General features: G+C 39.3%; 1 protein-coding gene across 2 annotated transcripts; it reads left to right on the top strand.

Annotated features, from left to right (window-relative positions):
- The first annotated feature begins 150712 nt into the window (after positions 1 to 150712).
- On the top strand, positions 150713 to 283490 carry ADCY8 (adenylate cyclase 8). 2 transcript variants are annotated; one of them, XM_027720805.2, is made up of 18 exons: positions 150715 to 151938; positions 184405 to 184554; positions 202420 to 202550; positions 205262 to 205373; positions 216249 to 216376; positions 227097 to 227255; positions 231233 to 231503; positions 237521 to 237718; positions 244174 to 244274; positions 251648 to 251849; positions 254673 to 254762; positions 256210 to 256382; positions 259235 to 259316; positions 269569 to 269727; positions 273578 to 273724; positions 279030 to 279122; positions 281323 to 281437; positions 282916 to 283490. In XM_027720805.2, exons 1-18 carry the CDS (start codon positions 151009 to 151011, stop codon positions 283401 to 283403), a joined length of 3729 nt encoding a protein of 1242 aa, XP_027576606.1. In that variant the 5' UTR covers positions 150715 to 151008; the 3' UTR covers positions 283404 to 283490. The 2 variants fall into 2 exon arrangements, with proteins under 2 accessions (XP_027576607.1, XP_027576606.1); XM_027720806.2 differs by lacking the exon at positions 237521 to 237718 and having other exon boundaries at positions 150713 to 151938.
- Positions 283491 to 288358: the final 4868 nt, after the last annotated feature.

The raw sequence follows: 288358 nt of genomic DNA, 5'->3' as shown, positions 1-288358 counted from the left end.
GGTTGCTTGCTTTTACCATATAATAAACTCTTACTCAAAAACTTACAGAAACTCAAGACTTTGTTCATCACAGTATCCATATTCTTGATCATATCCTGATATTCTTGATATTTTGATATTCTTGATCATATCCTGATTCCCAAGGTCCAGTTAAAGTTTTCAAAAGAGCTGGTTTTAATTTCACTCCTGTCTTCTGAAACTGGGAAACCTAAACCCTTATCAGGCTTGCTGTAAGTGTTCTGTAATGCTGGAGGACTTCACATCACCTGTTATTTTGCTGAAGGGTCACCACTGCTCCGTGAATGACACTCTGTTAATCCATTTCCCCATTGATTCTCCCATGGATATTTTGAAAGGAAGTAGTACATAGTCACAGATGCAAGGCAGTCCCATCGAAATTATCATTTTGCATGTGTTCACCCTCTAACAGCAGTGTTCAGGATGTTTCCTACTGTTATTGCAGTATTGAAAATACACACCTGGCTTCTGAGAGTCCTTTTGAAGCCATTCATCAATGTAACAGATCCCCATGGCCACAAAATAAACTTGACAAAAAACGAAAATAAAAAGCAAGAAATCCCTGTTCAGTTTTATACTTGTTGCAGGTAAAATGACAAGACTTTGAACCCTGGTCAATCTTAAGCTGTTTTTTTCATATGGGATCTGACTGCAGAGTCCTTGAGAAGAGCCACGACACAGCTCTGGAGCACTCTGGATCCACCTTGCAATTCCTGCTTTCATCATGACCTTTTTGAGCAATTGAAATATCTCATTTTTCAGGTCTCCCTGTCTGTTACTGGGGAGAACGTTTTCTCCCTAAGAGAGGCATTATGAAATCAAATTAATTGAGGTATGTGGAGTATGAGTATATCAATATATGCTAAATAGGCATTGTGTAGAAACTCGTAATACAAGCGGGTCTGAGAGTAAGCTCCCTAAGTTCCTTAAAATAAATAGTAGATTCTCTTGCTTTCTGCTGTGATGCCACCACAGTAACCTCTGCTTTGTGACTGTCAAGATTAAGATCAATTATACGAAACACTGAAGAAGTTTTGTTTGGTAGCTCAAATGGGTTCCATCCAGCTGGACTAGTATTAGCCAAAATTATCCAGGCGGGCAGACTACACCAGTCTTAAGAAACTGCTTCTCTAGACAAACTGAAGATTCAAGAACATTCAGTTCTACCATTCTATTTGCTCTGATACTCATTTTTATTTGACTCTGACAATTATCATCACCCTGTAATATTTTGTGAAGCTTTTCTTAATTTGAGTACTGAAGGTTAAACTGGACAGGATGGATATCATTGTGTCACAGACCAGGCTGAGTCAAATATGTATTTTACACTGACATGTTCATGGGGTTTGAAGCTGACAGCAGGAAAAAGAACTCTAGAGGAAAGTCAGAAATGAAGCAATTGAGAGGGGATCATCCACTTTCTGAAGTAGAATTGACATTAAACTCACGTTGGTTTGAATTTATTGAACTGTCTCTGGGACAGTTTGCTGAGCCTTGATCAGCAAATCATTTTTTAAAAATTAGGAAAAGAAGTTAAGCACTGGAAAATTCTTCTTTGAAATAGAAGGATTTTTCCAGTGTTTTCCAGTTTCAAACCTGGTTTAAAAATTACTCCCTTAAAAATACCTGAAGACCTTGTCCTCTACAAGCCTCCTCTCCTCAGTGTTTCCTCTGATCTGAGCCCCTGACTGTACCTGACATTTAAGTGAGATGCATGCCCACATCTGAAGGCAGGCTTTGGCTCTTTGAATCCAGATCTGTCTTTGTTTTATTTACAGAGAACAGAGAGCAAGGAAAACAAAACAATTCAAAGGAATGATTTATGGACTACTGTCATCTATTTTCTGCTAACAAAACTATCAAGTTTTTGTTTGACACAGGTAAAACTTACATAAAATGAAATTTAGTTATATGAAATAGTCCACACATACCTGCTTTCCTGGGGAAAAGTTTTATTTTTATTATTTGGAAACCATCTTAATTTTTTTCTTTTAAGGGGTTAAGAATGTTCGGTGTTCAGTGTGTTATGCAAAATTTCTTTATATAAAATTAGCTATTAATTTAAATTAAGATATTATCATGGGTTTTATAGAAATTATATTTTATCAAATGTAAAACTAGTCTATTAAATGAATCAGGTTATTTATAAGGTGCCCTACTGATGAATTCACAAATAGACCTGGGAGGCTATCTTAGTATTGCTTTTTCACTTAAAATTCCTGTTTTGTTGTTGCAATCTAATTTTTGGACTCACATCCAGGTAACAGTATAATAATCCATTCTACCTGCAATGATCTCCCACTAAGCTCACTGGATATAGTGATTTAATTATAGCATAGTTTGAACACTTACTTTCTGCATTTATTTTTGAAATATGTGGACCCACTCTCATCTAATTTACTTGAAGGAGTTTCAACATTTTTTCTTATCACATAAATATTTATAATAGGTGCACTGAAATAGTCTCCAGAAAATACAAAGCCAGACGCTAATAGAAAAATTTTACACAGATAACAGAAAAGTTTGCTGTTTTATTTTAAGTGCACGAGAATAAATTCTAATGTTTTATTCATAAATGGAACTTCTGAGAACTTCTTGTTTAACCCTCCTTCTGTCCCAGATAAAGGCAAACTGTAGAATTGGGGGCCAATACTGCAAACTGCTAAGCACAACCTGCAGGAAGTTGAGACCTCTGAACTCTGGTTGACTTGGTGGAAATAAGTGTTTAAAGTGGAAGGAATTAATTTCTGCCCTCAGACGGATTCTCTGAGAGCCCTTTGAAATCACTGCAGTCAGAGTCCAGTCATTAACACTGCATGAACTCCCTTCCTTCAAAAGATGTTTTACATGACATGAAATGAATCAAGACACCAAAGACTGATGTCTAAGCAAAATGTGGGAAAGCAGCTCTTGAGGAAGACAGTCATGACCTGCTAATTACATAATGTCCTTAATATTTGTGAACCTCTGTGCCATGAAAGGGGAGGATAGAAAGATGTACAGCCAGGTTAGGGGATCAGCCAGTGTTTTGAAAGGTTGTAATTCCTTGTTTCCACAAAGAAAAAGCTACACGAAATCACATCACCCAGATTCTCTCAGCTCAGCCCATGCCTCAAAGGCAGAGGAGACAGTGCCTGTTTGCTAGCACAGAAATATACACTGTGCCTTGTTGCTAAGCTATAGAAAAGCAGGGAAAGTCCAACTTCTTCCCTTACCTGCTGTCTGGGAGTAACCAACTTCCCACATCTACTTCCTCATTATAATCAAGAACAGTGGTCCAGAGGCCATTTCCTTCAGTCTGACATTGAACAAAGTTATTACCAGGAGAAAAAGCATGGTGCAAGTTGCAGGGAAGTCACATTACTTTCTGGTAAATGTGAAGGCAGCTGTGGGCATCCCTGTCAGAACCTATTACTTTCTACTTGGCTTGTCCACTAGTCACCTGTGTTTCCCTGGATTCATTTTTAGCTGTTCTACTCTCTCTCCTGTGATTGACAGTCAAATGCTCTTGAGAGCAGCCATAGCTGAGTGCCTTTGTTTCTGAAAGGTACAACCAGAAAAATTACATGAATTAATATATGTATTTTTATAGCTATCAGTTTTTTTCCTCTCTCCAACTCTGCAAGACCTAAACTACTTGATCATCCACAAAATATCCACTGCCTTGCTGCTGGTTTGCTCACTTGTAAATGTTGCTGACACAGTGATCCAGCCTGTCTTGTTGCTGGTAATGTTGTATTTGTACATTTTTAAAGTGTGCTGTTTGTTATGTTCATTTCAAGCTCTGCCGGTAAAGGGATCAGACAAACACACTGCTGCCACACAAGAACTTATTCTTGTTATGTTCTAGGTATATAAAATACTTTTACATCTGACATATCTAGTTATGATCTTTTATATGTAGTCTTAGCCATATTCATATAAAATATAAAAAAAATATTTATACATAAAATATGATTAAAAATTACATACAAATTATATGTAAGTGTATATAAAGTATATGTATGTATATTTGTAGATATACACACACGTCTGTCTGTACAGTTATACCTAGAGCATTTGCTTCTCATGGTCTCAGTAGGTTTCCCATTTGCTATAACAGTGCTGAATCCACAAAGCCAGAACTTTTCCCTCTGAGAGGCACAACAGCCAACGCAACAAACCGGGGGAAATTTTGTATAAGGTCAAGAAAGCCACTGAACAATGCACTGTTATTTCTGAGAAGGCCATTTCTACTAAGGAAATTTTATCCTAAAGTAGAAATGTCAACTAAGGAGCCTGTAGAGAACAAAAGGCAGCAAATTATAGAGCTATAGAGCTCCAGGCCCTATCTAAATTCTGTGTCTCTTCCTGGGTAACCTGGCCCAATCTCAGGATTCAAACCACCAAAACCAGAGGATTTAATTTTAGCTTAGGATCTAAATATCAAGGCAGAAGCTCAGTTAATAACATATCAGAGGTCTATAATCAAAGTCATCTTTGCAAATCTTTATAGCAGCCCATCCACGTTGGCTTCAAAACATCCCTTCCCCATGGTGCCTTTCTGTATACTGGGGGAAAAAATGACAGCAAAATAAAAACAGACAATTAACCTCTGCCCTAGGTTTGACTGTCTCTATGGCTTCCTCCTGGACTTCTAACATCCTCCTCACCCATCCTATTGAATCAGTAGAATTCCTTAAGGAGGATGACAGTCTTGCCTCTGCTGATACAGCGATTCAATAGAATGAGTCGAACTCTTGTGTAGTGAAAATTAGGAAAAAGAAAAGAACACCAAACTTCAGTAGAAGGAGCAACATTTAAAAATAGATGTTTTATCCTCAGCAACTCAGTTATCTGCAGCGCTGGCACTCTGCATTGTCGCCAGTTAACAAACATGAATCCTCATATTTATAAATCTTTCTACATACAAAATCCCTTTTCCAAAATCCTTTTTCCAGATCAGATCCATCCCTAGTGCATATTACTGGGGAAAGAAGGTATTGTCACATTGCCTTGTAGGTTCTAAAGGTCAGTTGGCTTGCAGATCCTTTTGAGTCTCAGTGAACAAATGATTTTTTTGGGAAGTTGCGAACTGAATCACTGCCCTCATTTCAGTAGAGACGAGAGCTAAATGGAGGGAATCCAAATTGCATGGAGAGCACTACATGGGAAAACAGCTGAACACAGAGTGGTCATTGCTCCTGATGTTCAGTACAATTTGACAAGAAAATGATGTTACTGAAAAGGAAAGCACTTGTACATGGACCACAGCTTTAGTGCTTTAAAGGAGCACAAAAAGTCTCTCATTAAACCATGGATAAAACTTACATTTAAAGATGATTTTGATATATAGGGCTGAATCAAATCAGCCTCTTCCGTATGGTAAGGACAGTGACATGTCTTGGCTTCTTTAGCTTCTAATACTTCAGGTTTCAGTTATCATTTGTGGTTTTAGAGGTATTTAAAGTATCACACTTTATACAAGTCTTTCATGTAGTCTATGTAGAAAGGGAGGAATGCTAGACTTTACCATGAGTTTGGGGTTTGACTATTAAAAAACTAATGTGGGGATTTGGGATGATTTTGACATATGGAAGACAGATCCCTGCACTAAGGAGCTCATAGTGTAGGGCCAGCACAGAATTATTTTGGTGCAATTCTGAGAAGGAGATGGAGCAGTCCTTTCCTTTGAGGAGAAAAACTAGGAGCCTCCAAATCTACTGGGAAAAAGTACCAGGTTGGTATGGGTGTGCAGCTCAACAACAGATGGTGGTGAAGTGGGCTGGTCTCAGCCTGTTGATTGCTGTGGTCAGCTGCCAGAGAGTTCCTGATATTCAGTTAAAATTGTCCTCCATAAAAAAAAGATAAAAAGGTTATAATCCCTTTACATCACTCCTGGTTTTCTCTGTATACACGAAAGAAACTTTTAAGATGTAGTCCTGAGACTATAAACTAAACTTAAATTTCAGCTTTCCCAACGGAGCTTCCACAGTTTATTTCCACTGGACATGTGCCCATGCTATCCAAGCACAGCAACTCAGGTGCTAAATCACTGACAGCTCAGCTTTCACTGCAGCTCCTGAAGATGTCTTTTCATTTGTTAGCTCTTGGCTTTCAATACTGCTGCATTCAACTTGTTTTTTGTGCAAGCATCACTTATCCCCATCTGTTACCTACCTCCCCTCTCTTCACAGTACGCTTAATATGATAGACATTGTCCAAACACGTATGAATACCTCGATTCTGTCCTTTAGAGATTCATCAAGCAAAATGCCAAACAGTAATACAGTCAGATTTTGGAGAATAAGCAGTCTTTTCACCCATTTTAAGATTGCTGCCTCCCACGCTTAGAGATACAGAGCTCTTCAGCAGTGGGAAGAGATGAATAGCCTGACAAACATATTCTTTTGTATGGAAACATCATTTGTATGGAGGTCACTTTCCTGAAGGACCCCAAAATCCCAAAGGAATACCAAAGGCAGAGTTTTGCTAATGCTGCAGTGTTGCCACCTTCGAAGTTGACATCAGCAGCCACATCTTGTGGGTATACGAAGGAAAACTTTCTGTTCAAATGCCAAGCTCAGTAAGGGCTGGGAGACACAGCCTGTAATTTCCAAGGTGGCTCTGAGTCAGTATAGTAAGGTTTAAGCTCACATTTTAAGAAAAGTTATGTTCAGAGCTGACATACAGAGAAGCAGAGTATCTAATCCCTTACCCCAAGGCACAAGTCACACTCTGGAGATGTACATTTACCTTCACTCCTGTTGGGCAGGGGACTCTACATCTGTGTACTTCTGCCAATGAGATTCGAGTAGGAGTATGACAGTTAGTTGATGGTGGAATGATGCATGTATGTTTAACCCTCTTATTACCCCAGTCTCCTTATCTCCCTCTTGGGCAGGGACTTCACTCAGGTCTCTGCGCTCCCAGTGAATCGACAGCATGTCCACGCCCTGCCTTGTGCCTTTGCAAGTCTCATTACCCTTCTAAAACAGCTTGCTCTCAACTTGCTTTTCTTCAGTGCAATCAGTGCAGCCAGATGGTAACGGCTTTGAAATTTACCTTTTCAAATCTCAGCTTCATATTTCTCCCTTGATGTTTCTTGTCAGATTTTCCAGTTGTCCTTGCCTCTCTCAGCTCACCACAGTTCCCTCTCTCCAGGCTGTGCTTTCCCTGGGCTTATGACTCCCTGAGCATCCCAACTTGCAAAGGCATTTCAGTCACAGGTGGCTGTCACTGGAGCTCTAATTCACACTGCTGCCAAAAACTGCATGTCATGCTCGGCGTCTGTGTCAGAGCTGGACAGCCACTGGAAAAAAACCACAGAACTGTTCTGACAAAAAAGTTTTGAAGGCTGTAGGAAGTTATAGTTGCTTTAATACTCAAACAAGACTGCGAAACAGGTGATGGACAGTGTCCACAGAGAAAGAGCTGGGAGAGCCTGGATTTAAGATCTGCAAACTCCTGCATGGTTCAAGTGGATATGAAAGTTGCATTGGGCCTTCATGTGTGGCCAAATCTGAAAAGTGATCCTAATTCAGGCTTTTTGCTTTCTTACTCTGTTTGGAACACATTGGTTAGAGGAACAGTCCTCAAAGGAGAAGTTCTTTCCGTTACTTCTTTAATAAACTGGATCCACGCTCAGCAGATTTGACAACACTTGAAGGAAATTACTACTGCAACGTTTGCATCACTACTGCAATATTTGTAGCACATCACTGCAAGAAGAAAATGGATGATACTCCAAAGTGTTTATAAGACATCAGGCAAGGGACTCTGGCACCCTCTCACTTATTCGCAGTTGCTGAATATGGAGTGTGGCATAAAGTATCTATAAGACTGTTTCCCAAATATGTATATATACATAAAATTATATTATGTACTTATATAATGTACTTGTTAAGGAGAGTGCTTCCACAGTGTGGCATGTGTTTCTTGCTTTATCCCATTTTCTTCTGCACAGTTAGCTACCACAGTTCATGTTTAAAAGGAAGTTCTCCAAGATTTGGAAAAGCAAACAAAATGTCTCCAGAATATTACCTTAATCAAGCTCACTAAGTCTTCTGGACAACTAAATAAATTATTAACCTTGCTGTTACAAATCAGTACTAGATATATTGAAAGCTGCTTCAGAACTGGTTGCATAGTCTAACAAATATGTTAATGCAAAAGCAAATCCTTCTTAAAAAAAAGAACCTGAATTATAATCTACAGAAGTGGCTTAACTGGATTCCACAACAGCTCAAAATTAAAAGCTTCCAAAATTTTCTGATCCTCCACCTACACACACCTAATATCACCAAGCAGAATGTGAGAACTTGCTAAAGCAGGCTCTTGTGATGCTGAACTCACCATAGTAAAATGCTGAAAGCACAAACATGAGCAAATTCTTATTTATCAAAGTCTAGCTTTCCTCTCTTACATGCTCTTGGTGGTAGATTTTTTCCCCTCTCTTAGATATGGCATTCTGTGCTACAACCTCCACAGCAAAGAGTACATTTGGAACACAAATCTGGAATGTCAAACTGAAGGTATGACGAAGGAAAAGTTATTTTATTCTTGCCTCCCTCCTCAGACTCTCCTCTCTGTATTGAATACAATCTCTGGAATTTGAAACTGGGACTGAACATGTGGGCTGGGAATGGGAATATCCTGAATTGATTTATATATTTCCAGTTCTTTATTACTGCTTAGATCCAGCTGGATTTCCGCTGAGGCTTTAGCAGCAGTGCCAGCAGAGCTGTCAAATCCTTCCAACCTCTTTTGTTTGTTTCTGTACCTCCCAGTAAAGGCCCTGGTGATAAAAGAACTTTGGAAAAACATAAAGCTCTCCAGCATCTTCACCAGGGTGGGGGTATGAATGGGATCATCATACCTGGCATATATTAAATAGACTCAGCTGAAGTCCATGAAACTTGATGACATGAAGTTGTAATTGATCTGTCTGCAAAGTAGAATGGAATTGGCTTCTAATATTTCTTGACTCCCTTCACTGCCAAGTGTTCCTTGAGTGAAATCTTATGGTTGCTAAATATAACCTTCTTCTGGTGAAAATGATGGGAAGCTTTATGTTCTCCAGGGATTATTTTCCATCAAAGAAATTTTTTGGGTTTCAAGTTTTTGCCTTTGTAGCTTAAAAAAAGGTAAAAGTTTTATTTTTTCTTCCACCTTTTGGAAGGTTTCATTCATCTCCTACTAATCTTGGTAGAAATCACACAAAACCACAAAAAATCGCAAACAAACAAAAACCCAAACCAATTTAAAAAGTTGATGTGGGAGAGGAATTGGTTCCAAAACTTTAAATATAAGGGAATAGAAAGAACAAGAAGGAAAAACTATGACCTTTTCTAGTTTTTATTTCTGTTACATATGTTACATGTACTGAAAATTTAATGTGAAACCCAGGGGTCTGAAATAAACCGTAGCCCAAAGCCCTACGGTGCCTACAGAAAGAAATCTTCACTCTATATAATCCAGTATCAGGTAACCAGTATGGGAATATTTCATACTGCCACTTAGGGGATAGAAATGATTCACTGTGCTAAAATAATTGCTGAGTTTGTTCCTGCTGCCTCTTTTCAGGTCCCCTAAAATAATCTCTGCTCAAACACACTTGAAGCAAAGAGATTATACAGTAAGCTTTTTCCTTTTAAAGTCTAACACTGTAAATAACATAGTCCACTCTAATTAGCTTTTGTAAACATGCATCCAGCAGGCAAGGAAGCAAGAGAAATAACCAGTGAGCGATGTAGCAATCCACTGCTTCAGGCAAAACATTTGGAAGTATTTGCCTGAATGATGGCATTACAGTAATCCTGCACAGTATAGACTGCAATTGCCCCTTTCCCGAGTGCTGTAACCAAATGACAAATCCTCCAGGTGACTCACTGGCAGCAGGATGCATACTCATGCACCAAGCATGCTTTTGGATAGAGAGACTCAGTGTGGACTTTCCAGCATGACATTATCAAGCTGTGAAAATATTTCTAAGCAAATATTTGGACTTCTTGGTTGATGATCAGCCCGATGTCTCTCAGGAAGAAACATACGTCCTCTGTCCTTTTTTTCCCCCCTTGGAATCTCAGTCCTACACATCTGGCCCAAAAGTACTTTTATATCAATTCTTTTAGTTTTAACTTTGCCAAGTGAGGTAGCCAGTCATCAAACTGAGGCTTCCAGCAGAAACAATTCTCTTGCCCAAGTTTTTGACTATTTGGTCTTGAGAATAAAAGCTGCAGATAACTCATCCTTTATGAGCTCATAAACTCATTCCTACAATGCAAAATCTTCTAGGATTATTTTAGACCTAGTGAGAAATGACAAATCAAGTTTCAGTATCAAACTTCCTCCAGTAATACCCTCCTGTCTGGAAAGATACCTGAGGTTCTGATGTAACATTTCTTCCCTTCTAAAGCTAACTTCATTTTCATGAACAAATTTAACAAAATTCTTCTAAAACTTCAAAGGTTTTAATGGTCTCCTTATTTCACAGCATTTAGTATTCTCCAACTCAGAACTGCTGCCCAAAGCACCCTGTTGGAGGAAAAAATCCTCCTGGCCAAAGGCCAAAAAGGACTGCAGTTTGTCCCTTGTTTGGTGACACTGGACATTCCTCCTGTAGCCAAGGTTGTAAGAGCCCATCCCAAACAAATTGAACTGATGGAAGAGGGGTAGGGAGACAAAAGTCCAGATGGTCATTAAAAAAGTAAATATGTGTAGGAAGAAAACACATTTATTTTGTGTCAGTTTAAAGAAAAATTATAATATTCTAACTGCTGTTTGGGTCTTTCTTGGAGACCTTCCCTTTTTATGGCAAAGAAAAAGGAAAAATTCTCAGCTTGCTCATTTCTAAAACTGCTTCTAAAAGGAGATTCTTGAGCCTAGTTTCCTAACAACTGGAAATATTTTCTTTTCTTAATTTTCAGACATGTTAGTATTTTAATAAAGTTCTTATTTCAATTCCTAAGGTGATTGCATTTCCAGTTCCCTTATGATGTCGCAGCTTGTCAGCTCTCTTGAGGCAGGATCCCATAGTGCAGCCTCTCTTAATTGGTCCTTAATTAAACCCCCCTACAACTCTTTGCAAGTCTGACTCTGAGTAGCTGCTCTGCCTCTTTCCTCCAATCTCTTCAGCTCTCCCAAGGTTACAAACTATTCATCCAGAACAAAATAATTTCATAGGAAATGTGTCTCAAAATAACAGCCACCCAATGCACCTATCTGGCGGTCATCTGTCTTCCGACACTTTTAGGGCTCTGAAGCCTTTGTCCTTATTAGTCACAGTGAATTTTTAGAAGACTTCTGTCCCCAGTCAGGCTGTTATTTTTGAAAATGGTTGAAGCTTCCTTTAGTTTGCCTTTGGGTCTTAACAGTCTGTGTGGTAGTTCTGTTGGAAAATGAGCTTCAAATATCTTTCACTTGAGGTTGTTTTGAAGTTGAAAACAATATTAATTACCTCTCTACATCTTTTTCATCTTAAGACATCCCATGTCTTATTTATCTGGGAACATAGCTACCGATAAAAACTTGAATTTCATTAGGAAACATTTCTAACATTTATAAAGTTAATGCAATCTTCTTTAAATAATCCATAGCTTGAAAGCATCTGTCACAAGTCTTTTTTGGCTTCCTTCATCTTTTTAGCATAAACAGAGTCTGCCACACCCCCAAAGCCATCTGTGTATCCTCATGTAAAACTCCTATAAGGACTTTTGTTTCTCTTGACCACCTACATGCCACAAATGGAAAGCATCAGTTTTATTTTTCTCTCTTAAAACCCCTGATTATCACCCCCACCGCGGGGGAAGAAAGTCAACAAGCCCATTTGGTCACAGCCTAAAGAGCAGAGGTGCCTTCCCAGCATCCACATGCAGTGGAAATGGTGGAGGGTGGGGAGCTCAAGGGCATCAGTGCCCTTGCATTAAAAGAAGTGTACGAATACATTGTGACAGCAGGTAGGAGAATTGGGCTCATGCCACTGTCCAGAACCAGACCTGCAACCTAATCACTCTATCAGGATGCCATTCCATGTTGCTTGCTTGGTATTTTAGCATTAAACTGAAGTAACTCTGAGAAGTAAAGCTATTATCTCCTTCAGAGGGTAGTTTGCTTTCTCTCTGCTAGAGGTATGATCAAGAGTGATTCATTTGTTTTTGCTGAATCTCAGTTTTATTCTACTGCAATTTTTTTTTTATTCAGAAAATAATTCTGATCTATCACTCAGAACTTGAACCAAAACTTTCCCTGAGATTTTTAAATGTTGCAGATACAATTTCATTATACACTTCTGTGGTTTACTTCTGTACTTCAAGGATACACTCAGCAGCAAATCTATAATTCTAAAATGCACAAAAAACTCTGTCCCTGGGAAGACTCCATACAAATTTACAAACTCATGAAATTTAGTGAGAACCAGAAGTATGTTTGGCCCCTGGGTTCAAACCATACTGAAGTTAGCCAGGCCTTTCCCATTAACCTCAATAGCTCTTTTTGCTGCATTTTTTAGATAAGGTTGAGGTAAATAACTAAAAAAATGGATTTGCTAGCCAGGTTTTTGTCAGTTTCACCATTATTGACTCTGGATTTTAAATGGAGGGATTATAGCCAGGAAGAGAAGAGGAGAGCGGAAATTATTTCCAAATTTAAATATGACTGTCATCGAGATATTTATTCTCCAGTTCTTTGGGGTGAGAGATTAAGACATCGATTAGGAGCGACTAGAACCAAGCAAAATAACCCTCCTTTTGAGCTCAGTCTGTGAAGTCTTGTGGTATCAGTTCTGCTCCAGAGCTGGTCCTCCCTGGAGCATGGCAGCTGCTCAGCAGAGAAGCAGCCACTAGAGAGCATGACGAGACCACTAACCTCCCTGTGCTTGCTCTAGAGCAAGAATGGAACCTCTCCTGAGGTAGAAAGCTGGTACTCTAAGGCATCTTCATGACTGAGCCCTGTAAGCAAAGACAAAAAGCCAATACAACTGTAAATCTTCAAAGGAAAAATGAAAGAGCATTGACCTTCAAGCTCAGTGTATTAAATGAAAGCCAGCATGAAACTCTCTCATCTCTATTGGGCCTTTCATATGAAAATTATATATAACTGTCTGCATAATACATGTATTTTGACTCAATGGAAAGTCTTCAGTATGGAGTAGATATAAATATTTATATGTTACTGGTAAAGCTCTGAACATCATTGCTTTATGGTTATCTCTTCAGTGTAAAACAGACAAAGGCTACAGATAAAGGGACGTAAATGGAAGAAGTAAGACTAGTATATCTGGAGAACAAAATCAAAGCTAAATAATGAGTAAACTATACAAAGGAATTATTTAAATCATTCTATAAATGTTTACAATGGTAAAAGGAGAAAAGGGAGATCTTTGGAGTGACATAAAGAGCTCTAGAATTTTTAGCTCTGAGATCATCTATAAATCAATATTGGGAAACTATCTGAAATGAGTTGGGATTTGCAATTTACTTCCTACTGTGGCAGTGATTCCTACTATGAAACAGGAGAAATTGTGAATGTGGTGCATTTTTCAAGGATGGAGCAGAGGAGGAAGAAAAGAAAGAAATTTCCTTCACGCTGTGAGAAGAGCTGTCTTTTCCAGCAGTGAGGATACAGCCTGCATGATGCTGATACGCTGAGGTTTTCTATGGGCTAGAAACTCGTCTGTTTTTATTTAGGGGAAAAATAGCTTCAAGGATGGCTCAGTTCTGAGTTTTCCACCAGGGAACACCCACCAGTGGGCACCAGAATGGCCCTAAGTCTGTCTCTGATCAGAGCTGGTGTCTCCACAGTGTGTCAGTATTTCATGGCTCTCTTCCAACAAAGAGCTTCAAGTGGAAAATGAAGTATAAAAATGTAGAAATAAACAAAACCCCACAAACTTAATGCCCAAACCCCTGCCCTAGCCTCCCCCCCCTCCTCCTGCCCCACTTAGAAATCGGTAAAATTGAATCCAAGTTAGAATCCATAGTTCACAGTAGGAAAAGGTGCATTTCCAAAAAGCAGGAGGCTATTGCTGCGTTCAATCTGGGTAGTAGACACCTCTTACCCTTTTCTAAAAAAAACCCAGCAGGGGATATTTTGATAATCTTGCCTAGCAACTAGTTTTCCCTTTGAGCTCTCGCCTATTGCAAATAACCATGTACTTTTTCTGTACAGTATTAAGACCTTTTGTCTCTCTATTATAGAACAAGCTTCCTACTTCATTCCAGAAGTTGGGGACCAGGGCAAAACAGTATGCTTTGTCAACTTTCTCTGTTAATTCCTTGACATGGCCCATCTTCTCTGCTGAAGGAAATTTTCAGGCTATTCCTCAGATCACCAAAGCTCTCTGGCATCCAGGCAACGAGAGAACAATCTCTTGGTTTATGTGTATTTGTATTGAATGAAAAAAGTTAGAATTTGATCAAAGTAAAGGATATCGAGTCAGGAGACAAGATTCTTATTGACAGGTACAATGAACTTTACTTCTGTTGAGCACAATAAATTATAATCCAGTATGAAAGAGTTTTAACCATTAACCACAATTCCAAGGGCAGGACCTTCATGGCCAATTAAACAAAAGATAAAACCAAAGTGTTCCCATGGCCTCATGCCACATGATGTTCTAGAAATCCCTTGTAGAATTTTCACAAGGGATTAAATTTACAGAGTGATTTTTTTTTTTTTAATATATTCTGTGTTAGCTGTTGAGTCAGACAAATGCTGTCTGCCAGGAAAAAGAAGGGAGAGAACACTCTCTGAAGCAAGGGAAGGGCAGACTGGTGGTTATCAAAAGTAAACGTGCACCTCTGGGTAGAAACAACGTACTGAATGGTTGGTGCCATCCCACTTGCACATGGAATCATAGAATGGTTTGGGTTGTAAGGAACCTTCAAAGATCATCTACTTCCAACCCCCCCTCAATGACCAGAGGCATCTTCAACTAGATCAGGTTACTCAGAGCCCTGTCCAACCAGACCATGAACACTTCCAGGGATGGGACATCCTCCACCTCTCTGGGTAACCTGTACCAATGTTTCTTCACCCTCATCATAAAAAAATTACTTCCTTATATCTAGTCTATATCTACTCACTTTTAATTTAAAACCATTACCCCTTGACCTCTCACTACAGGCCCTGCTAAGAACTTTAACCCCATCTTTATATTGGGACCTCTTCAGATACTGAAAGGATGCAATAAAGTCTTCATAGGAGAGGTGATCCAGCCCTTTGACCATCTTTGGGGCCCTCCTCTGAACATAGTCCATGTCTTTGCTGAGCTGGGCTGAGCTGGATGAAGTAGTACAGGTGAGGTCTCATAAGAGCAGAGTAGGGGGGGAGAATCTCCTCCCTTGACCTGCTGCCCATGCTGCTTTTGATGCAGCCCAGGATATGTTTGGATTTCTGGGCTGGAAGTGCACGTTGCCAAGTCATATCCAGCATTTCATCTACCAGTCCTTTTCCTCAGGGCTCTCTCAATCCCTTCATCCCCTTCCTTTTCTGTCTGGAAATGTTTATTCTTGTCCTTTGCATCCCTTGCCAAGTTTGGCTGCAGCTGCACCTTGGCCTTCCTAGCCCAACCCTACACAACCAAACAAGATCCCTCTGTTCTTCCTGGGATACATGTCCCTTCTTCCACTGCCTGTGTATTTCCTTCTTGCTCTTGAGTTTGTCTAGCAGGTCTCGACTCAGCCATGATCTCTTGTCTTTCCTATTTCTTACAGTTGGGAATCAAGAGTTCTTATGCTTTAAGGAAATTGTCCTTAAAGACCTGTCAACTCTGTTCTGCTCCCTGTCTTCAAGGGGAATTTTCCAGGAGACCTTATTAACTAACTCCTCGAACAGCTGAAAGTTTGTTTTCCTGAAATTCAGGGTCCTGACTTTGCACTTCACCTCACCCGTATCTCTGAGGACTGTGAACTCGAATGCATGATCACTGCAGCCCAGGCTACCTCCAATTTTAACATCACTGATTATCTCACCTGTGTTTGTGACCAACAGGTCCATTCTCTCTGGTAGGGAGGGAATTTATCCTCACTGCACTCTAGGAGCCTCTGGATTGCCTACAGCTCGCTGTGCTGCTTTCCCAGCAGATGTTGGGGTGATTGAATTCCCCCAGCAGGACAAGAGCCTGCAAGGGTGATGCCTCCTGCAACTGGGGCAATAAGAGTTCTTCAACAGGCTCCCTGTAGCGGTCACCACCCACTAGATTCCCTTTGTTAATTCTTACCCATAACCTGTGTGTGGCTATTTAGAACTTATTCACACACAGATGGTTTGTGGAAAGACTGTGACTCTCTGCCAACATGTGCTTTTCTAACCAGCTTGCAGTTCTGGGGCTGGAGCCCACAACAAGAGATGGCACTGTCCTGCAGAGTTGGATGCTGCAGCAGTGTTAGTAGATGTGGATGACACAGGCTGTAGGTGCCGTAGACTTGCTCATGACATCAGCCAGCATCTGCTATAAATCCCACGAACAGTGTTGCCATAGTGAGAATGCAGTGTGAGGCCTTGGGTGGCAGAGATGACAGTCATCTTGAGTAACAGGCTGGTACTGCCATACGGGGAGACAATGGATTAGAACTTCACTGTCAAGAAAATATAGGAGAGCCCAGGCATGTCATATGAATACAGCAATTTGAGCTTTGCTAGCTGAAGTAAGATCTGTAAGACTGGAAGGGTGTGTCATTTGCTGCCACCTCATCAGTGAGAGCCTTGGAGGGTACATTTTGAGCCAGGTATATCTGAGACAACAACCAGGATGTTTGCAAGCGCATCCCTAGGACCAGACAGGGAGGATATTGACCTGGAGTTTGCTTTCTTGGAAGTGTAGATACAACAGAATCTGTTTAACCCTGAATTGGGTGTACTTTATATTCACTTGACACTGAGAGATATTAAGCAAAACAGGGGAGGTAGAACTAAAAAAAAATAAAAAAAAAATAAAAGGAAATCCTGACTTCCAAGAAGTCTGCATTGGAGGCATGAAGAGGTGCAAAATAACGACAAGAACGTTTTATAAATCATCCCATTAGAACTGGGTTCAACCTTGTGAAACCAAGTTTGATGAAAAAGAGCAAGCACTTATGGCTTTGTAACTCCTTTATGTTTCCAGTGGGAACAACATAATTGCCACAGTACTAATCTTTTCCAGTAAAGAATGACGGAGAAATGTGAGCTGCAAACATGTTGTTCCCCATTTCAGTTGTTCCCAAAGAGATCATCTTTTACCTTATAGGATTTAGCTGTCATTAAAAGAAAGAGGGATTAACAAAAAGTAAAGAAAGTAAAGAAGTTTTACTCTATGTTGTAGAGGATTATGTGTGTGAACCGGTGCTGGAAAGAGAGGGGCAGATTGGAGAGCGCACAAGTAGTTCTTCAGCATTCAAAGGTGAGATTGTAAGTGTGTGTGAAAGTGTCTTTGAGAGAGAGAGAGGAAGCTAGGAAAGGAGGAAAAGATCAGGAAAATATACAAACTTTCACAGCTACAAATTTTAATGCTGCCCCCTTGCAAGATTGGTTCAAGGTCTGAAAGACTCACTGAGTCTGTTTGGTTCCTTTTTCCGCCAACTGTCCAGATATCATGAAACATAAAATTTTAAAAAAACAACGTCTGAGAAACCAGTGGATTTGTAAAAAGTGATACTGGGGAATTTTGTGGAGAATATTTGATCATTTTTTGATAGGAAACATTGTATACTCCACTATAAAAGTGATTTTTTGGTGTATGTTTTTTGCCAGTTTACACTTTGGGTGGTGTCAGCTTGAATTGACACATATGGTTTGTCACACTGAGCTGAAATATTCTGTGTCAACTTGGTATTAATCTGCAGTCCTCAGGACGTCCATCTTCATACAAGTTGGAGGTCACTGCCTTTCATCCTGGATTTCTATTGTAGGTCAGAATCTTGGCCTGAATGAAATTCAGAATATACTGAAGTACACTGACCTGTTTTGTTTGAACCCTGAGGCGGTAAGACTATAGTATATCCTGGAACTGTTGTCCATCTGGAGAATCAAATACACAGGAGAGATTAGAAGCCTGAAGCATTCAAAATAAAATTCTCGTGAGGCTCTCCAGCTGTCAAGGAAGCTGATCAATGTTGGACCATGCAGGAACAACATGTTTTGACATTTCCAAAGCATATTTTAATGGCACGTTCTTTAATATGCACACACACAAGTATCTATTAATTACTTCTGGCTCAATTAAGGCTGAAAACAAATGTGTAATAATTTAAATGCATCTTCTAACCAGTTCTAGTTGGGTCGGATGACATGAAGTATGCTGTAATCGTATTGTTCACTCTGCTTTTGTACAGTTTTTGATAATTTCCAGAAAGACCTGAATTGGCTGCAAGAGTGGGCTAACAGGAACCTTATGAAGTTCAACGAGGGCAAGTGTAAGGCCTTGCATCTGGGAAAATAAAATTCAGGATTGCAGCACAGGTTGGGATCTGCCTGGCTGGGAAGCAGCTCTGTGGAAAGGGACCTGGGGGTCCTGGAGGACAACAAGCTCCGTATGAGTGAGCAGTGTGCAGCTGGGGCAGAGAAAGCCAACAGGTGCTGGGCTGCACTGACCAGGACATTCCCAGTAGAGACCAAGAAGTCATTATCCCAATCTACTCAGTGCTTGCCAGGCCACGTCTGGAATACTTTGTTCAATTTTGGTCCCCACTATACAAAAGAGATGTGGACTGGCTGGAGAGAGTCTGAAGAGGGGCCACAAAGATGACCAAAGGAGAGAGAAGCCTGACATATGGGGAAAGGCTGAGAGAACTGGGCTTGTTCAGCCGTGAGAAAGGAAGATGCAGGGGAGACATTCTCAGTATGCTCCAATATTTAAAGTATGGCAACAGAGAAGATCAGAATCCCTTTTTAAAAGGAACGACATGATAAAAGGTGAGGCGTAATGGGTATAAATAACTCCTAGGGGCATTCTGATTGGACAGAAGATGAAAAACTTTTGCAATGAGAATAATCTCCCCAGGGAAGTGCTGGATTCACCAACATTGGACACTTTTAAGATTCGTCTGGGCAGGGTGGTAGGCCATCTTGTTTAGACTGTGCTTTTTCCAAGAAAGGTTGGACAAGATGATCCTTGATGACCCTTCCAACCTAGTATTCTATGAGTCTGTGATTATCTGAACTGGAGTTATCAAAAATATCAAATGAGTGCAGTTCTGATGTCACTCATGAGCATTATTTGCTGAACAATGTAATTCATACAGAAAACCTCTGCCTTCTGCTCACATTTTGGGAAGAACTGTGCAAAAAAGTTGTACTTACAAAGAAGATGGAGAAGAAAATGGCAATAACTAGAAATTCAATATAGCTTTGAAGCACTTGATATTTAAATGTTTTGTTTCACTACTAGTTTTTCATTGCTATGAAGCTTTACTACCAGGCAAAATCACAAGAGAAGTCTATAATCATCCATAAATCTTTAATTAATCTTTAATTAATGCTGAGTAGGTACGCTCAGATGCTTCTGAGTAGTTTCTAAGCAAGCTGGAATATTATAGTCTATTTTTTCTATGTCTCATGAAGACATACCATTGATCTGTCTAGATATTCATTAATTCAGCATGGAATAAGGTCTTCCTCCATCTTCCATCATTATCATTGTTTCCCTTCTTAACTCCATCGCATTGTGGTGTTTCAGATCTGTCAGTGTGATTAAGAAGGAGCATACAGCCTGTAGCTAATATTTTCTTATACTTCTCCTTTCATTTAGTCTCTGCCTTAATTAAATTGTAAGCCTGATTCAAAAGCTTTCCAAATACATCTTCTATAAAGGAGTGTGGGCTGCTTCTGTGTGACAGTTTTACTCCTCCTTTTATTTCAATTGTCTAAGCAGAGATATCACCTTTGCGGATATTTTATCTTTTATATGGGGCATTGGCCCTGATTGTTCAATCAGTGAAAGTTCACGTGCAATGAAAGCCAAGGTCAAATGAAAAGGTGATTGTTGGCTAGGTTCCATCACCCTTCTGCCTTGCTAAGAAATAAATTTCATGGCAGCTGATTTTAGCTTGTGACACATGCTTGCTGCTGAGGACAAACAAGATAATGGAGGGAAATTAAGCTATACCTTTGCCTGTCCTCACCTCCATACACTTGCCACATCCCTTGGCTTCTCCTGGCAAACCTGAGGCATCAGACTCCCCTTAGCTGACTATGCAGACCTGCATATATCAGAGCCAAGCACTGGGGCTTCCACTGCAGATGATGCAGATTTACTCAACATTGCCAATAAAATTAAGGAAACAATTGTTCTTGCCCCATGTTAACATCTACTTTAAAAGTAGATGAATGCATTTTTTTAGACATGCTTTTTCTTTTTTTTTTTTTTACTGAAAACATGTTGCCCATTGATTGTAAAGGGTGATTAGAGTGAGGACCTGCTCAGAGGCCCATGTTGATATTTTTTGACAGATTTTACAAGATAAATCTTGCCCCAATTATAGGAGGATTCAAGCTATGTGGCATAGGTAGCAATGGAAACCATTAAATAACAGTCATTGCCCCCTCACTCACCTTCACATGTCCTGTTTTATTAACCCACCACCAAAACACAATATTTCCTAATTGGCCAATTACTCAAACTTCAAGAATCACTTGGAATGGTCCACTATTGGCCAATTTAACTCTTGCCTCAGGGATTTCCTTCTGGAAACAAAAATGAACTATCAAAGATGTAACAGGAATCAATAGCAAACAGCATGGTTGCACTTAACCTCCTCTCTCAGCAACACACACCGACATTCACAAATAAATATTCCCTCACTAATTCTCTTTGTAATGACAACAACAACAAAAAGATCTAACACAAAGGATACCTCCTGCCTTTTTCAGTAACACATCAAATCATCTGGATTTACTGATTTACTGACTAGATAAAGTATAATGCTTGTTTGAGAAAAAAAATTGAACAGCACATCAAACAGAATTATAATGCTCCAATCCACACACCTTCTCTCATCGCAGTCAATACAGCACACAGTGTGGATGTATTCAGAAAGCCAGATGCATTGATCATTGTCAGCCTGACAAAGAAACCTCATACTGTTGACATTAAAGTAAATTACAGATACTGTAAGATAGATTGTAATTATTAGGAAATTAATTTTGGACTTTCTGTTCCAAAATATTGCTAACTATATCTTTTTACATGCTGCCTTGCTTTATTATTTAAACAGTAATCAGAGGTGAAATATCAAGCCAAAGGATTTGATGCAATGCACACATTTTGTTTCCAAACTTAAAAAACCAAACCTTCCACTTTGGTAAACAACAAGTGATGAACAACCAATATTCATTTGAATTTTGAAATCAATTTATAATGATGACCAAATGCAATAGCACCTGGTAGAAGGACATAGACATTATGATTAGTCACTGATGGAGATCAAGATTTGTGTATCTTTTTAAAACTTCGTACATCCTCGTGGTGTTTTGATCAAACCATTTTCTGGAATTCTCTGAATGCCTGTTCAGTAAATATACTGCCCAGGTTGACACAGGACAAAACAGAGTTAATCCTTGTTTGTTGAGATACACAAAAGTCTGTTAAATAGATATTTCTTTGTAAGCGTTAAGTGATCAACTTATATGTGGCTGATTGGGGCAGGGAGGGAGGAAAGGGAACAGTGCTGATCTGTCATGATTTTCTCTCATTGCTGTCAGCCCAAGAGAAATTATGGTAGAATAACCATGAACTCATGGAATACCAGGTTGGAAGAGAACCTCAGCAAGTGACAGGACAAGAGGAAATGGCCTCAAGTTGTGCCAGAGAAGTTTATATTGGATATTAGGAACAATTTATTCATGGAAAGAGTTGTCAAGTATCAGAACAGCCTGCCCAGGGAAGTGGTTGGATTGTCATTCCTGGAGGAAAGAAAAAAAAAAATAGAAGGTTACAAAACGTCAATTTCTTATAGTTCTCTCCCAGAATTGTGGATCCCCCTCTGGTAAAAAATGTAGATGATTTTATTTCCCAAAAGTTGCACACACCATTTGCATCACCAGTTTTCAGGGAAAGAAAATCAGAAAGGAAAAATTAGCAGTGTCAACATATCTCAGAAACTGCTAGAAAGATGGAAAATAACACCACCTCTTTAAACAGATTTAGAGGATATGAGAATGGAGGATAGTATCTAGGAAAATTTTATTCCAATTTAACCTGAACTCCCTGTCCTCATCTCCCATTAGATGCATATCACTGCCTCCTGTGAAAAGTTCGGTTTCCTAAACTGTAGCCAAAGTACATGTTTTCTGCAGTGTACTGTGCCACCACTCTCATATCACAGAGTTACAGAATCACAGGATAGTTGAGGTTAAAAGGGACCTTCAGAGGTCATCTGGTCCAATCCTGCTGCTCAAGCAGAGGGGGTTGAGCTGGTTGCCCAGGACTGTGTCCAGATGGCTTTGGAATATCTCCAAGGATTGACAGTCCACAACATCTCTGGGCAATCTGTACCAGTGCTCAGTTAGCCTCACAGTAAAAAGGTGTGCTCAGAGGGAACCTCCTGTGTTTCACTTTGTACCTATTGCCTCTGGTTCTGTCACTGGGCACTGCTGAGAAGAGCCTGACTCTCTTTTCTTTACATCCTCCCTCCAGGTATTTATGTACTTGTCAGCCCAGAGCTTCACACAGTACTCCAGCTGTCCTCTCCCCAGTGCTCGGTAGAGGGGAAGGATCACTTCCCTTGACCTGCTGGCAATACTTTGCCTAAGGCAGCTGAGTATACTATTAATGCTGCAAGGACACTTTGCTGCCTGGCTCATCTTCACCTTGGTGTCCTGCAGGATCCCCAGGTCTTTTTCTGCAGTGCTGCTTTGTAGATGGACAATCCCCAGCACAGACTGGTGCATGGGGTTCCTCCCCAGACTTGTTTCCCTCCATTAAACTTCATGAGTCTTCTGTCCACCCACTTCCCCAGCTTGCATGTGTGTATATCCATATATATCCATACCTTTTCCAGACAATATCCTTAGGAGTATACTACAAGTTGCAAAGCATCTCTCTTTCGTATTTCACAAACTCAGTTCAGATGTTTGATAACATGGGAGTGACTGGTCATATTTATGGATGAACTCTACATGGCAGTAGGCAAATTATGAATGGGCAACATGGCCATTGTGATTGCTGTTATTATGGTGGTGTATGTTCACTTAATGAATTTCATGGAAGAACACAAACATATAGTGTTAAAATGAAAGCCTAAAAAGTTAAGGACTTTGCAAACTCACCAGGTTTTCTGGTAATTAGCTGTTGATTCCAAACTTGCTTCCTATGTGTATAGAGAGTGGAAAAAGGATTGTATTTGGGATATGACACTTTTCTGCCAATACAACATATGTTATTAATGGCAATTGCAAATCCATACTGAAAATGGTTAATATCTGCAAGGATAGCCCTGTTTACAGGAAAAACTTCTGTTAATTTGACTGAGACTGCAAATCATGAAATGATTTAGCTTGGAAGAGAACTCAGGAGGACATCTGGGTAAACCTCCTACTGAAAGCAGGGTCAGCCTCAAGGTTAGTTTAGGCTGCTGTTACATTAAACCTGAGAGCTTCAAAGGACAAGGCTCATGGCCTTGTTCAGCTGAAGTTTGAATATCTCCAAGGATGGAGGTCCTCAGCTTCTCTGGCTTGCTACCCCAGTGTTGAGCACCATCATTGTGGGGATTTTTTCCTTATTTTAAAGGAAATTTTCCCATACTGTACTTCATGTCCATTGCTTCCTTTTTTTTATAATCCACAGAAATTAAAGCAATGCCAGTTTATACACATAAGATAACCAGCAGCCAGCTTTGTTGGCTATTACCTACCCGAAGAAATCTAGTGAAAAATAATACTTCTTACTACTCAAATTATAATGTTACATAGAAGTGGGATATAAATATATATTCAGACATTTTGCATTTTTCTTTTCTATGTATATCCTAAATAGCCACTTTTTAGCTGAAGGTAAAGCAATTTCTGCCATGCAAGTCTATGATTTGCCTCCAAGAATTCAAGTTCCATAATTAAAAGCAATCATTAATCTTCGTGAAGGTATCCAACTTGTCAAAAAAAATAGCATCTAATTTAATTTCTTCATGGGCCTGACCGATCCCATGACTCTGCAGAGCAATTTCACTGAAACAAATTTAGGCAGAATGGTAGATTATAATTTATTGCTCTGTCATTCATTTAGGTATCTCAGTTTTGTAGATGTATTTTCTGGATCACAGAAACATAACTATTACAACTCTTAAAAAACTCACTTGGCCTTCAAGTTTTTTCTTTTGTTTACCCAATTTGATATACCACTTTTTTTTTCTGTTCTGGTGATGTTTTCTATTCAAATCTCTACTTGTTCAGCTACTGACATGGGGTTTAAATGAAGCAGGACCAATTACATTAGACAGATGGTCATTTAAGAAGCATTTTGAAAAGCTTCTTCTGAAAAATGTCCAGTGGCCAACATAAATCATTTTCCACTCTCAAACAAATTTAACATTAAAGAATAAATCTTGGCTGTATTGAAAATCTCATAAAAGGAGTGAAAGAAATAATAGAAGCTATGGAAGGACTTAAAACACGGGGCAACAGAAAATAAAGTTAACGAGACAAGAGAAAATTAACTAAAATTTCTGAAAAGGAAAAGAAGAGATTTGCTGTGGAGCAACACAGCAGTGGTCACTATGTAGCTGCTGGTAGCTGGAAGCACATTGGCAAATTATGTGACCTGTTTGTGTGTTGTTTTGCTTCATGTTTTCATCGTGCGTTTTCCATAAACTGGTCACATACTTTTGCTACTTTCAGCTGCTGTGTTTATCTTTCTTTCTTTGTTCATTTGAAGATGTAACAACAGATTCATAAGGAGATGTTGATTGAAGGTCTGTGACAGGAATGCTCATGTCTGTGAACTAGGGAACAATCAAGGAGCTAACCAAGAAAACAAGATCACCCACCAGAATTTCTGTGCATCTCAAGCCATTTGATGCATTTTTCTTACACAAACTTTTCTATTTGTCTGTGTATGCACACATCCCTATCCCACAGAACCCAGCCATATTTATACAATGACAGGAAAAAACAAAACATCAATGTAATATTTTTTTGTCATTTACAGTCTTATTTTCATTTTTAAAAGCTCTAAATTTCCACATGTACGGCAAGTTTCATAGTTCCATAATTCATCTGTAAACTTTATATAAGGTCCTCTTTTAGGATCTCTTTTGTCTAAGTCAGACTTATTTTAAAAGAGAAAAGGCGGGGGTGGGAGAACTAGGTCTCTGAAAACAGGCTTTTAATTGATCTTCTAGAAAAATCATGAGTAACGATTTTCATGAACTTGAGATTTTTCAGTGACACATTTTTGTAGGGTGCCATATTCCTTCTCATTGTTAATCACCATCTCAAATGGTTTCCTGATTTTTGTCATTAGGCATTCTTATTAGGCAAAAACTTCCTCAAAGAAAAACTGCTGTGTTCTAACCTCTTTTGTCACACTTATTTCCAAGGACAAATGGGCACTTAGCCATCCACTGGCTGTGAAAAACACTTAATGGAAAGACACCAAACTAATTTTCTTTCACAGAGAGCACTTCCTGCAGCCAATTTATTTTCTTTTGCTACCCATAATAATAATTAATAATTTCTTAAACAATCTCTTTTTTTATTAACAGGGCCATTTGAGTAAGAAATGTGACACTGAATTGTTACATCTCAGAAATAGATGGGATATCATGCCATAAAATAAAGATGCCAAACTACATCCAATGCCAAAATGCACACAAGCATAATAAGACTACACACAATACAGCTGAGAATAGGTAATTGAAATGTAATTTCCATGCCTAATATTAATTACCCAAAATATCTTGGAGTACTGACATTAGCAAGCGTACACAGGATCACATTAGCTATGGACATAACACCTGCCAGTTCAAGGCTTTACCAGATATTTTATTTTGACCACTACTTACAGAAAGCCAGCAGTGTAATATGATTGCCTGTTCTTTCAGATCAAATGTCTCTTCTTCTTACATGAAAAATCTTCCTCACAAAGACTGGAGTGTCAGGATCACCACATGGAGGGCCGGTGAAGCCAATGTGGTGTGGCAATGTCACCGAATATTCTAATGGACTGTTGTTTCACAGATATGTATCAATCCAGCTCATGACACTTCAACAAATGCAGGGCAGTCCCCTCTTCCATGAGCCTCAGTACAATGCAGACACCTTGTTGTCAAAGGAAAATTATCTTTTAGTACTTTGAACCTGAGTCCAAAAGAAAGGGAAATCTCTGATGCTGCTCCTACAACTTCTACACCAAGGGTGATTGCACTGAGACTCGGAGAACCACAGTTAATCATCTTAGTTCAACTGTGAAGAACTCCAGTGAGTGGGTTTTGGTCCACAGGCTAAGATAACAATTTGGAAACCGATTGCTGTAATGCTGTCTTCAATTCCCATTTAATATGCCATTTCATGATTTTTAGTATGCTTCTCTTCAGCACTTTGAATGCACACATTAGTTAATGAACTCAGCATTACCTACTGCAGTAGGTGTTATTTTGTACATTTTATAGAGGAGAATCAAAATTAAAATGTTGTGTCATGGTCTTAATCCTGAATTTTGTGTTGCTCTGGCAACACAATGGGACTCCATTCAATTTAACCACCTGACTCAGTTAGGCTTGTCCCTCGTGGGTAGAATACAAGACACCAGTGAAATTTGTTCACCAGAGTGCAAGGGATGAATCAGTCTCAAAACTAGAAATTTGACTGTGCTGTTTTGAGCTCAAGATTTCACGGTTAGGCCTCAAAACACACCCACTTTACTGTTTTTACATCTGGTTGATCTTAATCTAATAGGGCAGTGGTAAGCTTTTGTAAAGTAGCACTCAGCCCCATACAGGACTTAGGCATTTACAGTGTAGTTTTTCCTTCTACAAAGAGTGCATGAAATCCCAACATGAGTGTGTGATGCTGCAGCAGACCGCTGAGTAGTGCTCAGAGCAAGGAATGAACTGTCCATTCTGAAAGAGCAAGCTCTTGCAAAATAAACTCTCTGCTGTCTTCTTCCCATTAAAACAAAAACAAATTGCTGACATATTTCCCACTAAGAGGTCTGAGTTTGCTAGTGCCATCTTCCAAGAAACATCTGCATTAATGGATTTCTGTGAAATGTTAAAGCTTTGGTTCTACACCATATTATTGGCATATATTTTTAGCCCTAATAACACTGGGGCAATCTTTACTTTAAAGTCTGACAGTAGTGAACATTTCACAACACAAATCACTCAACTGGTTCAATTAATAAATGTTTTGTTGCTTACCATCTTTCTAGTGCCACCTATTTGAATTCTGAAAGGGTCGTCATATGACAGCAGTGCCTACAAAGTCCCATATGCTCAAATGCATGACAGAGCTGCTCCTCCACAGAGCCAAATGCCAGTGAAAACTTCTGTTCCAAGCCACTGACAAATGGTAAAATATGCCAACCAGAATTTGCTTGCTTATGCTCCCCATTGATCTAGGTCTACTCATCCACACTTCTACTTACATTATGAATTCTTAAAGAATGACATATTTGTGACTTGTGCCTAGGAAATATGTTGCCTAAAGGACTCCAGAGCAAAAAAACCCCAAAAAACCCCAACATTCTCCTAGGGTTTTGATAGTACAATTAGCAATTTTAGGGCAGAGCTAAAAACAGAAGTATACCTCCAGGCTCCTGCAAGATCCTATCAGGTGGACATTATGTGTTGGACTCTACTTGCCTACCAAGAAGCCCATTTGATGTGCAGTCAGAGTTAGAGAACAGCCACAGTTCAAGTCATATCTGGCACAATATATTTAAATGTTTTGGGAGCTTTTTTTGGCCTTCTTTGTGTGGTGTATGGACATTACCAAAGGAACAGGGCTTTGCAGTTACTCCCCTTCTGAAGTCACTGTAAGAACCTTTGCATGTGTCATGGTTTCATCCCAGTCAGCAACCAAGCCCCACACAGCCACTCACTCATTCTCCCACCAGTGGGATGAGGGAGAGAATAAGAAGGGTAAAAACTGGAAAACTAGTGCGTTGAGATAAAGATAGTTTAATAGGGAAAGCAAAAGCTGTGCACAGAGATCCCCCAAGGGATTAATTTGCTACTTCCCATGGGCATTCAGAGGTGTTCAGCCATCTCCAGGAGAGCAGGGCCCCATCACTTGTAACAGGAACTTGGGAAGACAAACATCATCACTCCAAATGTCCCCTCCTTCCTCCTCCTTCCCCCCACTTTATAAACTGAGCATGATGCCGTGTGGTTTGGAACATCCTTTGGTCAGTTTGGGTCACCAGTCTTGGCTGTGTCTCCTCCCAACCTCCCATACACCCCCAGTCTCCTTGCCACTCTGGCAGTACCAAAAGGAGAAAAGGCCTTGGCTCTGTGTAAGCCCTACTCAGCAATAACAAAAAACATCTCTATCACCATCACTGTGTTCAGCACAAATCCAAAACATAGTCCCATACTAGTCACTGTGAAGAAAATTAACTCTACGCCAGCCAAAACCAGCAAGCTCTCACTCCAGCTAGTTCTTACCATCTGAATGACTTGATTTCCCAAAATATCCATCCACCTTGTAATCTGAATGTAAAGCTTAACTTGTCACAAAAGCAGACTTTTAAGACAATATTTTTGGCTTTTGAACTGTTCCAAATAAGTTAACATAAATTTGGAGCAAACTGGAATAAGACACTGTTTCTATGTAGATTACGCAGGTTTGTCTTTCCTGCTATCGTTTCATGTTGAAAGGACCACAAAAGATGCAACTGACAGTCTCTTTCAGAAGGGCACTTTATTGTGAAAATGAAACAGTGAAATGATTGCAATTAGTATTTAAAATCAGCATGACAGAGTAGTCATATGAATGGACAGCAAGCCACTTACTCATGTACTCATATGTCAGTTTTACAAAAATTGTAGAGGAAATGGAGCTTCCTAATAAAATTGGTCTGGGTATTTATTGTTAAAAAAAAAAATCCTACTGAATGTGGAATCATTTGCTGTAAGTGCTATTACTGTTAATGAGAGAAAGAGGATAGTTAATTTCATGCATATTTTATTTCGAATTCACTCCATCCATGAAGTAATTTCACATAACAGTAGGTGGAATACAAACAGGCTAAACTGACAGTATGTGTGTGGTGAAGAAGACCAATTAAAATCAGAAGGGAATATTTTGTAAAAATAATACTTTGACAGCATAATAGAAGTCTTCCTGTTCCAATTCAAGTGGAAACACATGCAATCTAAACTGTTTTAGCTAATCGGAAAGACTAGTCCTCATGGTAAAAATACACATCAGGTTGGGCTCCACAGCCCTTTCTATTAATTTTGTAATGACATCGAAACCAAGGAAAAAGTTCTGCCCTCAGTGCTTGTGTGCAGAAAACCCTTCCTGCTGTTACCGTGGGTTCTTATGTACGTTGAGAAAGACTCAACTACGGCAGAACAACACTGGTGTGTTCACACCAGCCAGCTGTACTAATCCATCTCTCTGTTTAAGGAGTACCTGACTCTCTTCTTTGTAAAGCTAAAAGATACACTTATTATCTGTGCCAGAAAGACATTCTTGCAGATCCCATGTGGGCACAGTTATAGGTAATATCTGTGCAAAACCTGCAGCATGCAATGTTTTGGGCTCTCAGCCATGAAAGTCATATTCTGAATTGATTGTGGAGATCAAGTGTGGGAGAAAAGCTCAACCAACCTTGAGGCTTACAGTTTTAGAGAGGGCAGTGAATTGTAATTCTCAGTTCAGAAATCTTGAAGGCAGATGATAGTATTGTTTGTCACCTGGCCATTTATATGTTTCACCTTTTTCAACTTGCCTCTGCAGGGATGTGCATATAAAACATTTATAAATATTTTGAGATGCCTAATAACCCTGACACTATCCTATTTTTTAATATCAATTTCCTTGCCTCTAAAAATTATTGTCTGAAGCTACTAGACTCAAATGCTGTCCACCAGTTCAGATACTGCAAACAATAAGTATGTTCAGAGCTATCATCAAACAGAGGTTTAGTTTCTTAGGATTTATTTTTTGCTCTGAAAGGGAGATCAGACAGACATGACAGACATGTTCAAGGTGTTTTCAAGTCCTTGTGTCATTTCTCTGAACTCCCTATTCCATTAGAGTAATTTCTTCAGATGAGTAACGTTCCCTTCTTTCCATAAGGCCATGATGGATTGATTGCACTAAAGTTCATATAAACTGGAAATATGATCCAAATGCAGCACCTTGTATGTCTTATCCCCAGAAAGTGTTTGAGTACTTATTAATGAACCTTTCTGATGCAGCTATTTCTGTGTTCAGCTAAAACACATCAGCCTAATGAAAGAAGGGAGTTTAAAGGAAGACTTTGAAGAATAAGAGAAAACCAGTATGATGAGAAAAGTCTGACAGAGCAGCAGACATGCTACACAACCACAGACATTCAGTTTGTTCAGAAATTTTGCTAGAAGGATGCTAGGCTGCTCAAGGAAAGAGAACATGAACATTTGCTGATTTGTCTAAGAAACAGAGATGAAAGTGGTTGGCGGAAAAAAAAAAAGGGAAAGAAAAAATGAGCAATAACACCTGGTGACAAGGTAAAGGAAAAGAGATCTTGGAGTTGATGGTGCTTTCAAAGATGGCAAGCCTGAATGATGGTGGAGAATTTCAGAGAAGTTACAAAAGGAGGAGAATTAATACATACATGCTGATTCTTTTTTATTTGGCACATGACAGAGTTGTGCAGAGAGGTGAGTCAGGGAAGGGGCAGGCATGAGAACATGGGTGTTGGACGAGTGACAAAGGTGTAAACATTGTGAAAAAATCCAGACAACAGACTTGTTTTATGTCAGAGTATCCAATAATGTGAGTTTCAGAATAGAACAACTGTTTATCCTGTTGGGATCTTCACTAGTAATTTGGAAATGCCACCTGAGCACGTGAGTGAGTGAGTGAGTATACGTCTCTGCACATAAAAAAGGCCAAAGAACAAGTACTGGAGAAAAGAGAGGCTGAGGGCAGAAGTGATGATGTATCAGATACAGAACTGCTCTGAAGAACGTCAATGAATTCAAATAGGAAGATGAAAGTTAAAAATAAAATTGTATTCCTCATTAAATAACTATTTAAGAACTTTAGGAGTGAAAAGTGAGTTGTGCATCTTAATTCTGCTCTTCTCTTTACATAGTTGAGTGATCACACACTGCTGGTTCCAAACCAGGTGTCCTTCTCTCCATTCACAAAAAAAAAAAAAAAAAAAAAAAAAAAAAAAGACAGAACATATGGCAACCTGCTTCATTTAACTCTGCACAATTAAAATAAAGGCATCAAAGACACCCAGACTTGTACCATTTGACCAAATTAGCAGAGGAGTTTCAGATGCTTGGAAGTGTGAAAATTCTTTTTTGGTGTTTTTTGGTTTTGTTTTTTTAGTTTTTAACTACTACGCTCATACATCTGGGATTTTGTATTATGCTGGTTTCACAATGCTTGTCCTATAATAAATAATACAGGTTTCACAATTTCCACTAATGTTTAAAGCCCTTAAAATCAGATGTTGGCTGATAAAAAGTCTTTCATTTAATTCTGAGTTGTGAATGAGTGTGAATTTTAAAATGCCAGCTGGATTTATATCTGATCAAATTATTAATTCAACATGTAAATCTTACATGGGATGGAAATTTAAATTACTTTTTCCACAATTTCCCCAACCTTAATTATAATTATGTGATTAGTAGAAAGGATGGAAGGTAACAGTAAATGGTAACGTGGAGAGAAAAATAAAAATAAAATCACATCTACTTCATTGATGAGAAACTCTTCATTATAGTTGCTACATCTAAAAGAAGCTTAATTTGGAAAGCAACTAATTCAGAACAGTCTTCTCTGCACAGCAGATTATATTTTGTAGGACCTCGAAGGGATTATGGCATTTTCTTAGTATTCTGCTTACAAAAAGTCATTCAGCATAGAAATTATCAATGTCTTGAAAAGAACAACCAAAGAACCTGTGTCCGCTTTCCAATTAGTTACTGCAGAAGCTTATTAAGAAAGAAAACCCTCAGAGCATAAATAAGTTGCCCATGTCTTTACGAAACCTTGGTGCTGATGGTGAGGTGAAAAAACAAAACACAGTTGTAAAATTCCAGAATCAGTCTGTCTGACTTTCAGAAGAATAGTATAATGACAATTGAATTTGTGAGTAAAGTGAGATAATTTCATTATGAAATTGTTAAAGGCCATGGAACTTCATAGCATTTTTGTCAATTTATTTTTTTCAAAACAGGACTGTATTTTTCAAACAAATGTGTGTGTTTCTGTCCAGACAAGTACAGTTTAGAAGGGAGGATTTATCAATATTTACTTCAACTTTTCTTTTTCCAGCAGAGAGAAAGCACAAAGGAACAGAAAAGCCTGGTCCGTGTAGGGGTAAAGCTACGTCTAAGTTCTGACTCACCCTTCAGTTATGAGTGAGGCAGCCCTGGGCCTTCGCTCCTTCACAGTGTCTGGGTCACCAGGCTGGTTCCTTCTGGAAGCTTCCAGGAGTTAGGTTGGATTCCTAATGGAAGCTTCTGTCTTGCCAGACCTAGCTCTCCTTGGGCAGCTGTATTTCCCTACCCTCACTGGGAACAGCAAATCCCTTAGGGTCTGAGGCATCATTTCCTCACAGGGATGTTAAAACCCCTGTTCTTCTCTTTGCTGCTTCATCCTGACCTCTGCCTGTTCTCTTGCACACGCCTCAGGCTTTAGCTCAGACCACGTAGCTAGAGATGTGTGTGAAAAGTTCTGAACAGAACTTCTCATCAGACTAAAGCCAACTCACTGATGTAAATGCAACACACATGGCAGGGAAAGAAGAAAAAAGAGAAGTGAGTAACTCTAGTCAGAAAACCATACTTTAAGAGGGGAGAGAGCATGCCTTCCCTCTTTCACGTGCTTAGCACTGTTTTTGCATTATGTATTGCATTTTTCTACATCTGTGTAGAGCCTTAAAGATTTTCATAATTTTTTGCTGCCTTGTCCCTGGAATACCTGGATGTACCTTATGTTTTATTTATCATTAGATTACTTGATAGATACAGCTTGTCCTAGTTATATTTCTATATGACGAGAACAACCCAAAGACTTGAGACTTAAGTGCTCCTAAGTTTAGGGTATTTTAAGGATAATATTCACTTATGTTTTTCAAGTGATTTATTCATTCAAAATAGAAGTGAACAAGATCCTCCCAGGTAAACACACACTTGTTTTAAAAGCATTGTTTTAAAACAATCCCCAATAACAAAAGATATGCTTACCTGAGGTTATTTTATATTTCAATGAAAATTTTCTCTTTGGTCTGTTCAAGTCCATTCAATCACTTTGCCTTCAACAAAATTTTGGGGGGAAAAATGAAAGCATAATATGTCTCTGTAGTTCAAAATGGTAAAAAACTCAGCATGAGACTACAACTACGAAATGAAGAAACAGCATATGTGAATGGTCAATTAAGTGTCTGAGAGTCTATCTATTCATAAGCTTTGTTCTCCACCCAGTGAGTCTAAATGTATTAAGACCAAAATGCTTTAATGGATTCTCCTGACAGCTCTGGGTTTTAGTGCTGAAAAGCTCTAACACAACACAGCCCTATCCTGCTCTTACACTGGGGAGTCCTTTTCAGAGGATGTGAAGTGAAAAGTTTGTGTGCTCTCTTCCCATGTATCTTAAGTCATGCTTTTTTGTACTTGTGGGAGAAACGAAGGGCTGAATTCTGAGGTCTTTTTCTATGTCTTTCCCTGAGAAATGCAACATCAGATTGGAAAAAAAAAAAGATTTAAGATTGCACGTTTGGATACAGATCTATGTATTATACATCCTTAACTAGCAGATAGTGAAGGAAAAGAAAAGGAAAAGGAAATTATTTTCCCATCTCTTGATATTTTATTGCTATAGTTACAACATTTCGTGTGTTATTTTTTGCTAGCTTGATAGAAATATTAACTGTCATTAAAAAATAAACTCTACTCTTCCTGATGATGGGAAGAGCTGGAAAATATGATCCAAATAATTATCTCAAGACTTAATAGCTAGAAAACAAATGTAAAGAAATGAAGTTCTTTACATTACAATTCTTGTCCCTTTGAAAATTCTTTTGATCATGAGAGTCTCATTCAGGGTTAGGAAACGCTTGGACTGTCAGTGGCTCTGTTAATGGGATTCCTCAGCTACGAGTCGGAATCAGCTGAAAAAATCAAGTTTAAGGTGACTCATTACAGGTCACATAAGGCATAAATAGCAAATGTAATCAATCCCCTGTTCTTCCCCATTAATCAACAGTGGAAATAAACTGACTTTTCTACTTTCAAAGTAAAGTGTGTAACCACTAATTACATGTGGCAGACCAACTGCTAAACTGACATCATAGTAATTTTAAAAAATAAACTTATGACAAACTGAAGCATATCCTTCACTATTTCTATCCTGTGGTGCTAGTAGAAAACCTTTCTACATCACTTTTGTCAAGGAATATTCTAAAATCACCATCTCAGTCCAGAATCAGTCTACTGGGTGATTTATATCCTTTCCAATGAATATAGAAGGATGTCCACACTAAGGAACAAACCAATGTACTTCTCATGACAGAACTGTTTGAATGGTTTGTGTTTTCTGGAAGAGATTTTTTCTGGGGAAACCTATTTTGAAAGCTATATAAAGCAATTAAACCTAACTTTAGCGTTAATTTTAACCATGGAGCAGGTTCCTTGGAGCATTTTACTCCACTAAGCTACAGAATCTTCACAAAAATAGAAAGCAGTCACGGGTGCTATAGTGAGTGTTGCCCTGATGTAAGAAAATCTGCAGAGGGTGTATGATTACATATATAATACTACTGAAGGGTGTTGCCACATTTGGTTGTCAGCTCTATCTCCTTTTCCCCTCACCTGAATAGTACCATTTTAGAAAGGAACCTTCATTTCATAGGAGCTAGTCTAAGTTCAGGATCAGCCAGTCTTTTACGCTGCTATTTCAAGGAACTAAATGGCCTGGGAGAAACTGGCAAAGGGAGGACTCAGCAATTCTTTCCTCTTCCCTCCCAGTGATAACTAGACCGGCAGCAGAAGGAGGAATCAACTGAAATGATAGATATTTGTAGATACAGGGAATCGGAGGGATGAGGTTACAGACAGTGCTTCCCTGTAATGTTGTGGATGATTCAACTATTTCCTTTAAAAAAACCCACCTCTCTACCTCTCAGTAGTTCTGTTATCAGCCGCCTTTCATAGTTAGGTGGAAAAACAAAGTCAAGTGAAATCGACTGGAACTACTTTTCCACTGTTTACCCAGCCTCTCGATAGAGCCAACAGTCAGCTGCGTTCACCAACAGTTTGTGTGACTAGTGGATTAGTTGTTCTGGAAGAGTAGAGGCTTCAGAGGTGACCGTGCAAAGAGTTCTCTGCTCCCCACACTTACCTACCTGTCAGGGTACCCGAGTTGTCTGTTACCAAACATAATGGAGAGTTCATTTTCTTGTTTTCGTGACACTATTTTAATGATTCCTGAGCTGACCATTCCACATATCTTATCAGAAAAACTTTCTGTCTCTGAACTGAATTCATCAAAGAAATACTTATTTCAGCGACCAATCTTATTCTTCAAATAGATTGTGCCTGTCTCTTTCTCTGACTACTCGTATTGTTAGATATCTGAGTTCAAATTATAACCTATTCCTTCTTTTGTCTGCCTCCAAAATTAGACTTATCTAATAAACCCCCCAGAACTTACAGACGTGTGGCAGGTTAGCTGCAAAAACCTTGTGTTCTGGTTGTGCCAAGCTGCCTGCCAGGAACAGAAGATGTACACCAACCACACTGATTCTAGTTTGCTAAACATAGAGTTTACTTATTCTAGGCCTCACAGGCTGCAGTCACCTGTGTTGTAGTGGCACAGCTCCAGGATGTAAAAGTATTAACCATTTTCAAAGCTCAATTTACCAGACAGATGAAATTATTGGTGATAAAGTTTATTTTCATAACTTCTGGTTTTGATTAATTAGTATTAAGATGTATTTGCTTGGCAGTATTTATCAGACCATCTGTACTTTATTGAATATCTTTCACTGATTTAGTTGGAAGACTGATGTCTGCACTGCCAAATTCCTAGCTTGCCTTCAATGCCGTCTGAACTAATGGTATATTTAAAATAGGAATAATAATTATTCTAAACAAGATGGGGAATGAAGCTATGGCCAACACCTTTGGAAACCAACACTGTTAACTTTTACTTCCTGTACACTTGTGTGGATTCATTAATAGTCATCTGTGGACTTATGTGAAGGATGGAAGAGACTTGTAGAAGCTTCCTCTCACATCACAAATTTCCTTTTCATAATGTATGTGAAAGATGGGAGCATTGGTGATAGAAAATTTTACCTAAAAAAAAGTTGTACTTTCAAGAAAGGACTTATGATTTCAAGGATTTTTTTTCCCTTTAAGAGTCTATGCAAATTTGTATTGTGTCTTTATTTTGTTAAAAGAAAGGATATAAATATGTCTTTAAAAATAATTACTTTCACTGTTGAGGTCTGTGTTTCTGAAACTTACAATTCTTAGAGAGAAGACACATTTATCTCTGTGCGTTTTCAGCATCTACCTTTTAGTCATGATACCAAACCACCCCAGTCCTTGTGGTTTACATTTTTGACAAGTTTGACATTTAGTTCTTTAATGGCTGTTAGAGAGCAAAAGGCAAAGGAGTTTCCATCTTTACTGAGGCTACATGAGGTTGTCATTGTCTAAACCCAGATGGCAACTAAGGCCCACACAGCTGCTCGCTCAACCACCCCCATGAAGGGTGACGAGAATCAGAAAAGTGAGAAATCTCATGAGTTGGGATAAAGACACATTAACAGGGAAAGCAAAGGCTGCAAACACAAGCAAAGCAAACCAAGAGATTCATTCACCACTTCCTATGGGCAGACAGGTGTTCAGCCATTCCCAGGAAAGCACACATAACAGTGACTTGGGAAGATAAACACCGTCAGTCTGAACACCCACCCTTTCCTTCTTCTTCCCCAGATTTATGTGCTGAGGAGGATGCCATATGGTCTGGGATATCCCTTGGGTCAGTTGAGGTTCTGAGACCTTTCCCAACTCCTTGTGTACTCCCAGCCTCCTTGCTGGTGGTGTGGGGTGAGGAGCAGAACAGGCTCTGTGTAAGCACTGCTCAGCGGCAATGAAACATCCCTGTTTTATCAACACTGTTTCCAGCACAAATCCTAAGCACAGCCCCTTACCAGCTACTATGGAGAAAATTAAATCTACCTCAGCACAATGGTTTACTGATGTTTGCACTTCAGCTGTTATACTAGAAACGCTGTAACAGGAAAAAAAAGAAACATATCTTATATGCAAATCTGAGAATTCATTGTTTGCTTAATTAAAGTAAAAAAATCTAATAAAAATAGAGGAAACACTTGTTGTTGCAATGATGCAGACAGTCACAGATCACCTTATCTCTATAATCCAGGAATGTCTTAATATAATACCATTGAGATTATTACATACATTTTTCTAATACTTACTCCTTTTCTGTGAAGTTTTGCTCAACCTTTTTTGTTTTCCTGGGTCTTGAAGTCAATGGCAGTAGTTTTTCTTGAGAAAAAGGGAAGCAGGGTGAGTTACATCAAATCTCAACACCCAAAATTCAGAGGACTGCAATGCAGATGCTAGGACTTTATTTATTCTCATCCTTGGGTTGAGTTAAGAGAATTTTTAAACTTTGAATGTGCTCTGCATCCTGTTTTTCTTTTTTGGTCTACAGTTCTGCATTACATCTGACTTTAGTCTATATTGAATATTTTAAATTTATTGGATATTTGATTCTTATTAATTTTATTATCCCTAAAAGCTTTTCTTACCCAGCTCCTAAAGTTACATTCCTTTAACAGTCTGGAACCGAACACTGCTGAGCTTTTTATAACTGTAGATGCTCTGGTATAATCCATTCCTTATACTTTCAAAGCCTGTGCTATCTCTTCATACTTGGACTCTGCACCACATCATTATTCAGGAGTCATAGATCACTCATTCTAAAGAGATTAAGTATTTGTTAACACAGTCTGTCACAGATAATATATCCAAATTATTTCAGCAATGGGCTTTACACCACACAGTTGTACAAAGCAAATTAAGACAAGTTAGTTACCAGTTACCTGCTCCCCAGGCAACTCCTGTAATCTAAACCAAAACTCAAGGCACAGTCTAGACCTAACCAGACACAGCAAGCCTGACAAACCCCAGCAAAGAGGGTTTGCAGTGTTTGAAGCCTTTCATCTTTTTATCAGCAGTGGCAACACTAGAGGTACTGGGTTACAGAATATTATGAAGATTCCCCATAAATTACTGGGACTAGCAGCACCTTGGCAGAGCTCCGAGTGCTGTTCCAGCATGCAGGAGAGGAAACCTACAGTGCAGGTGGCTGCATCTCCAGCTGGCCAAAACCACCCTGCTACTTGATACAACTCACTGAACATGAATTGTCATGTGCAGGATGACAGTGACTCCAGTCATTCCTATCTGCACTGTGTAAGGTCTATTACTCCTCTTACCCTTTTAGGAGAGACCCTACTGCATTTTCAGGCCTACTGCAGGTTAATGGTTGTGCTCAATGATCTGGGATGTCCTTTCCAACCTTAATGATTCTATGATGAAATGGTTCTATGAGATATACAATGTATTGGAAAGAGAGGAGAGATATCTACATCTTCACACAGCTTATATTCAACATAGGTTGATCTCTGTGTTCAGGGTGTGTAAGGGCTATGCTTCAATGGGATCTCAGTTCCTAAATATGTGAATGTCTCTAGCTGAGTTTGCATATTTCACCTATATGCTATCTATACTTAGCAGCTGGGCATCCCCCAGGTAACCCTCTTGGGCATGTCCCCAGGGTATACCAGGTGGTATTTGAAGGTGGGTGGTATTTGAAGGAATATTCTCTCCCTGCATGTGTTTACAGGCTCATGGATTTACTCGTTGGGTGAACAGAGACAGCAGTTTAAAAACTGTCCCAAGCATGACCCTCAAGGTTAAGAAAGAAAACCTCTAGGCTGTGAAGTTCTGAGATCAAACAGGAATATAATATTTAGCAGCACTGTGATGGCAAACCAAAAAAGCAAGTAACAAAATGTTCTTTTTCCAGCAAGTACTGCTGCACATGGCCTGGATGGTTTATTGTATTAAAAAAAATGTGGCCCTGGAAAGGTTAGGGAGAACTTTACTGTCGACTAAATTCTTATCATGCTGCCCAATGACATATCTGGCTGAAAATTACTGTTTAATTTGAATCCAAGAGACGAATTTCTTCACTATTATAAAAAAAAAATGGAGAGTCATTCTTGATAAAAGAACAGAAAAGAGACTTTATGGTCTCTTTTGCCTACAGTTCCAGCTGGTTACTGTTGCGAGTTAAAATAATATATTTTTGAATATAACACCTTCTTTCCCCCCCCCCCCCAAATGACTACCCTTTTATTTATTATATATGTATATTATGCTGACTTTTTAAAACTGTTCAAAAATTTGCTACGAATGTGTAGGAGTTGAACTATATATTTTCTTGTTAAAAATTTCTTCTATATGATCTCCAGTGTTCTCTGTTTATCACTCAAGCTCCCGAGTTTCTGATTCTGAACATGAACGCCACAGTTCATGTCATTCATACTATAAAGGGGCAATTATGTTCATCATTATTACTTGGACAAAATATGTATCTGTACCTTGTAAATCTACTTTACATCTGAGGATTTTTCAATATACCATAATTGAATTTGCATTTTCTGGCATCTCTTAATAACCTTTCCTGTTCTTAGTATTACAATGAAGTAAAATGCTTGTAAGTGGATGCAGAATGCAGCAAAGTGAGAGTCTCCTCTTTCTCCTGTGATACAGATATTTCAGTCAGTCTACACTGTTCAGCAGACATTCAGGGCTCAGTAGCTATGGCTGCTGTAGCACAGTCCAAGCATATTTAGCTTTTCCAAGACTTCCACTGAGTTTCAGTCTCCTGGAGGTCACTGAATTTCGTTGAGATAATAGACCTGGTTGGTGGATTTCAGGGTTTCCGGAGGGAACAATTTTAATATGGAAGGTAAGACAAGTTCAGTGATAGGTTGATTGACAAGGGCTTCCAAGGTCAGCCTTGCCTGAGAGACACGGGTGGCTCCCTTGACCTAACACAGACATCCATTCAAGTGACCAGCGGTTCTGAGAGACGAGGGAAAAGACAGGTGATTCTCGTAGTTTTTATACCATCACTTTCATGTACAACATCTGAAGGACAAAAACTGGTGTGTTTGAATTTACATTTCCCCAGCTGGGGAATCTAAATCATTGTACCAGCTGGTGTAGTATCACAGTTCTTTTCAGAACAAGAAAAAAAGTAACTGGGGTGGATTTCAGTAATAACTAGAGGGGATTCATGAGCTGTAACACAGTTTATAGCAACTATAAACTCAGTTTTTACTGTTCCAATACAAGATCCGTGGTCAACTGAGTAAAAAATTCCAGAGTCTAATAAGTTTCACAGAAAAATTAAGAAGCGAAGAAGAAGGAAATGTGAAGAAAGTTGGCAGTTCTTAATACTGCATTACTACTAACCTCCTTTATTTATTGCCAGCTTCTTGGTTTATCTACCTGTCATCTCTAATTTTATTTAATTAAGTCCATTAAAAAAATTCCATATTTTTCTCTTTATGAAACCATCACCAATTCAGACTTGGAACCTATCCTTTTCTCAAAAGCTTTGTTCGTCATTTAGAAAGTTGAAATAGTAGCAGATGATGAATATTCATGTGCTATTTCCTGGTTTGTTTTTAGTTTTTCCATTGCACCCATTCAGAGTAATAGTAACAGTTAAAAATCCCTCCTCTTTACCACTCCTGCACATATTTCTCATATGAACTTCAAATTTCAATTCCTGTAAATAGCTCAGTGATCATATTTTCCTGTCAACTCATCCACCCCCCCTGCACTGGAGCCAATGCTGGATTTAATGACTTCATTTCCCAACATTTTCAATATCAAGATTTTATAGGCAAAAAAAAAATGATAAAAAAAATGTATGGAAGTCTATGGGGCTGTTTCTTGCTGAAGTGTGGCGCAGGAGAAGAAGGAATGCACCCAAAAAACCTGTTTCTGCCTTGTATGCTGCGCTAAAATATGTACGTTAGGTACACACCTATGCTACTTCATCTATATACTGATGTCTCTTACCTCTCTACCTTCTGTCAGGTATAAATGCAGGTGTGAAGGGAAGTTGTGTCTATTTCCTGTTTTCACCTGATTTGTTTGATAAGTAAGTCTCTGTGTCTGCATTTATCTTCATCTATATTAATGCATGCTATTAGATAATCCTCTTGGTCTCTCCATTTCTGCCTCTAAGTGACATGCATTCAGTAATGTTCTTGTACTTCTTTGATTTGAGCTGCTTATCTTAAAACAGCAAAATCAAGCAGTATTGTAGTGAAAGTCATGGTATTGCATGAATTTAGAAGTCATCTCCTGGGCAGGACCAAAGCCCCACAAGTCATCACCTTAACCAAGGAGTCAGATTGGAAGGAGCATTTGTTAGTAATGTCAATGTCTGTAAAATAAAGAGTTTAATCCCCTGCATTGAGTCCTGTTAAAATCATATTTATTATACCAATCTACAAAGGTTACGTGCATTCCATTGGGCATCAGGACAAAATTAGATATGATATTATGGCTAACAGTAACTCCCAGAAGGCAAATGTTGTGACAATGAACTGTGAAAGGGCAAACTAAATGCTGATAGAAAAGGTTAACAGCATGCTGGAGAATGTAATACAAAAGGAACACCCTACACTCTACAAATTTGACATAGAAAGTATGTAAGGAGCAATTCCAAAGACAGTGAATACCAAGAGAAAAAAGACAGCTGTTGGGGTTTAAGCAACTAAGTGACACATAGGAACTCATTCACTTCTCCATCACCCTCCATCATTTGTGGGATGGGGAGAAGAATCAGAAAAAAAATAAAACCACTGGGTTGGGAAAAGGCCAGTTTAATAACTGAAATAAAGTAAATAGTCTAGTTATCATACTGACTCTGAAATACAGCACTGCACCAGTTATTTGGAAGAAAATTAACTCAATCCCAGATGAAACCAGAACAGAAGACCACACCATTAGGCAGAAAAATGAGCACATTTTCTGAGGCTAAAGAAGCCTTCTTAAAAAACATATGGGAATCTTGTGTAAATAACACAATATAAGACAGATCTTGTCCAAATAAGACAGATGCCAGGTCTGGTGTAATTCAGAAATAAGGAAAGCCAAGGGAAGCTCAGAATAGTGGCGAAGTAAATGACAATAACAGCAATGAGACGTTATCCATAACAGAAAAAAAAATCAACAAAAAAACCCCCTAAAACCCAGACAAACCACCAAACCCAAACAAGGAAGAACGTACAGTAACACAGGATCCAAGAAACTAATGACCTGAGAAGGGCCATAGACGAAATTAAAGAAAAAGTAAAGGAAATTAGTGTTCTTTTCAAACAATCTTTACAATAGAAAAAAGATAGGGAAAGTTTTACACCAAAGTCCTTTTTTTATCCCTCTTCCATTACTTTAAAGTCTCTGGAGACTTAAAAAAAATTAAAAGAACTTACCAGGTCTCAAGTGCAGTAGTAAATAAGCTGTCATAGCTGCATTCCATCCAGAATCAGAATTAAATGAAGTGTGAAAAAGGTGACATACCTATGGGATCTGCTATTTTTGTCCTGAAAAAAAACCCTGCTTGTCAATGCAGAAGAAGCAGGATTTTATTCCCCCTGGTTCCCACCTTTCCCTGGAGTTTTTTCTTTTGTCTTGATGGCTTTTTACCACATCTTTCTGGGGCTTTAAACAATCCTTTCTGCTTCTACAAACCTACAGTGTAGTATATTTCCTCCTAATTAAAATAGTCATAATTGATTCCTCCTAATTAATTCTTCCTAATTTTCCACCTTTACTATTTATATCTTCCTTGTCCATCTTTTCTATCCAATGTTTTCTGCAGTCTTCAAGTCACTCCTTTCTAACAAGTTTCATTTGTAACGTCACAGCAAGAGAACTGTGATTTTGTTAGAAATCTGCATTAGATGTTTAAGCTCTCAATGATGACAACATCTCCTTTTAGGAATGCTGCCTGACAAAAGGAAGGAGGGTGATACCATAGGTGGGTAAGAAACACTATGAATATTAAAATAATTATAGGTGCTGAGAATTCAGTTACTATCACTTACAGTTTCACACTTTAGAGAATAATTTTCCAGCTTTAGTCATGCACATGTTGAGCATCCAACTTCATCTTCTTCACTAGTCATCCAAGAGAGACAGGGTGTTTCTGAAGACAGTTGACCACATACCAAGGGAGGGGGCTGGTAAAGGTGTTTTATTGAGCAAGGTTGATTCTGCTCATATTGGTGTGACAATGTCTAGTGCAGAGGTTCTTGGGATTAAAACCAATAGAGTTCTTTATGTTGATTTCTTATGAAGCTATTAAAAAGAAATTAGCATAATTGGCTTGAGGTTTCACTAAAATTAGAATTATTCCAAAGGGAAAGAAAGGCTGTTTGGGTTTGGGGAAGACTTATTTACTGAGTTTGAACCATTTACTTAACCCTAAATTAAAACAAACAGGAAAAAAGTGTATGATTTTTTCATAATTTGTCTTTATTTCTTAGATACCAGGGATCAAATTCGGGGTTGAGAAATACCCTTGCGGGAAACAAATGAAGTGACAGAAGAGTGGGAGGAATAAGCGTTGTTATCCAAAATGTTCCTGACACCATCACACCCCTTCAAGTGTTTGTTAAATAATATATTAATAGTACATGCAGCCTGGGAAAACGTCATTCTGAACAGCTGCTGTAGAGAAGGCAAATGTGATCACGGTGGTAAGGCAATAGACTGGGCTCTAACAAATGACCTGGTAGCAAAACCTGTTCAGTCTCAGTTGCTCTTAGAAATAATTCAGTACTACTTTCTGTGTGCAGCTTCGGTATATTTACAGTTCCAAGTGCAGCTTTATGAGGAGAACAAGTTCAGAGAGGACTGATGCTCTATGCAACAGTTGTTGGTGCCCTCTCTTGCCATCTTTCACTTGCTCTGGCAGGCTGTCATGTTATATTTCAAGATGGCCAAAAACTTAAACACCCATAGTCCTTGATGACCTTAATATCTGGTCTGAGGCAAATACCAGTAATGATCTGCATCTTGCTCATGTGTCTGTCTCCATAAAATCCATCAGTCTAGATGTTGTATGTGAAATACTAAAGCTGACTCTGAAAAGATATCAGTCTGAGGTGTGAAATTTGCCCACTCACTACAAAAGGGCACCATGCTTCTCTGCACGTTAAAGACATGTTAGACATTTAGACAAGAACAAAAGTTGCTGTTAACCCTCTATCAACACAGGTTTGTGCCAGACCCACAGACATCAGCATCCTTCAAGCAGGTGTGATGATAGGAAGTCCTCTTTCTGCTTGGATCAGAGACATGGGACATAGAAGTATGAGTGATCCCAACAGATGGATCACAATTATGAAACAGGTGTGCCCTAAATGTTTGGACTTTCCTTCAGAAAAACTTAGAGTTCAGTTGTCGGTGAGACCTGAAATTTTCAGCAGCAAAGAGGAAGACAGACTGTCAGTGTATCAGCCAAGGTATAAAGAGATTGTCTCTAGGCAAGTGGATGTATTTTTTCTTCTTTTCACTTCTATAAAGATTTGCAGATGTGTCTGGTTTAGGTTTAGTAAATATATCCTTTTCCATTTTCCTCTGGCTTGAATTAATTGTGAACTTTGGGATGATTTTAATTGGTTATAATAAGGTATTTCATACCTCCATGTGTGGTGCTTAGGGACTGGGAGTTATGCATTGAAACTGCACAAGCTATTTTGGGAAATGGAAATTCGGTGTCCTTGGGGATCTTCTTCCGGTAAACATTGTCAACCAGAAGATTATTCTGATGCTCAACAAGAAAATAGGAAGCACATCTCAACCAGTGCTTTCAAGGCAAGCTGTGATGTCAATTAATTTGTGGTTTTAGATTTCTGTGGTAAAGAGAGACCAGGAAAGCCTATGAAGCTAAATATGGACCCGTTATCTGGAAATGATGGAACCAATCTAAACCAGTTGCATGGATTTGAATGTAAGATCTCATGAATTGCTTCAGGAAATCTTCATTAGAATTTTTCAGTCTGACTGTGATGGGTCAGCCCACCATACATGTCTGTGTCAGCTAATGATGGGATTTTGTTATCAACACCAGAATATTAGTAAAAACTCTATCACAGACCTTAAAGAATTAGTGTTGTAGTATTTTTTGTCACTTGTACATATGGTTTATGGTTTGTGACAGCTACCAACCAGAACATAACTTCTTACTTGTGAAACATTTGCATCACTTCACAGCTGATCCCTCCCCATCTCAAATCTACTCCATCTTCCTGCCACCTTCCTGCCAGGCCTTCTCTGTCCAGGTAACTCCCAACATGGTACCTCCTTCTGAAGTAGTGTTTCTATAATATTATTGCAGATTTTCAACCTCATCTTGAAAACAGACCTTGAGCCAGATCTCTTTTCCCCTCAGGTATAAATAGTGAAGCCCTGTGGTGGTTAGAATTTTAAATAGTGCTTGGGATAATATACTAAAGAAAGCTCTTGGCACTTGCATTTAATTACATTTTTGTAACAGATCAAGTGCTTATGTCCATAAAAGCATCTTCATTTCTTCCCATTCTTTCTCTTGTGTAACAAACACCTTAAGGCAGAAAATGTTTTCAGATGCACTTAACGATAATAGGCGTTCTCTCTTCATAGAAAGAATAAAATTTCAGTAGATAGACTGGAGAGCAAAATACGATTTAATAGCCTAAATCAAAGCTTAGTGATGCCAGTGAAAACATCCCTGTGGAAAGACTGCAAGAGGAAAAGTAAGTCGATATGAAGGCCATCAGATCAAGGGTTCCAGATATCAAATTTAGGTGATTTCTTTGGAAACGGCTTAGCATGAAGTCAAATACACCTCCACACATAAACAAACACCCCCACATTTTTACATAAGCTTGATTTTGGTCTGAAAACAGAGAAAAAAGAGGAGAATCTCAAAATGGCTTTTTTTGGCTTTTGTTAGAATTTTTACTTATCTTTCTTTATATCTGTGTTCCTTTCTCATAAGTGAGGCTTTCCTTTTTATTGCTAGTTGATGTGCAATTTTTCTGTCTGAGATCATTCACAAAGAACAAAAAGACAGATTTTTTTGATCCTGACTTCAGAGAAAAAAGTCAGCAATGCACTGAGAAAGAGAGTTAAATCTTACATGAACAGAAGGGAGAAAGCTGGCTGGTGTTTGTGCTCTGCACAGTGACCATTGTCTCTCAACTTTATTCCTAGGACATGGAAGAAACATGGAGCAATTCAGTCATGTATTGGAAGTAACTGCACTTTCTGCTAACCTTTTTGACGATGTAATAATATTCTGTGCAGGAGCACATGCTACTAAGGGGTGTTTAGAATTAACACTAAAGTTTAGGTCATTTTCCCACATCCAACTACAATATAGTGTATTCTACAATCACTTGTCAGAGCTGTCAGTTACTTTGTCACTTTTGATTGCCTCTCTGTGAGTCTCAGAGTTGCTTGACATGGCTCCAGTCAAGGAAGTCTGGTGACAAATATGTCAATGGCCTCACTAGGAACCTGGCATGCCAACCACCATGTGATGCATATTCTTCATAATCTCAGATTAAAAGGCACAAATGTAAAAAGAGCCTATGTACCTCAAATAATGCAAGAATCCACCAACTTTTAAAGTACAGTCCTTGTAAAAACATTGGTGTTTTTTTTCCCCAAACATTTAATAACTTTACTGATAGCTGCCACTAATTAAAGTATTTTACATTCCATTTGCTTGGTATTCAACCTGAGAGAGAGGGGAAACGACTGCTAAGACAGTGCATCATTCAACCTTTGTTCTCAAAATAGTTGTAATACACTGAATATTTCTTTGCATCCTTCTCTGCCATCACAATTTGTCTTCCAGTTGTGGAAACTTTGTATTCCATTGCATTGTTTCTCATGTGCACTTCAGATGATAAAGTTTTTATAGTATGTGTACTTTACCAACCATTATCACCAACTCTCATTTTTAATATCTCACTTTCAGCTATCTTGGCAGCCAGGGATATTCCTGGAAAGGCTATTCTTTCACAGCTCAGCACTGCCCAAAAGCTCTCCTCTGTAGTGGAGGCAGTTTGATGTTGGTGTCAAGGAGAACCATTCTGATTCTGAGGAGACTTGCCTTTGTGTGACCGCAAATTTAATATTTTAAGTGCCTTCTCATATCTATCATCAGCTCTCATGGGCTTGCTCATGGCCTGTAACTGAAGTTTGTCGAGATGCACATTTTGCCACCTCCACATCTGTCTTCTAGCGTTATTTGCAATAGTAAGGATTCAAGTGAAATAAATGTCCATTCACAGCCTTGTTACAAAATTCTCCTTCATGCTGTATTTTCTTCTGAGACAATAGTCTGTTCTTCAGATCCTCCATAGTGCATAGTTGAAAGGTCTTCAGCTTTTCTCTGTGGATCATTCCTTTGTCCAGCACTTTTTCGATTGTCATTTCTGTCACTGATGGAATTCTGTGTAGCAAGATATGACAGCACCTTAACATCAGAAATTGCACAAAGTTGTTAATAATATCTTTTGTGACAATGTTTCTACATGCAAGTATAGCCTGCCATAGATTTTCTCTGATGCTTACAGTTCCCTTTAACAGAGTCTTAAATATTTCAACTGCTAATTTAGTGTTGATATTTGACTGGCTGTGGGGAGGTGATGATGTGCTGTGAGTGAATTCTCTTTGCTGAGTAAATTGTACAGACTACCTGCCAGTAAACTACAGTTTTCTGTCTGAAACAGAACAGGCTGGGATAGCAGGCCCAGTGGAAAAGCCCCACTGCTCTCTCTTGTTTCTTTACAGAAACAAGAGTTTGGAATACTGAAGCGGTGAAAGAAATAATTAATATTTGCTTCTGGTTTGTTCTGTGGTCTGTGAGGTACACAGTGCCCAGATATTATATCATCCTTCTGCTTTCCCTGCTTTTCATAGCTTTTATAAAACCTGGAGACAATCAGGAAAGTTACTGAAGGAGCTGGAGCTTGCACAGTGGTAAACTGTCTTTGTCCTCCTCATTGCTTTGAGGAGAACTTTTACATATCTCCAACCCTCTCTTATCACCCTATATCTTTTGCATTTCATCTGCATGAGCAGGTGATGGTGGGTAGTCAAAAATATGCGACTTCTTGGAAAATATTCCTATTTGGGTATAGTTAATTTACATGTGAGTGTTCTAGTTGAAATTATCCCTGACTGCCCACATCCCTTTTCACGTGGATGGTGTCTTTCTCCTGACAGTGAGAGTGGACCTGACAGAAAAGCCACTTTTCCCAACTCCATCACCATGCAGTGCCACTTGTCCATGTACACAGAGGCAGTTACAGTTGGCATTGTTGCTTTTCCAGTCCTTGCTGCACATGGATTGTGTGAAAGTAAAAATATCCACATTTACCCCTTGCTCAGGCATCACCCAAAACACTCAGACAGTGTAGACAGCTTAAAAGGAAGATGTTGGTAGAAAGGTTTGAATTCCTTTTATCCTTAGGTGTAACTCTCCTCTATTGCCCAGTCTATGTCCAGAGTCAGGATATAGCTCCTGGGAGGCAGTGAGGGTCCTGAATATCATTCTACAGTAACTGACATAGCAATCTGGATCTGATGGAATTTTTGCTTTGCTACCCTGCTATTTCTAGTAGAGGGACAAGGTAGTGATCTACCACATCTTGTCTCTACTGTTTTCAGTTCCAGACACCAGTGTTGGCATCTGCAACTCTGTGCAGGACTCACAGATGCTCTTTACCACAGGTCTGATTCCATATGACCTGCTCAGTTCTATGTATCAACCAGTGCTCTCCAAGGTGTTGCGGAGCAATTGCCCTCCTAATGAAACAGCTTCCAGTGACCAGCTCTTGCCAATGCCTGTCTCTGTGTCAAGCACCCCAGTTATGCCTTAAGTGAGTGACACTTCAATGTGAGACTTTGGCAGTGGTGTCATTTTAGTTCTCTCTAGGCAAATATAGCACTTCCTTACCCTTCAATAGATACACTTCTGTTTATGCAGCTTGTGAACCCATTAATGATGTTAAATGGACTTGTTTGCTTCCATAAATTTACTTTGGACCATTATTACAAGCAGATATTGTACTAAGTGAAGGGTAACAGAGTAACATACAGGACCCATGGAAGGCAGGTAAAACTTTCCTGGTAGCCAGCCAATAGCTCTGTTGAAAAATTTCATCATGCATTGTTTGAGCTCAGCATTTTTCCATTTTCTGTCTTTTTTACATTTCTTCCTGAATACCCTGTCTCAGATTTAGTGCTGGTAAGCTGATGCATCCACAAGTCTTAGTTGAAATTGGATGTATGTTAACAGAATCAGCAGAAATTTTAGCCTTCATCTTTTCTTTGGTACTCTACTTTGATTTTGCATTACCAAAGTAATTTTATGATTGGTCATACTTTAATATTATTGTAGCTTTTCTTGATTGCCATATCACTTTTTTCTCTGATACAGAGCTGAAGTACTCTTTGTGCTGGGCTCACAGCTGATGTCTCTTACACCGAGCTGTTTTTGATGCCTGGGTTTGCCCCTCTTCCTGGTTTCAAATGCACAAGGCAGGATGGCTGGGTTTGTTATTTTTGTATTCGTAAATATAATTCATATTCAAGTAAAATTATTTCCTTAAAATTACTAGTTATTTTCTTCATACAACATACCTTTTAGTTAGGCTTTAGTATTAAAAAATTGCAAACTAGTATTTATGACTGAAGTACGCAGGGCATTTCCTGTACTATCCCCCAAATCCTTTTTTACATTCTGGTGCTCCTATGGGTTTCTGCTGCTGCTTCGAATTAGCCTCATTTCAGGTTTTCACTCTTAGGCCAGGTAAATGCCTGCCCCATTTTCACAAGTCATTTGAAATATGAGCTCTGTTCCTGCTTTTGCTTGCACATACGGGTTTCAGAAAAGATAGTTTGGCTCCCTAAGCATTTGTACTAAAACCTTTTCTTTGTTCTACTAAACACTCTGAAATCTGGTAGTATATTGATATCTTCTTCCATTCTCATAGATTTAATATTTGACATTGATGTGGTGCCTTGTGGATTGGCAAATGCTTTTCGAAATTTTCTAAGAAGTTACCTGAATTTGAGCATACCCTAGACTTACTCTATTACAGTGTTTTTGGTCCTTGTTATTCCTCTATGTAGCTTGGGAGTAATCCTGTAATTTTACTGTTACAACCAAAAGAAGGTGTGACTTTTAAAGGATTGATTTCCATATTGTTAGAGACAAAAATTTTGTAGGCTGCCACGCTTAATATTTTCATTATGCTGATGGAAATTATTCACTTATTTATCCTCCTTTGAGTGAACTTTATAATTTGTTTTAACTCCTGGATTCTGGTTTTTTGTCATGCTAACACCATATTTAGGATTCAACAAGGGTGAAAAGAAATGAAAGACCTGACTTAATCTTTCCATTCCTCCTTCGTTACATGGCACTGTATCTCTCACATGGTGTTTTTTAAAGTATTGTTTCCTAAGGATATCATTGCAATGAATGTCCAGAAACATTGTGCTCGGTGTGCATTAACCCATGATTAAAACTACAGAAAGCACTGAGCAATAATCTTTGGAATTTGACTGGAGGCATTGCTTCTCACCTGTGTCAAGGAAGGCTATATTATAGACCTCAGTGACTTCTGAGGTCCTCATATGCACCCCAGAGACATCTCATCTACAACAAACTCTCCACAGAAGCCCCTTCTCAGAGAAAGGAGAAGCTGTCTCACATGCCAGGGGGAAGAATAGGCAGTATTTGAGCTGAGCAGTTTCCGCATCAGAATTCTGGTGAAACACAGCTAAAAACACCCCTAAATGAAGTTTGTTTATTCCCTTTTACTGCTGGAGAGGGACACAGTGCCTTTAAAGCAGGCACAGCTGCTCACAACAGCGATGATTGCTGGAGGTCTGACTGCTCCTTGGCTTCCCCAAGGTTTCTACTTCAGAGGAGTATGGTTTGTCCCATCCCAAACCACTGTTCTCCAAATGGTGATGATCTAATTTCTCATGTGCCACATGAAAAGGAAGAGATTTCTTCAAACCCTTAGTGTTTGATTAGTCTGTCCATCCCCCAGGAAAGCCAAGACCCTTGTGCCTGCCCAGTCTGTCAGGGGCCACTGAGTGGTTCACCAGATTGGAGGGCGGCTTGACTGACTTATTTGGAGTCATGAGTCAAACAGAGAGATCCCTCTTGGATCTCCACACCTTTATCCACTGCCAGCACTGCTGGCACCTTTGAAGGACTCTCATTAACAGTTTACAGAATAACAGTATCTCACTGCAGAAACATTTTAAAACAATATACTAATTCAAAGCAATATACTAACGAGCTCTAATCCCTACTAAAAGCCAGCTCAAGACAATCATTCAGCATGCACAGACTATGGTTCTTAGGCTTCTTCTATGGGTGAGAAGACAGGTTCAGCCTGCTGACTGATCCCAGAATTCTTCCAGCATACAATGGAGTCTTCCCCAACTTTTCCCCATTTTTATACTTTTATATTATTTCTTTATGTTCAGGTGGAACTTGACTGACTTTAGTCATACATGTTACTCATTGAGGGGCGGTCGTATCTTGGTGGTGGGTATCTCAGGATAGTACCTGAGATAACCTCGGGATGGGGACATGTGTCAGTCCAAGGAGAGTGATGTCCCCACAGTTGCTAATTCAACAGCAGGACAACTCCCTTGATTTTCAGCTGCTGTATGGTTTATTAGCTAGAAAGTACCACTGAGTTCCCTCCTTTGCAAGGGTTTACACAGAGCCTGGCCATGGTGTCTCCACTCTGCCCTGATAGGTTGCCCTTAGATTACATCGTATGTGGGAGATCAGGTTTGTTGACCCGGTTTGATTTCAGGGAGTAGCAACCTCATCTTCCCCTATAATTTCTGTACCATTATCTATTAACCTCCACTCATCTTCCCACACCATGGCAATGCCTCTGAGGCAAAGGCATTTCTCCTTTTATAGTTTTTTGTCTTCTCCTGGAGAAATGGACTCTCTGTAAAACTGTACAGACTTCATTGCATGGGACACAACCAGTCCCTGTTCTCAAGCTTTCCTCTAAAACAGAGAACATGAGAACTTTCCTTTTTCCTTAATGGGACTTGCAACTGAGATGCTGTCACAAGCCCAAGATATTTATATCTCAGATTTATAGTCCTGGGCCAAAGTCCATGCTTTAATCCAGCTCTGGCTCATGGAAGTGTTTCAGATAAGAATTAAATTCCTTTGCCAGTGAACACTTCAATTTTTTTTATTTATTCATTAATTCTTTTCGAAGAAAGATGATGAAACAGAACTAAAACGATAACATGATTCTTTCTGGTCAGAGAATTTGTATCACTATTTTTTTTATGAGTAGAAACACCCATGAGATATTTTTTCATATCCACCTGCCTTTCAGAGAGCTACTGGATAATGTAGTATCCCACCCAGTATCCTCCCAGGGTGGTTTTAAATACTGATGAGGCAGGGGAAATACATGCAACAGCTCGGCTATTTTCAGAAGCTCAACACTGAAAACCAAGACCTAGAAGCAAGAAGAATTTTGGTCTCAGAATTCAATGACAGAACATAATAGAGATTCCTGGATTCAAATTTAGCTGCAGTAAGAGCTTTATATTTAAAAAACCCTTTACAATTGTTGCCCTGACATTATCTGACTTGCTAAAATCCCTGTTCCAACTGACATGACTTCCATGGGAATGGAGAGTTTAGTTTTAACTGCTCAAACACTCAACTAGTTACCTGTTCAGTGAAGGAAAAATGAAAATGGTAAAGGGGTGGGGACGGATGATGGGGAAAATTTGAAAGCCTGTTATGCAGAGGGTTGAAATGGAAAAGCTTAAGTTTTATTCTGGTCAGATTTCGTGGTTTAACTTCAGCTGGCAACTAAGCACCACACAGCTACTTTGTCACTCCTGCCCTAAAGCAGGATTGGGAGAAGAGAAATGGAAGGGTAATGTAATAAATCTTGTGGACTGAGTTAAAAACTGTTTAATAATTGAAAGAAACTTATTATTACTACTAATAATAGAAAAATTGTAATAATTTTTTGTAATGAAAATAACAAAGAGAAAGAAATAAATCACGAGAAAGACACAGAATGCCAATAAAAAACTGGTCACAATCAACCTACCAATATCCAGGCAATGACTGAGCAGAGGCCTCCCCCTCAACCTTCTTCCACCTGTCATTGCTGAACATGACAGTATAAAATATGAAATACCCCTGGGGTCATTTGGGGTCAGCTGTCCCAGCCTCTTCACTGGTGGGGCAGGATGAGGAGCGAAAAAGATTTTGACTCTGTGTAAGCCCTGCTCAGCAATAACTAAAACTTTCCTGTTTTATTAACACTCTTTCCAGCACAAATCCAAAATACAGCCCCATGCTAGCTACTATAAAGAAAATTAACTTCACACTTCACACCAATCAAAACCAGCACATCAGAGACTCAAAGATATGTGATTCCAGAAATGTGCTTTTATTCTCAAATAATATAAAAGTTTTTCATTGCAGCTGCTTAAATATTTGAACTTCTTTGAAAGGTTTTGTGTGTATAATCCTATCCGTTATAATGAATAAAATGCCTTTCTCTCCTTCTTTTTTCTCATTTTTTTTTCCAAAGGGATTTAAGTTTAGCATTGAAAAGGTCTGCTTGAAGTTCCTTTCAACTGCAATTTATTATATAATATCTCATATATGGACCTACATTTATCTCAGGAACTTCTTTCCTCTTTTCATGAATTATGTCTGGAGTTCCAATCGTAAAGATCACACTTTCTTTCCTTCTTTCTCAATCTTGTGCACTCTGCATATCACAGTCTGTCTTTCTCATCTTTTGAAGGCTGATTGGTTTTCTTTTGAAGCTGGTTTTGTTCTTTGAACAATACAGGAATCCACTGCTTCCGGTACCTTTTCTTTTTGTAACTAGTCTGTAAATTAAATTACTTTCAGTAGATATTTTGTGTGAAATAATAGTACACAAATACACTAATACCAGATCAAGAAAACAGTTCATAAAATGTTGCTTATCTGTTTTTTCTTTTGTCTTCTTTACTCCTTCTTCCAATCATTTTTATAATCAAAGATCGGGAATTTTGATTTTTGCAAATCTCTCTCTCCTTTGGCCTGGTAAGTTCCTTCATCCATTTGTCATTTTAAAGCTATTGCGCTTTTGACTGTTGCATGTGAGTCATTAGTTATTCAATATCATCTTCTCTCTGCTTGGGTAGCTAAGTTAAATGAGAAGTTTACTTGTTGCGTGTGATAAAACTCTGATCTAGCTATCAAAGTATAACACTGACATCTCTCTGCCTGCCAGTTCTGATGAGGAAACTTCAGAGTGAAAAACATCCCTTCCAGCTCCTTCTTAACACCCTTTTTTGTCAAGTTGTCTTTTCTTCTTGGTTCTGGCTTTGTGCTCCCACTTCTGCTGCCACCACTCTTTCTGCTGCTCAGCTTCTCCATGTTTCACACAGGTCCCGTCGGCACCCGTGTCCTGTGTCCTCTTCCAGTGTTATGTGCACTTCAGCACTACACCCTTTTCATTTAGTGACTATGCATCATCATCTCTTTACCTGTGATTCCCCCTGCTCCCAGTGAAAGTCAGTGAACATTTTACAGACAATGCTTTCTACTGGTTTTCCAAAGGGTTCAGGTTGCAGTCAGGCTTCCATGTGGATTTCTTCAGGAAATTCTCTGAAGATTTGAAGGAAAAAATTCCAGTTCATTATCCAGCAGCTCTCTGAAAGGCAGACAAATGTGAATATGTCTCAAATCTGTTTGACAGCTGGAAACGGGGGTTGACACTGGATAAAGGTGCTAATGTGATTATCATCACTTTTATACTATTAAAAGTTGTTGGTAAACATAAGGAAGTTGACTCTGGGGGAATTGCTAGCAGAGTTCAATTATCCTATCACTCAGGGCTGCATATTCATGGCCATGGATATCCAAGACAAACACAATATCACTCCTTAACACCCACTGTTCACAACCATGGCTGTTACCCAACAATAAGTTCAGCTTTCATCTATATCTGTGCTGTGGCACACACCTGCATCATTCCTATAAAATTCCCTGCTATATGGACAATCATACTATATGCAAAAGTTTTATTTCACACTTAACTTTAGATCCCATATGTTGTCTGGCACTTTTGTGAAAAAATATTTGCTTACAGCAGGTAAGAGCAAACTGTATTGAGCAATTGAGAATCCCAGTATGATTCTCACTTTTAATATTGATTTTCTTTATTTTTCTCTATGGAAATCCCTTAGCTTTAATAAGAGGTTTTTTTCCTAGATCAGACCTCACCTTCACTGAATAATAGCCTTTTAAAAGAGGTAATTTTAAGACAGAGCTGTAAGTACTTTGCTTCCCCTTTTCCGCATGAGGAGTACAAGGCATAGGAACAAACAGGAATATAGACAGTTCACTGACATCAAATGGCAGTTCATAAGCTGTCTGCAAGCAGATGCCCCAAATCACAGCAGTGCCACTATGGGGACCTTGGCGCCTGTGCACTTTAGAGTCTCCAGAGCACCTGTCACCATCTGGGTAAGACAGATTCTCTTACCAACAGGTTCTTTCAGAAAAATGTGAATCTCATTCTGAGTGACACAGAGACCCGTTTACACACCGAAACTTGTTCTTTTTACTTTGAGTGAGAGTGCCAGGCTCAATCATGATGTCATGATTCCAGAGCTGGCAGTAGAAGCCAATCACTTTTGTGCAATTTGATGGCAAAGAAGAATACCCAGTCAGGAGAATTATTCCCCCCCCCCCCCCCCCAAAGAAACCACTCGGTTTATGTTATTAGGACCTGAGTTCTCTAAAGCTCTGCCTATATCAGTGTATTAAGGAGTGCCAGGGCAGTGCCAGGCAATCGTGTACACTGCTGAGGTACTGGAGGGGTCCCTGGCACCATTTTGACAGTCGCCAACTGAATTGCCTTTCAGTAATTCCCAGGCATGAAGGAGCTGTCACAGCTATCATCTTCTCCAACTGGCAGATTGCATGGAACCACTCATCTTGAAAGTTAACTACTCTGGAATTATGGACAAGACATGATCAAAGACACATCTTGCTGCTGTGGATATAGTCCTAACATTCACAGCGCCAGTGCTTAGGTATCCAAACAGAACTCTCTTGAGAAATTCACAGCTTGTTTACACAGAAAATTCAATTTTGTGTAGGACTAACATTCACTCATAATGTCACATTCTTCCTAGGTTTTGCCAATCTGTTCTTATTCTGACCTAGTATATGCCATTTTCAACATTTAGGTAAGGTCATACCAGAAAAAAAAAAATCAGTGTATTGAAATCAGAGCATACACATGTGTATGAATTTAGAAAAACTGATCTAGAATATTTTAGTAAAGAATGGACTCTCCCCGAGTTCTCCAAATAGACATAAGAATAGACAAACCCTGTATTCCTCATTTGTCACTAATTCTAAAGGCTCTCACCATGACACTTTTCCAATCTGAGAGTTTTTTCCAAGAAGCCTTGATATCACCTAGTAAAGTTAACAATTGCCTGTGCAACTGGCCTTATGTATTAAAAAAAAAAAAAGTTTAATTTAGTTCTCATTTTTGAAAGAATTTTTTGTACAGTTTTGTTTAACTAAAAGCAATTCCTTAAAGAACAAAATTATCTGGGACATTCTGTGGTAAGTAATCTTTGTCTTCAGATGAAGACTTTGCCATTTTTGCAAGATATGTTCCCTATTCTTAATCACATGGTTGCTTGAAGAATTGTGTTTAAAAAATTAAATTCCCTACAGAAACGTTCAGGGATCTCCCTGCTCAGTGAGCAACTGTCACTATCTGAAAACTGTGATATTAAGTACAATTTATGACATTAAAAAGGGTAAGCACTTCACCCTGATCAAATTGTGGTGACTTCCAAGAGTCAAAAACATCATTTCTTCCCACTACTCAAACCTGAAAATGTTCAATTGAAAAGCAGAAATGTCAACTGGAAAAAAATTCCTAAATTTGTAAGCAGTTTCTCTTTTTGCAGCAGCATTTTCAGGTAACTTAGTACTTCATATGTCCCTTCTCATCTTCACCCCATTCAACTACCAGCTGGATACCTCATGAAGCCCACAACAGCTGTCTCACAGCTCTGTGTGAGGTTAACCAGACTAATACACTGCCTTTCTTCTACTGTCTCTCTCTGGGATATATCTTAAAGATCTTTTTTTGTCCTGGACTCAGTTCTCAGTCATAGGATTGCAGCCCACAGGGGTTGATCCTTTCAGAGCCAAGCAGGTCAGTCTATTTCTACAGATTTCTTTAAAATCTTAAGTAAGTGAAGTCTTAGTATGGGAAAATTCCTTTTTTCCAGAGCAGAAAAATAAACCTGAGAAGCATGAGTAATGGGGAACAATTAATGATTTTAAGTGCCATTTTGAAGGAAAGGAGAGCAATAGATGAACTTAGTGGAAACAAATCAAATGAAAGGACAATTGCCTACTAATAAATGTAAGATAGAAATTAAGAGGAAAATGTTTATATTCTTCTTTTCTTTATCTTTTTTTCACCTAGATATTGAAGATACTAAGGCATCATTCTCAACTACTTAAGTTCTCTAATACCTCACTTCCAACTTTATATATTCTATTATTCATAGCATGTATTTAATACTTGGGAGATACTGATATCCCAGTATGATGTAGAAACAAGACCTTAGGTTTCCACAACAGAAACATTTACATTTACGTCTAACACGACATGAATCACTCCTACTTTAGATCTTCAGAAAGCATATACAATGTAGAAAGTTATTTGCCTGAACAAAGTTGGTAATCTGAAGGGTGGGATTTGCCTGATTATTTTTTCATTTTGTTGCTGAAAAAATTCAAACAAATCATAAATTAATCACTTAGGCTTCCTCTTTCCTCACTGAAGTGAGATTTTTTACATCTGAAGACTGAGTTATGGTTATGTTAGACACCCATTTTAGCACAGGATGACCCCTCTAAAATGCTGATTTTAGGTGAGCTGTATTCCAGTGCATGAGTGCTGTTTCTAGAATTCAGACCAAAACGAAATGATCAGTTTTGCTTGTTGAAGTATGTAGTGATGGAGTCAAGAAATATTTAACCAATAATTTTATGCCAAGGAAAAACATTGGCTTTATAAAAAGCTAATGGTAAAGAGTTTTAAATGTCTTATGTTAAAAGCTGGAGCATTTATTTAGGGGTTATTTTAATGCAGTTGTACTTAAAATATAGCCCACAGATGATGCATAGCCTTCAACTCTCCCTTTACATGTTCTATGTTGTGAAACACTTGTCAAATTAGTTTGTCTCCAGTTAATTAAAATGAAACATAAGCAGACCAAAACATTTTCTAATTTGCAGTTCTGGTCTTTAAATCAGTATTTTTGAACAATATGAACTGTGTGGTTTAATTAACAGGGAATAAGGCTCTTCAGTTTGGCCCTGTATCACATCTTGTATAAAATAGTGTTTCTAATCCTTCATTAATTTACTCCCCACCATGACTAGCACAGTTCAAAGACAAAAATTAATATTTCCAGGGCTTAGTTATGCACAGTTATCTAGGCTCCTATCTTTTAATCTTGATTTCCACCCACGCCTCAGCTCCACAAGCAAGAGGATTAAGAAAATAGGACAGTGAGTGTATTACTATCATTGTACTCTAATGCATAGGGAAGTTATTGGAGGATAATACAGTACTTTATCTAACCTCAGCCTACTCCAAAATGTGCTCTTCAAGTCACATTTAAGTGTCCCACCATGTATGCCATTATTTTGTCCTTGCACAGTCCTTGGCAGCAATGGGAAATGGCCTGTGAATTTTGATTCCAACTCTTACAGACGGAAGTGACTTAGGAAGTAAGAACCAAGAAGGATTTTTCCCATTCCTACCCACACAGCTCCTCTCAGATCAGTCCTTAGGTGAGATATCTCAGTGGGATGTGGTTTCCATATGGGGTTAGAAAAAGTCACTTTGCTTGCAGATGTCAGTGTAAACACTGGTTCTAATGTTCACATTACTTCTCATTGGGAAGATACTGATCCCCTGCACCTGAAGATGATGTGTTGGCAGCAAAACTGGTGTGCTTTCTGGAATGGCTAGCAGTCCTATTCAGTAGCCAATCACAATTTTTGGAAAAAGGAAGTGAAGTTCCCTTGGATTGGTAATGCAGTGATGATAGATTTCCATCCTATCATCACTGCACCAGTTAAAGGATATAGTACATGTGAGGTAGATTTTTCTCTCTGAGACACTTTTTTTCACAAGGTTCATCCTTGTCTGGGAAAACGTGTAGCCTCCATGACTGGGTCTGCAATAGTTGTATGTTGTTGTCATGTTGTCATGTAACCCAACAGTGCTTTATTGGTGTAAATAGACAGAAAAGATGGGAGAAGGGGGGTGAAGACCATAAAATTAAGTTCACTTCAGAACAGTAATGACTATGTCCTATTTTTACATGTTCATTGCTGTCAGTGACACAGTTGCATCTTGCTACTGCCACCTGTGTGGAGTAGAGTTCAGGCACTCAGTCTTATTAAATTTAACTATGGTTCCTTAAGATTCTTCTCCCTACTATTCCAGTCAGAGAAATGCTTAATTAAAAACAAGTTCTCATTATTGTTTGATTCTTTGAAGTTGTTATTCTACTGATATATATCTCTATTAGCAAATATAAAATTAACGTTCATACCTGTATGCTTCATTAAAGAACTGATGCAGAACTGTAAATGCTTCGCCTAACAAATGGAGTCTGCAATTTCTATCACATTACAGAAAGAGAATCAGATGGTATTTAGAAAAATAACAAAAAAAGACTAGTGACAAAGTTGGTTAGCAATGGACATTAAGCCTGAACTTTTAATTTTTTTTTTTATTTGGACATATGACTAATGTGGCATTCTAACAGAAATAGAGAAAACAGAACATAAGTGACTGTTCATTTGTATGTTCTTAATTCAAAAAGTAAAAAAGGAGATGTTGTTTCACTTATGTTTTGGGCTAAGTCACATCACCTCACAGGGGATGACTTAGGGGCAGACATCACAGAATCACAAAATATGCTGAATTAGAAGGGATCCACAAGGATCATCGAAGTCCAACTGCTGGCCCTGTGCAGGGCCATCCCCAAGAATCACACCATGTGCCTAATAGCATTGTCTAAATGCTTCTTGAATTCTGTCAGGCTTGGTGCTGTGACCACTTCCTTGGGGAGCCTGTTCCTTGCCCAACCACCCTGATATCCAGCTTAAACCTCCCCGACACAACTTCAGGCTCTCTTGTCCTGTCACTGCTCACCAGAGATAAAAGATCAGTGCCTACTCTTCCTCTTACCTTTACCAGGAAGCTGTAACTGTAGTGAGGTCTCCCCTCAGTCTCCTCTTCTCCAGCTGAACAGACCAAGTGCCCTCAGCCGCTCCTCATACAGCTTCCCCTCAAGGCCCTTTGCCATCTCTGTTGCCCTCCTTTGGACACTCTCTAATGGCTTAATATCTTTCTTACATTTTAATGACCAAAACTGCACAAAAGTTTCAAGATGAGGCCATATACACATACAGTTACTTTGCAGTTCATCACTGGCACCATTTGCTGTGCCACAGTGTTTCTCTTGTCTGATTTCAAGTACCTGCTCCAGAAATGTCTGTCTTAACATTTGTGTTGTATCTGCCAGATCTTTGAGGATGTCTCAGGTACCATGAGGCATTTGAGATAGTGCTAAGTAGTTACATGCAGTTGACTGAATCAAGTCCTTACGAGCAGCTGCAGAAGCACAACTGGCACGTAGTAACTTAGTGCACCACACCTTATTCATTTCACAGAGCATTGGAGAAACATCTTTAATCCATATGAAAGTCTCATTATTTTCAGTACTTTGCCTTTGTTAAGAAACAGAATATGTTTTTTCTCAATTAAAAGAAAATACTGCAAAGGAAGTTTAATGATTTATCACCCTCAAAAAGTACATACAGTTTAATATTTTTTGAAGCTTCTTCAAAAGACTTCAGTCTTTTCATGTGTGATCCTTGGATCCCTCATCTATTTTTAAATTACTCTAATGTATTGTCTCCAAAGAAAAAAATGACCTCTTTGTGATCTACACTTAACCACAGCATGCAAGATGTTGGATCTGATAATTACCATACAAAAATAGGCATATTGTGTCAGAACTGAGATACAGTTATTCCACTATTTTATCTCTGACAGTGACCAACAGTTATTATCTGGGAGATGACATTAGACAGCAAATACTCATACTTCCCAAAAATACTCTCCTTGACTCCAGCAGTTTATAGAAGCAGATCCATTTAGATGACTCAGTGACTTCCAGAAACAGAGAGCTGTCCTTGTAAACAGTAGTCTGGGCAAATTCTCCATCCTTCTCTCTTTAATTTCTTTTTTTTCAATCTGCTACTTGCTGGTTTCCTTAAGGTTCATTTCCATTAAGCAGTCTGGTTTTCTACTACAAAAGACAACAAACACTCTAATCCCCATCCATCTTCTTTAGGATACCTGTGGTTTATAGGTCTCACTAATATTGTCCCGAACTGTTTGCAGGTTAAAAAAGCCTGCCCTACATAGGATGCAGAGCCTCTTCCAGACCTGTTCCAGACCCTTCCTCACGTTTTTTTCTCTTCTGAAACTGTCTATTCACCCTTTTTTTTGAGATAAAGATGGGCAGGGGTGAGAATATCATACTCTACAGAAGATTGGGACACATTGCGGACCTTTACAGTGGCATAATTATGTTCTTTAATTTATTTTTTTCCCGTAATTCTGAATATTCCACTTGTTTTGTTGACACTGCTTATCATTAAGTTAATATTTTGATCCAATTATGTACTGTAACCACAGGTCTTCTTCCTGAGTGATAACAGTCCACTTGAAACCAATCATTTTCTATTAAGGTTTGGACTCTATTACTGCTTGAGCATCACTTAAAATTTATCTGCATTGAATGTCATCTGTCATTCTATTGCTTCATTATTCAGTGTTGTAATATCTTCCACAAGCCATCAGCTGCCCTTTCTTCCCTACCGTAACTTACTGAGTACCATCAGTGAATTTTATTGCCTCATTATTCACATCCCTTTCCCAGGACAGGCGCTGGGGAATTTCACCACTGACCTACCTGTACCATAAGTCTGGTTGCTCACTGTCGTCCCTCTTTTCCTAGCAATTAACAAATTATTCTGCCAGACAAGGGGCTCCTATTTTATATCACAGCAGCTTAATTTTGGTAAGAGCACTTAATAAGTTTCCTCGATGCCTTTCTTTGGCATTTTATTCCATATCTTTTGGACTCAAAATAAATGTATTAATAAGTCCACATATTTATTGATTCTTCAAAGTACCCCAATAGGCATGTAAGATACAAATTCTTTTCCAAAGGCTACCTTAGCACACACACAGTACTTATCCAGGTGGCCATCAATTCTACTCATCATTAAAGGATCTACTGGACATCACACTATTATTATATAGTTTCTGGAGTTTCCCTTGAATGATCTGTTGGCTTCACATTAATGAACTTCCAGTTCTCTGGAGCTTCTGCACTTCAAATATATTGATCATATCTAGCCTATTCAATTTGATTTATAATGGTCACATCAGATTCCTTATATATGAAAATTAATGTAATATTTTTGTTATGAAAAGACTGTTAAGTTATACAAGATAGGAACAGCCACTAGATTCTGTTTATTGCTTCACTTTTTCAGTAAACACAGTACTTCAGTGAGGAAAAAAAATCACAATCCATCCTTTTTTTAAGTGAAAATATCCATTAACATAATCTCTGTGAGACTTTATTTTCAGTAGTTCTGAATTCTCTGTAGCTTATGGGCTACATTAAATATCTATTATTATAAACCACTACTTTCTTCTGTCATTCACTGTTCAGTGTTTAGCATTTTCTCTTAATCTGAGAGAAAAAAATGACAAAGGATTCTTTGAATAGGGTTCACTACAGAAGCATACAGACGTGATATAAAAAAGACACTCAAATATATTTTAACTTCATCCAGTACAACAGCATATAGCCTACTTAACAAATAAATGATAATTTCAGAAACAGGTAAGACCTACTCTTTTTAAAGCTATGAAATCAGGCCTTAATTGAATCTCACTTAGCACTGTCCTTGTATTGGGAAACAGCATCAGAAAAAGTGAAAATAATAGCATTTTTCAAATTAAAGTAAATAACTTATTTTTTTCACAGTTGAAGTACATTATGCTTCTGAAGATTGGTATTTTCCCAATATAGCAGTTCTGCACTCCATTGACTTGATATTGACTTTTAATTCAATTTGGTGCTCTTGCAAATATGGAGTTAATATCAAAAACATGGTCCTTGATAACTGTGGAAATTTGAGAAAACTCTACCTCAAACACACTAAATATGATTTTAGAAATCAAGTCAGCTTCTGTCTTTGGCAACACTTGCTGAGGAGGCTGCGTTTTTTAGAAAGAAATGTAAAAATAAAGTGAAACATCCTGGAAGCCACCTAGAATCACAGGATACCTTTTTCAAGTAATCTACATTACATATTGTTTAGGTTGGATTTGGCCAATAGTCTGAATTTTGAGTCTGGCATTATGGTCTTTGCCTACAGAAGGAGCCATGCTCTGTTGTACAGATGCCACATTTCATGCCAAAACCAACTATTTCTTATTGACAAATTAGGTGTTTGTTTTGTACAGAATCTGTAAAATACACAGGGTAAAGTAAGCTGTTGGGTTATACGATGCAATGATCATCTTCACATACTCAGAGGAGCCCAGCGCACAGGATCCAGCAACCAGAATGGGACTATCACAAACCCATATTTCTGGACACCTGCAACTGGAGAAATGGGAGTGTGTGGGTATGTGTGTCACTGTGTGACTGACAGTACTAAGCAGGACTCAGTGGTGAGAAGGCAAGAAGTTTAAGAAGCAGATATTGAAGTGGCCGTAAGTTTGGGACAGACTGAGGTTCCATAAGGCCTGACAGTTGGCTACCAGAGGGACCAGGAGGTCCAAGCCAACTACTGCAGACACTGTAAGGTCTGGGGATCAACTGAGAGGCCCATTTGCATGTGTACATCTCTGCACATGAGGGAACTGGAGATGGAGGACTCAAGGGGCAGTTCCTAGGATGGCTGAGTGTTTAATGCCTGTTACTGGTGGGTTCCACAGTGTGTGATCTCACATGTATTTGCATTCACATGCACAAGCACCTGGAGTGGCGAAGCAGCACTGCAGGGTCCCATGTTCAGGGGTCAACAATTGGGCAAACTGGGGTGCAGGAACAACTGCTGGCTGGAGTGAGTGTCTGATCCCAGGTGTGGGAAGGATCCACATTGCACATAAGTGTAGGTTTCCCACTGACGGGCCTTCATACCGATCAACTGGAGAAGAGAACAGGATAAGGCCATTGGTGCTGTTTGTGTTTGAGTGCTGAGTTGACACATCTGTGCTGATCTATGTGTTCTGTCCTGTTTAGATGTGTTGTATATACATGCTCTGTGTATCTGTGCTTCCCGGGAACACGAGCTCAATCCTGCTCCTGAGCGGCCTGGGGCATGGAGCTACTGTAATCTCATAGCTATCAGACTATCAGATTTGGCACTCCTGATGTATCTTGCAGTTTTTTTGTTTAGATGCATAGTAAAAGAAAAAAAATTCTCTCCAAAATGCCCACTTGACTGGAAAAAAAGCTTTTATATTACATTATCTCTCATTAGATAAGTCAAAATTTATGTCCAAAAGGTAGATGAAAAGCACGGTATGGACTGGTTATTTTTTTAGCTATTTTTTTCTAGCTGAAAAAAAAAGCATCTAGTTTAAACTATTGCTTTTGGTGCTCCTATTACTTGTAGATCAACAGGCACATCCTGAAAAACTACTAATCCAACCCTAAAATGGGTTTCAGGCAGAAGAGGTGAATTGTTATCTAATGTTTCTCTTCTTCAGAGATACTATAAGCAGGCTGGACACTTAACTGTTTGATAATTAAATTCAAGTACAATGAGTACTACCCAGCAAAGCAGAAAAGATTCACAGTCTATAGGAACTTTTCCTTCACCCTCAAATTTCCCAAACCATTGTTTTTAATAATGTGTAAAATCAGATTGGTACCAAAAGGTATTTCTGTAGTGATACTGCTGTAAAAAGGATACCGTAACTGTTCTCTCTTCCAGATCAGTGAACTGTCATAATGGCCTAATGTCTATTCAAGATCCATATCAGGTAAGAAAGAATCCCATGGGCCTGAGCTGTCAGAGCAAATAATAGATAAAAAGCCATTTAATACTCACGGGAAGAGTGTTTGGATAACATTTTCCTTATATAAATGGTCATTTTGAAAATAAAAACCTCAATTTTACCTTATTCATAGCTAAGAAACTAAGTTTTCAGGGGCAGGGTTTTGTTTTGTTTTGGTTTTCTAAACCTAAACTACTTTTTTTTAAAAACGGTAACCAGTTTAATTTTAACACCGCAGAAATCCAAAGTCTTTAGATAACAGTTTAAATAAGCTTTCACAAAATACTTTGTGAATGTAATATGACCAAGAATTAATTCAGAAGAATACAGTTATTGCACTTTGATATTACAAAGATAGTTTTTTTCAGACTCCACTTGAGACAATAGACTCCTTGTGATGGACGAAGTACAGAAACATGATCTGTGTCAGATGGAGATCCACTGAAGTAGGAAGATTTTCTGTACTGTGGTCTCTTTTTCTCAAACTGTGTTAGGATGTTCATATTCCTGAATCCCATCAACTGAGCTCAGCCTCAGTGCTGTGATGATCTCTCATTTCCCATTTCAAACGTGGCTGTCTCTGTGCCAGCCCTTGACAACCTTACCCCCAAAATATACACATCAAAGTACCTGAGAGAGAAAAAACATGACAGAGGGGAAGCATCATAGAAATAACAAGGTGACCTAAGTGAATTTCACATAAAGTCTATTACTAATTGTAAATTTGGACCATGAAATCTGGACCATCAAATTTGCTGTCACAAAAGCAATTATTCTCTGAACAATTACTGGTTTCAGCCTCATTAGTCCTGCCTCCATTAATTTCCTCAATATCTACATCCACCACAGGAAGCTGCTGATGAATATACTATGGGAGAAAGGTGTTTGAGGACAGGGGGTATTTAAGAAGGAAAACAAAGACTAAACACATAGAACTAAGCTCATAAACCACCCAGGTAGCAAAAAAGATGTAAGGATCTAAAAGAAATTCTATCATTTCCATTGATGATTGCATTTTTCTGCGGTTTAGCATACTTTCTGTCTTGCCAGAAATGAAATGCCGGAGATACTGGATTAGAGTAAGAAGTAAAAAGGACTTTGTGTGAAATGGTGCCAGAATTTTATACTGTAACAGGACAAACCCCACATTATACTAAAATACCTTTTGCTAAAGAATGTCCCAAAGCACTCTGATGCTGGGTCCAAGTCTCAGGGCTGTCCCAGGTGAAAAAGTGAATGAATTCACAGCATCTGTACCCTGTAAGTGGAGCTGTTTGTCCAGAGCCTCGTGAAGCAGAAGGGTTGCCCCTTGGTGATTGGAGCATGTCCATAGAAGGGCAACAGAGCTGATGAAGGGTCTAGAGAGTGTCATATGAAGAGTGGCTGAGGGAGCTGAGGGCATTTATTCTGAAAAAAAAGGATGATCAGGAAGACCTTGTCACTCTCCACAACTACCTGAAAGGAGGTTATATCCAGCTGGGGGATCAGCCTCTTCTCCCATGCAACTAAGGACACAACTAGAAGAAATGAACTGAAGCTGAACCAGGGCGTGTTTGGGTTAGACATCAGGAAGAATTTCTTTACTGGAAGGATTGTCAAGCATTGGAAAGGGCTGCCCAGGGAAGTGGTGGAGTCACCATCCCTGGAGGTGTTCAAGAAAGGACTGGATGTGGCACTTGGAGCTATGGTTTAATTGATGTGATGGTGTTCAGTCAAAGGTTGGACTTGATGACCTTGGAAGTCTTTCCCAATCTTGATGATTCTATGATTCTATTAATTCCTATGGAGATTCAAGCCAGTTCTTAATGGTATATTGGTCCTATTTAATGCTGAATTCAATTGTTAAAATAAAATTGCAAAATCCCACCTGATCCTGTCCAGCAATATGTTGTCATGGAAACTTGAATCTATCTAGTCATTAATAACTTTCTTCACATGGGAACTTAAGTGCAATATTTTTCCAGGTTGAATCAAACTGCAAGTTTCCCAACTGACAATAACATCAACAGAATTTATGAATAACTGTTTCATTAATGGTCTGCTAATGTTTAATGTGAATAGAATTTAATAACCATAACATACGAAATTATTATGTAACTAATATCCAAATCATTATATGCGATAAGAATTATATATTACGTATCTTTAATAACATCTATAAATATATGATATATCTATATATATGTCCTAGTTAGGACAGTTGAGACCAGTTCATCACTGGATGGGTGTAACCCAAAACTGTGTATTCTATAGCCTTCCATGCCATTTCTCAGAAACTGTTATCAATGAACCACCTACACTATCTGCACATAGAGCCTGACTCCTCAGGCTATAAACTAGGTGCTAAGAGGCCTGTGAGATAGGAGTTGCTCTTGTCCTCACACCCATTAAGGAACCCCCCGCCCTGAGGGAGGTACTGAGCATTCCTGCCTGAACTGGAAGATATATAATCTTGGAGTCTTGGGACCTTTTTAACCACTCGTGGGATCCAGAGGAAGACTGCAGCTCACCGCTCTAAACCAGACTGCAGACCACCACTCTCGACTGGACTGTAACCACCACTTTTCAACCAGACTGCAATCACCACTCTTGACCAGACTGCAACAGCACTCTCACCAACAGGTTTTCCCCTCTCCTTTTCCTTTGGACTCAGGGGGCCCAAAGAACACCACTCTGTTCATGTCCCAGGGTACTGGGTTATATATTTGGGTTTTGTGGGTTAAAACCAATTGTTTGTCTGTATAATCGTACTTATTGTATTGTTTTATTAAATTGTTATTCTGACTTATAATCTCTCTTTTGAGTTGAGTTCATTTCCCCTGCTGGTTTACCTTTAAACCAGCACAATATAATATACAATTATATTTGTTTTTTACATTGAATAAAACCCATATGATTTTATATAATAATATAATGACTTGAAAATTGAAAATTTGCTCACAACAATATCTTTATTTGATATCTTTATCTCTTTATATATCTTAATTAATTTTCATAAAACAAGAGGTAACCTTTATTCTCAAGCTAAATTAGGTATAATAATATTAACAAAAGTTTATTTCCTTATTTCTCTACATCCTGATCTTGACTATATAGTGACTGGTATAAATGCTAGGAAAAGAAACAATTTTTTCAGAGCAAGTAGATTGCTAGTAATATCCAAAGATGAGAGTACGACTTTTATGAGACTTTGTGTAATAAAAATGTGCCCATCAAATACTCAGAGACATGTCAGATAAATATCTGGGCTTTTGGATGATAAAGCATGGAAATTTGTATTCTTTTTTACTACTCACAGTCATTAGAACAGCTGGTTCATTTTTTTCTGTTGAAATTGAAGAAAAGAATTTTTTGTCACTTTCATACATTTTTAAATATATATTCTGTGTGGAAAAAAAACACTTTTCTGTTTTTCTTTGTTTTAATTTGTTTTGGTTTTTAATGACAATTTAAAAATGAACTTATTGAGACGAAATCTGAATATTGATGGGCGGAAGACATCATTTTGATTAAAATCTTGCCAAGCTGCTTCCTGGTGTCATAGTTTATTTGTTTCTTTTCTGTTATTCTTCTTCTCTGTTCAGGCTCACTGACCCGTACACATCTTTCGTTTGGTACCTCCTGACATACTGCAGTAGCTCAATTAGAACAGGAGAAAAAAAGCACAGTGTGCAAAGTGGGCATTCTGATCAGGAAAAATATACATATATATTAAAAAAATTGCTGAGAGCACAGTGACTACAAACTGCAAATCCTATAATAAGAGAACTTTTGAGTTCCAGCCAGTGTTTTTGAAAAGTCTTCAGGTGTTTGCTTGCTATTTATAAAAAATCAATGGCTTTAAAAAAAGAAAAACACTTTTCTGATAAGTCCCAGTTGCTGTAATTGTAACTTCCATGGCCATACAAATATAAAAATAGACAGAGAGACAAGAAGCCTATCTTTATTTTTGGTTTTACCACCCACAGTTTGACATGGGGTACATCACATCACTCTGTTCTCCATTTCCAATTCCACATTTGTCCTATGTCTCCTAACTTGCCCTTCTCTTTTCCTCTGGGTCTATACAAATAAACTAAGCTTCACTTTAGAGAGCTGTGAATTTTAAGGACAGAACACTGATCTGAACTGAGCTCCTGGTCAACACAAGCACTAGCTTTTCACTGGACCATCATTTTTCAAACAAAGTATGAGTCTAGAGTCTCAACAAAATGGAAAGAGTCTTTTTTTTTTCATCATTCCCTGCTCAGTTAAGGCCTGTGTCCAAAATTATGTTGTCTGGCATCAGTTTCTAGCTTCTAACCATATTCTTATCAACTTTTCTTTCCTATATTAAGCTGGACTATGGCACCAGAAATATCCACTCCCACTGGTACTTCTCAGCTTTGATTAAATCTGGTACTTCTTTCCTTTAAACAAATTAAATGTATCTTTTTAAATCCTTCACTAAAAGAAAAAAGGAAAATTCAGAGACCTCTAATCATCCTCGTAAGCCTTTTTCTGAGTTTTTTAGTCTAGCATAATTTTCATTTCAGACTGGCAGTCACTGCCACACACTGTATCCAAAACCTCTTTCTCAGGTAACAGTTCCAGTCATGAGGAATGAAAAGAACTGGATGCCCCTTTGTAACAGGCAATTTACATTTAAACAAGTCCCAAGACACCTAAGTTAGTCAAATATAGATATAGTTCAACAAGTCGTATCACAATGATCTCAGGTGCACAGAATGGGAGGAATATGTATTATGGAAAGACATGATTGTTGCCAGAACTGGGTATACCTGGAACCTAGGTAGGGCATAGGAGAGGAAAATGAAGCTGCAGTATCAGTCCCTATCATTTTTCCACCTAAACCTTCCCTGCTAATAGGCAGGCTCATGGTGTAGTGGTAAGAGGAAGAAACAAAGAGTTAGAACCCATTTCTTGCTCTATTGCAGACAGATGCCTCACCTACCTTACCTGTAAGTTACATAGAGCCATTACAGGGTGGTCATGTTTAATTAACAGGAAAAATGTAGTTCTACCTCAGACAAAAAAGAATATGTATAAATGTATATAAAATGTGTGGACTTGACTTTTTACTGGGCTGACAGCACTTCTGTTAAATGCTGATATAAGAAATCGAAGACGCCTTGTCCAAAGGGATCCATGTCTCCAAAGCTAGAGTGTCTTACACCTGAGGCAGTTATTTCTATTATTCTTTAGGAAATAGGTTGCATGAGTCAGGGACACAACTCTGCATTCCTAGACCTCAGGAGAAATACTAGAATTCTAACGTGAGGAATATCCACTAGTAGCCAAACTATAACTGTAATCATGCCCCTTGACTACTGAAGTCTGCCTCTCTTTAATTCATAGAATCATAGAATCAGCTGGGTTGAAAAGGACCTCTGAGATCATCAAGTCCAACCCTTGGTCCACTACCACCATGGTTACGAGACCACGGCACTAAGTGCCACATCCAGTCTCATCTTAAAAACCTCCAGGGACGGAGAATCCACCACTTCCCTGGGCAGCCCATTCCAATGCCTGATTAACCTCTATGGAAAGAATTTATTCCTAATATCTAACTTAAACCTCCCCTGGCACAGTTTAAGACCATGCCCTCTTGTCCTACTGATAGTTGCCTGGGAGAAGAGACCAACCCCCACCTGGCTACAACCTCCTTTCAGGGAGTTGTAGAGAGTGAGGAGGTCTCCCCTGAGCCTCCTCTTCTCCAGGTTAGACAACCCCAGCTCCCTCAGCCTCTCCTCAGAGAACTTGTGCTCAGATCCCTTCACCAGCCTTGTTGCTCTTCTCTGGACCTGCTCCAGCACCTCAATATCCTTCCTGAACTGAGGGGCCCAGAACTGGACACAGGACTCCAGGTGTGGCCTCGCCAGTGCTGAGTACAAGGGAAGAATCACTTCCCTGGACCTGTTGGCCACACTGTTCCTGATCCAGGCCAGGATGCCATTGGCCTTCTTGGTCACCTGGGCACACTGCTGGCTCATGTTCATCTTCCTGTCAATCCAAACTCCCAGGTCCCTTTCTACCTGGCTGCTCTCCAACCACTCTGTCCTCAGCGTGTAGCTCTGCATGGGGTTGTTGTGGCCAAAGTGCAGGACACTTTGCCTTGCTATTCCTTTTTATCATGCTTGAGAATCTTTTAATTCATTAGGAAAATATTTGTACCATTTAATATTCTTCCAATTGTATTAAGATAATAACAGAGAGAGGTTTCATTTTTAAAAAATCTGTAAGCCATAGGCATGAAGCCTTCCTCATCCTGAGACATCCTTATGCCAAAGGCCTGCACAACAAAGAACTGTTTTTGTACAATCAGTGCACAGATTTACCTGGTATTTAGGGACTCCCTGGAAAAGTAGATTTTGTTCTCTTCAACATCTATCATTGCTGCATTTTATCTATCTACCTATCTGTCTGTCTATCTATCTATCTATCTATCTATCTATCTATCTATCTATCTATCTCTCTCTCTCTCTGTCTATCTATCTATCTGTCTATCTGTCTATCTATCTAGTGAGTGTGCTATACACACTAAGTGTATACTAAATATCTTGCCGTTTATACTATATTAATTTCAAAATTATTTTTTGTACAAATCAATATCTCAATATGCCAGTAAGAAGTTGTATTTGGTTCTCTTTTAAGCTTTTTCTCTTACCTAACTTTCTAGGTGAGATCTCTGGTCTCGATGATCTTCTTTGGGACTCACAGTGTACAAGTACAGCTCTGAGGAGCCTTGTATATGAGTTACAGTCCATTTACTGGCCAGAAAAAAATCTTTGTCCCAGAAATCAGATGCTATGGAGACTGCAAAGGAAGAGGAGTTGGTAGGGACAGATATTGCTGGTGAGTGTTTACCTGAGGGATTTTTGGACTCTAACTCCATGTCTTAGAGCAGCATCAACATTTGCCAAGGAACAGTGGTGGTTATTCTGAAAACAACAATGTTTTCCTCGACTTTAGTGGGGAAACGTAATTCTTTATCAACATTTCCTCTGTGCTATGTTGTAAAGGCATGTTCTGATTCTTCCCACTAAAGCAAATTTGAAATCAGTGAAAGATTTTTGGTAACTAATGCATTGTAAATGAATAACAACTAGACCTCTATGTAAGTAGCAGTGGTTTCCCCAGTCAAAGGCTCTGAGTCCCTGTAATTTTGCATCTTCAGTACTAAGAGTAGATCTCCTTCATGCTTGTCAAAGGGACTACCAACAGCTGTTGGAGAACTATGGAGTGACAGGAAATTATCAAATACTTTCACTGCAGCTAATGAAATAGCTTCTGAGGACTGTTAATACTCAGCTTTGCAGTAGCAAAGATCTTATCTCCTGTATGACCTACTTTCCTAAAAATGGAAAGGGCTTGAAATGATGTAACCAGAGGGAAGAAATACTTCTTCTTCAAGCCACACAACATTAATGGTTAGAATAATAATGAGTTTTGACCACACCACATTGTCTATCTCATAGAATAAAACAGATGAAATCTCTGGATTTTTTGAAGAGTGATAAAGATAAAAACAGATCTGCAAACAGCACGAAGGACCTAGTAATTTATCTAACTTCTGAGTGCTTCAGTGGACCAAGCAGAACTGTATATTAGAACAGCAAAGTTCTCCTGGTTTGTACATAGCTATGCTAACAATGCTGCACTTTGTTCCAATGACACAAAGCATCTCCAACAGCCAACCAAACGATCCCAGTAACTGCCCTTTTTAGTGCGGGAATGATACACCTTCATAACCCTGACTTTGACAGAACTCAACCGATGGACATTCCCAGGGTTGACTTAGACCGAGGTGAAAGAAACGTAGTATCAAAACCATAACCTGCTCCAGTATTTACTTAATTTAATTGTATAAATTAGAATTGTCTACTTTTTTTTTTTTTATCATTCTGTCTGTATCAACACTTTTCCATTCAATCAGCTCTAGTAAACCCAGCCTCTGATCAGCCATGCAGGCAAGGTAGGGTGGTCATGATACCACAACACCTGCTGTGTTGGAAGAATCTCTGTCACTTTGTCACTAATTTTTTGGTTCATTTCTGAAGCTCTGGTGATGTGTTAAATTTAACAAATTTATTAAGCTCTTGTAGCTTGTTAAATCCTGGCTAGGCTAAGTGGACTAAATCAGCCCCAAATAGGGTAAGTGTGCTGGTTTAAGAGTTAACCAGCAGGGGAAATGAACTCAACTCAAAGGAGAGATTATAAGTCAGAATAACAATTTACTAAAATAATACAGTAAGTACAATCATACAAACAAACAATTGGTCTTAACCCACAAAACCCAAATGTATAACCCAGTACCCTGGGGCATGAACAACGTGGTGTTCCTTGGGCCCCGCTTGAGTCCAAAGTAAAGGGAGAGGGGAAGAACCTGCTGGTGGGAGAGCTGTTGCAGTCTAGTCAAAAGTGGTGATTGCAGTGAGATGCTGGGGGGAGAGCTGTTGCAGTCTGGTCAAAGTGGTGATTGGAGTCCAGTATAGGGTGGTGATCCAAGTCTGTTTGAGAGCGATGAGCCGCAGTCCTTCTCTGGATCCCACAGAGTGGTTAAAAATGTTCCAAGACTCCAAGATTATATATCCTGCAGTTCAGGCAGGAATGCTCAGCACTTCCCTCAGGGCGGGGAGTTCCACAAAGGGTGTGAGGACAGGAGCATCCTCCTATCTCACAGGCCTCTTAACACCTAGTTTATAGCCTGAGGAGTCAGGCTCTATGGGCAGATGGTGTAAATGGTTCATTGATAACAGTTTCTGGGAAATGGCATGGAAGGCTATAGAATACACAGTTTTGGGTTACACCCATACCCTGATGAACTGGTCTCAGTTGTCCTAACTAGGACAGTAAGTCAGGAGACTTTTGAGACTTACATGACAAGTTTTGGTTGAAATAGGTATTCTGGTCTGGATCTGAGCATGGGATTACTCACTGAAACAGATGTACCAATGGAATGTCCTATGTGTATTCATAATTTAATCTTAATTCTTAGGTTAAAATAATAGTATGAAAAAGGGTATATCACAACCATTTCAGACAGAATGGGTAAGAGTATGAGATGAGCACACATGAGTAACACAAAAAGCAGTACAGGTCCGGTAGTTAGACTAAGAAATTTCTAGGATCAGACAATATTAAAAGCATGAGAAACAGCTGAGTCAAGGCTTCAGATGGACAAAAATTTAGAATAAGCCACTTAATTGCTAAGCAGACATAAACATATTCTTTGCCTTATATAGATTGCAAGGAAATAGTGTAATCATATCTAATTACATTTTTATAGATTAAAATGTTTCAGAATATTGATTGAAGTAAAAAAAGATGGTCTTGGCACCCCAAATACTTTCTTTTGTCCTTGAAGAATGGGACTGTAAACCTTCCTATCTGAGATATCAAAATATTCTTGAAATTCAGTTTCTTGAACTTAGACAAATTAGGTAAGATTTCTGCACTAAAATCAGTTATTTCTCAGGAATTTTTCTTTGCATTTTGTGTTCACATTTTTTTACACAGGTCTTGTGAACAACAGCAGCATGCATTTGCTATGCCATATCTACATAGTATGATTTATATTTACTTAAATTTTATTATTATTTTGTTAAGTAAAACTATTTTCAACTTGTTTTCACAGAAATCCAATCTCTATGTAAATTTTTTTCAACTTGTGGGTTACCCAAGTAATATCAGAAGGTCAACGAATCTAAATATTATTATACAGAAGAAAAAAAAAAAACACAACAGATTTGAGCCTTCTTGTGGATTAGTTTCCTTTACTGGTAACAAAAAAATATTTATAGTACAGTTGCATCCATACCATGGATGCTTTGCCAGTCTATTACCAGTTAAATTGCTTCTTCTGTCCATATATCTCTAGTGTCAGGAGTTTATGTTTTACTGCCCTGTTTTAATTCCTTATACATTCTGACTTTATTTAAGGAAAAAATACATAGAAAAATACAGAAGTCATTGTTTGCTTCTTGCTGAGCAAAATACAGCACAGTACATCCCCTGAGAAAAGAAAAAAATAGCTGAATAATCCATATTAAAGACAGAACAAGCAAGGGAACATTGCTGAGAAGGTATAAAGCACATTTTACAGTGTTTCAGAGGTTACTAAAATTCAGCATAAGAATGTGAAACAAAAAAAAAGAAACAAAAGCAAAAGAAGAAAACTGAAAGAAACAGCCTGGCTTATAAAAGTGCAGCACAAGAATAGCATAGTCTTGTGGTCTGAGAAACAGTAACAAGCAGGGAGCTCCTATGATCTCATACTGTCTCTAAGTGCAACATCCATCATTTCTCTGTTCCCCAAGTGGAGATGATAACCAGGTATCCAGATGACAAACTCAGCAAGGAACTAGTCACTCAGGAAGCACACCTACAGGTTGGATGCAAACAATTGCTTTGTAGGAATAGAGAAGTTCCTCAGCCAGGAGGTGCTTATGACAAAGTTCACAAATTCTGCTTCTCAAGTTCTTCTCTGGTCTGTCATGTGAGTAAAAGGTTTTTTTATGTTCCAAAGCTACAGAACACTGATCATACATTATCCCTTTCTAAATCATTGAAAGTCAAGTCATACAGTCTCACGTGCTCACATGTGGACTCTAAGTGATTCAGGAATGTGATCCCAACAGGACCACACTGCAATTAAGTAGATGTGAAAGTGCCTCAGCAACCTTCCCGACTGACAGATGGCTTCAGGTTGTCCTAGTAATTCAGAGCTCTTTCACTGAGGACACTACAACTATGCATGCTTTGGAGAACAGTAACACATCTGAACCAGATGCAGTGGATGGAGACAGATTTTCAGAGTCATTAAACTATTTTTTGCAATACTCTGGTAAGGCAGAATTCCTTAAAATCAATGCAAATATAAGTTCCCTTTATAAAACCAAGGAAATGCAAGGGGGTGTTATTGTAAAAAGAATCAAGATCAAGGACTATATGAAGGCAAGAAAATTAAATCAAGCAAATTAAATTATATAAAACCAAACTACATAAGCAATAGGGGGAAGAAGAATTTGAGTAGATGATGTATATCATCAGCAGAAAGGGACCTGTCAAATGTCTCCTGATGTCTTTGTTGTTCTGTTACAAACTAGAACAACTGAAAACCTACTCAGAAGAGCAGTTTTTCTGGTTCCTTGATTTTTTTTCGCGAAGTCCAATCTCCTCCTCTGGTTTGTATCTCCTATCTTCTACCACACTAAAATGTGCTACTATTCTGAAACAGTTGTGTTTCTGTTTGCTCTTCTTGAGCATGGGTGGATGAAACAGAAGTGAGGGCTGGGGTGAGAGCAGGAACTGGTGCCTATTTTGCAGGTTACATTTTTGGTGCAGGAAAGTATAAACACCCACAAAGTTCTGTTCTGCTGTACAGGCTGGCCAAGTCTGATTTCTATGGCTTCCTCCTCCTCATGTTTGCCTTTTTCAACGACTATTTTTTCTCTTTTATGTGTAAGACACCAAGTCCATATTGCAGAAGGTGGGAAAAGGCCTTCACCTCTCCAGATTTTGAGTTTTATTGTTGGATTTTGGTTTTCATTTCAATGGTGTTTAATGGTCTTTAGCTCTTCCAAAAAAATAAAAGGCTTCTGTCATTCTGAAACAGTAAAGGAGAAAAAAGCTTCTCATGATAATGGAAAAATATACCAAATCTTGCAAAGAATGGAGAGCAAGATTTCTTTGTGTCTACCTAACTGAAAAAAACTAAATTGAAGGCAGATTTATTTAGTCAGCAACAAGCCTGCTCTGAATCTAATCCTGTCTAGGGCAGAATTCTTGGATTTACCTCTGTAAATCTAACAAAACTCTTAAGAAGCAAATTGCATGTCTCCTGGGTTACATCAGCATCAATGAAACAGAATAATTGAACTAGGTGCAAAGGTGAACTAAAATGATTTTATTTCTACAACTAGAAGTACATTTGGAAGGGTGAATAGGGAAGAGATACCTTGCTAGGGGAAGTAAGAGGCAGATATATACATACAGCCAATAATTTACTACCATCTATAATGCTCTTTTTGGGTCATGTTCTAGTTACATTTACAACACATGAACTTCACACCCATCATCCACTAAACATTTATTCAGCCCTAGCAGATAGAACGACCCTATAACATCTGCTGATATCAATACAGAAATATGCACCAGTCATGCAACAGGTAAAAATAAAAGTTTCCATTTCTTCACATTAAAATCAAGCCCTGTTTCAATGAATGTTTCAGTACAGGAAAGGTTCTGAGATGGGCTTTTCATGGTTAAACAAGCTAAAAATTTTATTCCCTCTGAAGAGACATTCTTCAAGTATGTTTCACAGGAAACAAAAGAAATTCCAATTATATGACAATGATGAAAATTAGAAATTGAAAAGGTGCTATCCATGTTTATCTTATTTTAAAAATAATTAATTAAATCCTTCAAGTTAAAGGGAGCATTTACATTCATTTTATTGGGATTTATTTCACCAATATGGGTTCAGTGCCCGGCCCCGGAATGTATGCTTCGTGGCGGCGCGGGCCCAGCCTGGCCCCGGGCGCGTGCGCGGCGGCGTGGCCCGGCCCCGGGCGCTGGGGCCTGGCCCCGGGCGCGGAAAGGAGCGAGAAAATGGGAACTTTGCCTGTGCGGACAGTGCCATCGTGGGAGATGAGAGGGGAGCCCTGGAACACACAGAAGAGAAGGACAACTCTAAACCCGGGCAGATGGAGCTCGTCAGCCCTGTAAGGCCATCCATCTAAGAGAAGGTCACTCTAAACAAACCTACGTCCTGAGGACCTCGCTGCCACTGTCCGAGCTCGCTCGGCCCTGGCAGATGAACCTTAGGATTAAAGGGTGGCCTCAGTTCAGCGCACACTGTGTCTCACCTAAAAAATCCATTGTGCAGGCTCGAAGGCCTTACCCTCATTTGCAAAGCCCTGTATCACCAGCGCGCTTGTAACGAATGTGGGTGGAGACCTTTCCCGGATCTTCGTTCGCGAAGACTGGCCATGATGATGATGGGTTCAGTAGTTGTTATGCATCCCAACAGAATAGAAGCACCTCTGAACTCTGTTGCAGCATAAATGAAGATGTTAAAGCAAGGCATTAATGTAAAGATCCCATCTATAGGGAGACCTAAGAAATAGATTGATGGTATAAGCAGAGATGTGCTGTCTTCAGAGAGGAGCTCCAAATGAGATCTTGTCTGAGCTCATTTGAAATTTGAGAAACTGGGATAGGATCTCTGTGTTAAACAAAGGTTATAATTATTTGCATATGAAGGTTCCAGAAGTGATAATTCATGTGTTTTCTTCTCTTATTTCCATCATAAAAAATGACAGATTCAAATAAGATCAGAATGCAAATATTTGTTTATATCTTACACCCCTTCTCTCGCCTGAATGAGGTTCATTATATTATTGTTTTTACCTGTTAATTTTCTCAGTCATTTGTAAGGCTGAAAAAACAGCAATTTTGCCCAGAAGATGTCCCAATCAAATCAGTTCAGCCATGTCTGTATGCAGAGAAGAATATTGCAATGTGAAGCATAAACTGTGGTTAATTATTTAAGCTGTAAGTAACTTTTAAGAAACAAAAGAGTATATTAAGCACAGAGTAAATCTACTACAAGACACTTCCTACTAAAATGAATCTGTTTTATAGTAGATTAAACTATAGCCTCAAACTACTTAATAATTAGGCTTTAATGTTTCCAGTTTGTCAAATTTTAATATCAAATGACTGTGAAATTTCAGACAGAGTTTCAGGACAGGAAAGTTGCTGCTATCTAAGGAGGGAAAAAGAGATTAATGAGAACCAGAACAGGTTCTGATTTTATAGGGTTTTTGTATTTTGAACATGAGAAGAAAGAAAAAGAAGTAAAAAAACATGTGACTAGTGATAACTAAGGAATCAATACCTCATAATTAATAATTAATTCATAAAACAATAAGTCAATTATTTTGCCCTGTTTCAGGTTAGAAGCAGAGAAATGCACAATGGACAGTTGATTGTGTGCTATACGCAAGATATCTAACTTGAATTCCATGCTTTAGGATGACATTCCAGCTTCATTGAAGCCACAGTAAAACTCCCATCTACAGCTTTTATTATTACTGCAATAATATCTCTCCTCCTCAGAATACCTAATGAATTTGCCCTCCCACCAGTGTGTTTTACAATAGGAATTTAATATTTCTGGACAGATAACTCTACATGTTTTCTGATGAAGGTCTTCCAAGATATTTTTGTATGTCAGTGTGTCCTGACCTTGTTCTCTTGCTGACCTATGCAGACTGCACTCTGTGTCTTGGACCAGGTATTAGCATTAAATATTTTCCATTGTCTGCATCATGAAAAGTGTGGCCAGCAGGTCAAGGGGGTGATCCTCCCCCTCCACTTGGCCCTAGTGAAGCCACATGTGGAGTTCTGTGTCCAGTTCTGGGCTCCTCAGTACAAGAGAAACAGAGAACTACTGAAGAGGATCCAGTGGAGGCCACAAAGGTGATTTGGGGTCTGGAGTATCTCTTTTAAGACACTGTAGGAGCTGGGCCTGTTTGGTCTGGAGAAGAGAAGATTGAAAGGGGATGTCATTAATGCATATAAATATCTCAAAGATGGGTGCCAAGAGGATGGTGCCACTCTTTTCAGTGGTGCTCAGGGACAGGACAAGGAGTAATGGCCATGAACTAAAGCACAAGAAGTTTCACCTCAACATGAGGAAGAACTTCTTTACATTGAGGGTGGCAGAGCACTGGAACTGCCCAGGGAGGGTGTGGAGTCTTCCTCTCTGGAGGCATTCCAAACCCACTTGGATGTGTTCCTGTGTAACCTGTTCTAGGTGAACCTACCTTGGCAGGGGGGTTAGACTGGATGATATCCTGAGGACCCTTCCAACCCTAACAATTCTGTGATTCTGTGTCTCTGGGATTCTACATCACCAGCATGTTATGGTAGATGGGTATATATGGCATCTGGATATGGATGGGGCATTTAGAAATAGTGTAGAGTGAAAAATCTGAGATAACAAAGGAAATCTTTGACCACCAAAGTATTAAATTTGTGATTTGTGAGCCCAAGAGTTGAAACTTCTATGCTGTACAGTCCCTTCCTTCCTAATTGTGAGAAACATTAAAATCACTGAACAGAGCAATCTGCTTTATCGGTTTGTTATATCTCTTCTGGAGGTTTTAGTAGGCCAGCTCCTGATGTTTTTATATGGAAACAAAAATCAAACTCTCACTGTCTATTTAATACTCACTACTTATGGATGAGAACAAGACATTCATCCTTATTTGAATTTATTATTATTAACTTTTGAAACTACCATTCATATGTATATGCTGAGTGTCTTCAAAATCTTTTGGGATTGAAAACTTCAAAGTTTCCAGGTAGGGTATGACACCACACAGCTGAATATGAAGAAAACTCCTCTTGTTCATGAGTTTCCATCTTGCTGGGTACCCAAATGAAGTCAGGGAGAAGAGCAGATAACTGGGGCTTCATTTCCCTCTGTACCCTGTTGGTAGAACTCTCCAGGACACCCAAGGCTGCCTTTTGACTGTGTTTTAGTCCTAATGCCTGGCAGGCACTGGACTGTGGATGGAAGTGAACATAGCATGAGTCACCTTGGAGGAGAGGGAAGTACTGTGCTGTGAGTGGGAGGAAGCATTTGGATGAGCTGGCAGAAGCTGTGCCTGTCGCAGGACGCAAAGATCCATCATTACTCCTGAACTCAATCACACCAGTAGCTGGAAATAATTCTTGACTTCCCTTGCCTGGTGAGTGAACCACATCTCCCTGGTAAATCTTGATGGTATATCTTGATGGTCTTCTCTGAGTTAGTCAGCTCCTGACTGTGACTTTAGGTTGTGAATGGGTTAGGGCTGCATCTGATATACAAGGTGTTTGGGAATCCAACTAAGTCTTGTAACCAGGCAGGGACTCTTGGAATGCTGAAGTGGATGTTTGTTAAGATCCACTCTGTGGACTTCACAGAGGTAGCCAGGGTATTTATTGAATCATAGAATCATACAATGGTTTGGAACGAACCTTAAAGATCATCTAATCCAACCCCAGTGCTGTGGGCCAGGACACCTTTCACTAGAAGGTGGAGGACAGGGAAAGGACTGATAATATCTGAAAATGTCCATCAGAAATGTTTTCTTTGCTAGTGCACAAGTAGATCTGCATAGTGTGATAATAAAATTTCCTGATATATTAGATGAGCCTTTGCAACCCAACATGATGGGGACAAGAATCCCTTTAAATTATCCTAGTAGCAAGTCTTTCCCAGTAATGACATGCACATCACATGTATCTTATGATGAAGAGCATCTTCAACATTTACATGGCACTTCTGATAATGAAGAGAGGCAAGTGGAACTGCCATCTTGAGGCATCTTGGCTGGGGCATAAGCTGAGGGCTCAGGTCTGCACCTGATTTTCTGCTGTGTCATGTTTTCTTCCTTTGGCTGCACCTTCCCGTCACAAGGGTTCTGCAACTTCTCCCTCAGACGTGGTGAAAGCAGGAGCCAGAGAAGAATCAAAAATAAGCACTTCCTTCAGCTCCGGCTCTTTACTTTAGAAAAGCTGCTTTCATCCCTTGTGGCAGCTTGTCAGAATTAGAATCAGGCGATCTTAAATGTGTTTATCTTTTTATTAAGTAATTAGCCACATTGTAGAGTCCTGTGATTTCTTTTTGTGACTTAATCCTCGTAACTGAATTGCAGAGCTGTCCTAGAAATAGACTCAATAGGAACTTGGGAATAGCAATAATTACAAACCTCCTGAGCTTTCCAGTCTCCCAAGTTAATGTATGTTTTAATTAGCTATTGGTACTTAATTCACTCCAAAAGGCAGTTCATTTAAACCATTGCAAAATCATTTAAAAGTTATTTCAATTTTTGAATCAGAATATAAAATCAGTGCCTAAAATATCTAGAAAGATCATGATTTTCATTCACATTTACTCAATGAGTTTCAGAGGGAAAAGGAAGAGAAAGATGGTTTTCATTTTACCCACAGTTTTTTAGTGCGTTGCTGGATAAATCCGGTGCTTAACAGCCCCACCTCCTGGTAAAAAAGAAATGAGAAAACAAAAATTTGAGTTTTGCTGGCAATTTTTTCTAGCCCTAGCTTACATAATTTAAATGCTTTTGTTTTTTTATTTTTTTCATGACAGTTCTGGAGCATATTTAGAGCTTTTTTTTTTTCGCTTTTACCCTGTATTCCCTCTTTCTTTTTTCTCACTTCACAGGGGTAATATATTCTAATAATTGCTTTTCTCCCTAATGCCTCCTTTAAAATAGCTGAAAAATACACTCTGATTTTTATACCTCCTCATAGACAAATCCAAAGCTAGAAATTAGGAAAACCCATGAGGATCTGGGAACTTCTGAAGCTGTTCTTGGGTACAGTGTCTCCAGGAGATAAAGCATTAGACCATGAGGAGATCCAAGATGGTATAAATCTTGGAGAATAAATCATTATGTGTCAGGAAACCCCTATCTGGTAGCACGGATCAGCCTGCACCTGCCCTCAGGAAAGACATTTCCTGTGTGGTTTTTCCTATGCAGAAATCTAAGTTCCCAGTTCATTTTTTTTTTCACAGTAATCTCCTAATGGTAACTTCTGATACCTTTTATCCTCTTTCTGCTGATTCCTTGCCTCCAGAAGCAAATGTATAAAATTTCTATAAACCAAAAATGGTTAATAACAAGAAAAGGACTGTCAGCATTTGGGAGATGAAAACAGCCTGCATTCAATCCTTGGAAGCATCATGAGAACAATGAAAAGGTCAGTGACTTCATTGCTAAACAGAGCATGCGAGGAGGGAGCATGGCATGAGCGGGAAGAGGGGCTGGATGCTGCGTCATGAGAAAAACCTTCAGTATAAATCATGAGCAAGTTCTGTTAGGATCTGCCACTTTGACTTTTCTGATTCAGTCTCTGCTTCTACCTCTGTGCCATCTTTAGGCTTTCCAGCACCTCTCTCCTGTCAGCCCACATCTTCCATAACCTCAGGATTCTCAGCACTGTGTCTGGCCCTGCAGCATCATGCAGAGCGGAGACTGTGCTTTGACACGAGCTCCCTACTGAGGAGGGCTTCTGAAGAGCAAGAATCTTAGATTCATTGAATACCCTGAGTTGGAAGGGACCCATAAGGATCATTGAGTCCAACTCCTTGCCCTCCACAGGGCCATCCCCAAGAGTCACACCATGTGCCTAAAAGCATTGTCCAAATGCTTCTTGAGCTCTGTCAGGCTTGGTAATGTGACCACTACCCCGAGTAGCCTGTTCCAGTGACCAACCACTCTCTGGATGAAGAACCTTTTCCTAATATCCAACCTAAAACTCCCCTGACAGAGTTACCTGCCATTCCTCAGGTCCTGTCACTGCTCACCAGAGATAAGAGATCAGTGCCTGCCCTTCCTCTTCCCCTCATGAGGAATTTGCAACTGCAATGAGGTCTCCCCTCAGTCTCCTCTTCTCCAGGCTGCACAAACCAAGTGACCTCAGTCACTCCTCATATGGCTTTCCCTCAAGGCCCTTCACCATCTGCATAGCCCTCCTTTAGATGTTTTCTAATAACTTTATACTTTTCTTATATTGCAGTGCCTAAAACTGCCACAGTATCCAAGGTGAGGCTGCCCCAGTGAAGAGCAGAGCAGGACAATCCCCTCCTTGCTCAGGTGGTGATGCTTTGCCTGATGCCCTCCAGGACACAGCTGGCCCTCCTGGCTGCCAGGGCACTGCTGACTCATATTCAACTTGCCATCGACCAGGACCCCCGGGTCTCTTTCCCCACTGCTGCTTTTCATCATCTTGTTCCCCATTCTGTACATACATCTGGGGTTGTCCTGTCTCAGGTGCAGAATCCATTACTTGTCTTTGTTGAACTTTATATGGGCGGTGACTGCCCAGCCCTCTAATTAGTCCAGGTGTCTCTACAGGGCCTTCATCTGCTTCAGCCTCCTGAACAGCAGGGGTCTGGTTGGGGTGGGAAGTGGCAACAAGGTATTTCTTTTCTAGAATTAAATGCAAATGAGAATTATGAAGGAACGCATTTTAAAGCACCACAGAGACTAGGAATGTTGTGCTTTTCCAGGTATTAGCTAGTGTATTTCTAATGGAATTTGTCCAGCAATAATGTCTTTTAGTTTCCCCACTTGTCTGTAGGGTTAAAAGGCTTCTGCTAATACTTTCCAATAATATGCCTTTAAATACTAATCAAGATCAAGCCTAAAGTTGCAACACAGCACATTAGCACATGAGGGAAACCTTCTCCACTCATGTCTGAAAGGGGTAAACCAGCCCTGGCCCCAGAATTTGGCTCCACATAATTGCTATTCCACTTGAAAGCTTTACAAAATGCTGCATTACATTTCAGGCACTATTGATTGCTCTTGGGGTGGATATACAAAATCGGTTGTGGGGTTTTTGTTTTAGGGAAAAGTGTAAGAGAGCTAAAAGGAGTACATGACAGAATTTAAGAGGAATTGCAAGTGGTTGAGAGGCATTGGAATGTCGTTGAGTCACAGCTTCAAAGATCAAAGCCCCATCCAGCCAAGTCCTTTTTTTTGCTCACATCTCCCATCACAGGTTGCTTGAGGCTGCCTTGAAGAGTCTCCTGGCTTTGTTCACCGCCTTCTCAATATATAGACAGCTGTCTTTGGTTTGCTGTTTATTCTGGTTTAAAAACTAAATTAAGTCACTGGGGAGGAAGAAGGAAGGGGAGAGAGGATATCTGTGCACATGCCTTAAGGTTGAATTGAACCTTTTTTCTTGTTTAAAAGGTGGTTGCCTACAAAAGGGAATAAATAAGGAAGTTGCTCAGACGCAGACTTCAGTTCTGCCAGCTACTAAATACATAATCATACAAAACATTCGGTGCCTAAATAATTTGCCAAAATGGGCTAATTTGATTCACCACTTAGAGAAACAAACCCTGAGAGTATCCCACTTCATCTGCTTTACCTAAAACATTTACCTATGGTGCAAGAACCAGAATGAGGCCCATGGAACCAATTCAGTCATTACTGGTAGAGAATAAGGGCCATTTAGGACTGAAATAACCAATAAGTTGACTCACCTCTCTGTGTCCATAACACGAACTGCGCTCATAGCAAGTATTGGACTGTGGATGTGTCATCAAAGATATTTAGGAAAAGAAACTGAAAATTAGGGATGTATCCTGTCATCTCCTGTTGGACTGTTCAGGGAGCTTGTAGCATTTCTTCCATGCTGCACTTAGCCATATAAATAAAAGAGGAGTTTGTTTTTCCAGGCTGTCAGGGAAAAACCTCTCAGGGAGCACTAAATTCATATAAAATCACTCTGTCAGTGCCTGGGGCTGGTACAGGGGTAATAGTGGCAGGACTCAAGAATTTGAGGAATGAAGCTGAAAGTTGTATATAACTGAAGAAAAAGAAATATTGTGAAAAGAAAAATGTAATTACCAGTATGCCTTGCGATTCAGAGCATCTGGAACACAAGCAGAAGAAAAATTTATAACTAAGAAACTAAGAAACATATATATTTTTCTCAACAGTGTGTATAATCTTGCAAAGTAACCAATTAATAAATTGTTCATGAGCAGCTCACTGCAGTATTGGACCTTTGAGCTGTGTTAGATTACTACATGAAAAGCATTGGGATTGCTATGTGGAGCCAACCAAAGTAAAAGTTTAATCAAAAGAATCACTATGTGAATGAATTCTGTAGCAAATAAACAATTCATGTGGTTTATGATTACATTCTAAATACCTTTTTAATAGTTGCTTCCTGACATTCACTTCTTTGGGCTTACTATTGCATTCACAAATGTTTTGTGTCATATGTTTAAGTTGAATGTTAATCTACTGCAATTTTTCACTGAGAAAATACAATTAATAAATTAGATATTATCAATTATTAATATATATAAATAATAGATAAATGTTGATAAATTAATAATAAAGCCAATAGGCAAGAACTGAAAGCAAATACAAAGTCAATTCATTCAAAGTGGAGAAAGTATCAGGAAGGATTAGGAGACCAGTGCTGCCAGCTGTGGTTTCTATGACTGTGAGAAAGCCTTATGACTTCTGGGATGTCTTCATTTCCACTTTCAATCCTTCATTAATTTTGGCATGGAGCACAACACTGCCAGCAGAGTGCCTGGCATGATGGCAGTCTTATCCCTGCAATGTCCTCTGGTTGTGCCTGACATCTGAGTAGTCAGTTAAATAATTACAGTTTGTCATAGGTAAACGTTTCTCAGTGTGTGACTATTGTAATGACCAAGGTTTTCTAACAGTTGGTCACTTCTAACCTTGAAATGTTACAGGGCTTTTTAGAGGATTCCCAAAAATCAATCTTTCCCTGTAAATCTGATGAGAAAACACTGATGCTGGTAGAAAAACTATTCAGCTTTCATCATAGGAACAGATGAGTTTTGCTATGAAGCCCCACGGATGCATGATCAAGAGCTGTGTTCTGCTGAATTTTTAACATTTTTTCATTCTTGAGGTTCCATAACAATCCCTCTAGAGTTTCACGCTGTGAAAGATAGCACCAGGGTAAATTAAGCAATGCTTTGATGACTTAAAGGAATCTGGATATATTAGGCAAAAATTTCACTTTCCTTTCCAACTTGGACAGGTCTTTTTTCTTGGGTTTGAGGAGCAAATAATTTAGATAAAACAATCTTTCTTCAAACCACTGTGTATCTGATAAAATGATCTTTCTTCAAGTTGCTCTGTATCAGAACACGTAACTGAAGTCGCAAGAACTGACTGTCCCATTGCACTGCTACTTTGCTCACTGGCTGTGACAGAAACTTTTCATGTAGGATTGCCATAAGCATTTTTCCTTCATGTTACTTCACATTAATTCAGCCTATTAACTAAATATTTTGGCTGCTTGTCAGTAACAAAAAGAAGAATCTTTCTAAATGTGACCCTCTTCAAGAACAAAATATACACGGAGAGTCTGGCTTCAAACTAAGCAGACACACTGCAAGGGCAGCACAATGTAGAGAGAAAGTAGCCTTAGGAAAGGCTGTTTGCCTCACCACTTCCAGTACACGTGTAGGGAGCTGTGTTATTCAGCACCACATGTCTCCTGCTGCCACAGCCAGCCTGGAAGCTTCTGCTGTTGCCCTTGCACCCATGTCTCTGGTGGGTGAACTCAATGCTGCAGTTACCCCTTGCTTCTCATCCCAGCCCTGGCAGCATTAACTATGGCCAAGGCAGAGTTAGCAATCGCAGCTCCTTCAGGTCTCTCCCTCATCACAAATCATTGCCCAAGAGCTGTTTCAGTGTCACCTTCCTGTAAGGACTCAAAATGCAGTGGAATTCTAGGCTGAGAAGCGTGGATCTGTGCATCCTCTGGCATGCAGCCAGTGACTAAAACAAAAGAATTGCTGGCAATGAATACAAACTGGCATGCATGTGCCTTCAAGAGTGCTGCACTTCTGTGCTCTGTTGTGCATGTTGACGGAAAGAAAGTAGGAAAGTGTCCAATCAATGCTCTACTGCACTGCTTTTCCACAGCTAGCTACCTGGAGACTCATCTAACTTCCTAAACCAAACCATATTGGTCTAAAATTATATAGATACTAAATACCACTGCAAAATAAGCTGTTTCAGGTTCTGAAGTTGATCTCTGAAGTTTGCATTAAAAAATAAGAGTTGCAGAACTGAAGTGTATCTTTTGAATGGTTCAACAAAGAGGTAAAGTCTTTCAATCTTCTCTGATTTGATTTCAAATGAAATTAAAAGGATTCAGGTTGAAAATAAACAAAAAGAATTTTCCAAAGGCTGAATTGTCCCTTTTGTATTTCTAAATGGAAAACCACATCAGTCTTAGGAAGTTCCTTCAGATAAAAATATTTTCAGGCTGCAAGATTCTTAACTAGTACATCTGTTCCTATGTTTTTATGGTCTGAAGGAGGGATATAATGGTAGGAGGCAAAAGAAATTTAGTAGTGACACAGAAAGATGGGGAAGACTGTTTTCAGCAGAATCACACCTGTGTATGTGCAGTCATGACCTCTGGCAGCTCTCTTCTTCACCCTTTAACATTTTGAAGGCTTTTTTTCTTTTCTTTCAAGTCTTACATTTGCTTTAAAGGGATGGGTAGTGTTGTGTGGCTTGTAGACCGCTCTAGAGAACACATTAAATCATGTAGGCCGTCCTTTGCAAAGCATCTGTTACCTATTTGCCTGTGATTGCCCTGGATGAGACTCGCTGATGTGGGTGTCCAGGGCTCCTGCACCAGCTCAGGCTGTAAGCAGCAGTAAGGGTCAACTCGGTTACCAATGAAGGTCTGTGGGAGAGTATGAGGAAGATTTCTCAGAATTGACCTCAGATGAGAGGATTGCTCAGATTATTTTTCCCTTGATGTTGGTGTGTTTTAAAGCTTGGCTTATCCTCTGTTTTTACAACTTATTCCAGTTAATTTCAAACCTTTCTTCCTTTCTTGTTCAGCTCAGAAGAAACTTTCCTTTCACAAACATAGTCCATCAGAGAAAGTTGTGCTCCATGACTTGGCTTCAGTGTTGTGAGCCAGCTGCTGCTGTTATCACTAAAGGGACTTGCCAACTTTCTTACCTCTTGCTTCTGTTTTGATTCATTATTCATATAGAGAGAAAAGTATATAACCTAATCAAAATATTAAGACTCTGCCTCTGCTTTTAACTGCTTTCTTTGTCCTTTTCAACTCTGTAGAAAAGCTACTGCTGTTTCATAACAAATCTCTCACTATGACACTCAAAAATTAGAGAAGGCGAAGCGTGATCCTGCTCTGTTCTTGAGGGAATTATCTTCCATGCTTTTTCCTTTCTAAGAAAATTTTCTCCATTCTTTCCTAGAATGAGAAGAATAATCATGCAGGTAGGTGCTAGGCAAGAAATAGTCAGGCACACAAGCATTTCAGAAGAGATTGCTAGATGATTTTCACTGAGCTTTTTCTCACCTGACTGTTAGTCCTTCTTTCAGACTCCCTGATAAGCAGTGATTACTGCAGGCACTCTTTTATTTAGGACAAATTCCATAAACTTTATGAGGAAAAATGGACCATGTCAAAATGTCTGAAAATAATTCCCTTCAAAGTTTACTAGAGTTTTGAATGGGTGAATTAAACTTAAATAGACTTTCTGGATGACGAACAGGAGGGGAATGATATCCTCTTCTGTACTGTGGAACGTGTTCTCACAAACAGAAAACAACTGCTTTTTCAAATGTCAGAGTCTATCCACAAACTCTTACACACTTCTAGACACAAATACCTCTCTATAACAGGTATGATTATTTGTGTTTCATTTGTTGATATTGTCCAAAGGCGTAATACAAGGATAACTTGGCATCTTGAATTTGAAGGATACTTGTGTCGGTACGATCATTATGGCTCAAGCAAAAAATGGATTTTCTTGAATCAGCCCTCCAATCTTCTGCAGACATCACACTCAAACATTATGATACAGTGCTTAGAAAGGAAGCAGACAGATGAGCAAACTGGAATCAGCAAGAGATTTCTGATCTGCCACTAATGATACAAGCAGTGTGTAACATGGTGAGAACTCAATCTAGAAGTGGGAGTATTGGTATTATCACCACTAGTACTGAGGGAAGCGGTATGCATGGTACATCATCTGACTAGCCACTTTTGAGCGTTTCAGGGACCTTACAGCACCTGACAGCTGTAGGTATACAAGTTTATCTGTGGTATTTATTCTCCAGTGTTAGTTGCTACTTGCTGGAGGGTAACATTATTTCTGGATGGCTTGTGCCTTGAACATGGTCTGACTGATTTAGCACCAAAAAAGCATCCTGTGGTTTACTCACAGGGAAAGTGAGCAATGTTTCCTAATAGAACTAAGCAGATCTTCCTAATTTCATTGCCCTGATCTGGGGAATGAACACATCTCTTTAGGTACAGACTATTTTTCTTTATGGCTGCTTTACAAAACCATGGCCATTCACCCAATAAGTTCTGCAGAGATCAAGGACCCAGCTGAACTCCCCTGTGGCAGCTCTCCAGAAAGGTGGTCAGCCTCTGATATTGATACAAATCAAGTCTGTCATTACTCATTCACCTCCTGCTTCCTACAGCAGCTTTTCCACATTTCTCTTATTGACCTGCTTCAAAAGTGCAAGTCAATAGCTTGAGTTCTTTCACATATGTAAGAAATACAGTAGGAAATGGGAATTAGAAATGGAGATTAGCATTCCTTTTTCTTACTTTTATTTCCTTTATCTTCTGGATGCAAACAAAATCCAATTTTTGCTTTATAATAACAACAAAACATTCGGGAGAAATTAAAGAGAATCTTAGCAGAGACCATTAAACCTTACTTGATGTTCTTTCAAGGAGATTGTTAGCTGGATTATGAAATTCTGGACAAGTTCTCTCATCCGCACAAAACACGTCTTGTAAACAACTTTTGAACCCTTAATATATAACCTTCAGTCAGTAACACATTATAAAAGCATCCTATATCTTTTGTGGAATGAGTGTAACAAAGAGTAGTTCTCTCATATGAAACACAGACGAAAACCTGGCAGCAATAAGGAATGTTCAAATGATGGAACAAATTCACTAGAAAGTATTTATTGATTGTGCTGTTCTTTCATCTAAAGATCCATATAAGATAGACAAGGCTTGCAGAAAGACATTATATCTTTCATTATGCCAGCTAGTACAGGTGGAAAAAAAGCCCAAATTATTAAGCTCTTAGCCCTTTTTCATATTAGCTCCTAATGTTATATTTTTAACTTCCACATCATCGTGGCAGTCATTATAGCCCAGCTACCTATGGATATTACATAGTCAAGGTTAACTATTAGCATTGTACTGTCTGCTTCAATCTTGCGAGGTTAGGAGGTCTTACAGACAGAATTATTTGGCTCTTGGTGCTTTGTGTCCAGCTGGAGTTTACGTCAGTGACACAAGTTAACTACTGGCATAAAGCAAAGATTTGGAGGTGCATGCAGAGATGAAACAGGAGTGCTGAAGAGACTTTATTGCTTTATTTCTTCCCTCTCTCTTGAAATTAAAGAGCCTTAGAGAAACATTTAAGATCTACCATAAATCTATAGAAGCAAAGTTTTGTCTACATAGAAAATAATTTGTATTTGTGGATGCACTTGTGTGAGCCTACCCTCTGCAAAGCTTATTGCATACTTGTTTGCATCTGAAGCGGCTTAATTATTCCATTATTCAATTGTACCATTTAAATATGTGAGTTGATCTGGGCTAGAAAATCTTTGAAATTTGTTTTCCTCAAAATGTGAACACTGAAGCATTTTGCCTTCTGTGTGATATAAGAAAATTAGATTCAGTCTTGTGAGCTTGCTTGCCTTGAATGAAATTCTGCTGTAAATACAAGAGTCAAATGTGGTTGTGAGAGTGTTTTTACTGCAGGTCTGGCCTGTTTTGTATTTGTTGCTGAACAAACGTAGTCAGAAGAATTCATGCTGCACTGCAGTAAAACCTAAAATGGCATTAGAATATATTTGTGACAGCAGGAGAAGAAAGCATCAAACTCCAGGATTTTTCTGTGAAAAAATAAGGTCATGAAAATTAAATAAATGACCTTTGCATTTTACTTACTTATTTGGTTACATATTTTGCATAGAATCGAAGAAAGCCATTGTTTTAATACACTTTTTCTCATCCCAGTGATGTCTTATAACCTTTCTAATGAATATCTTCTTCTGTCACTACAAGACCTGAATCTGTCAAATACTTTTTCTTCCTATTCTATATTAAAAAATCCTGGTTTCGGGTACAGATTTTTTATTCTTTTTCCTGTGAAACACACTGATTTATTGCCTGTGACCAACACAGTGCCTTATTTCCTTGCTAATAATTGGATATTTGCAAGGCACGGTAAAATTCTGGAGAGGGGGAGAGAGGCAGAAGAATGCTCCTGCAGGGAGGTCGGTGTTAATATGAGGACAACTATGGTGAATCCTATGGTCATATCCTATGGAGATGACCACCATGCTTCAGTCCTTCACAGCTCTCAGTCATGCACAGACATACACACTCTGATGAAGCAGAAAGAGAGAAAGATATTTCCTTGCCCTTCCCACTCACTCCGGCATAATTCCTCTTGCAGTTGTTAACTGCCTCTTTAAAATGACAGTGTAGTTTGCAGGGGCCCTAAAGCTTGTTTGAATGATATATAATTGTGAGGCTGAAGCTGTCACATGGAACAATTTATATCTCTGCCTTACCTACACTCATCCAAGCAGACAAAAAGATATCTCACTGTATCCAAATGCCAACCTAGGAAGAGGAATTGAAGCCAGACTACAGGAAGGTAGAATTATATCCTGAAAAGTCGCTGATTCTGACAACCATTTAGACATTGTCATGCAGAAGTCAGCAAGTGGGAACTTCAAATTGGATTGCATAGATAATATGCATTAGTAGGAATTTGTACCAGCCAGTGATGGAAGAGGAACAGAAAGATCCTTTTTAATTTATTTTGTTATTTAATTTGTTTGTTACTTTTGTACACATCATAGGAGAAACCAAGAGAGGAGCACTGTATCCAGATGTGGTTGTTAGATTGGGAAAAACTGGAACAGATACAAAAAGTTGTTACAAAAATAATTAGAGGGCTGAAGTACATGCCTTCCTGTGGGAGACCTGAAGAACTGAATCTGCTCTGCTTTTCAAAAGATGACTGAGAGATTAATTGATTACAAAATGTTTGTGTTAATGAGGAGAAAATAGAGCTCTTTCATCTAGTGGAGAAAAGCATAACAAGAATTAACGACTACAAGCTTCAGCCCCATAAATTGAAATTGGAAATTTGGCACATATTTTAAAAAATTAGGTTGATTAGCCAATAGTTTAAAACTGCTAAAGGAGACACTGCACACTTTGGTTACTGTTGGATGATAAGTTAAAACTGTCTGTAGGACTACAACTTGCACATCATAGAATCATAAAATCATAACATCTGTGCAACGATGTGCGAGCTCTGAGCCACACCACCATTCTTCTGCTTGTTTCTGTCTACGCTAGTGTCCATCTGCACCACTGCTTTCTCAGTCTGATCATTTTCCCTAATAGTCTCTGTCCTCTGATGTCATTAAAACTAAAACACAGATCTGGAAGTCCATATTTGAGATTTCTCTTCAAAAAAAACAATTCACCAGTGAGTACCACAGTGACATGATTAGGATGGAAGATACCTGATTAGGATGATTTGGGATTTTTGTGCGGTTTTATTCAACCTTCTGTCATCGCTTACACATTTCTAGTCATTCAAAGTGATCTTATTGCTTCGTGATTCTTGATTGGTATGGTAGGGTTAATAAAACTAAATAAGTTATTTATGCTGATTCACCTTCAAATGCTTTCACATTCAAGAATTCAACATTGTTATGAACTCATTGATTTCCTGTAATTGTGACAGTACATATGTACTGAGTTTCTCTCGATATAACAAAATCCAGAGTGGAAAGTGGTTGACAGTGTTGTGAAGTCAGCAAGACGTAGACTTGCCTATGAAATGATAAAGGTGCCACTAGAAGTGTCATAATTTATGCACATGGAATTTCAAAGAGATGAGATGCCAGAACCTGCAGGTCCAGGCCAAAGGGCCTGCAGAGGAAAATGCTGAATTACATAAAATAAAAATAAGCTTTATTTCTTGAATCCTGCATATGTACAATTTCAAGTTACAGAGCACAGCTATGAAGATTTCCCAGAACAGAATAACAGCAAGGGATTCCTGCACTAGTATCCACACGGTTCCTGTGGGTGAGTAAATGAACTGCAGCTGGTGAGAAGGTGCAGGCATTTCCACTGACTTTTCCTGGAGCCATCTTGTTGCCATCTGCTCCCCTTTCATTTTGCAATTATTGTGCAGAAAGCAGCATGCAAATGTGAGCGCAATAAAGCTGGGGTCAGATTTGCCTCTGGCAGTAATGACTCTACACCTACCTCCAAGACACACCTGCTGAGGCAAAATCTTGAGAAGGTCTAACGAGATATGAAGTCTCTGAACAAGCCACAGCAGCATGAGCCAAGATAACAGGCTATGACAGGAAGAACTGCCAAGTATTCCCTTGCAACTCTACTGGTCTCAAAGCATCAGGCACATAAAGGCTCCTTGGCATGGCATGAGCTGAGAAGCAGCTGTGGAAGGCACTGCTACCATGAACTTGGCCAGACCAGCTGGTGTCAGTTGTGGCAGTCCACTCTCCAGTGCCCTGTGATCCTTGCAGTGCAATGAAGTGAAGCCTTCCGGTTGAGAAGGATCTCAGCTTGGAAGGATGGGCAGAGAATCCTGCCAACTGCGTGGTGGGGAACCACAGACAAAAAAGCCCATTTTGACCTCCTGTGTGCTCACCATCCAGAGAAAGTATAGGCTAAGACTAATGTCTGTGAAATTCTGCAGTGGGTTATCATCTCAAAGCCTATAAGTGGCACAAGGGAGGGAGTTCGAGGTTACCAAATAATAAAAGAAATCCTCTTTCTGTTCTCAGTTGTACTTTCACGCTGGTGTAGTGCGTTGACCCTGGCCAGAGCCCAGTTACCCACTAAAGCCACTCTCTCACACCCCTCTGCAGCCAGACAAAGGAGAGAAAAAAAAACAGCTAAGGATTCATGAGTGGTGACAAGAGCTGGGAGGTGTCACTTGCTGATTATCTTCACAGGTAAAACAGACTCAAAGTGGGAATATACTTAAATTTATTACTGGCAGGATCAGAGCAAAAGAGTGAGAAGTAAAATAATTCCCCCCCCCCTCCCCCCCCCTCCTTCCTTCCGTGTTCTCCCTCCTCCCCCCAGCAGTGCAGGGGGATGGGGAATGGGGGTTGTGGTCAGTTGTTGTTTCTGCTGCTGCTCAGAGAGAGGAATCCTTCACCTGCTCCCATGGAGTCCCTCCCACAGGTCCTTGATGGACCTCTCCAATGTGAGTCCATCCCTTGGTCAGCAGTTCTTCCCAAACTGCTGTCCCGTGGGTCACTCCTCCATGGGGTGCAGTCCTTAATGAATGAGATGTACCGACGTGGGTTCCCCACAGGGGCCACAAGTCCTATTCAGGAAAAATCTGCTCCAGTGTGGGCTTCCCTCTCCAGCAGGACCTGCTCCAACTTGGGCCTCCCACGGGATCACAGCCTCCTTCATGCATCTGCCTGCTCCAGCATGGGCTCCTCCATGGGCTGCAGGTGGGTCTCTGCACCCCGATGGTCCCCCATGGGCTGCAGAGGCACAGCTGCCCCACCATGGTCTGCACCACGGGCTGCAGGGCCACAGCTCCGGTGCCTGGAGCACCTCCTGCCCCTCCTTCTGCACTGACCTTGGTGTCTACATTGTTATTCCCATGTTCTCACTCTGCTCTTCCCTGGCTGGAATTCTTTCTGTGTAATACCTTTCTGTTGTTAAATATGTTATCACAGAGGTGTTACTATTGTTTCTAATTGGCTCAGCCTTGGCCAGTGGCAGGAAGTCCGTCCTGGAGCCAACTGGCATTGGCTCTACAGGACAGGGGAAGCTTCCAGCAGCTTCTAACAGAAGCCACCCCTGTAGCCCCCCTGCTACCAAAACCCAGCCACAGAAACCTACTACAGCTGGTCATCTAACACATGGCATAAAAGGTAGGCCAGAACAGATGTTTGGGAATGTTACTTTTATCTTTCTTCACCATCAGACCTTCTTCATTTGTAGTACATTTCCAGCCCTGATACCATGTTCTGATATCTTCAACTGAAGTTTGGATGCCTTTTTGAAAGAAACATTTTTTTCCTAGACACACCAGTTTTAGTGCAAAGATAGCTAAATGAAAATTATGACTGAAATAACAATGATTACTGTACTCATACTTTTTAGCCTTATACTAAGTGCATCTTTGATTTTTATTGTAAGCTATGTAGTATGCCTTTAAAATTGCAAAGAAAAAAACTAGAACCATGATTTGACTATGCACAATAACATCAGTGTTCTGGTGTATCCAGAACACTTTTAAGAAAAGCTCATACTTGGCTTGTGGTTTGAGTTGTTTGTTGTTTTTTATTTATTGCTTTTTAATGACTGGTCTGGCAAAACAGGTCTGCAGAGGAGTACACTCTGACAAAGCTGAGAAATGACAAGATAATGGTTCAGAGAAAATAGAAAGTGTAAAAAAAACCAAACCGGTGAGATCTTTTCAACCCACCTGATTACTTTTATCGAGTAGAAAGCTGAACAAAGGATGTGAACTAATGAGTAATAAGAAGTTTTTTTTGGAAATACAAAATTAAGGAGTAACATTGTATGTGCTTGAATTCCTCCTACTGGCACTTCGGCTTTTGACCAATACTGCCAAATAGATGCTTTCCTGGCAAAGATGTCTGTCCCATCATCCACACACTGAACCTCATCTCAGGGCAGAAAATGAGCACTGAAATTAGCTATAGCATTCATCCAACCAGATTACTCACTTGCTTCAATACATACACTGACTGCCCGTGGCTTCAGCCCTATACTTGTAATGTCCATCTTTGAAATCTTTCCATGGTTTCAGAGCCACAGGCATGACCTTGTAGAACTTGTACTATTATTGAAATCATTAGTCTTGTCATAGCAACTGATCCTTAACTTACAAATGTTTTGGTTTCCCAATTTCAGAGTCATTCATGCAAATGACAGCATGGCACAGAAATGCAGCAGCTGTTCATTCAAAAAATAATAAAAAAACCCACTTAATTTTAACAAGAGGAAGAAAGTTCTCATTTTGACACTGGTCCAAATATAAAGCCTTTTGGGTTCTTCTTTTCTTTATTAAATCAATAGATCATGACATTTAAATGACCGATGAAAGAATACATTTTATTTTTATATTTTATTATTGAGGATTAATAAAAGTGATGATCTTAGAGACACACGTACTAAACTCTCTTATTCCTGTGAATAGCACTGATGGTCTCTGTGGGAGCAGGAAAGGCTTCCTGCACATTGCCTGAAGTAGATTTCATTTTATTATTTTAGTAAATTAGAATGATTTGTAGAAAGGTCAAAAAATGCTGAGAAATGGGGATGAAACATGGACAAAATAGGGCAGTGTGAGGAAAATTGAACACATGATTTGTGCCTTTACCTGACTAACTCTGGGAGGCAAATGTTATCAGAGAAGCTCCTGATCAGATCTGAGTCTGTGATTTGCTCCCTGACTGTAGAAAATACGTTTCACCTGGATGGACAGGCTCTTTTGGTATCTAAAATAATTTGATAGGCCAAATAAGCATTCTGAAGGTTTTATATAAATACCTGGCTCCTCCTGAATTCTTAAAAAGTAGTCCACTAACCTGACTATAAGGAAATGAGCTTTAGAGTCTCAGTCTCTTCTGTAAAACATACACGTTTAGAGAGTTAAATACAACTGAATTTATTACTTCTCTGTCTCCTGATTAGGGCTTGCGTAGACAAGGCAGCTGGATCCCTCTATCCACAGAGAAACGGCGGGAAGCCTGGCTGCCTCCAGATTTTGCAGTGCAATTCTGTGGGCCTGTCTTTCTTATTAGGGCTGTTATTTATAGAGCAGTGGCTGAAATTGGTGATCCAGGCACTGTGAAAAGGCATAGCAAGGAGTGGCGGCCTAAAGTGTTGCATTTAAGCTGTTTTGTTGGAAGGGCTGATTGAAAATCAGATTTTCAACAAGCCTTTTCTAGGAGGGGAAAGTAATATCTATTTTCCAATGCAACTTTGACATTGAAGCACAAAAATTCCCCAAAGATGCAATAATTGAAAATTCTGTAATTCAGAATGTTGTCAGAGTACTTCATGGTAACTGTGATCCAGCTGCATCATCTACCTTTCTCTTACAAATTACATCTCCTGTGATTCACTGAAGCTGAGAACACCCACAATACACTGGTAAAGACCATATGACCCATCAGTCAAGACATAAAACAGCCTGTTAATGTACACCAAGGGGATACAAATATATCAGTGCTGTGAACTTCTACCTGTGAAATACCCTGGAAATATTTCCAAACTGAAATATTTATAATTTCTACATTTTTTTGTATTTTTATTTTTACAATAGAAAAAAGAAACAGCAAAAAAACCACAACCAACCAAGCAACCACCCCCCCGAAAAAACCCCAACTGCTGATGTTGTAGCAAGCAAAGGGACAGAAAGAAAACAGAGGTACAGAAAGGTGAAGGGATATTCCCCAGAGATTGAGTTTATTTTCAGGAACTCTTTATTGTTTAGAATACTTTGTGCTTCATGAGCTCTAAGACTGGAAGCGAAGTCGAGGGAGGCACCAGAGCAGGCTGTCAGGATGGAACATTAGTCATATCATCAGTCTTTGCTTAAATAATTCCCATGTGTGCTGTTACACCAAGGTAAAGATACTGGATCTTATTTTCAATGCTGTTGCACTTGCATGAAACCACTGAAATTAAGGAATTGCACTAATGTGCTATAGAAGAAAATTAAGCCTATTTTCTTTATTAAAAAAAAATTACTTGTAATTGGTAATTCTGTACATTTAAACACATGGATCAACCTTTGTGTTTTTCTTGGGGAAAATAAAAAACAGTGATTTCTTCTACAAGCCTGCAGTCATTTGGGAGAGAAAAGCAGAAATCAGCTGTCATTGCAGAGAACATCAGAGGAGTTTATGGCACCAAGCCATAGTTAGGAGGTTAAAAAAAACTCTCCATCATGCCACGTTTTGTTCACATCATTGGAGAGAGATTAATGTTAAAATTAGCGGGTCATTATGCTCCTTGGGGAAAAGGTGTAAAGTTTACACTAATAAAAGTACTTCTTGTAGCATCACATACACAGTAGAGACTACAGAAAAAAATCAGACTACAGAGGAGAAAAAGGAATCATGATCCAACCTGGTTATTCGCTCCTCTTTCTCTTTGTGTATACAGTCACCTGTTCCCAGAATGAGAAAAACAAGAATTTACGTGGAAGTATATGATCTCTTACTGTTCCAGTTGGGTAAGATGGGGAACGTAGAGGTCACTAGGATAAACCAGGGACAATAGGAGAGTGAAGGATGCAGTGGCTCAGCAATGGCTCAACTGTGGACACCACTTTCTGTCTGTTATCTGGTTTGCATCCCACTCAAGAGTCATGTTCAATTGCTTACCTCATACCTTTTCCCTTCATTCAACCTTTATACACATTCACATTTTTATGTTTTTGTCCACTTACTGCTGCTCCAGCAAAACTCTGCCGTAAAATGTTAAAAATGACAGTCAAATGATAAAATAAAAGGTCATCTGTGATGCAAACAAGGTGTTTTGCCAAGCTTCTCTCACATCATAATGTTTATCTGTTGCACTACCTGCTCTGCTTCTGTCTTGGCCATTCAGATGATGAGCCCCCTGTAAAACAGCCTCGAGCTTCTGTTTGTATAGAAAGATAGATTTGGCTTGGAGCTGCCGATGCAGGTCTTTGCATGAGTGGAGTTGCTAAGCTACAAAGTTTAGCTGCTACCTTAAATTTCAGTAGTCTTTATGAAAAATAGCTGCTTAGGATAGATACAACATGGAGTCATGCTCCCACTCACCTCTATAGAGGCCAGCCATGGGCACAGGACATTCCACAAAACAACAAACCACAGCATCATTTTTTAGACTCTGAGAAAAGGTGACATTTTGAACATCAACAGAAGATTCTCAAATGCCTCTCAAAACAATTATTTACCTTTATATTTCCCCCCCATAACACACCATTTCAACATGAACATGTTTCCACTGGAAGCGTTTGAGACCAAGAAGGTAGACAGAGGTAAAGAGGGAGCATATACACTTATAAATAATATGACACAGAAAGCTAAGGTAAAGAAAATTGGTAAGATGAGGAAAGACTGACGAATCCTCATGATACAAAGCCCAAGACAAACAGTAACTGTTAAGATTTAGGGTAAGAGCCTTACTCAGACAGATCATCATATAGCTGTCTCCTGTGAGAGCTATTTCGTCTTACTCTGAAGTATTTGACTCTGGCCCTAGTCCATGAGTGGATAAATGAGTTGACAAATGTTATTTCTGACATGGTGGCAAATCTTATGTTCCACAAGCAGGACAGCTGGCAGGTTTTTAGACAGTCTGCTGGATTAGACTTTATTCACGCAAATCACTGCAAGGAGGCTGCACTATAATGTATTGCTACATCACACCTCTACTGTTATGCCAAGCTTCTTGAACTGTTTTTTTTCCCTCAAAGGACAGAATCATGAATTCCAATGAATCCTGATTAAACTGAGTGTGGGTATGGTCTGGCCCACAAGACAGACTTCTTGACTGAAAACACTGTAGAATATTTCACTCAATGTTTAATCTCAGCATCCTGGTGTTGCTAGGACAGACTTTCAAAGACATGTGAGATGCATGATAAAGAATAGCACCTGCACTGAGTAACCTTGCAATAAATTGTAAGCAGTTTTCTGGCCAAGAAGAAAGTTTCTTTTATTGTAAAATCTTAATTTAATTCAGCTACCTTATCTACTTTATATATATGCCATTTTTCACAATTCGGGTTTTTTCTTCTCTTTATTTTGTTTTCCAAATATTTCATTTTTCTTGTTAAAACTTCTTTTTGTGTGCACGTCTCTTTATCATTTTTCCTACTCTTCCCACACTGTATTTTCTCCTGAAATATGCTTTATATTATACCAACTTTCTTTCCTGTTACACATTTTTAAATTTTTCCTCATCATCACAGAGTCCTCAGGAAGTTTTTGATTCTCTGCTAGAAAAGACATTTGAGGATTCTTCTTTTCATTTCAACATTTTGTATAAAAGCCAAAAAGCACAGGGACTGATAAGGAAGAAAGGTCAGTTGCTAATAGGAAAGGTTGCATCACAAATACACTTCTACACAGGGCCGCCGCACCAATCACGGCAAAGGACACGCCAGCGTGTCGAGCTCCGCTTTTGTTCTGAAGGAATGTTCCTCCTGCTGTCAGATCTCCCTATGCAAATAAGACTTCTTGGATGGTAAAAAAAAAATAAATAATTTCAAACAGACATAGAGGCTAATAAGCATTTAAAAAGATACAATAAAATAAAGTTCTGGAGAATAGCTGGAGGAGACCCCTTCAGGAGTACTGTGTCCAGCTCTGGGGTCCTCATCACAGGAAAGACATGGACCTGTTAGAGTAAGTCCAGAGGAAGCCCATAAAGATCATGATTAGAGGGCTGGAGTACCTCTCCTGTGAAGGCAGGCTGAGCAAATTGAGGCTGTTTAGCCTGAAGAAGAGAAGGCTCCGGAGAAGCCTTTTGACTTCAGCAAATGACTTCACAGCAACATTCCAGTACTTGAACAAGGCCTGTGAGAAAGGTGGGGACAAGCTGTTTTGCAGGACTTGTTGCAATAGCGTAAGGGACAAGGATTTTAAACTGAAGCAGGGTCAATTTAGATTACATATAAGGAAGAAATTTTTAGGATGAGGGTGGTGAAACATTGGCACAGGTTACCCAGGGAGGTGGTAAATGCCCCATCCCTGGAAACATTCAAGGTCAGGTTGGATGGGGCTCCTAGCAACCTGATCAAGTTGAAGATGCCCCTATTCATTGCAGGAGGGTTGGACCTGGTGAGCTCTTAAGTTTCCTTCCAACTCAAACTGTTCTATGATTCTATGATAACTAAAGTTTAAATGTGCTTTGCTGTAAAGTGCAGAGACACAAGAGAAAATTTAGAGTCCAGTGTCACTTTCTTATTGCTACAGCAGAGGATGAGGAGATAAGATCTGGACTGCTTTTTTTATTTGATTGTTTTGCTTAATTCTTTGACCAGTTTCATGTGACCTTGGGCTATTTGGGTAACTTGCTGTACCTTGGATTCCCCTTCCTAATTACTGTTTTCTAATAAATTACATAAAGCTGTGACATTTCCAAAGCAAAATGGACAGGAAACTGCACTTCAAATTCAGTATGTGTTTCTTAAAGTTCTTTTATTTCCTCTTAGCACCCATCTTCAGTTCAGGGTTGGAAGGGCTTTAGAACAATTAAACCAAAACTCAGTTGAATTTAAATATTTTTCTCCAGATTTCCAACCAAAACTAAACCCCTCTTTAATCCAAGTTCGGATCAGCTGAATTTTCATCACAGAACAACCTGGAAAAGAAATCTCTGAATTCAACATGAAAAGTTTTAGTGTTTACAATATTCCCAGGCTTGGGAATAGGAAAGGGTGAATTAGAGTGGTTGCAATCCTAGTTCACCTTCCATCACTATAGTGTAATGTGTTTGGAGACATGATTTATAAGCAGCCAATTTACTCTACCGCTCTGTTATAATTTCATCTTCAAAGTTATCTCTGTTTTCTTCTTAGATTACAAGATGTTCTCCTTATCATTATATCAGCAACCTCCTCATAAATATTGTGGTACTGGGTGTTTTTCAAGAATACACAGTGATGGATGGAAAGAAGGAAGGGAGGAAGGGAAGGAGGAAAGGAAGCAAAGGAAGGGAGGAAAGAAGAAAGAAGAAAGGAAGGTAGGGAGGTGAGAAGCTAGTTAACTAAAAAATACTGGCAGTCAGAAACAGCTTTCCATGCCCAGTTCCACAAAACACCTGAAGTTTATATGTAAATTTTCTTTCATTCCAGCAGCACTAGGTACAAGCTCAAGTCCCTTATGTGTGTGTCTCTTTGCAGGATGGCAGTGTAAGAGATATGCAGCAGTATGCTCCTGCAGTTATTTTCACTGTTTTGCAATCTTTCTGACACATTATATCAAAACACTGCTGTGAACTCCAGTGTCTGAAAGTACGTGACTGGAGTGATTGCTTCCACATCTGGAGCATTCTGGAGTTCCACAGATGCACGTGTTTAAATTTGAACACACATGGAATCAATCTGATGGTTGCAAGAGAGCATCAGTGAGAGCTGAGGGCCTGCATGAGTGACTGCTCATGTAGGGGGCACATGGAGAGCCCGTGCTGCTTTGACTGGGTGAACAATTGGCTGATGCATCTTCACCCCATTTGGATTTAGATGACTTCTCCATTTTTTTGTTCAAATGTTGAAAATTTACTATGGAAAAGGCATTGAGTGGAAGCATTTGCAGGTATAGGAAAACATTGGATAAAGTAAACATCTTTTATAGGGTCATAGAATTGTTTGTGTTGGAAATGTTCTTAAATATCATCTAACTCCAACCCCTCTACCATGGGCAGGGACAACATTCTGCTAGACCAGGTTGTTCAAAGTTCCATCCAACTTGGCCTGGAACACTTCCGGGGATAGAGCATCCACAACTTCTCTGGGCAAGTGTGCCTGTACCTCACCACTCTCACATTAAGAATTTCTTTCTAATGTCTAATCTAAACCTGTCCTCTTTCATTTTAAATCTATTCCCCCCTTTCCTATCATAGAATCATAGAATCATAGTATATCCAGAGCTGGAAGGGACCCACAAGGATGATTGAAATCAACTCCTCATCCTGCACAGGACCACCTCCAAGAGTCACACTGTGTGCCTGATAGAATTGTCCAAGTGCTTGTTGTACTCTGTCAGGCTTGTTGTTGTAACCACTTCTCTGAGGAGCCTGTTCCAGTGCCCAACCACCCTCTGGGGGAAGAACTTTTTCCTAATATCCCACCTAAACCTCCCCTGACACAACTTCAGGCCATTCCCTCAGGTCCTGTCACTGGTCATCAGAGAGAAGAGATCAGTGACTGCCCTTCCTCTTCCCCTCATGAGGAGTTTGTAACTGCAATGAGATCTCCCCTCAGCCTCCTCCAGGCTGCACAAACCAAGTGACCTCTGCCATTCCTCATGTGACTTCCCCTCTAGATTCTTCACCATCCTCGTAGCCCTCCTTTGGATATTCTCTAATAACTTTATATCTTTCTTGCACTGTGGCTCCCAAAACCACACACAGTACTTGAGGTGAAGTACCTTCAGGTGAGCATGTAGTGAGTACTCGTTACACATCCTTGTAAAAAGTCCCTCTCCATCTCTCTGGACAATGATGTTGTGTGGGATCAAGTTAAATGTGATGAGGGAAGAGCAAGTGATGTCATCAAGGTAGATGACATCACTTACTCTTCCCTCGTCCACCTGTGCTGTAACCTCACTGTAGAATGCCACCAAATCAGTCATGACTAGTGAAGTCTCCACTAATTTGTAGGTAATATTAAAACAGTCATGTTAAATAGTAATTGAAATATTAACCTGATGGAAATTAGACATTTTTATTGAGCTTGTTATTGAAGGGTTGGAAAGAAAAACTGAAATTGTCCTGGACTTCTTAGTTGTACAGAGATTTACTATTTTGTTATTTTCTTATTTTTATTTATGTTGAAATGATAGCTGCGCTATTTCTCTTACAAAATGCATTTTTGAAGGAGAAAAGGAATTTCTGAAAGGTTAAATAAATCATAGAGTCATAGAATCAGCTGGGTTGGAAGAGACCTCTGAGATCAAGTCCAACCCTTGATCCAACACTGCCATGGTTGGTAGATCATGGCACCGAGTGTCACATCCAACCTCATCTTAAAAACCTCCAGGGACGGAGAATCCACCACTTCCCTGGGCAGCCCATTCCAATGCCTGATTAACCTCTATGGAAAGAATTTATTCCTAATATCTAACCTAAACATCCCCTGGCACAGCTTAAGACCATGCCCTCTTGTCCTACTGATAGCTGCCTGGGAGAAGAGACCAACCCCCACCTGGCTACAACCTCCTTTCAGGGAGTTGTAGAGAGCGATGAGGTCTCCCCTGAGCCTCCCCTTCTCCAGGCTAAACAACCCCAGCTCCCTCAGCCTCTCCTCAGAGAACTTGTGCTCAGATCCCTTCACCAGCCTTGTTACTCTTCTCTGGACCTGCTCCAGCACCTCAATATCCTTCCTGAACTGAGGGGCCCAGAACTGGACACAGGACTCCAGGTGTGGCCTCACCAGTGCTGAGTACAGGGGAAGAATCACTTCCTTGGACCTGTTGGCCACACTGTTCCTGATCCAGGCCAGGATGCCATTGGCCTTCTTGGCCGCCTGGGCACACTGCTGGCTCCTGTTCATCTTCCTGTCAATCCAAACTCCCAGGTCCCTTTCTGCCTGGCTGCTCTCCAGCCACTCTGTGCCCAGCCTGTAGCTCTGCATGGGGTTGTTGTGGCCAAAGTGCAGGACCCGGCACAAATAGATCATGAATTGTGATTGCAAGGTTTGTTTTTTGTTTGTTTGGGTATTTTTTGACGTTTTGTTTTGGTTTAATTTTAAAATAAAAGTTAATTCTCTCTGCAATCTATGCATGACACTGGTTCCATCACTTATAAAAAATCTTGGCAAAAGTGAACTACCAGAAAAAGTGGAATACCTTTAAAAAAGCTCATTTTTTTCAATTCAGCTCAGAGTACAAAGACTTTCCTTATGTACTTTTTAAAATCACATGGAAATTAAGCTGAGTGAAAATAAAATGTGGCAAAGGCCAATATACACTTTCAAATTTTTTTTACTTTTTTTTATTGGTAGCATTAATATTAGTGTTTTCATAACACCAATACAAGGAAAAAAAAAAAAAAAGAAGTAAGGTCTTGAGCCACTCTAAAAGTATCCCTAGAAAAGATACTAGTTTCTTAATGACAGATCTTATTTTTGTTCCTTTTATGGACCTAAATAGGTGCCACAATTCCGAATTAAAGACACAACAAATTTTCCTGGCTGCAGACAGAGGTATGTGTAGAGACATATGTTCTTGATATTGTCTGTCCTCTTCCATGATCCTATTTAGAACACCATGGTGAACCTGCCCGTGGTGTTCTTTTTGCAATCTGTAATGATTTCTAAAGAGCAGGCTGAGAGTCCTTTTCTCATGAGTGTTAGTGATCAGGAAGGCAGAATCTGTACACTACAGCAGGAAAATAGGGTAATTTTTATTGGGTCAGACACATAGGATGGTCTCCCTCATTTCCGCTTCCTATCTGCTCCTCTATGTAAGAAAAGAATAAATATAATTTCTAATATAGCAAGCAGCAGTTCACAAGGTGTGAGAGCATAAATTCTTAGAGGGTGGATATATTTCTTACTCATACACACAAATGCCTTTTATCCGTCTATGTATCAAGGAATAGAAATGCTACCTGTCTCTCCTTTGCTCATTTAAAAGGTCATTCAATGAGCTACACTGAACATCAGCCTAGCACAGGCCATGGACTTTAACCCAGAGGCTCCTGTGTTGAGCCTTGTGCCTCTGCATGAGCAAAGCAGGGCTAATCAAACCTCTCCACCTCCCCCCATTGCTTCCAGCAAACTCACTGTTTTCTGTGGGCCCCAGGAGGAGCCGCACAAAGCACACTGTGGTGTGCTCGCACCTCCGTGGGTCGGAACTCTGTGCCCTTGTGGACTTGGAACCGCTGTTCAGAACCACTGAGCTATCATACACCTTTCAAAGCATGCTGTCTTTGCTACCTTATTTAAAAACACAAACCAGAGAAACAAGATATCCTCATTTTAGCTATCAATGCCAACATCATCTGTAGTACACAGTTAAGAGCCTTGAGAATGGAGGCAGTGCTGAATGGCTACTGAATTCCAAGCAAAGTGCAAGTATATCAATACCTTTGTTATGTGTGCAGATATGAAATTGTAAGGGAAGGGCAGGGACTGTGAGGAAAGAGATGAGTCTGAAAGTAACGATAAAAAGCTTTTGGGTAATGTTTTAATTATGTTTATAGTATGCATAATTTATAATAGCTTTTTTAATATACTGAAGATATTCAGTCAGAATTATTGTTGCTTCCTCAAAGAAAGTATAAAATTATAATCATGTTCATATGTCATTATTAGATAAAGCATGCAACAAAATTGTTTCTGGTTGGGGGTTTTTTGACATTCAGGAAGACTGTCATTCAGGATAAAAAAGCTAATGCTGTGCAATATAAAAATTATTACACAGATGTCACTGAAAATATATTGAATGCACACATTTCACAGCTCTTTCTTTTCATTATTCTTGTTCAGAAAAGAATTGGATTTTAAAGTATATTAAGAAGTTGCTTAATTCATGATACATTGGCTATGTGTAGATAAAACTGTATGAAATAGAACTAATGTTTTTCCAAAAAAAAACCCTCACTGTTTGCAGTATCTGGCAAATTACATTTACCACTGGCATTTGAAAATTCTCCACGTAGTCTCTGTAAAAATAATGAGAAACCAAGGGCTGAAAATGAACAATTTTCTAGACACATATTTGGTTTATAATAATAAAGTTCCATGCATGACTTACTTTTATCTTCTACATATGACATTATCAACGAAGAATATTTTTCACTTACAGTAATGAAACATACCTTTAGAGATAAATTATATGAGACTGAAAAATAAAATTAAAGGAAGGAATGGATGAATCAGAAAATTTCTAATAGTGATATGAACTAATGTTCTGCATACACCAGATAAAATTACCACACAGTGATGGAGGCAAGCCTGCATATGTGCTCCTTGTATACCTGAGTGGCAGGAGGTGGCTCCATTTCCTTACTGTTCACCTTCTCTGCAGTGATTCACATCAGCTGCCTAAGGGCACAGGCACATATGCAGCTACTACACTCCAAAGCCTTCACCTTGTGTGACACTGGTTCACAACTGACTGACTACCTGTAAGTAATAACAGTTAAGTTTGCAGGCAGCCTGCAGCATGGTTCCAAGAAACGGGAACTGTCCATTTATTTCAGCTGTCTGAGAACATGTGTCAACCCTGGGAATGGTTTCATTTCCTGGACAGAAAAGTGGATTTCCAATTTACACAAATTACTGTAAGCAAACATGTCATTTTGAATGACCATTAGGAGAATCTATTACCACATATTTTCCTATTTCAAAACAGAAAGGAAAAAGGCCATTAACTTTTTTCAAGCACAAGAAAGAAGCAGCATAGTTTTAAGAATTCAGTCGATGGAAGCAGCAATGTTGTCATACTGAAATTATCTATAAAGCCCTTAGTGAGCAGTTTTTTGCTCTAGTAACCCATAAGGTCAGAGCTTATTTTTTTAATTTATCATTGGAAATAGCACCTTTTAGTTTCCACCAAACCTAACTGTGGCTCAAAATGGAGAGACAGACTTGCTCAGTGAAATGCACAGACTGTGTCCAAACTATCTTAGTGTGTATGATGTCCACATTACAGTTATAAACTGTTTGGGCAGCAGGTAGATAGTCTATTTAAAATGTGGATGACAGAAGGGGATGTGGAATATGCAGATCTGCTTGTGTCATCCTCACTCTTCCAGGTTTTTGTCTTCATTTGAGGCAGCGTATGGAAAATAATTCAAGAAGTGACAGTATGAGAGGTCTCTGGGAGATGATCTCCAGTAATTTATTTAAGATGTTATCTCTTACCTTTCTGCCTTGTCTTTATATAAGAATAATGTTTACTAAATCATTCCAGTTCATAGTCCAGTAGTCAAAAGATGTGGCTTAAAACAGCAAAGTTAATTTTTTACTGAGAACTCAGAGAGTGAACTGCAGCAACTGTAACTTAGGCATTCTCTCAGCTCCTCCAAATTTGGGGTTGGATGGTTTCCTTCCTCAGAAAGGCAGGCTATGCAACTGAGAGGAACCTCTTACGGGGATCCCTTTCTTAGACACTGTGAGTCGGGAGCCCTGAGCCTCTAAACCAACTGCCAATGCAGCTTAGTTCCTTTCCACTCAAGGACATGGGAAGAGTCCTAAAAGGAGCAATATGGCACAAAACTTCAGAAGGAAGATGAAGAAAAATCTGGGAAATTAGTTTAATTATTCCACATTTAAAAATAAAGCAACTGGCAAAGTCAGTCATGATAAAAAACATTCTACAAATTGAGTCTGGAACTGAACTAGGAGGCACAAACAAAAGGGGAAAGAAGGAGCAGAAGGGAGGCCAGAAATTATCTGACATGATTAAATGGCAGCTTCCAAATAGCAAAATGAGTCAAACAAAAATCTTTTATTATCTGACCCTAATGAAGCCAATAAACAGGAAGATAAGTAAACAGCTGTTAAGTAAGAAGAAAATTAGGAAGGTCAAGATGGATTTCAAAGAATAAATAGCTAATGGTGTGAAAATGAAACAAATGAAACAAATGAAAATCAGGATCACTGAAAGAGATCAATATTTCCACTGAATCACCAGAGGCTAAGAAGGAATATAAACATATTGATGAGAGGCTTAGCAGATTTTTGTATAAGTTTCATGAAGGAGACTGTTGGGTGAATAATTACCGTGAACCCATTTTTTCCTGGCATGGAAAAGGAAATATTTTTGGATATTGAAATGTCAGGAAAAGAAACAATAACTTATAGAGTGATAAAATTCATCAGACTCAAATTAGACACACCTGGGAATTTCAAGGGAGCGTAAGTATGGAAAAATAATCTACAAAAATATGCAGTCTGTCTTCAAAATACCCATCCTTCCAAAACAGAAGAAGGTAGTAAATGTCACATGTAAACAACTGCAGCCAGAATAACAAATACCTGGAGGGTTTCTCAAGAGAGGAACCAGGCAGCCTGACCCTTGCAGAAGAAAGTTACATCACCCTAATCCCTTGGAGTTTTCTATATGTCATTAGTGTAGTTGGTAAAGAAAGTATCACTGGCAACATACATATCAAGACTTATCACTTAGCATTTTGAAAGGACTTTGATAAATATTTTGACAGCAGGAACAGTCTAAACACCAGGATCCATAGGGGAAGAATGGGGTAGGGTGCCATTCAGTGCCATGGCTTTGACTGACTAATGACAGGTTGTGCATTAGTGTTCCCTTCTTTCTTGTTGATGAAATTTGCTGTAGAGTTTGACTAGTGGGTCTGACATGCTGAGGACAGGTGAGACCCTACATGCTGTGAACATGTGAGTGTCACACCTGCACTAGGACTCCTGTAGGGACACTTAAGTGAACTGTATCCAGAACACTTTGCATTCTTTCTCCTTATTCGGCATTTTTTTCTAAGAATCTGGATATCCCTGGGAACTAGCAAAGTCACTGCTCTGACTGACAGATATTGGGACCTTTAGGGTCTAGGTACCCTGTGTGGTGAGAGAGAACACAGCTGAGTGAGTTATTCCTGGTAGCAAAGGCCAGTGCATTGCTGTACCTGCGGCCTTTTTTCCCATTACCTCTAACAAAATTGAGTTGATCTCTCTTGCCTTCAATGTGCTGTGTTTGTTCATTCTCTGGCCTCTTTATGCATAATTGCAATCCCACTGAGATTGGGTATTTTACTGAAGATGTTAAATGTTACCAGCAATCTCCATTAGTATAAGAGGCCACACAGAGCTCCAAAGTGCCTTACATTAAGGCATTACTCCATTAAGGGCATTATTCCAATAGCAGAGGTTAAACTTTTCTGATTTGGTTGCTGACAGAATGACATTACAGAGACGGACACGATTTCCAGGTCCTAGGAGAAAACTCTACAGTGTTCTCTGTTGCCTCCATAGACCAGGATCAGCTCCTCATCCCCGGACTGGGGTGATTGGTTTCCAGTGTCCAACTGGGACAGCAGGATTTCTTATAAACCTTGTGGCAAAGGAGCTGGGGTCACTCTGAGGTCCTTAGAGCATGTCTCAAATGGCACTATATCTGTGCTTAGGCAGCTGGATCATGTTTAAAAAGCCAAATTTGCTAAGCACTATAATAAATCATTTAGTTATCTGAACATGGATGTTATACCTCTGTTTAGGTATCCAAATTTGAAAATTTTACTTTAACAGGATCTGTGGATTATTTCAATCATTATTTAGTTTTTTGTTTGGGTGAGTCAATGAAGCTCTCAGTTATTTTAGAAATTAAACTCGAATATTTTCAGATCTTATATATAATTATCTAAAACAAGAGTAATATATATTGATCACTGAACTAACAGATTTGCAATTTCTAAGCCTTTTTCTCATAATAGAAGTAGAAAAGGTTAACCCATGCTGTTTAGCAAAGACTTTGCTCAACATTGAAAAGATCGAAGCTAATAAATAACTCTTTCGGGAATTATGTTTCTGATTACATTGTAACCTGCCTGAAAACCAACTAACAAAAGTTTGATAGGACTAGGTGGAGAGTTTAATTCTGGATATGTAGGATAGACTTCCATTTCATTTAACTTTAGCTGTGCACACCATAAAAAAAATATGTCTCTGATTTTAAATTAATTAAAATTCCTGGTTTAGACGGTGGAGAGAGAGTACTTTTGGAGCAAAATTTCTCTGTTCACATTCAGATTCCTCTTTTTTGGGTGAAGTGTGTGGTACCATGCCTCTCTCATTGCCTGTGGAAGCACTAGAGATGATCAGGTCATGTGTATAAGTTTGCAGTAGGTCAGCTGAGACCCATCCATACAAATAAGCGTATTCACACCACCTCACACTAGACATCAAACTCAGTGATCCACACTAGGAAGCAAATCCCCCTTCAGGCTCTATACACAAAGAGAGAAGAGCAATCTATTGCCACAGGCCATGCAGAGATAAAGTCCAAAGTGCATTGTCCAAAAGCACCAGAGTCTGTTCATCTTTATAGAACTTTTCACATCCAGGGAAAGAAGTTCTAACTTGGGCACTCAGGTACAGGTGCCTACAGTTAGATGGTGAGACTGTTTCCAGAGGTGGAAATTTAAAACCAAGGATCATGTCTTCCTCATTTTTACCTCTATAGATATTACCTATTTTTTTTTAATTACTAGTTGAAGTTTTTGTGGGATATTTGATCCAGATATTTAAAAAATATTTGAACCCATTTGGGTTTAGGTATTCTGAAATAGTAAAGTAGAACTTTAAATAATATATGAATGGAGGTTTATTTTAGTGGTGATATCTCTGTGTTTGCACCATTTTTTAAACACTTTTCCTTTTTCTTTCTTTCTTTCTCTCTTTTCTAATGTTTGACCTGAAGGAGCATGAAACTAACACTGGAAACAGAACAGGACTTTGGGAAAGAAATCTGCAGTACATGCACACTGCATTGATATTTTCTTGCCTGCAGCAGTAATTGTTTTTCAAAGTACATTTCCCGTCTTACAATTTTCTTACCTGCAGTAGCAAAATAAATAGTCATTTAGAAAAAACCCCAAACAAACCACTAAAAATCTCATTTATTTGGTTCTGACAATCTTGTCTGCTTAGGTCGCACACTGCCACTGGCCATTGTTCATGTCCTTGTTAAATCATTGGAACACAAATCCAAATGCTGTACAGTATTGCCTGTGATGGAAAAATTCATTTAAAACATAGAAGTGGAGAGTTCCTCTCTGCAGGAAAGGTGTAAGCAGCAGGTAGAGACGTGAGAAGGTTCAGGGAATGAATGTGCGTGACTTAAGTCCAAGATGTCACATGATATCAAATAACAGGTTTTGAATAAAGTAAAATAAACCATCTCTGGACAGTTTTATTTTCTAAGGGTTCTGACACAAGTCAATGATCTACTGAATTAATTTTATCTCTTCAAAGACAGAGTTTATGTCTGCAGTAAATCACTATAAACATTGATTTACAATTTTTTTACTTCTGTTTTTGTTATTGTTTAAATTCTTACTCTGCAAGTAGCATTTTGGTAGAAAAAATAACAGATGTGCTTTAGCCAAGTACTTTGCAAAGTATACTGCCAATTGCATGTGCCCTTCACTGAAGTATAGCAAAAAGTAGTTAGAAACATTATATGGATTCTAGTTCTGTTGAGTACACATATAATCACAGTTTCTTACCTTTTTCTTTTGTATCTCATTCTATTTTTAATATTTGCTGCCAGGATTAAAATGAGGCCGCTTTCTCTCAGATTGGAAATTTCATCCTTTTTGTACACAGCTATTAGATTTCACAGATTTCATTAGAGTTTTCATTAAAGAATATGCAATAATGACAATGTAAAGGATTCAGACAATCAGCTCACTGGAGTCTCTAGGGGGTGACTGTGACTTCACTTTGGAAAGTGTAAGTTGTACCCTTGAAAAGGGAACTTGGATTATCAGTGATGCCAGATAGAATGTCAACACTGGGGGATGACCACCTGAGTAAAACAAGTGAAGGTTATACAAACCTCTGGTCACAAGTAGTGTTTCCAGGGTACAATACTGGTTTCAATGTGGTTTTACATCCTCTAAAAGAACCAAGCTGGGGAGATGGAATGTGTTTCCTGCAAGCTGGTGTATGGCACTAAATGGAAGGAAGTCCAGTTTGGGCTCTCCAGATATTGACAAAGAGCACCAAGGTGAGCAGAAGGCCATCAAGATGGTCAGGATGCTAAAGCACCAGACATATGAGGATGGGATACAGTCCTCCCCAACCTAAATTATTCTATTACTCTACTGTTCTAAGTAACCTGCAAATGGCATTTCTCTGTCTGTTGCTATAAATAACTGCTTGAGAAAGCTTTGCTTTCGTCATTTCTCTTCCTCAAAAAAAAAAAGAAAACAAGTAGAAAAGAATCAAGACCATGTGAGAAGAAGAAACCTAAATCTCCCATAAGGAGATTGTTCTCACAAAGGAGGTATATGATTCAGCATGGTAAATATACCTGTCATGACCTGTAATTTCTCATTCATATTATTGGCCATGAGTGTAGCAGAGCTGTGAGTGTTCAAGCTCTCTCTCTTTCAGGATATTCAGGAACTTGGGCAGGGGCTTTCAGCTAATGCTGACCTGAGAATCTGCCCTGTGCACTGGCACTGAGAGGCTCTACTCGAGACAGCCTAAGCAAAACTACTGACATATGGCATGTTGCTGGCTCTAAAAGTTACTCAGTGTCTTCTTTTGCATCATGCCCCAGCGATCAAGAAAACATCGCTTAATTGTGTCTTTCTTCAAGTCAAGATGAAGAGTTGCTTTCACAGAGCTGTTGTAGTATTTATTGGCATTTTCTATAGAAAATACTGCAGTCAAATCATATATCTTAAACTTCCTGAAATTTAGCCTTGCAGAAAGGTGAAACTGTACTATTTTTACTCTTTCCTATATTGAGTTGCAACCCTATGTACATTTTTATAGATCCATTTTTATATAGTAACATCCTCTCAAAAGTACATAACATTGTGCATTAAAAGAAACTCATGATGATGGGACAAGCAGATAGAAAAAGTAAAACTGGAAACTAGACTCAAAAGCCTTTAACAATTCATGTTTCTAAATCAAGAATGAAAACATAATAATTTCTTATATCTGAATGCAACCTTCTGCACAGCTGATGTTCATTTTCTTTGGGCATTAATGTCTATATATGATGTGGAGCATTGGAGTCCTAAGCCCAAAAATCCTATGTCCTGAACTACCTATAGACTTCTGGCAGACATAAATTTGCCCTTGATATAGTTTATACTTATCAGTCTTTAAGGCAGAAGCAATTAAACTAGAATAACTTGCTTCCTTCCTTGCCTGTACAGAAATAACCCTAATGCAGACTGATGAACGCTTGAGGCTACAAAGTAAAGCACTTAGAAATAAGGAAACATCACAGTCAATATGGCCCTGGGAATGGTAATTTGTGTATAAGCATTACAATACTGCATTTAAATACCTGATCATGAATTATTTTCATTCCTTATCCTTGAATCAAGCCAAACTCATATGGGAGAGGAATTTATTGGGCAGTTTCAATAGTCTGACAGGTTGAACTGAAGAACTGGATCTTCCCTTTCCCTCTGCTATAAATTTCATGTGATGCTGGAAAGAAACACCTCAGAAGTCATTGTTCTCTGAGCTCCTCTTTTACTGGGAAGGTGCCAAACAGCAGATCCCAGGATCTAATTTACTCAAAAGCTGAGTGCTCACAGCTGCCACCAAAATTACTTTTAACAGAGAAACAAAGAAAATAATCTAAAAATCTCAGACAAGGGAGACATTGGACTGATAGTCAGAAGGCAGATGAGTCAAGACCATCTGCAACAACAACACTGGGGCTAAGTGCTTGCTATGCCAGTCCCCTTGAATTGTAAATACTTGCCCACAGCATAGCAGAGTGGTGTCTGAGATCTGGGCATCTGAGATGACCTGTGATCTGCAGAATATCTTCAACAGAGCCAGAAAGAAGTCTTTTGTGGGTCCCTCCTCTTTCCATAAAATCTTTCTTTCATATTGTAGTATTTGAGTTCTACCCTTTGCCTCTGCTCTTATGAATGACCACTTCATATCACACAGTGTCAAGCTGGCCTTCAGATGTGCAAGACTGAAACTCCTGCATCAGGATTAAGACATAAATCTTCATGAGGGCTCCTACGTTGCTCTGAGGTCACTGGGCTCCTCAGCACTGTGGTGTATCCTCCAGAAAGAGGAGTTTATGACTGCAGAGAGGCACTTGAACTCCAGAGCTGTGAACCACTCTACTGCACTGGAAGATAGATTTAAAACAGTGTGAGCAAGAGAGTACTCAGAGTTAGAATAAATGCCTGGAAGCAGTAAAATCTTATCTTTCTGCTGAAAAATTATCTCTCCAGTAGGATTCTGTTTAAAGCCTTGTTGGCATAAATATAAAGGACAATTGCTATATTTTATCTTTTTTCTTTTTTACCCATTTTCTGATTTTCTATCATAATAATGCATGTTCAGTTTGGAATTTAACAGTCTCATCTGAGTGGTTAATTATAAAATAACCATTAAAAGCTCAGTAAGCATTTATGAATTTTTGTCCTCTCTGACCTTACAGAGGCTGTCAGACAATAGACTTCTGGCGTTTTGATTTTTAGCTTTATCTTTGGTGTTTTATATTTGCTTCTTCATGAGTTTGCTTCACCTTTCTCTTTCAAATGTAAAAATCAAGTTGATCTCCCCAGAATTTAGTGAGGCAATGCTGCTTTTACCTTGTTAATAATGAAAGGAAAAGTATATCCTATCCAAAGAATTCTATGATATCCTGCCAACAGCTACCCTTAAAAAACTTTCATGGGAAAGTTTTGCAGGTTTTAATATTCCTTACTGCATCCCAGAATTGCTAATGTATCAAACAGTCGTTGCTGCATGGGGCATAGGAACTACAATTTAATTTCACTATCTTCTCCCCACAGAGTAGAGCTCAAGGGTGGTAATTCTTACATAATTGACAAAGGATTCAGTGGCTACGCCTCCTAGAAAAAGCATTCATATGTATAGATTAATATAATTAGTGGATTTTCTAAACTGTGAGCTACAAACGAAGGAAACTCCTAAATCTGTGAATAGAGGGAATCCTTTTAGGGCAAAACAGTTTTTAGTAATTAGGAAATGAAGCCGGAACCCCAATAGCAAGGATTAATAAAGAGCAGGCAAGGAATCTTAGCATACTGTCATGGGGAGATCTAAATCTGATGCCACATAAGGGATTAAAGAGTGTGTGTGTGAACCCATCTGTGCAGGCTTCTCCTGTGCTATGGCCAGGAGAGACCCTCTCTGGGTCATGGCCAGCTGAACACTCCCCAGCCTCATCAGCTGAGAAGAGCAGCTGATACCTCCCTGGCATTTAGCACATTGCTAAGCTCCAGCATGAGTAACCTGCCTTCCTTACAGCTGAGGATGATTTTGTTCACCTTTTTTTCATATTTATATTCCCAGGATCTTAAACACAATAGCACTTCCTTTGATTGCTCACAGCTGCCTAATCAGCCTTGACATTAGAAGTCCTACTTTCCATTTCTACCAAAAGAGAATGAACAACAGCCTCTCCCAGCAGAATAGGTCAAACTTCAGAGACTACAGCTTTACCTGATTTTCAGATAATGCTTCTCCCCTTACTTGGCTTCCCACATCTCCAGACAGCAGCAGAACTCTCTTGCCCTGAGGATACAAGTACTCACAACAAACCCAGTCATAGTATCTGTTGTTGACTAGTTCTCAATTAGTTCCAAATTCAGATCAGTGAAAAGCCCAAATGAAGTGCAGAAGTACAGTGATTCTGAAAAATGCTGTGATGGTTAATATCTTAACCTCCCGCTTAATCCTACTGCTCAAAAAAAGTTTGGCTGCTTTAATATAAAACCGAAAAAGAAATTTGGAAATGGGACAAAAGAACATTGTTCCAGTGAGCACTCACAGAGGTTCACCCTGCTTGGTCCTCAGCTGTTATTTTATCTATTAACTGAACTGATTTCAGCTGCACTCAACTGCCTTCTGCCAACTGGAGGCAGGACATAGGCCTCATCTGCTCTCCTTTTTGATTCATAAATAAGTGAATAACTGTATAAACAAATGAAACTCATGGCTGTGGATCTGAGTAAGTTCACCCAGGACCAATAACTCGATGCTAGGAAGGTACCACCTCAGGTTGAGAAGCGAGTCCAGAGGGCATCACTAAGATGATTAAAGGGATGGAGAAAGTCTTCCATGAAGAAAGATTAAGAGAATTCGGATTGTTCAGCTTAGAAAAGGGAAGGCTTCAGGGTGACGTAATCGGAGTCTTCTGGTATCTGTAGGGAACCTACAAGAAAGATGGAGATGGGACTCTTTACAAAAGCGTGTAGTGACAGGACAGGGGGAGTGGCTTCAAACTGAAAGAGACTGGCTTTAGATTAGATATAGGAAGAAATTCTTTTCTGTGAGGGTGATGAGGCACTGGAACAGGTTGCCTGGAGAAGTTGTAGATGCCTCATCCCTGAAAATGTTCAAGGCCATGCTGGATGGAGCTCTGAGAAAGAAAGTGTCCCTGCCCATAGCAGGGATGCCAGAACTAGATAATCTTTAATGTCCTTCCCAACCCAATCCATTCTATGATTTAAAAGTTAATTAGGTATTGATATTGATTGACATTTTTAAGAACAGGTGTGGGTGAATTTAATAAAAACTTGTCAGATACATTTATATTTAAACGTGAGCAAAGGCCAACCCGCAGGTCACACTTTCATAGAATAGAATCATAGAATCATAGAATCGATTGGGTTGGAAAAGACCTCCGAGATCATCGAGTCCAACCCTTGGTCCAAATCCAGTCCATTTACTAGATCATGGCACTCAGTGCCACGTCCAATCTGCGTTTAAAAATCTCCAGGGATGGTGAATCCACCACCTCTCTGGGCAGCCCATTCCAATGCCTGATTACTCTCTCTGTAAAGAATTTTTCTCCTGATATCCAACTTAAATTTCCCCTGGCGGAGCTTAAGCCCGTGCCCCCTTGTCCTATTGCTGAGTGCCTGAGAGAAGAGACCAACCCCCACCTGACTAGAACTTCCCTTCAGGTAGTTATAGACGGTGATGAGGTCACCTCTGAGCCTCCTCTTCTCCAGGCTAAACAACCCCAGCTCCCTCAGCCTCTCCCCATAGGACTTATGCTCCAGTCCCTTCACCAGCCTTTCCTACTGTGATGGACCATGGTGACACAAACAGAAGCTGTGAACTCAGTGCTGGTACACAGAAGAAAAAGACTGAAGGGAAAATATCAAATCCAAGTTATTCAAACTGAGGAGAAATAAGGACTAAGAAAATTGCTGTTACAAAGAAACATAGGCAATGTCACTGACCACTTACATATTCCTTTTGAAAATCAAGTGCAGGTATCAGAGTACAGCCCTCTTCACCAGCAAACCTTGCTAATCCTTTTTCATCCTTTAGCTCAGCACTGGGTTAAAGGTGCAATGGGGCTGGAAGGGAAACATCTGGAGCACAGGGCCAAAAATAGAAGGTGTCTAAAAGCTGTCCATGGTGAGGTGGCAGCACAAACAGCCACAGTCTTCAGCAGGGCAGCAGGGATGTGCTTTTTGCAGTGTGGGCATAGGACAGTCTCCTCCCAGTGCTTCCCTTACACTACACTGACCTGTAACACACAGTACAGCAGTTTCCTGGAGGAGGAACCTGGAGGTGGGAACCTGTGGGAAAGTACAAGTCTGTGTGGGTAAGGGAAGAAGTGCAGGTTTCTATTTCTCTCTGCCACAAAGAACCCGGAACAATCTTGCCCAGAAGAAAAGGTCATTCTTTCCACCCCTGAGATTCAGATACAGAGACCAAGTTAAACTGGTCACTGCTAGGACCGGTCTACCTCCTGTGTCTCCCATGGTGGCTGTATGGACCACCTGTGCTCATCCTGGAGGTGACCATGTCTTCCCTTGTGCTCCTACTCCAAACCTCTTCTTCTGCCTTTGAAAAATGACTTGCTACTTAGCCTAATGGATTGTCATGAACCTATATTCATTATTCTACCAAAATACCTTCTGATTCTGAGCAAGCAGGTGTGAAAATGATGCTCACAAAAAAAAAAAAAAAAAAAAAGAGAAACCTTCTGCATTCTCAGAAGCCAAGTGATCTCTGACGAGGAGCTTTTGCTTAAGTCATGTCTGCTGAGACCTTCTGTCTCAGGAGTCTCGCTTTTTGCACAGCACAGGCTCTACCTTTGGTGAGAAATAAGCAGGCTTCAGGGGCTGGAGGATACCTCAGCATCTGTTGTCTGTAGCCATGAATTAACTTCTCAATGGTGCTGTTGATAGGCTTGGCACATTCACAGTCTCGGAACAAGACAATGGCTATTGGCCACAGCATATGTGCTCATTTATCCTGGATTTTCTCATCTGTAAATGGGCATCAGCCCGGGAGACTGATATCACTGTTACTGCCCTACCTGCCCCTGGATGCAGAAAATGGATACATTTTTAGTCTGCTTGGACTGCCTGGCCACCAAGGCTCAGCTTGCCATTTGCTATGCAGGTATCAACTTTTAGCACTTCCTGTGCTAAAACCAGAATAAGGACAAAGCAAATGGCATATTTCTCTTCAAATTCAAATGGATTAGACAAACAGCAATTCAGAGAAGGCTGAGAAAATAAAGATAAACTCTAATTTTAGCTACTGGTGAAGCACTATGGCACATAACTCCCCGTATGGCTGTAAGCCTATCAGACAAGATTTACAGTGGTATCAAGACCTCTCAAGATAAAGATGTGTCAAGGGAGAGTTATTAAAGCATTCAAATGACTTTCCCCTTTACCTTCTGGGAGATTTAATGTCTTACCTGGATAGATAATTTTTTGCAAATCTTCCAAACATCTTTAAGGCACTTTAAGATTTCAGAGTCCTGCAGGAAGGTCCCATTTTAAAACCAGATACAGTGCCCAGACCCTGTGCACAGCAGAGGGACATTTTTTCCAGGAGTGCTGATCCCCATGGGGCATATTTCTGTGGATCCCTGTAGCTGACAGGTAACTCAGGGCTTTGAAAGTGCTCCTTGTAGGCAGCTGAGCTGTATGCACCATCTCATACTGGTCCCCTGCATTGTACCTAAAATAGCCAGATGGTGTGACTATTGCCCTCTATCCCAGCCAAAATATCTACCTTGTTATCCTTGTTGATTATGGCAGGAGCTAAGGGTAGGATACACCACACATAACTTCAGCCAACTCAAAGCTAAATAGAGTTTTTAAGTTTGTCTAACTTTTCCTCTGAAGTGATAGGAAAAAAAATAATTCAAAAGAGCAATTGATCCCTACAACAATACTTCACTCTTAAGATGGCCTGGGTCACCCACTAGAGATAGTTACCAGTCTCCAACAAGCAAGGAGGAGGCAAGATGATGATTTCAGACAGTGAGTCAGGCTTTTTAGAAGATCTTGATTTCCTTTTATTCAAGTATTAGGTTCTTTTACAAAAAGAGAACAAGCTTATAGGCACACAGACACTTGAGCTGAAGAAGGGCTGGTGTATCCACAAACTTGTCTAGGTTATTTTATTTTACTCCCCCCCCACCCCCCGTTTTACTAATTATTTTAATCAAATGGGGGAGTTTTCTCGTGGTTCTGTCTGTACAACATAATGTCTATATTATGAATTTAGAATAGATAACTGGCTAAGAGTTAGACAAGAGCTCATATAGAATGGGTCTCATGTCAAATCACAGTGAGCTTCAGGTTACAAGGCAGGGGCTGTGACTGTGATGGGTTGACCTTGACCAGCTGCCAAATACTGACCCAGCAGCTCCATCAGCCCCCTTCCTCAGCAGGTCATGGGACAAAACTAAATGGAAAGGCTCATGGTTTAAGATTTATACAGGGAAATTCACTTTCCACTTACTGTCATGAGCAACACAGATGATCTGGGGAAAAGTAATGTAGTTTATTGTCAACAAAATCAACAGATTCAGAAAGTGAGAAAAAAAGTAAAATTAAAACACTTTCCACCACCCCTTGTTCCCAGGCCCACCTTTCCCCTTTCACACCTGATTTTTCTCCCCTGAAGGGTATAGGTAATAGGGATGCTGACAGTTCTGTGGAGACAGGACCAGACTCACTCCTCAGGGCACCTGCCTACTGCCCCCAAGCCCAGCCATGGGGATGCAGTAGGAAAAGTGAACAACTCACCAGGGCAGAGCTCCCCATAAGCATCAATGCCATGTCCACATGGCCCTTCACTCCAGCCTGGAGCTCCTCTGTTTGCAGAGGACAAACAGTCTGAACTGTCTCTGGCTGAAAAGGCATCTCTCCCAGTACTGGTGTCAGCAGCAGTTTTCTTCCCCTCTTGGCTTGGTAACTCAACACAGAAATCCCATAAACTCCATGGGGAACAAGGGATATTTCTTTGTTTTTGTGCCTTGGACAAGGGCCACAGGCAAATGTAATCAGTGGTACAGGCAGCGTTTAAAAACATAGTTAGAAAGAGATGTTGAAGGCAGTTGTACACACAGACAGGCGTCACTGAAGGGTCTGTATTGTTCCTGGAGTTGTCATCCAGATCACACCATCAATAAAAAGTCCATCACCCCACCAAACTACACCTTACCCAGTCTGTCCTTAACCTGACTCCTGTTAATTAAGAGAGTAATTTACATGAATGGCTGATATTACTGAAGCTTTCCAGTGAACATCCCACCTGAAGTCATTATCCTCTGTCTGAACCTTCCTAATCACTATTCCACAGCAATCAATTAGGAGGTGACTAACGAGCAATTAGGTCTTCAGGAGAGTGGATAAACACTCCAGACACTAAGATCTGGCCTTGTGTAAGTATGCTTTGCAATCAAGAATGAAATCAAAGAACGACAAAATGTTCTGAAGCTGGAATTAGCCCTCGAATAGAACAGTGCAAGACAGATGAGTGTGGCCTTTTGCTGGCACACAGAAAGGTGTCGTCTCTGGCCAGAGTCTCTTTCCAGGGATGTCAGTAATGTACTGAAAGCGTAAAGTTGCTCATGGAGCACCCAAGGCGGTCTTAAAAACACAAGATTCTTACCCCCATAGCAACAGCAAGAGGGAAGCCAGCTGAACCTGGGACCAGCACAGCTGAGTTAAAACTCTAGTGGCTGTCCAGCCTCCACTGCTCTTTGAAAGGTGACCCAGGTGCCTCTATCTAAATAAACTTCATTTGATACACCCCTAAAGCAGTGAGTTTTCAGTTTTCCTGGTCTGTGGCAGGTCAACACATCCATCAGCACATTGGTTCTATGATGGAGGTGAAAATCATATTCCCTCTTCTCAGAGACAGTCAAAAGGGCATAGCTGGGAATCTTATTTCAGAAAAAAAACAAAACAAAAACCAAAACAAACAAACAAACAAAAAGCAAACCAACTAACCAACCAAAAACACAAACAAAACCACAAACAAACAAACAAACAACTAACAGCATGGCTGAGTGCAAATTATTTAATTATTTGAAAATTTAACCTAAATTCTGCCAATTAACTTTAACTGGGGAAATCAATGAAAAAATTAAACTGTTGTTCCTTCTGGGTCTCAGGACATTTCATAGCATTTAATATTTTTCATTTGACAGTGGCATTTCAAGACACAATAGACTTACCTTTATCTGGGGGGAAAAAATGTATCCAGGAAATCTTTTTAATGATTATTAATATGTTGACTTGATGAGCAAATCAAGGATAGAATCTCTTCCATGTTGTTGTAAATTTTATCCTTTCTCCTGCTTTTGTTTGTTTGTTTGTTTGTTTGTTTGTTGGTTTTGGTTTTGGTTTTATTTTTCATTTTGTTGTTGTTGTTGTTGGTTTTTTTTAATCAGAATGTGTACCCATCAGGAATACAGGGAATGAAGCATACTTGGGACAGAACTCCCAGCTGCCTCAGTCCTTTGTGTGGGGTGTGTTTAGAGTAAGCCAAGTGGTCATCTCAGTAAATGCCAAATAATCTGACACATATTTCACTGCAGTCAGCAGCAAAGAATCAGGCCCAGGAGGAGTGAGGACACTAGAAATGAAATGTTTCGTCAGCTCTTTTCAGTATATCGTTCATTTTTTGGGATGTGTCCTTTGGTGACCTCCTGAGGTTGTCAGGGCTGTGGAAACAGCTGTATCTACAGGGAAACTTGTTCTGTCAGAGGTCTCTCCTCTTAAGTTAGCAGATGGGGGGGGATACAGAATGAAACTGAAATAAAAGTTCAGCTATTTGTACATTGTAAGTTTGTTTTTGCAATGTTTTCTTCTGTATTGTTTTGTTATTTTAATGGATGGCCCAGAACCCAGGTCCTTCTAACAGCAAATCATCTACCAAAAGCAAATAGCATAAAAAAGCTAAACGCAGAGCAACTGTCAGGGAGCTTTAAGGCAACGTGTCAGCCAGAGCAATGGAGAGTATGTTTCAAACATGAGAAAAGTTCTGACACAAAGAAGGTCCCAGACGAAAGAGAGAGAAAGGAAGGCTTTGAGAATACGAAGTTGGGTTTTTTTCCGAACTCTCCAAAGAGATAAAACAAGGGCAATACTGGATTTGACACTGATATGAAATGGATGTGATCTCTACACACAATGTGTTTGGAAAGTACTGGTAGTGCTGGATTCCCTCTAGCAACAATTTCTCTTCTAGACAGTGGAAATAGTAATAGAATAAAACCTTGTCTTTGTACCAGTAATTTCACAGTAACCAGAGTTGTTGCTTGGAGTTTTCATCTTGTCTTAATATTAGAGGAAGAGATTTGCCAAAAACCCCACAAAAAATTGCAAAAGGATGCTGTGAGTGGAAAATCTCAGTCTGGAGGGTTCAGAAGACCCAGAGGCATGTCAGCAGGGCTTTGCAGGGGGATATGCTTTTTGATTGCTCACTGCAGAAAACTGAGGTCTGAAATCCAAGAAGACTTTAAATTCAATAGGAGGATTAATGAGTACCAGGGAACTCCATCCCCAGATTTCACTGCAGAAGAACAAGGGTCTTAGCCTCCACAAATCAGAGAGGTACAAGTTCATAGGCTTTGTATCTGCCTTAGCAGCTGTGGCTGAAATGCAGGTCTTTATCCTCATACAGGACAAATAACACACCTACAATGTGGGCATAACATTAACAACTGCAGTCTTTCTCTTGCAGTGCCAAAATATCTTGTATTTCCTGAACCCTTATTTCTTAGCATTATTTGTCTCTTTTATTTTTGTAATAAAAGGGAAGTTCTGAATAGAGAAGTGCTGTATATTTCTAAGAAGAAGAATGAAAATCTCAATGCTATTACTTTCCCCTTCTGTTTCTATATACCTTGTTGCTTAAATCAGTCTTGTATTTTCCCACTGTCTATCTCCTGACTCCTGGAGGCCGGGCAGAAAGACAAGAAAAGGACAACCCGTCATTCAGGGAATCTACAAAGCACGAAAATAGGAGTGGGTTACTCCAGTGCTTGCCCCACGCCTGCTCCCCAGTTCTTTCCTCCAAGGCAAAGCATCAGGTATCACTTAGTTCTGCTCCCTCCTGCCCTTTTCTCTAAACCAAAGTCACTCTGGGAGCAGAGGACTGAAGAGATTTAATCTTCTTCCCTTCTTATAGATAACTGTGGGCTCTGACAGTCCAGACAGTTTTCTCATTGGAAAAGGCACTCACCCTGTGACTCTTTACCCATCTAGAAGATAAAGCAGTGGACTCCAGTGTGAGCAATGATTGTATTGGTGTTATTATTACTAGTGTTTTACCGTCAGACTATCAGGCAGATGTGTCCTCTCTCCAACACTTTTTGGTCCTGAAACACATGAGCCACTTGAACTAGAAGAACCAAAATGATTGCTAAAGCAAGGGGTAGTAAACCAAAATCAAGGGGTTATTGCTAGCTTTGATTCAACTTTGTGATGCGTTATAGTTGTGCTCCTTTTTGTTCATTTGAAGTACAGGAAAAAAATTATTTGCCTGAAATGTGGCACTACAATATTCCTCAATTTTTTGGTCAGTGAAGTGAAGGTTTTCAACCATTCTCCTTTGCTGATGACATACAGAGAATAGGCATTTGTAATTGTATTAGACTGCTGCATTATCCACCCTAAAGTGGATAAAGTTGGAAATAGCCTCTAATACAAATCCGGGGACATACTACAAGTTTTTTGTAGCAAGAGTCATGTAAATGTCAATCTTGGCTTTCAGCATTTTTTTATGTGTTTCATGTAATGTTGATAGTAAACTCTGGTTCATAGTCATCAGTTTGTACAAACACTCAGTTATCTTTGTCTGAGATTAGACTGATCTTGCCTCCGGTCTGGATGGTGTCAGGGTTTGTGTCTTATTATTAGGTTAAAAATATATACTTTAAAACCGAGTCTGATAGTAAAAATGGTGAATGGTGAATACCTCCACTGAGCATATCCTACCTGAACTATTTTTGAACACTTAAAACATACTGGAGCATGATTTCCTGAGTATTAAACTTCAAGGAGTCTGTACATTTCCCAACTCCCTTGAGGAACAATGGAAACAAAAAGCCTCAGATTTATCCTGGGTAACTGCAGGCATCAGCAAGAAGTACCCACATCAGGATGCTGTCAGCCTAAATCTCCAATTTATTTTGGAAAGAGAGATAGTAATCTCCATGAAAGCAGTGTTGTCTATATACCTTGTAAATGACGGATTCCATTTCTCTCCTTGAGGGAAAATGGAGTCGTCTGAACTCCTGCCTTACATTAAATCATTCAGTTAAGTACCTACCGGCTGTAGTGAACCTGGGTCAAGGAAGGTGGAGTTTGTTGGACACAGCAAGAAATGTTTGTAGGCTACAGCTACTTTCCTAACAAAGACAACAAGGGAACATTCAGTGGGTACCAGACCCAGACTGTATGTATTGCTATATTCTTAAGATCAGGATAATTTTGGTCTGGGGCATCTAGCACTTCCCCTAAGACCCCGCAGAGGGCAGAAACTCTCAGTAACTAGTCTGTACACAACCACCCTTTAGAGAGCAAGGAAAGTTAACAGTACAGACCATGGTTGTTCTCTACCAGTCAGCCAGAGTACTAAAGGATGACTTTAGACACAGGTATTTTACCAGAGCTGATGTAACTGGGGCTTGGATTAGCCCCATCTGCCTTCAGACATCCCCTAACCAGTGCCAGATGCAGATATTTTCAAACTTGTCTTTTGTTAAAATCTAGCTGCCCATAAATCAATACTATAACAGCATCTCATTTGAAAAATGTGGGCAGCACTTTGAGATATTTCCATTGCCATGTCACTGGGTTATGATCTGCTTGTGATTTAAATGTTCTGATTGTTTTTATTCAAACCAAACAATTTATGTTTCTCTTTGTGACCTTGCCAACGTAAACATGTCAGGGAAGGGGAAGGGGCACAGTTTGACAGACCTGCTTGCATGACCATAGGAAATCACTGACATAGAGAATTGTTTGCTTTTAATCAAATGGAAGTCTGCACTGTAAAACAGAGCTTGATGCTCAATAGAATACCTAAATTAGAAAGGAAAATAATACAGAATGCTCTGGGTTATTCTTTAGGAAATAGGATCACCAATCCTTCATCATTGAAGGAGCACCAGGTATCTCAAGGACCTCTTGCATTAGAATGGATAATGTAAACTAACTATGAATGAAAAAGAAATCAATACATCCTTTTTTGTTGTTGTTGGCGGTGGTTTTGGTATGTGTATGTTCATTTTGTACACAATGAACACATTTGGAGAAATCAATTTTTTTTCTGAATTACTATAAAAATACAAATTAAATCTACCATGCCTCCATGCCATATGCAAGTCAATCTATGAATGTAAGTCAAAATGAGTACTGCTAATGAGTTCAGTGGAAGTGTAGCCATGAACATTCTGGATGTTTAAGAACACTAAGAAAGCTCATAGGTCAAACGTTGGAGTTTTTTGATCATATATGATGCCACGGTGTGGGTGATCTACAGTTTAGACATACAAAATCAAATTCCAAGACTACTCAAGCACTCACATCAAGTAGATCTTTAACATTTAATTAAGAATCACTTGAAATATATGCATCCGAAATGATTGATTGTTTCTGAAAATAATGGCTTTTCTTAGTCCTGTTATCCCATGTAAAATAAGGATGAAAGTTAACAACTTCCTGCTCTGTTACTCAGATATCTAGATACTATCTCTTTCCGCACATTGTATTTAGTATCTCTATCTCACACTCATATTTCTGGATTTGTTTGCACTTGCTCTCAAGATTATTCAGTAATGTTCCATGGAGTCATCCCTTAAAAAAAACAAACATAAAAAGTCTCCTCTAATTTCTGAAACAGCTCAAGTTTCTCTGACATTTAAAAAAAAAAATGAAATTACTGTTTTGAGATTGACAATTACAGCCAGTTTTGTAGTTCTTTAATTTATTTTTCCCCAAGATTATCAGTTGACCTTTTCAGACTATTAAAATTAAAGCCTCGTTATTATTGTTTTATTTTGAATAATGTTCTTGTAGCCATAACTATCTACAGTTCTTCAGAAAGTTTATTTGCTTTAGAACTTGTTTATTTTTTCCAAGAATATTAGTTGAAATAACAAAAAGATACTACTTTTTTTATTTTCTGAAAATGTTGCTTTTTTTTTGCTTTTGTAATGAACAATCTCATCAGCGGCTGAAATATCAGAGCATTCCAAGCAGACCTCATTTCATATGTAAATTAATTTGTCTGATCTTCATTTATTCCAAGTAATTTTTTAATAAAAATCTTGGGAAGAGCTAATGCTGAATCTTAATGTCTCATCTCTAGACTTCACATAGCTTTTAATTCATGTCTTTCAAGCAGCTATGAACTGCAAAGTATAATCTCATGTTTCATTTGCATTCTGAATTACACAGTATTCCTACTACTCTAGTAAGATTTTCCTGTATTTTGCCTAATGATTGTTACTACAGAAACAAAAGTTGCATCATTTAAAAGTAGTTTTTGGGAATTAGAAGCAGAACCAAGTTTTTCTCCTCTCCAGTTTTGTGCTTTAGCCACAATACAACAATTATGTCTTCATTTCTATGGGGTTCTTTTAGGACCAGGGTTACCTCTTCGGAAGGATGGAAAGAATGCAAAGCTGACTGGCAAATAACTTCAAAACCTTCAAGGTGGAGAAGAAAATGCAACCTGAACCTCCAAAGTTCTGTGCCAAACTCTCAATCATTCAACTTGTACATAAAGGGAGCCAAAGAGGACCACGATGGGCACCACAGTCAGTTCACTAGGGAACAATACTGGAGGAACATCCAGTTCTGGGAGTCTCAGTTGCATTGAGGCACTTGCTGATAGGAAAATTGTTTGTAGAGTTCAAGAATCTGCAGGCTTTTGTCCATGGACTTGGGGATTTCTGGGGCATATAACAGCTTCTGTGCCTGGACACCTCCACTTTTAGACAGAAAAGCCCCTCTTTCTATCAGTCAGCTTTCTCTGATTCAACTGAGTGACTCACTGTTGCTGGAAGAGAGCATGTACAAAACCTCACACAGCACTGGCCTTTGGTGGCTTCTGAGGAAAGGAAAAATTCTTTCCCTTTCCCAGGGACAGGGAGTTGAATTTTTGCTGTGCTGAGGCAGGAGCAGCTCAGTTCATGTTCAAGAGCTTGATGATATGGGTTTAAGACATGTCCCCATCTGGTTTGGCAATATTTTCCACTTCCTTTATAAAAATTTTGTATATATGTACAGAGATATATGTCTTAAAAGACAACATCTAAATGTACAAAAGAGCTGCTTGAGGCCTGAATTTCTTCTTGAAATCAGTTCAGGACTTCCTAACTTCTATAGCTTAAATCTAGAAGGGTTCAAACTAAATGACTGAATGCATTTCAGTACTAAATGGAAAAAATACCCTAGGATAAAAACACCACCATAGAAAAACTTAGGCTAGAAAGGACTCCTGATAATGCCTAATCCCACCCCCCTGCTCAAATCAAAGCTAGTTTCAAATTTGGGTGAGGTAGCTTGGAGCCTGATTTAGGGTTCAGTCAAGATCTGAAAATCCCAAAGGATGGAGCTTCCAAAAACTCTGTGAATCATTCTTCCAGTGGTTAATTACACTCATGGCAATTTTCTTTTTTCTTTTATGTTCTCATATTCCTTATATCTTAACTGAAGAACAAAGAGTTCCCAATGATCAGGAAAACAAGTAGGGTTCATGAGGAGAGGTTGATTAGAGAAATCAGGCAAATGGGGTGCAGAGAGAAGGTCTGAAATGCTGCTTGACAATAGTAGCAGCCATTTATATCAGCACTCTGGGGTCCTAAGAGAACTGTCAAAAGAAAAATGAGACCAGTGGAGGACTCAGGGAATAATCCTGCTTATCAGTAGGCTCTGAGCCAATTTTTTCAGATTAAGAGCTTGACCACAAGGTGAGCTTTGCAAAGCTTTCATGCTTCTCACTGTCACAATAATGCATCAATTATTAGAATCTTAATTACCAAAACAATCTACAGGGGGAAAAAAATATTCAGCATTCCATTTTTAGTTGCAGGCAGCTGCAGCTGGGCATGATTATAATAGCAATTATTAGTTTCCCGTGGAAATTACAATGATATTTGTGAATAAACTTCCCCAAGTTTACATTGGAAGATTATTAAAAACAATGTGGTCCGTTGCTTAGTGGGGTCAAGCATTTAGAGGCTCCCTACAGGTGGTTTCCCAGACTCTCATCATGTTTTTAAAAAGCAATCATTTCATTGCTTCTCGTCATCTATCTAAGCCTGTGGACTCACATGAGTTCTTCAAACATAGTCAAATTATCTTCATTTTTCTACTTATTCTCTTTATGGCATGTGGATTTCATTTGGTATTTCAGGGAGAGTATTTCAAACAGGCATCCAAACACAGCTGAAATATTATTGAAATGTTTCCCTCCTGTGATACAGAGAATAACTCTCAGCCCAGCACATCAGTATCATTTAGATTGCTGGTGAGATACTTCAAACTGCTAGGTCTGAGGAGCAGCTCACATTAATTTGTAATGTAAAGGACTTAAGGGGGACTTTTTTAATGTGGCACAACCAACTAATTAACAACAAAATGACCTTAACAATTCACATCACACCAGGATAATTGAATCCATGAGATCACGCCTCTGAAGTGGTATTAAAGCATAGCTTGTATGTACTGAGTGACAGCAGAAATGCAGAGACATCATCAAAAACTGATCTGTGGGTGAAAGGTGCAGCAGTACAGCTGCTAATGTGGAGTCACACCTGGATTATTAAAGTAATCACAAAGGTTGTGTTAATATGCATTTCAGCAGTAGAATGACTTACTTTAGGCTATCTTATTACTGGATCTAAAAAGCACAAGCTGTTTGCCAGGGCTGTTTTTGGAATAAATCTTGCACTAAAGCTATCCCAAAATAAAAATCTCCATCATGATGGAAACCATACTCTTCATCACATCCCTTAAGTCCCTTTTAAATACTTATGTCAGGCCATCAGCACTCTTTCTTTCATTTCTGTCAAGGTACATGTGCTTGGTACTTTGGTCTCAATCTCCCAGCCACACTTACAACTCCAAGAAACTCCTCCGGGAGCCTTTTGACCAGTTGCTGAGGAAAGTGAACTTTGTAAAAATGAAAGATTGTTTATTTACCCAAGCAGAGGAGAGAGTTAGCCCAAGAGCAAAGCGTCATCAAGTCTAACTAAAGCTCATAATCTTCTCACAAGTTTTGGATGCTCCTGGTTGACTCAAACGGTCAAGTTCATTGCCTGGAGCTTCCTTATCTTCCTCTGCCTCTCTTGCTCTCACTCTGAAATATCTTCCTCAAATATCTATTTTGCTGCCTCACTTACTCCTGTAAGCCAGCTCCTGCTTCCCCCCAAACTGTATGTAGAAATGGTTTTGTGAAAGTTCCCTTAATTTTTGGTCTTCGATCTCCAATATTGTAAAAAACCCAAACATGTCTGTGTCCTTGGTTACAGATGGATAAATAGGCACTTCCCCTAAGCCTTCTTTGTTCTTTCAAGGGCTTCTGATATTTTCTTTGAAGATATTTTTTCTCTGCCTTTGTTTCATTTCTGGTTTCTCTTACCACAACCCTTTGTCTTTGTTCCTTGTGGCTTTATAAACAATGACAAGTAGGTAAATTGAAGGATATAGTTAATAGTTAAAAATTAACCAGATAGCTCCATCATCTGTGAACTCTTTTACAAGACACTATTCCAAAAGCTGGCTCTGGGTTGAAATAATTATGGTACTTTGAAAACAAAGTAATTATTTCCAATTAAATCACTTTTATTGTGCAATTAGAGTGCCATATGGAAGAGTTTTTGTCTTCAAAACGGCTAGAAGTCATCTGAAGGATTGCAAAGAGGCAGGTTCATTCCCCCTGTGGAGACAGGAGGAAATTTTATCAGCAACAAGCCTAACTCACAATAAAAAAAAGATATAATGCTATTAGAGAACATCCACGGGAGGGCTAAAAAGACGGGGAAGGATCTAGAGGGGAAGCCATACAAGGAGCAGCTGAAGTCACTTGGTTTGTTCATCCTGGAGAAGAGGAGACTGAGGGGAGACCTCATTGCAGTTACAACTTCCTTGTGAGGGGAAGAGGAGGGGTAGACACTGATCCCTTCTCTGTGGTGACCAGTGACAGCACCCGAGGGAATGGCCTGAAGTTGTGTCAGGTGAGGCCTAGATTGGGTATTAGAAAAAGATTCTTCCCCCAGAGAGTGGTTGGGCACTGGAACAGGCTCCCCAGGACAGTGGTCACAGCACCAAGCCTGATAGAGTTCAAGAAGCATTTGAACAATACTCTCAGGCACATGGTGTGATTATTGGGGTGTCCTGTGCAGGGTAAGGAGTTGGACTCAATCATCCTTATGGGTCCCTTCCAGCTGAGGATATCCTATGACTCTATGATTCATCTGTTCACTGACTTTTGTGGCTTTAGGTAGCAGCTCAACTATAAGGAATTAAATCTGGTTCAAGCACATTAGCACTTGCTTTAAGCTCTTCTGAGAGAAAAGTCACAACTTCTGTTGCAATGTTTCCAACTTCCAAACTGCTTTAAGACACTAGTGATACAGAACAACCTGACATTTGCTTCTGATCAATGAAAGGTGAGTAGGAGCCTGACAATTTTTTCATTCTACAATTGGAAGGTTTAAGAATAGAAATCCTGAAAAAAGAGAAACTGACATGTACAAACCTAGTAAACTTTACTGTCCTTTTCTAAGAATAAAGGGGAAAAAAACCCCTACAAGTTCTGCCACAAATAGGTAAGAGTGAAGGCAGGAGAAATAATGAAGAAGCACTAACTCCCCACTCCCAGATTAGCTCATTTTCATGCTAAGGGTTCCTAGGATCCATGCTCTGCTGCAGATGTTGGCTGTGCAGGGGAATTGGAGCAGCCAGCTCTGGTTCCAGCAGTTCTGAGGGAAAACTGTGAATGTCAGGGGCTGGCCCGTGATGGGAAGGAGAAATCGCATATCAAAGCAGCTGTGTCCTGCCATGCAGCTGCTTTGGTCCAATTAGTCTGCTGTGCCTTGCATTTCCTAGGTATCTGAGATGCTTCCAGACTTATTTTTATCCTGCGGGATCTTAACTGAAGAGACCATTAAAACTAACAATCTAAAACCTGTACTAGAGCTGCTTCTATGTCTTATTAGATGTTCAAAGGCAGAAATTACAAGGGTTTTTCCCTGCCCTTTGGCAGACATTTGGGTGAAACCTTGTTGGCTGTGCCAGTGTACGTCTTGCAGACTGTCTAGTGCACATGCAGTTTGTTTGTACGTACATTGAGCATGTGGCATCACACACGATGAGCTGGGACAAGAGCTTCATCAAAAGCAAGCCCTAAAGTCTGTGATCAATTTTTACCCCTTCTCCGGAGCTCTAAGGTGTTTGAAACCGCTTTTTGACATTTTCCAGCCTTGCTCCCCTTACTTTACATACTTCCAATTTATTATTGCAGGTGATTTTTTTTTCATATATGATCATCTTTCAAGGTTTATTCAGAAGAGATTCTAAAATTACAGGCTACACTAATACAGTTGTCTCTTCAAAAGAGCATCTTATAACAATTTCACAGTTCTTAACAGAACTTTGTACTTTTTCCCTGTGTTTCAAATGAACTTTAACAAAGAGAGCCCAAAACTAGTTAAGCTCTAAACAAACTTTCATCAGGGACAGACCAATTGAAGGTTTTACATTTTTTTAAAAGTGTTTAACTTTGTCATAATTGTGCTACCATGGATTAGACAGAGTTTTTTAATCCCATATTTACCTTTTCCTGGTGTTAAAATTCTGAAAGAATCATGTCTTAAACAAGATTATTCCAGGTACCAGCTGAGAAATTTGCATCAAAACAACTTAGTAGAAGCAAATTTGGACTACCAAGGAAATTATATTTTATAGTGTCTGATTTCTGCAGAACATTCTGGCTTTTTACTGAAAACAGAGCACAAATCAAAACACTTCCCTTCTAAAAAGTTGCTGTAGTTACTCATAATGATTATAGTTTAAGTGCACTGCTCTCCTTTCTGGACAAGTTTATCTGTCAGCATCTCAGTTTCCATAGTCAAGAAGGTGCCAATATAACACAAGCTATTTCTGAAAATGAGGATTAGGACTATAGCATGGAAACAAGCATAAGGCTGGAGCACATAAGTGAGGAGGAATGGAGAGGATTGGATCAAAGAGTTTTCAGGATAAACATGGTCTTCTTTCCCACTCACTGTCCATGTCTCTATAAAATCACTGTCCTTCTCTGAGTTCGGTGGTTGGATTTTCCCTGGCTTTAGGGCTCTCTACTGGATGAAATGAGAACCCAAATCTTGTTGCAACCCAATCTCCAGTCCCATCCCTTGCTCCATCTCCTTCTGCTCATAACTGAAACCCTTTCAGGGACCCTGGCTTTGGTTCATCATTTGCCATGTCTTGGACTGCCAACAGACTCTGTTACCAGCATCCAACTCTGTCCACCGTGACAAGACCCTGTGGCACTCTGTCCTATTAGAGATGGCATTGTCTGCATAAGGATGACTCCCAGTTCCTTCAACAGAAAATATTCAATCTGTCTGAGACTACAGAAAGCCAGGAACAACATATCTGAAGGAAGAAAATGATTTAGCACCTGTGGGCCAGCATATCTTTATAACTACTCAGTGCTGGCATGTGCTATTCTGCTGTTTGCATGACATGAAGGGAGAAAAAACTTTTCCATAACAAAACAACATGTCAAGGTTAACCTAAGTATTCCAATATTGGAATAAAGAAAGGCTTCAGAAGACTACCTGGCAGGAGGGGACATGGAAAGTTGAGCTGTTATTAACATACACAACTGTGGGGATTCATCATCAGTTTTCTTGACATACCTGAGCCGAGATTTCCAAAATCATGAAACCACTGCCCATAGGGAAAGAAAATAAATAACATGCTTTGTTCTAGCATTTGTTAAATCTTAAATTAGACAATAAAAGTATGAGAAAATTGGCATAATAACTTCCACATATGGTAGGAGTCTGAGAGAGTACGAAGTACAGCACTAGTGGTTAACAGGGGCTGTACGGTACTAAGCCTTTGATAGGCTTCCTGCCATCCTCAGGGACGTACAAGTTTTAAATTATATGCAAAACAGAAAAGGCATCTGAACCTGAACACCCTCAATGGCTAGTAAAACTTTACATTTTGGAAATGCACATTGCCTCAGTTACAGGAGTTCATGGAGTTGTCCTGAAGAAGTGACCTGTCCTGCTCAATTACTTCTGTACCTCTTGTGACCTGATTTAATCAGAAACACAAAAATATACCCACAACAATGTAATAAAAATATAATAAATTTTTGATAAAGTACTTCCTTAAATTATTGATTTCTTATCTTTCTAGATGCTGCCAATGTGCTTGAGAGGCAACCTAGAGTTCAAAACATTATAGATTTTAATCAGACATATTCAGCTTTCATCCTTATCCTTGGCAATTATATTAGAGGTATAGTTATCCACAAAAATCTCTGTTTGGGAGACAAGAGAATTACAAATTTAATGTCCCTACATAAGCTTTTCTTTTCCCAAACTTGAAACTCCTTCCACCTGCTCTGCTGCATATTGAGGAGACTGCTGAAAAGACAGAGTCTGTCTCTAAATGGTACCCTGTCAGGGGCCAAATCTATCCTGTGTATTCTAATGCTCAAGAGATTTGTTATTTAACAAAGATTTTAAGATTTTAAGATCTTGAAGAATATGTGGGGCTCAAAGCCAGGGAATGTGCCTACCGAAACAAGATAAAGAAACAAAACCATAGGGGATTGTACTATATAAAACAAACAAACAACAAAACTGAAGAGGTTGTGTATCACTTGATGAAAGATTGGTAAATACACAGCAGACAAGAGTATATGTTATTTTGTTCTGGAGATGGAAGAAAAAGAGCTATTTTACAGTGGAGGAAGAGAAATAGAAGGTATAGACTGACACAGAGCAAAAATATCTGTAGATTGGCCTCTAAGAAATAGTCTCATGGTAATGTCTGTTAGCTGGAGAGAAACATGTCCATGGTAGGCAGCACTTCATTTTAGACATTAAAAACTGGACAAAACAGAACAAGTAAATCAGGTGTAAGCACAGATATGGAGGAGGTTACTGAATAACAAAACTTTCCCTTCAGTCTTACCTCTGACTTGAAAATCTGATAGACAGTCAGGAATGAAGCTGTAGAACAATACATGCTAAGTTTCATTGTCTTCAGGAGGATGCATGTGGGATTGATTTTGTTCTGGAAGCAGAAACTCTTTTATTTAAAGAGAGGAAATAAAGAGCACGGATGATTTTTTGATTGGAGCTGAGTCAGAAATGTCTCTAGATCTCAGTCAAAATAGACCTGTTAAAGGCACTGCAAGAGCTGATACCAGAATTGGTAAAAGTCTGAAAACATATTCAGCCCATCTCTCTGCCAGTTCGAGGTTCACTCAGATATGCTTGTAGGACTGTATTTCCCAGTTTAGTCATGGAGGCTGATAACTGGGCTTATCCCTGTGAGCTCAGGCTGCACATCGTTATTGACTAAAGGAGAGAAACTTTCAACGAGCAGCTGCAGAGAAATATTTGGATAATCTGGGCTGAGATAGTGTTTCTGCCACTTACAATTCAATCATCATGGCATCTTTAATCCTATACAGTAGTAACCTTTGTGGTTACTGAACCACTCATGGTTTTGTCTGGGTTCCTCTGTCCCTGCCCACAAGATGGTTTGATTGGGGTAGAGGACAGGGATCATAGATTCCAATTCCTTGGATTGCTCCAGCCTTGCAAAGAGAGTTGGAAGCTTTGTGTGGGGAGTCCCTGATGATGTTATCACCATAGTGGATGACAGGCCAGCATGTCACCACACACAAACTGCCATCAGCAAGACACCTGGAAAGAGGCAGAGACAAGTAAAGGATATTTCTGACCAAATAGCCCCTTCCCAGACACAGGTCTAAGAAACTCTGCCAAATCCCAGGAGAGAGAAGAACAGGAATGCATTCCTTGGAAAAAATTTCTCCTAGCTATATATCCCAGAGTATTCAACCAAGACATCCTATTGCTCCTGCCTTCTTTATATAGCACTTCTTCACCCAGACACCTCACTCCTTCTTCTGTGCTCCCAGACCTTTGTAAGAGCAGACAACCTTCCTCCTCTAATGGTTCCTCTTAACACAAAGGGGTCTCTTACCTTGTTGACAGTCTCATTTCTCTGAATAGAAAAACATCACCCTTTTCTTCCTTAAAAGTATGAGGCAGAAATGCAAGAAACTCACTCCATTCTCCCTGGACACTCAGTTAATCCTCACAGCCCACTTCCCAGCACTTAAGTGCAGCTTTCACCTCAAGCTGTGGAGGAGCTATGTAGGTTCAGGTTTCGTTTAGCTGAAGGGTCTCTTGAGTGTGTCCTCTGCCTTGGCAGTTCAGATCCTAAGAAACATCCCTCCTCAAATGAATGGGACAATTTAGCAGTGACATAGATAATTACATTTTCTTTTTCTAATCTACTGACTAGAATCTCTGCCTCTGGTGTTTTTAGGATTCCACAGCTCTGCTGAATCCACTTGTTTTCAGCCTAGATCATTCTACATATTTACTGCTCAGCCAACTAAAGTCATTATTATTCTGCATTAGAATTTTGCATTTGCATTTCACCCTTGTCATTCCAGTGAAATCAAAGGCCTAGTACAGTACAGATCCAGCCTTTCTATTTTTTCGGGGACAGCAAACACCTCTGATGTCAAAGCTATATTTTAGTAAAGACATTACTGGCATATATAATACCTTTTGTTTTTACCAAGTTTAATGGCATGAACCATATAAATTCTTCTATCTCCAACCCATCCAGCGTTCATCGGGCTGCACTGTACTTTTAGGGGGAAAAAACATAAAGGTCATTCTGTTTTTCTGAGGCAGCTACTCTAATACAAATGGAAAATTTGTGAGGGTGCCCAGCAGGTTTTCTCACATCCAAAGGACTCGGAAAGGAAAGTGGTTTCCAATAAGACATTACTATAATAGTCTTGGTAATCCTGACTATTGGTATGATGTGAATCAAGAACATAGGTGAATAAAGCCTGCATTCCAAGGGACAGAGTGAATGACTGAGATATTCACCTACAACTCCTGATGCTTAATACTCCAATGTGAGGCACAGTCACAGGTAGCTGGGAAAGAGTAGAGTCACCCTGGTTGGGTCTTTTTCAGGCTCCTTTTTGAACAGATATTTCGTATAAATGGTTTTAACGAATGGTTCCACACTCAGTGGGTCAGACAAAGATTGTCCCAGCACCTGTGTGATGAGGGGCCCACAGTACATCTGAAGGTGTAGCTTCAGATATCTGCATCAGATAAAATAGGAGTTAGGAGATTAATTTCCTTTATTTCAGTTGAGTAACTGAACCACTAGACCCTTACTAGGAATGTCTTTGAAAGGCTTTCTTGTTCTGACAAAAAATTCCAACAAACCTTTTCTTGGTGGGAAAAAAAAATAAATCTTTGGTCAAACATGCCTGACTGCTGTGACTGGCACTGAGCGAAACACCGGCAAGGTTCTTTGGTGCTATCTCCAGTTCCTGTTTTGGGCCATGCCTGCCATATATTTCCCTGATATTTCCCCACTTATGATCTACTTCTTTCAGTGGTTTGAACCACATCTTCTTCAAATTCCTCTCCTAGAAAAAGGACAGTAAAGTCTAGAGTTTTTCCTTTGGGCTTCTTTCTTCATTTAATATGGGACAAGTGCATATGCTGACCTCCTTCTCTTGAGAAACTCTTAATACTGACTCCTCCAAAGAGGCAAAGATCTTCCCAAACCAGCAGTGCCTCCATCTTCCCAGGTCCTATCACTGCTATTCTCTTTCTCTCCTTTTCTGGACTCACACTGGAATCATTAAATGACTCAGGAGGCCCTTGGAGTAAGAATTCCCCTGTATGTTTTGGTCCTACCACAGCATCAGCTTCTGAAATGCCATGCCAAAGGAAAGTGACATCCACCACATGATCCTGGGGTGAAATAGAAGTTTACTGGGAATGCAACTCCTTGGATACTTTTTCTGTGGGAAATGTCATTCTACATTAAGAAGAAGGAGGCAAAATAGAAGTTCTATTCTTAATTATTATTCTTAATCCTAGATTAAGATTTACCCTAATGGCTCATTCCCTAGGTGTCCTCAGCTAGTGTGTAGTGAGGAGCCAGGATGAAACACAGATGCACAAGTCACAGGCATTTGCTGATTTCACAGTTTAGAATACGTGGGAAAATTGACTCTGTTTCTTATTGTGCGAAAAGGCAGCAAAAGCTCTTCTGTCTTTGAAGTGTCCTTTTGTTTGGTTATGGGCACTGCCTGCATGGCACCATTCCATAGTGTCCAAGTAAATGAATTTCAGAGCATAAAGTGTCAGTAATGGCAGTAACCACTCTGTGTAAGTGTCAGAATTTCATAGTTTCAGGTACCTGCAGTTCAGCATAACAATGATACCCCATGGCTATACAAATATAAATTGGGAGACAAGCTGGCAAGGTGGAATAGATTGACTCTTGGGGTGAAAACAGTGCTTCTCAGGAGAGTACAGCAAAGTACGACTCTTGGAAGCCTTTCCATACTGAGAAGACCAGAACTGGTGTCAGTGGAGCTGACTTGGGAACAAATGAGTTCACAACAGCTGCCATCCAGCAGCCTTTGTTCTGCTGCTCCTGAGGAACCACTACAGCAAATGAGAGGCAGCAAAGAGAGGTCCAGCTGAATGGTCCATTCATTCTGCTAGAAGGCAAAAAATAAAATGCATCAAGACAAAGACACACAGTGCACCCTGAAGGTTGAATCCTACCTGCTGGGTTTTAGACTCCTTCCGGACAGGAATGGGTGACTATGTTTGGTCTGCCAAACAGAACTGGAGAGAAGTGGTTGCACTTCTGCCAGCCTCTCTGCTGAGTCAAGAGAGTCTCAATAAGATGAGAACGTGGCCTTGTATGTTCAGTTCATACAAAATACTGAGGTCTGCAAAAATACAAAGCATTATGAGAGCAAATGTACAAGCATCTAGGACTCCGAGCTACTGAAATAAAGAAAGATGAATAGCTATATTTCAACAGTGAAGAGCCCATCAAGGATAAAAAATAATTCCTCCCTGTGCTGCAGAAATTGTTAAAATTGAGCTGCTAGAAGCTGACGTTTCTTTAAAAAGAAATTCTTAACTTGTCCTCCTCCCATAGTGCTATATGTACAATTTAAATTAACACGGAGTAAATGAAGTTTTGAAATGCAAATGTGAATATGAGTCAAGAATACATTTTAAATAAAGTTTACATATGGTGATGACAAGTGTCATCACATCTAAGTAATATCCACCACGCTCCTCAGAAAATCACTAACTCAGTTTGAATGCCTTCTTTGTGTAGTGAAATAAGTACCGGTCAGAGAGAAATACCTAAATAGCAATATCCTGTACAGTTATAAAACACTAATACTTGTTTTGTGTTGCTTTACTTCCTTTACTATTCTTATAATGCTGTTCCTTAAGGTTTTTAGGAGATGACATTTGAAGGCAGCACCTGAACACAACCAAATAAGTGCTCCTTTCAAACTTTCCTGATGGATACATCCTCTGCATCTCAGACCATGCTTTTTTTAACTGTTTCTGGAAGGTCCAGTATTTCTTGATATGCACTTCTCAAAATTGGTCCCCAGCCAGTGAGGGCATCAACAGCTCTTTACTGGTCCTCACGCACTTCTCCCAGGGCCCTCCCAACCCCTGCCCATGGCCCAGGACTCCATCTCAGCCCACCCCAGCAATGCCGTAGGATGACAGTCCCCAGCTCCGCAGGCTGATGTCCCAGCATCAGCCCAATCTCTGTCCCCACAGAACTGTCTGATGACCTGGGATGGGGCTGCACAACCCCACCAGGGGAGTGTGGCCTGTGCCCATTCCCTGGAGAGTCTCTGACACTCACTTGTACTCAGCTGTGACCTTACCAGTATTGAACAGAGTGGAAAAAGCTGTTCCACAAGCCTTAAAGGACTACCTTTCTGCTTATGCACCACAATGTTTGTTTTTCCTGCAATAACATGACATTGTTGGCTCAATTTCAATAGCCCCCAGATCATTTCTTGCAGAACTGCTATTTAAGCAGCTGTTCCCCATCATGTGCTAGTATAACTGATTATTTCTGCTCATATACAGTACTTTGCACTTGCCCCTAGTGAATTGCATCTTCTGTTCTTTTCTTTGTTTTTCTTGACAATATCTTGAATTAGACAATATTGTTTTTAAATCCAGTTGCGCCCTTCAACTATGGCTTGCTACTGTTTGTCCTGGTGCTTAATAAGTACAGCACTTATTCTGTCATACAGGCTTTTAGCTCTGGTAGGTATTTTAAAGTGTAAATAATGCAGTGCTACTGCAGTTAAAAAAAGTCAATGATCTAAAAACACACAGTTAAAATGGTCCACCAGGTTGTTTGCGAGGACTTTCTCAATTTAGATGGCCAAAATATAGAAGCTGAATAATCAGAAGTACATTTACTGGTTTTGGACAACTCTCAGTTCAAATCCTGAGAAGACCTTTGTTTTCTATTCTGAATCTGTGACACTAAAGCTTCATCACTTTTCCAGGCTCCTGCTAAGATTCTGTCAGCTTCTGTAAAAATGATGAAAGCTACTGTATTTCCCCCTAAATATTTAAATATTTCCCTGCCATAATTTCTTCAGGAGTCTCAGAAGAAACCAACTGTTATGTAAAGGCCATTGTTCACCACAGTGGTCATGACTGATCCCACACGTGCTTCTCTTGTTATCTCTAATTCTGGATGATTCTTCACCATATCTAAGTGCTACATTCCATCCTGGGCTGCAAATCCTGTGGAACCAGAAATATTTTTTTACTATACATTTGTAGAGAGAGTTATGCAATGGGGTTGTAGAGAGAGTTATGCAATGGGGTTGTAATAACAACTTGAATTCAAAGAAAATATCATATGCAAAATCTTAGAGAAATCAAAAACACTGGGCTTTCATTTCAGAGGCATCTCTCATATTTTGTGATGTGAGCTGTATCGGAGTAACACTTGGGATCAACAGGCAGAAGTACCAACCACAGCATTCTTTTACTGCTGAAACAAAATGTCTGAGCTGCTGTATGCTGAAAACATCCACTGGAAATTCTTGATTAAAGAGTTGCCAAAAAACTTAGAGCAGAGAGTAGTGCAGTGTAGAGTTTCCTTCTTACATAGTGCTGGAATTTAAGATATTTTATCTCCCATTATGATTCCAGAAAAAAAAATTTTGTGTTCTTCCCCATACAACTGAGATTAGATGCAACTGTCTCTTGTGAAATTATTCATGGTGCCATTGTAAATAATATTAATCACAATAACATTAACTGTAGTTGATTCTCATACAGAACTGTTTAACTTGGATTTAGAGGCCTATAGGTGTCGTGGGCATTCTCTGTGACTGTTTCCTGGAAAATGCTTTTGGATGTTTTGTATTACGCGGCAAAGAGATGATGTTCTCCTTGGCTCCAAGTAACCTCACAACGTTGAAAACGGAGTAAATGCAAGCTTCAGGACTGCCATTGCCTTTTCTATTCATGTAAGAGAAGATCAAAGTAATCTCATGTGTAGGATAGACCACCTACAGACCAGTCTTAAATCTTCATCTGTAGCACCAAAAACCTGCCATTGCTATCAAAAGGAAACCAGATTTAATCTTCCACAGCAAATCTTGCAACACTAGAAAATGACAGGTTTTGGTGATTTAAAGAAATGCAATATCTAATAAACTGCTCAAACATGAATCTATTATCCTCCCCCTATGCCAAGGAAGATGTTACTGAATGTAAAAACAAGATAATAGAATGGAGAAACAAGTGCTCTGCTGAGCCCATACACATTAATAGTATCATTTCAGAGAATGACTAAAGATTGCCATGAGTCAACGATTCCTCCTAAACATTTTGTCTAAGAACACCTACCATCCCAGCTTGACTGGCAATGAACAGATTAACATGCTCCAGTTATGATGGGAGCTCAGTTTGAAATAAGTCACTGTTAATACCAGCACACCAGGCATCGGTGCTCTCTCTGTCACACAGCAAGTCACTTAAAGGGTTATTTTGCATACTCTCCGTATTCTAATGCAAGAAACCTTCATAAAGAAGATAAGGGAGTGAAGGGCAAGAGTTTTGTTGGTGGGGAAAAGCAATGTCTAGGAATCCAGCTGAGTTAAACCCTCAGTTCTTATCTGCAGGCCAGCAAAATGAAGTCCTACACATTCATACACAGAAGGTATCTGATGAAGCAACATTTCAAAAGCATAAGACAGGTGCTCTCCAAAACGTGCCTGGTACCCTGTCAGATCATTAAAGAGCTGCTTGAGAGCTCAGCTTAGGGCCTCTGAATCTAAGATGATGTGGTGAAAGTCTTTCTTGGCCCAGACACCCAGCACTTTTGTAGCTTTATCATCCTTGAACCCCAACAGGCCTGGAAGCCCAGGCCACAGTCTCAGGGCTTCCAGCTTCCCTGGTTCATGAAAAGGGCATGCAAAGAAAGGAGTTCTCAAGAGCCAAATAGTTGGATTCATATTTTATTTGAAAATTGAACTGAATTCTTCCTCCCTAGGCAGAAAATGGAGAAGAAAAACAAAAAGGAATTTCCTTTCCCCTGGAAATATGAGGGTTTCTCGGTTTTGTTCCTGCTCCAAAGTTTAATACACATACATTAGCACATGCATACACAATCTTAACAAACTTTCCCCCCTTTGATCTGGCAGACAGGGGGATTTCCTCTTAGGTTATGTCTTATACTGAAGTAACTGCAGGATGCTGATTTGAATGGATTTAAAATCTCATACAATATAACATTTCCCTATTTGCAGCCTAATTAATTTATCGTATACATCCACAGGAAACATCTCCATCCTGTAAAAAGAAAAACACTTTGAAATCCACTTGTCAAAACCTCTACATTGAGCTAAGAATTATTATTCCAAGTGAAAAAGTTATACAAATAGCCTTATGTGTGGTTTTTTATGTTTTTAGTTGCTTTTGAACATCTCAAATTCAAGTCTCCTTTCTAGTGTTAATTGCAGTTGTAGCTTCACCTATCACTCTCACTACTTGCTGCTTCAGATAACAAATCAAGAATAAAATGTTTGTAAATGGTTTGTCTGATGTGGATTATAAAGATTTCACTTTAGAGGTGAATTTAATATTAATTTCCTTTTAACTTCTGTTGCAATTAACACGTAAGTCAAAGGTCTTTTGTATTAAAAAAAAAATATTTCCTTCAATGGAATCCCATAAAGTATCCAGAAGCATCTACTGCTTTGTAAAAATGTGATTCATTCAGCAATGCAGGTGCTCCAGGGATTAGCAGCATTACAGGAGAGTGATGGTGTGCATAGAGGAGAGAGATGACCAAAGAAACAGCTGATCTCTTAAATCTGGTTGGGAAAGGGTAAACAGGTGGAGGGAAACTTCTGGGAGCAATGTGAAGAACAGCAGTTCTGTTTTGGGAAGTTTTTTTTCAAATTATTGAAAATGCATTTGATTCTGAATTCAGATAAAAGCCCTCCTTTCCAAATGAAAAAGAACAGTCTTTCATAATCAATCTTGTTTACTTTAAGGACTCTACCATGTTTCATGTTTGATTCTGAAAAAAAGCTCAAAAAAACCAAAACAAAAACCAAATCTTAAATTCACTGTCATAAAAATGTAGTTTTTTTCTAAGAGCTGAAAATTTCCATCATGTTAATGCCTTCTGAAGGTTAGTTTTCAGGAAAACAGAAACAATTGCTTGTTGTGGTGGTTTGGGCTAGGCCTTCCTTGGTGACCAGTTTGTAACCAAGGAAGGGCCCAGATTTACCCGGTATTCCCTACAATTTTTACGTAAGCCAGACTATAAGAAGAAAGGAGGGAAGGCCTTTGTTCTCTTTCCTTCTGGCGGCTTGGAGGTGCAGGTTCCCTGCTGTTGAGTCTGCCGTGTTGGGGAGCGAGGCCTGGGAAGGCCTTGCCGACCTTGGGAGACGGAGGTTGCCGGCGATCGTTCCAGAGCGACTCTCGGTTGTCCCAGGAGAGTAGTGAGATATTTCTTTGCTAACTCTTTTAGTTGTTAGATATTGTGTCACTAATTGGGATATATATATATATATATATCATTTTAGTTTTGTTCCTTTTTTCCCTTCCCCCTTCCCTTTCCCTTTTGAAATTGTATATTTTAATTATATATATATAAGTGTAAATATATTTATATATCTCACTTTGGTTGTCTCTCTCTCGTTTCGGGTTTTCTTAGTTCTTTTTTCTCCCTCTTCTCCCTGAGGTTTGGGGGGGGACGGGGGACTTCTGGTGGTAAGGTTTGGAGACTTGGTAGGGAGCCAGCTTCAAACCATATCACTTGTATAGACAGACCATTTTTTTTTTCAGTGCTAAACAGCCATTCCCGTTCACCACTAATGCCCACAGAGTCACAAATAAAAGACTTGCAGTGGTCACAGACGCTAATCTGGTTTCAAAACTAGAGCAACAGTTGGGTGAGTGAGGAAGGAGTGGACCTGGAAGAGAGAGGAGAAAAACACAGCTCCAACCATGTTTATTTAAAAGGTGCATATTCTTCTCCAACCCCTTATTTTCCTTCATAAAATCCACATGCTTACACCATCTTCTGACCCATTTATGTGGATATGTGTGTCTGTGAAGGGAGGGAGAGATATGTCATTTATTTTCATGTGAGGGAACATTAACTTCATAACATGGAGAAGCAATAGCATCCATACTGAAAAAACAAAAAACAAACCCTTAAAAAAAAAAAAAAAGAAGAAAAAGCAAAGTAAAAATCTTCTTTTAAAGTATCAACATTAAAATTGACATTTCTTACTACCTTTTTATACTATAACTGACCTGATTTTTAAAAATTCTTTGGTTTTTTTTGTTCTTTTTTTTTATTTCCCCAGACCTTGTAGTATTGCTGAGGAATGTAATAATTTAGCTTCATTGCCTGCAAACTTTAAAATATGTCATTGTTATTTTTACTGTACTGAGAGAAATCATCTGCAAACCCCAGGAAAAGTTGATTGTTTCCATCATCTCTTAAGCTATGTGTCCTCATCCTCTTTCTCTCTGATCTTTCAGTCCATGAAACCTGGTTTTTCTTCTACCATGGCTTTCATTAATCAGTCTGAATGCTTTTACTATCCAATGTTACAATTTTCAATTCATTCCCATATGCCCTGTGTTTTCTTCAACATTGTATTGAGACAGATACTGTATTGAGATACACGTTCATTTAAGAAAAGTGATAGACAGATTTTTTTAAAAGAAGACTTAATCAATAGCAGAAGTCATTTGGGGTTTTTTTGTGGGTTTTTTTTTTTTTTTTTGGTGGTTTTTTGTTCGTTGGTTTGGTTTGGTTTTTTTTTTGGTTTTTTTGTTGTTTTTTTGTTTTTGTTTTTTTTTGTTTTTTTTGTGTTTTTTTTTTTTTTACATATTAGAATGTCTAAGTTGTTGCCAAGCATAAGAGAAAAAAAAAAAAGAGGGAATTATTGGGAAAAAAACCCCATAAACCACCAAACAGGTAAGGAGACAATCTAGGCCAATTTGCTTATGTTCTGTCATTTCCATCATTACTGAAGTTTCATGTTTCATGTGTACATGAAGAGATACAGAGGCTATATGTCAATTGTTCACTTTTCCTTTCTTAAATTGTTTTTTTGAGTCTATACTTAAATAAATAGGATGTATAATAACACAAGTGTTCCTTAATAGTGTGTTGGATATTGAAGCCATGTTTATTGGAGAACCCTGGAGTGCTTTGCAGAGCACAGTGCCAGGTTCACAATCCTGAGGACATAAATAGTCCTACTAAATTGAATGAGATCATTATTTGCATGATTAAATATCATAACATTAAACTGTACAGAAATGCTACTGCTGTGGGTAGAGAGGGGGAAGAAGGAGAGGAGGGTGACATAAACTTTCAGGTGACAGAAGAGGAACGAATTCTGCCTGATTTCATCCTTCAAAAGCCTTCTAGCGACAGTATTATTTTTAAATGGCTTTTAGTGATTTTGTGGCACTGCCAAGTCATTTAGCTCTTTTTAAAAAAAGAAAAAAAATCAAATAGCAACAAAGACTGAATAATGCTCAGTTCTAATCTAGTGCCAACTGAACCCTATTGGGACTTAGAGCTCATCCACCCTTCAGTGGCAGCCAGGGCTGTGGCAGGCTCACCCCTTTCCTACTCCCCAGAATGGTCAGGCATCCTCCTAACTCTGCAGAGCCAAGAGCGTTGCAGTAGTGGGTCCCTGTGCTCAGAAAGACCTTGTCCCCTCTTGGTAACCCTCCACAAAGATGCCCAGTACTTCTGAGGCTGATTCAGAAATACAGGCAAAAAATGAGCACATCGACTGTTACCTAAAGGCACTGCACTGCTTTGCCATCACCACTGAAGAGAGAGTAGGCTCACCAAACACACAGATGGCACAGAGCTGGGGAGGGCTGCTGGCATGGAGGAGGACAGGTTTAGTACTCAACATGTTCTATTTCAAATTGGGCATACAGGGTGGAAAAAGTACAATACATTCCAGCGAGGGCAAATGCAAGATGCTTCATGTAGGCTGTTATGCACATATGGAGCAAGTGACACCTGCCCAAGCCTTGAGGACAGCAAAGTTTCATTAGGTCATCAGTTCTGGGTAAGTGTGAGGATGACAGATATCTCACAGGATGTATAAATAGGAGTACAGATCACAAAGTATAGTCTTAGACATAAGATAACTTTCCACTGTAGAACGAAGCCAAGCTGTATGCATCTCACAGAGGGAAAAGAAAGAAAATAAAATCACGAAAAAAGTGTACATAATCCAGAACAAACAGAAAAGAGACCTAGAAAATGTGACCCATGGGGAGGAAAATGACAGAAATTAGGTTATTTAGGTTATTTAGCCTAAGAAATGAGAAGAGGAAGAGCAAATGGATGGAAGAGACATTCATTAAATATGTATAGACTACTGCCAGGACAATCTGGCCTCCTTGTTTTGTGGTGGACAGGACAAGAAGTGATGTGCTTGGTGAATGTGATTTGCTTAGTGAATGCTGCAAGGAAAGTTCAGGTTAGATATGAAAATGATAAGGATGGAGAAGCATAAAAATAGACTGCTTGGAGATGTACAGAGCCTCTATTGCAGGAACAACGGTGAGGGTAGATCTTATTCTGCCATAAGACCAAGGACTCTTCCAGTCCTGTGATTCAGTGATTACAGCAACATTAGAGAACTGAGAGCTCCCTATCTTGGTTTCATCTTATCTCTTTTGAACTGATGTCTCCTTAAGCTGCATTGTAAATTTGTTTCCTTTTCCTTTGATTTAGCATGATTTGTGTTGAGCAATCTGATTTCTTTCAGTGCTCTGGGATAATATCACTAACAATTACAATTCCTTTTATAAAAGAAATATATAAGTTATTATATAAGACTTCCCCACTTACAGTAACAGTTTCATCTTGAAGTAATGTTGCAATTTCCATGGGATTTATCTAGGAGTAAGGATATATGCCTCTATTATTATGGTGAAACTAGTCTTAACCCTTTCCAGGTTAGCAGAGTCATGCTGAAACACAGGAAAGACCCATCCCTGTTCACAAAAACATCACTCTTTCCTTATCTGGGCTCTTGTGAACAAGAATTTCCTCTGCTTATATCTGTACAAAACTTGCCTCACACATGGGACACAGACTTGGCTGGAATTCCCAAATCTATTGTAGTGCAAATACAGAAACAAAGAGTGAAATCCTTCCTAAAGCTCCATGTCTTCCTTACAAAAATAATAATAAAAGGTGAACTAAGTAATGACAGCTGGAAGGGTGTTCATGGAGGCTCAGGCCCACTGGAAGTCAAGCACCACATGCCTTGTTCAAGCTCCCCAACTCCCAACAGAAGCCAGAGCTCCTTGTAGGGTAGCACAGCTCCTTTCCAGGCAGTGCCTCTGTCCACACACATCCTCAGTGCTGACAGAAGGAAGCTGTACATTTATCTCAAGGAATACAGCAGGCATCACTCTTGTCTTTTTAAACACAAAGAAAACACCTCTCCCTTAATTTGCCATAGTCTAACTGCCTTTCCTCCAGGACACGGTTCAGACCCTTTAACAAGGTTTACTATGGACAGACGAGGGATAGGAAGGGTAAAGACCTGCTCTTCTCCAGGCTGTGCACAACACTCCAGGTTTGCTGGTACAAAGAGAATCCATAAGGAGAGGAGCAGGGACAATTTCATCTGCCAAAGTGCAAAGTGAGGAGTGGTTTTAACTCCAGGCTTTGTGCGTGGGACAGTTTCTATTATTTCTCCAGTGTCTTTAATGTAAGTGCTGTCAGGATAGGAGCCATCAAACACACACTCACTTAACACAAGGTGACCAGAGTCACAATCCTGGCAGTGACAGCACACCTTTCTGAGAGGGCCTGAACTGTCACAGGCAGAGGTGGAGGGGTTCCCAGGGCTCCCCCACCCCAGGGCAGGAGCGCTCGCTCCAAGCAAGGCCTGAGATTCTCCCTTGTGCCGGATCAGAGGGATGCCCGGCTGCAGCATCAGCTCCCACTGAGCGTTCTGGGTGGATGCACCTGTCAGGCACTGCGGGACAGTCCAGGGACACCCAGAGAAGTGCAGCTCAGAGAAACCCGAGTGACCCTCGGAGGAGTCTCCTGGGACTAGAGGACCTGCTCTGTGGTAGCCCCCGTCCGTTGACCCCCTCCCGGCGCCGCGGCTGCGGCTGCGGCTGCTTTAACCGGGCCGAGGCGGGGGGGATGAGGGCAGCCCCGCCGACGTGCTGGGCATCAGCTGACCGCGCCGGGCTCTGCCTCCTCCCGGGCCGCCCGCCCGCAGCTCCACTCCGGCGGCGGCGGCGGCTCCGCTGCGCTGGTCCCGGCAGCTCCCGGGGCAGCACCGCCGCCGGCTCCCCGCAGGCACCGCGCTCCCCACGCCTTGCCCTCGTCCCTTCCTCCTGCTCCTCCTCCTCTTCTCTGCCGCCAGGGAAGCCCCAGAGCCGGAGCACTCCCTGCCCCGACCCGCAGAGAAGTTGAGATCCTCCCATCGGGCTTCCCAGAGCTCTGAGTTTAGGGCGGGATTTTCGTTCCCCTCTCTGTCGTTTCTTTCTTTTTTTTTTTAGGTTTGGTTTCTGATGTGATTTTTTATTTACTCCTTTTTTCCCCCCTCCTTTTTTCTCGTTACCAAGCAAGCCGAGAGCCTGCGATGGATGGCAGAGGCTCCCCGTGATCCCGGGCGGCGCTCTCTGCGGGACATGCCCCGCTGTCGAGGGAATGCGGGCGGGCAGCCCCCGGCCGGCGGTTCCGGAGCTGTGACCGAGGATGCCCGCGACCTGGCTGCTTCTCCCTTCCTGCCCGAGCTCGCAGCGCTGCCGCTGACCGCAGTCGCAGGAATTACAGCAGCTCCCGGGCACCAGACCTCGGAGCGGAGCCCCGGGATCCCCGGAGAGAGGCGCTGCCCGCAGTGAACGGCTCCGCAAGGCGGCTGCCCCCACCCCTCCGTGCCTCCGGCCTCCGGATGGGGCCAAGGATCTCCCACCGGGCAGCGGGGCTGCGCCCGTAGATGCTCCGCTCCTCCCTCCTCCTCCTCCTTTCCGGACCCGCGGCTCGGCTCCCTCCCAGCGCACCGCCCCGAGAAGGGCTCGCTCCCAGCCCGCCGGGGCTCCGGGGCTGTTCTGCCGCCGGGCTCCGCGGGATGCGGCTCCGCGGGACGCCGGGGGAGCGGGAGCGGGGCTCGGGCCGCCTGCGCTGAGCCGGCGCAGCCGCCCCCCGGACCCCGGCGGCCAACCAGCCCCGCCGCCAAGCCGCGCCGCCAGACACGGGGACCTGCCTATAAATGTGATCCCCGCACCGCCACCCCGCCGTCGCCGCCGCCCGCCCTCCGCCATCCCCTCCCTCCTCTCCCGTGGTTCTATCCCTCCCCCTGCTCCCCTCCCCAAAGACGGTGTGTGCCCCCCGCCCCCCCGCCCCGCGCACCGGTGCTCTGCCCCCCGCCAGTCACCGCCATGGAGCTCTCGGAGGTGCGGTGCCTGAGCGACAGCGATGAACTTTACACCATCAACAGGACCCCCCCCGGCAGCGGCAGACCCCAGCGCCTGCTGTGGCAGACGGCCGTGCGCCACATTACCGAGCAGCGCTTCATCCAGGAGCACAGCAGCAGCAGCGGCGGCAGCAGCAGCGGGGGGGGCAAGGGCTTCAGCTCAGAGGAGACCTGCTGTCCCAACCACCACCCCCACCCGCCGCACCACCACCACCACCTCCGGCGGCAGTCGGCCGGACGGAGTTTGGGCAGCGACCGCCACAACAACGGAGGCACCAAAGTCTTCCCGGAGCGCACGAGCAGTAGCGGGGACCTGGGCTTTCTGCCCCTGGACTGTGCCCCCAGCAACTCCGACTTCTTCCTCAACTGGGGCTATACATATCGCGGGGTGATCTTCCCCACTCTCCGCAACTCCTTCAAGTCCCGGGACTTGGAGCGCCTTTACCAGCGCTACTTCTTGGGCCAGCGGCGCAAATCTGAGGTGGTCATGAACATCCTGGACGTGCTGACCAAGCTGACCCTACTGTTCCTCCACTTGACCCTGGCCTCTGCTCCCATGGACCCTATTAAGGGCATCCTCTTGGGCTTCTTCACTGGCATCGAGGTGGTGATCTGTGCCTTAGTGGTGGTCAGGAAGGACACGACCTCGTACACCTACCTGCAGTACAGTGGTGTTGTCACCTGGGTGGCCATGGCCACACAGATCCTGGCGGCAGGCCTGGGCTGTGGCCTCCTTGGGGACGGCATTGGCTATGTGCTTTTCACGCTTTTTGCGACCTACAGCATGCTCCCGCTACCACTCACCTGGGCCATCCTGGCTGGGCTGGTCACCTCTGTCCTGCAACTCGTCATGCAGCTGGTAATCCCCAGATTCGCCGTGACTTCCCTCAACCAGGTACTGTGGTGAGGAGAGGGTGGGAACTGTCCTCTTTCTCCATCACCCTGAGTAAGAAGAGGTGTAAGTGTCCCAAAAGATCCTCTCCCTTACAATCAGGTGCTCAGAAGTTCATTACCCAGGGGGGAGATCATAGGCAAAATGAAAGCTTTCTGTCTCCCTCTCCTCTGCCACCCTTTTCTCATCCCAGTGTTTTACCTCAAACTGGGAGTAGGGACAATTCCTAACCACTCTGTCCCCTCTCCTTGTACATTCACTACACTGCTGTCCCTTGAAATAACTTTTGAAGGGAGAAGCTCCTTGGGCAAGTGGGGAGGATGGGTCATTTATCATTCCCCTCTCTGACTTCCAGCAGTGGTTTGGGGCTTGAGATGACTCTTGTCTTAGCCAAACTTTCACACTGTGCCCATCTTTCTTGCTCATGCTTTTTAACTCTGAATCAGCTGGGGGAATTGGTATACTTATATGTGAAGGGCAGCTTGATCTGAGTTATGAGAAAACAGGAGCAAAGCTCCTTTGCAAGGAGAAACCAGTGAAACCTCAGTGAAACCAGGGCAAAGCTCCCCTGGGGATATTTGATGTGAGATCCTAGGCTGTCTTTGGAGGACACTGAGAAACCTTTTCTGCTGGTAGTCAGCACAATGTTGTTGTGCTGCATTCTTACAAGTGAGGTCTAGGACAGAGTACTGGTTACATGGTGGAGTGGTGTGTGGTGCAAACCGCTGAGAGGCACTGGGCAAGACAGGGTCTACAGGGTTAAAACCAGGTCTAACCTGACTTAACACTCAGATGGCTTCTTCCACAGAAAGTGAGAGTGCACCAAATTCCCAATATCCCTGCAAGGCAAGAAAACACTGGCTAACTAGGACAACTTAATCCTGGAGATTCTAGCAGCTCCCTTTCCCCCTCCCTTCCCAGACTGTCACAGCTCTGTGCTACCAATATTTCACAGCAGATTATCATCTCCATTTGGCTCTGGAGAGAAGGGGGTGGAGGTGCTGGCAGATAATCCCCAAAGGAGGGAGAGTACAGAGGAATGTGTTGTTGGTGGGATATTGTTTACACGAGTGCTGGGATGTGCAGCTGGGAAGTGACCGATCTTGCACCTGGAAGTTTTGATGATTGTGGTTCTTAGGACACATCTACATTCCTTAGACTTTGGCAATCCCCAAACCCCTGCACACCCTGCCCATTCCCTTACTCCATGCACTTGTTAGCTGTGGGCTGTCTGACTCACTTCCCAGTGATTGGGCTCATCCTGTTTCAGGAGAAGCTGCCCTGGTGTGCTGTGCCTGGCTAAACCCTGTGGATGTAAGACAATTAGGCTGTGCAGAGTTGTTCCCCAGCTCTTGGTAACATGCCGATGAATGAACTGCAGCCGCGCACCGTGTCCTACTCCCATGCACTGCTGGTGCTATTACTGATGGGTCAATAGCTGTGTGAGTTATGCTGATTTCTTAATTTACTTCCATGTCCTCTCTTGGAGCAATGAGTAATGCGCTGCTATCTCATTACCCACCAGTATCGCAGCTGTTTAGCCGGTCCACGCACACGCGCACGCACACATGCATTTGCCACAGACGTTTCCCAGGAGAGATACTAATATCTTCATTTTGCAGACAGTTGTGTGAATGAACTGCCTTTGAGCGGTGCACAATGAGAGATTGTCAGCCAGATGATTGCCTTCATGAACTACATATATAAATCCCTTAACAGGATCCGTGCAGCTTGTCACACGTCGGTGCTTATTTACACTGGCTCTCGCCTGCCCAGGGACCGCTTAACGTCGCCCGATTATGCGCTGCTTCGACCGTTTTGCCTCCAGTCCCTACGGGAGAGGCCGGATCCTTCCCCGCGCCGGGGCTGGCTCTCTGCAGCCGGATGCCTCGGGGAGCGCGGTGGGATGCGCGGGTTGCGGAGCGCGGCTCCACGGGCGCTGTCCCCCCGCGCGGTGCTGAAGCCGCCGCTGCGCGGCCCGGGGGCTCCCTCCAGCGGCCCCGGAGGGACGGACCCTGTCCGCGACCCCCAACCCGTCTCCCGCGACTCCCCATCCTCTTCGCGGGGTGGTCCAGGGCTCATCCCGGGGGCTCCGGGAAGCCGCAGCTGGTGCCCGGGGGGAGGCGCAGCCTTACTTTGTCACTTTTTGGTGTTGCACCATTTTTTTTTACTTTTTGCAGAGAATTGCCTAGCCCTTTCAAGTGTTAGTGAATGAGGGCTTTTACGGCTGATGAGGGGCATATAACTGTTACTTCTCAAGAGAACAGAGAGAATTTAAATGGCTGTGTCATCAAGTTTATGTAGGAAATTTTTTGGCCAATGCAGATTTCTTCACCCTGCAGGCAAAACACTCTCTTTTCTAATAGGGCTTATTTTCCCAGGTAAAATGCTGCATCTGTCCTTCAAAGAAGCCTTACAAGGCTAAATGAACTATTTGATTAGTAGTAATGTCTGTGAACATCTTGCTGTGCCTCAGGATGCAGGCAGATGCTTACACTGGACCAAAACCAGAAATTTAAGTATGCAATGAAAGAAAAAACAGAAAGTAAAACTCTGATCATGGTACATATAATGGGTTTTCCACTGATTTTTCTAAGATAAAGATTTCATGCAGGGAAAATACTGAATTCAATTCTGGACAGAAAGAATTGTCTACCCTGGAGTCAGTTTAGTATTGTACCCAGTAGTATCCATGGGCAAAATGGTTCTGATTCTCTTCTCAGTCACACAGTTATAAGTCAACTATAAGTCTAAGATCTTAAAGTTGCAACAGTTTACACAGGAGGAAAATCAATTGCTTTGACCTGTTTTCCCTTAACCTCTTAATTAATATTAGTTTTCATTGATAAGTGTGTTCACCAGGAGTTCAAACCATTAGTGATGCTGAACAGAAGCATACAATACTAGTGCCTGATTTTGCTGTTTCTTGTAGTTAACAAAGCATTCATTATCATGAATAAAAATAATGCTCACTGTTCACCTTTTTTTCCTTGCAGTAAAATTTAAGACATCACCTGATTTTTCTTTCCTTGCATCTCAAAATAAATTTGAACCAACATTCTAGATAAAGATGAAGGAGAAAGACTGCCTTGAAATAAGATTTTGTTAAAGTAACCAAAACAAATGTAGACTCTCTAGTTTCAATCCTGCCAAGTGCTGAGTGCTTCTGGGGAGATACAACCACCCTTAAACCCAGCTGATCCCAGCCTGAAATGCTGAGGAATGTGCTGTTGCTCAGGCGTGTGTGAAACATGAAAAAGGAACTGATATCATGACTTAGGTAAAGGCAGCACTGGTGCTGACTTGACTAAAGATTGTGGCAGGAAGCAAATGATAATGCAAGATCTTACTGGTAAACAAGTGCAGTGCTTGTTATGTGTGCCTTGTCAGACACCATCCTGGGGGTGGTGCTTGCCTCTGATATGACCCAAAATGAAAGTTTTATTTGTATTTCATTCATTCTTACTTTTTCCTTGGTAATAATTTATACAATCCAAAATTTCTAAGACTATACATGTGTTTCAGGCATATGGGGAAGAACAAACAACTCAGAGCTCCTTCCTGTTATGTAACATGGGCAGATGATAATATAGATATGAATTTTGACAGACTTGAAATTATGTAAGCTACATACACACTCTGGATTTTAATCCTCTGCCTTTACAATCTTCACTCACATGAGAAAATTCCACCAGAGTCAGCAAGCCTAGTCCTGTGAGTAAATCATCTGCATAAGGGATATCTTGAAGGACTAAGTCCTAAATTACACATATTAAATAAAAATTTAAAAACACATTTAGAAATAACCTTGAAGTGGGTAGTGTTATGACTGGATAAACTCATTCTTTTCTCTCTGTTTCCATCTGTCTTTCCAAGCCTAGGCAGTTCTGTGGATTAATATGGCGATTTTTTTCTTGCTTATTTTTTCCCCAACCCCTCTCTCAGCATTATTAATAGAGGAAAGACAGAATTCATGAAGTCACAAGGAGCCCTACAGAGATAAATCTGTATAATATTACAATGGCAACTGACAGCTTTTGCATTCATATTCCAGCTACATGTTTTCAAATTCTGATCATAGATATCAGTATACGTGTATATACAAAACACACTCATCTCTTCAAAATTTCTACCAAATGCTTGTGGAAAATCTATTAAATCTGTGAAATATAAGGACATTTCAAAGTTAGCTACTCATTGAAAATTAGAATCAAAACATTCCACCTTTATTCTCATGGTTACTTTTGTAGCATTATTTGTTATTAATTTTTCTGCCATAGTCTGTCGTGGCCAACCTGACTGTATGATTTTAGACTAGATTACGAACTGCTTTCCTTTTATATCCTGTAATATCACCTGACCAGTATCAGTAGGTCACAGCATAATTACATTAGAATTGAATACACTTTTCTCTGAAGCCAATGCTTCATTGTTGTGCTAAGTAGGACAAATGGACTAAGTATATTTACAATTTGATGTTTAATTGCCTCCAAAATGGAGGAACTCAGGTAAAACCATGAATGAAACCTGCTTTTACCAGCTGGTTTCACCCTACAACAGTTAATGTGGTTCTTCTCAGTGCAAGTCACTTTGCTAGATTTGATGTGACATTTTTTTCTGCTGTCAGAACACTTCTGGGTTGCTTTTAAGGTTTTGTTTATTGCTTGTTTGTTGTTTCTCATGGCCTAGGAAGAGGCATACGCTCCAAAACAGCAACATCTAATGCAAAATAATCACACACCAGCATACTTAGAGCTGACAATTAACAGCAGATCTTATTTGAATGATCCTTATGAGTCTGTACAGAAGACTGAAGGGGATAAACATCTCCAGTGTAGCCTCTTACTGCACTTCTCAACACTTTCAGTGATGTCATTGGAACAGGAAAGAGAAGAAGGGAAAATTAGAACTATTCAAGGGATTCATCTCTTTCCAGAGGGCAGAGAAGGTGGCAAGTAGGATTCCTCCTTACATTTTCCTTATTTCTGGAATATCTGACTATGCATGAGATAAACTAGAGTGTTTCATGCAAAAGGTGAAATTTAGTAAACAGAAAGGAATAATGTTTTTAAATTAATTTTTGGGTTGATGGAAACTCCAAACCTGGAAATCCTTACTCAGCTCCTGCCTGGCACTCCATCCCTGGAGGCCCCTGGTTAACATATCAACATGATGTGTTCTGGTCCAGACAAGTGCTCAGTGCACTGGGTGGGGAACAGGCTGAAAGTGAAACCCAGCAGGCGGTGGCAAATGGCTCCTTTTCCAAGTGACAATCTATCACAAGTGGGGCCCCCAAGGGATTGATATTGAGCCCAATGGTGCTTAATATCTTCACAAGTGATCTGGAATATGGGGTCAAAGTTTGTCCATGGTCACCAAATGAGGAGGGAAGTCAACACTTTGGAAGGGAAAACCACTCTGTGGGAAGACCTGTGTTGGCTGGAAGACTGGGCTAACAAGATCCTTATGAGTTTCAACAAGGACAAGTGTAAAATCTTTCATCTGGGAAAACATAATCCAGGATTGCTGCACAGGCTGGGAACTGCCTAGCTGGGGAGTAAATCTGTGGAAAGGGACCCAGAGGTCCTGCTAGACAAGCAGCTCTGTATGAGTGAGCAGTGTGCAGCTGGGGCAGAGAAAGCCAACAGGATGCTGGGCTGCACTGACCAGGACATTCCCAGCAGAGACCAAGAAGTCATTATCCCAGTCTACTCAGCTCTTTCCAGGCCACATCTGGAATACTGTGTTCAGGTTTGGTCCCCAGTAAAGATGTAAACTGGCTGGAGAGAGTCTGAAGAGGGGCCACAAAGGTGACCAAAGGAGGGTGAAGCCTGACATATGGGGAAAGGCTGAGAGAACTGGGCTTGTTCAGCCGTGAGAAAAGAAGGCTTAGGATAGACATTCTCACCGTGCTCCAGTGTTTAAAGGATGGCAACAAAGAAGATCAGAATGTCTTTTTAGGAGTTACATGAAAACAACAAGGGGTAATGGGTACAAGTAAATGCTGGGGAGATTCTGATTGGGCACTACATGAAAAATTTTTGCAATGAGAATAATCTCCTCAGGGAAGTGCTGGATTCACCTACATTGGACACTTAAGATTCATCTGGACAGGGTGGTGGGCCATCTTGTTTAGACTGCTTTTGTCGAGAAAGTCTGGGCCAGCTGATGCTTGAGGTCCCTTCCAACCTGGTATTCTACAAGTCTATGAGTATATGGTCACATTTCTCTAAATGTAATCTTCTTGCACTTAGCTGTGCTTCTGTTTCTGTGCATCTCGTGAAGTGTCTCAATGACTCCATGTTAAAGTTACCAGGCAGCCTACCCAGAATCCAAGCGCTGTTTTACTTGGAACACGTTTTGCAGTTGTACTACGCACACAGCCCAGTGTCAGTCAGTAAAGACTGTTATTGTGCTCTTCCTCTGTGTAGCAAATGTGGTGGTGCAATTGTTCCTGAGATGTGGCAGACCAAGGTTTAAATCCTTTTTTCCGATTGAAATTTGCCTCTTTTACCTCCCCAGAAAGTTTCCAAAGCAAACCTTCCCCGATTTCTAGCACAACTGCTCTTCTGGGAATATAAAAGGTTAAGATTCAGCATGGGAAAGAAAAATATAATAATCCTGACTGTAACCAAGTGATTATGGAATTCATGTCTGGAGGTGTCCTTGATGAACATTTTATAATGTTACTCAATCATTCCCTCGAGCATATGTCCGAACCATCATACTGTATAGTCTGGTCCCCACTCTTTGACATGATGACTCTTGAACCCAAATATTTATGGGAAAACATCACTGTGATTCTCTAAATCGTAGGGAAAAATGAGGTTTAAGACATAGTCCCTGTCTTTCATAGTTCCATTATAGTTGTCTCTCCTCTCATTCATCACACTATTTATTTTATATTCAATCTGAGACATTAGAGTCTTTTTGCATATTGTATAAGGATCTGTAAGAGCATAGTGGCATTCAACATAGGCTTCTGGTTTACATTCTAGTAGTCATGTGTCTGGACATGAGGTACACAAGGATTTGCTTCATGGCTTCTGAGCCTTTTTTTTGTTCATCTTGTCCTCCCTTCCGAGACAAACTCTGTTTCACTTGCTTTGTTCTTGGTGCAGTGCAGCTTGTACCTATCTCCAGTGCAGAAAGGACTGGAGAGTTTCAATCTGGTCCAAGGAAGGAGGTGAATGCAAATCACTGTTTTAGTGCTGCAGTGAATCTTGAGCATTTTGTTACAGCCTCACTCATTCAAACCAGGGATAAAAGAGACCTGTCTGGTCAAAAGAGATCAAGCATAAAAAGTCCTGAGTACTTGGCATTTCTTGGAACTAAAGATTTTACTAAGGGGTATTATTAAGGCCTGCCTTACTCACAGACTCCCAGCAGCTTGATTTAGGGACCTGGTTTAAAACCCAGAGAGTGTAATATAGAGAATCCCATAGATTTGAGGATTTTTAGGTGAACCGAGAAGACGACTTCTCGGGACTCTCTTTAGGGAAAGTATTGTTCTGAATCCACATTTCTTCTGAAAGAGAACACAAAAGTGGACATTCAGCTCCTCCGGGAATCTTTTGGAATGAGCTCTGTCATGTTTATCTCTCTAAACACCCAGATCTGCTGACAGAGATACCAGTGTGGTGCTGCCTAATCTAGAACAAAAAACATCAGGAATTGTGCAGAGGCGAACTGCAAAAGCCAGGCAGCCATTGGCTGATAGAGTAATATCTCATTGTGCGAGTTGTATTTATTAGCAACTATTTTAAGAAGTGCTGCTATTTCATTTGCCAGCTTCTGCTGCAAGGCTTCACACAGTTAGCCCTAGAGGAGAGAGGAAGGCTGCTGAGTTCATTAATTAACCATTGCTGCAGCCTGAGAAGCAGCTGAAGCATATCAGTGTAACGACCCCAACAAATAATTGTACTTTTCCCAAGCAGGCTACTGTTGGTGTTATGATTTTATATGGTGTATTTATTTTTAATCTAGAAAACAGAATGTATAAATGAAATACTATTTGAGTGATTTTCTTTAATTCTTTTACATCAATTTTATTTTTCAATTTTGATTTAATCACCACTTTACAGTTTTGTATTTTCTTGTATCTTTAATTTCCTTTGTCTTAACAGTACATTCCCTTAAAAATAAAATGCAGAAATCCTTTACTGAAATCAATGGAAACATTCAACAGTGTCAGCATCTTAATTAGGAAAATCAGTTTATCTCTTTGGAAGGATCCGATCTCCAGGCGCTTTATTATTTCTCCTTTGTTCAAACTCACCTGCTTCATTTACCTCAGAGCTACTCAGAAATGCAGCTAAATATTCTGTGCTCCTTATTTTGGGTCTAGTACAGCAGAAGACTCATCCATCAATCCATAACTATCAACAAAATGCAAAGAAGAAATAGTAATAACGGCAAGGAAAAAATGAATAAGCACAGAAGATCTAAATTATATTACACTGTATACCAGGTGGTTTATAATTCTGGAACAAGGTAAAGAAATTACTTAGATCTCAAGGCAGTTATTCAAATAACTGTACAAGATCTAGATATTCACATTCTTTTAGCTTATGACTCTGTCGTACATGAAAGTTACTCTAACACTTATTAGTATTAATAATCTTCATAAACATACTAGATAGAGTTATAATTGACACAGAAATCATCCCACATGTGCTCAGTATGAGTCTAATTTAATGTGCAGATATGCATGTTCACTTAGTGGAGGGAATGATACTCACCACAGATTTCAGTTAGGGACTGGGAATCAGTACCATGTCCATTCCATCACTAAATTTATCATTGGTTTGTGCTGACCCACACATATCATTTTACCTTTCTGAGCTTCATTTAATTAGAAAATTTGCCTTTTTCAATTGCTGCAATATGTGGCTAATATTGCTTTGAGATTTTTCTTGTAAAATATGTCAGACGTCTTCTATGATGCATCAAAAGAGGAATAGGGCATTGGCTTCTGTCAGCCATATAGATTTTTGTTAAAAATGAATACATTAAATGCAGTGGAAATGCATGCATATAACTTAATTCTTTCTTAAAAGATCCAGTTTGACATAATTCTTTTTAGACTTGGCAGGTATGTCCTACAGGAGCAGTTAAGGACTCTGGTGTTGTCTAGGTTGGAGAAGAGGAGGCTGAGGGGTAACCTCACTGCTCTCTGCAGCTTTCTGAGGAGGGGAAGAGGAAAGGGAGATGCTGAGCTCTTCTCCCTCGTATCCAGTGATAGCACATGTTGGAGTGGTTCAAAGCTGCATTGGGGGAGGCTCAAAATGGACATTAGGAAGCATTTCTTTACTGAAAAGGGTGTTCAAACACTAGAGCAGGCTTCCTAGAGAACTGGTCAGCACTCCAAGACTGTTGGTGTTTAAGAGGCATTTGAACGACGTCCTTAACAACAGGCTTTAACTTTTGATGGCCCCTGAAGTGGTTCGGCAGTTGGACAAGATGGCTGTTGTAGGTCCCATTCAAGTCAAATATTCTATTCTATTCTATTCTATTCTATTCTATTCTATTCTATTCTATTCTATTCTGCTTCAACCTGATCGTCAGTGACTCTATCTGTGCTGAGATGTTAAAGTAGATGTCACATAAGTGGAAAAGGACTTGTGGATGCTGGTTGAGAGCCACCTGAACATGAGCCAGTGCGTGCCCAGGTGGCCAAAAAGGCCAATGATATCCCGGGTGTATCAGCTATAGTGTGACCAGCGAGACCAGAGGGCAGTGACTGTCCCCATGTACTCAGCACTGGTGAGGCTGCACCTTGAATCCTGCATTTAGTTTTGGGTCCCTCATGACAAGAAAGACATTGAGGGGCTGGAGCAGCTCCAGAGAAGGGCAGCAGAGATGAGGAAAGGTCTGAAGCACAAGTGTCATGAGGAGCAGCTGAGGGAACTGGGGGTGTTTAGCCTGGAGAAAAGGAGACTCAGGGGAGACATTGCTCTCTACAACTCCCTGAAAGGAGGTTGTAGCCAGGTGGGGTTCACTCTCTTCTCTCAGGTGACAAGAGATAGGACAAGAGGAAATGGCCTTAAGTTTCTCCAGGGGAGGTTTAGATTAGATATTAGGTAAAATTTCTTCATCAAAAGGACTGAAGCAGTGGAACAGGCTTTCCAGTGAAGTGGTTGAGTCACCATCTGTGGAGGGATTTAAAAGACATGTAGATGTGTCACTTAGTGACTGATTTAGTGGTGGACTTGGCTGTGCTGAGTTATAGGTTGGACTTGATGATCTTAGAGATGTTTTCCAATCTAAGCTATTCTATTATTCTATATAGTAACTAATTCTTGAAGCATTAAGTGAGAGTATACCCCAAAATGGTTGGAGAGATTTACAGCAGATTTCTCCAAGATCTGAACATCCTTGAGAGTAGCCAGTGAAAATTCCTCTTTGAGACTTAGGCAGATCTTGAGTCATATGAATGTTGCCCAAGGACATTACTGTAAAAATTTGTTGACATTTCCAAAATGTAACCAAATGCCACTCTGACTGACGCTATGACAGTTTCCGTGTTCTCCCCAATCCTGAGAGTAATAGCAGCTTGTTGACAATAATAGGAAGAGAAGAATTTATTATATGTATTTCATTTGTGCTAATGTAATTGCTTTTGTCTGCTGCGTTCCATTAGTCACCTGAGAGGCTGTAAGAAATTACAGAAGTATACATGAAGTGTTCTCATTTTCTATGTGATAGTACAGGATGATAGGGCCTCCAATAATCTTCTTGTAATCTTAATAGCTCTTCATGCTTAGAAATCACTTTTCCAATGACTTACCACTCTTTTTCCTGCAAAAATTTACTTGCGTCTAGTTATTCTTAAGGCTTAGTTATGTACATTTTCTGATGACAGCCACTCTTCTTTGCTATTACCACATAGTAAAATATCTAGTATTCCATTCCAATCCCATCAACGATCAAAACAATAAAATCCAAAAGCTTTATGGATAGAAGTCTCAGAGGTAATATTACTTTGGAGAGGGAGTGTAAAAGAATCCATCTCTTAATATTATGCCAGTTATTTCAAACTCAAGAAAAACTCTCATGTGCATAAAGATGGGTATAAGTTTAAGTTGTTTGATGACCTGGGAATTATAAACTTAGTACAAAGATTGCTAAGGTGGCTGTTCCTTTCCTCTTCAAGCAGTTAACAGAACTTTTGATGGCCAGTTTTCTACCAGAACCTGCCGCCTTCCTTATTAATTTTACAAATGGTCTAACCAAGTGCATTTATTAAAGAACCCTTCTGATTACATATAAGAAGGAAGACTATTTGAGGTCACTTGTGGTTTTCTTCTGCAACACAAAGCTTCTGTGATTTAACTTTGACCTAGTTGATTTTTTTTCAATATGAAAACAACAAATGTAGGTAACAAAATCAAATAATATCCCATATTTAAATTTCTAAAGTTTCAAACCAATTAACAGATTTACATATATTTGTATTATATTGATACAAACACTCTGCAAAAGCAATGCTGTGAAATTTCATGCTTTATTCCTTTTTTTGTAACTTGCTTTCAGATTCAGTAATTGCATTTGCAAGTCAAAATAATATTTACTATGTTCCTAAAGTTTGTGTATATCTAAAGAGGGTTTAGAGGTGTAATTAAAAAATGGAAAATACACACACCATTAAGAGATGTTTTTTCTAATTACTATCATTAAAAACTTAAAGTATAACCTGGAAATCAAACTGTCATATACTGGCTAACAGCAATATGGATTCAGCCATTGCAGATTTTAAGAGAACTTTGAAAGGTGTTTAGTCAAAGCTTAGTGTCCTTTATCATATAATGGCAATTCAAGGAGTCTCAGACAAGAAAAGAGAAAATGCTAGAGCATCCTACAAATAAGGAAATAATTAAAAATCCAAATCATAAACACATACACAGAGAAACCCCGTAAATTTTCTCACAGACTTTGTATGAAACCTGTGGTCTCCAAATCATGGAAGGATACGTAGTATTAGAAATTATTCCCAGGATAGTCATCTGGCCTAACGCCCATTTTTCAAAGTCATCTAGGAACTTAAAAGTTCAGCAAGGTAGCAAGAGAGATTTTCAACAATCTGCAAGCTAAGGGACTCCTTAAATCACTGTAGTGGTTTTAAGAGTATTTTATGGGGCTCACTGTCTCCCAGCAAACTCAATAATCTTATGCGCATACAAAACAAAACTGGGAGGAGTGAGTGGTGCCCTGGATAACTGTGCTGCCATTCAGAGGGGCCTTGGTGGGCTGGGGAAATGGGCTAACAGGAACACCATGTTCCTGTAGAATCCATGTAGAATCATAGTGTTGTTAAGGTTGGAAAAGACTTCTAAGATCATCTGTCCAACTCTTAACCCAGCACCACTGTTTTCATCACTGAACCATGACCCCAAATGCCACATCCACATGCCTTTTCAACAGTTCCAGGGATGGTGACTCCACCACTTCCCTGTTTCAATGCCTGATCACCCTTTCAGTAAAGAAATCTTTCCTTATATATAATCGAAATCTCCTCTGGCAGAATTTTAGGTCATTTCCTCTTGTCACTTCCTACATAGGAGAAAAGACCAACACCCACCTGGTTACAGCCTCCTTTCAAGTAGTTGCAGAGAGTTACAAAGCCTACCCTGAGCCTTCTTCTTCTCTAGGTTAAACACCCCCATCCCCTCAGCCTCTCCTCATAAGACTTGTGCTCCAGACCCTTCCCTGGCTCTGTTCAGCAAAAGGGGAATGCAACATTCTGTACCTTGAAGGGAATAACCCCCTGCACCAGTACAGATGGGCAGATGACCATCTGGAAAGCAGCTCTGCAGAGGAGGCCCTTGGGGACCTGGGGGTCACCAAATTGACCATGAACCAGCAGTGGGAAGGCCAACAGCCTCAGGCAAACATTCTCATCGGGCTGAGGAAGGCAATATTTCCTTCCTGTTTAGTCCTAGTGAACGTAACAGAGCAAAGCAAACATATCCGGAACATGCCAAGCCTGAGTAATAGCAGCAGGTGAGCCAAAGACAAACAGACAAACAAACAAACTGACCCACCGTTCTGGCCCTTGTACACATCCAAGGCTGTGGTGTTTATCGAGGCTCCAGCTTGGCTGGGACCCCAGTCACTCTAGAGGAACCCCACTATTCTTCCTGACCAAAACCTTCCTCCACTATGTTACCATGTATCTGCAGGTGCACTGCACACCTGTGATACTTCATACAGGAGTGCCCTGCTCTCCTTCCCGTCAATCAGATCTCGATAATCTCGATGATCTCGATGATCTCCTTCCCGTCAATCAGATCTCGATGATCAGGACGGCATCTACATTCGATACCGTACTGATGGAAGCCTATTCAACCTAAGGCGACTGAAGGCCCACACCAAGACCTTAAACCATCTTGTCCGGGAGCTGCTTTATGCTGATGACGCCGCCCTTGTTGCCCACACAGAAGCAGCTCTGCAGCGTTTAACATCCTGCTTTGCAGATGCTGCTGAGCTCTTTGGTCTGGAAGTCAGCTTAAAGAAGACAGAGGTTCTCCATCAACCTGCACCTCAGGAAGTCCCCCATCATCCCCACATCACCATTGACCAATCAGAACTCAAATCAGTCCAACAGTTTAATTACCTAGGCAGCCTCATCTCCTCAGATGGTAAGATTGATGGAGAGATAGTCAACAGGTTAGCAAAGGCATATAGTGCTTTTGGAAAACTCCACAAAAGAGTATGGCGTAATAAACACTTGAAGAAAAGTACCAAGATCAGTGTTTACAGAGCCACAGTGCTGTCTACTCTTATATGGTTCCGAATCATGGGTCATCTACCGCCACCACCTGCGTCTCCTAGAATGGTTCCATCAACGCTGCCTCCGAACAATCTTAAACATCCACTGGTCAGATTATGTGACCAATACATCTGTTCTAGAGCAAGCAGCAGTCACAAGTATAAAAGCCATGTTGATGAGAACACAGCTGTGCTGGGCAGGGCACGTCTCCAGGATGAAGGACCACCACCTCCCTAAGATCTTGCTTTACGGTGAACTTGCCACTGGTTGCCGCAAGAAAGAAGCCCCGAAGAAAAGATACAAGGACTCCCTGAAACATCATCTCAGCCTTGGCCATATTGATCACCATAACTGGTCTACTCTGGCCTCAAATCGGGAGGCCTGGAGACACACCATCTATAACGCAGCTGTCTCCTTTGAGAACACACGCAGGATCACCCTCGAGGAGAAAAGACAACGCAGAAAGAACCATGTTCTGCAGAATATACCATCTAAGGAGTCTTTCTACTGTGCCTTTTGCAATCAGATATGTCTGTCTCATATTGGCCTCATAAGTCACCAACGTGCATGCAACAAATGTGGATAGAGCCTTCCCAAATCTTCATTCGTGAAGCCCAGCCATGAGTCCTAGTGAAACACATCTGGAGTGCCATGGCCAGTGCTGGACTACTCAGTACAGGAGAGACATGGACATACTGGAGTTAGTCCAGAGAAGGTCTATGAAGGGCTGCCAAATAAGGAAAGGCTGAGAGAGCTGGGACTGTTCAGGCTGGAGATGAGAAGGTATGGGGGAGTGTGTGGGGTTGTAGTCTGATAATTATACATAAATACATTGCTGAGGGTAGTAAAGAAGACAGAGGCAAACTCTTCTCATTAGTGCCCAGGGACAGGATGAGTGTCAATGGACATGAACTGAAACACAGTAAGTTCCACTTAAACATAAAAATACCTTTTTTACTGTAAGGGTGAAGGAGCACTACAACAGGTTGCCTAGAGATGCTGTAAAGTCTTCCTCTGGGAAAAATCTGACTGGATAAGACCCTGAGCAACTTGTTTTGGGTGATCCTACTTTGAGGAAGGAGATTTGAATATATGATCTCCAGAAGTCCTTTCCAAACTCCTTTATTCTGTGATTCTGCGACAGCAGTACATGTATTGTTTCAAGTATGCAGATACGAAGATGCTGAGGATCTGGAGGGCAGAACTAACATTTCCAAATCCAGCCTGAAGATGATCACGTGGTCATGTGCAAGAAACAGCTCCTGTGATCACAATGTGAGACTTGGTTTCATATGTATGTCATGCCTATGCACACACTTCAGTTCATTCTGGCCTCAGGTCCTGGGAGGGACTTAGCTGCAGGCCTGTATCGTAGAATCATACAACCGTTTAGATTAGCAAGGACACTTTAGGTCAAGTATAACCATAAAGCCAACCAAGTCCACTACAAGTCCACCTGACCCGGCACATCACTTCTTCATGAGAGTTGTTCTATGGGTTCATCACCATTATAGGGTCCAAAATTCAAAGCAGCAACCTCGCTTTTCCCATCTGGTGACATCAGGCACTCTCAGAGCACAAGCTTATGGCAAACGTCAGGCACATGCACACTCTGTGTTTCCTTTGGCAAACAATTCTGCCTCCACCTTCTAGATCTCTGTGATCTGTGCAATATTACAAGTGGGAGAGGCTGAAGAATATCAGTAATATGTGTCCTTTCTTTCCACCAGCAAAAAGATCTCCTCTACCAATTATTCAATTTCAGATGGTCAGATGGCTCCATAAGTGTTTGGAGATATCTGATATACTTGTGTGTGTACTGTGGTCTCTCTCTGGGTTTCTCAGCAGTCTTACCTGCCAAAGAAAGCTGGTGTGGGTTTACTTTTAGGCAGTTTGCCTACCAATGCTAGAACAACATCTTGAGCAACTGACACTATCCTTCTTCAAAAAAACCCCATGTACTAATCTTCTCCCAACTAAGCGCTGATGATCTTTAAACATATTGTTTTCAGTCTCAGTGGATCCTGCACATTTTCACTACTTCTGTAAGACAGAGGTTGTTCTAGAGAAAAGGAAGCTGAAGAAACAGCTGTGACAGCCTTCAAATAAGGAAGGAGTTACTACAGAGAGGAAGAAATCAATTGTTCTCTTGTTTCATCTATAACTACCATGAGATGATGTGTTAAATTATTATAAGGAATAGTTACATCAAATAGTAGGAGAAACCTTGAAACAACAATTTAATAACTCTAACTTCAATAACCTCATTTTTCTTTGGAAGGTTTTACCCTAAGGTATGATTAAGTAGTTTAGAGAGGCATTTTTTTAGGAGTGATTTAGGCAACATCCAGGACCTACAACATAGGTTAAGTGACATATCAAGGTCCTCTCATGCCCTATTTTCTACAATTAAATTATACTGGCTCCTCATTCTGGCTACGATGCCAAGTGTTCCGATCCCCAGTTTCCAAAGAAGAAAATAATTTTGTATTTATAATGATTGTTGCACTGAAGCTGATGGATTAATCTGAACTAGTTTCATGTATATAGCCTGAAATGCTACAGCTTCAGGTGTTTATAGTTGTGGTTTATTAAGGATATGTTGGATAAACCATTAACCAATAATATTAGTGATGGCATAAGAAAATGACAGAATCTTATTGTCTCTTCCAACAACCGGTGAAAGGACTGTGTTGTCAATAAAGTCCTTTTGGAGATGAAGAAGCAGAAAAGAGGGAATCTATTGAGTAAGTTTGGGCCATTTTTGCCCAGTGAAAAGTATTTTTCAGGTCATCATTTGCTCATTTTTTTTGACCTCCAGTCTTCCTCCTCTTATGTCATAAACATGGTCTGATTTTTTTTATTTTCATATGTATATAATATAAATTTATTCAGAGGAGCATTGTTATTATAGATTTTGTTTGTTATATTAATTTGTAGTGCATATGCCACCTAATTACAAAGAATAAGAATTTTCTTGGTTGTTTCTGCTCTAAGAAAATATGTAAATACCTGTGTACATTAAAAGATGTGTCTCTGAAATCTTTGGGACTGCAGCTGACTTTAGAACTATTCTTAGAGATATGGTGCACATGAAAATAATAGAAACAATACAGAAATACATAAGTAAATGTATTGATTTGTTCATGCTTGCTGAGTAGCTGGATCATCATTAAGAGATGGAAGAGTTCTGGTTTTAACTTTGCATCTGCATCCACCCTAAATGTGAAGGCTCATGGGATAGCTCCTCTCTTGCAAAGTTTCTTCTTGTGTAACACCCGTAGTGGGTCCAATGGATGTTTTCTGTCATTGGAGTAGCAGCTTCCCTAGGGCTGAGCATCCCACTCTGATGGAAAGTAGGGAATTGGCTTTTACCTTAGAACAGACACAAAATATTTCCTTCTTTCTTCAATAAAGAAAAAGCCCTTAACAGAGCACAATTGTAAATGAGGGAACCTGGTGGTTAATGTTCTCTTCAAGGGCAATAAGCTCTGACCTTACCAGGATATTTTAATCATGTTTCTCATGTTTTGAAGGGCAATTCAGTCTTTCAGCAAAATACTTTCATTTACAGACTAGAAAATCAGTAGCAGCCATTCAGGGAAACTGTACAGATTACTTTAATGACATATTTTTAGACAACTATTTCTACTCCTGCCAGATACAAGAGTATCTGAAACGTGAATACTTTCCAAATTCATGATGGATTTTTTTTTCAAGGTAAAGGATGGTATAAAACACACAGGTGAAATACAAGTACTCTTGTTCTTCTTAGTGAAAGTTAGGTGGTAGGTAGATGTAGACCATCCTGGGTTTTTTTATCATTATAATAATTTTGAAGATGTGCATATTGACAGTTTATGGATTAGGATACATTTTTTTCCAGGAATGTCTGGATCATCCCATCCAAATCCAGTGGTATTGCTGTGTTCCTGCAAGCCCTGGACTGGACTGGCTCCTGAGCTACCACCTCTCACAACTTCAAGTCCTGCTGATCAGTGATGTCTTGTGATCCAGAGTTTTTATTGAATACTGAAGTCAGCAGGAGCTGTAATCTCCCAGAGGAGGGATTTTGCAGCTCTGAGTGGCCATGACTCTTCCATTTCAGTTGAACTCAGTGGAAATTGGAAGCTGAGGGCTACCATGTGCTGCTCACATGCTGTAGATGTGTTCTGAATCTGAAATATCTCTAAGTAGCCACATTTTGCCTTCTTGGTGCCACCAGTGAGGTACCGATCCAAGAAAGGCATTTGCTCTCCTAAAAATCTGAGCTCCTCAGAAACACGGTAGTTGCACCTCTTCACTGCTTACTAGGGAAATAGAAAAAATGTGAGGGTTGTGGTGTTTTTTATATAATCCACGAAGAACTGAAAATTTTAACACACAGACACAGACACAGACACACACACATTATTTTTTTTAAAGCTAGCACTCCATAAAACTGTACTAGTTCTCCAGATTCGTGGTGCTTGTCTCTATACATTGTTCGCCAGTATTTATTTTTTTCTAGTATCATCCTGTGAGGTATTTAAGTCTCCCTGTTCTACTTTTTTTAGTAGTACTTTTCTCCTTAAAAATAATTGGCATGATTTAGAGGCTTTCTCTTTTTTATAAACTCTTTGTGTAAATACTACATAGGAATATGTCAGAAGGTAAGAAAGAAGGCCAGAATGAATGTTAAAGGTTATTTATGATACTGATACATTGTGAATTTATGGCACAAAAATGTTAGGTTTATGCTCACATAATGAGTAATTGTGCTGACTTTAATAAACGGATGTGGATGTTCATGAGGATGGTAATGTTAAGAAGTAATTTGAACTTATTCTTGGTTTCACCCAGAATTTAATATAGGTTACACACGTGGTTACTGTATGGTGTCAACCATGAGATGTCGGCTTAATATCAACAACTACTGTGTTCATAGTGCTGTTTACAGACATGGTTTTAATCAATTTCAGCACCACACTATCCAAACAAAAAGAAAATAACTTGAAAAATGGGACTTGGCTGGGGCCTTATTTTTCTTTAAGAAAAGAAAATATAATTTATTTTCAGTTTGGAACATTTGTATGTACCCTGGAAAGGGTGTATCTGATCGATGCTGACTGGTTGAGTGACAGAACTTACACTGTAGGAACTGATTTCATCCTTGTAGAGTAAAAAAAATTTAAAATTGTTATCAAGGAGACATAAGTGATTCTCTAGGATATCTGAAATGCTTTGTTTCACTTGTGTTCTGATATCTAACAAATCAAAATTGTTGGAGGCAACTGCTTAAAAAGCCATCAGAGCCAGGAGGTATATCTCCATCAAACAGAGTGGGCTCTGGATTGAGTGTTAAACACTAGGAAGTGTCTCAGCCTGTCATTAAATGTGACCCTTCTCCTTACACTTCTTCATAGATTTAACTATTAGAGCTGTTTGGCTTTCAAAAAATGTTAACCAATTGAAGGATCAGTTTATAAAACTGATTGTCTTTTGCTTTCTTTTTTTAAGCTCAGAAGTAATGTTCTCTCCACTGCCTGAAATTCCAGTAAGAAATCCACTTTGTCAGCTAATTCTTGGCTGAAATTCTGGAATGGTTTTTGTGCCGCAAAACACCTTGTCATCAGCCTTGGTATTCATATGCCAGCATGTCCAAGGCCACACACAATTTCTTTTCAAGCACTGGTCTGCTGAGTGCTCCTAAGAAAGCAATGTTTACATATCCTGACAGCAGCTATATTGATTTAAATATTGGATCAATGCTCACTAAAACCAAACACTGCTTTGTCCATGAAAATTTCCTTTTGAAGACAATGACCCTCTGTGTGAGCAGGTTAAGACTGACCTTGCTCCAGAGTGGCTCCTTTACGCAAAACTGCAAAAATGTGGACATCATTATGGCTGTGCATTGGATCAAACCCTCAATGAACTGTACAGAGCTGTTGTGATGTAAACCGTCTGGGGGGCTTCTCTTGTTAGTTTATGTCCATCAAGATTTAATAGTCTCCTGCAGCTCTCCCTGGTATCAGCAGGATTCATTACTCAACATCCGAGATAGCAGTTTTGTCTTGTGTCATTTATTTAATATTCCATGAACAGACCAGTTTCTGTTTCTCATGCTTACACAATCAGGGAAAACAAAGGCATGGTTGTATTCTCAGGCAAGGAAAATTTGGCCAATGGTAAATATCAGGGTTTGATATTAATCCCATCCTTGTTTTAAACCAGAGTAAGCCACTGCCTTCAAAGGAATTAGTCCTAGGTCACACCAGTGTTGGTGCAGAATGAATCCTGAGCTATATGTCTCTTCTGCTAGCAAAGTGTCAGGAGAAGCCTAATCCTTCATTATTTATCTGGGGTGTATTCTGCCAGCCAAAGGACTGAATCAACTATTTCCCACAGTACTCTGTACTTTTGATGTCAGTTTGACTTCTTCTAGCTCACCACACTGAGGCATTCACCATGACTAATAGCAAAACAACACCCACAGGTTTCACAAAGGAAAATGTTTGTCCTTGCCTAAGTCTCTGAGATAAAGTTTTAATCCAGCTGGTCTGGAATGTTGTAACTTCTCATGGCTTTTGTCTGGTACATTTCCATCTGCTCCCATGTCCCTTCCCTATTTTCTTCCAGGATATCTCCTGATAGTTTAAAAAAATTAAGACAAAGCAGACTTAAAGAAAATATAAGTAATGTTAGATATTAATAAAATTCCTGTTTAATCCTGAGTGATTCATGTCTTCTGCTGTGCCTAAGCTGTGTTCAGCTCACCTTTTGGAGGACAAAGGCTCCTGGGCCCTATTACCCAAACCCCAACCATTCTAAAGTTTTCCTTGCAAGTTCATCCATATCTTCATGGGCTCTCCATTTCCTGCAGTCCCTCAAAATCATATCAGTCCTGTTTCTCAGTGTGGTTAAGGATACCTGAAATTCTGTGTACACTGAAGTCAGACTATAACCTACTGCCTTTATTGTCCCCAAGATTTTTCCAAAGTAAGGACAGGTTTCATGTTTACAGCCCAACATTAGCATCAGGGATAGCTGAGAAAATGAGCCTTTGGGTATTTTTCAAGGGATATTTGAAGGTTTTACTAGGAAAGGAATCTAAAATTGGAGTTGTTGAGTTCTACTTTTTCGTGGTTTTCAGAAGATCACCACAATCAGCAACAAATCAAGATACCAAAGGAGAAAATAAACACAGAGAATATACATTTTTACTGGAGTTTTCAGGTCACTTTTCAAAAACTAATTTTAAATGGAAACAGAACAACCATAATGAGAGAGAAGATATTTTCTGTATTTTTTTCTGGGCTAGCAAACCTTAAGCCACTTCTAGGGACTCTAAACTTATTCTTGTCTCAGGCATCAATCAGATGTAGATTCAATGGGCAAACTCTGTTACCAGTTACACCTGTGCAAAATGGCATCCACTTATAGGTGCAACTGTGGGGAAAGTTAGTCTTGTCATTGGTCTGCTGTTAAAAATGCTGATAATAACATGTAAAGAGCTTTTGTTTCCAGCATTGTTTTGGCTTTTTTTTTTTTTTGGGCAGGAGGGGTGAATAGTTTAAAAAAAGAACAGCTGCGGGGGGGTGGTTTGTTTGTCAGCAGGTATCACTGATTAACACACAGAGCTGATTAGTAGAGCTTCCCATCAGAGTAGAAACAGACTTTGAAGGACAAGGGTTGTTTGGAAAAGGACATTCAACACTTTGATATCCCTCAAGCATTTTTTTTATTACCAGTATTTTCAGTATTATTTCAGTTAAGCCTATTAACTTTTTAATAAGTATTATTCTCACTCTCACACGGACTGGAGTGGCTTTTGTAAGGTTGTCTATTTCTTGTTAAGAGTCCAAGAGTAGAGGGTAATGAAGGTGGTGAAGGGCCTTGAGGGGAAGCTGTATGAGGAGCTGCTGAGGGCACTTGGTCTGTTTGACCTGGAGAAGAGGAGACTGAGGGGAGACCTCATTGCAGTTACAACTTCCTGGTGAGGGGCAGAGAAGGGGCAGGCACTGATCTCTCCTCTCTGATGACCAGTGACAGGACCCGAGAGAATGGCTTGAATTTGTGTCAAGGGAGGTTTAAGTTGGATATTATAGGAAAAGGTTCTTCCCCCAGAGGGTGGTTGGGCACTGGAACAGCCTCCCCAGGACAATGGTCACAGCACCAAGCCTGATAGAGTTCAAGGAGCCTTTGGACAATACTCTCACACACATGGTGTGACTCTTGGGTCCTGTGCAGGGCCAGGAGTTGGACTTGATGATCCTTGTGGGTCCCTTCCAAGTCAGCATATTCTGTGATTCTCTGATTCTGTAAAGATCATTTTGTTCTGCTGTTACTTTCTTTTTTCCATTGCAATACCAAAAGGGAAAAATGTTTGCAGAATCTTGCTTCTCTCTTCCTCCTATGACCACAAGATCTGGACTCACATAGCTAGGAAGAAAAATGAAAAACTTCTCTTGTGCAGTCTGTTGTTAGAGCTTTGTAAAATGCACCGAAGCAGGGTCACCTGCACACAAATCATGACGATTGCCAGTTCCATTGGGAACAGACAGGGAATATGGCCTGCAGCTAATTTCTGGGATATGAATACATTTGAGCAGATGAAAACAGCATTAAGGTATGTCAGAAAAGATGAACAGCTGTCAGCCCTACAAACATAATTATTGTTCACTCAATTTTGACATCTTTGGATAAGGGCCATTATTCAGAGGAATAAAAACAGCTGTGCAGAACACCATCCCAAACCCACTTAGCAGAAATGCACACTACATAATTTTGTTTTCCTTAAAATGTGGTTAAACTCTTTTCAGTGCTGCAAAACAACTATGATGAAGGTTCTTTTTTTCTTTTTCTATCGTTACTCCTAATCAGCTACATAACCTATTAAGGGAACTATTAGGTGGTGTTCTGCTTTGGCTATCTTGTATTAACTTAGGTAGAACTATTGTGATAATTTGAGGAAAATTTCCAGAAGTGACTTTCACTTTAGACATTCTATTTTTGGTTGACCAGGCTCATCCTAAAGCTCAGTGATGCTCTCAGACTTTTATAGACCATGTGTCAGCTGGAATTTTTTGTCACTGAGATGATTTCTAATGCCTGGTCCCCAAATACCGGTATATCTCTATTGGGAGGCAGTTATTTACAATTAAGATATCCATGCATGTAATGCAAGGGCAAAAATTAACATTGGGTAAGGATTGCTTCAAAAAAACCCACAAGCATTACTTTTGATTCTTAATATTCAGGGATGTTGCGGGTGTACTTCCCCATTTCAGATTAATTTCTTTTAAATCTTTGGTTAGATGTTGTAACTTTTATTCTAAATAATTAATTTCTATAGTGGTTTTAAATGGAATGTGGCTTCTATTGAACATAATTACTTTGGTATTTGTTTTGAACAATAAATATTAATCTTGTAAAGGAGGTCAAATTCTGCACAGAACCACTAAATCATAGACTATTCTGAGTTGGAAGGGACCCACAAGGATTATCGAGGCCCAACTCCTGGCCCTTCACAGGATGATTCCCAAGAGTCACACCATGTGCCTGAGTGTATTGTCCAAATGCTCTTTGAACTCTCTCAGGCTTGGTGCTGTGACCACTGCCCTGGGGAGGCTGTTCCAGTGCCCAACCACCCTCTGGGGGAAGAACCTTTTCCTATAATATCCAACTTAAACCTCCCCTGACACAACTCCAGGCCATTCCCTCGGTTCTCTCACTGGTCACCAAGAGAGAAGAGATCAGTGCCTTCCCCTCCTCTTCCCCTCATGAGGAAGCTGTAGACTATGATGAGGTCTCCCCTGTCTCCTCGAGTGCCCTCAGCAGCTATGGGTTTTTCTCTAGGCCCTTTACCATCTTTGTAGCCCTCCTTTGGACCTTTTCTAATAGAATTATATCTTTCTTAAGGGAACCCCTGGTGGTCTAGTGGTTAGGATGCAGCACTCACTGCTGCAGCCCGGGTTCAATTCCCCGTCAGGGAAACTCCCCTGGGCAGATGGAGCTCGTCAGCCCTGTAAGGCCATCCATTTAAGAGAAGGTCACTCTAAACAAACCTACATCCTGAGGACCTCACTGCCACTGTCCAAGCTCGCTCAGCCCTGGCAGATGAACGTTAGGATTAAAGGGTGGGCTCAGTTCAGCGCACACTGTGTCTCACCTAAAAAATCCACTGCGCAGGCTCGAAGGGTAAAGACCTTTCCCAAATCTTCACTCGCAAAGACTGGCCATACTATATCTTTCTTATATTTTGGCTCCCAAAACAGCAAACAGGTCTCAAGGAGAGGCTGCACTAGTGTAGAACAGAGCAGGACAATCCCCTCCCTTGCCCAGCTGACGATGCTTTGCTGGATGCCCCCCCAGGACACAGTTGGCCCTCCTGGCTTCCAGGGCACTGCTGACTCATATTCAACTTGCCATCAGCCAGGAGCCCCAGCTCTCTTTCTACAGCCCTCTCCCAGATGCAGAATCTGGCCACTTGTCTTTCTTAAACTTCATACGGTTGGTGATTGCCCAGGTTTCTCTGTAACTTGTCCAGGTTTCTCCTCTTCTTTGAGGGAGTCAACAGCTCCTCCCCAGTTTAGTATCATCAGCAACAGAAAAGTGAAGGGAAAATTTTAAAGTCAGACAGAGCTTCATGAGTCTGAAATATGAAAGTGCAGAAAGGGAAACCACAGCTGCTTTACGCTTCCTTTTGAGCAGCGAGCTGGGAAATACTATCACTTCATTTCCTAACTTTCCCTGACTGCCACAGGCTGCTTCCAGTGTGTTCTCTGCTGTGAAGACATTTGTGCTGTGCATTGTTTTTTGCTGGTTTTTGTGTGTTGTTACAGGATCTACTCCTGGTTAGACAGCACAGGTAATTTAAAATCTTTCTGTAGAACACGTGCTGTAGTTTCGAAGTTATATATATGTTTGGAGAAAACAGATTCCTGTCTGAGCCTTTTATGCTTACTTATAAACACACTAAATGAGGTGATGTTTTTGGACAATAAAATGATGACATCTGGAAGGTCTGGCTTTAGATTTCTTATCGTAATTATCCTGCACTACAGCTATCTCTGAGTAGAGGGAGAAGGTACCTAACACACAGAAAACACTGAATGAAGAGGGTTATTCATGTCAGAAGATTGTTCTCTGTAAATGGCAACATTTCAGGTATCTGCAGGTAATAGCACCCTGTGTGTAAAATGGTAACAAAGGAGGGATGTGCTGCTCAGTGAACAGGGAACATGATCACTAGATTTCATTGCATAGTTCAGGATCATTTCCTAGATGAGAATCAGATAGTTCAGCAAAGTACCCTTAGCCATGGAGAACAGTTACTAAAAAGTGAAGATCATTTACCCATCCCTGTCCCTTCTCCTGTATGCATGGGTTATGACCCTGCCACTGACATTTTCCCCGTCATGTCTATTCACTTTAACATCTATAAAAAACCCAAACAAAACACCTAAAAAAGGTTATCCAAAGGTCCAGAATAACTTTTTTTTAATTAAAATTATTCCTGAACTCTAAGTTGTAGACAAACTTGAAGGGAGTTAGAGGACATGGGCTGAAAATCTGGGGCTGCTCAATGGCACTAGCAGGGTTACGTATTTCCTTGACTGCCTCTGTGCATCACTCCAGCTGTGTCAGCCCTATGTGTCGGATATGATATGATATGATATGATGATATGATTTTCTTGAAAGATCTCTTGTACCACACCATCTTGCAAAAGTCTTGCCATAGTTGGTAGCTGACTTACCAAATTTGTATGATTTGAGCTACCTATAAGTAACTTAATCAGACATTTGATTGTCTGCATTTCTAATAGATTCAGTGAGAAGAAGAAAGAAATAGCTCTTTTTCTAATAGAAAATTGGACTCCTGTTCTGAATATTAAAGATGCATATTTTCAAACTATGTCTTGAACTAGAACAATTGATTTTATGAAAACATGTCATTGTTCAGAATGAAAATGGTGTTTGTTTTCTAAATAATAAGCAGCACAGGAGCAGTAGGCATGTTAGGATATTCTGCAATTGGATGGAGAAAATTGTGTGTGAAACCACTAGCTCTCACTGAAAGTAATCTAATAATTTCTTTTGGTACACCTTGTGTTTTGATAGGGCAACCTGGCTTGCAGTATGCAGGTTTCATACACCTTAAAGGCCAGACTGTGTCCCTAAGTACATAGTGAAGACCTCTCTAAAAGCAGCAAGATCAGTCTTCTCAAAAGGTCTCAGCTCTCCTAGAGGCATAAATAACATCTGAGTTTTTGAAGAACCAGCCAATGTTCCCATGGGAGCTGTGCACAGCTGAACCACAAAACAGTTCTAAACACAAAATCAGATGGTGACACTGGTACAAATGGCTCCTTTCACATTTAGCAAATCAAGGGTGGGTGGGGTAAAGCACTGCTCTTAACCATCATAGCCTGGGCTTGACTAAATTTACTATGAATAAACATTATGCTATTCTCCATCTCTGTCTTCTCAGGGGTATGGTGTATTTCTGTCTTTCAGTGAAGTGTGTATATGTAGATCAGATAAAAGAGTAGCACTCACTCCAGCTGTAAGTAGGAGTTAAACAGCTGTTGTACTTATGCACTGGAAAATATAGAGGATCAGGGACAGAGGAGCTTTCTGGAAAGCCACGGAATCAGTTTGGGCACCTTTGCAGGCCAGATTGGTTTCCAATAAAAGCTGATGGAGAAGCACCCACAAACTAAAACAAACCAAATACCCTCCTACCATGGCCATTGGCATTTAGCAGTCAGACACAAGAGAAGTCAGAAGGAGTGAACCTGGAGAATAAAAACATGATTACAAGGTGATTTAACAATAAGGCAGCAATGATTTCAGTTTAATGAGTTGGCAGCAATGCCAGCTATGAATGTTCACGTGCTTCCTCTTCCCGTGGAGGCTGTGCTGTGAACTTAATCAGACGACTGCTCTAGATACGAAAATCACTGCCAGCGCCAAATGTTTGTTTTTCAAGTTGGCTAAGTTCCCTGATATAATTCACAGTATGGTCCCACAAATAATTGATCTGGCACAACAAAGGGGAAGCTGTACTGAGGGATCAAGGTGGGCAAGAGGCAGTGCAGAGAAACAGGTACTTACCAGTTTCTCTGCCAAGAGCTTTGATTCATAAAACCATGCTCTCAGTGGGAAATGGAGGCTTGCTGCATCCCAGCAGTGAGAGAATGGTAAAGTCTGTGCTGCCAGATGTTCCTATTCTAGACAAAGTAGAGCATTTTGGTCTTCTCATGCAACCCTCAGTTCATTCCTGGTGATCAGTTCTTATACCAGCATGTTATTTTCCCTTGATTAAACACAAGCAAGAGGGTGATGGAGGAGGGAGAGAGGACAATGGGTTTTCTGAGACATTTTAATTATAAAAAACACAACCTTTTGGTGAGCTTCTATTTTTAGTTAAACAAGTAATAATGAATCAAAATGCTTCTTCAGTCTTAATTATCCAATAATAATTACTATAGCAACCAGTTGTTTTATGTGGCACATGCTGAAAACGTTCTTAAAGAAGCACAACAGTTTTTACTTTTCCAGCTTTCCCAAAGCAGACAAGAACTGCTCTACACTGTTTTGAAGCCAATCCAAAATTAGAAAACAAAATAGGAAAATAATTAAATAATTTCCCACCGGCTCATTTCAGGAACTAATGAAATTCGTACTCTTTAGGATTGATAGACCCAAAGACTGTCCAGCTAGACAATACATTGAAAACCATTTCTTTGCTTCTCACATGTGTTTTGGTGACATCAGCCCCAGCACTACTCTGCTTCTGTGCAGCAGAACAAAATTACCTACTGAAGAGGTTAATAATAAGTTTATTTCTGCAGAGCTCACTAAGGTGTCTTTCTGCACTTGAGGTAATAACACACAAGTTCAGTGTCCTTCTGGATTTCAGAATTGTTTCTAAACTTTATCAGCCTTTTCTCCGCTGCCTCCACTGTGCTTTCCATGTGGATGTATGCTGCTGTTGGCTCAACTTCATGATGAAGACTGCCTGTGGCAATTGCTGTCTTTTAGGGCCAGCTATCAATCAACATATTTCCAATCCATTGGGTTTGTTGAATGTTCATAATATTCACTTTTCCTTAGGTTATGGGCTCTTTGGAATTGCTGAACTCAGTCAATCTCTACACACTCCATAAATGTCTATTAGTGGCTGGCCTTATGATTCTATATTTCCTGATGGACAGTTGCACATTTCAAAACAAAAACTCATGGCAAAACTAAAACAGAGTTCAGTTATGAATTTTGAAGTTTTGAAAATTCTGGTATTTGCAAACACTTCTTTAACTTGTCCCCAGTCACTCATAAACTCACAGGATTCTGTGTAAATTCCAAATGAAAGCCAACTCAATTAGGTGCTCTGAATAGCAGAAATGCCCACAAATTGCTGTTATGTCTAGTCCGGTAACTCACCTGTGCTCTTCTGAACTTCTTGTTTCCTGAACTACATCCAATTTTGTCTTTAAAAGCTGTCTGTGACTGACTACCTACCACTTCACAACAGGCTTGGGAGCTACCTTATCATATTTTCAATGAATTTTCCTTTTCCTGTTCTCTTGCATTACTATACTGTATCTGCTTTGATTATAACTTCTTCCTGACCAGCTGTGTCCAGTAACTTTTAATTGTTCCTTTGAAATCTGGTGGTTCCCAAATCAACTCAAAATGTTAACTTGGTTTCAGTTGTCTTGGCAAAGCCCTTCTAATACAATGAGTAGCAGATACACATGAAATTATTTGAATCAACATGTGTTGTCAAATTTAAACTAAGCTTATTTGTCTGATTCGCATCCTCTCCTTTCATAATATTTCCATAACATGGAAACATAGCTAGTTTCCATACTGATTTTGCAAAGGGCTCTGGGGTACCTGAATGGAGGACACTTTATAAATGTAAATTTATTTAATAAGTGAACTAACTTCTTATTCTCCTCCTATGAGAAATTAAAAGCGGAGTTTTGGAGTAAGAATTTCAATGTTTGCTTCTTCTTGGGCCTCTCACTTCATAAAGGATGTTGAGGTGCTGGAGTGTTTCCAAAGGAGGGCAACAAAGCTGGTAAAAGGTCTAGAAAACTTGTCCTATGAGTTTTCCTACAGTTTCCAGCTGTGGGAATTAGGGTTGTTTAGTCTGGAGAAGAGAAGGCTCAGGAGGGACCTCATTGCTTTCCACAACTACCTGAAAGGAGGTTGTAGAGAGGTGGAGATCAGTCTCTTCTGCCATGTCTCAAGTGAAAGGAGAAGAGGACATGGCCTTAACTTGCACCAGGGAAGGTTTAGATTAGATATCAGGAAAAAAAATTTCCCTGAGAAAGCAGTTAGGCATTGGAATAAGTTGTTCAAGGCAGTGGTGGAGTCACTGTCTCTGGAAGTGGCCAAGAGGCATCTGGTTGTGGCATTTGGGGATGTTTTAGGGGTGATTATGGGGCTGAGATTCTTGAAGGGCTCTTCCAACCTTGATAATTTTGTGATTCTATGATTCTAAGTAACTCAATGATCTTGTCAAGTTACTTCCTTTAGCTCTGTTCATCCTATTATGTGATTATGTGCAACTGCAGGTTCAGTAGAAATAGTGGTGATTGTGTTACACAGATATTCCAAGGCAGTTGGTGATGGGTGTCTTCTTAGCATTTAATAAATATTCAAGAAGCAGACCTCCTCAGAGCCCTATTTAACATCAAAATGTATCATTCATGGCTTTTTAGGATCACTTGATGTGTCTACTACTATTGCTTACAGGAGTGCTCTGCAAGGTACAAATAGACTTACAAACGTTGTGAAAATATTTTCTTCTTTTCGCATTGTACCCTAACTGCCCTACTACGTGAGCATTGATTATTTCAGGTGAGTCAAAAAGATATGTACATCCTCTAAAATCAGTCTACCCTGGCTTGTAGGTTGTAGAAAATAATCTAAGAATTCTGGAATTAACCCTAGTAAGCCCTAGGAAAAAGGAGTGGCAATGAAGGATTCAAGTCTCATATGTCTTTTTTATTCTTTTATTAAAATGAGCTACTAATTAAAAATTAGTATGCCTTGCAACTTATAGTGCTTTACTCTTTGGATTGCTTTCAATAGGACTAGTAGGTGTAAGAAAAGCAGATTCTGCCTCTGCATAAGCTGTTGTTTTACCTGTAACATATTTTCCATTATTCCCTTTGTCCAAATCAAATTATGTGCTCATGAAATCTAATTGAAGGCCAAATTCTAATGCATTTGCTCTAAGGAGATCTGCTGAAGTGAGCAGCAGTAGTCCTGAGTGTTAGCAGAGATGGGTGACTGAAATGGCCTCACAACGAAATTGCAACTGAATTTGTGAGCAAAGGAGAGCACCTCGACACTTTCACTGTGGAAATGCACATTTCAGATATTCTGAAGGGATTTTTTTTTTCATCCTCTAATCTAGCTTTCCTAGTGTGTGTGAACACCAATTATCAGTTCATGTCGAAGTTAAAAGTCAGTCAAAAAGGCGTGAAAGGCTGACTCCTCCAGCCACCTACAGCTGATTTCAGTTGTCCTGCTGAACAATGCAATTCTGAACTAGTACTAATCTCATGTCAGCTCATCATACGCCTCCCAGTAGCCTGCACCAGAAAGGATTTATGTCATAGCTGAATTAATTCATTCTCTGATTTATTTTGGAGCAAATGCAGAGAATGCCTGGGGGAAGCTGGCCAGTCCAGGGCAACCTGTCTCCAGTAAAACAGGGTAAGGTAGATATCAGGGGAAAAGCAGTAAGCACAGAGGTGGAATAGTGATAAACACAGAGTGACTAAAGAGTCTCAAATTCCTCCCTTTCAAATAGTAAAAGTAAGGGGTTATATTTTAAGACAGTAAAATCAAGAATGGTGAGAGGCAAATGAATTGGAAATGATTAGTCACTGTTTATAAGCATAATGCAGCACTCAAAGAAATTATAAAGCTGTGAATTAAAGCAAAAAAAAAAAAGGAAACATTTTTATCATAAAGTCCCTAAATAAATTGTAAAAATCTTTGTTATTGAGTGTCATAGGGACCAAAAGTACAATTAACTTGAGAAAGGCATCAGAAAAGTTGTGCAGCACTGGGTATACCACATCTAGCTGTAAACTGCAGGATCCTGGAGGCCAGGAAGGTGCAAGGATCATGCTAATCATTCCCTACTTCTCACAAGCCTAACCTAGACATCTATTACTGGATGAAGTTAAACAAAACTTCATCTGAAGTCAGGATATGCATTATTATTTGATCATAGCTTATCAACTGCAAATTAATTCCCTGTACTATAGTAGAACAATACTCCAGTTTCAGAAATATGGCAATATATAAAGTTGAAGTTTCTTCTAGATGCATTTGGTTTCATATCAGATCTCACTTTCAAACCCACGTGACTGTGGGGATTGCAGATCTGAGTCAAAGCATCACAATGAGATTAGAGAGTCTTCTCTTAGGAAAAACAACACTTGGATTTTAGGAAGACTGATTATTAGATAATGTTAAGAAAATGCGATGTCTAGCCCAAAATGTTCTGCAATCACAGATTGCTGGAGTGTTCAAGCCTGTTTTAACAAAACATCGCTTAATACTTGCTGTACTCTTGTACATATTATCTGCTGTTTTATCCTTGTGCTCTTACCTGAGCACTCTGTGTTTTCACTCTGTGTTTGCTTGAGCACTCTGTGTTTACCAGAGGCAGTATTCTGAATGATGAACACCTGATCTGTCTTGGTGTGGTAGTTCTGGTGTTGTTATGATCCTGTAGATGTCAACCAAAGCTATCAGAGCCTGGGTGCCTTTGAAATCTCAACCAATAACAAGGATGAGATGTTGGATAAAGTGCTGAGATTCCATGTCTGTCCTGTCTCTAGTGCAGTCAAATATTGCCAGTTTCTTACTCTCCCAAACAATCCTCACTTCAATGGTGTTGATGTGCCCTCCCAAACATGCAGAGCACAGAGAGATATCTGTGAAAGACAAATAAGCCACTGAAATTTACACTGTCCAAGGATCCACTCCCATTTGGCTCTTTTGAGTTCACATGGAAAAGGAAGAAGCTGTGACGCACAAGGAAATATTTTCAACGAGGAAAATGAGTTCAGCTCTTATGTAGACTTCAGCAAAGAAAAAGTCTGTGTACACAGGCACTGGCTAGGCAAGAATTTGGTTATCCTTTCAGCTTCCCCTGTAGAATGGTTCAGAATTCACATTGTGGAAATTCGTGCTTTGGCATCAGCTGAAAATGAATTTACATAATTTGGTCAATAATAACACAATAGCTAGTATCACTGATACTAATTCTTAGTTAACTGACATTCTTTGTTTTCCTTAATATGGCTTGCTTCCCAAACTAAGCCATGGAACAAATCACAAAGTTGCTCTTGCAGGACAGGCAGTGCAAAAACAAATTGTTAATTATGTTTGTAATCAGTCCTGGTTAGAGCTCTGTGAGTCAGTTTTTGGAAATATCATTTGTGGTTCAACTAGAGTTTAATCCCCCAAATGCTGCATATCTCATCCTCAAGGCAGATATAATTTTGCAAGTTTGATGCCTCTACTTAAGATCTAAGAGATTCTTTTACGTAAACTTTCCTAACTGCTATTTTTGCAGCCTACAGAGAAGTCATTCTCTCTGTCTCTTTCTTTTTTTTTAAACAGATATTTTTGCTTCTCCCGTCTAATCAAATCTTATTTGTTGTTCATTGCAGATAGCAGCTCAGGCAGTGTTATTTATGTGTATGAACACTGCAGGAATCTTCATTAGCTACTTGTCAGACAGAGCACAACGTCAAGCCTTCCTGGAGACCAGAAGATGTGTAGAGGCCAGACTGAGACTAGAGACAGAAAACCAGCGACAGGTATTGGAGAAACAATCCGATTTTTGTATTAACTGGTATTGATAATTGTACAAGACCGGGCTTTTGTCTGGGCCTTGCTGACTCCAATGTGATGCCACTTGATCTATGCAGGTTAAATGAGTTTTATGCTGTTATTTTGCTGGTATGTATTGCTTGCGAGTTGATATGACATCCTAAAGATTTTCACTGGGAATCAGCATGAATAGAGAGTGGCTCTTCATTGTCCTTTCCCATAGAAGAGGCCATCAAATGAAACAGCAACTGGCAGGTGTTAAAAAAAACAGTTCTTTACACAAGAGGGGCTAAGCTGGGGAACTTTGTGTTTCAGAGTGTTTAGGATAGTAAAACTTGTATTAGTCAAGTGAAGGATATTCAAGAACCATCTGGATGTAATCCTGTGCCACGTGCTCTAAGATGACCCTGCTTGGGCAGGGAGGTTGGACCAGATGACCCACTGTGGTCCCTTCCAGCCTTACCCGTTCTGTGATTCCGTGAGTCTGTGAAAACCAAGTTCCTGGAAGTGAACCGAGTCAAGGCAGAGAAAATACTGAAGCATCACCTCTGGCTCACAGAGGGCTTTTTGCAGCTGAAGCATCACTATATGCTTTCTTTGTTCTCAAACTCCCTCTGAAAAGATATGATGTGTGCAATAGCGTACTGGGTCAAGCAAACTTCTGATCTGAACAGGTATGGTTGTCCTTAGATACATCATCTTTTCTAATCCAAAATAAGAGGTATTGGATAAAAAGAAGTTTGCTACTTATTATTTTCTACCAAGGGAGCAGCAATGACGTAGCATGTTATATGTATTTTGCATTCCCACTGAAATATCAGAAGGTTCCCCTGTTGTTTAAAATCTTGTATTAAGATCAAAATACAACCTGTATATATAAATATATATATGTTATGCTGCTAATTCATTCTCAAATGAATGTAGCTATTCATTTTGCCTTTTTTGTATAAATATGTATATTGATTCCCAAATTTATTTAATTTGCCCATTGAAAGTCATACTCTTATACAGAGTTCTAGGAAGATGTCCTATTCTAGACTTTATTGACTAATGACTCAGTATGAATATATAACTGTGCTGAGTAACGCCAGGTACTTCTGCCAGTATATCTCTGTAGCCATTGCTGACTGAAAAGGCTTAGAGGGATGTTATCTAGGATGCACTGTTTTCATTTGAACTGTAGAATCACATTTTTATGCCTTTTGGATTCTTTCAGGGTGAGGTTTTTTTCTTTTATATTCTTGTCTAATCTTTCATAAACTATTATTTTGTAATCTTTATTTTTACCATAGTTTTCTAGAGTTCATCATAAAAAACTTTATAAAACACTAACAAAAGATTACCTTGTTTCCTTGTTCCACATTATACTGAGGATTTTCCATTAGATTTATTTTATCCTCTCATGGGAAATGAAGTTTGTACACAGACAAAGATTTTGGGAAATTTAATTTTGCTGAACTTGTACTTTCTATTAGGAAAATGAAGACAGATTGTTTCCATTTGGTGGGAAGATTTTTTTTTTCGAGAGGGGGAAAGTAGTGGTTGGATCTGAAATATTTGCTTTTAATCAGTCAATGTTGAACTGTGCATTTTGTCTTGGCCCAGTGCCTTGCAAGGCTTTGGGGCTGTAATGTTCCCTGAGGGCAGAACTTCCTGGACACTTACCTCACCAAAGCCAAGACTCACCTATAACCAAACAAAGTAGTGTGTCACAAGCATCATATGACTGGAAATGTATAAGGGAAATTGTACTTGGGCCAAGGAAAATGCCCACAGGAGAAAAATATGGACAACAGGACATCAAATGAAAGATCTCTTCTAAAACTCAATCTAATAGTAAATGAAACCAAAAATTTAGGTACAAAACATTTTGAAATATTTTTCATTAATTTTTTTTGGAACTTTGAAACTGTGTTATTATGCACACCCATGTATATATTATTAACAATAAATTATAACAATATTAACAAAATATTCCAATACTGGAACATGTTGGGGAATGGAGAACCTGTTTCCCTCAGTCTTCTATTTTTTCCCTTTGCTTCTGCAGTAACATCTCGCTGAAGTGATTTTTTAAGCATATTTACCTTAAGAAGACTGGCAAGGTCACATTTTAGGTGACCACTTTTTTTAGCAGCTTGCTTATGCTCACTTGATCAGTACACAGGCAGTAATTCAGTGACTGCTAGTATTTTTCTCTCTTGAAGACATATATGTCATAATACATGGAATCGGTGGTTCACATGAATGTAAAAACCTTATTACTTGTTAATGCTTATCACCTCTTAAAAAGCAAGGATTAAATCCTGGTCAAGTAGACTAAATTAATTCTACCCCTTTCTAGAAAATAACTCTAATATATGAAGGGGGGAAAAAGGTGGAAAAAGAGTGTGCAGGACAATAGTTGTGGCTTCTGAAAATTTCTAAAAATATGGTTGAGGAACTAAAAATATGCAGAGAAAATAGAATAATCATTATTTCTGTAATTCTTCCAGACAATAATTCCAGAAATTCCAAATTCTGTTCCACTTCAGTTGCTTTCCCCTTCACTTCCCATAAACTGTCTAAACTAAAGATTTCTTACAGGATGGTGAAGTATTTTGTGGCTTTTGGTGGTGGCACTGCTACATTCTATAGTAATGGATTACTTAATTTAAATCTCTAGAGGCTTCTTTCATCCCCACACAGCTTCTGCTTCTAAAACCAAAAATAATAGATAATTACAATGGGTAATTGTATTAATATGTCATATATATGGCACCTCATATGAACTATGACAGCTTGACAGATAGGTCCCTTTAGAGTCCAGTTTTGTCTTTACCTTGTTTAAATCAAAAGACAAGTAAAATTAAAGTAAGAAAAAAACAACGTGAGCTTAAAACTACAACAAGGAGCGGTATGCTCATCCACAAGCAATTGCTGAATAAGGCTCCAATTTTATATAATCATGGAAGTTATATAAATGCTTCAGACATATTTCTATTCATTACTGTGCATTATTAAAACTAAGAAATCCAGTTTCTGCCCTCTCAAAATAACCTTCCAATTTCTCAATAACCCTTAGATTTATAATCTCTAATCATCTGTCATTCTAATAACTATAAATGCTACTGCTATCATGCAGTATTGTACAATGCCTAAAAGAGTCAGTCATAGAAAGTCACCCGACTGTAAGCCAAACATTTTATACTGTATGTTTTAGAGACAAGCAAGAGGTACCATCAGAAAGACAGAGCTGTAAAAGGAAACAATAATACTGATAAGTAAAGATTTCTGTGTTTTTTGAGAACCCTCTAATGAGCACTTGTAGATTTTCTGGAATACAAATATATTTTCTACTATATCAGCTTCTGTTTTGTGGTGAAAAACAAGAGATTGTTCTGTATTTTCAGATACATTTCATACAGATGAGCTAAGGTTTTTTTCAGTGAAAGCAGTTTCATTCATTCACTTGCCATCATTGCATAAAGTGCAATGAAAATAGAAGGTGAAACAATGAAAATTCCACTAGGGATGAAAAAACTTTTTTGTTGTTCTTCATACTACTCTGACCTGAAATTTGGACAGTTAGATGTGATAGTGTGTTTTCCAGGTGTCATTATTTTCCAGCAGTCTCTCCCTTTTATGGGGTTTTCAGGGTTCAAGAATTCCTTGCTCTATTTCATTATTGCTGTAAAGTTTCCCAGTTTGACAGTCAAAGCCATTTTGTTGTTCAGAAATGTCTGGGCCTATGGTCTCTGTAAAAATGAATTAGCTCCATTGGCTCACTATCCACAGAAAATATCTTCAAGTGCAAGTTCAGCTTTTATGCCTACTTCAATTTATTCACTTTTTACATGAGAAGGAAGAGGATGAAGTACCGACCTGGATGATGGAAAAGACTTTACGTTGCCTGGCTGGTCCTTCCCTGGCCACTGGGAAACGTGTCTCCAGTTTTTAGGTGACTCAGTTTCCAGTGTTCATGTTTCCAAAAGTCTATACAATAAAATTCCTACATATTTTTACTTCCTTCCTCCCCCATCACCATTTGCTTTCAACAAGACTTTAAAATAAAATTTTCACAAGTATTTCAGAAAGTCAGGACTTTCAGTCGTATTTTCAGATTATCAAGGATCTGATTTTTTTTATTGTTATTCTTTTGTTTTTAAGCACCTGGGGTTGCTAAAAGTACATATTAGCATTTTCAATTACAATGAAATTTCTAACTCTAATTACTCTATTATTAAAGTGAACTGTAGTGTGGCTACAAAGGAGAATTACTCCAGCAGTCATTGTTAATGATGTTTATGCACTTAACTGTATGGTATTATCTGTGTGACACCATGTGGAAATTCCAGCACTCTGTGAAATCGAGGGAACATCTGTGTCTACTTATTTCCCAATTTTCATTACACAATTAGAATCTTGGTGAAGATCTAAAACATTTCAGAGCTTGACATACTAAAAGGAGACCCGACTGCTGATGAGTACCAGAAAGACTGTATAATAAAAAGATAGAAATATCAGAGAAGCAAGCTGCAGAAGATAGCACAAATGTGTTGTAAAAAAAGTCTCAGTTTAGCAGTTATTGATAAAATAATGACTTTAAATATTTTCTGATGATTGTAGTTAGCTGCTTGTGCTTGAGTTGTATTTGTATCAACCAACCAAATACAGCAGCCATAAAGTCTTCCAATTTTGTATTCTACACATTGCAATTATAAATAAAAAACAAACATGAGGTTATCAGTTTTCATAAGTCCAATTTATTCCAATAATATCATAACTCCACTACCTGTTTGAAATTTTGGGTCAATATTTTCATTTGATATCTGTGTACTTCAAAAATGTTGACAACCAGTGCTATACTTTGTTAATAACCACTTCAAAGACAATGTCTTTCTTTTTTCCTTGATTTTACTCAAGGACACAGCAGGTAAGTCTGCTTTCATCATATCTGGGCAACAAAAATAGAAACTAACTCACTTTTGTAATTAGCTACTGAAAACTTTTCAAAAACAATGCACATATAAGTTCCCTCATTGCGAGAATACTGTGAAATTGCTTTAATGAAGAGCAGGAACCTGCACTAAATTTCTTTTTCATTTCTATTTCTCCTGATACAAAATTCCTACGTTTTAAATGTTTAATCCATGACATGTTAAATCCAGACACATATTGAATGTTGATGACTTTATGAAGAATTACATTTATAATATATGCCTGATGTCCTAACCTGCTCTTTCTCCAATCTCTACTTGAAATTTGTTTAACATTTTAAACCCTGAAATACTACCATTTAATTATAAAGAGTCTCTCAGATAACTGTAAGACTGCTTTTTCCTCCCCCACATATACATATGCCAGGCTATACATATCTGAAAACTATTATTGTGCAAGGAGGTTAATATTTGACTAACTGAAGCTGGAAATGGAGGCTTAAAAGGACTAGACAGGGAAAATCACAGAAATTAAATGGCTAAATTTATTAAAGCTGGAAGGCTATGAAAATCAGTCCAGCCCTTACCCTTTATCTTGTAATAAGACTGCAACATTGCAGGACAGCTATTCAAAGTCATTTTACTCATAATTAAGAAACTTCTTTGTCATGGCCACACTTCTACTCTCAGTCCAAGGCCTCTCCAAGACTAATAAAGCCTGGATAAAGCAATATGGATGGGAGGTTGCTTTCAAGCTAAATAAAGTTGTTCAACTGTATAGTAGTAACATGAATAACCTGTGCTCTGAATTAATGTTCAGAAAAACTCAACATATAGCCTCTCTGGAACATTTTATTTGCATTATTTCTGGTAAATTTAGAGCACCTAATAGCATCTTATGAAAGAAGGATTTTTGCAGTTGTTTGAGATGAGAGGAGAAATCAGTCCATATCTGTTTGATGTTTATATTCATCCTCTGGAGAGGTGTTCATTCTTGTTCTCAGTGTAGCAGGTTATGCAACTTTCATGAAAAGAAAACCCTACCTGGTGTACAGAGCACACCAGCAAAGCTGCACTGCCCTGCTGTGCTAAGGTATTGGGAGGGAGTAAACTCAAACCAGAAAGAAATTCTTTGGTTTTCAAGTCCTGAAAAACCAAATAAAGAAAATTATTCTATTTTAAGAGTAATTTTGTGCAGTTTCAGTGGAGTTATCTAGTGCTAAAAGGTACTATCGCCACGATGCATTAGTATTTTTAGCTGTATTGTTTAAATCCCTCTCCAACACAGCCTTTAGCAAGCAGACTCTTTTCTCTGCAGACACAATCTCAAGTTTTACCAAGAAAAGGTCCTCTTATATGGAAATAAAGCTCCTTCTTAATGGCTTCCTTAAGCCTTATGAAAATATTCTTACACATCTAACATACTGGCAGAGGAAATGAAGATGAATGCTAGAGGAAGGAGGAAGGAGCAAAGAAAGATGGTGGGGGACAAGCACTGTCTGTCTCCAGTCTTGCAAGGAGTACTCAGGTGAGAAGGTCCAGGCTGGTATCATACCTGACCCAATGGGCTTCTGGGGATGCTCCCTATCAAGGTTGGATGAAGATGGGCATCTACAAGTATTAATTATGGGTTTGGTCAGATCAGTGTGGAGCAAGAAGAAAAAACTTTTCTACATTAAATGGTCTAATGAGAAGAGTCCTCTAAGACAATACCCCAGCAGACAATTCCTCCCTGCAAGTCCTGCCAGTGGTTTACTAATTTCTTTCTCCTGTGGTATTCCAAAAATCCAGTTAAAACTCCTTTTGAAAGTTGAAATAGTTTGGATATTGTTTCATTCGATTTCCATAAAGAATTAGAGCTCAACACTTGAAAAAATCATTTGCCCGATGAGAAGGGGGTTGTTTTGTTTTCTAGGTATGAGCACACATTCTATTTTTCTAGTGAGTATGAGAGTTGTAAAATGAGAAGACAGCCCTTAGTCTTCAGAACAATCTGATGTTGGCATATTTAGTCTCTCCTGCATGTTATCTTCGGAAAAACTGTAATCCTGTCTTAATCTCTTTTTCCATTAGAAAGCTGTTCTGTTTGACCATTTATTTCCTTCTACCTTTACTTCCAGAGGACTTTTTTTTTTCACACTTTCCCCTGAAACAATCTCTGTTATTTTAAGGGCTTTAAGAAGATCTCTGCAGATTGATGAACTCTGGTTTGGTTTTGGCTTTTTGTTGGTGTTTTTTTTTTTTTGGTAAAGCAGCTTACATGTTATGTAGGGTTTATCAAGCTCTCACAAATCTAGAATTTAATCAACCACCAGTACTTTGCAACCTCTAAAATAAGAGCAGATTGGACTGGGATTGGAAGGGACACTTTAAGAGGGCTAAACACCATAAAGTCTTTTAAATATATATATAAATATATAAATATATAAATATATATAAATATATATATAAATATATATATTACTGGTGGTAAGAATATCCCTCTAAATTGGTATGAGGGTAAAGTTCAGGTTTAGTTTAAAAAATAAAAAAATAATATGAATTTTAGAGAGTACATGTTTGTTCTTTGTAAAAGTAATTTAAAATGCTTCATATTTATCAGAATAACTGAGCCTCTATTTTTAAAGGGCAAAAAATAAACTCACCAAAAAAATCTGTGTAAGCCTATGGTTAGATATTGCATTTTATTCAGCTTTTTTTTCTTTATAGGAATGAATCTGTTGAATGTCTGAAATTTTGCAGTTATCCAGACTTTCTTTCATCTTAGTGCCTGTTGCTAAAGAACCATGATCCCCATAGAAATTTTTTCTTGATGTTGCTCCTTCAGCGCTTAAGAGGATCAAAGTACAACACACTGCTTAATACAAGTGAAGGAATATGCAAAGTTTATGTTGTTCTTCACAATCCATATCCATATTATTGTCTAAGTCCATTAACAGACTTTTCCTCTTTATTGGTGAGGGGAAGCAATATATACATGTACTTATGCTTTTGTAGGTGCCAGTATGTACAATTGCTGCACCTCCTTGTCTCCAAACAGCCCATTTCTTAAACCATTTAAGTAAAAACCAAAACATTTTTAATGTCAGATTTTAGATGTTGTTCCTTTACATTTGCAGCTGATGTTTCTTGTCTCAGAGCATATCCCTCATATTTTGTTTTCAAGTAGAAATTTAAGGTAAAATCAAGATAAAAATTATCCACTGCCTTCTCTCCCACTCCTTGCAAATCTGGAGAAGTCACAGGGACTGAATCAGAATAATGAGATTTACAGCCGATGCTAGAGAGATGGGAATCAGACCTTGAGCTGCAATTTATGCAGGGAAAAATAATCCTAGAGTGTCAGATCTTCAGGCATGGGAGCTTTTCCTGGAAGAAATTGGTGAGAAGGAAACCTTTGTTTCCCCTTCCTAGTAGATGGATTTTGGATTAACTAAGGATAAAACTCCTTTTTGAAAATGCGTGTGATACTTTGATTTCTAAACCAGTCTGTTCAAACGCCATGCTGGTTGATAGTGAATGGGACTGACTGGGTTTTGGTGGCCTGTGCCTTCTGTGTTTTCAGCTCCTTGCTGCAGAGGGGGGTCTCTAATAAAAAAAAAGCCATTATCACATATGTCACCAACTATTGACCCTTGCTGATGGGTCAGGGAAATGGACAAAGGTGAAATGAGTAAGGGGACTGAAATAGTTTCAGCCCCAACAGTGATAAGACACTTCTGCCAGCTGGGCTGCCCTACAGTCATCTCTGCTTAATAAAGAACTGCAGGCTCCAAATTCATCAGGTTAGTGAGTTCTGAATACACTTACTCACTTTAAGACCATCTTTTTTTCTAGTTCAGGATCAGAACTCTTAGGGTGCTAAGGAACTTTCCTTAGTGCCCTGAAAGGACTGTAGGAGGACTCAAATTAATATCCTTACAAGATGTGTAATTATTAGAGAGACTCTAAAACCATCCAGATAATGGTTTTAAATTGTCTAACCATAAACAGTAGCAATTCCAAGGTAGACAGAGTCAAGTTCCTGATGCCATTTATGAGATAATTTAAAGTAAGATAAAATAGTTTTCTTAACATTTATAAACAGGCTGATGGTCTTTCATATAATCAGTATTCAAGTGCACATCTACAAGCTTATTAAAGGGGGTTTGATTTTCAGAAAGTGACTATCGCTCCCACCTACAGAAAGGAAGTTTTATCCAGCTTGTGCTGTTTAGTACTGGAGTTTTGTAAGTCTCTGAAAATGCATATGTCTTGTTTTGACAGGAATAAATGACCGTGTAGCTCTTTTTCATATTGTTGTTCTGCAGTGATTTAGTGATATAAAGCTGAACAATAAATGGCATGAGAGCTTTCTTTCTGACATTTTCCATGTCATTAGCTGCAATAACTTGAGAAATGTGTATTTTGCTGAAGTTGTATAGTAGTTTTTGAAACAGAAAAAAAAAGGGTCACAAAATGGAAGAAGAGATATCTAAATGAATTGAAAATAAAAAGAGTGAAGAATAATTAGACGAAGATTTAACAGTAGAAAAGTCAAGGCAGTTCTAGAGAAGTGAAAGTGTACACAAACACAGCACAACAGGCATTAAAGTCAGATGGGGCCATTCTGATATTTTAGAAGAAATTTGAATTGTAGGAGCTGTTTTGTGCTCATTTTCTATTCCAGTAAAACAAGGAAAAACTTAAGATTATGCCATTATGGAATCAGTCCCCAGCAGTTTTTTCTATCTTTTTCCTGTTCTTTAGCTATGACCCTGGCCTTCCCGTGAAAACTAGCTGAAATTTATGGAAGCCAATACTCTAGAAGACAGTACAAAGCTTTTTATCGATATATATGTCTTATTTCCATATAAATCCTTTTCTTCCAGATATTTGTCTCCTCTAAAATTGTTTAATAAAGCATAAATAACAAAAAACTCATCATGATATTTGGAAGAAACAAAATTACAAAACTATAAAATTTTCCTTTCTGTGTATTAGATATGTCTAATTGATTAATGTGGGGCTGGAGAGTATCACTTGTAAGCATTCAGCTCAGGAGTCCTCAGCATAAGCAGGACATGGACCTCTTCAAGCAAGTCTAGAGGAGAATCATGACGATGATCAGAGGGCTGGGTCACCTCTGCTATGAAGACAGGCTGAGACACTTCAGACTGTTTAACCTGGGGAAGAAAACACTCCAGGGAGACCTTACAGCACCTTCCAGTACCTAAAAGGGCTACAAGAGAGATGGAGAGGGACTTTTGACAAGGGCATGTAGTGATAGGACAAGAAGAATGGCTTCAAACTGACAGAGAGAGTCAAATCTTCAAACTGGATGAGATTAGGTATTAGGAATAAATTCATTACTGTGATGTTGGTGAAGCACTGGAATAGGTCGGCCAGAGAAGTTGCAGATGCCCCATCTCAGGAAGTGTTCAATGTCAAGTTGGATGGGTCTTTGAACAACCTAGTCTAGTGGAAGGTGTTCATTCCACTTAGAGATCATCCAGTCTTTAAGATGATCTTTAAGATCCCTTTCAACTCAAACCATTACATGATTCTATGATAAATAGTCATGTCTACAAGACAGGGTGGCAATACAAATTGTTTTGTAATTCCTGCTTTTTACCACAGGTCTTTGTGGGATAGTTGGGTTTCACAATGAAATGTAAGTCTAACATGCTCTTCGTTCAAGAGGTAAAAAATCGTGTTAGGATCCAGAGGATGTGGAATTATTAACAATTTCATGTACTCAATACAGACACTTAATTTCAGAGTACTTGATACCTGTAGTTCTTATTGCCTAAGTTTAAGACAGCTCAAATAACAAAGTACTGTCAGGAGATTGTCTCATGATGTAGCCTAGCAGAGCAAACATCTGGACACTGCTGTTAAGGAACACAAGCATCTTGCAGCTCTTATCTCAGGCATATCCTCCCACCTACTCATGTGCTGCCATCCCAGTGCTGCTCATGTGGCCTTATGATGAGCTAATTCATTGCACCTGTTCCATATAGTGCAGTCACTGGCTACAGTTAGCATCATGATCAACTGATCTACTTTTTAGATTATTTTTGTAAATATTTCTTTGTAAATATTTTCTAGAGGAATGAATTTTTTTAAGTTAAAATATACACACAGCATCAGTAACCAATATCATGCCAAAAAAAAAAAATGACAGGGAGGGTTGTTCCACCACTTTCCCAGCATGTTACAGGATCAGCTAAGCGTTTATGAAGTCAAAATGATACTGGGAAAAAAGCCAAACTGGTAGCCCTGGAATCAGCCTTCTACTTTTCAGGGGTTTCAGGGCAAGCAGGCACTAAGACTGTGATATCCTTACAGAGCCAACTGGCTGATAAAATAGGCACCTCCTTTTACACCTGGAAATAGACTGTTAGTAATCAAGCCCTGTCAGGACTTTGTAAAGTGCCTTTGGGTACTTGAATTTTCAAACCGTTCACCATCCAACCAAAGCAAAAGATCAGCAGTACCTTGCAGTTCTTCCCTTCAGCATCTGCTGTTCTGGACAGTAGTATTGAGGAAACAATTGGATAACATGTCCTTCCTAGAAGTGTGTGGAAAAAGTTTTTTCCTTCTTGCATTACCATGAGCTCTGCAACACTTTCAAGTTAATAATTGATTATAAAAAGTCCTGACTCTCATAAACACTGGGTTATCAGTTTGGATGAGGCTCTAGCTATGTTTCACGGCCAATAGCTAAACAAAAGGAGAGTCCAAGAACTCCTGTGTGATCTGGCCCTGTTTCTCCTTGGAAACAGCAGCTGCCTAAATGGAACATGCAGCCAAGGATGGGATGACTTGGAATGGTAATTGCCTGAATTAAAATAAAACAAAGTTGATACGGCTCATATCTCACATTGCAGCAGTAAAAGCTAACAGGCAGCCTCATAACCCCACAAGTCTGAATGTATTATATATTGAAGTTAGGCTCCATATTTTTTAATTAATTCCCATTGTCTAGGTAACAAACAAAAAAGAACAGCTGCAAATAGGCTGTCCATTGTGCACTAAGTAAGAACAAAGGAATTTCTCTTTAAAGCTGTTCATCATAATGAGAAGTGCTAATTCCCATTTTCTTGAGTGGCATTTACAATAATTACATCTATCCCAAACATTGCCATGTTTTCAGTAGAAAACAATACCATTTTTATCTACTTCCTTTAAATGTAATAAAAGCTCATGTGCTCCAGAAAGGCTAAAAACCACTGCTATCAATGGTCCGCTTCATATGCTATTAAGTTCAGTGTTTAGGACAACAAAATCTCTATGGTATTAATTGTAAATGTTGTTAAAGACAAGCTTGATGGTTCTGGAACAATCATTCTTAAAAATCAAGATGAAAATGTGGAACAGTTTCTCTAGAGCCTCTGTCAAGTTAAATATTTCTGAGGTGTGCCCGCTCCAGTTTTAGACTAGTGTCTGGGGAACAGCCATTACCTACTTGTTTCCCAACCCAAAGATATCCTCCCAGAAACATATATGTGGGTTCACCCATTTGATGGTATGTGTAGAAGAAGAAGAACAGAACCTAAACTGACCTATCAATCAGGAGGGGCTTTTCATCCCTTGGCAAAGCCAACCCCAACAAAGATGTTTTAAAACAAAGGAAAATCTATACCATCTCAGGGCAGCTGGTGCAGGGAGCTTATGCTGATAGCAGACCCTGTAGGCAAACCTCTGGGAGTTTGACCTTCCTCTTAGCAATCTCCTGCAGATCCCAAATTGCTTGTTGATATTTTGTGCTTGTTGGTGTTTTGTTCTCTCTGATCAGCCCCAGTGGAAAGGTCTCCAGTTTTTATTCACAAGATGGAGACCTGGCGCACTGGCTAATTGCCTCTTCTCAAAAACTGTTGCAAGGGTCAGTATTTATTTGTCAGGGACATGTCCCACTTCTCCATGAGTGTGCCTTCCTATGTTTGTGGGTTGCAAAGCACTGTTGATACCCCCTGATTTCAGTGCAAGTGACACAAGGGATTGGTGCCTGCAGACCGCAGCGAAGATGTTCAACAAAGAATGACTATTGCAGATGTATAAAACAAAAAATGAGCCTTAAAGACAGTATCAATGTTATATTACAGTTGTGGGACTTTATATAGATGTGTGTGACTCATGAAATTCATTTACTTTATCACTTCAGGATTTGTCTCACTGTTCCTAAATTTTCCTGGAGGGGTAGATTGGGTAGGAGTCAGCTCCATATTTAGACACCTCCTAAACTAGGTGACTACACACTCTTTACACCTATGAGGTCCTACTACCATCAGCTGAGATCTAGTCAATGCAGACAACAGAACCCAGAGAGACCTGTAGTGACACCAAAGGAGTCATCTACATATGATCTGTTGAGTATCTCTCCAGATTCATGGAATAAAATGGAACTTTGGGCATACCTACATTGTAGTCACCAAAAATCAGGTGTCTGAATTCAGACTTGAATCCTACCATCAATTTGTTACATATAGCGATTTCTACTGGTCTTTATTCTTTACCTTGGTTATTCTTCAGGTTAAAGGTTCTTTTTTTGTTTATTTACTCTAAACTCTGACTGCTCCATCTTAAAGACTAGGGCTGATTCATGTCATAAATGGTTATTAGGATAATAGTTCACCAGCTCTTTTCTGACATCCCTTTGTTGCTATCTTCTTTCTTCTCTGCTTTTCTCTTGAACAAATATATCTCCATTTCTTTTGAAACTACTTACTGCTACTGCTGTTCACCCTTGAACCACTTAGCCCATTGCTCAACTAGCAAGCTTTCAATAGAACTGGGTAACGTAGTTTCTCTCACCCTGGAGTTCATGACACTTCTTTATTCTTCTCTGAAATAGAGAAGATATTTTTTCTCATGCTTTTCCCTCCAGCTCTGACAATGCCTTCCAGGAGAGATTGACTAGAAATGTGAGGACTCTTTGATCGTGCAAATAGTAAGATACAGAAGACTATAAAAAAAAATTGCAGGTTTTTTTTTCTCTGGGATTTGCTACTACTCTTTTACACATGACCCCCACTCAATTGTGCTGTTCTTCCGTGCCACAGTATCTAACTCTGTGAAATGGGAACAATAATATTTAATGAGTTTAAAGGGGAGTTATGTGGCAAGGATTGTTATATAAAGGGAACAGTGACCTGACTCTCATTCTTTAGTAACCAAAAATATTTTTTGACTGCTGGATTGAAGCAAAGTGATATGAAAGGCCTGTGAAGAGGGGCATATCTTGGTCCACAGAACACTAGCATCAGCTGTAGGAAAAGAAAGGATGGAAGTGATCCACACTAGAGTCCATCTCTCAGCTTCCAATTTGAGGAAGGGCCCTGGTTCAGCATCACCATCCTTGTCAGTGTGATGTGGTGTAAGAGCAGCTTGGGGCAGCAAGAGACTGCTGATGCCCACAAAGGGAAAAATTTTCTGTCCTTTGAATGTTTCAGTACCAAAGAATTGATTGGTGGCTGAAGTGCCATATAAAAATATATATAGACACACTCACACATACACAATTAAATGTTATTTTTCTTGTAGTGCTCCTCCACAGCATGACACAGATAATGCAGAATAGTGACATGAGCTGTGTATGCACCTTCACTTGTGATCCAAGGAAGGCTCCTCACATGTTGCAGCGCTGATGGAGGAGTGCTGCTGCAGGGGCATACTAATTAACCTCAGTTTTATGGGTCATTGCCAGATCTTATGTGCAGACAAGAACGTTTAACTTACCTTAATGAGTAGCATGAAGGTTAGGCTATCAAATGTGCTGGGCATATTCTCTTGGCTTAGTGAACATGTGTCAAGCCAACTATGTTTTATTTTAAATAAACGTTCTAGAGGCATTGCTTAATACCTTCTTAAGTGAATGCAAATAAGGAACAGAAGTTTTTCCTACTAGGAAAAAAAAAGAACATTCTCTATTTAAGCCATATATCTATGAAGAAATTACCTTTTTTATGTTCTCTTATCGTAGATTTCATAAAGAGTTCAGTAATAACCAGGATTTCTGTTTGCTTTCTTTTATCTCCTTTTCATTTTGAATTTGTTTTCCTATTTGTCTTCTTACATGGATAAGGTAGGAAATAACATATTGCTTTTTACAGTGAAAAAAATTTATATTATTCTGTATATATCTTCACAAGAAGTCATCAAACACTTTAATCATACAACTCCCTGAAAGACTGATCTGATTTGTTCAGAGGGTGGATTTATTATATGGTCATATTGAGCTATGTATCTTAATAGTGAAGGAATAAGAGAATATATAGCCTAAGTGCCTTCTCTTATAGGAGGCTTAAGGACAAAAAATATAAAAAATATTTCTGGTTCATAGAATATCAATCAGCAGCTCTTCCCAAACATGTTATCTTCAGATGCCATGGGACATTTGCTTATGAGTGAAGCTACCTCAGGGCGAGATGTTTCTGTGAAAACTTGCTTTTGCAGGAGTATAAAGGACCTCCTGAGGGACTGGTTTTCTTCTTGCTATCGCAAGCATCACATCCAGTGTTTACACATCAGAAGAGTATAGGATAGAGGAATTCCCGGGTGGAAAGGGTGGAAGAAAGTCAAGACAATGCAGATATGCTAAAATTAACACCACCTTGTATGACAAAAAGGAAAGTCTGAGTTGGGCTTTTTAGTAGAATAAAGGATGAGCTCCCTGTGTTATAGCTCACCATCTGCTCTGCGTCAGCCATTGCTGCCTCACATTATTTTTTGTCTCTCCCTCCCAAAGACAATACTTAATTTAGTAAAGGTTTCTAGAACAAGTGTATTAGAGATCAGTAGATTGTCAGATTTCTCATCTTCTGTGTTAGAATGTTATGCAGGCAGGAGCACAGGAGAAAGCCACCATCTCAGAATGAAGCTTAATACACCTCTGCTCCAGTTAAGCAATTAGCAGCATGTGTTTTCTCTTCTTAAGCAAATGCACAGTTCACCTCAGCTGGGGCTGCCATCTAGACAAATGGAGGTGTTTATCCACAATGTGTTTCCATTGTAGCTGAGGATTGTTTACTAACTACTAAGACCACTCAGAGTGAAAATTCTTCATGAGCTACACTGTAAAAATTGTGAGTTAGGAATGATATCACCTCCTATAAATCCTAGAGAGACATTCCTTCATTTTTTTCAGATGTTTCATATATGGCTACATTTCATCCATGACACTGAATCCTGCTGGCATAAAAATCATTATTTTCATGATTGTTTTGCATATCTCTCTCATTCCACCCCTCATCCCTCTTTGATCTGTCTTGTTCTCTCTGACCAACTTTTTACCCTCAAGAAGGGACATAATCCACAGCCTGGATAAGATGAGGTTATTTTATATCCTCTTAGTATCAAGTTGCCCCACAAAAAACTCAACATCAGTTTCTCTGACAGCAAGGAGAAGAGAGAAGGGGAGAGGAGAGAAGAGGAGGGGAGGGTAGAGTGTTGTCCAAACACATCTTGAACTCTGTCAGTCTTGGTGCTGTGACCACTTCCTTGGGGAGCCTATTGCAGTGTCCAACTACTCTCTGGCTGAAAAATGTTTTCCTAATATCCAACCTAAACCTCCCCTGGCACAGCTTCATGCCCTTCCCTATAAGTCCATTCTCCACAGTAGTATTACTAAACTGCTTTGAAAACACAGGAAGATATTCACACTGCACTGTATTTCCTCTGTTGGCATTACCTGGGAGAACTTTACTCATCTGTGTCATCTGCAGTTTCCATATGTGTCTGATTTAGAGGTTCATGTCTGGCTTTCCCTAGAAATATCCTATTCATCGAAATGTCGCCTGAAATTTGATGATAAGTAGCTTACAGAACTTATGTTCTCTTCTTTAGTTCACTAAGATTTCACTATTTGCAATTCTGTAAAGCAAAAGAACCAGTTCAGCAAAAAACTGTTAGCTTTGCCTCGGAGTAATTTGGGGTGATATGTTCCAATACTGGACAAATCTGGCTAATTAAAAGAATAAAAAAAGAGACTGAGGGTAAGGGGACATAATCACAATATTTTAGTACAAAAAGATTATTACAGAGAAGGCAGCAATCAATAATTATCCATAGCCACTTCGAAAGGATTAAAAGAAAGCTTAATTTGCAGAGAAACAGATTTGGGTTGGATACTTGCAAAATCTGTCGATGCCGTCAAACTGATGAGCTACTGAAACAGGGACATTCTAAAATCTCTCAGGCAGTGATCTAGGGTTTTCATGAAAGACTGATTATCTTCTGAGGGCTTTCCTGGCTGTGCTTACATATGGTTGGTTAGAGCATGGTACATCAAGGTCACGGATTAAATCCCTATACGGGCCGTTCACCTAAGAGTTGGATGATCTTTGTGGGTCCCTTCCAATTCAGAATATTCTTTGAAATTCTGTGGAAGTTCTATGGTTAGCTATAATATGACAGGGGTTGGAAAACAGCACTTGTGTTTATAGGTATGTATCTCCTTATACACTAATATTAGAAGTACATGTACATTAATATGCACAGATGTACTGTGCACACTAATAATAAACTAATATACATGGATACTCTACTAATATACATTAAAGATATACATTATAAGTAAACATGTGCATGTATATAATCACGTATCACTTCAACTTGTCTCAAATGTTACTCTTCCTGAGTGTTCCTGAGACACAGACAAAACTCATCAGAAATGCTGAATATGTTCTCCAGTCTCCCTAGCAGAGATGGCCAGTTTGAATGGCTTCAGTTGAACTCATTTGCATTCTTCTTTATCTAAACCAGTCAGTCCAGAGACATGCTAGACTCTGGACTAGATTGGTTGGTTGGTAAGGTAAACTATCACAAGGTCTGAGAAAGAATTTTTAGAGAAGAGGGTAACACCCTAAATAACCAACTATCCAGCTCAAAACAGGGTACTGTGAAGTACCAGTTCAGACTGATACTGACCCTTTGCTTTCCTCTTTGTTTTAGGAACGGCTGGTGCTCTCTGTCTTACCACGGTTTGTAGTCCTGGAAATGATAAATGATATGACCAATGTAGAGGATGAACATTTGCAACACCAGTTTCATAAGATCTACATTCATCGCTATGAGAATGTCAGGTGGGTGGAGCAACCTGTCTTTAGTGTTTAAGGTCTCAGATGCTGCTAAATGACTCTTGTTTGAGAGTTTCCTTTCTGTTGCTTTATTAATTAATAAATTAGAAAATTAGTGTACGCTTGTTTAATCCCTGAGCAGAGAAGCATTTTGATGCCTTATTTTACTCATCAGGATGGATGGATGCCAATGCCATAGAAAGATCCGTTTGAACTGAACTCTGAGCGTGGACCATTTGTGTCTTTTTTTTTTTCTTCACTTTTTTACCCTTGCTGTTCAGGATTGCACAGAAAGTGGATTCCTGCTTACATGTGGACACATATTTTGCCACAACCTATTGGTTCACCTCACATACTGAAACATGAGATGGAGACTTGTAAGATGCTCTTAAAGATGATTCCTTGTTATATGGCTCCTCTGTTTAGTAGTCGTTTTCATTTAATCAATCTTATTATTATTTTTTTAATCCTCTTTCTTTATTCTGCTCTCTAAATTTTGCCTTTCCTGGAGTTAGTTAGCAAGAAGGTGATAGTTATCCTACCTATGAGCTGCTACTCAGGGTAATAAGCCCTAATTGTACATTTACACCAGAATAATTATGACAGTACAGAATCTTGATTCTACTGTGGTTCCTGAACACTAGAATACTTTGCTAACATGTTTCATAGGTTTGTCCCAAACCACAGAGGCAAATGATAGAGTGAGCAACATTGAAATTATCACTGAAGGAAGTGAAAAATAACATTCTTGGATATGTTGGGAGATAATTTGCTAGGAAAGAATGTACTTTGCCTTTTGATGAAACCCAAATATAACTTTGCCAGGACAAGTTCAATAAATGTAATTTCTACTTCTGCAAAAGAGTAAATTGATTATCTACTTCTTCTGTGGCCATGCAGTAGCTCAGATATATTATTTTATTCTATTAAATCTGCTTGAAAGTATCAAGGACCCTCAAAAAAGGTTTGAGTTGCACTAAATTAAAATGTCTTCCATTAACTTTTTTCATTACCAAGGTAAATATTGCTGTAGAAGAATAAAAATAGGGAGAAGATAGCCCTTTTTTTGAATAGAAAAGGGTTACAGTGAGAGATAAAAAGTCGAAACATATTTTATGCTTGAAAGAGATTTAAAATTAAGATTCTGCAGGCTTTACAGTATAGGTACTGGTTGGCTTCTATGCACACTGCCAGAAACTAGATCTTTTTAAAACTAGGTTTAACCTTATTTTTTTCCTAAATGTTAAGCACTGAATACTACCTAAACCAACGCTATATGATTCCTTAAAATTAGTATCCAGTTAGAAACTTTTGTTGTCTTGATAATTAAAAATGTAGAAAATAGCAGTTTAAAAATCTTATTTTTATAAATGCTGGCTATTATTACTATCCATTCCTCTTCAGAGCGCTTGGTACTTTACCTTTTAATTTTACTTTTTCTCACTGGTAAAAATCTTACCAACTTTGTGAGCCTCTTGTTTAATCATCACCCAAATCCTTACCAGCCCATACATTTGAAGATGATTTGTACTATCAGTATTCAACCTGATCATTACTGTATTTATTATTGTGTACATTAGTAATTCTCACACAAATTGTATCTTGTTCAACACAAGCTTTCAGCTAAAGTGAAACAAAATCTTCAGCTACTCAAATTGTAACACCAGTTGTTAGTTGACTTTCAAGTGCTAACAAGATTCGTTTATTACCAGTTTGTACCAGAAAGATATGTGACTTTTTGAACATTACTACTTTTTAAAATCGACAACACTTTTTTCATCTAATAAGTACTGAGCTATTACGTGCTTTGGCCTGGGTGACAACCTGCACATCACAGACTTTGTGTGTGCGTGTGTTTCTCTATATTCACATGTGGTCATTGTAGGCACAGTGAACAGCTGAAAGACTAGAAAATTCACTGGATGTTAAAATATAGGATAAAACTCTGTTTTCAACTAGCTTGTTATCTTAGATTCCACCACAACTTCAGGCACACAATTTGATACACCCAACATCAAAGTGTGATCTCACTGGGCTCCCTGTAAAGTAAATAAAATGAAAAAGGAATTATCCAATTAAAGATTCATACCCTAAAAAGAGAACACTATACTTCTGACTCAGGAACTTCTGTCAAATGTCTAAAATTGATGCAATAAAACTGACCTGAGCCTGGTATATATCAAGACTGTCATTAATCTGTCTGTAGTCTTAGGATTTGAGTCTTATACAGTACACAGATTAAAAAAAGCCTGAAAATCACAGTAAAATGAAATTGCTGAAATCAAACCTGCTGTAAAAAACCATCTATACATAAACCCACCCTCAAAGAACACTGTCAGATACTAATAGACCTGTGAGTATCAAGTCTATCTGTTTTATACAGCCCTCTATATTAAGGGTGCACCATGCCTCAGGCTTCTCATTAATAAAACGGGACGGCTGTACTTACTAAAGCTTAAATATATATTCTTGAATTTTTTTAAAATTTAGAATTTTATGAATTCCATTTTGGGCAAAACTCTTGCTTAGTAGTATTTGTTTAATCCCTTCAATATTTATATTCACTACTCCTGAATCTCCAGAAGTCTAGAGCAAAAGTAGCATGACTTCAAAACTAGTAAAATGAGCCTTCTACAGTAAATTACTAGGAGGTAACTTAGGACATTCAGAAATCAAAGGAAATAGACTGCAATATTAACATTTTTTCTTTTTTTTAGCATTCTTTTTGCAGATGTCAAAGGGTTCACCAACCTTTCCACAACTCTGTCAGCCCAGGAGCTGGTCCGAATGCTGAATGAACTCTTTGCCAGATTTGATCGACTAGCACACGTGAGTTAAACACAGTGTATTTGGAAAAAGACAAAATTAGTTCTGTATTTGGGAGCTTTGGGAAATACCCTCTGATCACTTTGAACAATAATCATGGAGATTTTCCCCATAGGGATTTTGTACAACCATTGAGGTTGGAAGACACTGAGAAATTTCATCAAAAGTTATGAGTTCTGATAGCAAGTGAAAACTGAGGTAGTTAGCAGAACTTGTGCTTCTGTGGTGCTGGACCAAGAATGGTACAAAAGCAGATCATCTATCACAATATCTAAGGAAACTATACTTCTGGTCCTTGCTGGAAAATTTTTTTTGTCTTTTTTTTTTTTTTTTTAGACCATAGTTTCATTTTGTCTTTTCATCTGAGGACTGAGGAAGGTTAAGGTCATGTAATCACTCCCCACAATCATTGTAATGGTTAGTTACTAGCAGGGTTTACAATCTTTAGGTTGGATTCTGTCTAACTCAACAATGAAATTAATTAAACACAGCAGAGGAAATTATTACATCAGGTATATTAGTCGCTACTTAATTAGCACTGACCAGGAAAAAAAACAGAGCACAAAAATACAAGCAGATCACATGCTCAGTTTTGCTAGGCTAGCATCTTTTATTCTTTTTCAAGTTTCTTTGGTCAAAATTTCATTTAATGAGACTATCTTTAGGTTTCAACATCTGAGCTGACTAATAAGGCTATCAAGTGGAAGCAATGAGGTACATTCAATAGAGTTTATCCTATAATTTATCCAACCAGATGTTCCCACCTACTGTGGGAAAACGTGAACTTCATTCTGAACATCATAGACCATGTTATCTATTTACTATCAAGGTAGCCCACGGTGACTTGGTCTAATGTACAGATCTACACCCCTCGCTGATTTTTATATATTTCTAGTTCAGGGTTATGGGATATTTGTACATGAATTGCATGGGCATCAGTGAGAACCTTGGAGTTTTCTCTTAGCTTACAAATTAAAATCAAAGAAGGCAAGACTTCCATAATTTTTCAGAGTTCTTTAGAGTCACCTATTTTTATATCAAATAGCAAAGTATTTTCTTATGTACAGAGTGATGCCATAACCCATTGCCTGGGTACTGGCAAGTTGGTAAATGCAACTTATAATATTTGCTTTGCAAACAAAAGTCTCTCATCAATTTTGATCTACACTGAAAACCAAGCACGGTGAAAGAATTACCTCAGTCTTATCTTTTGAAACCTCATAGGAGTAATGTCTGCTTTTGTATGGCTTCACAAAAATACCTACCTTAACTGAAGAAATATATTGTACACCAAATTAAATGAATGTATGTCACAGAAATATTTTAGGAAGAATGTGTACATAAAATGTTTTATCACCTTACTTCACAATGCAGTTTTGGCTGGCATTCATGATCATTAACCATATTTTGTAATCATTCCATAATCTATATTTAACTAATAGAGATTATGTATAGAAAGACTAGATCCAATAAAGGATTTAAGAATAAGGAAGGCATTTACATCTAAAAGTCTAATCCAGAGAATCTTCCCTCACTTGCCACTTGGTATTTTTAATTATATGGGAAGTCCCAGTCCCTAAATTCAAGAGTCTAGGCTCCTTCATGCATTTTCTTTCATAGTTTGGGAATTTGCTTTTTTCTTCTACACATCCTTGATTAGATTAATCCACCAGTCTAGAACAATCCTCTGAAAAAGTGGAAGACACAGGCAAGAATCACCGCAAAAATTGAACAGATTTGACAACAGAGATTAGAATGATCTGACCAGGACTAATTAAAATTTAGAAAAAAGAAAGGCATTTTGATTGTGTTCCTTTTATTTGACTTCTGAGACCTGGATGTCATGACAACTGTCTGATATCCTGACAAAAGTGATGCTCAACAGAGAGGAGCCTCTCTTGGTTCCCTAGAGAGGTTTTCGGTGTTTCTGAGCAACCCAAGGAGATGAATTCTCCCTCTTCACTTTATAGGAAACCAAGACTCTTCACTGGACTCCTATGGAGGGGGCCAACTGCCTAAAATAAAAGTGTCTAAAACTTATATTGAACTTAACCTTTGCCTTTTTTGGAAATGGATGCTGACTGGTTCTTGTCCCAGATTTTAAGGACTTATGAATTACACAGACATATCAACCTACCCAACTGATATCGTATGAAGCTTTCACACCTGGTAAAGGTGTATCTTTTGGAAAAATTCCTGGTCTTCATCTGAAGGTACTAGAAGATGGAGAAATACTTGTGTGTCTTGATAGTCTCTTCCAGTGCCTTAAGACTCACACTGTTAATTCAGCATGGCTTGTTTCCTGTTTGATTTTTTTCTGACTTTGAATTACATCCATTGATTCTTACTATGACCCATTATTCTCAGACAAAAGAACAATCTTGTAGCTACTGACTTTCTCTGGGAATACATTTGCATGCTTTGATCAAGATGCCTCTCACATTTCCTTTTGATAAAAGAAACAGACCAAGCTCATTGTGAGGTTTTTTACTCCATAAGATTTATTACTTCAAATAGTTTTGGGAACTGCTTTTCTGGAACACCTCCACTTTTCCTGAATCCCTTTTAAGGCACTGAAAAAAGTGTTCTGGACTAACCTCTACTAGCATGATGGAGACAGATTAACACCATTCCTCCTATTCTCTTTTTCTCTGATCATTGTCCAAATATCATGTTTCTGAGCATACAGTAATAACACTTTTGTACTGAAAAATATTATTTTGGGGGTTTATGTCTTTGCTGTCATGTTGTGACCCTGATGTCTGCATTGTAATCGTTCATTTTATTTGTCTTATTCCTTTTGCAAATGTTACTAGCAAAGGTTTCTTACTTGCCTGTAAATCCTTGACAGACTTTTTGGAAAGTGGTCCTTTCAAGACCTTCCAAGAAGGATCTTCCTGTAAGGAGGATTACACATTCACATCTAGGTTTCAGATCTGTCACTTAACTGCTTCTTAATCAGCTTAACTAGAGTTATGAAAACTCTTTCAAATAGACACTGTTACTCAGACTCTTGGGTTTTGCTAAGAATTACCATCAAAGTAAAGAGGTCAGTTGCTGAAGGCTTGAGGCAGTTTCTTTAGATTTTAAGGAAAATCCTTATAAATCTCTATTTACTTCTAAATAAAAGTATTATTTTAGAATACCATATAAAGGGTTGTTGGATCTTCTCTAATGTCTTATACAAATCATATAATATTAAAGAAGACACTATTTCACAGCTTGGTGATGAATGTAATTTGGCTTAGTTTCTTGTCTCTCTTATTAAGCCTTATTAAGCAATGCAGAAGGAATGAGAGCTCTGAGATTTTTTTTTAATCTTCTCTAGGTTACATCAAGTATTATGGCATATGTCAATGCATATAATTAATAAAAATCTGTAATATCTGTATCATTACCACAGAACACTTTGAATAAAAGTTCAATATTTCATATAAGAAAGAAATGCAATAATACGTTATGTACATCTACTTCCTCTTTCTAATCACACTATGATATTTGTAAAAGATTTATAGTTATTAACGAGAAAAGTGACATTTAGATAGGAAGAGAAATAAGTTGGCATAAAACAGAACTGAAGAAAACATTTCCTTATATATTCATCTACTGAAAGGGCTAAACAGAAACTTAATTAATATTAATACTTTCCTTAGGCAGAAATTTTGAGGAGAGAAGGGAAACAAGATGACATTCAGTAAGACACTTAATCCTGAAAAAGGTCCTGCTTTGATGAAATAATAGGGTTTTTTGATGTTTGTTTTTCCTCTGCCTTCTCTGCAGTGCTAGATGTCAGCCAATATTATGTTTTAAATTGTCATATTTCTAAATGCATCTATACTGTGTGTAGATTCAGTTTCAGATATGACAAAGAGGAAAGACTAAAACCCTAAATAAATGAGTTTATTAAAGAAGTGATGGTTTTGTTTTGTTTGGATTTTTTTCTAAGAGAGGTGTCCTTTTTCTGTAACCTTGATTATATCTTCTCCTGTGATGTTACAGAGAAGCTGCCAAAAATTCATCCAATAGTGTGTTACCAATTTTACTTGTGACTAGTGTTTCCAGGGGTGAAAACCAACCTAACTACAACCAACCTAACTCCACAACAATGCATCAGCCTATAGCCCCAGTACAATATCTGCACCTGCTGGTATCAGGAAGGGACAACTGGCGGCTCTTTTGTTTCCATGACAAAGATACTCCTCTTGAAGTGCTTTACTGTTCCAGGCCACATTTCAGCTCTGAGCTGGCAGTGATTTGTTCTTTGGTGATATTACCTTCAAGCATATAATCTGCAGGAGTCCAGAGACTCCCTAAAAAACACCCTGTCTGTTTAAACATATATGCTAGTAAAAAAAGGCTGCAAATTTCTTCACATGTATATATTTGTGTTGAGGACCCCTGGTGGTCTAGTGGTTAGGATGTGGCGCTCTCACCGCAGCAGCCCGGGTGTGATTCCCGGTCAGGGAACTCCTCCGGGCAGATGGAGCTCGTCAGCCCTGTAAGGCCATCCATCTAAGAGAAGGTCACTCTAAACAAACCTACGTCCTGAGGACCTCGCTGCCACTGTCCAAGCTCGCTCGGCCCCGGCAGATGAACCTCAGGATTAAAGGGTGGGCTCAGTTCAGTGCACACTGTGTCTCACCTAAAAAATCCACTGCACAGGCTCGAAGGGTTAATGACCTTTCCCAAATCTTCGTTCGCAAAGACTGGTCATGATGATATATTTGTGTTGCTGTATCAAGAAGCAGAGTGACACTGGAGTATGAGCGTGCATATGTGATAGTTAGTTCCTTATATGGACATCATATATATAGAATTCTATTATGGTAAAGGGAGGGAGTGAATACTCTTTTCACAGTGCTTAATCATAGGATGTTTTTCCTCCTAACCAGTGTCAATAATTAATTGTCATTAGACAATTGGTATTAACCAATGAATAATTAACCCCATTAAACAATGTTCTCACTAAAGTAGTAGTATTTCAGATGGCAAAGAGCCCATCAAAACACCTGAATAGTCAAATAAAACCCCAGACCACAAAACACTTTATAAGTGATAGTATGTGGGCTTTTTACGAAAAAAAATTCAGATGAAAATTTAAGTTTTAAAATTTCTCAGTAATTCAGAAACTAAGACTTATGCAAATCCAAACCTAAAAAAAAAAAAAAAGAAAAACCAAAAAACCAAAAGCCTGACTTTGTGACTAAATTAGGATTTGAACGAAACTTAGGCTTCACGAGTATATTCTCAGAAATTGTCCACCTCACCCTTTATCATGGGATCATAGGTTAGAAAAGACCTCCAAGATTACTGAATTCAACCACTTAACACTTCCAGGGCCACTACGAAACCATGTCCCTTAGCACCACACTCACATGTCTTTAAAATACCTCCAGGGTTGATGACTCAATCACTTCCCTGGGCAGCCTGTGCCAGTGCTTGACAACACTTTGATGAAGAAATTTTCTCTAATAGCCAATCTAAATCTCCCCTGGTGCAACTTGAGGCCATTTCCTCTTGTCCTATCATTTGTTACTTGGGAGAAAAGACCGAGCTCCACCTGGCTGCAACCTCCTTTCAGACTGTTGTAAAGAACAGTAAGGTTTCCTCTCAACCTCCATTCCTCCAGGCTAAACACCTCTCTGGACACACTTCAGAACCTCAGTATCTTTCTTTTCATGAGGGGGCCAAAACTGAACACAGGATTTGAGGTGTGGCCTCACCAGTACTGAGTGCAGAGGGACAATCACTGCCCTGGTCCTGCTGGCCACATTATTCCTGATACAGGCCAGGACACCATTGGCCTTCTTGGCCACCTGGGCACATGCTTGTTCAGATGTTGTTGACCAGTGTCCCACATACCTGAAGTAGCTAAAGTTTTAGAAACTCCTAAGGGGCAGAATTTCCCTGAAGAATTGCTCCTGCCTTATCTAGAAAGAAACACCTTGAATCTTTCTGACAGGAATTTTCACATCTGAAATCGTGGCATAATCTCCTAATTAACATTAGCTGGCAAGGCAAATTTCTCACCAGACACAACAGTCACAGCTGTTTTTCTTCTACAGTATGGCAAGGAACAGAAATGTTGATATAATATATTATAAACCTCACACAGGAACATGCCTCAATTCCTTCTGCAGCATGAGAGACCCCAAACCCATATTTTTTGTCAGCCTGGAGAAGTCTTAACCACCTCACCATAGGTTATTCTAAAGAAAAAAAAAATTCCTTACATGATTTGTTAAAATATGTACAAAGTTTGTAATAGAGGGCCATATCATACTTAAGTATTTCCTGGTTCAGGCAGAGATTGCCACATTTTTCCCTTTATGTGTATGAGAAACAGAAACAATCCTTGCAACTGGGTCCCAGACCTGGTCCTCATTTTTGCCTACATCACCAGGCTTGTGAACTCCCCTCCATCTGGCTCTCTCAAGGTCCCAGCTCTGTTTTCCAAAGTGACAGAGCTGAAATAGAAGGAATTTGGATGGACTTCTCTCTCCTACCCACCCTAAACGAGACTGCTGATTAAGAGCTTTGGCCTTGGCCCCATTCATGCTGAGAAAAGCCCTTTATCCAGGTTTCCTCTACCTTTGGCAAATGTTACAGGAACTGAGATATTGTAGACAAAGGCCAAGCCCCTGCCTCCTCCCATTCTGGTTGCCTTTTAAAAGAAGACTTATGTGTATCATCGCTTTGTTCTGTAGTTCAGCCTCAGCGATTTCTTATCTACAGTGTTCTAAATATTTAGCTTAAAATTATAAAAATTGAAAGAAAATTGGACTTTTCTGTGGGTTGTTCACTAGCCTATAGTGTTCCCTTCAAAAGTAGATGAAGTGATTAATTCACCAGGGGCAGAATTTAAAAAATGGCGTAACTTATAAAACACAATAACTTTTTTCCCCTTGTCAGAAATTTAGCCCAAGGAAACAAGAAATATTAATGAAGTCTCTGACTGTGTCTTTCAGTAACTCGATATTTGAGCAACTCATTTCTGCAGCTCCACCTTATGCCAATTTACTTGGCTTCCTTTCCAGTCACTAGGGGTGTATTTAATAAGCTCAAACATAAATCATTCACCACATACGAGATAATTATTTATGAAAAATATGCATATTTTCTTTTGCTCTGGATTATGGTGAATTGGAAAAAGATTTCTTATCAATTGCCACTGAATTAATCTAGAAATATTATTAAAAATAGTCGAGTGTTTGAGTCTGCTCAATATTCCCCAGGCAAAAATTCTGATTGGAATTAATCTTGGCAGAATCAGGCCCCTTAATCTTTCACTTGCAGCAAATGAAAAGCTGCAAGTAAGGGGGGGAAAGAGCCCCTATTTGTGACAAGCTGAGAATTTAATTGATACCTTCAGTAATTGCTATTAATGAATGAGTATGGGAAGGGGTGTGAGGCTGATGGATACTCCTGTGAATGTCTGTATAATATCAGTTGTCATTTACATGCCCAAGGACAGAGGCTGGAATTGCTTATGAAAAGGGAAACAGGAATAGAATAAATTAAAGAGAAGATGATGATAGACTCACAACAGTGTTTTAACACTGTATTGAAAAATATTACCTGTATCAATGTTCCTGTGGGCCCATTTTCTCTTATTTAAATAATTTATTCATTTTACAGTTTCTTCATACGCTTGGATTTTTTATTAATTTTCTTTTAATTTCAACTTTACACTCTAAGATACCACTGCAGTGAGATGATTTTAGGAAGTGGGCTTGAGCTCTACAGCATGACAAAAATCTTGATTTCTACTATTATCATTTTATACCCCTGAAAAGTCGGTAGGCCCTTACAAAACTGTCTCCTATTTAAAACTACAGCATGGCTACCCACATTAGCCATGAATCTAACCTTAATGCATTAGTACAACCACTCCAACTAAGCCTCCAGTCTAAATTGTAGATGTGATTAGACTACTGAGTTATTGGAGGGAATCTCAGGAGACTATGAAGTCCTCTGCCAAAGGTAGATGCCATTATCCCCCTGTCCTTCCTGTCAGTTTTTGAATTATCTTGCTCTAGGTGCAATATTTGCAGTGATAAAAAGTCTAGAGTTTACTTCTGAAACAACTATAATGGGAATAATAAGGGAAGAATAAAAAGCATGAGAGCAATTTAGTCAGACCATAACACAGTTCACATTTAAGTGTCATAATAATTTGACTAAGAGGAAAAAAGAAGAAGACAAAGAATAATTTAAAAGCTCCTTGTGGCTTCTTGTGTTAATAGACACACCTTGCCTGACCCCTGCACTGGTCCAGTAGGATGTAAATCTTATGTCATGTTTGTTGGTCCTGTGTGGGTCTTTCACATACCCAAGTGTCTCACCGATACACTGCAAGTTTAGGAACACACAACTGAACTGAAGCCCAGACAACTGCTTTAGCTGTGAGCTGAATCGGTCCCCAGGCTCCCCTGACTGCATTGCCTGGCTCTCCTCTGATGGTAGCGGCAAGCTTGACTGCTGACTGGCATATGGACACCTACATACAGTCATCTCCGTTAGGATATCTCACTCCATAGACAACTTCCTGAGCTCTGGCAAATGAGTGAGGTGACATATCATGACAAGAAAAAACAGTCACGTGCAGCTGAACAGATCTCCTGTGTCACACACACACTCGCACTTGCGTACCGCAGACCCTAATAAGCACGTCTTGTCATGCTTCAGATTCTTATTTCTTATTCTTGTAAAAAGCACATCTCTGGAATTGTCTACTTTGTTCTGAATTTCAGACATACAGCAAGGTGACAGAAGTTTCACCTGTCTTTACTGGGATCAACACTTCAGCCAGTTTAGGCAAGGCATTAAGAACCAAACAACTGAGGGTTTTTTTCTGTTGTAGACTATGTTTTTTAACTGTGCTGAATTAGATTCTCACTTAATAGGTGCTTCCCACATCCTCAGATAAGCAGGTTCTACAGGTGCATGATAAATGTTGCATGCAAAAATGTAATTAAAAAAACTGAAATATGATAATACTTGAGATATATCTTTCTTTCTTCCTTTCTTCCATTCTTTCTTTCTTTCCTAGAAATTGACTGGTTTTCCCTTTTTTATCCTCTATTCTACTATGAAGATATTATTTGTAATGTATATGCAGTGACTGAGCAGAGTGAAAGTGCTGCTTTTTACTTTATTCCACCTCAGTCAAGCCAATATGACATTATAAATGATCTTTTTACTTTGTATATGTAAAAGCAAGAATAACTTAGAATATAAATCACGTGAATTACACTATTAGAAAAGCCAAAGAACTTTAGAATCTGTGGTTTATAATGTCTTTATCTCTTTGCATTTTGGCTAACCAGGGAACACAAACTGAAGCTTAAGGAAGCCCATTAACAGTTTGACAACTGATTTATGCCATTGAACCCTACCCAATTAACCTTTATGTTTCATAATTTCAGTCTATAGCAAAAAAAAAAAAAAGGTGAAACTCTCTATTTTATTTTTTTTTTCCATTGAGGAGGAAATGTGCAAAAACCCCTATTGTTTTGGTGGATTTTAGGATGTACAGTTTCAGTTGCAGCCATATGAAGAATGCCCAGTGTTCACTTGTGTGGGTCTGCAGATGGGCTGAAGAGAAGGGGGCAAGGAAAAAGGAGAGCTACTTATGAATTCAGTCTGGAATTTTGTGTGAAACTTGGATAGCAGAGCATTGCACTCTGCAAGACAGCATTGGTATTAGCTGCAGACTTAACCAAAGCTTCAAACACAGTCAGCTCCTACTGATGGTTTAAGGAGATTTCAGGGTGAATCAGCTTACTTTGGCCCTGTGCCCAGAGCAGATTTTACTCTCACTGGAATGCTTAAGGCTTCAGCTGACTTCGGAAAAAGCTTTGGGTACAAGTGTGTAGGTTCCCTGTGCCACTCCAGGATTGCTAAAGACTTGTCTGAGGTTAACTACAAAGCTTCATTCTCCCTAGAATGGGAAAACTTTGAATGGGGCCTGTAGTCCCATTCATTTGGACAATAGTCAATTCCTGGGGCAGAGCCAGCATTCACATATGCTCCTATATCCTACTTAAAATTTTTTTTACCAGTGTGCTTAATGTATCCCCACTCCTTTGATTACTGCAGTCTCCACCACAGGTTGCCAGAGAGAAGAGAAAAGCTGAAACACATAGGCCAAATTTTGCTGTTTTAGAAATTAAATTCACAATTTGCTCCTAGGGTAAAGGATGTCTCTAGCTGTATGCCAAAGAAACATCCTTTCTCCACAGCATGAACCTAATGCAAGACACCTTTTTTGAGATCCTTGACATGCAGATACTTGATAAGCTCCTATAGCTGTTGGGAATGCTTGAGTGTGACAGTGGAAACATTAACTGGGCAGGGATTATCAGTGGGAGGAAAGAGGTTTTTCATTTATTTCTAGTGTAAACAGGGGGCAGAAAAGATGCCCTGGAGGAATATAGTCTAAAATGGGTTATTCATTATCTCAGCTGGTGTTTCTGAATCCTTGGCCTAGCTTCCACCTAGCTCTGATGAAACCTTTCTCCTTACCAGCAAGGGCAACTTGGATTAGCATAGAAGAAAAAGCACTATATCTTTTTGTGCTGAAAATGGAAAGATACTTTATTTCAAAAATTACATAAATCATACTTGTATTAGTGACGAACAGGAAACATACAGAAATAAGTTGGTTTCTTTTTGTTTGGTTGGTTTTGGGGTGGTTTTTGTCTTTTTTTTTTGTTATTGTTGTTTTTTTGGAGGGGGTTGTTTGTTTGTTTTGTTTTTGTTTTTGTTTTTGTTTTATTTTAATACAGTAATTTTTCTACCACTTTTATATTCACATTAAAATTATAAAAAAATAACCACGAATATTTTCTATCTCTTTCATACATTTATGCTTAGGAACATCATTGTCTCAGAATAAAGATTCTGGGGGACTGTTACTACTGTGTGTCAGGGCTGCCAGAACCTCGCCAGGACCATGCACACTGCTGTGTTGAAATGGGGCTCAGCATGATCAAAACTATCAGGTAATGCTTTTTTTCCCCATTCTTCCCAATTCATTGTTTCTGCCAGTGTCCTGAACTTCTTCCCTGAGAATGCTATTACTAGACAAGTAATTCTTATGTTGGATCAGGATTAGGATTGTCACTGTGAAAAGGGCAGGACTTTTTTGACCTGTGTAGTGCATGGGAACAGTTACTGAATTGTTTTATTAACCTGTGCTGCTTTAGAGATGTAACAAAATAGCTGTGTGTGCATTGCAAGTGAGAGGTTTCACAGTTCTCATTTTGTACTGTTGTCTTTATCAAGAGGAGTTTGAGGAGGAGGAATTGCTTCCTATAATCCCTTTAATAAAATTAAACAACAATATAAAAACAAAATAGACCGCTGTGGCTATCCTTTAGCCTGGAAACTAACTCATAGACAAACTCATAAGCACTGAGATTTGCCAGATGAGCAAATTTTACCTGTTAAATTAGGTTGGTGCTTAAATCCACAAGCACTGGAAGTGTTTTAATTAAGGGATGTGTTCTCATCATGTAAATATAATTATGTTGCTGATAGATTATTGTATTTTGATGCAATTATACTTAATAATAACCATGTTTCAGTAGTCCATGTGTAGAGCTTGTCCACTGAGTTACCATGACAGTGGCTGACATCTAATGCTCCGAGAAAGGTTTTCTCCATCTTTTTAATCCTTGTAATTTTTTATTGGTATAACATGTCAAAGTTCTTGAGTTTCTCATATCCAAATAATTTTTCATTCGCTGTTTTTTTATAAAAAAGTGTAACCTAACACAAGTATTCGCTTTTTTCTGTGGGCATATTGCTGTCCAATCTCTTTATCTGCTTCTTTTCCAGACTGCTTTGCCCCTTTAATCTGAGTCTGTCTTATGACATACATCAGACAGTTAATGCATACTGCAGCTACATTACTGAACTCTTAATAGAGAAAGAATTTTACAAAAATTAATTAATGGAAAAATCTAATTGAATAATGGTTATGCAACAATGATATCTAAGAAGGCTGGATTCAATTATCGCAGACTAAATATTGCACAAAGTAATCAATATTTTGCTTCTGGAATCCCCACAGTGAAAGTGAAACAAATTAGAGAACATAGTGATGAGAAAAAATGTACCAGCATTGTTAAAATTTCTTGGAGACACATATCAAAACTTTTGTATTTGTTTGGTAATACCACCCGCAACCAACCCATTGTAAGTCCTTTTCCTTCTAAGACATTAAATTTCTCTGAATCTCCTTACACATGTGAAATGAAGTCTATAACACCTTGTGCCCTTTCATGAATCAGGTCGTGAAGGTAGTAATCCAGTAGAAATGATGGTCTATTTTTAGCATCTTAAATGACAGCTATAGTCAGTCGGAGCCATGAAACCAAAGTCCATTGGGGCTTGGGTCGTCCATCCCAGACTAATTCGATTCAGATCTCCTTCAATTTGTTTGATAATCTCTGTATCTGAATTTCTGTCTATTCAATGAGCATGATTCTTTCCCCAGGCTTTTCTGGGGAAAGTATAGGAGTCAGAGTATAGGAGTTCAGAGTATAGGAGTCCTATGTTACTGATCCTAATGTGTGCTTATATAGTTGACAGGGAGGACCAGTCCTGCCATGGAATATTAGAAATACTTAAGTCCACGTTTCTGAGAGAATTTAGAATTATCTACAGTCTATTATTTAGAATTAAAGAAGTAAATGTCTTTCTTCGTTAAGATGAAAAAAATCCTCTTTAGAAAACTGAGCTTTTATGATATTCGTCCCTATGGAATTTTATCATATTTAAAACCTGCTGGAAACGACATTTTGATGATTATAAAATTTTTTATCTTCACCTGAACTTTTTACAAAATAAATATTTTGTATGTCTAAAATAATAGGGAGACGATTCAAATTATGAGAAACCACCCTTCAGATTCAACAGCTACACTGAACTTATACAAACATTTCTCTCCACTGACAACAGGTAGTCGGTAACATTGTAGTGATCAGTACTAACACTTCTGGTGAGGCAGTGCCCAAAAAACCTATGACCTCAGGGTATCATTGCCAAATATTCCTTCCAGTCTCCTTGATGACTTCATGGTCAAAGGGATTAGAACAAGAATGTCAAATCCATTCATTACACAACATGTAAAATAAATCTACATGGACGGGTTGTCTCACAAGGGACTTCTGAGTGTTTTCATTCAGCTTGCACCCATATATCTAAATTGTTAATTTATTGTTAATTGAGAGTCTACATCTTGATTTTATGCTCATATACTGAGGATCTAGACTTGAGTCTTGCAGCTCCACTTCTCTCTTTGAAAATGAACTGTTCAGAACTCAACAGAATAATCCAAGAAAGGTTATGATTTTCTCTGTAATTATTTTTTTGCATCACCGTGCCTTGTTAAAAATCTTACAAAAGAAAAGCTATTATTGTTATTCTAATCTGTCTTCTTGTACTTTGCTCCCTTAATGGTTGAGAACAATTGAAAGACAACTTTCAACCATGGGAAGGTTCCATGAAATCTGATATTTACTCCAAAGTAAGGCAGTTTTGCTCCATTACATTTGAGCATGAGCAAAAATCCTAACTCCATCTGTCTTGCAAAACCCAACATCCTCTAAATTCCTATTAGCTTCAACTGGAAATGCAAATTAAAATAAGAATAATAAGCTCTTCATGAGGGGTTCATTTGTTTACCTGGTTCTAGTTAGTACCTTTTCACATGCAGCACAACTCTCCTTGTGTTTAATTTTATTGTATTAATGCCTGTCTGTACTGACAGCTGATAGAAATGAGATACTAGTGGAATGCTTAGTCATCAGATGATAATGTTTCATTTTCACAGTTATAACCCAAGCTAAGTGGGTGTCAGAGATAACACCACCTTCTCAAATGTCCTTATTCCTAAAATCTCTGTGACTGGGAGGAGAAGAGGGAGGTATGTTCTGTGAGGCTCAACTCCTCAAGGACTTGCCCTCACAGTATAAAAAGGGAAATCGCACAATACCTATAACAGTGGAAATTCAAACAAACCTTTGTGCTGGTATATTTGATTGGTAAATCAAGGAGTCCTGAGTGGTTTCATTTGTTGGATTATTTCCCACTAAAATACCAGCTCAAAGAGTAATTATTATGACAGAATAAATAGTCCCAGCATGCAATATAAGCTAAACTCCAGAAATTAGATAACAGCTTGTCTTCATTAAAAGTCTGTAATTAACTACTAATATTAAGATGTATTCATGAGAGAGGGAAATAAAGGAAAACTAGAAAAAAAAAATCAAACCAAAACCCACAACCAAAAATACCTCAAGAAACCACAATTATTTCAGATGATCTCACTGACTGACCTGCAGGTTTCCTGCCCCTTAGTATGAAAAAGCTGCTTTTAACTTCATCTGTTGAGTATTAACAAAAATCATGAAGTAATCAATGATTGTTAAAAGAGTTACTCAGGCAGTAAAATAGCCAGAAATTGTTTTCATATTCCATTATTAGTAAATCATTATTTAATTATATAATTATATAATGATACAATTGATCCAGTTCTGGATTCCTTCCACAGATTATTTCTTCTATAATGTACAAGGCTCTGCCATGACACAACAACATTCTCTCCCAGAAGAGAGAATAAGTCTTCACAAAACCAAAACCTAATGCTTACCTTCATTTCTGTGTAGTGGTGGAAAGGGACATTGCAAGATATTCGCAAGTTCAGCCTGTACTTTTCAGACAGTTCTCAGATTGAATTGGTTTCACACCAGACTTGATCATATTGTCACCTCCACGTGTCTGTTTCAGGCACTGACTGAATGAAAAGAGCATGAGGACAGTTTGTCTTTCCCTGTTTTTTCTGTTGGATGCCTATGTGAACTGAACCAGGTAGAGATGAATAGGTTTATGTACTTCTGGGATCGCTTTCCTTTGAATGTGCCACCAAATACCATCAAAGCTATATTTGCAAAATAACATAGAAGTATATATATTTTATAACATAGTTTACAAATGAAAAAGAAAAATTCTAATAATACTGTGTGTGGTCTCTTGTAATATACTATTTTTCTGCCTCTCAGAGCAGACTGACATAAGAAGCAGGAATGTAGCAGTACTTTAACTCTGCCCATGTTGCTATAGCATCTGTCTGAACTCAGAGCAAGTCAGTTATATTAGTGATAAATCTGATGATATGAAACTTCTCTAGATAGTAGTTTCTGCTGACACTGGATTCCAGCTTTAATTCCAAGTTAAACTCACCCTGGAGCTATTTCAAACTGGCTTCTTGGGATAGTATCTCCCTTAAATTGTAAATTCAACCTGTCTAAAGTTCCCCTACAAAGTGTTGCATCCCATAAATCATATTACCTGAGCTGTATTCTTTAAAGTGTTCAGTAGTTCAGTGCATCCTGCTATGTAGTTTTTTTAAAATAATGGATATCTCCTTCACAAGCATGACAAAGTTCCCAGAGTCCTACTGAGAAAGTTATTTAACTCAGTTCACCTACTATCCTCTCATGTCAGCACCAAAAAGCATTTTAGTTCATTTAGGAAAATTCCACAATTCTGTTGAGTCAAACCAAAAAGTTCTCGATGTAACTGAACCTTATGATCACAGGACAGTTCGGTTTGGAGAGGTGTGGTGGGGGAAAACAGTTTTCCCCCTGAAGTTATAAAATGGTAAAACCCCAGGGGGTGGTAACCCTTGAGGTTTTACCCAATGAGCACTTCTGCAAAATATAAACATATCACAAGCAGAACGGAAGAGAAGGTAGTTGTAGTTGTTGTTGAAGAAGTAGCCATGTTGTAGAGCCACGAGGAAGGGTCTTGGAGCCCCTTGGGACCTCTGGGCCCTCCCCCCCCAGCCCTGGCTGAGGGCTACAGGGACTTGGAACAGTGTTAGACTGGGTTAAGTGCCTGTAGCTAGAAAGCTGAAGGAGTTTTCTCCACCTTGAGTGGGCAGCAGGAGCAGCGGCAGAGACAGCAGTGAACAGAGGCTACGGCTGAAAGCCAACAGATAAGAACTGAACTGGAGAAGCAGCAGAAACAAGCATGCAGCTGAGCAGAGAGACACAGAGCTGTTTGAGAGACGAGAGCCAGCAGCAGAGAGAGAGAACTAGCTCAGACAGAGACAAAGTTGGGGTAAGAACTGAACCAAAAGACCCCAACTCCCTCTGAGACCTCCAAGAGAGAGGAGGAGGATGGACTCTAACTTGAAAGAGTCTTAGAATGCTACAGCACTGCAGAAAAGAGCTGAAAAGCTCCAAAGGAATGCAGAGGGGGTGACCTTGCCCCCCCCCCCTCACTTGAGACAGAGCACAGAGCTCTGCAAAGGGGCTTGAATCCCCTGAAGATACGGACCGTCACGAAGACCCCTGAGCTTCGTGATATGACCGTGGTGAAGTGACCTTTGTCCGGGTGAACACAGCCCACGGAAGAGAAGACCCTCGCTTGGAGACAAGTGGCTGAGAGGGCTTGGATACCCCCCTCATGTGTACTGGCAGAGATCCAGCTACAGCTGCTGCAGGGAAGAGAGAGAGATAGACTGCTACTCTGAAGAGAATGCTGCTCTGAAAGTGGAAAAGATCTTTTCCTTCTTCCCTCCTGGACTTTTATCTGGAGGGGAGAAGAGATTTGATCCATTGTAAATACTTTTATGTCATGGTAGAGATAGCTAAGATTGTATATAATGTATTGTAGTATTTATTTGTACAGTCATTGTAATATATAATCCCTTTCCCCCATTTTGAGTCTCGTGTGGTGTCTGGAAAAACCATCTCACACTAGGTTGAGATGTGAGAGGGGGTTTGGACTAGGGAATTGGATTTTGGGGCTCTCAAACCATGACAAGAGGGCATCAGGAGTTCACCCTTCTGCTCAAAGCAGGGTCAGCTAAGACCCTTATTTATTTCAAGCAGAATACATAGACCTTCCTATTACATCTGCATGAGGATAATAGCAACTATGACTTGATGGGTAAATTAAACAACCCCAGGGAACGTTTGCTGTGACTAAGAAAAAGTGGAACAGACTGGCCAACTCCATTTTTCTGAAATCTTTTTGCTTCCAAAACCAGGCAGTTGCATCCAAACTATCTACTGGAAATGGTCTTCATCACGTGCAAAGTGTTGAATCTGGAAACGGGTTGTGAGAGAGTTTGTTGACCAGGAAAGAAACATTCTGGGGCTGATTTAAGTATCTCGAAGCATAGACAGAATCTTGCACAGTTAGACTGGTCAGCACAAACATAGCCAGTGCATCATTTTCTGAACCTGCAAAGTGTGAATTCCAGGGCATTCAGATTTTTGACAGCTACAGAAAAGGCTGAAAATCAGATTTCTGGCTTTCGGCTCACCTTTTACATTAGAAAAATCTCTGATTAACAGCACAAAAATCAAATACCTATCAAAGAATGATAGGTATTTGATTGAAAGAATATTTGATGGATTGAATGATGACCAGAAGGAAATGCCAAGATCCAATTAAAATTAATTACTTTTTTTTATCACTTTCTGGACTAAAATTAGATGAATGGCATGAATAGCATCAGTCACGGTTACCTCATCCTGGATAAGATGTCAAACCACTTGTGAACTAAACAGGGCTGCTTTATAGATCATCAATAATGCATCCTCATGCATGCACTTTGTCAAAGTATTTGCAGAGAGCTGTAAAGTAGTTGAAACAAATACATTTTTTTTAATTAGAAGTTTTGTTGACAGTTGAATAAATTTAAGAGAGAGAACTAAAAGATGTGGAACACCCGAGCTTATGCAAAATGAACTCTGTTCATTTTTTCAGTACCTAGTACATGCTATTATTTATGAGAAGCTTTTTCTGAATGAATTAGAGCTACCACTATTGATGAAGGTGATCCAAGTTTTATTGTCTCAAAGGTTTTAAGTGCTTTTTTTCCTATAGTTATAATAAACGAGATCTCCTAAACTAGGTGGTAGTCTGGCTATTAGGGAGTTGGATCTGACCATGATGAAGTCCCCTTCTTTACATAATTCAGAAATCTGTTTTATCCCATACCACTCTGAATTTTAAAGAAAAAGAATACTTATCATTCCATGGCTTTTTACATATTAATCCCCTCACATTTAAACTACAACCACTTATTCTTTATTCAGTTTAATACCTTACAACAAAAGGTTAACTGTTAAACAGTTTTTCAACAGCTCTGCTCTTTCTTACGTTGCAAATAATAAAGTAATATGAGCCATACTAGATCAGTCTTGTGCTTTGATTCAATCCTGGACAAGGCTTTTTAAATATATCTCAGACTGCCTTTGGCTCCATGCAGGCAGGTCCCCTCATGCAATTAGTTTTCCATCTATCAACATGAGAGCACATTGCTGTGCAGGACGAGTCAGAGGAGGATCCAAAGACAGGGCCCTGCAGCCTCACCAGCACTGCAGCAGAGAAACAGAATGTCCCTCAGCCAAAGACTGGAGGCAGGGAGCCAAATCCACAGTCAGCTGATGAAGAGCTGAGATCTAATATCACCTGAGCAGCACACAGAAAGAGTTGCTGTGAAACTGTGAAAGACAAGAGATAAGGCAAGGGGGATAGGACCTTGATTGATGTCTCTTAAACACTGATAAGCTTGGGACATTAACACCTCTCTAAGCCTATTTCACAGTTTGACCATCATCTTGGTAAAGAAATGTTTCCTAATGTCCAGGCTGAACCTCCACTGATGCAGCTTTGGACCATTCCCCTGTATTCTATCATTGGATTCTAGTGAGAAACATTCAGCACCTCCCTTTCCCCTTCCCCTCCTCAGAAAGCTGTAGAGAGCAATGAGGTCCCCCCTCAGGGTCCTGTTCTCCAAACTAGACAAGCCCAGAGCCCTCAAGTGCTCCTCACAGGATGTCCCTTCCAGCCCTGTGACCAACTTTGTTGTGCTCCTTGGGATGCATTCAAGGGCAGTCACATCCTTCTTAACAGGTGGGTCCCAGCACTGCACAGAGGGCTCCAGGTGAGGCCACACCAACACTGAACACAGTGGAATAATCCTCTCTTTTGTCCAGCTGGTCATGCTGCGTTTGATGCACCCAGGATGGGGTTTGCCCTCTGGGCTGCCAGGGCACACTGCTGGCTCCTGTTGAGCTGCTGCCCAGATCCCTTTCTGCAGGGCTGATCTCCAGTCACTGCTCCCTCAGTTTACATTCGCGCCCAGTGTTACTCCGTCAGGCATTTGGACTTGCTAAATTCCATACCATTGATGATTGCCCAGTGCTAGTATTTGTCCAATGTTAAATACTAATGTTTTTTGCAATTAAATGCTTTATTACTTAAAACATAAATTGGTAAAATAGAGTGTGTGTCTATATGCATAGGGAAAGATTACATAAATATATGCTATTAAAACATTTTATTAAATGTAAGGTCCTCTTACTGAGTGCATTTTTCAATGAAAAGCTTCTCGCTCAATTCCCATAGATACAGTTAGCTTTTATTTCAAGATAAGGAAATCAGACATAAAACAAGAAATAATTATCTTAGTCTTAACAAAAGAAAAAGGCAGGCTGGGGAAATAATCATGTAGGGAGTTGTGTGATAATTCCTCTGACAGTTATGAGTGTTAGTTTAGGTATTTTTGTACAATATAAAAATTCTTCAAAACAGATTACAAATCACAGTGGTCTCACTTCTCTTAGCTGTTCTTACAACACTTAAAGTGTTTCAGTGTGGAGGAGTTGTTCCACATCCCATCTTCCAGAGACAGGTGTTTGTTTGTTTCATTTTGATATTTCAAGCCCTCTAGCTTGCAAAGCAATAAAGAAATTTGTAAATGAATATTATGAACTCGAAGTATTAGAACACAGATAAATTCCATCTCAAAGCTTCTTTTTTATTATTTTATGGTCAACTTTTTAAAATCTTCTTTTAGATATCTGAAATACGTGGACTTCCTATGGAAGTGTTGTTGGAATGGATCGTGTTGTAGGCAAACAAATGCCCTGGGACTTATCATATACATGCCTTTCTCCAAGCTTTCATAATATTCAGGAAAGGGAAATAAAGATGAATTTCTTATTTTCAATTCTTCACAGTTTTATACAACTTTTTTCTCTCCATTTTAGAACTCTCTTTTTTGTTTTTTTTTCCCCTTACAAACTGAACTGATGCTCCTTTGCAACAATGAAAGGCCAAATATTGAATGCAGTAAGCAATTTACCCTTTTCTCCTCTAGAGAAAATCTATCAAGGTCATGACTGAGGTATCTGAGGCAGTGGCAGTTAGCTTCAGAGTTGTGAAATAGAGCTATTTATTCTTTGTCTGCTCTGTGGTGTGATCTTGCTGTGCTTTTGTTGACTTCAGTGACCACAGAACTGAGAGTCTCTACAGAGAAACAGCAGCTTTGTTTGTAGAGCAACAGTGGCAGCATGATTTTATTATCCTCAGCACACTCTTCAAATATTAATGAACACGAGCTCTAACACTATTTCTGGTGCAAATAATTATTGTCACACAGACAGAATTGGAAAAGTGGTATTTTTGTCATCCCAGTGGACACAGCTCAATTATTTTAGTTGTGAACTTCCCAAGGTGATAGAATCACAGAATCACTAAGGTTGGAAAAGACCTCTGGGATCATCTAGTCTAACCTTCAACCCAATACCACCATGCACACTAAACCCTATTACAAAATGCCTACTCGTTCTTTGAACACTTCCAGGGATCATTATTCCACCACTTCCCTGAGAAGCTTGTTCCAATGCTGAACCCTCTTTCAGAGAAGAATTTTTTCCCAATACGCAACCTGAACTTTCCCTGGCACATCTTGAGGCCATTTCCCCTTCGCTAGTTCCCTGGGAGAAGAGGCTGCCTCCAAAGAGCCCAACCATTGGTGTCGAGCCCAAACATTAACCTGATGGTGTCTGTCACTGATGTGCTGATATATCTCAGTACTGATTTGGAAGAATTATTCCTGGGTCTAAGACACCAATTAAAGTGCCTGTGGCTGTGTACAATATCTGTGATCTCATATCAGAAGAGGAAGATACTATTTTAACACAGTAACATTCCCTTTATAGTCAACAGACATATTAGTTGAAAACAGTGCTGTGACAAAGTCCCTCTTCTGAGACTGTTAACAAATATGCCCACGTGTGTTTACTTTTGAGAGGTGAAATGGTCTTTGCCATCACACAGAATGGAAGAAATTGATTTTAAACTTACACTGTTATCACAACAGAGCAAACGGTATTCTGGTCAAATCTACTAAAAATAATTAAACTTTGTACAAAAAGTAACTCTGGAAAATTCCAATCAATAAAATAATATTTTTGAAAGTTTGAAAATAATTAAAAAACTACAGTAGGTAATAAAAACATACACAGATTTCATGAAAATAGTTTTCATACTGTTCCTGAACTGTCTTTTATAATTCCAAGCTAAAGGATTAAATAAATCCAACAAAATACTTTCACTCAGGCATCTTTTTCTCTCCCTATCTTTCTCTTTCTATCTGACCAGGATAATAAGTGTGCCACTGAGCCATTCATGCCATTAAGTACTTAATGATAAACTGGCTTTTAGAACCATTTTATCACTGCCTGTACTTTGCTACCTAGAAAGTTATCTCTTCATTTTACTGGCTAGGCTGCACTTTACAACAAATTGATATAATTTTACATCATACCCTTTTCTAAAAGATATGGAAAACTGTGGCATATACTCTCATATGGTCTTTTTTCTTTCTTTTTGTGTTTTGTTAAACAGATATGTAAGGTCGAGAACGAAGCATGACATTGACATGAGAATAGGGATACACTCGGGATCGGTTCTGTGTGGAGTGCTGGGCCTGCGGAAGTGGCAGTTTGATGTCTGGTCATGGGACGTGGATATCGCAAACAAACTCGAGTCAGGTGGAATTCCTGGGTAAGACAAGGTGTATTTCCCACAGTCAGAAAACATTGCCAACACATTACACCGTTAACCTTGCCAACAGATTAACTGTCTTACGTTATTTCATCAGCTATGACCTATAATCAAAAAAGGTAGAAATGGTCAGCTTGCAGAGGCATTTGGAAAGACAGGACAAAAATATTTATTTTTCTTTGTCAACCTTGATTTTCTTAAAAAGATCAATTTTTGTTTTCAACCCATATAATACTCAGAGGTAGCCCAAATTTCCCACTTAGGAGTTGACCATGAGGTTTTCCAGGATTCATTCTCTCATCCTTTGCATTCAAATGCTATTATGAGGCACAAGGCTATAATTTCTTTTATCTCATAATGCACAAAGTGTGTGAAGAATTATGTGTTCATAGGTCAATATGCTAGTAACAACTTATTATGAACAGCAGGCTCTCCAGGTAGTCTTTTAAATAATTTGATGCTTTAGTAGATGTTTTGAGACATTTTTCTCAATCTGTCTTTATATGAAAATGTATGGTTTTCCATTGAGCTGCCTGGTTTTTCTGTGTCTGAGTGTCTGATGCTGATGATTCACCTGGAAGTTGAATGTATTTCTGCCTGACATGGTCTATATATCACACAAGTTTGGAAGGTGCAAATCCTAAATCTGAAGCAATAGTAGTGATTGCAGAAATCTTCTGTTCGTTTTCAGTTCCACTTTCCATTGATGAAAGATGTAGAAAAATATCACCTATACAATTCAATTTTTAGCCATGGAATTTAGAAGTAATAGCAGCAAACAGCTTTATGTGGAAAAAGTCTAAGCGATGCTGTCACCTTGAATGACAGAGATTTTAAGTCATCAAAACTGAGTCATGTGCTCTACTCCCTACACAACACATCAGGATCTGTCAAAGCTGTCATGTTCCCAGGAAGTTGGAAGGAAATTTGCTTCATATTTTGCAAATGCAGGCCCCTTCCACAGTTCTATATAGTAAACCTTTACATTAATATATATTCTTGGAATCAGCAGAAAATGAAACACTACATGTTCTGAGAACAACTTCTGTACTCTGCATATGCCACTGGTGCATAAAATTTCCCAAAAAAATTTCATTGCCTGCTGCTTATCCCACTTGGTAGCCCTAGATGACTAAGGTGCTGCTTTGTTAACATGAGCAGACAAATCATCTAAGTTTCACTATCCGCACCTGTGAAAAGCATAGTCTGTTGCTGTTAACGTGTGCAAGTTGTATGGCTATTAATGAATAACCCAGAAAATGCACAACCTTGCTGTAGATAAGATGCCTGGTTGGGTTTCAGTCTATCAGAGCAGAGTGATTTCCACTCCTGGGTATCAGTGTGTCAGCACAACAAAGCCTGTATGTGACAGCAATCCACGAAGTCCCTTAGAATAGTGGTTTACATCAGAGTTTCCTAGTGCACAGAGCAGATTTAATAGAGCACTTAAGTTCATTTCAGCCTCTCTTTACTTCTTTCTGCTGCCTGCATTCAAATCCCCCTGCTTGTCATAATACCAAGGTCATTCCCATTCCCAGAGCTGCTTCACCAGAAACACTTCCCGGGGTTATGACCGGTCCTGCTCCCACAGTGTGAAACAAGAGCAAAGATGAACCACAGCCCTTTCCTGAGGGTATAGTCGAGGGAGGCAGCTCAGGATGGGGAAGATACTTCCACTGAGTCTGGGAGCATAAAAGAAGGGGCTCAGCTCTTTCCCTCAATGGCTGCATGTCACCCTGAGACCTCCTGGGCATGGGTGATGTGGGGAGAGATTGCCCCTGATGAAGCAGCATAAGCCAGCAGCTCAGCTACCACGGGAGAAGGCAATTATGAGCACTGAAAAAAAGCAGTCATTTCTGTTTTTCGGAGAGGAAAAAAAAGTGTCCACAGCACCTGAGAAGGAAACCATATAAGATCCTACAGTGTTATTTCAGTGACATTTTTCTACCAGGATCCTGTCTTCTGATAGTCTTTACCTGATGTATGAAGATATTCATCTATGGTATTGAGTTACATAAAACCTAATAAATAATTTTCCAGGATGTTTCAATGACATCATTGAAACACTTTGGGCCTGATATGCTTTCCACAGTAGGACAGTCTATAATCTTTGACTTCAATACTCAGGTTCCCTGTGTACTGTATTTGTCTAAAATTAGAAAGATGTCTGTCCGTTACACATTTTAAGTTTTTTAAGCAAGCAGTGCAAAAGGTGAAACCAGAAAATACTTTTTTAATCTACCAACTATTTATTAATATTTGGTCCATTTAAGTATATTGCATCAATACCTATCTCCACACTCTGTTTAAAGCTGTTATCATTTCCATTAAAAAATCCATATTTCAGGGCTGTATAATATAACCCTCCCAAATTATATTAGTTGAAATTAAGCACAAAGATAGTCACCTTGGCAACTAATGTATCATTTTCTTTTTTTGTTGTTTTGTTTTGTTTTTTCTTTAATTTTATGTTAGTACTTTAGTTAAATCAATTTAATCTATTTGGATTTCTAAGAGTTAGGAAATGTTTTGTCTTTCTGAGAGGTGTTATACCCTGCCTTTAAAGTCCAGGCCAAAAGTTGCTTGTATTTGAGAAACATTTTTAGTTGGTTTTATTGTAGTTTTACTGATATTTGACTACAAAATACTACTTATCTCTGTGGTCATTATAACAGCATGATTTCAGAGAGAGAAAGATGTACAAGACCTGGGAAAAATAAGGGAAGCTGAGACAGGTTAAAAATTGGCTGGGATACAAAGTTTTGATCTTTTAACTAGATACTGATATTTAATTCTCCACATAAACACTGCTGGCAGCTTCACACTGCTTAAAGACAATCAGCACTTTATTTTCTGAAAATACATGCACATCATACATGCACTTATAGACTATAGTCTTTTACTCCATCAATATGAAATTAACCCTGTAATAGCATCCTTTAAGTTCCAGAAGGAAGTTACCAAGGGGCATGCTAACACCATTTCCTTCACAGGAGATAAACGAAAGTCTGGTGCCTCAGAAAAGCACCTCAGTGTGTGTCATAAAGGAGCGATCAAGAATTTTAGCTGACTCTGAATTTTAGGAATCTATATGCAAGTCTGTATTTCAGAAAGTACCATGCACACAAAGTTTAAAGAATGAGCCAGTTTAAAGGTCACTGCAACTATTTGCTTGAGTTAGATAAATGTCTAATGGGCAACTCTTACTGCATTTATGATGCAGCATTGTGAAGTATAGCATGGCTGTCCATGTTCATGTGCTTTAGAGGTGTCTACAATTTATCCTACATGTATGAACTTGAAGATTTCTCAAAAATAGAAACAAGAAAGCCTCCACCAGATTTAGTTGGAAGACATCCAAATTCCTACCATGTTGTTGCAAAATCTGAGCTCTTAAATTCAACTTCACTTTTGCCAAAGCTTTTTGAGTTCATTGCTTAATCTCTTAACAGAAATTATTACCACACTTTCCTTTGTATAATTTCCCTATTTCCCTAATTTACCGCAGGTGCAATCACATCACTAATTTCAATGTCTAAGCTACCTCAGGTAACAGAAGGAAATTAAAGAGCGTCACATAAATTGGTCTAATGCATACCATATATTTTTCTTGCACCATATGAAGTGCCAATTTTTGTTTACTCTGAATACCATTTTACTCAGGAAGGTCTCCCTTTAAAGAATTACTGTAAGTAAAGGTGTCAAGTGTGAATGTCAAAGGGCTTTTTCCTGTGACAGGACTTTGTCCATTTATGAGATCCTATTGATGTGAACATGTCTTCAGAGTACTTGCCCCCAAATGAAGTTCCTGGTTTTGAACACATTATTTTAATTTTCTGCATAGAAAATACGGTATACAATAGAATCCCTTCTATTTATCCATGATGTTAAACACTGCGCAGAGTTCAAAAACTCCTTCTTACCTGTGTATACTAGAGCACAATCAGTATTTGCTACTCCTTATTTCACTTATGCAGGAGAATTCACATCTCCAAAGCCACTCTGGACTGCCTGAATGGGGATTATAAAGTTGAAGAAGGGCATGGCAAAGAGCGTAATGAATTCTTGAGGAAGCATAACATTGAGACTTATTTAATTAAACAACCTGAGGAGAGTCTATTGACTTTGCCTGAAGATATTGTGAAAGAGGCTGTCAGCTCCTCCGACAGGAGAAACAGTGGAGCTACGTTTACCGAAGGATCCTGGAGCCCTGAACTTCCATTTGATAACATAGTGGGAAAACAAAACGTAAGTCAAACTCCCTTTAATGTCATCAAGTATGAATGCATGTTTGAGTGCACTTTAATAATGGAGGCCTCAGAGGAGACAAATTCATCTTTAACTTTTATTCTAACACGTACTGTAAAAGCAGAGGATTAAACAAATTGTTTCAAGGCAATTCAATTGTTCTGAACTGGGGAAATGCCAGTGGACCAGAGGTTTTGGGTTTGTTTTTCTTTTCCAACTAAAATTAAATACCACACAGTATTTAATTTTAAACAGTCCATGAAAAAGTCCATGAAAAAGTAAATTAAAAACAAAGCTAATGTTACTAAACTAGCTGGGACATTCTAGTCAAAGTGTATATCTCATTGCATGGTTTCACTGCACTGTTCTCAAGTAAAGGGATGAGGGAAACGAACCAGTCCATGAAAAAGTAAATTAAAAACAAAGCTAATGTTACTAAACTAGCTGGGACATTCTAGTCAAAGTGTATATCTCATTGCATGGTTTCACTGCACTGTTCTCAAGTAAAGGGATGAGGGAAACGATGCTTTGCCAAAAGCATAGTATAAGCTATTAATATATGAGGGAAAGAAAAAGATCTACCTTTAAAAAGCATCTTGTGAAAACAGGTGTGTGTTTTTCCACTTTTTTCACAAAAAAACATTAAAACCTCATACTCTAAGACATAGTTAAGGTTCACTAACAGATGAATTAGTCTCTAACGTCATGTGTAGCTCAATAGAAATATGAGATAATAGTAACTGCTCCTGATCAGATCTTTTCCAAAAACACTGTGTGGCTAATTGCTAGCACCCTGGCAACCAGAAATTCTTGTGCACTAATAAAAATCATTTTATGAAATCTGCTTGGTTAGAAGAATTAAAGATGAAAAGGTTAAAATGCCCCCAGACTCCACTCTTTTTCACTGCACTTGAAAGATCGATAACTCTTTATGAAGCAAGGCCAGCTGAAGCTTTCTTCCATTTTCTTTGAGAGACCTGTAATGACATGATACATTCTTTCTTCTATTGCATAACCTTATTCCTACTTGTCTGAACTGTCTGTTGAACCTCAAGCATTGTTGTGTGGAGGTCTTGCTTTGTCAACTGTCTTCTGCTTCTTACAAATGTGCTCAGAAGTGATAAAATTTCACAATCAATCAGCCCATGGCAGTGTCTTCGTCTCTTCAAACTGAAATTGAGCATGGCATAGTTTATATAAAACACCTGTTTTATATATGTTCTGTACATCTGTGTATCTGCATGTATGCTGCCATTTAGTATTCTCTGTATCTTGTTACCTGTCTCTATATTCTCCTTTCATTAGTAATAGAGGTATGGGTGCATGTTGCTGTGAATATCTCCTGATCTCTCTCTATTTCTTCTTCTTTCCCTTTAAGATATTCCAATTTCTGTAGTTCAAAAAAATCTATGTGGTGTAGGCTATCATTTCATTGATCGTTTTCTCATCTAAACATGACCTTGATGCTAACAAAGACAAGGAATGAAAGAAAGTACTTGTGTTTTTTTATTGAATTATTGAACAACTCCTGCACCATACTAGTAAAAAGGCCACAAAAATAATTGAAATAGGCATAGCTAAACAGTTGCTTTAAAGCATATTTTTGTCTCATGGCAATAAACAACCCATTTTTAGAGCAGTTTCTCACTGTTTTTTAAGAACTTGGTTTTGTGTTGGAAATAGATGTAATTTTTTATAATACAGTTTTACAATAAGCTTTTTGGTGGAGATAAGATTTTAAAAATCTGCTATTCCATGTATGATTCAATTGTTATGTAATTTTCAATTTACAGCTGAGAAAATAGAGAGTACTGCTCATAAATAATGTATTTCAGCTCAAAATTCAGATGATAGATTTAAATTATACTAGGATATAGTAGCTTTTTCCAGAGGTATGTCAGTCTTGGACAGAATAAGCCTTTAATAACATTAATTATGCAGCTTAAAGGTCACTGTCAGCAGCAGGCTTTGAGAATCCTAGTAGCAGCAACCCAACAATGAATCACTTCTGTGTGTTTGAATATTTGCCAATAGCATTTAAATTATTTCTTTACCCCATGTAAGTTACAACAAATTTTGAGCAACGCTGATTACATGTATATTACTTTTAGCTGTAGTTATGTTAGGAAGCATGTGAAAAGGCAAAGTCTTTGTTGAGTTCTCATACCAAACTCAAATTCATCCCAATCCATGCTCATTACCTCAAACTCATTTTCTATGAGCAGCCTAAGTCAGTGTTGATATTGGAGAAGGGAACATTGAAGATGTGTTGATATGAGTAAGGGACAGAATAACCACTTTTTATGTAGGCAGTCACAGATATTAACAAAAACTACATCTGTCCACAGCACGTTTAGCACCCTGTGCCCTGGTGAGGTGCTCTGGTGCTAATGGTGAGATAAACCAAGGGTGCAAGTGTCTCCTCTAAAATTCAGACATGACCAATATGGATGGATTTTTCCATCCAAGAGTCTGGGCATCTTTCTTAAAATAAGAAAGTTGGACAGAAGTTATTTTATGTCAAGAGAGTGAAGGCCTCCTCTAAAATGAATTAATTGTTGATAAAGTTGGATTTCTTCTGTGTGCCTTACAAAAAGAGTAGTTGAAAGCATAATACGATCAGTGTGAGTGGTGCTGGAGGCACCTGCTGGGCCTTTAATGATGTGAATTAGGAAAAAAATCCATACATAGAATGTCTTCTATAAGCGTATTTTACTAGTGGTTGCAGTGAATCTTAACAGTTGTCACAAAAATTATACTAAAAGACTGCCAAAATGGCAGGCAAGTCTAAACAAAAGGGTGGCATTGCGAACAAAGGACCTGGATTTGTGTGCCTACTGACTGTCCCAGGGGTTGATCCCTCACACAGCTCAGCTCCTAAAAATAAGCATTTCATGCCACTCGTGGTGCTCTAGGCAGCCTAAAATGATCTGTATGAAAAGGAGCCTATAAAAGACCCATAATCATCTGGACTACCAGTTAGAAGGCCAGGTAAGAGACTCTGATGTCCCAGGTAGTGCTGATTACCTGTGTTGAGACATGCTGAGTAAGAGCTTGATTCAGCTTCTGGACTGTGGCTGCCTTTTGTAGCTTGAGACACCCCAGAGCACCCCAGCTGGTCCCCACCAATAGCACATTGTGTTCCTAAGTCTTGTGCTACATCTCCTGGCTCTTGACTGTTGTCCAGGGTATCCCAGGGCATCTCAGCTGACCACAGCATCTGGAGTGTATATTGGCAGTAATAGAAGTTTAGACAGTTTAGACACCTTCATTTAGGTGTCTTCCTTTTGAATTAAATCCTACCTGCATCCTGTCTTTTAGATGTGACCTTTTATTTTCTTATTTCCCTCCAAAACCTGGTGTTTGCAGTATGAAAAAAAAGAATAATATGAAACCTTCCTAGAGTTTTCTAAATGATACTGATTAAAAATTTCCCTTCTTGTTGAGAGCAGGATGCTTGGACTTGTTGCAGGAAAACTTTGCAGGAAGGAAGTAAAATCTAACCTAAGCTGACACTTTAAAGTCTCTATAAAATATGTCTACTGTTGGAGTTTTATTATTTGTTTGCTTTCATTCATCCTCTTTCAGTCTCAGATGCAAGCTTGGCTAGGCTTTTCCCTAATACAACCTTGTGTTTGTTCCTGCATGATGAATGGTTATTGTCAGCATCAGGAAACTTCAAAAGCCCATTGTGGAATTCACAACTGTATCTTCTATACAGCTGTTCACAAAAGCTTAGGAGAGGTAATAGGAACAACCAATATTTCTTTATGTTGACATGACACAGTCTTAAAAGATGCACAGCAAAGAGGGGTGTACAGAGAAAAAATGCATTTAGAACATATTCTTGAGACAATAATTTGTATGGTATTTTTCATTGTTGTTATTCCTAATTACAGGGAAGCAATTTTCTTAAGTAGGTGTATGGGTGCGAGGAATAGAAAACTCCATGAAACACAAATATGAACTTCCTTGTTATCTTCTGAAAATAAATGCAACTTCAGAATCTATTTTTGCACTAATACCACAGGCACCATAGACACAGTAGTGATGTCATGTTCATCTACCATGAATTCTAAAACACTTCATACAATCTGAAGAAAAGTCTTCCTATCAATCAAATCTTAAAATATAATTTGAAGCAAAATGTAGTTGTTTACTAGGATGAACTGAGATTATTTTTCTCATGTAAGTAAAACACGATGCCCAGCTAAAACATTAGGGACCTTCTCCATCCTCGTTTCCAGTGGAGAAGTAGAACTATGAGCTAATTCTGAGGAATCAATGTACACAACAACATCTGATGTGATCTCCTCCTTTAACAGGGACTTCAGGCCCACTTGTGCCATTTCAATCACTAAAAATTAATAAGAACTTTTAGCTCATTTTAAAAGAGATAGGAGAACCTAAACTAAAGCAGTGTGTAGTGTGTAATAATGTAGTATTTATCCATTTGACTCAATGGATTGTTTTCTCCAAGGTTAAGATATGGAGTCAGGCATATCTGAAACTTCAGTATGAGAAAAGTTTCCTTGGTACTGATTTTTTCTCCAAATGTTGATGATACTGATTTGCTAGACAGAAGAAGGGAAGATTTGAGTAGAGTGGTTTGCCAAACCTTCACAATTTAAGTCATTTACTAAGCAAACAGAAAAATTGTTTTTCACTTAAACAGAGAGAATATTTAAATCCTGATGCTCTTTTCTGCCTTACTTTGGGGTCTTAAGCTACTGATGAAGAGATGGAATATGAGATACTATCTGTGACTACCTGTGACTATGGAGTCCATGGACTTGATTTTAGGACTATAAGGATAGTTGCCACTTTGGGTTTGGCAGTGGGTACCTGAGACCCTTCCTGTGTTTAAATATACTCTCCAAGATTCATCAGAATGTATCTGGGGAGGATGGTTTGAATATGAACAACGGTAATCTCCCTCTAGCATTTGTATGATCCAAAAGAATTTGCTTTACTGGTTTATCTAGTGACAATACATCCTAAACTGCTTCAACAATGCCCAATAGGAGGTACAGCTGAAGGTCTTTATAGTAAGGACCTATGGAATAAATTTTCTCAAGTAAAAGTGTATTTCTTATCCATATTAATTCTGAAATGTCTTATGCTATCATGTATGAAGTTTTATATCCTTTCCATTCATTAACATTTCCTAACCATTGGGAGTATCACACTGGTAGAATTTATTTTCCTATTCAAGTGGGACAGAGCTGCTTCACAGTGGTTTGTGTCATGAAGTGATACCATGAAAACAGGAATGAGTTATTCTCTTTATGAAAACAAACTCTAACTCTTTGCTGAAGGTGAAGCACCCTTCATACTATCTCTGTTAGAATTCCTTTGCAAAGCTATGCAAAAGTATTTTCTTTTTTTTTCTTTTGATTAGTCAATGAAGTACCAAAGAAATAATGCATTTGAGACAATATTTAAAATAATAATGTGAATTACAGTTAAATTAAATCATATAGCCTAACTGCAATCTAGATTTGCTGACATATACCAGTAGTGAAGAAGAACATACTATTTGAAAACTCACACTGAAGTAATCAGAAATGTCACCTTCTTCGCTCCTGACTAACTGATCTGTTCCTTAACTACACACATACAGCAACTCTAAGATAAGAAAAACCTCATTAATCCTGTTTTGTGACTTTTGTTTTCTGACTTTTGTTTTCTGTATTTTCCATTCCTATTTACTAAAATTGCTCCCCTCATGCATGCTCTAATATTGAAATAGCTGTATTTGGAAAGGGGAACATAGTCCTAGTGCTCAGTGCAGCAGCAAACCTCCTAGTCTGTATTAAAGAAGGCATCAAAGTAATCCCCTTAATGTACTGTATGTGTTTAGTGGAACAGACTTATTATTTTACACTTCTGTAGATTTCATTGAATGAATTGCATGGAATGCTGTAATGGTTTGCAATGCAACATGATCTAAAACATTGCATTTTTAACCCAAGGGGACCAGCAGGTTTATTCTGTTTGCATGTGCTTTCCCCTAGACTCTGGCTGCCCTAACAAGAAATTCAATAAATCTGCTTCCAAACCATCTTGCACAAGCTTTGCATGTCCAGTCTGGGCCTGAGGAAATTAACAAGCGAATAGAGCACACCATCGACTTACGGAGTGGCGATAAATTGAGAAGAGAGCATATCAAGCCTTTTTCACTGATGTTTAAAGACTCCAGCCTGGAGCATAAGGTAGCTGGGTCTTGGTAGCTGCATTATTCACAACTCAAACTGTAATAAATGTTCACTGAAGCAGAGAAGCTGTAGGTTCTGGCTTGCATTGTTTGTTTTCTTGTTTTGGTTTTCTTTTTCATTTTGTTTCAGTTCTCAGAAGCTGGGATTGAGCTAGAGTTCATAATACGTGGTGTCATGATACAGGTGTTATAATGCTGCAATGACTGCATTTCACTGTTGGAAAATAAGTCTACTGAGCAAACTTGCCTTCTGAAAGCAACATCCGTTTCCCGTGTTCCACTTGCTGTCGAGTATAAGCAGTTTTCTGTCAGATGACAGGTTACTTTGTCACTAACAGTGATTAAGCATGTTAATAAACTGACACTTCCATTAAAAAATATATCTATATCTATATAGATATTTTCATTTCATTTAGTCATAGAATCCCTCTGATATCCTCTAGACAGCTGCTTTGTTTTTTTCAAGTCAATACTAATTCTTCAACTCTTTGTTTTAAACATCCTTTTTTAAAATTTGCTTCTAAGCGGTCAATATTGTTTATGTCTTTGCTGCTTCTCAACAGCAATATGATCTCACTAGTTTCTATTTCAGTCTACATCCAGATGTAAGTTATAAGTTTAAAAAGATAAGGCAATGGGAGAATGTTCCTTGAAAGCTGATGGCACAGGGTGAGTGAGGTTGCACAGATCTCAAATAATTTTATTGACTTGTATGCTACTACAGTGCAGCAACAGCAGGTCTGCAGTATGATGTGCACTTGACTGAAAAGAAATAAAAATAATGGGGAATTGGAAACATGGAGGCTCACTTCTCCATCATCGCTTTAACCTCCACTGGAAAACAGACTTTTTCACTTGACTTATGGTAGATTAGTCCTCGAGAAGTCCCATTGGTGAGACCTTGAAGTATATCTAAGCCCTTATTGCATAAGCAATCCTGTAGAAGGAAAAAGAAATGTTTGTTAAAAAAAAATAAAGTATTCCATTTCCCCATAAGGATATTTATGACACTGAGGCACAGGTAGAATAGCCAAAGCCAAATTATCCACTAATAATTATCTACTGAAACAGAAGATATGAAGACATTTCTTTCAGTATGAAGACATTTCTTCAGATATGAAGACATTTCTTTCAGTAAAGTTTTCATGTAAAGCTGACAGGGACACAGAGGAAGGGAAATCCAAGAGTGCTGATATCAATTATCAATTATCAGCCACAACAAAGAAAAAAAAAGAAAAAAACCAACCAAACAAAAAAACCCACCAAAACACAAAACACATCTATAAGAGAAGTGTAGAATTCAATTTAAATGTAATTTAAGGAGAAAAAAAACAGAACCATGCTCTAATCCATCTCATTACACAGGTCAGATTTAAAATATTTATAAAGTTTTAATTGCATCTGGATGACAAAAGGTCTATTTAAAAGTTAACATTTTTAGTAGGTTTGATACATTTTCTTCCCAGTATGACATTTCCAATGAAAAACTGTGCTGCAGTGTTTGGAAAGTGATGCTTTTGTTCAATATTTCCTTAGGTGTTAATCCCCACCAGTAAACGCAGGTAATAAAAACACAAAATCTTTCCAGTAAAGTTGACTGAATCCTCTTTCTATTCTCTAAATTAGGCTGTTTTTTCACATTACACACAGAAGTAAAGTTTTAAAAAATATCACTGCTGCTTTATTTGCTCTGATACATTTGCTCTATCTAACCTCGAACAGTTGGATAGCTGCTGGCCAGCAACCTCCTTGCTTCTGTTCAGGATGCTGGGACATCATTAGTATGCTCAGACAATGATGGGGAATGCAACAGATACAAAGGGATGATGTGGATTAAGGAAAGATGAATTATAGTGTCCTCTTTGTTGTAGGCAGGAGCAATGTCTTGTGGGACCGCATGGGAAATGTCCCTTTCCTCCTCATTTGCCTGTGCAGTAATTACAGGTTTGTCCTCATAACCTTAGTGTTTAACCATAGTCTACAGGCAGACACGAAAAAAGTAATATTTGAATCATTTTTCTACAGAAAGTAGCTATTTCCCCCATGGTATCTCATATCACTACCACTTTCTCCTGTCTTCCTGCTTGTTTAGAAAACAAACCAAACTCAGGTTTAAATTGGAACCTTGTAAAGCTCTTCCAGCAGTCTTTTTCCTCTGCTCTCCCCACCCCTAACATTTCAGTCTGGAATTATGTTTTGTTTTTTTTTTTTTTTCTAGCCATTAACATTTTGCAACTGCTTACATGACCTTCTACACCAACATCTTGAGCTGTTCCCTGCAGAGTGGCTGATAGGGCAGACAGTGTGTGTCTATTGCCCTCCCATCTCCCACTGCTGTTCCCATTCGCTGCCACTCACCTTCTGTTCAGCACAGTGACAGGTTGAAGTCAGAGGGAGCTCTGGAGTAAAGTAACTTCCCCCAAGTAGACTGTTGTGCCCTCTCATTTAGCCATCACACTTTCAGGTAGAGCTGGCATTTGCCTAATACTTATTTCTGTTATCTGTAAGTACCTCTTGCCCCAGACTTTACAGTTTACAGTAGGCAGAAGAACCAGTGCCCATGGCTGACATCCTGATCAAGAAGTGTTAACCTTGTTCAATGAGAATTATGTTAGTGTTCTGCACCTCAAATGACAGAGAAATGAGTAACCTTATGAACAATAAACTATACTTCTTCCTCCTGAATTAGTAACACGACTACCATCGTGTGGGATCATAGGGTGACATGAATAGATCTGAAAAGTCATACTGGACTTCTGTTTAAACAGTTCAGTTTGGTTTGGGATTTTTTCACTATCAAACAATTGCAGACATCATGTTTACACTAGCAATGAAATTTCTGTTTTGCTTCCTTCGAGATTTCAAAAAGTTAGAAAAAAATCCCAAAATAATTCTGGAATTGGCATGCCCAAAACTACCATGGATCACAGATCCTGGTTTGCACTGATTTAAATGACTGGTACATCACAGCAGTTTAAGCCACTATAATGGCTTAACCAGTCCTCTGTTATCTCATTGCTCTATGTCCCTCTCAGTGATAGAATAAATCTGTATTCCACAGCAAGCAGTAGAGGTTGCATTAGTGAATGAATTATCTGCTTGAGGCAGTATGTGCATTTCCACGTGAATTCCGTAATTCTCTATTTTTCATAGGAGTTGTGCAGGATCCCCACCTGGTATACTTTATAGATCCTTCACTCAAATAGACTAGTCATTACTAACCTTTATTTCACTCATTATCACTTTTATGTCATTTAGAGACAATATACTCTCAGTTTTGCTAGAGGTTCTTTTCACAAATAGCATGTGGGCTGATAGAGCAATTCATCATAGGAGAGTGCTTCTGATGGTAGCACGTAAATATACTAAGAGTTTCCAAATATGTAATGGCTCATAAGGAAAATATGCTACTACTTCAAATGATTCCAATAATTAAAAGATATCAACATGATGATCTACCTTAATATCAGTGACTTGGAAATACCCATACCATGTCCTTTCTTATAGGATAAAGCAGAGATACAGGGCAGGGAATTTACATGCTGGTAGGGTTTTGTTAAAGAAAGTTTCCAGTGTAAAGATTGGATTAAATATAAAGATATTCTAAGTCTTCCTGCATATTTGTATCTAGATTATAAATCAGACTGGTCTTAGAGGTGAATCATCTACATATTTTCTGAGAGGTGAGCACGCTGAAAATATCAAAAGGACTTTGAATTTCATAGTACAGGTTTTCTTAGTTCAAATATTAGAATTAAACATCTGGGTTTCTCTGTTTCAGAATTTCTGGTGAGTAAGACAAATAAAAAATTAAATTAGTTAAGGAACAATTTTGCTACTTCTGCATGCTGTATCCCAGCAGACATGGGGCATCAGCTCCTTCCTTCAACCCAAAAACTTCCAGTTGCAAGGAGTTCTGCAAGAAACACTGGGCAAACTCCATGCCGGTTCAGCAACTTTTCTATTATTGGTCAGCAACTAGACCTGTGTCTACCCTTTAGTCTTCTCAGGAGTTCATTTCTTCATCTGCCTTGGACTTCTTGATACATCTTATTCTGTCCCTCACCTGTATTGCAGAAGCTTTTTCATCATTGCTCTGAAGATGAAAAAAACATGGTCTCCCATTTCATTCATAAGGTCCTATCTGAGTCAAAAGCATCACTGAGGATAAGCCCAAAAACCTTACTCCCCAGTGCACATTTTCTCTAGGTGAATATGTAAAGCCTCTTGTATTACTAGTACTCCCCTTTCAAAGAACTGTGGGAAAAGAGGAGGGGTGGAGAATAAGCAGTATTAATCAGCAGAGGAAACGGCCTTTCTCACACAAACTCAGTTTCAGACAGCTGACTGGGCAAACCAGAAGGTAAACAGTTCCCTCCCAACAGTGCAGGTGAATGGCTCAAGCCCCATGGGAAGCAGGGTGTGCCTTCACTATGCCATGAGCAAGTCACTCCAGTGCAGGTAGGTCTGTGGGATGTTGCAGTGAAGGTTTTCATTACAGATAAGGTCACAACATGATTCTTCCTACCACTCTACATGGCTCTGGTTAGCTACATGCCTCCTATGCCTTTTGAAGGGCCTTGAGGCTTAGTCAGTCCTCCAGTTACTTATCCAAGTCATTAAGGGGTAGACTGCTACAGAACTGCTATGTTTATCATTTATGTCAGTGCTGCCTAGGGATGCCAACAATTCCTCAACACAATATTCTTACTGATTAGAACACAGCATCCATCCTTTTGACATAACGCTCAACGCAGCAGGTCATTCTATGTTTGTGTTTCATTCATTTAGTTTGCTATAATTTCCCTATGGAACAGCTGGGATTTCATGTTATATTTTAAGGAACACACCTTTTTTTTCTCTAATCAAAAAAAGCCCTGGTCTATTATTTACGCAGACTGACGCAGTTCTGTTTTCTTGCACATGAAATCAGGGCCAGTGCCTCTGTGCTTCCTGCAGCAAAGTGAAGTGGAGGTGACTGTGAGCACTATCAAAAATAATGTCAAAGTGATACTGCCAACAGCAGAGACAAGGTATAATCACAGGAGAGGAGGAGTCAAAATGAGAGACACCAACAAATAAACCCCCTATCTTACTCATAACAAATGGGGGTAGGAAAGAGAAAATCCTTTTTCCCATTTTGGGAGTTTGAGACTCCTTTGACCAGATGTTCACAGCTGAAATGAAGTCCCTACCAAAGGTCCAGGTAGGGAATATAGCTGAGGTCTAGATAGGATCTTTCTTCAAGAGCAAAGTAGCTATAAAATAGCTGAACTCTCTCAGTGTTTGTCATTGACATATTTCTTAACCGGTTTTGCTTTTTATCACTTATAATGCTTTCTAGGTATTTATAACAGCAGTTTACCCTATTTCCAAATTGCTGAGGAAAGATTCTGGTATATGATATCTCTGACTCTGATTTCCTTTTGTTCTGTCCAAGTAACTCTTAGACCCTTCAAAACTGCAAGAGTTTAAATAAAATGGAGTTATTGTTCAGAGGAAGAAAAATTACCGGGGCAAGCCTCTGTGGGATTTCTTATAAGGTGAAGAAAATTTAGTGGTATCCATATAGGATAAAGAGAAATACAAAAACAGGTCTATGAACTATTCTTCATCTGCTGTAAACAACTTTTAAGGAGTTTAACTGAATTAGCAATGATAAGTACCAGCTGATGACTCGGTTAACATTTCCACTTTAACTGTGTTTTGTGGTTTGTGGTTGTATCTGTTACTCCTTTTCTTGGTAATTCCCATAAAAAGGAACACCATTTCCAGTGTTTTAATATGATGGAGAAAAATATTTTTTCAATAAATTTTAATAATAATGCATTTCAAGTAGTCTTTTACATAATATTATCTTCATTTTCTCCTTGAAGAATGACCATATTGCCAATTTCTGCACAGCCCCTGAATAAGTTAGGATGTAGAGATCATGACCCACATCCCAAATAGCCACAGAATGTCCAAACTGTACTTTTCTTAAAAAAAGAGAAGTAAAAAAAAAAAAGAGTGGCTTCAATTTAGCCAGCATGGAGACACCTCTGTGCCATCATGCATGCAGAGTCACAGATGACTTCAGTGTTTGTCTTCAGGTGAAAAAAACTTGTTATTAAGTATTTTATTAAGTGAATAAATATTAAGTATTTAGTATTCTGTTCAGCAGCACAAGCTCCTAATATCTTCCTGAGGCTTTATAAAGTGAATAATTTTGAAGTAGAAAAAGTTTGTTTTGCAAATTACAGAGTTTAACCCTCTTGGTTAAAATATTTTGCCAGCTTATTAATAATTTATTTGTTGTGTTTAATTTTAAAAAACAAATTCAGGTTTATTGATTTGTTAGCTTTTTGTGGCACTTTTCTCAGAACCTCCTATAAACATCAGTCTTTTTGAAACTGCTGCATGGGTTAACAGCTAATTTACTCTTCTGTGTTTTGTTTTTTTTTTTTATTCTAGTATTCTCAAATGCGGGATGAAGTATTCAAATCAAACTTGGTGTGTGCATTTATTGTTCTTGTATTTATCACGGCTATCCAAAGCTTACTTCCTTCTTCCAGGTAAATACAGAAATATATCTCTATATATCTTTAGGCACTCTTGGGGAGACAGCAAGATAGCATTCCTAGGCTAGATGTGCAATGAACCAATAAAATCTACTTGTTCCCCAAAAGTGTTTGGTAATACTTTTTTGCAATATTAACGACTTTTGTGTCACATTTTCTGCAGCTACACGTTTTCAAGTAAGACAGCAGCATCTACTGTTATTATGTTATTGTCTTTTCAAGTAGAATGACCACTGAGATAAGTGGGAACTTTGAGTTACAAAAATTTGTCACGGTGTGTCCTGGTGAAACAGGATCCAGACTTATAACAGTGCCTCTTAGCTATGTGGCCGGTAACCACCTTGGGTATCAGTGATTCTTTTGATTTTGTTTCATACATGCTATGTAAGAAAATCGTACTCTTTGTTGCTGATAAAGTGTATTACCCAGCTGAGGGAAGGCAATCTTGTGCTATTAAGAAGCAAGCAGGTGATCTAGTAGATCTGTTTTCACTTGTTCTTTTCTCTGGGGCTCACCAAAGCAACAGTTTCCTATCAAGGTGATGAAAATGTGGCATAGATGAAACCCCTGTGTCCTCATTTCAGAGTCAAACCCATCAATTGGCACTTTTGTCTACTATTTAATAGTGACAAAAGTGTGTGCACTTTTGAGGTCAGTTTTGCACTGACTGAGGTCAGTTTTCTAGAACAGGACTGCCACTATAAACAAGTCTCTGGTCCCATTTGGTCTTTGATAGAGCAAGTGCTAAAATGGAAATGCCCAGATGAACATAATTCTCAGGTGGTTTCCAACACTCAGATGAACCTTAACTTACCACTGACCACAGAGTAACTTTAAAAATATTTGTATTAAGAAATAAGACATTTATTGTGATACAGTATTGCAGCAAGATTTCTGGAATCATCTCTGGAAGACCTGACTCACCGGGTTTATGCCTAAGAACACCAAAGTGGTGGTTAGGTGCAGGCAGACAACTACACTCTATAGCAGTGGTGTCCCATGTGTTTTGTAATTCTCAGCTAGAGAAAACACCCTGATCTTCTGTTGTTCCTTATGTGCTATGTTGCTCTGATACTAGTAAGTTTGCCTGCTTTTTTAAAGTTCTTCCAGTACACATTCAAAATTCTTTACTTCTGGTAGCTGTTTTTGCTTGTTAGTTTATTTGTTTGTTAATTTTTTCTTCAATAGGTACAAGAAGATTTATGGATCTGATTAATCTGATTTCCAAAAAGATTTCTGCTGCTATATCAATCAAAATACATTTTTTTATAACTGGACAGGTTCATCTCTGTTAATTCTGGTGCTTTTGTGTGTCTGGTGCCATTGGAATTAGGGGGGAAGGAGTCACACAGTCACATTGCCTGGTTTCCTATCTTGCCAGTAGTCTTTTTTCTGTGGACCTTTATGTCACTAAATGTTAAACAGGCTGTAAATGCAACTAGGTTGAAAGGAAGATTAGATAAATTCCTACCAGAAAAGATCAGCAGAGGTTTACAAACAAAAGTATGGCCTTGGCCTCAACGATGCCCTTACAGGTTGATTGCTGGAACCAGGGAAGATATTTAGGGAAAGGATATTTACCACTCTCCCTTTTGTGAAAGAAATTTTGGAGCCCTATGGGTGTTTTATGGCAGTCCTTATGTTCTGCCAGGAGCTGAAGATCACTGACAAGGCTTAAGAAGGCAAATTTTGCTTTTGATTTTTCAAATTCTGATACTCTGCTTCAAAAAGTATGTTTAATTTTTTAAAAAGCATGCCTGTCAACAGATGAGCAGCCCTAAAATAGCAGGATAGGAGTTTTGAATGAGAAGGTTTCAATATGCTTAAACATATTGAATGAGAAAATAATCTGGAAGTTCAAATTTCCTCAGTTCCAGTTCTAAAAACAATTCAAGGTATGAACAAATGAACCAACTAGCAGAAAGTAAGACAAGATTTGGATTCAGAGAGTCTTTCAGATAACTGCATGATCATATGTTATACCTCTGCTAGATATCAGTGAAGTAAAGTAGCATGGAAATAATTTCTATGAAACAACTAACTATAATTCACATGTAAGAGTTCTTCAGTGAATGCTTCAGATTTCTGTTGAACAAGGATGAAATTTTGTATTTGCTTAAGTAGATGTGAGAATATTTCTTTGAGCTGAGTCTTTTGGTGATTTCTGAAAATTTGGTGAAAGAAAACATTATTTAAATCATCATAAAACATATCTTACTAAAGTTCTTCAGGGAGTTTCCCAGGTAGCTTGTCTTAGTCTGTGTGTTAAAGAAGGGAATCACATTTCAACAGAAGGAAATCTACTCTGTATGGGAGTTTCAGAATTTTATCTCAGCTTACATCTGTCTCTCTAAGGATAAACATTTGATCCATTTGTACTTTTTCGCTGACAGGGCAGACACATCACTGAATTTAAAAATCTTTACAACAGTTTTCATTCTTTGAAATATTGAGTTGGGTAAATTACTCTAAGTGAGATAAATTAATGCCATATTTCTACTCTAATTATCCTCTAAAAACCATTATGTTAAATTGCCAACCTTGCAGTGATTCATCTGCTCCATCTTAGAGGCCTGGGAGTTTCATTCATTTCCTGCAATGAACTTTTTATATGCTCATAAGGGCCATAGATCATACTAGAGTAGACTGCTGAACTACTCTTATTTCTGTCAGTTTTTTACTGGGTTATTCTTGTGAGGGGAGGAAAAACACACTTCAAACTGTTGTTCATTTAAACACCTGCATCGTCTGCTTTACATATTTTTTTCTTCTAGTTCAAGTCTTGATTTAAGACTGTACATGAAGAGGGAAGGCAAAAGCTCATTTCAAACTTCACTTATCCGGGCAATAAGGGAACCCCTAAAAAGAAAACCATTTGGTCTTGAATCTCATCTTGAATGAAGGGGGAATCCAACCCAGGTGTCCTAGTTCTGATAGAAGTTCACAGACAGAAGAGTATTATGGTTTTTTGTTCCAATTCCTCTAATCTTGTCTATATGTTCTACAGTACTTGATCCTATCAGCATACTGCCAATATCTTTGCACAGATACTGGATTGGTCATCTAGGAGGTCACAGTGCACCAACTTCAGTTTTGTCTTTACATCGAGCAGGCTTAAACAAGAGACAAAAACATTAATCTTCCATTGAACAGCTACAGTGGAAGAATTCTTGTTGCCTATCTATTTATTGTGAACAAATAAAAGACCACAGTTTCTCAAGCAACTGAGGTATTTACACTGAATTTCAGATTTATATCCCAGATTTAGGTCTGTAGATGATCCCTTTATAGTACCTTAATTCAAAAGTATGGCTCTCACATATAGAGTTGGACAATCTAAGAGAAGAACTCAAGTTTAGTGTCCTCAGGTCTGACCTCTTGAGGCTTGATCCTAATCTTTTTCAAGGCCTTAATTTGGTTTCATTTAGAGCTCGGTCAGGCTAGGTCAGCAGAACTGGTAAGCTACATCTGCATATATAGACTATATATATCTCAGATATAGTTAGAAACTATCAGTTCCAAATCAGTTCTCAGTCATCTGGCTTTGTAAAGCAGGAAGGCTGTTGCAAAATGCTACTGTACTGTGGGAGACTGAAGGAATTGATCTCACATCACTGTCTGTGAATCAAGACCACTGTCTGTGGTTCAAAGAATAGCCACTGGAGAATGGGTCAAACAGTGTCAAGATGTCTTCTATCTGCATAAACCTAAGAGACTGCTGTGCACTGAGGTGAATTGTAATCTAAACTACACGGCTCTCTTGTTGAGCTCTCTTGACTCCCTTGACTAGTTCTCCGTGAACATATTGTCCAACTTTTCTCTGGATTTATTGGCTATCATTCCCTCATCTTTCAGAGGGCTGTAGCACCTCCCTATTAAGACAGGCTGAGACAGTTGGGGTTGTTCAGCCTGGAGAAGATTCCAGGGAGGCCCTTCAGGACCTTCCACTGCTCATAAGAAAGGGACTTTTTACAAGGGCATGTAGTGATAGGACAAGGGGGGACGGCTTCAAACTGAAAGAAGGCAGAATTAGATTGGATATTAGGAATAAATTCTTTACTGTGAGGGTGATGAGGCATGGGAACAGGTTTCCCAGAGAGGTTGTGGATCTCCCATCCTTATACATGTTCAAGGCCAGGCTGGATGGAGCTTTGAGCAACCTGGTCTAGTGGTCCTTGACCACAGCAGGGGAGTTGGAACTAAATGATCTTGAAGGTCCCTTCCAACCCAAACCATTCTATATGATTCCTGTGTATTTTCATAGTCAGAAGCTGCTCTCAAGACATCATTGCATTGTGTCTCTTTTTGGTAACTTTGGAACTTTCAGCAAGTCCTGAGAATCTTCCCGCAAAACTTTTAGTTGCATGTGATGAAATCTGTTTCTCCTGCTCCAAACTTTGTTTCTTCATTCTTCACTCTTTCTTTTATAATACAGTTTGGTTTTGCTGCATCTGTTGTTCCTTCTCTCAAAAGCAAACTTTACTTCCGGGTAAGCTGCTGGAGAGCATGGGACATTTTAGGGAGCAACTGGAGTGTCCCGTATTCAAATCACACATAAAACTTTGACAAATCTTGTTGGAGTGAAATGCTGACCCAAGTGAAGAAAACTTTTCATACCAATGGTACATCATCAGAACAGCGTCAAAGCTAATATTACCACGTGAAAGCTCTCAAAGAAAGTTAATGTGTAATTCATGTAATTTCAATTAATCTGGGAACAGAAGTTCCATACTGATATTTTTCACATTTTATTTCAATATGTTTAAAATATAGTTTACTACTATGAAAAAATATATTTTTATCCATATATATCTTACTTATGGCAGTTCAGGCATTTTCCAAATGAAAAACTCTCTGTTAGCAATAGACTTGTTTTCTATCTGTTATCTTTTTAACATATTTTCTTTTCTGGACTCCTACATTACAAATCTCATTTGTTCTGATGTTTTGAGAGTAGCTATACATATAAGCCATAGCTGCATTACTGTAAATTATTTTGAGTCTTGCATTTTGTTTACAAAATCTTATACTTTAATCATAGTTCTGTGTTAGCTTGATTAATTTTAGTAGGCGATAGACAAAAACATTTGGAGCAAATTGCATATTATTCCACCCTGACACTTTAAAGGAGGCATTGTCTGGACTATCAGAAAGGAATCATTTTTAAGCAAATATTGTCTTTAAGACCAACAGATTAAATGTACCTGAATTTCTATAATAACAGCTGAATTAGGACATTAAAAATCAGAACATTCTTTTAAAGCTAATGCTCAAAATTAAGCAGGCTAACATATACAGGAGTACAGTTCTGCACTTAAATCTCATTTTGACAAATATGCCTCCCAACATGACCAACATTCCCCCATATATGCACTGACTTATGTCTACTTTTTTTAAAAAAAAAGTTGCTTTTGAATATAAAAATTTTAATTTTGCCTGTTTTCTCAAGTTATTTTCTACTAACATCAGTACTGTGAGGAAGATGTAATCACAGTTTTCACATAAAATACCCAGTGCAACTTTGGTGTCTCCTTAGTGCAAATATTTTGTACTCTAATCATTAGTTGCAAACATGGCCAGAGCTAAGAAATGCCAGTTCTGACACAGATTTATTCTCAAACTTGTCCTGCTTTGTCCATGTATCCTCTCCTGCCATTAAATCAGTCTGGTTTCCTTTTCTTCTTGGCCACATATCTATTACACTATGGTGAGACTTTATAGAGTGAAAGCTGAAGTTAAAAGGCTCAAACCACAGATCTGAATTCTGATCTGTATGAGTTTAGAATTTTCTCTTCTAACCCCAAATTTGAATATCCTGACATTGAGGAGAGTTTCAGGTATTTTGAGATAAAGTCTATTCAGTTTTGGGGAGTGGACCTGACTGACCTACTGAAAAATGACAAAAGAACTGTGTTGATGTTTTCACTTCTATTTCCACTTTATACTCCTAAATTTGTCTTACTGTAGGGCACAAGTGTACAAATAGCTTTACACCCTACTCAAAGAGAAGAGGAATAGGTGATCTGTAGCAAAATCTAAAACTTCACGTTTTCAGTAAGACAAAACACGTTTACAGAAGTATTAATGAGAGAGTACAGCCTGGAAGTGCAGAAGTCTCTCTGGAGCACCCTGATAGTCCACTTTCGAAGACTTTTTTCTGTGAGACATTGTGATTAAATCACTGTAGAGTACTGGCACATATACAATTAGGTTACTAGAAATTTTAATTACTTAATTCAAAGCCTCAAGGTTAATCATTCTCCTTATAGCAAAAACGCCAGGAATAGTGGAGTGAGGAGGGGAGAGGTTTGTAGGAGCAGTGGAGTTACTTTTATTTTGCATGGATTTGATCTTTGGGAAAAGAGACAAAGAAAGACAGTGACTGGCACAAATGGGACACAGAAACTTGTGAAGTGCTGAGTGCTTTCTACTCAGCAAAGTAAAACAATTTACTGCATTTTCCAACCACATAGGATACTTGATTGACTTCAGGTCCCATATTTAGGCAAGAAAAAGGAATAAATTTAGAAAAATAAAATGACAGTTAGGCTGGAAGATATTATTGGGTTTAATGGTACGTTCAAAGACATTGAACTATTTTGCGTATGCACTTATCAATTCTTGATTAAAGATCACATATACAAGAACAAAGTTTATAAGGTATGCCAAACAACAGGTTTTATTTAAACACTTGGATTATAGAATACTTTTTCATATGCTTTGTATTTTGAAAGGCTACCATGAAAACAGTAGATGAGTTGTTTTGCTTTTTTTGGAAACCAATGAGATTCTTATCTGCAGTTGACCCATTATTAATTAAAATTAGAAGAATCTTGCATTTCTGCAATTATTATATCCTGACTTCCTCCAGAAAACAGGCTGCATTACTGTACTCACTTTAGAGAATATGACCCTCAGTACAGTATGAGCTTAAGAGACCTGTGATGTGATGCATAGAAAACAATACTATACTAAACTACCCCCAAACTAGTCTGAGTGGAACCAGATCATACAAATGTGGCATCAGGATCCTACAGGCTCAATAGAACTGCTCTGAAAAAAACTTAAGAGACAACTGTGTACCAAAGAAAGAACATTCCTGACATTTGGACTCTAAATAGACACATATAGGCACTGGCAATGATTTATTTCCCTGGTTTGTTTGTCCAACAACAGTTTCTCAGCAAGAAACCATGTGAAGTAAAGGCAACATGAACAAAAGTTTGTTCTCTCTGGGTTTTTTTCTGAGACTAATTGTCTCAGATTTATGACAACTGATATTTCCTAGTCTTACCTGTTTACACATTTATTTTTATTAGCAGTAGCATTGTGTTGAGGTTTAATGCTGGATTCTTTTTTTTTCCTAGGGTGATACCCATGGTCATTCAGTTTTCTATTCTGATAATGCTGCACTCCGCTCTTGTGCTGATCACTACAGCAGAGGATTACAAATGTTTACCCTTAATGCTCCGGAAAACTTGCTGCTGGATTAATGAGACCTACCTGGCAAGGAATGTCATTATATTTGCATCCATTCTGATTAATTTTCTTGGAGCCATCATCAATATTGTAAGCTTACAGGGGACCAAGGAATATTATACAGGAAAAGATGATTTATGAATTATTAAGCTTGCTACAGGACTTGTTAACCAATGTGTCTATAAGCCAGCTATGATTTAGATAATAAAAAAAATGGCAAAGTATCACAGCTTCAGGAAATTCAATCCATTGCTTAACCTATGTATTTCTGAAATATTTAATTATTTCTCCCTCATGAGGATCATCTATTTTTAAACCCTTTTTTCTACTTTCTATCCACCCTTGTGAACCATTTGCAATTTTCTGGCATTCTGTTACACTTTTTAAAGACTGTCAAGTAATGCTTATGGTTAGTAAATTCCTCTTCTCAGAATTTTTCAGATTATCTCACAGTTCTCCCATTAATTAGATTACTAAAAGAAAAATTAAAACAATTACTAAAATAATAATTTAAAAAACTCCAATAGAGCCCTGATTATCCTGATGTATTCAGCAACAAGAGAGATCTTTGCATAAATTAGGCAGATTATAATGTCAGACAACCTGGTAGGTGCTGATCTCTGAGGCAAGAACATGGTAAATGTCTCACTGATGGATTAAAAGTAACATTTTCATCACTCTTTCCTCTTGTTGGGCATCTTCTGGTTATGGATGTAGCAGTGCTTTTTCATCTGAACATTATTCTTTATAAGTATTTCATTCCTTCTAAATGAGACCAGGAATGCATTTAGTGACAGTAATAACAGTAGCAACTCGGACAACACAACAGCAACAATAATTATCCTAACATAATTAAAAATAATTATTATTATATCATTGGAGTAAGTATGATGAGGTCTGATATTTCAGGGGTTTGCCTTGGCTTTTGCTAACAGACATGAGATTTTATTATGCTCTAGTGTTGTTATTTTTCCACAATTTAATTCAGGTGGCCAATATGTGAGGACTCAGTAGCTGTCTGTGTTCTTTAGTGATGCCATGCAGTCACTGATAGGAGAGTTAGTCAGAGAGAGAAGAATGCAGCCACTGATTTCTGTCCTTACAGAGAAAATATAAATACGGTAAAGACAGGAAGTTCAGTGGGGCTGAAAACTTCCTGTAGACAAGGACGGTGGTACATTACAGTAAAGGAGTGTTATAGAATTTAGAGGTTTTTAAATCATATTTTAACACATATTTTCCAGGAAAGGTTTTGGTAGAATTAATCTTAGTGTTGAAACAAGGTCATCTCTAACAGACCAATATGCTATGGATACGTGATAACAAGATTTTCCCTTGATTTGTGGGGTTTTTTTAAGATTGTGCAATCTTCTGGGATGCCTAACCCAAAAAGAGTCAAAAGAAAAGTAATAGTTTTTACTGCCATACCAGTGGGTTTCTATAAAGCAGTAAACAGTTACATTTATTGTCATATATTTAGACCGTCAATGACTTGAACCACTGAGTCCTGACCTCCACAGGAAATCACAACATTCTTATAACCTCATTAGTTTAATAAGTCAAAATTCTGCTATAATAACGTCTTTTTTTCTGGAGGGACATGCATGTATTTAAGAACAGGTAATGCACCTCAGCCTTGCAGCTGCCTGTGTCCACTGAATTCAATTGCAGCTGGTTGGAGGGGTCAAAGACTCAGAAGCTTTCTAGTGGGAACCATAAGGCTTTGGTTTTACCAGGGGAGCAATGAGTCTTGCAGTTCTTTACATCAAGTGCATTCTTATTGTTACAAAATTGAAATAAAGTTTCTGACCAAGAAAGGTTTTTAAAAAAACACCTGTAGTGGTTCTGATGATACTCTGCCCTGCAGAGAGGTGCTGTACACCTCATAAAGTGTCAGAAGGTACCATTAACTATCCAGTGTCACGGAAGATTGCACAGCCAGCCTAGGTAATAATACTGTATTGCAGAGGTGACTGAACTGCTGAAAGAACAAACAAAATAGTTCCAAGTTCAAAATTAGTTAGAATTTAATTATAAGAAATTGACCCTCATTAAGCAAATTCTCTAGTTGTGTTGGAAAAAAAAGACCAGTGAACTAGCTTGTACATACCAGGTTGATGAAATGACCTAGTATAAACATCCAGATTGGATTAATATATGTAACAGGAGACTCCATCTGCTTTAACAGTCAAAATATGACACGATTAATGATTTTTTTCCTGTGTTCTAAGACTGTACTGCGTTGCAGCTCAACACTGATATTTTGTTTATGTTTAATACACTGCATTGGAAGTACCATTAAAATGAATGTAGGTCATAACAGCAAAAGGCAGTATTGTATTATCAAACCATTGAATCATGAATGATTTCATTCCCTTCCATTCTAAGCATCTCAGTTGCTGTTCTGGGACCACATTATGTTTTGGTACAACAGATTCTGCATCATGCCATAGAAATGAAAGATAGATGTCCCACATCCAGAAGGATAACATAGCAATATAGCAGAAGAAAACTGCTTGCAGACAAGGGCACTCATGCAATTTGATTTTATGCTCCCAATTAAATAATTTCACTGTAGTTTATGGCAAAGTCTAAGTATTTTGAGAGAGTAATTCTTAAGAGTCCAACATCAGTTCTCTGAAACTCCCAGTGGAGCTTATCTTTCCACTTTGCAAGAGAGCAATAGGGATGCTATTCAGATACCGAATGTCTGCAGCATGAATAGCTCCCCCCCTCCATTTCACTGCCACAGTATGTCTTCTTATTGTCCATTTAGTCAGTCCTTGGTGCCAGTCAGGGAGCTGGCATGAAGAGCAGCAGGTCAGCCAGTTCCATCCCTGAACCCAGCCAGCCACACAAGCAATTAGTCACCAGTGCACGTTATAGCCCTGATTTTGTTTTCTTTCTTCACAGCTATGGTGTGATTTTGACAAACCAATAGCCCTGAAGAACCAGACGTTCAATTCATCTGCTTCTTTTACGGACATCTGTTCCTGTCCTGAGGTATTTCTGAGGATACCTTTGAATCTGAGGCATGGATCCACAAAGGTTATATGGCAACCCTTATCTGGAATGGGTGATGTGTACTGCTGGTGGAGTCAGGGGCCTCAAGCTGAACATTTCCATCTATTCATATGCTGATAGCAAAAGCAGAGGCTGGTTACAGAAGGAGTTAATCTTATGATCTAATGGGGCATTACAACCAAGATTGAACCTTTGAACTTCAAACAAAACCTTTATGCTGGAAATACATTCAGCAATTCAATTGCAATAAAACACAGTACCAAAGTGGTATGAATCTAATGGAGAGCAACATTTCTTACATGGCAAACCCAACAGTCAGTCTGCTGCGGTTATTTAAGTTTGCTTTAGGAGCAAAAAAAAAGTAATCATCTCTAAGATGAGCAAGCAGGCAACAAAATGAATGGATTAGTCATGTGTAGATAAGAGAAGTATGTTACTTAGAAAGTCATATGGCAGTGTCATGATACTGCCAGCAGTATGCTCTAAACAGCAGGGATGCAGACTTTCCTACAGAGGAACTGTACTAAAGAAAAACTGTACTCAGAAAAATGAATACTATCTCTCCTAAAGCTGTGTGATAGGAGGTAATTTAAACTACATTTGGACTGTGGGTGGTGATGTTGCTATTTTAAATCTGAACAGCTCATGACCATGATTGTCTCTCTTTATCCAGTATCAGCTGCATGGATTGCATTTGACAGATGACTAATCATTGAGAAAGAATGAGACAATTAAGAGATTAGAAAATGAGATATGAGTAAAACTTCCAGGCATTTTAAGAGAGTAAAATAACCAAGCTAAACATGCAATATTTAATATTTAAAAAAAAACAAAAACAAAAACAAAAACAAACAAACAAACAAAAAAAAAACCACAAAAAACCCAACAACGACAACAACAAAAAAAACCAAAACAAAAAACAAAACCAAAAAAAACCCAAATCTGTGGCTTTTTGTACTCTTCAAGAAGCATGGGAAAAGAATTAAAGCAGGAATATGATTCTCCCATCCTGATTAATGTGGGTCTTGTGGAAGTTCAGAATACAGTCAGAATACAGAGGAATATGAATTTCTTTCTCTCTGTTGACTTTTCATTAGGAAACTACTACATGCAGCATCTGTCCTTTTCCTCTTTTAATTATGGAGAATGCCATTTCCCCCATAATTAAATGAAAATGCCATAAAGGCACAGAGAAGGATTTCTGTTGACATGGAGGTGCCATGCAAAATAGAGAATTTGTAATTTCACATTCTATTTTAGCAAAACCCTTATTTTCAAAGTGCCCTGGACCCTGAGAGTACCTAGCTGAGCAATGAAATACAAAGCAATTTCTCTATACTTCATACCACTTAATTATTTATGTAGGTACTTATGAAAATATATAGTCACTGATCACCAAAAGTAAACAGTGTTGTTTTCTGTTCAGTATTTTGTCTTCACTGGTGTGCTGGCAATGGTGACTTGTGCAGTCTTTCTCCGTCTCAACTCTGTCCTGAAGCTGGCAGTGCTTCTCATCATGATTGCGATCTATTCTCTGCTGACTGAGACCATTTATGCCTCCCTTTTTCTGCAATATGACAACTTTAACCACAATGGAGAGTAAGTGTTCACAGCTCCCTTTAGGAACTGCTTTTTCACAAGGCAATGGCTCAAGTCTTGCCAGAGTATACATGTACTGGGTAGCCCCATATTAAATATGGAGTGATGGTCGCAAGAGGAAATGACTAATTCAAAATGATTTATAATGTGATTCTTTCTCAAGCCTTTTTATTAAAATGTTCATTTCATGAGGACATTTAAATATTGAACAGGGTTTGTCTTTTATGTTTCCTATAGTCTATCAACGCTGATTAAAAATACATATTGCAGTGCATACACATTGGTTGCTTCTACTCTTGAAAGCTCCAGAGATACTGATAAAAACTTTCACTTCAATTTAAGCAAACAGGAGTGAACAATTGATTTTTTAGGGGGCAGGGGTTTAATTGAATAAAATCCAATCTATAATGTGCAGTTGTGAAAGATATAAGGAACACAGGGATGATTCTGTTTTGTAGGAGAGTGTTCGAAGGACAGACTCCTCCTTCCAGGCTTCCTTCCCAGCAAGAGGAGTTGAAGAGGAGAACAGAAGAGACACAATAATTTGCAGAGTTAGAGGTGCAACACAATAAGTGTTGCAATAACTGAATCTAGAGCAGCAGTGATTTAGCTCATTCAGAGACACTTCTTCAGTCTTTGATACTTGACCAGTTTAGTATTGCAGTTGCTTGTGCTTGTAAGTGCATGCCAGACGAAGATCCTCAGAACGGCAGAAAAGCATGGATTTGTGCAATTAGTTCTCACAACAGCCACATCTTTACACAGAGTAAGGTTCTGCATGCATATCTTTCCCTACTAGCTTCTGACAGTAGCGAGGTACTAAAAATTTGGTGTTGCAGTTCCTTTTTCTAATGCTAGTTATCCTTCTACAGAGATATTACATATTCACAGCAGACTCCAGCTAATTATGACAAATGGCAACAAGCAATATTTTGGCTAAGTTACTAGAAGTAGAAATCATGATAATTGTCCTTAATCAGGAACACATTTTTGTGTGAAAATCTAGGAGAATTCAGAGTAGTCTCTATTCTCTGTGTCAGCGAAACTCTCCAGTGACTGTTACATAGAAGAGCAAGAAAGAGACAGGAATATCCTCTGGAGTAGCCAACAGCCCAGGCTACAGGGAAATCAGCTGAGATGCTCCACTCTCAAGTCAAGGATGTGAACTTCAGCTCTGACATTAGGGAGCATGAGGTTCAAGGCTGTGTGCCCAGAAACTTTTTTTTTTTAATCTATACCAATCAGTTGAATAAAGGGGATTGCAACTCCCTCCAAAACTCATTTAGCTGTTGTGGCTAAAGCTACATCACCACAACATGCCATAACAGGAAAGTTCATAACTAAGACCTTTAAGGCTGTTGCCTTTAGCCACTGTACAAGGGATCTTTTTGGAATGTATTCTTTTTGAGGTTGTATTTCAGGCAACTTCAAAATGGGAAACATTTGAATTCCAACATATTTGCAGATGGCAAGGATGTTTCCTGCTTGTCTTTTGCTCTATACTGATGACTCAGCAGCACATTTCCTCACAGTAAATTCTTCATTGGGACCATAAAGTCAGTTCAATTAGCTCTCTAGCAAGAAAGTTTCCTTTTGGTTTAGTCTCCATCAAGTTCTGCTCTTTCTCTCTTTTATTTCTCTGTCATAGGAGTCCTTCTCTGACAAATATCACCTGATACTTTTTTTCAAAATTACTATGGAAAATGGATTCAGTGTCTGGAGTTTGCTTTGTTCTTAAATCTCAAGGTAGACTAAAGAGTGTCCCAAAGTGTCTTCCAACTTCTGGTTCTCATTTACTTATTTATTAACTTATTTCAAATATTTGGGCTTTAAGCACTTCTTAACAATTTCCTCATTTTTTCTCAACTCTCTTCAACAAAGTAATTGCCAAGTATCCATGTTCAATTTTCCTCCAAATTTATTTCTTTATCCTTATTTTTACTATAAGGTTGGCTCTACCATTTTCCAATCCTCTTCATTTATATCTCTTCCCATGGGAAACATGCTATTTTAAAAAAAATTTACATACAGAGATATTTTCTTCATTTTTTTTAATCTGTAATTTCTCTCCATATTTATTTGGAAGCCCCTGTTACTGCTTTGAACCCCTTTCACCTCTTTCACCTTATTTTTTCACACTTTCTTCATGCTCCACACAGAGCACCTAAGTGACTTCATACAGATTTCATACAGCCAGTACCTTCCTGGCACATCTTCTTTGCTTCCCCACAGTCTGCAAAGGTTTCCTTTACTTCCCCTGTCACAGGCAGACAGCTCTTCTCTGCTCTCCTCTTCGTGGCTCAGTAAAACCAGTCCTAACTACTGTTTCCAAATGTTTTGATTCCCTTTTAAGCCACACTTCCTTCCTGTCATCTTTCTCACAATGTTTAATTTCATCTCCTGCCTTGGGGTTCATCTTTTATCTCTAGGCTCATTTCCTGGGCTTTTAGTTTCACAATCTGGAAGTTTCCCTTTCCCAGCTCCAGCCTCAACCTTTCCCTGCCAAGATCCTACCTCCTGCACTCCACAGGGGCTGTGATGTTCATGGTTCCCAGGGAGAGACTGACTGACACACAGCTTGCACATCACGTTTGAAAGAGAAAGCTCATCACCTTCTGTGTACCTCCTGTAGGCTACAGTTTAGTTATTTAAGGCATGCGTCTCCAAACAGTGAGCACTCCAGTTACACTCCTGTTCTCTTGAACTAATTACAGCTAAATTAAATTTTCAAATACAGGGGATTTTTTTAAAGAACAACAAAAATTATCAGTGACTTATGAAATGAAAATTCTGAACAATTACAGCACTGACAAATCAATAACTCTATTTTACTTTGGATTTTTTTTTTCCAGCACAGACTTCCTGGGTACAAAGGAGGCATCTTTACTCCTGATGGCAATGTTCCTTTTAGCTGTATTCTATCATGGTCAACAGGTAATGCAAACATTTGCTTTAACCATTCTCTCTATCCCTTGCAATTACAGGATGTGACAATAATTACTTTCAAAATACCAACTACCTTTTTATCCACTTGAGCAGATGACCTTTCACAATTTAATAAACCATATGCAGGATCTGATTAAAGAAAGACCACATCTGACACTGCCTACCAGTTTTAAAGAACACGTGCAATATTATATTCAACAATACACAAGTTATATTGCATTTCATAATAGAAATTGAAGGAAGAAATGGGATGTCATTTATTTTAGACGTGTAATTCTGGAGGCACCTGCAGTTTCAGTGCACTTGAGTAAGCATAAAACCAGAATATAGAAAGGGATTAATAAACAGTAAATAATAAAACTCCTGTGAAATAGCTTAGTATGTTTATAAAGAAAAAGCAACAGACTTGAGGAAATAAATAAAATTTGAGTTAAGCACCAATACTAACTACTTCGTGTCATGGACCACTTGCAAGAATCCTTTCACATGCACCTAGACTATAATCAGGATTTGGGGATGTTGGACCTTTAGGACTGATATCCTTGAGGAGGAACTGAAAAACTGGGTATATCAGGAATCCATACACAGTGCACAGGGAGAGTGAATTATGAAAAATTTAGATTTAAAATAAAAAATTCATTGAGTAAAAACCAGCTAAAGCAGAGTGTTTTCTTCACAGCACTTCTGGTTCTCAAGCTCTGGGCTGCTGAATGTCAAACATGCTGACTTGAGACAGTTTCTGTTCACATAAAGCAAACAGGACCATTGTATTAAAGCAAGCAGCAAACTTTTTGATGTTGTCCAACTTGCCTAAACATTTTCCCCTCAAGAGCATTAGGCTGATTAATACCAACATTTCTCAATCCTCCTGGAGTGAGGCAGTAAGAAAGGAATAATTCTGTGATGAATAAGACAGTATTATAAGCTTTATTACAACTTTGTAAGTTGTGTCAGGACTTACGGCCTCCATTTCTTCCACAGGAGAACAAAAAGAAGGCAACACCTAAATATTCTAGTAATTTCCTTCCTTTTTATCTTCTTTTTGAGGGAATGAGGAATGAGCGGGTAGCAGAAGCAAGGGATTAAATGCTTTTTGTGCCCAGATATTAAGTTTGACAGAAAGAAATGTACTGTGACATTTCTTAAACAAGACATAAAGTCCACTTGGGAAAAATATGGAGAAAATTAGAACTGAACATCCCAAATTTGTGATAAGCCTTATAATATTCACAGTGATTCTTACCATACGCAAAGATACAAATCTCAAGCTTGGGAATCAGCTTAAGTACCAAGAAAGGCAACACCAGAGGAGTTTAGGTAGAAAAAGAATTAGGGAGAATCCAGGCAATACTCTTCAGGATCACAACTCTGGGTGTAAACATCTGTCTTCTACAAAAGCCTGATCTGGTGTGTTTTAGAGTATTTTCCAGCCCAGAGGTCTGTAAGCAGAGCACAGGTTCTTTTCCATTCAATTAATCTTTCTTATTCCATGAAACAGGGTGGCTGCACTAAAACTGCCCTTGGAAATAGTCCCTGAGATGTGCTAATTCCTTCATGTTCTCCCAAACCATTCATAAGGCCACTCTATCAATTTAACAGTATCCAACAGCAGTGTCCAGGAAAATTTCCTTGTACTGTTAAATTTCCTATTAACGAGTCAACCTAAAGGTCTCTGTATAGTTGCCAATTAAATGCATATATAAAAATTACTTCCAGAACACATTAAAAAACCTCAACACTTCAATAGTGTGAACTGAGGAGCACAGTAGGGCAAATAAAGCTGTGCTCCAGCACAGCTTTGCATCTCATAAACTGCAAAAGTATTCTGAAGTAGAATAGTTTAAAACTTGCCTCATTCTAGGTGGATCTACCAAAAAGATCCTTTTTATAAGATTAAATTTATGGACATTCAATTTCTAAATAACTACCTATAGTTTTTTATCCATTGTGATTCAAAGTTTATTCCAACTTTTGCACCCAAAATTGAAAATTAAATTAGAGAAAAATGTGTGTGATATTAGCTTATTTGAGCTTTCTTAAAATCTGATCTGGATTTTAAGAATACTTTTAATAATTAAAAGTATTTGTGTTACTGTTAGACACCATTATAGACTAATTCCCTATTAGAAATTCAGTTTCATCTGGAAGCACATCTTTTTTTAACACAAGTAATGCATAATTTACAGCAGCGCTTCTGAAAATTAAACTTGAGAAAAAACACACAGAAGTGTTGTGGATAATTTTAAGGCTAGACCTAATCTGTTGTAAAATGTGTTCATTTACTGCTTTGTCTTTTTAATGAGTTAAAGTAGAATACTTTGTGGGAATATAAACTATGCCTTGAAATCTTATCAAACTACAATACCATATACAGTCTTCTCTACTAGAATTTCACCCCTAGTGAAAACACACAACATAAAAAGTTTAACCCTGAGCAAAACTTTCTGCCACAGCTTTAAAAGAGGAGGTTTTAACAATTGGAAAGAGGGAATAAAACTACCCACAGAAGACTCAGTCCTCCCTCTCCTTCCATCCCAGTCAGAACTAAAAAAAGGCCTTTTGAAAGAGAGGGCAAAATCCTCTCTGGTTTCTTTTAGATTGCAGATCTGAGCATAGATCTTGCCTACACCAGCTGAGTGTTCTGGTGTAGGCAAGTGTTGACTGACTGACTGACTGGTTTGCTCCCGTTTCTGGGGCTCTTTGGTACAGAGACATGAACTTTGCCAGGGTAGGCACAGCCAGCTCTGTACCCAATAAACACTGGATGTCAGGGCTGTATCTTAACTCTGTAGACCCTTGTGGGGGGAGCCCGGGCTGCCAGGACCTGCCTGCACCGCGCGCACGGAGCATGCGGTTCAGCCCCCCGGTGCGGCCATGGCAGGAGAAAGGAAAGGAGAGAAAAGGGGAGCCTTGACGACAGGTACTGCCCCCCCATGAAAGAGGAGAGGGGAGCTTCGGAGCACACAGAGGTTTGCTGTTCCAGGTTTAGGGGGGGAGGGCTGGGGAGGAGGTGGAGGGGGGGGAAGGATCGGGGAAAGGTGTTGAGCGGGCTGAGGGGGTCCTCCGACTGGCAGGAGGTAGAGTGGGACAATCCCGTATGAAATGTCACAGGTGAGCAGTGCGCCTGAAGATATGTGGTAACGCAGTGGTGGAAGGATAAGGTCAGGGTGGATAGTGGATCCTTTCGGAGTTATGGGGGTCCTGGCCAGGCTGGGGCCTTGAAAGGCACCCCTGCCCTGGATGGGTATGGGGGCCAGAACGGTTGGCTTGTTTGCTTGTCTGGTTTTGGTTCACCTGTGGCTACTGCCCAGGTTCGGCATGTTCTGGATATATTTGCTTCGCTCTGTTCCATCTTGTAATGGTAGACAGGACAAAGGTTGTTCCTGGGTATCTCCTTCAGATTGTTTATAGACAGGTGATAGGAAAGTAGGAAATGTAAGACTTGCCCAAATTGTTCTAACAGGAACATAGCCTGTGTACCCCTATGTGGTTGCGAGCTATGCTGATGATGGTACATGCCTTTGGTTGCGAGCTATGCTGGCAATGGTACATGCCTTCGGTAGGGTCGCCCATGCCAGACAGGTCAAAACCGTAGGACCAGATTTAATACATTCTTGGGCAAGATGAGCTCGTTAGCCTTCTGGCAGTCATCCTAGGAGAAGGACAACTCTAATCTCAAACCCGGGCAGATGGAGCTTGTTTAGCCCTGTAAGACCATCCATCTAAGAGAAGGTCACTCTAATCAAACCTACGTCCTGAGGATCTCGCTGCCACCGTCCAAGCTCGCTCGGCCCTGGCAGATGAACCTTAGGATTAAAGGGTGGGTTCAGTTCCGCGCATACTGCATCTCACCTAAAAAATCCATTGCGCAGGCTTGAAGGCTTTACCCACATGCAAAAAGTCCTGTAGCGACGGGCGAGGGTCGAAACGGCAGGTGAAAGATGCACTGGAAGCCGCAGACCCAACCCTGCATGCAGGCGGTTCAGGATATTGGTCATTTGAGACTGACCGGAGATGACAGTCTCTTGGGGCAGCATCCTGAACGACCAAGCAGCCTTTTCAAGGACAGCACTGCTTACTCCACTTGGAGAGGGGCCTAGAAAAGGTGACCTAAACAAAGCTCATCTCCACCTTCACCCGGTTGGTTAACCGCAGGCCAACAGGCATCTTCTTCCAATGCAGTCGCACAAAGATCAAAAGACAAAGGCACGCACCTGCCTCCAAAGGTGTTCCTAAACTAACTCTAGCATGCTGGAACATCAGAACCATGCTTGATTCTGCGGATAGCGGACGTCCTAAGCATCGGTCTGCCCTAATTGCCCATGAGCTGGCTCGTCTCAACATCGACATTGCTGCTCTCAGTGAAGTTCGCCTTCACGAGGAAGGCAGCCTCAGAGAACATGGTGCCGGTTACACACTCTTTTGGTCAAGTAAGCCCAGAACCAAAAAACATCTCTCAGGAGTCGTCTTTATGATCAAAAACTCCATTGTTCCTAAACTCGAAAATCTGCCGACAGGTCACTCTGACCGCATTATCTCCCTAAGCCTTCCACTACACAACAAACAGCACATAGTCCTCTTTAGTATATATGCCCCAACTCTACAAGCTGACCCTGATGAAAAAGATAAATTCTACACTGACCTGCGCCACCTTACCCAAAAAGTGCCTGCAGATGATAAGATCATTATCCTTGGTGATTTCAATGCCAGAGTAGGTAAGAATTTTGAAACTTGGAAAGGAATATTAGGCAAACATGGCATTGGAAACTGCAACGATAATGGTGGGCTTCTGCTGGAATTCTGTGCGGAGCAACAGCTCACCATCACTAATACTATCTTTCAGCAGAAAGATAGTCTGAAGACAACCTGGATGCACCCCAGATCTAAGCTTTGGCACCTCATCGATTATGTCTTGGTGTGACAGAGAGATGTCCGCGATGTCCACCATACCCGCGTGATGCCCAGTGCAGAATGCCAAACAGACCATCGGCTTTTGTGCTGTAAACTCAACTTCAATCTCACATTCAAACCTAAAAGAGGCAGTATCCCAAGGAGAAGACTCCAAGTTAACAATCTCCAATCAGCCACAGTAAGAGAGAGATTCCAGGCTAACCTTCAAACTAGGCTCGAAAACCATTCCTCAGTTTCTGCAGATTCCTCTCCTGAATCAATTGGGCACCATACTAAAAACAGCATCCTGCAATCCTCCGAAGAATCCTTAGGGTTCTCCCTCAAGAAGAACAAAGACTGGTTCGATGAAAACAATCAAGAAATCCAGGACTTGTTGAGGAAGAAGAGAACTGCCCACCAAGCACACCTTGCACTGCCATCCTGTCACGCAAGAAAAACAGCCTTTCGTCTTGCATGCAGCAAGCTCCAACAGAAACTCCGTGACATCCAGAACAAGTGGTGGATCGATCTAGCTGAAAAAACTCAACTATGCGCAGATACAGGTGATCACATGAGGCCTTGAAAACAGCATACGGGCCTACATACCAGGTACAAAGCCCTCTACTCAGCGCTGATGGTCAAACGCTTCTGACAGATAAAACCTCCATTTTGAATTGATGGTCTGAACATTTTCAGACTCTTTTCAGTACCAACCGTGTAGTCCAAGACTCAGCAATTCAGTCCATCACACAACAACCGGTAAAGTATGAATTGGATACTGCTCCCACTTTAGGAGAAACCCTCAAGGCCATACAGCAGGTGAAAATCAGCAAGGCAGCTGGGGTTGATGGAATTCCACCTGAAGTCTGGAAACATGGGGGCCTTGCACTCCATACCAAATTTCATGACTTTGTGGTGCGCTGTTGGGAACTAGGCGAACTACCATGACTTTGTGATGCAGTCATCATCACTCTGTATAAGAAGAAAGGAATTAAATCAGATTGCTCAAATTACCGTGGTATTACTCTGCTCTCCATTGCTGGCAAAATCCTGGCAAGAATACTCTTGAACAGACTAATACCCACTATAGCAGAAGATATCCTTCCTGAAAGTCAGTGTGGTTTCAGAGCCAACAGGAGTACCATAGACATGGTATTTGTTCTCAGACAACTGCAAGAGAAGTGTAGGGAACAGAACAAAGGTCTTTATGTAACCTTTGTCAACCTCACCAAGGCTTTCGATACTGTGAGCAGAAAAGGTCTGTGGCAGATTTTGGAACGTTTAGGTTGTCCCCCCAAGTTCCTCAAAATTATCATCTCACTCCATGAGGATCAGCACGGCCAAGTCAGATATGGTAACACACTTTCTGAACCCTTTCTAATAAAGAATGGTGTGAAACAAGGCTGCGTTCTCGCTCCTACCCTATTCACAGTCTTCTTTAGCATGATGCTCCAAAGGGCCACAGCAGACCTCGATGATCAGGACGGTATCTACATTCGATATCGTACTGATGGAAGCCTATTTAACCTAAGGTGTCTGAAGGCCCACACCAAGACCTTAAACCATCTTGTCCGGGAGCTGCTTTATGCTGATGACTCCGCCCTTGTGGCCCACACAGAAGCAGCTCTGCAGCATTTAACATCCTGTTTTGCAGACGCTGCTGAGCTCTTTGGGCTGGAAGTCAGTTTAAAGAAGACAGAAGTTCTCCATCAACCTGCACCTCAGGAAGTCTTCCATCATCCCCACATCACCATTGGCGAATCAGAGCTCAAATCAGTCCAGCAGTTTAATTACCTCATCTCCTCAGATGGTAAGATTGACGGAGAGATAGACAACAGGTTGGCAAAGGCATATAGTGCTTTTGGAAAGCTTCATAAAAGAGTTTGGTGAAATAAACACCTGAAGAAAAGTACCAAGATCAGTGTTTACAGAGCCATAGTGTTGTCTACTCTCTTATACAGTTCTGAATCATGAGTCATCTACCGCCACCACCTGCATCTCCTAGAACGCTTCCATCAACGCTGCCTCCATTCAATTCTAAACATCCACTGGTCAGATTATGTGACCAACACATCTGTTCCTGAACAAGCAGCAGTCACAAGTATAGAAGCCATGTTGATGAGAACACAGCTGCATTGGGCAGGGCACGTCTCCAGGATGAAGGACCACTGCCTCCCTAAGATCTTGCTTTACGGTGAACTTGCCACCAGCTGCTGCAAGAGAGGAGCCCCGAAGAAAAGATACAAGGACTCCCTGAAACAACATCTCAGCCTTGGCCATATTGATCATCATAACTGGTCTACTCTGGCCTCCAATCGGGAGGTCTGGAGACACACCATCTATAACGCTGCTGATGCTTTTGAGAAAGCACGCAGGATCACTCTTGAGGAGAAAAGACAACGCAGAAAGAATTATGCCTTGCAGAATATACCATCTAAGGAGTCTTTCTGCTGTGCCTTTTGCAACCGGACATGCCTGTCTCGTATTGGCCTTTTTAGCCACCAACGTGCCTGCAACAAATGTGGGTAGAGCTCTTCCCAAATCTTCATTCGTGAAGCCCAGCCATGATGAGACCCTTGTGGAAGGCAGGAAGGACTGACTTCTCTGCACAGTAATTTATCTGAAACAAGCATGACCCTCTGAACCTCCTTCATCCTTGTGAAAAAGAGGTGGAATGAGGAAATGGGAAGAGGAAATTGCTCCAGATGAAAAAAGAGGAAGACATTCCTAATTCTGGCATTATGCTTCAGATTTTTCATTACCTTTTCCATATTCAGACTTCTATTTCATTATCTTTTCTATATTCATTCAGAATGGATATTTGCTTGTTTTATCTGGAGTTAAATTTTTTTTGGTCATTGAACGTGTCCCTTTGGGATGTAAATTCTCTTTTCTCCTCCTCTAAGGAAGAATGTGCTGCCACTCAAACTCTGATTCTTACCTTGTGCTTTCCTTGCCTGTAGCAATTGTTTGCAGAGTGGGTGGTTTGTGCAGCATGTGGTGGACATAGTGTTAGGCTTCCTGTGTAATACATTTCTTTTTTTCTTCACTCACAATTGGAATTAGGGGTGTTTCATAGAGCAAGAAAACACATTTTGAGATTCAAGTTGCAGTCATTTTTATTGGCACCACTATGCCCAGGAATATTTCTTTAGACAATCAAACAAGAAGCTCAAAACTCAACCCTATAATTTTGTTAGTCTTAGCAAATATAAGAACTTAGCAAAGTATCTTCACATTTTCTATTTTTAAACCTTATATGTAGCACACCTTTATCTCTGAGCTGACAGTGTCATCTTGGTAGTCCACTGATGATGCAAGAAAAGTATTTCATGTTACAATGTGATCATAAATAAGCAGAATGACATTATCTAAAATGTAAAGATTAGCTGCTGCTATTCTGAGCTAGGCTTAGAGATGTGACATTTCCCTGTAGAGCAGCTGTGAAAAACTGTACCACCATTTTTTGCAAAGCTCTTATTGTAGTAGCATTAAATATCTTGAAGCATCAAAGTACTCAGAATCCACCAGCAGCTCCTGTTTCAAGTCAATCTGTAGAATACCTTTAGAACTTGCAAAATTATAGTCAACGTTCCCTTCTCAGTTAGTTGGTAGAGATAAAAGTCAGTTTTCTGCTATGAGCTCTGTGTTCTAGCACAAAAGGAAGGGGGAAGGAAACTGAAAAATATTGAAAAATTTGCTTAAAGGTACTTTTTCTCGACTGGGTTTTTTTGGTGCCATTAATAAAGGGAATTAATGGTCCCAAGATAGAAGATCAACATATTAGTAGAAAAGAGACTGTTTATAAAGGTATTAACAGCACCCAGAGGCAAGTAAATCACTGCCAAGTTGCATACAGGTTTTGGAAGTTTATATCAAGCCACTGTCACTTTTAGCTTTTAGGAAAGAAAGCTCCCTGGAGTACAGTCAACCTATAAGCTCCCTTGCAAGGTGCTTTGCATTTTCTTCTGAAGAGTTTACCATTCATCACTGCTGCTGACTTAAAAATGTGACCAAGATGAGTCACTAAACAATGTCTGAACCTCCTCTTAGTCACTCCCACCCACTGCAGGTTTGTCCTTTATTTCAGTTTGGTGCATGAATTATATCCCCAAAAATTCATTAATCCCAGCACCTCTTGACAAACCATTTGATGCCCCTCAAAATTGTAAAAATTCATCTATTTGCTGGCATAATATGTTTCTATGATGGGTATTATTAGTATTAGGGCACCTCAAACTTCATGAATATATTTTCTCTTTCAGTTTACTGACTGTAGGAATATTTTCATCATTTTCAATAATGCTGTATCTTAATAAGTCACCTCTTGTGCAAGCTACAGTGTCAGCTGCCTTAAAATATGCTTAAAACTCTTCTTCAGTGTGAAGCACAAGAGTTCTGGCAGTGTTGGTCTTGTCCATGTTGCTGACACACATGTGCCTCTCAGGCAAGCAACATGATGTTTTGACACATTCCCTGCTTCAGCTAGCAGACAGTTGCCATTCATACATATGAAATTGCACCTATATACATATATAGAACTAAACAATGCATATATATGTATGCATATATAAGCTCTGCTGTGCACAGCTTTTGTTCTGCATACACACAGCACTGAAAACCATTTAACTTCAATTTGTAGCAAGGTATCAGGCACTGCCACTGTGCGTGTACTAAACTGTGATTGCAGGCTCTGGTCCCACAGTACATCAGGGACAGAGTATTTGAGGGGGTGACAAATAGCATGTTTTCCACTATTTTTTGGAAGACTTAAGTTGAAAATAACTGCGTGTCCCGACAGTATAACTATGCCATTTTGGTGCCACAGATTTGAAAGTTCTCTTTGGAAGTACATTGGGCTGTTATATATAGCTTTGCTGAAAGATACTTATCATTGAGAAGGACATCTCCGCCAGTTGTTTAGAATTACCCTTGTCCTATTTTGTCATGAAACTCACTTAATTTGAAAACACATATGAAAAGAGGAACATATTTATTTCATGTCAATACCAATATCTGCCAATACCTTAACTCCTGTCTGACTCCATTATCTAAATAATAAAGAGGTGTTTAAAAGGAAAATAATTTTGTGACATTTTCTATCCACTGACCATAGCGGTAATATGACAATTATTATTTCACCCAAGATTACTCTGTGACTCTCACTGTACATAAGGCAAAGAAATAATCTCTTTTTCTGGCAAATAAATCAAATGCTTTCAAAGATCTTCAGCAGCACTGAAGCTTGAAGCACAAGCAGCCTTCCAAGATGACAATACAATCTCTATTATATTTGTCTCTATTATATCTCTCTTTATATTTGTCTCTTTTTTTCTTTCTGGAACTACAGCTTGAATACACAGCAAGGCTGGATTTTCTGTGGCGTGTACAAGCAAAAGAAGAAATCAATGAAATGAAGGAGCTGAGGGAGCACAATGAAAACATGTTACGGAATATTTTACCCAGCCATGTTGCCCGTCACTTCCTGGAGAAGGATCGAGATAATGAAGTATGTGTCAGTTTTATTTCTGATATTTTTGTTTAATTAGTAAAAGAAAAGCAGATCTGTTAGGAAATTGTTGAAACTTAGTTCTCTATAGGATTTATTGCACAAATACTGCCAATATTTGGTATCTGATTCACACTGAAAAAAAAAATTCATGTTTTGAAATAAAGGTTCTAGGGCCACATCAGGACTGATGTTTCAATGTTCAGACTCAACAGCAGGAAATATGTGGATCTACTAGAGCAAGTCTAGCACAGTCACCAAGATGATTAGGGAATTGGGACACATGACATATGAGGAGAATCTGACAGACCTGGGATCGTTCAACTTTAAGAGCAAAATGCTGAAAGACGATGTCATTCTTGTCTTTCAGTACCTAATGGGTGTTTATAGAGAAGAAATTATTAGAGGTCTGGAGCATCTCTCTTATGAAGAGAGACTGCAGGAGCTGGGCCTCTTTAATCTGTAGAAGACTGAGAGGGGATCTCATTAATGTATATAAATATCTCAAAGGTGGATGCCAAGAGGATGATGCCAGACTCTTTATGGTACTGCCCAGCAACAAGACGAGAAGCAATGGCCTTACCTAAAACACAAGAAGTTACACCACAACATGAGGGAGAACTTCTTTACATTGAGGGTGACAGAGCACTGGAACAGGCTGCCCAGGGAGGTCATGGATTCTCCCTCTCTGGAGACATTCAAAACCCACCTGGATGCATTCCTGTGTAACCTGCTTTAGGTGACCATGCCTTGGCAGTGGGGGGTTGGACTGATGACCTCCAGAGGTCTCTTCAAACCTGTGATTCAAACCTGTGATTCTGTGAAGATAGAGCCTAGATCAGCCCTCAACTGAAGAAGGCCATGAAAGGCTTGACCTAGTTGGCCCTGCTTTGAAAGAAAACTGTATTAAATGACATTCAGAAGTCCTTTCTAACCTATGAGTCTATGAAGATCTATTATTCATAGAAACAACATGTGAATTTAACAGAATGTCTGTGCAAACTTACAATAGCCCAGTGTTGCAGAAGTACTATTAGAGCCCTGCTGGTGATTATGGAAGCAATCTGTGCAACAGGCAGCAACAGACCTGAGGCTCTCGTATCTTCAGACACAAGAGAACATTTTTGCCATTTCATATTGCCCCTGAATTGCCTCTTTACAGCAGTTAACAAAACACCCATTTCAGAAACATAGTTTGTGGCTATGTTCCTAAAAAGTGTTTGCAGTACACAAAGAAAAACATGTTAAAGGAGACTCTGGATATTCCTAAGACAAAGCTTGAAGAGGTATAAAGGAAAGTTCAGAATTTGTTTCTGAAAGCAGCAGTAAATCACTTACTTCTTATTTGAAATAAGGCAAATGCATATTATAATATTATCTGTAAATAAAGTCTACTGTATGATAAAACTGGAATATTCTCACATAATGTTGGAATAATCTTTTAGAAAATGGGGAGGTATTTTGCAAGATTCACATTGCCAGAACTGACATATCTTTCATTATGCAGCAATAAGACATCAAGGCCACAATTTTCTGATTGTACATTTTGGAAATAGACATAGCTAGACAAATTAGACTGCACAATGAGGAATCTTTGTGTTCTGATTTCAAGTATCACCTAGAGAAGGACGACATAGTGAGAAGCTACAAGAAAAGGTACTTTAGAAATCAATCTCTTGAGAAATTTTACACTCTGTGGGTATTAAACTGCCATAAAAACACTGCTCTGCACATGAGAAAATGTATGGGTGAAAGCAACAAGGTTAAAATGTTTCATTGCAAATGGAGCAGACCCTGGCACCAACCAAGAGTGTATTCTGGCATATCTGCATTATGGATTTTCAGGAAATAAGTTTTTTATCTTACACTTTCATTCACATACAGTCACATGCATAATAATTTTCAGAAGTAAGCAGATGCCCCATGGCTCACTGCTGATGCTTCAGTAATTTGCCACTGAATTCAATTCCACCACCCCTGCTTTTTGTAAGGCAATTTCCAGAGTAACTATACTTGTGGATGATTTATGCATGAGCTGGCAGACTGTAACATCTACCAGATTTCAGTACAATCAATCCTGCAGTTCATGTCTGGCCATTAAGTTAATTTCTCTGCTCTCAAAAAAATGAATTCCCAAATGTGTACTGTAGCATTTTCTCATGGATGTATTATTTCTGCCTTGATGCTTCTTACCAAAAATAGAAAACCAGAGCAGCTGAAGGTTCAGCCAGTTGTTTTCTATCTTCATGATCTGAGGAAAGAGTATGCCTGAGTGTGTCCGTGCTTCTCCTAGCACATATTGTCAAATCTTCCATAAACATCCACAAACTAATTTGTGTATTATCTTTCTCTATACTCACAAAAGGGAATAAGAGCGTCCTTAGAGTGTGGCCTCCACAACCCTGAAGATTTTCTTCCATGAAAGACAGTGTAAGGGCAGGAAAGGAATCAATTGTGTTTTCTCAATCAAAGCTTTGCTGGGACTTCGCAAACTGGAAAAATTTCTCCACTTTTATTGTGAGACACTTTGTTAAAGAGCCCAGCTAAGTAGCAGCATTAATGGCATATTAAAGTGCAGGCCTGGGATTCAGGATGCTTTTCTAGGGAGAAGCAGAATGAAGGAAGAAGAAAAGCCTGAAGTGTTCACATCAAGTGTACGGCAACCAACAGTAAATCTTTTTAATATAAGACCAAAGCACCAAAATTTTTTAAAGCCACTACCAAGAACATTGAGAAAAAAGTACTTCAGGTTAGAATGTCATGAGAAAAGTCCCAAAACAGAAATGGAAGTGTCCACCATTGGGTAAAACTATGGAAATTGAATCTTGGGAAAAAATCAACAAAGGAGAGTGCATATGGTAGTGGTATATTACCAGGAGTTACTGTGAAGCTCTGCCCTTGGCACTTTTAAAGTTGAAATTAATTTGTTCCTAAAAATTAGCTTTAGTTCAGAGAAGAACTGTCCACATTTTCACACAGGTAATGTCACAAAGCCCTCCATCTGTTACTCAGTACCAGAGTGAATTATATGAATAATGTAAGTGGGAGCTTATTCCAGGGCATACTTTGTCCTAATAGCCTCCTGTGACTGATCCTTTATAAGCTGCTTTCTGTCCCCAGTAACTCTACTATCACCCTCACTTCTGTTTCTCTCTCCTTTCAAACCCTATTAGCAGGAACATCTCCCGAGCCAGGCAACCAAAGAGCTCCATAGTCACCTTACAAGAAACCCAGTTTACCAGATAGTAAGGGCTCTCTGAAACTTGTGAATAAACAAACTTGTAGAGCTGCAGTAGTTTGAAGTACAAATTATCCACCAGAAAATGTGGTAACTGAGAGTATTTTTTATAAAGACATCATATTAGACATTTTAAGTGCTCCCATCTTATCCCCGTCAATAAATAAATTTATAAATATATTTTCAATTACAAAAGTTTGAGACAGACTTAAACAATAATAAATAGCAAACATTAGGTTCCTTTTACTTGTCTAAGTGTTCAGTTATTTGGTATTCATACTTGCAAATGAATCCTTCATTTCTTCAAGTCATTCCCCTTATAAATTAAAAGGGAAATTTCTATTTCATTTTTGCTGGTGTAGCCCCTTGACCTGAGAAGCAGAAGGAGCAGGCTTCCAAAGAAAGGGCAAACCCTGCATACAATCTGCAATAAAAACATAAGAGCTGTCAGCCTCATCCTGTTGAACTTGGCTAACACTTCATACAATAATGCCAACATCAGATATTAAAGTATTATGCATGGAGAAAGTAACAGAACTATTTTAATTGCAGCTAATTACACTTTTTCCCTATGTTACCACTTCAATTCATCATTCTTCATTTTTCTTTTAGGAATTATACTCTCAGTCCTATGATGCTGTTGGTGTGATGTTTGCTTCTATTCCTGGATTTGCTGACTTTTATTCCCAGACTGAGATGAATAACCAAGGAGTAGAATGTCTGCGCTTGCTGAATGAAATCATTGCAGATTTTGATGAGGTAATACCAGCTACTAGAGAAAACCTGATAGTGTTTAAACAGTGAGTTTTAAAATATAAAATATCTCATCCTAAATTATCAAATTTAGTAATTATTTTGCTTCCAATAATTGACTGATTTTTTTTTTCTACAATTAAAATTATCTGGTTTGTTTTTATACCATTCATCTTGCCAAATGTTGGTCTGAATGACCTAGTGAGATAGAGGCTGAAAGCAATACTTGAGTGTAAACATTCATAAGTAAAAGCACAGATCTGGGTAACTAGAAGAAGAAAATGCCTTAGTTCTGTAGAAGAAATAAGCATGAACATATTTCAGCAGTTCTGGAAAACAGTGGTCTAAAAGCAAACAGATAAAAATGTTGTTTTGAAGGTATTGGTTGAATGGACTCAATGAATGCTAAAGGTAAGACAGTGCCAAGTTAAATGTGAAGCACAGAAGCAAATGTTGGGTAGAGAATGAAAGGTGGTGGTGATATATTAACTGAAGAGAATTGTCTGGTCAGGGATTTTAGAGAGGTAAATGAAGTAAAGCTGCTTGTTTTACTTAGGAATTCAGAGGTGAAGGGAATTTATTTTTTTTTAATGGAGACAAAAAGGAAAAAGAATTTATTTAGGTATCCTGTCCAGGTAATTTCAGAAAAGGAGCTGAGGAAGGGATAAGATAAACAGGAGAAGAAGAGTCAGATTCCCAATGTAGCTATTGCTAGGTGGAAGTAAAGGAAACCTGGTAAGTAAGGAGGAATTTGCATACTAAGTATTGCATACTCTGCTAACTATTTAGTAAGGAAGTTTAGACAGGTAGTTTCAAGCCTTGCAACAAGCCCAAGAGGAACTGAGAAAAGAGACAAAACATCGAACAACAAAGAGCTTTGAAAAAACTTCAAAACCCGGAAGGGTGCAAAAATGCTGCCAAAATTACCTGGCATAGGGAATTTTAACCTATACACTGCAAGCAGTTTTCAGGAGTGTGTAGCCCTCCTCAGCTTCCTGAGTAGTAGAAATAGCATTTGAACCATCTCTACTTATCAGTGAGATTGCATCTGTGTGCCAGACTGGAATGGTCTAGATGGAAGGGGGAAGGGGAAAATGTGGAACCGTTGGTCTGTGACTCCTTATCCTGGGCACGTTCATAGAGTGGCTGCTCATAAAACCAGGGTTAAGAGCACCAGACTCTGAGAGACACTGAAACTGAGAGTTTATCCTTATAATTGGTGCAATACTAAAACTATCAGTGAGAAATAGAAGAATTCACAGGGAATGTATTCCTGTGGATTTTAGAAAGGAACAAAATTCCTCTCCTATGAAAAGAACTCTGTCACCTGCTAAGCTCCTGCACTGCTTTCCCTATGGATATAAATACCCACTTCTTACCTCCAAGATCTTGCACAGCTGTCAGCATGCTTCTTGATTAATAGCTTTGTTTTTCTTTCCAGATCTGATTAAAATGATTACTGCTCAAACTTAAATTAATTCATGGCAATAGTCTTTCCATTAAGATATTTTGTCATGCACGTTCACGCAATCTTCACAATAAAATTCCATTGTTGCTGCGGCGATTACTGAAGAAAAGGTTTTCATCAAAACCTTAACGCAATATTACTTTCAGGCCCCTAACACTGGCTCTGTAATTAATAAAGGACCTAATTAGGGACTGTATTATGTCCCAGACATGTTTTGTTGAATAATAGGTATGTTCTTGGTATGAGTATTAAATGAAATTATGTGATCCCCTGCTGACTGCTAACCTACTTGCAGCATGGTCTTGTCATTAGTTTATTCTGCCTAAGCAATGTGAAAGGTGATATGCCAGAAAAGCAACTCAAGGGAGTAATGATACCCATGGAAAATGAACCAGAAGGCATTCTGGGCATTCAGGGCTATCAACGTTTCCATGTAACTATTGACTGACACTACATGACGTTGCTATTCCTTTTTTTCATTATGCTCCTTGCCAAGATTTTCTGCTGTCTCGATACAGTCCAGGAAGCAAAATACACATGTGCAGACTGAGAGCAGAACAGGTCTGTGATCCATGGGAAAACTTTGTTCCTCAGCATCATGTGAACACCTCTGTAGAGATACCGTAATGTAGAAAGCACAGGAGTGTAAGACATGGGCACCTGGTGCCATTTACATATCCTGATCTGAGAAAACAACACGGGATTTCAGCTGCCATGCTGCATTACCGGAAAACCCATGTTGTTCTAGAGTAAGCCGTTGGAGGTTTTGGAGGAAAGTGTGCTCTAGATCACACTAGACATACATGTTTAGACAACTGAATTCAGTTCCTAAGCTCAAATCAGATTCTACACTGTGAGTCCCCTCTTTTCATCACTGAGATAATAGTATTAGGGATGATCTGTCCATAGGGCCAGGATGATGTTTCTGAATGAAAGGAGAGGTAAAAATACAAATTGAAACAAATTGAAAAAATACAAATTTCTGGCTTGGAAAATGTGATAGGTGCAAAAGAAGGAAATCTGGAAAGTAAGGAAATCTTATTTCTTCTATTTAGAGGGTTTTCCTTGTTACGGCAAAACAGTGGGGTTACAGTCTGGATCTGTTATTTTGCTTTCCACGTAATGGATCTATGTTGGACAAAGCCAGTCAAACAAAAAATAGTGAATGGTGGAACAGAACCTGCCACTGAAAACTGCATGGGGTAGGTGCCCACAGAGCAGTCAGGTTGTGATTGGGTGTTTCTTAGGGACCTGAGGGAACATGGTCCAAAAGTCAGTCTTGGAGAGTAGGTGGTTGACTCTTCTCAAAGGACTGCCTCCACTCAGGGGTTTTTTATTGGAGGTGTTGGTTTCTGGACTGACAAAAAGAAACAAACATGAACATCAAAAATCTACTTTTATAATTACCTATTTTTTGTATGACTGTAGTCTTAAGACACATACAAGGCTAAAGTCTTAGAGAAGTTGGACCAAAAATTAACATTGGAGCATTTCTCCTGAAATCACAAGTCTTGAAGGATTTCTTTTAAAATGTAATATTCTTTCTAGCCTTTTTAATCTATTATTTATGTCTCTTAATGTTACAGTTGTGATTTGTGCTTTAATAGGAGTTTTCTTGTTCAGAGTTGGGGTTTTTTCCTCACATTTTCTTTATCCTGCAGTGATTTACATAATGAATATGACAACAGGTATTAATATACTATGTTGCCACAAGTAGAGGTTTCAACAGAACACTAGATCCTGTTTTCAGATTTCCTTCGATTACCCTTCAGTTGTTTGCCATGTCCTGGAATATTCTTTTTTTTACTATCTTGTACATGTTATCCCAGGTCTGAGCTCCCTACAACCTTGGCTGTGCAAGAACTGTAGCATCAAGCTTTTAAGGCACAAATCACATTCTAGTGTTTGAAAATGTTCCCTGGACTATTGTGGTAAATTAGCAGCCTATTTAAAATGCAGCAAATAGCAGCTGATTTAAGACTGAGTTGGAATACCTTTCCCCAATTTCAAAATCCATCGACCTGTCATACTGTGAAGAAAGTAATTGGTAAATAGATTGTTATTTGAAGAAGGAAAGAAGCTATTGAACAGGCCAGATATAGCAAGGGGGAAAAAAAAGAGATTTGGAACAATAATGGACAAGGGGTAAAAAGACAACCTGAGATCATTTCTTCTAAATTATCTCACAGACAATAGTTTCCTTCTTTCTTAAAAAGAGTAATTTTAAATATTTATTACACGTTTTAAATTAGTGTTCTGTTTGCTGTTACTTCCAGCAACCATGAGGAAATGAAAATATAGACTGTTTTCATCTAAGCCTCTTTTCTCCCCTTGCCCACACACCTGGTGCTCTCAGACTGCTCATAAAGGCAGAGCTGAGAGAAATGATCTTTAAGAGAGCAGTTGGAAGGGCTGCCCTTGTAGGAGGGAAAGGTACATCATGGGCTTTTCTGGCAGTTTGAAGAAAAACGAGAAGCAGGTCAAGTTTTCGGAGTTTCCTGGCTTGGATGGGAGCCATTAACCATATGGCTTTGTATTCCCTCCGCTCAGTGCTGAGCAGCCTCCCATTAGAGACAGATGGTGCAATATCTGCACATGAACAGCAAAGCTTCCAAGACCCCAGAGCTCCAGCTGACGTACACTGTGGTTAGTTCAATGGCAGGGGATATTTCATGTTATGCCTTTGGTATGTTTCTCCCTTTGAATTAAATAATCCCCTTAATAGACAGGAAATTCCAACCCACAGAATGGAAAAAGAATGCACAACAGTGTATGAAAAATAAGGGGGAAATATTTCATTAAATTTTTGCCTGACCACAGAAAGACTTTTTTTTGCATTTAAACCACAAGTGGAGACTTTAAAACTGAAAGTTTGAAATTCCTTTACTTTGTGAACAGATTTTTTTTTTTCCCCAGAATTTGCTAACCGTATTGATACCTGCATTCATTAGATACCACACAGTTTATCACAGATCCCAGGAGTATTTGGCATTAACATCAGCAATAAACATTTTAAAAGCCTGTGATGAGACGACTAATGGCCATGTACCACAGTCTATTGTCATTGATTGAGTCCACATCCTGAACTCCGCTTAGGTCTTTCAAGGAATGTAAGACTGGTTTCTATTCCATGAAAATCTTATGTTAAGCCATAAATATAGACTTGGAATAGGGACCAAACTGTCACTCTCACTTCACTCAGTGCTTCAGTCACTAGACTAAATTTATTCTTCCTTTTCCAGATTCTCAAGTTCTTTATACCTACTTAACACCCATAGAATCATAGAATGGTTTAGGTTGAAGGGACCTTAAAGATCAACTAGTTCCAATCCTCCTGCCATGGGCAGGGACACCTTCCACTAGACAAGGTTGCTCAGAGCCTCATCCAGCCTGGCCTTGGACACTGGTCTCATCACCTGAATTGTTGCTGTAGCAGCACTTAATTTGCAAACTGAGTTCCTCCAAAAGAGTTTTAAGAACACTTTTAAGTGATCAAATCTTCTTCTATTCACACATACATACACAGAGAGTTTGTCTTCACTAATAGTCAGTGATCATACCTCAGGAAATGCAGGACTCAGATGCATTTATGTTAAGCTGGAATATGTATGTCTTACATTAGCCATTATGGGATTTACCAAACAGCACAATTTGGCTTGAATGCACTCTGTGAGTAGGTGATATTGGAAAGTCCCAGATGAGTGTGTCCCAGAACCCAGAATAAACTGTGTGCCATGACCAAATGAAAAATACCACAAGCATAAAGATTCATTTTCATACCTGTATAAGTATTTTGTGTTAATAATTACAAAAGTAACAGGGTTTTTTTTACATATGTGTTAGTTACTAGGTGAAGAGAGATTTCAAGATATTGAAAAAATTAAAACAATTGGCAGCACATACATGGCCGTGTCAGGATTATCACCTGAAAAACAGGTAAGAGAATAGTTTTCTTTAAAAAGCAAAGCTTGTGATTCATCTAACCATTCATACTGGAAAATATTAGTGTTATCTTTGTGTTGCTCATAAAGCTGTTTTGGCTAAAATAAAATAGACATTTAGGGTTTCTGGCAGACAATAGTTGCACTTCTTGATGAATTGAAATGCCATCTTCTGCTTGAAACAAGAACCATATGGATTCTTTCCTCAAATTTAGGTTTATAGGAGAAAAAAAACTTCCTTTCAATCACACCAATATGAATCTAGATCAGGTCTATCTATATCTTCAGAAATACTCTAAAGTCATCACTGTAACTCACATTGGAACATGACTGACAACCTCCAACAATTGATGAAGAGAGAGGATCTATTAACTGACAGCATCCTTATGCAAGTGTAATGCTGCATTTGTACTGTTTTGTGACACAGTTTATCTACAGACAGCACAATAACTATACATCAGAAAGAAAGCAGACCATCAATTCAACTGAAGAACAAGCAAAGCAAGCTGAGGGGGAAATCAGTCACAGAGGACACATACACAGTCACAGCCATAAACCTCAGATAAGTCAGATGAGAGAAATACATTATTAATTCCACACAAGAACTTGCCTGGAAACAGGGTCTCCAAAGGAGTTAGATGAGGCTCTAAAACACATCCAGTGAGAAGTTGGCTGTTGCTCAAAGCTGTCTTTTTGGCAACTGGTGCCTCTCCCCAGGGATGAGCATCACAAAAGAGGTGCGCTGCCCTGGATCAGTCCCAGATTGGGAATCAGATCTGCCCACGATGATCACAACTGCCAGAAAAGCAGAAGCCAGATTAGCAGGAGCTTTATAAACTAGAACTTTTCCATTGTTTTTCTAGAATACATTATAAAACACATGGAGTGTAACTAGCTGAGTATTTCCCACCTACAGAGTAACAAGTGATGCTGACAGCTAGAAATCTACAAAACTAGACATGCATGGGACTGTTGATTGTTCCAAGTCAAAATGCTTCTGTGTACAGGTGGGCAGAGAAGGACTGAACCTCAGGGAGGTAGCTGGTTATAGCTACATGGCTCCTAACCTCTTCTTTTGATTCTTGAGGGAGGTAAAAATCCAAAGAGAGAAAAGCTTTTCCGAGACTGATTAACTCATCTCTTTTCTCGAACCATAAGACCTTAATGGAATTTTAAAGTATGTTTGAGATATACCTGTCTTCATACATATATGTCTGCCACCTTATCAGCATCTAAGAAGTGTAGGCTGCTGAGGGAGGTTGCAGGGCTGCAATCAGAATGAGGTTGAGGACAAAGCCTGAGCACAGTGTGAAAAGAACAGGGGGATGCCAGAGAGAGGTTCAACACTGAGGATGATGAAAACTGCAAAGAGCTGGACTGCATGACCCATAGAGAGACTTTGAACTAAAAACTGGACATTTGAAGAAAGAATTACCTTGCTTCAGAACAGATGACATGATATCACACCATCATTGGGCCAAATCCACAGTTGTTCCTTACTCCACTGCCTCCCTTGAGAATCCCTGCCCCATTATCTGCTCTGTTTGTGTTCTGGAAAGACCAAAATCCACTGCTGGTCCACATCTGTATATTGACTGCCCTGTAGGAATTGAAATGTAGGGGAAAGAGCGGGACGTGACCTGACTGCCCTAAGCAAAGGTGATTAAGGAGCTACAGAAGAGCCTTTTATCTCTCCCTTAACTGGTCCCAGGTTACTTGGCTTTCCCTGTTGTTCTGTCATTGTCCGTCCCTGAGAGCACTGGAATTGGTGCTTTTCCTGGGTGACAGTTTCAGCAAAGGAGAATCACATCTTTCACTTCTTTCGCTCTACCTCTTGCTTACATGGGTCATCTCTGGTTCTCGCTAGTTTTTGACCCTTGCACCTGAGCTATCTCAATCCTCTTTCTCAGCCTTAGATAGATTTCACATGCCTTTTTAATTCTCATGATTGTCTGTGAGATTGTTGACAGGAAGTTACTTTCTTTGGTATTTTACACCAAGCTTCTCTCTATCCAGGTATGCAAGTGTTGTAAGATAAATGGGAAGCATTACCATTAATAACACTCTACCTCTCTTGGATCTAGTATGTTGAGGCTGTTCTTATAGATTCCAAATTCAAATACTTGGCACTTGGTAGGGATGGGTGGGCAAATGCAAAACATTTCTAACATATTGGTCTATAACTTCTTCCTCAGCAATGTGAAGACAAATGGGGACATTTGTGTGCCCTGGCTGACTTCTCCATAGCTCTGAATGAAAGCATACAGGAGATCAACAAGCATTCATTTAACAACTTTGAACTCCGTATTGGTAAGCATGGTTCAAACACAAGAATTAAAGTGGGGTTTTGTCTGCAAGGAGCTGACTCCAAAGAGTGCACTCCAGGACCAATGCATGGATGTGTACAATTTAGGAGAGTCCAAATACGTAATCCTCTGTTTTCAAACTGACTTCATCCTAGGCAAAATCAGAAACCAAAAGTACTCCATTTGCATAATATTGGCTCTGACTTGGGGATTGCAGGAGTTCAAAGTTTCAGTGAACTGTGAGTGGGGAGAGTAGTTAAGCTACTGTCTTTATCAAGTCTGGGCAAGAGACCATAGATATAACACAGAAAGTGATCTGAACAGCTCAGACCTAGCCCCAGGATTGATACTCACACAGTCTCTAATTAATTTCCCTGTCTAGGATTCTTCTTCAGTAAAGGGGTAGAAGTAGCTTCTTTTAAACCCTGAGAGTAGTACTTTAGTTTTGCACAATAATTGAATTTCAGTTCCAATCCGGCCAGTGGCAGCAGCTCTGAATCGCTGTGATAGGGAGCTATTATCCTGGATGGGATGTCTTGGATGGCTAGTGGAATGGGACATGAAACAATGGATATATGGCACATAGAAGGAGTAAATCTGAAGATGTAAATCTTCTCATGCTGATTGGATCACTGGCCAAACCCAAAAACCGCATGGAAGAAACATGTCATTTACAACCCTGCCATAGAAAATCTGAAGTATATTCAGCAGTCACAGCATGGAGGGCCACAGCACCACTATCTGATCTGCACTTCCTAACAGTTTTGAATGCAAAACTCTCAGTTCCCAAGATTTCTCAGGGAACAGGCATCCACTCAATAAGTGTGGATCACTTGCAAAGATTTAATAGAGCGTGAATACAACACTCTTTGGAAATATTTCTATGACCATTTCAAAAAAATCTTTTAAAAAAACCCTAAGAAACTAAAACCCTTTTTCCAGAGATGTGTCTTACAGTCTCACTAAATGTATGTTTAAATCACTGCTACAGAAAAAAACTAGTTATTGCTTGTCTTGAATTTATGCAACAATCTTACAAGATACAGTCATTATATAACTTCATAGAATGCTTTAATATTTTCACTTCATCGAACATAAGAATGTAATTTCCTGGCTGTATAACACTAACAAGGTTGCCTTCAACAAGGCAGAAAGATCCTTCCAGAGAAATCTTTCCTACTATGTGAGAATAAGTTTGCAGGAACTTTGATAATAGTGTGCACAATACAGATGACACATAAGTGATATGATTCCATTGACATAGATGTCCTATAAAATAACCCTGTGGATATCACTTTTCGTGTTTTCTAGCTTTTCCATTTTTTTTTCCCCTTAGTTTCTTTATACATACACCTCTTCCTTAACCTCAGAGATAAGTGTATATGAATCAGTCTTCATCTGGTTCTTAAGAGCAAATATGGTCTTTAACCATCCTTGTATAACCATTTATCTTCTCAATTTTTTTTTTTAATTTGTTATTAGGGATTAGCCATGGCTCTGTCGTAGCTGGAGTTATCGGTGCTAAGAAACCCCAATACGACATCTGGGGCAAAACAGTTAATTTAGCCAGTCGAATGGACAGCACAGGTGTTAGTGACAGAATACAAGTGCCTGAAGAAACGTATCTGATCCTGAAGGACCGGGGATTTGCCTTCGACTACCGAGGAGAGATTTATGTCAAAGGTATCAGTGAACAGGAAGGAAAAATTAAAACATATTTTCTTCTAGGAAGAGTACAACCAAATCCTTTAATCTTACAACCAAGAAAACTGACTGGACAGTATTCATTAGCAGCTGTTGTATTAGGACTTGTACAGTCTCTTAACAGGCAAAAACAGAAACAAATCCTTAATGAGAACAATAACTCTGGAATCATAAAAGGACATTACAACCGGAGGACTTTGCTCACTCCCGGTGGATCTGAGGCAGCAGCCCAGGCAGAGGGGGCTGACAAAACTGAATTGCCATAATCAGCATTGTTTGTGTTTTTTTTTTTATTATTATTTCTTTTATATATAAAAATAAATATACAAATAAAAAGGGTTTAATTTTTTTTAGAAGAAGTGTGATTTTTTTACCGGTGTGATATTTCTATGAGATTCAAATTCCTACACTTTTACAATGGTGCCAGCATCTTTCCCCACCAGCCGTGGTTAGCCTCTGAATGTCCAGAAGCAGTAGCCGTAGGCCACCACTCTGCTGTGTCAGCTACCTGCAGAAAGGCACAAGAATAAAACCCTGGCAGGAGGGATTTAGAACATGAATTGTGTAGGGAGTTAGTGATGGCAAAAGGAGGGAATACTGCCCACACTTTTCAGATGAAAGCAAAGCAGAAGCAAATTGAGTAGGTTCTTCTCGCCCTCAGTTGCCTTCAAATAAATTTATACACATCTAAGCTAGTTGCCTGGTCCCCATAACAACAGGGAAAACCTAGACCATACAGCCAAAGAATTCTAAGGCATGTTATCTGCCCAGATGTGAGGATCTGGGAGACGAGATGAATCTTGTCCTGAACTCACTGAGTCCACTGGTTGTGGACTCTTGAAAGATAGACTAAGGTGCCCTTCTCATAGGCGAGTGACTGCACTATAGGTAGATAAATTCTGTGCTGGTGTCTTCCTGACCTCTTGCACCCAAGCCAGGAAGTCAAGGCTCTCCTGTGGGCACTGAGTCATGTCTGTCAGTCCTGTTTGGAGGGCTCAGACATACTGCGGTGCTCAGACACACTGGCACAAAACATCTACGAACAGATAACAGAATTACACCTTGAATGACATGTCTGGAGCCTTCAGCTGAAATAGTTCCCTGGTCAAGGAACTAATCAAGGTCAAGGAACTAATCAAGTTCTCTGGAGTACCTTTCAAGCACTCAGCTCTCAATTTGTCACCAGTCTGAGTTCTCACCAAAACAAGGGTTGTCTGAGGCTGTAAAATGAGTATGTGTTGAAGTACAGCTAAACTCCCACTCAATTGCCTCAAGAAGAGGAGGAGTAAACACTGAGAATACCCTAAATCATCTGTGTGCCAACACAGAGAAAAACCTGCTGGGATGCTACAATGGCACGCTATGGTGCTATAAAAGGAAATCAAAAGGTGCATCGAAAGGAAGTTAATTTTTTGGGAAATGGCTACTCAACTTCACCTTGGAAAGAGTAAACACATAACTCAGGTTCCTGTTCACATTGGTGCCATGATTCATACTGAGCTGTAAAGTGCACGAATGAACCTCTCATCAAGTTGTGTGCTCAAAGGAGCTGGGTTTGTTTCAGTAAATATTATCTTTAAAGTAAATCACAGATGGAAGAGCAGAACCTCTAATCACACAGTAATCCCCAGATGAGACCACACTCAAACAATAAAGTGCAACACACCGATTCTTTGTAAATACAAAGACTTCCTTTGTGCAGGATGTTACCTGGTCCTTAATGAAAACTGGGGCTTTTTATGAGCATTGCCACTGGATTAACCTCATTTTAGAAGATGACCAATTTGGCTACGAAATCTCAATTCCTACATTTTATAAGACACTACTGTATACTAACAAAAGAGGCATCAAAACATGAAAGTGTTCAATTGTAATGAGATAAAAAATAATGCTTTCCATTGTAAAATAATAAGGGCAAAATTTATCGGTTGACTGCCATCTTCAGAAATAGAAAATAATAAAAATTAATTAATAAATTCCATAGAAAATTATATCGCTGAACAGTGAGTCTGAACACAGACAGCAAAGAGCAGTCTGAAATATTATACCCAGTGATGATGCTGCCAGTAACTGAGGTCTTGTTCCAAACTGATTACTCCTTTGCATCCCCACAAATGTCGTTTTTTATGCCACGCAGGGAAAGCTGAGCCCCTCAGCTGACCTAGACCAATGCTGATACTGTAGGAGATGAAGACAAGGAAGTGATAGTATCTGAAGCAGTTAAAATAATTTCACATTTACAGTGGTATTTGAGGCACTGAATAAGGAAGCCTTGGCTGGTTTAAACAGCTCATTAACAGCTGTCCTCTCCTTCACAGCTTATTTCTGTGCTGTACAGGTTGACTTCTCATGGTCCTCTAAACACAGCTAATAGCCCAGCTGAACTGGTTTTCTAATTCTCACCACTGCTGCCAGTCTCTGTAATGACAATTAACATTGAGTGGAAGGTTTAACTAGATAACAGGATTGAAGACTGGAGCTCTGAGGGCAACTTCACTGCTCCTTAGCATGTCCCCAAATCTCCTGCTTCTTATCATAGCGACCCATGGCTTTCCCTGTTATTCCTCTCAAAATCCCCATTAGCATAATTATGTTCCCAAGAAAAATTGCCTGAATCTGTGTTGACCAGATAAGGAGTTTGCTAAACCAGCTCATTACCATGAATAATTCTTTAGTGAGGAATTTCACCTGTGACTGCTGCAGGTAAATCCCTGCTTGGGACTATTTGTCTACATTTGCTGGCTATTTGTCACCCCAGCAACTGCATTGTGTTTTCCTTTCCCAAGTGTGATGATCTTACAGGTTTAGCAATGTTATTTTTCATTGTAGCTTCTGTTTTCTGTGGAACACCAGCTATTATTTATGCTCTCAGTCTACTAGTTGTACTCCATGACTTTATGGCACCATTAGAGTATTCAGCTTTCCCTCACACCTGTCTTCAGGGTTTCTTGTTCATGAAGGATAGAACTGCTCATACCAGAAGGATCTATAAAGCCAAAACACCTAGTTATTATCCCTTGAAACACGCATGCCTGGGTTAATAAAAGCAAATTGCCTTGATACCATAACTCTTTGGCCAAACCAGCTCGCAAATGAGAGCTTTCATAGATTTTCCCCATTAGGAGAAAGGAGGAGAAAGCCTTGGCAGAATCTGACTACACTCTTTGATATCACCTTATTTATTTCTATAAATATGCTCTACAGACACAAACAGCAGCCACCTGCTTCTTTAGAAATTTGTACCTCAGTTCGTCCAACAAGCTCCATGTCATAAGCTCGTCACTTAAATGTTTTCTAAATAAACAGGCTGAAACCTACAGCTTTCTTGTCTCAAAAGTAACATACAATCAACCACATCAAGGGCAGTTTATGCCAGCTTTGAAGTAATCATTCTTAATCACTGAAGCAGATGGAATATTGACTATCTGGACAACATTTCTGTACGAAAATCATTACTCTGCAGCACTTCAAGAACATTTTTGAAACCACCACTCCTCTATTCTAGGAGTATCGGAGGCAAGAGTGATTGTCTGTGGGGCAGTGAGGGGGTTTTAGTGCTGATTAATTCAGCATTCACCCATTTTTATAATATCTATTTAAAAAGTCACAGTTCAGGTACTGATACCTGTCAAGGTGTCTACTCTCAGCTCACACTTAGACTCAAAACAGTGAGTTTACCTCTACTGAGAACAATGTGATAGGTGTGATATCATTTAGAACTGTGTTCTAAGAAAAAAAAAAGAGATTCAAAAAGCTTTTAAACACAGGGAAAAGTATAATTCATTGTAGTCAACTTTAGTCCATTCCTGATTATTTCACAGCTGTTTTAACATTTTTAAAAGCACAGCAGAAAGAAAAAAAAAAAAAAGAAAAACTCATCTAATCCTTTTCTCATAAGCAGAACTTCAGTTGCCTTTCCTAAGTGCAATGAGAGTCAAGGAGTTTAAGCAAATACCCAGCACAGCAAAGTGGCTGATAGCCAAGTGTCCTGTTGCTGCACACTGTGGAGCTGCAAGGCAGGGAGCAGAGAGCCCAGCTCCACAGCTGACTTGATAAGCATGCAGCAAAATGATCAGAGGAGCAGGAAATAACCACATTAACCATCGTAAATGGTACATGGTGAGCGTTATAATTGCACAGTCAACTTATTAACCTCCCCATCAATCTTTTCCTATGCAGTGACACAATTAAGGGTTGGTGGTTTCCCCAGCTCTGTGCTTGGCTGGGGGAGGGGAAAAAATATGATAGTGGAGCAGTTGGCAGACGGGAGGGAAGGAGTAGAAATTCAATATGTATATCTGCAGGCTCTTGAAACTTACTGCAGTTTTTAAGGAATGCTCTCATTAGCTCAGCTGGAAGAAAAATATATTTCCTTGGTTTCATTACTTAAGTAGATAAGGCCTCTTTTTTATTAAAAAAAAAAAAATTCACTTGTCCATTTTCCACTAAGCTCTTTCATATATGATGGTTGTAAGTGTTACAGAGCCACCCAGAGACTGATTCATTCAGCTTGTTCATGTGAAAACAATAGCAATGTGCAGGGCTGGTTAGACAGCACCTCCTGTAAAATGCCACCTTGTGCTACTTTTCCTGACCCAGATATCGCTCAGCTCAAGGTGGTTTTTTTCTGGTTGATAAATATGTTAATATTGATATACTGAACATCTCTTTGTTTCATAGTCCATGTAATTCTTGAGGGTCTTGAAATCAGTGCCTCCTTCAGCTTTGCAATATTAACTTAAAAAAAAAAGCACCACTGTTGCCACATGGAAAAAAAGAAGAGAATCAATCACAGCTGGTTTGATGAAAATCTAAGGTTCTAAAACAAAGAACATATGTGTGAAATGCCTTTTGATTGCAAACCCCACTTCCAGCAGCAGTGACAGGGGGTACTCCAACGGATATATTCAGTGACAGGATATTAAGTATCATTTTAATTAACTCATCAGTTACTTAAAATAATAAAAGTACAACAGCCTCTTCCTATTCATCATTCCTCACAGAGACTATTTTGACAGACTGTCAATTCTGTAAGTTTCCATATATCACCAAGGAATTTTGCTTCAGATGAGTGATTATGTCTTTTGGATGTGCCCAGATCGATGTTCTAAAGCTGCATCCAGGAGTCAGGAGTCACATCCCTGTCTCTGGGGTCAGCGCATTTTCCTTGGGAAAGACCAAGACTTGGAGTGGCACCAACTCATTCCCCATGGCCCTGTTC

Source organism: Pipra filicauda, unplaced genomic scaffold, assembly GCF_003945595.2.
Source record: "Pipra filicauda isolate LSUMZ 115617 unplaced genomic scaffold, ASM394559v2 scaffold245_size1146780_pilon, whole genome shotgun sequence".
Classification (NCBI taxonomy): Eukaryota; Metazoa; Chordata; class Aves; order Passeriformes; family Pipridae; genus Pipra; species Pipra filicauda.
The sequence above is the reverse complement of the archived record's forward strand: the minus strand, read 5'-3'. Positions and strand labels throughout refer to the sequence as shown.

Bases quoted from the DNA above. Each gene is read 5' to 3' on its own strand.
- ADCY8 (XM_027720805.2), top strand. From the start codon at position 151,009: ATGGAGCTCTCGGAGGTGCGGTGCCTGAGCGACAGCGATGAACTTTAC. The intron at 244,275-251,647 runs GTAAATACAGAA...TTTTTTTCCTAG, and splicing joins AGCTTACTTCCTTCTTCCAG to GGTGATACCCATGGTCATTC. The intron at 281,438-282,915 runs GTAAGCATGGTT...ATTTGTTATTAG, and splicing joins CAACTTTGAACTCCGTATTG to GGATTAGCCATGGCTCTGTC.